At 41.3% G+C, this 288358-nt stretch overlaps 4 protein-coding genes and 1 pseudogene across 4 annotated transcripts; 2 read left to right on the plus strand and 3 right to left on the minus strand.

Annotated features, from left to right (window-relative positions):
• The first annotated feature begins 4488 nt into the window (after positions 1–4488).
• Positions 4489–155551, plus strand: USP24 (ubiquitin specific peptidase 24). The gene is made up of 68 exons (XM_077149527.1): positions 4489–4873; positions 40163–40328; positions 41711–41778; positions 47003–47146; positions 47825–47947; positions 52870–52905; positions 53261–53326; positions 57513–57578; positions 59608–59682; positions 60238–60396; positions 61537–61651; positions 61857–61960; positions 63163–63270; positions 63465–63560; positions 63651–63812; positions 64014–64061; positions 69078–69185; positions 69848–69997; positions 70579–70710; positions 71540–71651; positions 73022–73098; positions 74028–74168; positions 74350–74403; positions 75401–75516; positions 78595–78661; positions 78796–78906; positions 79630–79728; positions 79823–79996; positions 84591–84676; positions 84835–84928; positions 85971–86126; positions 89130–89227; positions 96272–96367; positions 96485–96713; positions 97394–97553; positions 98387–98542; positions 102072–102142; positions 102878–103038; positions 106482–106543; positions 110230–110421; positions 111406–111523; positions 113749–113893; positions 115735–115854; positions 116497–116622; positions 117253–117351; positions 118269–118351; positions 118753–118894; positions 119108–119227; positions 119647–119867; positions 120180–120304; positions 121510–121651; positions 122214–122364; positions 123386–123481; positions 124175–124278; positions 125846–125959; positions 131891–131987; positions 134382–134498; positions 134895–134987; positions 136703–136805; positions 138382–138503; positions 139412–139525; positions 143814–143879; positions 146290–146356; positions 147489–147567; positions 150341–150416; positions 150839–150925; positions 151278–151388; positions 155171–155551. Exons 1-68 carry the CDS (start codon positions 4550–4552, stop codon positions 155231–155233), a joined length of 7863 nt encoding a protein of 2620 aa, XP_077005642.1. The 5' UTR covers positions 4489–4549; the 3' UTR covers positions 155234–155551.
• A 2800-nt stretch (positions 155552–158351) lies between these two features.
• PCSK9 (proprotein convertase subtilisin/kexin type 9) lies at positions 158352–184332 on the minus strand. The gene is made up of 12 exons (XM_077149528.1): positions 183748–184332; positions 180441–180632; positions 178269–178392; positions 172441–172574; positions 171617–171758; positions 168642–168838; positions 167321–167504; positions 166457–166634; positions 165969–166113; positions 165005–165182; positions 162779–162960; positions 158352–161036 (listed from the first exon to the last, which is right to left on the minus strand). Exons 1-12 carry the CDS (start codon positions 183958–183960, stop codon positions 160842–160844), a joined length of 2064 nt encoding a protein of 687 aa, XP_077005643.1. The 5' UTR covers positions 183961–184332; the 3' UTR covers positions 158352–160841.
• Positions 184333–213421: 29089 nt separating this feature from the next.
• LOC143662979 (deformed epidermal autoregulatory factor 1 homolog pseudogene) lies at positions 213422–215032 on the plus strand (annotated as a pseudogene).
• An 18977-nt stretch (positions 215033–234009) lies between these two features.
• On the minus strand, positions 234010–243147 carry BSND (barttin CLCNK type accessory subunit beta). The gene is made up of 4 exons (XM_077136310.1): positions 242669–243147; positions 237352–237440; positions 235344–235643; positions 234010–234415 (listed from the first exon to the last, which is right to left on the minus strand). The coding sequence occupies exons 1-4, from the start codon at positions 242843–242845 to the stop codon at positions 234010–234012; spliced, it is 972 nt and encodes a 323-aa protein (XP_076992425.1). The 5' UTR covers positions 242846–243147.
• Positions 243148–250443: 7296 nt separating this feature from the next.
• Positions 250444–257675, minus strand: TMEM61 (transmembrane protein 61). The gene is made up of 4 exons (XM_077136326.1): positions 257595–257675; positions 257169–257263; positions 256120–256466; positions 250444–250801 (listed from the first exon to the last, which is right to left on the minus strand). The coding sequence occupies exons 2-4, from the start codon at positions 257181–257183 to the stop codon at positions 250525–250527; spliced, it is 639 nt and encodes a 212-aa protein (XP_076992441.1). The 5' UTR covers positions 257184–257263; positions 257595–257675; the 3' UTR covers positions 250444–250524.
• Positions 257676–288358: the final 30683 nt, after the last annotated feature.

The raw sequence follows: 288358 nt of genomic DNA on the forward strand, positions 1-288358 counted from the left end.
TTCAGTAGCTACTCTTATGGCCCACAGGGACCTTCCTACTCCAGTCACCAGTTGCTCTGCCTCCTTACTGTCTGAGTGCAATATCTGCCCTCCCAGCAGGGAAGAAAGATCTGCCAGGGTTTTTGGAGCATCACCATACTCCTGGGGGGGTGGCCCACAGACATCCAAGAGATGGAGCCCCATATAGACCTTGCAGCCAGTCCAGGATTCCCCCTGTTGGTTCCTCTTTTCCCCAGTCTACTTCTCCAGAACGCTGCTGAATACACCAATTGTTGCATCTCCCTGAATCAGCAGTAGGACTTGTCCCAAAAGAAGAAATAGGGGAAGACCCAGCTGAGACAGCCCCAAAATATCCTAAAATGGGGCCAGTTGAAACTTTGAAGAAAGAGGCACTAAATGCCAGCGTGATCAGTCCAGAAGCATTTATTAGGGGATCTTACAGAGATCTACAGCTACTACACAATGGACTGTGAGACAAGAAGTTTACTCGAGTATGTCTGCTTCAACGGCAACAACTCTTGAGATTAAATATATTAACAAAGGTAGGTAAGTGTCAGGGGCTTGTGTGCAAGTATTGGGAAAATGTCTACGTGTTCTTTTCTCAAAACAAGATACACTCAGCATAGACTACATTCAAGGTTAAAGCAGCCTAAGCTCAGCCTGTTTCCAGGATGTTATGGGAAAGGATGTTTGAGGAGGCGGGCAGGAGCGAGGCCAGTCCTCAGACAGCAAGGGGATGCTATACGTACCATACATCTCCTCATTACAGTTAGGTTAATCTTTCTAAAATTTAAGTAACATTGTCTGCCTTCTCTGTGTAAATGATGTGGTGGCTTTGTTTAGGTCGGGGGAACAGAGAAGGTCACCATGACTCGAGCTGTGTAAAATGTGCCGCCCCTTCTAGACATCACCTAACCCCCTTGCTTAAAAACCGCCCGCACCAGGACCCAGTGGTGAGCTCACAACTCCCTACCTGGAGTTCTGTGAGCTCTGCCCTGGAGCACAGGAATAAAGTCGCTCACTCTAAGGTTTGTTAGTCTGCCTCTTCTCTCTTTCGCCTCCTAAACCTTACAGGCGTCCCATTCCCTCAAAATAAATTCTCACTCCTTATCACATTTTAAGTGACTCTCTGGCACATGGTGTTCGTCTACATTTCTAGCTTCCTTCTTACTATTACCTCTCTAGGTTGTTACACATCAGCCCTACTCAATCGGCTTCTCATTCCTCAAAACTGCTTTACTCTCATCCTCTAGGGTCCTTTGTCATGCTGTTCCTATTCCCTGGGACTCTCTCCTCTCATCTCATATTTCATTTCTTGGCATTCTTACTTTCTGTCAGATTATAAATTAAAAATCACTTCCTCCGGGAAACTTTCCAGCTGTCCTATAGTGCCCCATAATGCCCTTCCTTACGTCATGAAATTCCTCTGTCAAAGTATCTATCAGACCTCATGATTATTGCTCATTTCTGTGTCTCTCTTTATAGGCATTAAGTTCCAAAAAGGCAGAAACTACATGCCTTACTCATAGCTGTCTCCCCAGTCTTTAGCCTGGCTCAAAATATTAAATATTTTAAAAGTTATTTAATTACTATTAGAAAACCTTCATGTCTTGTCTTCAAGACAGTACATCATACCTCTCTTTTAACCCTAGTTTTTCTTCTTTAGAAGCTTCTAGAACAGGATATATGTGAATTGAAAACTATTTAAAATTTTTTTGGTCCCTTTAACATTTTCAGTTTTCTACCGCAATAAAAATAAAAAATGTAAATGAAAAGTATGAATATTCATACCATAGGCCTGTCCTGATCCCGATTTAACAAGGCTTAAAGTGCTGGCTTGCTTTCTTACATGCAAAAAAGTGTGATTATACTACTTGCATCCTCAAACGACACTCTGGCTTTCCAGTCACTCCAGGATCCAGTTCAAAAAATGGCCTTCCTTGTTTTTTGTAGCCTTTTGTGGCTTCTTTCCAGTTTTTATCAGAGACTTTGTTTTTCTCTGCTTCTTTTTTCTGCTTCCTCTTCTCGGCTAAGCACAGCTTCCTCTGTCATGTTCTATAAACCTGCCACTGTTGATGAGTCTTTTTATGTGCCATCTGAATTGGTATGCTCTGTCTCATGACCTCTTGGGTTCTAGTCCAAATTTTAGTGGTAAACAAATAATTTTTTCTTTACCTGTTGCTTTTGCTCCTTTTGTAATTCATTTCTTCATTTGGTCACTGAATTAACTCTTCAAAACAGGGCAAAAGTTGAATGTCTTCACTATGCCACCAACAGATTTTGACTACTTTGTCCCCTGCTGTGGTGCCAAGAACAGTACCTGGCACATGGGAAATACTCTGTACATACTTTTTTTTTTCATAATATGGTTAAATACCTCATCATGTGCTCTATATGATTATAGGCTGCTTATGTTGATTTATAGTTTTTGTTTTTCATATGCCACAAAACTTCATTGAGTACCTACAAGTTGATAAAAACAAAATTTTATTTCAAAATATACATTGCCGAAGTACACATTGTGACCCGATTCAACTATGGGCATTCTTCCTTGGTAGGTTTTCTTTGTTCAAAAAGGTGAAAGAGGAAGGATTAATTTTGTAATTTTCATTCACAATTAAGATACTTTACATCATTATTATATTAGGTAGTCTTTAAGCTATAATCTAGCCTTCGATTAGTGAGATGGATATAGTTATTTCATATAAATGTAAACAATAGTGAAAAATTCACCCTGTAGATCATATGGCTGGTGTTTATAAACATAGGTAACAGATCACTAGGCCAGAAGGGTTCATGGTCCAGGGGAAAATATGCTGACAGAGCACAGAAAAAATGTCTGAGTTCTGCAACTAATTTTAAGATATGGGGTATGTAGAGATTTAAGTGATTGCTGGGTTGACAACAGGAAGAATTTGATGGGATGAGAAAGAAAGGTTAATTGGTAGACTTCAGGTTCAGTAAGAAGCCAGGGTGAAGGCATTAGGAGATAAACTAAGAAAGTATGTAGTGAGATAAAAGAAAAGGCATCAGGATACAGCGACAGTGGGCAAAGAACCTAGGAGAAGTATAAATTGAAGAAACATGAAGGAGGAAAAATAGTAAGGGCCAGGACTTAGAAAGTAGAATGGAGGGTCTGTAAATACGGTCCTAGAGCTCTAAATGCTAAAGGTGGAAAGAGAAACAAAGAAAGCAGACCTTTAAAATGGGGAAGAGGACTGAATGCTCAAAGACAGAAACAAATAGGAGTGAGATGTCCCCCTCCAAGGGTAGAAACAAAGGGAATTCCGAGCCAAAGACTGCAGTAGAGATGGGGGTGGGTGGGTCAGTATCTGGGTGGAAGCACAAATCGGAGGTGTGTGTGAGTGGCGCCTAAAAGAGATGATGCAGTCTGAGTTTTCGGAGGTTTTCATAGAGAAAGCACTTGGATTTAGAGTTCGGTTTGGGAGAATATATTTCAGACACTCAGAAAATTTCAGCGAAAACAGTTTCGTCGATTTCAGTCAGGTGGGGGCAGGTGGTCAGTTTATGTTGGAAGGAAAATTCGGTAAGGGTTAGAAATTAATTTCAACCGGTTTAGGATCGTTTCAGTGAGGACTGGAGGCATTTCTGCCAGGTGTATGTGGGGGTGAGTTTAAGCTCGGGTGGGTCGATATGCTTGCTTTGGGGACGGAATATAAATCGACGTTGAGGTGCATTTCAGACAGTGTTGTGGGTGAATTTCCATGGGATTTGGGTGAATTTACTTCAGAATTGCGGTGCATTTCAGGCAGGATTGGAGGGAGAGCACAGTCGCGGCTGAGTGAACTCTATTCAGGGTGGTGTGCATTTCGGGCCGCGCCGGGGTGAGCGAGCCCAGGAAGGGAAGTCCAGTCGGGACTCCGAGGAAGTTTGGGGGTGGAAGCGTGGATGGAAGCACCAGCACGACTGGGACCTTCAATCAGAACCGCTCGGGGGGGATCCAGGAGGCTCGGAGTAGGCTGAAGAGACATATTCAGCACTGCGAGCTGCACTTGGCTCCTGCCCCTCCCGCTCCTGGGGGAACCAGTTGCTGAAGAAATGGGCTGGCGGCGGCGATCGCGGACGACGCTCCCTCGCCTTTGCCTGGGCCTCACGGCCGCCCTTTCGCCCTAGAGACGTTCCGTGGCGCAGCCTTTCCTTTCGCTCTTTTATTTAAAGGAAAAAACACCTCGACCACCATCCCTCACTTGTAAAAGGCGAGCTCCATCGCGGCTCGGCCAGCTTCCGGGAGCGGAGGCGCGGCCCTCCCGGCCCCTGGAGGAGCAGGAGGAGGAGTAAGAGGAGGGAGGAGGCCAACATGGCGGCGCGCAGGGCTGGGCCCGGGAGCCGCCGCGCTTGAGCGCCCCACAGCTCTTGTTCGGCTCGCGGCGCCCACGCCCGCACCCAGTCTGGCCCCGCGACTGCGGAACACGCAGGGCAGGAGCACAGGGACCCGCCCGGGCGCGGGTGTGGCGCGGAGGCGGCGCCGCGAGGCCCGGGACCCGCAGCCTTCCCGCTTGCCGGCCGGCGCGGCCCTGAGGCCCGAGCCATGGAATCGGAGGAGGAGCAGCACATGACCACCCTGCTGTGCATGGGTTTTTCGGACCCCGCCACCATCCGCAAGGCCCTGCGTCTGGCCAAGAACGACATCAACGAGGCCGTGGCGCTGCTCACTAACGAGCGGCCCGGCCTGGACTACGGCGGGTACGAGCCCATGGACAGCGGCGGCGGCGGCCCGAGCCCCGGGCCTGGCGGGGGCCCGCGGGGTGACGGCGGGGGTGAGGGCGGCGGCGGTCCCTCCCGCGGCGGGAGCACCGGAGGCGGGGGTGGCTTCGACCCCCCTCCCGCCTACCATGAGGTGGTGGACGCTGAGGTAAGGAAGGGGCAACTCGCGACCCTCGCGGGAGAGGTTCCGGGGCTGGAGTTCCCTGGGGAGGGGACCCCCCTTGGGCTTGGAGCCGGGATGGAGTATTGGAAAGTGGTTATAATACGGGAGGCACTGAAAGGGAATGGAGCACCAGGCTCCAGTCTGGTCAGGGTGTCACCGGAATGGGGTCACGTGAGGAGAGGGATCCACCTGGGAGGGGTCCGAATGGGAGTTAGAGTCGCGGGGTAGGGAGGGTCTCCTAGGCTGGGACTGAGCACATCGAAGGAACGGGCCAAGGCTAGGATCGGGTTTGGGGAGGAGGGTACTAGGCTAGCATCCGAGATGGGGGAAGACAGATGGATTGGCCTCGAGTATGTGATGGGAAGACTTGTGTATGGGGTGGGAGTGTAGGGTCAGAAATGGGGTACTAGTAAGCAAGGCTAGGGTTGGAGACTTCTAGCAGATGTAAGTGTAAGGTTAAGGGAAGTACCAGGTTCAGAGTCAGACAAAAAGTGGGATGGGCCAACTAGAGTAGTGGCCTTAGAGGAAAACTGCTGGGGTTAGGAATGAGGTTTGGGTTTTAACCAAGGATCAGAAAGAGGAGTGACACAACTTGATGTAAGGTGGGGAGAGAGGCCCCAGTTGCAGTAAGATCTGGGTTGATGGGTCCCGTCTTTTGTAAGATCAGGTATTAAAGAGGTGGGAATTGAACTGAGGGAGGTTAGGGTAAGAGGCCTGGGCAGGAATCACATCTGAAGAGGTACTAGGCAGTAGTGGGGATTGGAATTGAAGGATGAGGCTGGGACCAACTTGAGTGAGGACAGTATTGGTCATAGTTAAGGTCAGGAAAGAGGAAAAGCTAGATCTGTGAGAGGAATTATTGTCCTACTGGACGTGATATGCAGAGCAAAAGCAAACAGGGTCAGAGATAAAACAGGAGTGGGAAAAGGGTCTGTTGAAAAAGGGTGATTGAGGCCACCTCCTTGATCAGATCTCAAGTCTAGGTGGCAAAAACTAGGCCTTAAGTTTAGTTCTGGATATGAGCAAAGAACATGGGAAGAAAATGGACTTTTGCTATAGTAAAGACAAAAGATCATCCAGAAGCAATAGTGCTAGTGAATAATTACCTTGCAGAAAAATGGTAGCAGTATCAGGAATTTGGGTCAGATTCATTGGAAAGTGCCTTTCACGGGTCCACTTGAGTAGCTGGGCCTGATCACAGAAGAGCACAGAGCGCAGATTAGTAGGTTTGTGTTTTTTAAATAGAGATAGGAATTTGGTTAATTCTTAATGAAGCTGAACCTTCTGAAAGGATTTTTCCTAGAGCAGTGTTACAACCTTTTAATATGTGCTTTTGCAGCAGTTGCTCTGGCAGAAGTAGCTTGAAAATACGGTAGCACCTCAAAAAAAAAAAAATTACCTTTCTTAGTAAGATTTTTTTTTTTGTTCTCCAGATAGTCACACTGTTGATAGATTGCCGTCTGTTACCCTCAGCTGTATCATTGACTAGTGTGTGGAAGTAAAAATTTTTGTTATACCTAGTTTGGGGATTTTTAAAAAAAAATTCCTACATAATTAAATAACTGTATTAAAATAACTTTAAGAAATGAACTTCTCTTTTCCAGCCCCTGTCATTCCTTCCAGTTTTGAAATAAAGGAAAAAGTCATTCTTTTTTCTGAAGTTAGCTTCTATAACTTTACAAAGCCCAGTTTGTTTTCCTCTCAATTTCCTATGATTGAAAAATCATTAAATTATAATGTGTGATGTTATATTAATGTTAGTTTATTGCTGGTACAGTTAAGTATAAAGAGTTGGGAGTGGCATGTTTTGGCATGAATGGCAGGCTGAGGAGTTTGCTTTCAGGTAAAAAAATCCAACAGTGTTTTGAAGAAGTGTGTCAGGTCTTCATATATATCCTCTTGACCTGTGGATTTGACCTAGGGGAGGCTACCTCATTTACTTTTGAGAGTATAAGAGGCACTGATGACCAAGGTTGCTTTACTCATGAAGCATATTAGCAAAAGTTCAGGCAGACACTTTGCTTACATACAGGAGCTTGGTGAGGACGTTTGACTCAGTTTTTGCCTCTGTGATGTTAAGAATCTTCCTGCCTGTCACCTGTGCAACTTGTTGATCATCCTTCTTGCTGTAGACATTGGGATACTGAGGCTATTTTAGTCTTGATAAATAGGGAAAGGTGCTAATTATTGTTGAGCATCCACAGTGTGTCAGGCACTGTTTGGGGTGCTTTATATATTTTATTTAATTCTCAGTGAGAGCTAATAGCATCACTATTTTAGAGCTACGATTACTTAGTATCAGAATCTGAATTTGAATCTGGGTCTCTCTGACTTCAAAGCTGGTGTGCTTTTCAGTCTGCTGGACTCCTCTACTCATAGGTTTAGGATTGGATTCATTTGATAGAAGTATGGATGAGAAGAAAAAATAAAGAGGGAAAGAAACATCTGTTAAAGTCTAGGAATGATGTGGGCACTGAATTGAGGCATTAGGGATAGAATAATGGATGTAATGAAAGGAGAATCATAAATATTTAAAGCAGAAAACTTTAGAAATTAATAATTAGTTCAGCATCCTTGTTTCGCATATGCAGCCTTTCTATCCCCAAAAGGGAAGTAGCTTGTCCCCACAGAACCAGTTAATTGAAGAGGTGGGGCTTCAACTCAGTCGCTCTTACTAGAGTTCAGTACTTTTTCTACCAGCTGTCTCCCTTCAGAGGAAAAAGGAGCAGGACACAGTAAAGGGTTAAAGGGAATGAAGAAAAATGTATAGAAAGATTGGGTAAAGGTTTTCAAATATTGTATAATTTGCCCTTTTTATAACTAAAACTGATTACCTTATTTTAGATTATATAAATTTGTATTTGTTTCATAGGAAATTTCTGTTTTGGTATCCTCTAAAAACATTTGGGAATACACAGGTTAAAATCTAATTGATTAAAAGAGAAAAAGTGATTGAGTTTATTTTATACGTGTAGTTTTAGAACAGGAATGATCCTTTCATTCAGTAAACATTTGGTGCCCTTGGAGTCTCAGGGGCTGCGAGTAAGGTGGTAAACAGAACATGGAGGTTGCATTCTAGTGGATCTTAGTCCCAGCCTCATGTTTTACAAGAAGTGACTTCCCGAGGTCATGTAGCTAGTTAGGTAAATCAGTTTAGTAATTTGGGGCCCTGCTATAATTAGGGTTTGGTTTAAAAATTAAAATTTGGGAAGTAAAAACAATTGACTTCTAATATAATTATATATATTATGTATATATATTTGAGAAGCTGTCCAGTTTTGATTTTGAATCAATACTTCAAAACCATTCCAAGGCAAATAAGAGTCTGCTCTGTTATTAGAGAGTGAGATCTCACAGCTGCTCTAAATAACTTATCCTGATGTTTAAACACACACCGCCCCCAACCACCACTGTCAGAATTCTTCGCTATTAGTTACATGGCTAATGTAAATCCCTGTGGCCACTAAATAATGTTCCGCTTGCCCTCTACAGAGGACAGGAGAGTTGGTCCTTTAAGAATCGTGATCCTATCCAGGGATCAGTAGAAATCAGAATCAGGTACTGTAGCAGGTACCTTATAAAATTCAACAAACTGTGAAATGCACATAGTTCATTATTAAATCTTATTTTGTCTTTAGGAAACATTAAAATGAATTTTTTTTAAAGTGAGGTTTCATAGTAACTGAGGAAATACTTTTTTTTAAATGTTCGGTTTTGCTGTAACATTTCTAAAAGTGACATTTAATATTGGAATCTAAAAAATATAGCTTGTTTTGTTTCTGTTTCAGTGTGGACATTACTCCTGCAGGCATTTTGCTAGTATTTGCAAGATTTTGTTGTTTGTTTTTTTAAGTTAAGAACCCCAAAGCTGGTCCTAGTATAATACCTCTAAATCAAAGTCACATTAATTTGTTGTTCCTTAACTTACATCATTTCTTTTTTGTTTTCTGTAGTTATAAATGAATTACACCACCAGTGTTTATATATTAAGATTTATATTAATATTCATGTTTCTTTTTTCTAATATAAAACAATCCTAGTATATTTGAATGTGCACTAAATATCAAATAAGTCAATTTGTTAGCTACTAGTGATTTCAGTTTACTGTGATTTGTTAAATTAAAAAACAACAAAATACCACCCAATATCATTTAAAGGTTTAGAATATAAAATTCAGTAATTCCAAAAATTAGTTAAAAGTAGATGAAATGAAAATAGTGGATCTGAAAAACAAGTCAGGATAGCCTAATTTTGAAATAAATATTTATTTATGATCTAGTATATGTATCTCCTTCAGAAATTAGGCCAATGAGTTCATCTAATGGTTGGACTCTCACCTTGTAATTACCTGGCCATTTGCTGTTAACATGAATACAATTTGGCGTAAAGAAAGTGCTTTGTGCGTCTGTGAGTTAGTGGTTCTACTGAAATCATAGTAGAATAGCATAACTGTTAGGTTAAAATTTGAAACCAATTACAATAATAGATAACTTAATGTAATATTTTAACAATTTGAGGAAAGTGTTTCAACTCATACAGTTTAAATGGCAGACATTCAATGTGCTACTTATTTTGGGGCTAAATGTCAAAATATCATATAACATTTCTTTTACTCAAATCTAAGTGTGAAGGTGGCAAAATTTCACTTTTAATAAGAGCTGTTGTATTTAGAAAGATTCGTAGAATAATGCTTTACATATCTTGAGTTCAGTTTTTCTTACTTCTCTCTTGGAATGCCAGAGAGAAGTAAGGAAGTAAACACAAAATACATAAGATTGAGCCATTTCAAAATGCTCCATAAAGTCAGTGCTTTCAGGTTCATGCATTTCACTTATTTTTGTTTCCACTTGATTTAACACAGTTCTGATAGGTTTTAGTATTAAAGTTCCTGTCAAATTAGAGGTAACAAATTAGAAGGATCTTGTAGCAATCCAAACATGAGGTGATGAGCTGTTAAAGACAAATGTTTGACAATGGTGAGAAGTAACAGCTAGCAGCTTGGTGGTAAAGGAGGGAACGGTAAAACATCACAAGCAGACTCAACCAAAGTAAGCTAGCCAATTTGTGCAGGGTTACTTGAACAGCTTTGTGGATCTCATTACCCTTGAGAGGATAACTATATTTTTAATGATGCCGCCTTCAAGAACAGGTTCCAGTATGCTCTATTTAAGATACTTCAGTAATGAATAACACATTTTTGTAAGGTTTTAGTTTAAAATAAAAAAAAAATGCTGGAGAAGAAGATTGGTTGCATAAGAAAATAAGCTTCAGATACCTGGAAAATGCATTTATAAGGGACACTTGACTCTCAGGAAACACTACCAAAAAAGTTGTACTTCAGTTTCAAAGAGTAAATGTTTTTTTCTCACCTTCTACGGAGTTAGGTTCTTTTTTAAATTTGTTTTTCTCATTCCCATTATTATCATAGGAATTTTTATTGTTCAGTATTGTCGAATTTTTTAATCACAATTGATTTTTAAAAAATTTTGTTAAGCTCTCATTAGTAGGTGATGTTTGTTGCTGTTAATCTCTGTGATGAACTTTTGGCAAAGTATTTTGTAGCCATTTTATCATGATATGGTTATGGGTTCATTTCTCTCTCCAACAGTGGGAAACCTGGCTCCCATCATTTGTGGCTTACATTTTTTAGATTTTATGTGTTTATGTTCTGTGAGGGAAGTAGGATCTGTTTTAGAGATTAACCTTAATTAGTTAATAGATTATATAACTTTAGATTTGTTTTTTTGTTGTTGTTGTTCTGAAGAAAAGAGCTAATGCAATTAGTTTGAAATTTTATTCTGATAATCTTCCTAGAAATTAAAATGCTTAAGCATATGGAATATTTTCCTAGAGCTGAGTTGAACATAGGATTTTCCTTTTAGCGATGAATAATACCTTATGTGTCCACCAAAGTCTTCCCACTTCAGCTTTGTTATTGTGCCATGAAATTTGCTTTCCTGTAGTATCTAGCCAGTTATTTGGATTGTGAAATTTGATTGGCATTATTTGAGGTGCTTTTCACTTAAATTTGTGTCTTTGTCAGAAACGTTTTATAAAACAGTAATTTGGTAAACAATATGGTATAGTCTCTATTAGTAGGTTTACAAAATGTTTTCTGGGATTAAAATCTTTTTCTGAAAGACTTGTTCAGGTGTTTTATTGGCAAGACTTTTCTTTCTTGCCTACTATGCTTTTAGAACGTGGCTTTTTGTTAACAGGTCAACGTTTCTTTTGCTTCTTTTTTCTTTCCATTTCTCATTCCAATATTGTCACTTTTGGTTGATTGAATTATTCTCTCAAACCTATAGTTGGGAATTTACAGTGAAGCATTTTGTTAGCAATTTAAAATATATTTCATATCCTAGAAAATATGAAAGTATTTCGTACTGTGAATGACAACAGCATTCTGAGTTGTCCCAGAATCCTTTCGCCGGTCTAAGTTACCCTACACTCCTTACTCTCTTTTCTTATTGAATAGCCTGTTGAGTCTAACTTCTCATGCCCGTTCTCTTCTCTCTTTCCCCACTCTTGCTGGTTTCATTCCTGTCCTTTTCCTTACTGCTTCCCTGCCACAAGAATGATCTGTCTAAAATGAATATTTTAACATGGGATGATCTTACTCAAAAATCTTTGGTGGTTCCTCATCTCCTTTAGATCAAATCTAAGCTCTTTCTTTCAAGGTCTTCAAGCTCCTGTCTTTTCTGGTTTTATCTTGTACCTTCCTATTCCTTGCTCTCCCTTGCAGTTTAGGTGCCATATATTTCTCAGTTCTCTGCTGCCTCCCTGGAACATTTCATCTGCCTGGCTAACAGTTCACTCTTCAAGGGTAGCTCAAATGCTACTTCTCTTTAAGGTACCCAGATCTCCCACCACCACATCCTCCTACTGTAGTTTGTGCACATACCAATTAAAGCTATAAACTAATTTTAAATTAAAATGTTTGTGTATTGTTCTAGTTTGCTAGCTGCTGGAATGTGATTCCATTCCAGAAGTGGAATGGCTTTTTAAAGGGGGGAATTTAATAAGTTGCTAGTTTATTGTTCTAAGGCTGTGAAATTGTCCAAATTAAAACAGGTCTATAGTAATGTCCAATCTAAGGTATCCAAGGAAAGATACCTTGGCTCAAGAAGGCCGGTGATGTTCAGCGTTTCTCTCTCAGCTGGAAGGGCGCATGGTGAAAATGGTAGCATCTGCTAACTTTCTCTCCAGGCCTCTTGTTTCATGAAGCTCCTCAGGAGGCACTTGCCTTCTTCTCCAAAGGTCGCTGGTTGATGGACTCTGTGGTTCTCTTGTCCTTCTGTCGTAGTTCTGCAGCTCTCTCCTCATTCTCAAAAGGTTCGTAGACGCTCTGCTTTAGCATTGTGGCATTCTCTGCTCTCTTAGAATCTCCAACCTTTTCCAAAATGCTTCCTCTTTTATAGGATTCCAGTAAACTAATCAAGCCCCACATAGAATTGGTGGAGATGTGTCACCATCCAATCAAGTTTAATACCCACAGTTGATTGAGTTGCATCTCCATGGAGACAATCTAATCATTTTCCAAGCTATAGTACTGAATAGGGATTAGAAGAAACCGTTGCTCCCACAAGATTGATTAGGATTAAAACATGGCTTTTTTTAGGGCATATAAATCCTTTCAAACTGGCACACATATATCTGTCTGTTCTTTAGGCATGAGGGACAGGTATTATTTTTATCTCTATTCTTCATACCCTTGGCTTTTTTTTTTTAATAATGAAAAATGACATATATACAAAAAAGCAATATGTTTCAAAGTACACTGCAGCAGTTAGTTGTAGAACAGATTTCAGAGTTTGGTATCGGTTACGGTTCACAATTTCAGGTTTATCCTTCTAGCTGCTCTAAGACACAAGAGACTAAAATAAATATCAATGTAATGCTTCAGCAATCATACTCATTTGTTAAATCCTATCTTCTCTGCTATAACTCCACCTTCTCCTTTGATCTATCTCCCAATCTTTAGGGATATTTGGACTATGCTTGTTCTAACTTTTTCACATTGGAAAGGACGGTCTGTAATAGCGGTTGGGGGATGGAACTAGTTGATGTTCTGAAGAGACTGGTCCCTCTGGGTTTCAGGACTTATCTGGCCTGGGAACCCATCTGAAGGTTGTAGTTTTCTAGAAAGTAATCACAGTACATGGAACCTTTGTAGTTATCTAGGTGTTCTTTAGGGTTGGCAGAAATGGTTTTGATTGGAATTGGACAAACCATGATATGCAGCTGTGAAGCTTGCATAAAAGTAGTATCCAGAGTAGCCTCTGGACTCTGTTTGAACTCTCTCAGCCACTAATACCTTATTGGTTACAATTCTGTTCCCCTTTTTGGTCAGGAAGGCATTGTCAATCCTGTGGTGCCAGGCCCAGACTTATCCCTGAAAGTCACATCCCACATTGCCAGGGAGACTTTCACCCCTGGATAACATATCTCACATCGTGGGGAGGGTAATGATTTCACTTGCAAAGTTGGGCTTAGAGCAACAAAAAAGGTCCTCTGAAAGTAACTCTTACACATAACTATAGGTAGGCTAAGCTTCTCTGCTACATAAATAAACTTCACAAGAGCAAGCCTCAAGATCAAGAGCTTGGCCTATTGACTTGGGAATCCCTAATGTTTGGCACAGTATCAGGGGTTGTCCTGGTGGTAGAGTTTAATTGTTCCATATTTTTTTCTCCTATCCCTTAAGGGGTTTTGACAGTACATTTTGTTATCTGCTTGACATACTCTGGGATGTATCTGGGCATTACATGAAGCTCTACAGAATTATAAGCTCTCATTCCCATTTTGGGCTCTCTGTGTTTGGATGGTTTAAATGATCTATCCAGACAGGTTGAGTTAGAATATATGCTACCAAAAATGTAGGTTCTGGACAGAATAAATTTCTCTTCCTTTGGTCTCATAGAGTTGGTGAAGTTCTAAACTACAGTCAATATCTTCCTTACCCCTGTATTCTTAGTTACCTTAGTCCCAACTCAGTGGTCTTTGTTCTTATCTCTAATTGAAGCTTGATATCTTTTTCAGTTTCTTTAACAGTTGTTGTATGTGGCAATGCTGATCTTCAAAAGTGCAAAACTCCTATCCTGAGTCTTAGGTGCCACATAGGTACCCAAAGATCCAGGGAAATACTAAATCATACGTATATAGCATAGCCTCTCAAAATCTAGAGATAACAATTACCACTCTGAACTAAATGTGGCTTGTAAGAGTTTAAAATCTCGGCCCCAATTTTCTTATAAGTATTTTCCAAATAAGTTCATACAATATTTGCTCTTTTGTTTCAGGCTTATTTTGTATCACACAATGTCCCACAGGTTCATTCACAGTGTTCGTGCCTCATGACTTTGCCCCTTTCTGTAGCAGCACAATATTCGATCATACATATACACCATAGTTTACCATCCATTCTCCTTCTCAGTCAGTGTATCCTTCAGCTACCTCCATCCATTGAGGTATATGTGTAGTATCCAAAGTTAACAGTCCATCAGTACTCTCAATTTTAGACAATTTTCATTGCTTCCAAGAGAAAATAACCAGTAAACACACCCTTACCAAATAGAAAATCCAAACTTCCCTACACTCTTGTCTTCCCACCCACCCATCCCCCACCCCTATTATTTACCCCTGGTATTGCTGTCATACTGTTGAGGTCTTGCTGTTAAACATAGCCTATGGCATGCAGTAGTACTTTTTCCTCTATACCCTGATATACACTCTTTATACAGGAGTCATACCTTTGAAGTAGTTCATGCAAGAACTTATTTATATTTGTAGTGTTAATCAGTGGGATACATGGCTCTCTACAACTCCTTTGACTCATATTCACGTTCAAATGTCAATATTACTTATAGACCCACTGATAAACTGCCTTCACTTCTATCCATTCCTTTATATTTATGTTTAAGCTCATTAGCTAACTGCTTACTCATCTCTAGCTTCTGTGTATCTCTAGGTCCCCTATATTCTGTATTATAAGCCTTTGACTTTACCTTTACTATAGTCATAAAAACAAAATCATATACTATCTATCCTTTTGTGTCTGGCTTATTTCAATAAGTATTATGTCCTCAAGTTTCATTCACCTTGTCATGTGTTTCAGGATGTCATTTCGTCTTACGGCTGTAAAATATTCCATCGTATGTATATACCACATTTTGTTTATCCACTCATCTGTTGATGGGCACTTGAGTTGTTTCTATCTTTTGGTGACTGTGAATATGCAGTTATGAACATCGGTGTGCAAATGTCTGTGTCACTACTTTCAGCTCTTCTGGGTGTATACTGTGTAGTAGTTTAGCCAGGTCATAAGGCAACTCGATATTTAGTTTTCTGAGGAATTGCCAGACTGTCTTCCATAGTGGCCGTACCATAGTACATTCTCACCAGTAGTGCATAAGTGTCTTAGTTTCTCCACATCCTCGCTAACATTTGTAGTTTCCTGTTAATAGCAGCCATCCTTATAGGTGTGAGGTAGTATCTGCATTTCCCTTATATCTAAGGAAAATGGGCATCTCTTCTTGTGCTTTTTAGTCATCGGTATTTGCTCTTCAGAAAGACACGTATTCATATCTTTAGCCCATTTTATAATTGAGTTGTTTGTTCTTTTGTTGTTGAGTTGTATGATTTCTTTATATGTACAGGATATCAAACCTTTATCTGATATGTGATTTCCAAATATTTTCTCCCGTTGAGTTGGCTACCTCTTCATCTTTTTGACAAAGTCTTTTCATGCACGAAAGCATTTGAGTTTGAGGAGATCCCATTTATCTATTTCTTCTTTCATTGCTTGTACTTTGGGTGTAAAGTTTAGGAAGCTACCTCCTATTACTAGGTCTTGAAGATGTTTCCCTATATTTCCTTCTAGGAGTTTTATGGTACTGGTTTGTACATTTAGTTATTTGACCCACAGTTCATTTTTGTATAGGTATAAGGTAAGAGTCCTCTTTCATTCTTTTGACTATTGATATGCAGTTCTCCCATATTTATTTATTGAAAAGATGATTTTGTCCCAATTCAGTGGATTTGGGGGCCTTTTTGAATACAATTGACCATAGATTTGGTGGTCTATTTCTGCACTCTCGATTCAATTCCATTGGCCAGTACTTCTGTCTTTGTGCCAGTACCATGCTGTTTGGACCACTGTGGCTTTGAAATTAGGAAGTGTTAGTCCTCACACATTGTTCTTTTTTTTAAGGATATTTTTAGCTATTTGAGGTCTTTTTCCCTTCCAAATAAATTTGGTAACTAGCTTTTCCAAGTTTTCAAGTAGGTTGTTGGAATTTTGATTGGTATTGCGCTGAATCTGTATCAATTTGGGTAGAATTGACATCTTAACTGCATTTACCCTTCCTATCCATGAGTAGGGAATGTCTTTCCATCTGTTTAGAGCTTTGATTTCTTTTAGCAATGTTATGTAGTTTTCTGTATATAGGTCCTTTACATCTTTAATTAAGTTTATTCCTGGTACTTGATTGTGTTTGTTGCTCTTTTCAATGGAGTTTTTTCCTTTATTGACTCTTCAGTTAGGTCATTGCTTGTGTAAAGAAACATTACTGATTTTTGCCCATTAATTTTGTATCCCACCAACTTGCTGAATTTGTTATAAGCTCAAGAAGCTTTGTTGTAGATTTCTCAGGATTTTCCAAGTTTAATATCATGTCATCTGTAAATAATGAAAGTTTTACTTCTTCCTTTCCAATTTTGATGCCTTTTATTTCTTTTTCCTGCCCAATTGCTCTGGCTGGATCTTCTAATACAATATTAAATAGTAGTGGTGACAGAGGGCATCCTTGTCTTGTTCCTGTCTAAGGGGGAAAGCTTTCAGTCTCTCTCTATTGAGTATGATACTGGCTGTAGGTTTGTCATATATGCCCTTTATCATATTGAGGAAGTTACCTTTGATTCCTACTTATTGAAGTGTTTTTATTAGAAAAGGATGTTTAATTTTGTTGAATGTTTTTTCAGCATCAATTGAGATAATCATGTCATTTTTCCCTTTTGATTTCTTAATGTGCTATATTACATAAATCTATTTTCTTGTGTTTTACCATCCTTGCATTTCTGGTATAAACCCCACTTGGTCATGGTATATAATCTTTTAATGTGTTGTTGAAATCGATTTGCTAGTATCTTTTTGAGAGTTTTTGCATCTATGTTTCTTAGAGAGATTGACCTGTAGTTTTCCTTTCTTATAGTATCTTTATCCAGTTTTGGTATTAAAGTGATGTTAGCTTCATAAAATGAGTTAGCTAGTGTTCCCTCCTTGATTTTTTGGAAAAGTTTGAGCAGGATTGGTATTCTTTTTGGAATGTTTGATAAAATTCCCCTGTAAGGCAGTCTGGCCCCGGACTTTTTGTAGGAAGATTTTTTATGACTGTTTAAATCTCTTTACTTGTGTTTAGTTTCTTGAGATCTTCTATTTCTTCTTGAGTCAGTGTCTCTTATTCATGTGTTTCCAGGAATTTGTCCATTTCATCTGAGTTGTATAGTTTGTTGGTGTATAGTTGTTCATAATTATTCATAGCCCTTAGGATTTTTTTATTTCTTCAGGGTCTGTGCTAACGAGCCCCTCTCATTTCAGATTTTGTTTATTTGCATCCTTTCTCTTTTTTTCTTTATCAGTCTTCCTAGTGGTCCATTGATTTTATTGATTTTCTCAAAGAAATTTTTGGTTTTATTGATTTGTTTTCTATTGTTCTTTAGTTCTCCCATTCATTTAACTCTGCTTTAATCTTTGCTATTTCTCTTCATCTATTTGCTTTGGGGTTAGTTTGCTATTCTTTCTCAAGTTCCTCCAGGTGAGCAGTTAAGTCCTTGATTTTTGCTCTTTCTTCCTTTTTAATATAAGCGTTTATGGCAATAAATTTTCCTTTCACGACAGCTTTGCCACATTCCATACATTCAGATATGTTTTATTCTCATTTTTGTTAGTTTCCAGATAGCTACCGATTTCTCTAGCAATGTCTTCTCAGATCCGCTGGTTGTTTAAGAGTGTCTTATTTAGTTCTTCCATCAATTATAGAAATGTATACACTCATGCAGAGTATTAATTATAAGTGGTGTGCCGATTTGAATCTCTGTGTGCCCTAGAAAGTCCTTGTCCTTTAATCCTCATTCACTATTACTGGATGGGACCTTTCTGATTCTTTCCGTGGAGATGTGTCTCCACTCATCCAAGGTGTGGTTGCTTAATGGAGACCTCTAAGAGGGAACCGTTTTGGAAAGAAGCTTTAGAACCCACATAGCCAGAGACCTTTGAAGATGGAGAAGGGAAACACCCTCAGGGGAGCTTCATGAAATGATAAGCTGGAAAAGAAAGTTAGCAGACTTCACCATATGCACTTCTAGCTGAGAGAGAAACCTTGAACTTCATTGGCCTTTCTTGCACGAAGGTAACCTCTTGTTGGTGCCTTAATTTGAACATTTTCATAGCCTGGTCTTAATCTGAATATTTTCATGGCCTTAGAACTGTACACTTGCAACTTAATAAGTTCCCCTTTAATCTCCATATATTTGTGAAAGTTCTTATTCTTTGGTGGTTATGGACTTCCAGCTTCATTCCATTGTGAGCAGAGAAAGTGTTTTGAGTAATTTCAGTGGTTTTTAAATTTATAAAGACTTGTTTTGTGTCCCAGCATATAATCCATCCTGAGAATGTTCCATGAGCACTAGAGAAGAATATATATCCTAGTGTTTTGGGGTGTAATGATTTATATATGTCCCTTAGGTCTTATTCATTTATTAAATTAAGTTCTTGATTTCCTTATTGATCCTGTGTCTGGTTGTTCTATCTGTAGAAGAGAGTGGTGTATTGAAGTCTCTTACTATTAGTGTTAAAATGTCTGTTGCTCCCTTCAGTTTTGCCAATGTTTGTCTCATGTACTTTGGAGCTCCTGAATTGGGAGCATAAGCATTTATGATTGTTATTTCTTCTTGGTGAATTGTCCCTTTTATTAATATATATAGTGTCCTTTTTTGTCTCTTATAATGTCTTTACATTTAAAGTCTGTTTGTTCAATATCAGTATAGCTACTCCTGCTTTCTTTTGGTTACAGCTTTCATGAAACATCTTTTCCCATCCTTTCACCTTCAGTCTGTTTGCATTCCTGTGTTTACGATGAGTCTCTTCTAAGCAGCGTATAGCTGAATTATATTTCTTAATCCATGCTGCCACTCTGTATCTTTTAATTGGCAAATTTAATCCATTAACATTCAGAGTTATTACTGTAATGGGGTTTCTTGAATCCACCATCTTATCCTTTGGATTTTATTTGTCAAATCTGTATTTTCTTTTCCCTCTTTCCCTTTTTATCCTTTAAATTATTCTTACTGGTACTCTTCAATTTTGTATCCTCCTTCAGACCTCCCTCTCCTATCTTTTTTTTCTGCTTGCAGAACTAACTCCCTTTAATATTTCTTATTGGGCCAGTCTCTTGTTGACAGATTCTCTCATTATTTGTTTGACTGTGAGAATTGTATTCTCTTCCTCACTTTTGAAGGGCAGTTTTGCTGGGTAGAGAACTCTTGGCTAGAAGGCTTTGTCTTTCAGTATCTTAAATATATCATATCAATGCCTTCTCTCCTCCATAGTGCCAGTTGAGTAGTCCAAACTAAATCTTATGTGGTTTCCCTTATATGTAGTAGATAGCTGTTCTCTTGCCACTTTCAGGATTTTCTGCTTCTCTTCAACATTTGACAGACTGATTAGTATGTGTCTTTGGGAAGGCCTATTTGGATTTATTCTATTTAGAGCTCACTGGACTTCTTTGATTTCCATATTTATGTCCTTTATAAGGGTTTGCGAGTTTTCCCCCATTATATCTTCAACTAATATTCCTGATCCTTTACTCTTCTCTTTTCCTTCTGGGACACCGATGATTCTTATATTTGTGCACTTTGTTTTGTCCATCATTTCCCTGAAATCTGATTCAAATTTTTCCATCTTTTTGGTCATTTGTTCTTTTGTACGTTTAAAATCAGTTGTCCTGTCTTCTGGTTCACTTATTATTTCTTCTTCCTCTTCAAATCTGCTGTTCTGTGACTCTCGTATACTTTTGATTTGATCTGCAGCATCTTTGTGATATCTGCTATTTTTCTATTTATTTTTTCAAATTCCGCTTTATGCTTTTCTAGCATCTTCTTGATCCTCTGTGTCAAGATTGAATTTATTTGGTAGAATTATATGAAGAACTTTAATTAGTTGTTCCAAAGTCTGTGTCCCTACCAGTGTTTTAATTTGATTTAGGCTGGGCTATATCTGTCTTCATCTTCATATGCTTTGTGATTTCCTGTTGACTTTGAGACGTGTAATTATTTTGATAGGATTACTTTGGATGTTGATTTCCTTCAGTAGTCTAAAGCTTTGTATTTGCAGGACTGGCGTAGAGCAGAACGTGGAATGTGGATGGGGTGTAGTGGCACAGTGGTGGGTTACAGCACAGGACTAGGCACGGGGCAGGGGTGCAGTGCTGGTACCCAGGAATGTGGGGTGTAGGATATGGGATGGGGGTTGCGGCATACGGGCCATGGGGGCAGGGGGCAGTTCAGGCAGGTCTTGGAGCATAGGGGCAGGATGCAGCCTGGGGGACGTGGAGATAAGGCACAGTAGGAAGTGGATCAAGGGGGCTGTGCGCGTGTGCAGGTACAGGTGCGTGGGCAGGGTGCAGGCATGTGCATGATGCGTGGGTGTTGTGGGTATCAGGGTGCTGGGTTCAGGGTATGGAAGTCGGCCCTTGGGTGTGCTGAGGGAGCATGGGTTTGCATGTGCTTGTAGGGGTACTGGAGTGAGGTTGTACACGTGTGCAAAGTGGGCAGCAGGGCAAGGATGTACAGGTCCTGGGGGGTGCTTGAGGTACCAGGGGCGGGGCTTGGGTGTATGGATCGCAGTGAGGGAGGCAGGTCACAGTCTGAGCGCATGAGCATGGTGCATTGAACGAGTAGGTCTTGGCTTGGCTTGGGGATAAGGATGTAAGCCAAACTTACTTCCTCATCTACACCTCCCTGTCCCTGAATTCCTGAGGGCTCATGGTCTTCCTTTGGAAAGGGACACATTAGGCTCTTTGTGCTAGCTGGGTGGTCTTTGGTTTGCTACATCTCAAATCCTCGGCTTTTTCAACCAGGGCCTCCTTATGTGGTATTGAAGATCCTCTCAGGTCACTTGCACCATGGAATTGCTGTTATGGTTGTTTCTCTATCACTTCTGTAGCTGTTCCTTGGAGCAGGGTGAACCTGGCCTATTCGATTCCGCCATCTTCCATGAAGTCCCTTGGCTTTCAGTAGTATTTGATTAGATAAAGAGATGACTAGATGGATTAATGGAAAGAAAACCTTAAATGAAATAAAAAGTCAGTGGTATTTGAAAAAGTATTTGTTCTAATTTGTAAGCTGCCAGAATGTGATATACCAGAAACAGAATGACTTTTAAAAAGGGAATTTATTAAGTTGCAAGTTTGTAGTTCTAAGGCTGTGAAAATGTCCAAATTAAGGCACAGCTATGAAATGTCCAGTCTAAGGCATCCAGGGAAAGATACCTTGGTTCAGGAAGGCAGATAATGTTCAGGGTTTCTCTCTCAAGTGAAAAAACACATGGCGAACATGGTGACATCTGCTAGCTTTCCCTCCAGGCTTCTTAATTCATGACGCTCCCCATGGGGTGTTTTCCTTCTTAATCTCCAAAGGTCTACAGACTGCCTGGGCTCTAAAGCTTTTTCCAAAATGGTTCCCTCTTAAAGGGCTCCAGTGAGCAACCCCACCTTGAATGGTTGGAGACACATCTCCATGGAAACCATCTAATCAAAGATCACTGCCCACCGTTGGGTGGGTCACATTTCCATGGAAACAATCAAAAAGCTTCCACCCAGCAATATTGAATGAGGATTAAAGAACTTGGCTTTTCTGGGGTACACAACAGATTCAAACTGGCACATTATTGAACAGGGTAGTTGAGAGATTTTACATTTGTTCAGGATTCTATTTCTTGTATATCATTGGGAAAAGTCAGTTTGCCTCTCTGAACCTCAGTTTTCTCATCTGTGAAATGGGGGTCTTGGACTTGAACTGTAGTGTTTTTTCATGTGTTGTCCTCTTTGAGAAATTAAAAGCTCTAAAGCCTCAGCACATATATATATATATATATATATATGTATATGTATCAGTTTTTGAACTAAGCTGGTATTGAAATAGTAATAGTAATTATCTCTGGGTGATGGGACTAGAGGATTCCATTTTTTTGAAATTTAGAAAAATTGTAATGAGCTTTTTAAAAAATTATTGACTTTATTAATATAAGACAAACCAAACTGTGTCTATGAGAATGAGTTTTTAAAGTTAAAATATTGAGTAGTTCTTAGAAAAATTTTGCATAGACTCAAAAATTATTTTAAGACTTTAAAAAAGATTTTTTTTAACCTTTTAAAAAAGTTGTCATTTTTTTTATCTAATGGAATTGTAGAAAAATATAGTTTTCTGGTATATTTTAGGAAATAGTTTTTAATCTAGAATTCATATTTGATTGTCTAATTATTAGATGGCTAATAAAAACTATGGCCCAGAAAAACTATGGCCTGGAAAATACAATTCAGCAGTATTTTTCAAATTTGAGTCACAGTTTAAATTTCAATGGAACCTCCATTCCTGTAGTTGCTTTTTCTGCCATGCTGCTCCTCTTCTGCCTGCTCCCTTCACCTCCCACCCAAAATTCATAGCATTTTGTATTAAATATTAAAATGATACTTTATTTTTTTATTACTGTAACAAGAAGTCTGAGGACATTCCATGTGTGTGTTTTGATTGGCTTTTAGGTTACCTGCCAGCTTTTGAAGACTCTTAAAGGTCTACAGCTACATTTTGAAAACAGCTCCCTTTAAAGCATCTTTTTTTTTTTTAGCCAAGGGGGCAGAATAGAAACTCATAGTTGGTTGTCCTTCCTTTGTTACCTCTGTTCCTTGTGCCCTGTAGCAATGTTAAGTTGTAGGGCTGCTGACCAAAAGTGGGAAAAGTAGTATGATTAATAAAGTTTATCAATGGCAGAGAGTTCAAGTAGAGTCAAGAGGCGAGAGGCTACTCTGGAGGTTGCTCTTAACTCAAGTTTCAGTTAGACCTTGCTACTTATTATAACCTACCAGCCCCCAACCAGGACCATTCCAGTCAATCCTAAAGAACACCTAGGGCAATATATAAGATTCCACAAGGGTTGCATGCACTAGAATAACTTTCCAGAAACCTACAACCTCCAAATGGGTCCCTGATCCAGGTAAGTCCTGAAACCTAGCCCAGCCTCTCCAGAACGTTAGGTAGTTCCATCTCTCTACCCCATATTGGTGACAGACCCTTCCAACATGAAAAATTTAGAATTGCCATAGCCCAAACACCCCTAAAGAGAGGGATGGAAAGATCAAAGGTAATGGCGGAGTTATACAGAGAAGATAGGATTTAACAAATGACTATGAATGCTGAATCATTAAATTGATATCTCTTTTAGTCTCCAGTATTTTAGAGCAGCTGGAAGTAAAAACCTAAAATTATGGAATTGTAACCCATATCCAACCCTGAAATATGTTCTACAACTAATTGTGGTACTGTGCTTTGAAATTTATAGCTTCTTGTATATATGTTATTTTTCACAAGAAAAGAAGGAAAAAAAATCGATTGTGATGATTAAAAAAAATATTGAAGCCCTCTAGCCTCCTATATTCTGGAGCAGCTAGAAGGGAAAATATGAGAGGATCGTATGGTAGCCCATGGCAAACTCGGGGATCTGTCCTGTAACTACTTGTTGAAGAGTGCTTTGAAAACTATTGCTTTTTTATTTCTTTGCTTTGTATATATGTTATACTATACAATTAAAAGAGTAAAAAATAATTGTAGGGCTGTTGGTAGCCTCTAGATACAATCTGTTGTTCTCAAGAAGGATTCCACTCATCTGACTGTGTCATTTTTATACTTTAATGTATGTAGCTTTCATATCTGTCTGATATTTATTTTAAGAGTGCGGGACTGCTTTTTCTGGTATTTTCATTAATGGAAAATAAGAGAGTTCTCAGGATAAAAACTCTAAATTTGCACTAAATAGTAGTGCATACCAGATTCCAGTGATAAAAAACAGACATTAAACTGAAAACATCAGAGTAACAAAACAGTTATTAGCCTATTTAACATAAGTAGCCATTCATTCATTAGGATTTTATTAAACATTTGTTGTATGCTACGTAGTGAGCTAGGTGTTGGGAGCACAATGGTGAACAAATCAAACATGGTCCCTTCTCTATAATACCTTCAAGGCTAGCAAATGTTTCACACCTTACATCTAATAAATTATTCTAATTCAGAGGCCTTGAAGAGTTTTGACTTAAATATGAAAGGGCTTGGATCTATCAAAAGCATTTGAATAGTACCTCAAGAAGTTTTTTGTGGCGTAATTTGATCTGTAATTGATATCCATTGTCAGGAAATGAATTGATATTTCTTTGGTGCCGTGGAATGTACAGATTTTGTATTTATGTACTTGTTGGGTGTTTAATATTAGTGGAGTTGTTGATTCTCAAGTATCTCTTTTAAGAATAGTGCTAATTATTACTTCAATTAAATGTAATTACTTTTTGTTTTAAAAATAGGAATATATAAGGTTTATCCAGAAAAGAGATTACTCTAAGAATTGGTCTTATTTTTAGGCTAAAAATCTCTAATGATTGTTGATAATAAAAAAAAAGCTATCTTAAAGCTAGAGGAGTGGTAACGATTTTAGACAGACTTACAATGGAAATAGCAGTAACTGTAAATGAAAATCCATCTGAGACTAGTAACAATAGCAATCCTTAGTTTAATATAAGTGTTTTGATTTTTATGGTCAGTTTTATTTTGGAGTAGGCTGCCTTGGTTAAAATAATACTTTGAAAATATTAGTAATTTTCATTTTGTGAGATTTACTTCTCATGATATCAACTTCAGTTTGAAGTGTTTCGGTGAGTTCTTCCAGCCACAAATAATTCTACATTTCACTAGTAACAGTTAAGGTGTTATATGTATCATATTTGATTTTGAGAAAATGTTTATGTATCTTTGAGCAACCAGTGCTCTCAATGTTGAAATTTGACAACAACAAAATTACATTGAATATTTGTACCATAAAGACATTTTGTTCATAATATATACAGATATACTGACATCTATAGAGAATAATATGGCTTATATGGCTGAAGTATAAAACATTTTTGTGGTAAAGGAGTTCCAGGTGTTTGTTAGGGGAGATCAAAGATCAGAAGCAGTTAGTGATTATAATATGGGAGAGAAATATTATGAGTACTTAAAAGATATACTTTATAAGATAGAAAAGTTATCTTTACAACTGCCTTTACCTTTCCCTATTCCAGTAAACAAAACTGAAAGTTGTCAGTTTAAGGATTAAAATTAAGATTTGTTTCAGAGCTGGAAGGGACCAAGGAGATCGTGTGGTGCTAAATCTTTTCAGTTTAGGGATGAGGACTTACATGTTTGGCTCATTAAAAAAGGCAAGAAGGAAAGCCCTGCTTCTGAAATGTATTTTGTATACTTTATCATACCGTCTTTCTGATAGGAGAAAGTCTTTGACTATAGGTCGTTTTTAACGTATCCTTTCTTATAAACTTTCTAATACATACTAAGTGTAGGCCTGAAACTAAACATTTTGAAAGTGATCTTGGAATGGTGTTAAGGTGCTGATTTAATGAATACAGAAATAAAATATGACACATACTGATTAATTCTTAGAGGATACCTTAAAGGGGAAAAAAATGGCCTTAAAATATGCTAGGTCCTTTTATACTCCTTGCCAATGTACCTACTTTTTATGTTGCCTGCATGTCCTCTTTATCTTTCTCTCCCCTTGCCATGTTGGACCAGGAGAATTAATGTGTAGCTCTGTCTGTGTGGCATCGACCTGAGCCTTGCCATTTCAGCCTTTCTCTACGAAGTTTGATACAGGCTTATAGTTGGCAGAGATAGATAATGATCATCATTATTGTAGTCGGTTGACTTTTCTACAACTGCTCTTTTTCCAATGAGATTCCAAATGCTAACATATTGTATGCACTGTTGATCCAGTTTGGTTAAGGAACTTGATACCTTTAATTATATTTCCTCCCATTCGTTCTGCATTCTAGGTGAAGGACCTAGTTAAAAGTCTCTTCTTGAGTTTAAATAGAAACCCATAAATATCTGTCATAGCAGTTATCCCAATGTATTGGAATTATCTTTTATTTGTCTGGCATCCATCCTGAATTGTGAGTATTTGAGGTCAGGGTCTGTTTTGTATTCCTAGTAAAGTCCAGAATAGCACTTGCCATAGGAGGTACTAAGTGAAATCAGAGAATATGGTTTGGAAAATATTTAGCTTGTATGACTGTTTTGGAACACGTTTTCTCCATGCCTGTGTATCAGATAACCTCCTAAAGCTATTCTTGCCTGAAATATCCTACACCATAGTTTGAAAGTAGCGTAAATATTTTGGTAGTCTTTATAGCAGATTTTTGTCATGGTGTTTACCTGATATTACAGTTTGTGGGAAGGAACTTTTTTTTGAATTGTTGCCAGCCTCTTTATAGTGGACACCGTTTTGGACATAGCACATGAAATTTTAACTTTGGTCTGTAGTACCACACCCTTTGCTTTTATAAGTTTTTTTCTTTAGCACGCATACAAAAACATTAATACACGGGAAAGAGCCTAATGGATAAAAGTTAAAGAAACATTTTTTTTTAGCCTTTAGTAGAATTGTTTGCCAGTCTGTTTTGTTACATGATTTAGGTGAGTTTACTTCAGTAAAGAGATTATTTGCAGGGATTGTGTAATCTGGAGATGAAAGAGAAAACATTTTAGAGTATAATTAAACCATTAAACTGATTTTTAGTACTGGTTTATGTTTCATATTGTCATATTTGTTTGCTTCATTTATCACGGATACTAAAATCATGATTAATGGTGTTGCTCTTAATCCAAGTGCATATCATTTTGAGTGTATTAAGTGTAATTTGAGTACATTTTGACGTAAAGCTGTTGAAGCAGTGTTCATTTACTCTCCATATTTCTCATCCCAGTATGAAAGATATGTGGAGATGTTTAGGAGGAGGAAAGAAACAGAAGTATGGGAACCATTTGTTCAACAGTGAATAAATACTTACTGGATTCCTTTGGCTCTAGTCTGAAAATAGAGATAAGACACAGTCCCTGCTTTTAAATTCACAGACTAGCCCAATGTTTCTCAAGGGTGAGTTAGGGGTTCGCCAGCACGAAATCACAAGCACTTGGGTTGCTTTTTCAGAATAGCCTGTCCCAACTACCCAAGGAGATTCAGAGAGAGTAGAGTATTAGATCAAAGTACTTAGTATTAGAAAAGGAGCATATGTTATGTCAGCCATTAATCTACTTTCCAACCTACAGAAAAGTAAAAAGAGTAGTACAGTGAACACCTGCGTACCCTTCACTTTGATTCAACACTGGCAAACATTTTGTGGTCAGGTGACCAACTGGTTGTTGAAAAGATAATATAGGTTCAGTGATTAAGGGTTCAGAGATTAAGGATATTAGAGAAGAAAATATTTGAGGCAGAAAAATACTATACTCTCTGTGGATATGGTCAATTGTAATTGCCTTTAGGGCACTGAGGTTGAAGACAGAAAAGAGAGATACAGCAGAGTGATGGAAACATTCATCTGAAGCTTGAAGAGAAGTCTGGGCTCCTGTTATTATCTGCCTGTTTGCTAGTCACTGTAGTCAGCCATTACCTGAATTCCCTCTCATCTGCACTTTAATCCTGCACACCAGGCATATTCTCTATTTTTTTTTTTTTGTATGCTGTATGGGGGGGAGGTGTCACATTTTATTCTTTTTCCATGTGAATGCTTGTTTATTTGTTTTGGAAAGTACATGGGCTTGGAATCATATTCTCTATTTTTGTTGTTGTTGAAACTGAGGCATATAGAGGATAAGAAGCTTATTCAAGATCACACAGCTAGCAAGTGGTGGTGACTAAATCAATAGATCTGTTGTGTAGAAATATGTAATAAAGGCAATTTCAACAAAATTAGGATGGAAAGCTAATTGCCAATGCTAGATAATCACTTACCTAGGACTATAGTCATGTTGATGGATTAAGAAACAGTAATGTTTACGGAAAAAAAAGAAATTATAATTGATAATCCTCTCTTACCTTCCCACATGTTGGTTTGGGATTCAGTTATGTAAGTTTTTTGGGTTAGTTCATTGGTTGGTTCGTTGGTTGGTTGGTTGGTTGTAAAAAACATTTTTGCCTTCATTCTAGAGTGGTGCTTTTGGGGCTATGCTGTTCTTCCAGTTTTAGGGACTTAGTATACCACTAAGTCTGCTTAATCTAGAAACTAAGATTTGGAGAAACTTTGACTTGCATTCCTATCCTGCAAGGAACTATAAGAAATACAACCTTAATGAGTTACTTGTCTTAAATTTGAGCCTCAGTTTGCTCATCTAAAAAAATGATGTTGATAATTCTTATCTCTTAAGGTTTGGGCATGAGTTAAATTATAATATATATACATATTCTGTAGTGACTGACACAGTTCCTAACACATAGTTAATACCTATGTAGATATATTAATACCTCAATAGATATATTAGTTCTCCCTTTGACCACTCACTCATTTTACTCTCATCTGAAGGTATATAAACCCCCTTTCACCATATTCCTCCTTTTTCCTGCTGTCTTTTAAAACTGAAGGCCTAACATAACTTCAGTCCCTGGGGATGTTCTAAGGAAATTGAGATCAGAACAGCTACCTACTTTTTTTTCCCTGGGATCAATGATCTATAAATCCCAAACTAAGTTTACATACTTTACACATATGCAAGGTATCAGCTTTGAATTATAAGACAACCCCTTCTCATGAAAACCTCATTTCTGTATATTCTAAGTACATGAATGTCCAGCTAGTGTTGTGTAAGGAACCACAAGAAATCCAGCTTTTGTAGAATTTTTAGAAATTATTTAACTACTTATAATATGGAATGAAAATACAGTCCAAGAAAACAATTTGCAAACAGACTTCAGACACAATGTGTTAGTAACTTGGGGACTGCCTACATTTATTTGCCCATCATCTCCTTTTCCAGGAAGCCGTATTTTAGGCATCATTTGCTTTAGTGTGAAATAACAGAAGGAATATCATAAATGTGTATAACTGTCTCTGAATTGCTTTGAAAATTATTTACTAAGACTAACCATGACAGAATTTAATAAAACTGATTAAAAATTAGTGACTTGGGATCAGATGTTCTTGTTTTCATGTTTTCCATAAACACTTGATATGTATGATATTTGAACTGTTTATTTTAGGTAATAGACAAATCTATTTTAAATTATCATGGAAAAATCAATCTGACACATTTATTTATCAGTACATTGATCAGAAATTCAGAGGCTCTGTTGAATACATTATTGGCTAATAGGAAATTTAGTCATTGAATTTAGTATTACACTTTAAGCAACATTGGCAGTTTTTTATCCACTAAGTTGAATAATATTCTTTATCTGTATTTTTTGAGTCACTGAGCAGACAGGAGCTTATCTCTATACACGCAGGCAGTACCTACCCGATTAAGTTTTGCTTCTTTAAGTAAAGAAGTCTTACATTTCAATAATATATCCTTGTAGAATTCAAGAGCAACTATTTTGTTTCCTTTTTGAAAACTCAGTGAAGGTAGCTTGCTAAATATTAAAACTTATTATATTAAAACCTTACACAATGATTTTTAAAAGTTCATTGCAAGGGTTAAGTAGATTATATTTTTTGTGTATTTAACCCCAATAAGATAATTGCCTGTATTCAGGTGAATTCATCTGCAGTTTTCAAATAGGTAAGTTTTGGGATATGAGTAGTGACGTATGTATTAACATGTTTAATTATAAGTATAAAAAGTATCATATAGAAAAATATTTTTCTATTTGATGATCTTTGCTAATAAGATCCTTGTTAAACTTTGTATGGATAGATTCACACTACACTGAAAGCGTGTATCAATTTGTGAAAAATTTCAGTTCCAACAGTTAAAAGTACTAAAATCGTCCTTTATAGTAAATAGTAACCCTTATTCTAAACAGTTTACAAACAAACGAAGTTGTAATCACAACTGTTTTTGAATGTACATGAAGTTATCAAGTATTATGGAAGTTACAGAGGCCTTGCTTTTATTTTCATTTGTATTTACCTGCATAAATAAGGTTACATATTTAGGAAATAACTTAAAATACTAAAGATTTATGATTATATATCCAACAATGCTAATTGTTTTTATCTTAATCCTAAACTGTTCAGTTCAAACTGTCATATAACACATTAACTCATCTGAATTATTTTCATAACACAAAATTCAGTGTTACTAGACATTTTCAGGTTAAAAGTGACATTAAGCGGTGTAAGGGTAGTTCAGTGGTAGAATTGTCACCTGCCATGCAGGAGACCTGGGTTCAATTCCCAACCCATGCACTTCCCATAAAACAAACAAACAAAAACTTCAACAAAATGTTGTTCCAATTATGGGATACTCACATGGAAAAGGAATGAAATGTGAACCTGCCCTAGAGCATAGGAAAAAAAAGTGACATTATAATTACCAAGAATTGATTGCAAAGTTTATTTCCCTTCTACCGTAATGCCAGAATTATTTATCTTTAACAAATGCTACATTTACATTAATATTGCAAAACGTTTTTTAAAATTAAGTATTTTAAATGTTAAATAAAATTGATTTAATTTCATAATAAAAAGCATTAAAGATGTTGCCTCAAGTGGTCAAAAAGGATAAAAGCATTAAGGTTTTATTACTTAATCCACTTGAGAAATGAAATAAGACCAGTTTTTAAGCAATATCTGTACTCCTCTTCCTGGAATGCCCTTTCCCTTAACCTCAAACCATGTGCACATGCACATTCCCACTACTCATGCATGCACAGAGAGACACACAGGCTGGCTTGGGTCCCCTTCCTCTCCCTTCTCTACATTCACATTGTCCTGCTTTTTTAAGACAGAAGTTGCGCCTGCATCTCTATTCCTATCACCAGACTCCTGGTCTGGAACATAATGAGCGTTCAATAATTATGTTTCTAATAAATTTAGAATAAGTGGTCATTAATACTTGTGTCACTTGGATTTGGCATCTAATGAGAAAATATATATTACATTCCAGAATTGTTCTTAAAAGCCCTGTGCGTCATGTCTGTTGGAAGCTATTTTGCAGTAGGACAGTTCTGAGCTGCTTTGTGCATGTTCTCTTGCTCAATCTGTAAGTTTTCCAAGGACAGGCTCTACTCAAAGTGATGGCTCAAAATATTAAATCAACCTAAATATGGATTCATGTCACTATTTCCCCCTCTCTGTGATTCCCTATCTCTTTATGTTGGCAACAAACTCCGCAAAATGTAATGCTGCTCTGTATCATTTGCTGACCCTTGTGCAAAGCATGCCTGTTCCCTCCTTTTTAAAGACCAAGGATATTAACTACATAGGAGGCTACATGAGATTTTTCTCCTATGAAGTCTTAAATATTGTATTTTATAAATTGCTGTTTCTAAACTGTCTAATAGGATTGTAACATTTTTAAATTATAGATTACTGTGTGCAAGTCAATGTGTTTTGAAATTCTTAAATATATTTATATACTTACTCACTTAATGTTTAGTGACCATAATCATTGAACTAATTTTTTTATTTTAAATTTTCTAGTAGATTTTTAAAAAATATTTTTATTGAGATATCTTCGCATAATACAATCCATCCAAAGTATACAATCAGTGGCTCACCATATCATCACATATTGTGTACTCATCACCATGATCATTTTTAGAACATCTGTATCACACCAGAAAAAGAAATGTAAAGAAAAAACCCATACATCCCATACCTCTTACCCCTCCCTCTCATTGACCACTAATATTGCAGTGTACCCAATTTTTTTTTACATCTTATCCCCCCTATATATATATATGATATAGATATATCATTGGAGGACTGCGACCACATCATTGAGCTCTTTATCTCCATCTTTCGGTTTTCCAGTTAGCAGATGCAATTCTTTCCATTGTTTCTTAATAGTGGAAACCTCAACTTCTGACCCGATGTCCTGGTGCCAGGCGAAGAAGGTCATGGAAGGGTTTATAAGTGTTTCCTTCACTGGGTAGAATTCACGTGGGCAGTGTCACCTTGGAAACACCATAGGCACGCTAGCTGGAAGTAGCGGGTGAGTCCATTGCCCTGCAGCTCTGCACTGGTGGCTGGCCCCTGCGAGCTCACACAGACTGCCTCCCCAGCTCAAACATGGCAGTTCCCCATATACCTTTTTTTTTGCATGGGCAGGCACTGGGAATTGAACCCAGGTTTCAGGCAGGGCAAGTGAGAACTCTGCATGCTGAGCCACCGTGGCATGCCCCCTACATACCCTTTTAAAATATACATTCACAGAGTTGTGGAATCATTGCCACTGTTTATTTTACAACATTTTCATCAACCCAGAAAGACACCTTGTAACCACTAACCTTCATTCTCCATTTTCTCCTCCATTCAGCCTCTGGCTACCAATAAGCTATTTTCTGTGTCTATAGAGTTGCCTATTCAGGACATTTCTTATAAATGAAATCACACAATGTATAGCTTTAATATCTGGCTTCTTTCACTTAACATAATATTTTTGACATTCATTCATGTATGGCATGTATCAGTACTTTGTTCGTTTTTAGTGCTAATGTATGGATGCATCACATTTTGTTTATCCATTCATTAGTTGATGGGCATTAGGGTTGTTTCTACCCTTCAGCTATTATGAATAATGCTACTGTGAACATTCATGTATATCTTTTTGTGTGGACATATGCTTAATTTTTCTTGGGTATATACTTGGGAGTGGAATTGTTGGATCGTATTTTAACTTTGCCTTTTGAGCCATTTCATTTGACCCATTAACTTTTGAGGAACTAACAATTCTTGCAAAATTCCCACACTATTTTATAATCCTACCAGCAGTGTGTAAAGGTTCTAATTCTCCACAGCCTCACCAATACGTTTTGCAGTCTTTTTTCATTTTAGCCATCCTAGTATGTGTGAAGTAATAACTCACTGCATTTCCCTAAGGACTAATAATGCTGTGCATCTTTTCATGTACTGATTGGCTATTTTATATCTCCTCTGGAGAAACATCTATTCAAATCCTTTGCCCAGTTTTAACTGGGTTATCTTTTTATCGAGTTGTAAGGTTCTTTTATTTTCTAGGTACAGTTCCTTATCAGATATAAAATTTGCAAATATTTTCTCTTCTTGTGTGTTACCTTTTCACTTTCTTGATGGTGTCCTTTGATGCACAAATTTATAATTTCGATGCAGTTGAATTTATTTTTCCTTTTGTGGCTTTTGCTTTAGGTGTCACATCTAAAAACCATTGCCTAATCCAAGGTCATGAAGATTTACTTCTGTGTTACATTTTGAATTAATTTTTGTAAATGTTGTGATAAAATAATCTCATTTAGATTAATTTCCTTAGCTAGAACCTGCAGTACGGTGTTAAACTGAAGTAGACATACATGTCTTGTTTCTAATATTAGAGGAATATCAGCATTTGGTCTTTCACAGTTATGTCATGTGAACTATTAATTTTTTGTGGGTACTTTTTATCTGATTGAGAAAGTTCTCTTCTGTTCCTAAAAATCACAAAAACATGTTGAAATTTGTCAAATGCTTTTTTGGCCTTTATTAGGATGCTCATGTGGTTTTTGTTTTTTATTCTTTTATTATATTATAGTCTATAGATTGATTTTTTTTTTTTTCATGGGCGGGCACCGGGAATTGAGCCTGGGTCTCTGGCGTGGCAGGCAAAAACTCTGCCTGCTAAGCCACTGTGGCTCACCCTAGATTGATTTTTGAATGTTAAGCCAGCCTTGCATTCCTAAGATAAATCTCACTTAGAGATTAATCCTTGTTATGTGTTGCTGGATCAGTTTGCTTAGTATTTGTTGAGTATTTTCGCATCTGTATTCTCAAGGGATATTGGCGTATAGTTTTTTTTACTTGTAATGGGTATGTTCATTGTTAACATGAGGGTACTACTGGTCTCATAAAATAAGCTGGGAAGTATTCCTCAATTTCTATTTTTTTGAATTATTTCTTAGATTGGTGTTCATTCTTCTTTAAACATTTCTTAAAATTGACAGTAAGGCCATCTAGATGGTCCTTGCCTTTTCTTTAGGAGAAGATTCAAGTTACTCATCAGTCTCTTTGCTTGATATAGGTCCATTCAGATTTTCTGTTTCTTCTTGAGTCAGTTTTGGTAGTTTTTATCTTTCTAGGAATTTGTCAGTTTCATCTAGGTTATGTAGTTTGGCATGCAATTATTGGTAGTATTCTCTTATAATCATTTTTATTTCTTTAAGATCATTTTATTTCTTTAAGATCACTTTCATTCTTAATTTTAGTAATTTGAGACTTCTTTCTTTCTTGGCAAGTCTAGCAAAAAATTCTCAATTTTGTTGATTTTTTTAAACAACCAACTTTTGGTTTCATTTATTTTCTCTATTATTTTCTTATTCTCTCTTTCACTAATTTCCATTCTACTCTTCTGCTCTCTATTCTTTCCTTCTTTCTGCTTGCTTTGGATTTAGTTTGCTCCTCGTTTTTCTAGTTTCCTAAAGTGGAAGTTTAGTTAGGTTATTGATTTCAGATTTTTATTTTAACATGGGTATTTACAGCTGTAAATTTCCCCTTAACACTGCTTTACCTGTGTCTCATGTTTCAATATGCTGTATTTGCATTGATTTTAAAGTATTTTTAAATTTCCCTTGTTATTTCTTATTTGACCCATTGGTTACTTAAAAATGTGTTGTTTAATTTCCACATATTTTTAAATTCCCCACATTTTCTTCTGTTATTTCTAATTTCATTCTGTGGTGATCAGAAAAGATGCTTTATATGATTTCAGTCCTTTAAAATTTATCGAAGCTTGTTTTATAATCTAAAACATGGTCTATCCTTGATTATGTGACATGTGTACTCAAGAAGAATGTGTTATGTTGTGTTGTTGGGTGAGGTAAGTCTATATATTTCAGTTAGTTCTAGTTGGTTTACAGAGTTATTTAAGTCCTCTATTCCCTCGGTGATCTTCTGCCTAATTGTTCTGTTGTTGAAAGTGGAGAACTGAAGTCTTAACTATTATTGTTGAATTGTGAATTTCTCCCTTCAGTTCTATTGGTTTTTGTTTCACGTAATGCGGGTCTCTGTATTTAGGTACATGTGTTCATAATTGTTAGGTCCTCCTTATGGAATGATCCTTTTATTATTATAAAATAATGTGTTTTGGCTCTAGTAACCATTTTTGTTGTAAAGTCACTTTTTTTGTGTGTGATATTAGTGTAGCTTTTTCTGATATTTACTGATATTAGTCACTCCAGGTCTCTTTGGTTACTGTTTACACAGTATAGCTTTTTATATTCCTTTTATTTTGTTTTTCTGTTTATTGACCTTTTCATCATATATGAAATGTTCCTCTTTTTCTCTAGTAATGTTTTTTTAATGTCTAATCTGTCTAATATTAATATATCCACTTTAGTTCCCTTATGTTTGTATGATAAATCTTTTATTCATCCTTTTAACTATTTGTGGTCTTTGAATCTAAAGTGTGTCTCTTGTATACATCATGTAGTTGAGTCATGGTCTTTTATCCATTCGGTCAGTCTCTCCTTTTTGATTGGAGTGTTTAGTCCCTTTACATTTATTATAATTACTGATAAGGCATGATTTATATCTGTCATTTTGATGTTGGTTTTCTATATTTGTCTTATGTCTTTTTGTTCCTCTAATCCTCCAATACTGGTGTCTTATGTCTTTTTGTTTCTCTAATCCTTCAGTACTGGTGTCTGTTGTATTAAATAGATATTTGCTAGTTTAACATTTTAATTCCCTTGTTTCTTTCGCTCTAAGGAGGGTTACAACTAACTTTTTAATTTGTAATAATCTCATTTAGATTAATACCAACCAAATTCCAATATTGTACAAAAACTTAGCTCCAATATAGCTTTGTTCCTTCCCCCTCCATTGTACTATTGTTATCAAATTACATTTTTATACATTATAAGCCCATTAACATAGTTTTTATATTTGCTGCTTTATGTAGCTATCTTTTGTATCACATAGGAGAAGAATTATTACATTAATGCTGTATATGAGAGAGAATGGTTAGGTGGCATGGAGGTAGTGAGAGTGGGGTTAAGTGGACATTGGTAAGTTTTTAAGAAAATGAAAATGTCTAAAGAAAAAACTTTAACTGGAAAAAATATTCATCAGATGTCAGCATGATTTTTTTTAGGTGGTGGAATTAATGGTGTTTTTTATTTTTTGCTTATTCATATTTTCTAAATTTTGTACAGTGAACAAATATTACTTGGTAACTTAAAGCAAAAATATAAAATTACTTAGAAACCAAATTATGTGTGCTACTGAATGTAATGGGCTTCTTTTTTTTATTCAGTGCATAGCATTTTTTAATTAATTATTTTTTTTAAAATACTAAAAAACACCAAACAAATGCAAACATTCATAACTTTTGATCATTCCATTCTACATATATAATCAGTAATTCACAATATCATCACATAGTTGCATATTCATCATCATGATCATTTCTTGGAACATTTGCATCTATTCAGAAAAAGAAATGAAAAGAAAACAGAAAAAAATTCATACATACCACACCCTCCTCCCCCTCACTGATCACCAGCATTTCACTCTAAATTTATTTTAACATTTGTTCCCCCTATTATTCATCTTTATTCCATATGTTTTACTTGTCTGTTGATAAGGTAGATAAAAGGAGCATCAGACACAAAGTTTTCACAATCACACAGTCACATTGTGAAAGCTATATCATTATACAATCATCTTCAAGAAACATGGCTACTGGAATACAGCTCCACATTTTCAGGCAGTTCCCTCCAGCCTCTCCACTATGTCTTGACTAACAAGATGATATCTATTTAATGCGTAAGAATAACCTCCAGGATAACCTCTTGACTCTATTTGGAATCTCTCAGCCATTGACATTTTATTTTGTCTCATGTAATGGGCTTCTTGAGTAGAGCACACTAAGTATGTTTTAACCTTTTTAGCTACTATCTTTTTTTTTTAGGTGAATTCCTACCCTTATAATTCAATAAATCCTTCATGTGCAAAATATAAATATTGAATTCTTTTCAGTTCTGTATGGTCCAGATTTCTTTTATGTATTTATCCAGTTAAATTGTTTTTATTTTAATTTTGAAATAATTTCAGATTTACAGAAAAGTTGCGAAAATAGTACAAAGAATTGTTATGTCACTCCATGCAGGATCTCTAAATATTAGCATTTTCTCCCATTTACTTTTATTATTTTCTCTCTCTGTGATATATATATATATGTATGTATTTATATATATGTATATATGTACACATGTATTTACATTATGTGTGTGTGTCTATATATACTTTGTTGTTTTTCCTAAACTATTTGAGAATAAGTTATAGACCTGATACCCCATTAATCCTAAATACTTCAGTGTGTTCTAAAAATGAGAATACTGTTTTATATTAACTACAGTATAGTTATCAAAATCAGGAAATTCATATTGATCCAGTATATTAAAATCCTTTGAAGCCAGAAATAAAATAAATAAAAATTCTTGTTTCAAGATCCATGTTATATTTAGCTGACATGTCTCTCTAGTCCCCATCAATCCTTTGGGACTTTGACATTTTTGAAGAATATAAGCTAGTTATTTTGTAGAATGATCCTCACTTTGGGTTTCCTCATGTTTAGATTCAGGCTTTACATGTTTTGGCAGGAGTAGTACCAAAGTGATACTGTGTCTTTCACAGTGATCACCTCAGGGGGTACGTGATGTTTATTTAAAAGTCTCATTACAAATGATGTTACAGTGCCTTTTTCTCCCCAAGAAAATGCTTAATTTTAACAGCTGCAAGGTACATTTGATGATGTCATATGTGATTTGATTTATAAACTCCTGTTAAAATTAATAATAAACATCCCATAATGATAACATATATCCACTTTTTTATATGATAACATAAAAAATCAGCTAACTGAATTTTTTGTATTTTTGTATGCCTTGATTCTTTGAATCTAGATTGCTAAATTTAAGCATTTGCAACCTCTTTAGGTCCTTTATGCACAGTTGATTTACAGTGCTTAAGAATTAAATAAATTTCTGAATTGTCTTTCAAATACTGAATTTTCCCTATTTATTATGACTGTAAACCCACTTAATCCATCATCTCTCTCTCAGCTCCCACTTATATTGTCTTGTACTCTGGTTTTAGGTTTTAATCATCTTGTTTTTTTTGTCCTGTTTTCATCCCAGTCTCACCATGAACCTGAAAAAAATAAGTTGAATTCCTTTAGATGTCATTAATGTGGAATTGAAGCTAGTTTTCTTCTATGTACTTTTATCATATTTGCGGTCTTTTCCCCCATTGACGTTGCAGGTGATTTTTCTTTAATGAAATTATTTTATTGTGTAATGATTGAATCATAGAATAAATTATGAAAATAAATTTTCAAAGAAACCAGAGTAGGTATTGGGCAGGTTTTGGGGGGGGAGGGGACAGGGACAGCGGATTCCTTTTGCCTTTTAAGTTATCATTGTGAAAACTAATGAAAAATCTGACAATTACCCTGTTAATAGCTGAAACCTTGTTTACATAAATTATTTTTTTATTTAACAATTTTCATTAAATACACCTATTTATGTTAGGCAATAGGTGCTGGGATTACAGAGATGGTAAAAAACAGATGGGGTCCATATCTTTATGGACAGTGGGGGACAAACACTAAATAAATCACAAATACATATGTCACCCCTGTGAATAGTACTGTGAAGGAGAGGTTTGGAATTTAAGAGTGTATAACAATTGGAGGAATTTGACCTAGTTTAGAAGTTCTGGAAAGATTTTCCTGAAAGATTTAAGAATATGTAGGAGTTAAGTAGGTTTAAAAGAGTGGAAGTGTGAGTTCAGGAATAGTGCATAAAATAATCATATTATGCTCATTTATTCTAGGGAAAAGGAGTTCAGTGAGGGCACAGATGAAGCAGTTTATTTCTGCCCTATGGCATGTAGAGCTTCAGCTAAAAGACTTGAAGATTGGTGATGTGGAGAGCAAATATGTATATACAGTTGGGGAGACAAATTAGGAAACTACTAAAACCATCTAGCACAAACAAGGGTATCTTGGACTGTGAAGTAGCTGTGAAGATGGACAATAATGAGTGGATTTGAGAGAGATCTAGGAGGTCAAACAAGAGGTCTCAGGGATGGAAAAAGAAGAGCAAGCTGTTAAGAAGTATTCCTGTTTTTTTACTCAAAGCTGGTAGATGAATGTGGTGCCATTCCTTGGAATGGAGAATCCAGGATTGGGGGGAAAGGATCATAATTTTGGTTGGCACATGCATTGAATTTGAGAATATTGTGAGATAGTCAAGAGAAGATGAGAAGTAGATGGTTGTGTATATGTGTCTAAAGCTCAGAGAAGAGGACTGAGTTTTAGGGGTTGTATTCAGATAGTAGGTAATTGAGATTTAAGGTGTGAATGAGATCACCCAGGGAGATAATCTGAAGTGGGAAGAGGAGAGGGCCTAGCACTGAGGTTTGAGGCACACTTGTATTTAACGGTTAGGAAGAGCAGTGTGGGCCAGTAGAGAGAAGACAGGATAGGAATGCCAGACTAACTAGGGGAAAACAGAGAAGTCTGATGTCCTGGGAAGTACAAGAAGAGTCAAGATAACATTTTAAAAAGCGGAAGTGGGCAGAAGAGTAAGTATTCCTGAGAAGTAAGATAAGGAATGAGAAATATCAGTTCTTTGGTGACCATAACAATAACCACTTTGGGGGAGTAGGAACATGTAACTCCAGATTGGTATTACATGATAAGAGATGGAGATGACAAATTAGATAACTCTTTGGAAAAAATTATCCCCTCTATAGGACGAGGTAGGTTTGATATTTTTAATGAGAAATTGAGAGAGTTCATTTTTGAAGAAAGAAATGAGATCACCTTCTAAGAGATGGAGTAGGGTGCCAGAATAATAGAAATTGAGATTTGAGATAGTCTTGGTGAAAAATGTGATAAGTTGGTATTAATAATTAAAATTGGCTAAACTTCAGTATTAAATTTTAAAGTAGTCACTAATCAGTTTATTTGCTTTTTATCTTAATCCCTTTTTGTCAGAAGAATGATGAAAATGGAAACTGTTCTGGGGAAGGAATTGAATTCCCTACAACAAATTTATATGAACTGGAAAGCCGTGTTCTGACTGATCATTGGTCCATCCCTTACAAGCGAGAAGAATCACTAGGCAAATGCCTTTTGGCTTCTACGTACCTTGCGAGACTTGGTAAGTTTTCAGATCTCTGAACACATGAAAAAATTGTTTTGTTAGGAGGCCTGAGTTTAATCTTAGTTCTTGTCATTGCCTATCTGTGTAATCTTGGACCGATCATTTAATCTCTTAGTCTTTGTTTATCCCTTGTGGAATAAAAGCTTTTAACTAAATCACCTGTTTTCTTCAAGCTCTAATAGAATATAAAACTGTTTACATTATAATTGAAAGGCATTATAGAAATTGATATTCACTTTTTTCCCACAAAAACTTGGAGCACTTTAGGCTTAATTCAGCAGTTTAATTTTTTTTTTTAAGAGAAGAAAGTAATTTATTTATTTATTTATTTTAACATGGGCAGGCACTGGGAATCGAACCCGGATCCTCTGGCTTGGTAGGCAAGCATTCTTGCCTGCTGAGCCATGTGGCCCACCCAAGAAAGTAATATTTATTTAATAAATATTTTAGTGCTTATTAAGTACCTGACACGTTCTTAAATGTTTCCCAAATATTAAACTAATGGAGTAATAAAATATCACCAGGGTGAAAGACCCAAGTGTCATAAAGAAGCATTTATCAAAACTATAAAAAAGAAAAATTATTTTTCAGATTATTGGATTCAGTTATAAAATAAGATAAGTTGGGCCACTTTATGTGGCTATTCTTCTTATTAAGGGTATGCATAGTTTACCACCATGATTAAAGATGAAGTACCTCAAAGGAAATATGTTTACTAGGATTTGATTTAACTGAAAGCACTATGCTTATTTGATTGCATTTAATATAGGCTTCGCAGCAGCAGCATTTATTGAGTGCTCCTAGCATCTCCTATGCTGGGCAGTGGGTCTCAATAAAAGGAAATGTGTTCAATAGTATCCCCAATGATGAGCAAGATCTGTTATTGAGTTTTTTAAAAAATGCTTCCAAAGGACGATTTTACAATGGATTCATTCATTCACTTAGCAAGGATTTATTTATCACTATGTGCCAGGTTCAGTTCTTTGTATAATATTGCACAGAATTCATCAGTTTGCCTTAGCAAGGAGGATACTTTTGACATTTGTTGAGAATATTCATGTTTTTATAGAGCTGTTTAGGAAAACAATAATGGCTAGCAAGTAGCTGCTATTGGTGTTTTATTAACTAATGGAGATCACTGTCTATTCTAACATAAAAACATAAGTTCAGCCATTTCAGTTTTTATTTAGTCTAATGCTTGAGTTGTTTCTCATTCTGTTCCTATATCAGAAAATATATAATCCGCTCTTAATGATCCTTTAAGAATCAAGGTTTCTATGATAAATAGCTCCAAATGTAGGAATTGGAAATTATATATATCATTTCTATAAATGACCTAAAATCTAAATAAGGTATATTCTTTCATTTATTTTACTAAGGTCTGTCTGAATCTGATGAGAATTGTAAAAGATTCATGGATAGATGTATGCCTGAAGCATTTAAAAAGGTAAGAATATGATACCCTGATTTTTTGGTGGAGGTAAAGGCGAACAAGTTTTTGGTTTGGGCTTTGTATGTGTGAATCAGTTTATGAATCATGTTCAAGTAAGGAATCCTCTAAAAACGTAGCTTGAATTTGGGGCTTATAGATGACTTACTTTTTTTGTTTTGTTTTGCATGCACAGGCACCGGGAATTGAACCCGGCTCTCTGGCATCACAGGCAACTTACTTCTTTTATAGTCAGTGGTTCGCATATTTCTTCGGTTGAATATGATTTTTACTTACTATTATGTAATTGTTAAAGAATGGGATAAGATAATTAAACATCTTAGTAAACTAAGGATTTGGCTCTTACAAAGAGAATATTTATTTATTAAAAATAAGCCACTGCACACTTATTATTTTACTGAGACAGAAGCAGACATTTTAGACTACTGAAAGTTTGACTGGATTAAGTTTTCTCACTGGCAGAATGGCATGCATATGGCAACGCTTCTGTCAGTGGTGGAGTAGTACGCTTCCTCCCATTCTGGTCACATCTCTTACAAGGCAATTTTCCTTACCAGCAAGAATAGAAGATCACAGGAATCATGTTTCTACAAGCATTCTGACTCAGCATGTTGCCCTTTTCAGTGAGTCTTGAATCCTCATAAACAGAAACTATGTTTGTCATAGACATGGTTGTTTTCCCCAGCATATATAACCAAAGTGCCTAGCTCATAGAGAGAGCTCCTCTGTAAATCTTTGTTAATTGAATGAGTCTCTTGCTGTCTTGTACTTCTAGACATTACATCTGTTTTTGTCCTATATGCAAGTAAGTCACTAGAACTGCAGGTGTTGATATTTAAGATATTTAAGATAAATATCTTAAAACCCAGCAAAGTGGGTTTAAACTGTTAATTTTCAAATGGTTATTCTCATCAACATTTTGACAGATTAGAATCACCCTTGATTCTAAGCTTAAAGAATAACAAAATTAATTTTACAATCAAAAATAGCATCATCTTTGGAAAAAAGCTGGAAATCTTTTTAAATTGTCCTTTGGGGGAGAGATTGTGTTTTTTTTTCATTGTGGATGAATTAATTTAACAACTTGTGATTTTTAATTATTTAAAATTTTTAAGAGTTGTATTTTTTAAAAAACAACAAAATTTTTGTAATGTAACATGCTGTGGCACATTTTTAGAGTGCATAAAAAACTACAGAGAAAGAAAATACGAATTTGTTCAGAGTTATGGAAAAAGATATATTAGTCTATGGAGAGAACCTTTAGACTAATGATCTCCAGATCTAGAAAACCTTGCCTGTTATCAAGGCAGTTCACCAGAAAGTTGTATTTTGAGACTATAACACTCTAACTTTTTTACAGAAGTGCTTCAGAGAACTATTTTCTGTTATGCCCTCAGCTCTTAGTAACAGTTTGTACAATAAATGGTCACATAAAGAACCCTTGTTTATTTGCTTTTTCTGTAAAACTGTAAGTACCAAAGTAACTTGCATTATGTTGTTTAAAATTTTTGATGTAAAAATGTAAACGGGCATACCTTGGCGATATTGCAGATTCAGTGCCAGACCACTACAATAAAGTGAATAGTGCTATAAAGTGAGTCACACAAATTTTTTGGTTTCCCAATGCATGTAAAAGTTTTACACTATACTATAATCTAAGTGTGCAATATCATATCTAAAAAAAAAATCAATGTACATTCCTTAATTTAAAAATACTTTATTGCTGAAATAGATACAATAGAAGTTTTTTTTCAAAATTGGCGTTATTCCTCTCAAACCTGCCACTGATTTATCAACTAAATTGTAAGTTTAAATCCTTTTTGTATTTCATCAGTGTTCACAGTATCTTCACTAGTAGTAGATTCCATCTCAAGAAACCACTTTTTTAATTCTCCGTAAGAAGCAACTCCTCTTCCATTCAAGTTTTATCATGCAGTTATAGCAATTCAGGCATACCTTCAGGCTCAATTTCTAATTCTAATTCTCTTGCTATTTTCACCACATTTCTTTCCAAAAGGTTTTCAGCTTACTTTGCCCACATCCATCAGCAGTATCACTATCTAAGGCAGCTCTAGTCTTACAAGATATATTTCTTAAAAATAGGACTTGGAAGTTTAAATGACTCCTTGATCCTTGAGCTGCCGATTGGATGTTGTGTTAGCAGGCATGAAAACTATATGAATATTGTTGTACATCTCCCGCAGAGCTCTTGTGTGACCAGATGCAATGTCAATCAGCAGTCATATTTTAAAAGCAGTCTTTTTTTCTGAACAGTAGGTCCCAAGGGTGGCCTTAAAACATCCACTAAACTATGTTGTAAGCAGATATGCTGTCATTCCAAGCTTTCTTCTTCCATTTATAGAGCACAGAGTAGACTTAGGATAATTCGTAAGGTCCCTAGGATTTTTGGAATGGTAAATGAGCTTTGGCTTCAACTGAATGTCACCAGCTGGATTGACCCCTAACAAGAGAGTCAGCCTGTCTTTTGTAGCTTTGAAGCATAATAAAATGAGGTGTGCCTATATGTTGAATTCTCTCAGAATTTAGAAGCTACTACAAAGGTTCTCTCCCTCCATCGATTAGAAGGAGATTAGAAGAACTATAGAATATTATGCACCTTTTAGGCTTGGCTGCCAGAAGTCTCAGTAGTATCTTATATAATTGCTGTTTCTTCCTTTTGCTATGTTTTATGGTATGATGACCCCCCTTCCACCCTCTGTCTCCTAGGCCTTTCTTAGAAGCTGCCTCACATTTTTTAGAAGTAGCGAGTGATTGCAAAAATGAGGTATGCAAATGGAGCTTTGTTGTCACTTCTGCTTCCTTAGCCTTTCACCTTTAGGCCAGCCTAGGTTCTTTATTGGTGTATTCAAGCAGAGAAAAAATTTTAAATTTAGCCATTATGTGTGATTCTGCTTGAACCTTGCGAGCATCTTTCCCCACCTCTTCTTGTAGATAGGCAGAACTCCATTTTCAGAGTAAAAACTGAACAGATTAGATGTAGGCAGAGGGATGGCGGCTTAATCCACATTCATTTTTTTGTAGTCATACACATCTTCTTAAATACTCATTTCTTGCTTCATTTTGCTTGATTATTGAATTTTTAAGTATAGGAGGAATATATAGTCAGGCATCCATTTATAATAGTGACCAAAAGAACCAAATATCTAGAAATAAATTTAACCAAGGATGTAAAGGACCTGTACACAGAAAACAGCAAAATGTTGCTAAAAGAAATCAAGGAAGTCCTAAATAGATAGAAGGTTTAAGATGTCAATTCTACCCAAAATGATTTGTAGATTCAACACAACACCAATCAAAATTTCAATAATTTACTTTGCAGAAATAGAAAAACCAACAATCAAATTTATTTGAAAGGACAGAGTGCCCCAAAAAACTAAAAAATCTTGAGAAAGGAAAATGAAGTTGGAAGTCTCACATTTCCTGACTTTAAAGCATGTTACAAAGCTACAGTAGTCAAAACAGCATGGTACTGGCATAAAGATAGATATACTGACCAGTGAAATCAAATTGAGAGTTAAGAAATAGACCCTCTTATCCTTGGAAAATTGATTTTTGACAAGGCAGCCAAGTCTACTCAACTGGGACAAAGCAACTTCTTCAACAAATGATGCTGGGAGAACTAAATATCCATATCCAAAAAGTGAAAGAAGATCCCTGTCTCACACCTTACAAAAAAAATAATTCAAGATGAATCAAAGGCCTAAACATTAGAGCTAAGACCAAAAAACTCTTAGAAGAAAATATAGGGAAATATCTTAAAGATCTTTTGGTAGGTGGTAGTTTCCTAGACCTTATACCTCAACCACAAGCAATGAAATAAGAAATAAACAAATGAGATCTCCTCAAAATTGAATACCTTTGTGCATCAAAAGTCTTCATCAAGAAAATAAAAAGGCAGTCTACTTAATGGGAGAAAATATATAATCAGGCAAAAAAATTCTTGAAAAAATATAGCTCCTTGATACATGTAAAATCAGCTTTATGCGTTTTCTCATTTGAACAAATGCTGCACTAATTGTGACTTAACTGTAACAATTTGGAACTGAGCTTTTGCTCTGCAGCCATAGTCATTTGGACTCTTTTTTTTAAAAAAAGAATCCTTACTGTAGCCAAGATGAAGTTTTTATTGCAGTGTTTTCCCTCTGAAAGGAAATCTTACCAAAAACATTGAACCACCATACTAACATTATTTTATTATGTGAAATTCTTTGATAACCTATTCTCTGTTCTGGCAGTTATTCCTGAATTAGACTTCCCTAAAAAACTAGAAGGCTGAAGATTGGGGAAATTCAATGATGGTGATTTTAGATTCATCTATGTGCCTTTTATCTCCTTTTTAATGAATCCAAGATGCCATTGATTGTAAGATGCATTGTTGTTTTATAGTTATGTTTGTATTGAAGAAGAGTAGTTGCTAAGTAAACGGTATTTAAATTCCTTATCACTTCGAAATTGTTATTGTAGATTTTAGACATTGTTAACCTGACTGTTACTTTTGTATATACCAAAAAGGAAACTATAAGCGAAATAAATTGGTAAGGTATTTCTAAAACTTTTTCACATGCAGAGCCCTCATGCCATCTGGCCAACAGATGGCATTATGGAAAGATGCAGTCCTATTTCTGAGATGTTAAAAAATGCAGAAAGAATGTGTTTTAGGATTGATGAAATATAGCATTCGTTTCTTAGATTCTAGAAATATTGATTAGTAATGACAGTCAGCCATCAGGTTATATTAATAATAATAATGTCTTCCTGTTTATAGAATGTTTCCACATTTGCTATATCTTTTGATCCTTATAACATCTGTGTGAAGTGGGTAGGAATTATACCTCTTTAGAAATGAGAGAACTGAGTTTGTCAGAACTAAGGTAAGTTTGTCAAAACTAAGGCCATACAACTAGAAAACAGCATTACCAGGAATCGATCTCAGTGTTTTAATTGTTCTCCACGACTTGGTCTCCCTTGGTAATAAGGAAAAGTAGAGAAGTAAATACAAATTTTCTTTTAAGCAAGAAAATTTTTGTTTCCTCCTAATGTAAAGGAATTGAAGTTCGAAACAATAAAACTCTTGAATTGACTATGAAATGAGCAAAAAATAAGTACTAGGCTAATAATCCCTTGGTTATTTGAGTTTGAACTGATAAACAGATTTATTTTCTTTTCAAGCTAGACTCTAGACTATCTCATGTTTTTGTAGCTCCTGACATCAAGTGCTGTTCATAAGTGGGGTACTGAAATTCATGAAGGAATCTACAATATGTTGATGCTACTGATAGAACTGGTTGCAGAGAGAATAAAACAAGATCCAATTCCCATTGGCCTCCTGGGCGTGCTTACAATGGTATAGTACCTCCAAAATGAAGTACTTTGTGTTTATGTTTAAAATACCTGCTATCCTCTGACTTCTAATTAATAATGAATGACAATGATTTATTTTATCATTAAAGATATTAGCTTAGCTGTTAGGATTCTTGCTTTTTATTTTAAAAGCAGAATATCCAATCTGTGTTTTCAGTTTGTAAAAAGTGCCTTTCTAGTTTTAATAGCTTTGCAGCTTGTAGAATGATTAAATAGCTTTCCCTTATTTTTCTCTTACTAATCATGTCTTATATACTTTCACACAGAGTATCATGTAGTTTGGCTTCTAGCCTTTTCTTCCTGATAGCTAACAGCATCTACATCAAGAAAGGACGTTTCTGTTTTTTTACCTCCTGAGTTCAGTATTTACTGCCTCTATGACCCATAGCAATGCTAGTATATCTGGAGCTTTGACATTACAGTACTTTGAATGAGATCTCTTGTCTCCTTTTTTCCCCTCTCAGCAAACATTGAAAAGGACAGGCAAGCTTGATGTTTGTTTTTTTCTCCTGTGCACTAGCTAAGAGAATGCTTTGTGGTTATTTTTGAAAGATTCCATTAATGAAGGAGTCCAAGGCTATATTTTTGTCTTCTTTTTTAATGCTAATATGTGTTGCTATAGAAATAGATAATAATGTTTCTCTGTTCTCTTTGAATCTAGGCTTTCAATCCTGATAATGAATACCATTTTAAAAACAGAATGAAAGTGTCTCAAAGGAATTGGGCAGAAGTATTTGGAGATGGAAATATGTTTGCTGTTTCACCTGTATCTACTTTCCAAAAGGTAAAGTTTTTTTTCCCATCTTTTTAAGGAGTGTGTATTGAAAAAGCAGATTTTCTGTGTTATAAAAATGACAATTCACAAAGAGGGATTAAAACAATCTATGGCAAATGACAAATATTTCATATAGGTCATAAAATTGCTTAAAATTTTTTCCAATCACATACTTTTCCAGAGCTCTTAACTAACATCATGAAGAATTTTATAGATTTGGAATGATGCTGAGTGAAATAAGAAATGACCTCATGACTTCAATGCCCTATTTACTGGATTACCAGAACCTAAGTTTAACTGGTGCCCTAGTTCTTAGAGATGTTTGAGAGACTAGGACATTTGAAACTATTTGAAATGACTATACCTAGAAAAAATAACCTAGTAGTTAATTTCATATATAGCTTTCTTTTAGATTCTATAAGCATAAAAGATTTTGCTTATTCAGGTTTAAAACTGATATTTTTCTTTTATATTTAAATGTCTTTCATGTGCCAAGAACATTGTAACTACAAGAAGTACATAATCTAAGCAATCCTTTGGTTCAAGTACTCTGGTTTTTGAGAAATAGTTGAAAGAAGTCAATTTAGTAGATTAAAAAGCTGTCCATTGCTTTAGTAGAAGGAGAGATTTAGTTCAATAATCATTTATTGGCATTTACCATCATTCTAGGTTTCGATGATATAAATGAAATGATCCTTGCCTTTAACATAAAGAAAAATAAGATATGGTTCCTAGCTTATGGTATAGTGGGAGAAATATGAAAAAAAAGTTAACATTGTAACAAACAGATGGTGCAATTAGAATAATATATATGATGCATTAAATACAGAGGAAAGAGTACTTGTTGCTGACTTAGAGGGTCAGGCAGTACTCAAGAGGAGTTAAGAACTAATTTGAAAGGCCCTGAGTATTTATTTTGGAATGTAACCCCATAACAACCCTGATTTAGTTGATGTTTTTAACTCTCTTTCATAGATGAGAAACTGAGGCACAGGGAGGTGTAGTAACTTGTCCAAGTTCGTTTACATACTGAAAGAATGTGTGCAGTCCAGCTCCAAAGTCTGCATTCTTTAACCCTATACTCTGTGGTCTCCCAAAATATTAAAATTTTCTCTTCTCATTTGTGGTTAAAATTAAATGACAAGAGTATATAAAAATACTGTCTACTTCAGTAAGTTTTCTCAATAAATGTTAGTTCTCGTCCCCTCGGTTTATATATGCAAGAATTAAAACCCAGAAATCAGACCTTTTTTTCTCTCATTACCACAAGGAAATTATTTCTCCCCCCATGAAGTCCCTAGATCTCCTTTCCTGTTGCCTTCTCATGCATTTTACTCCTTATGTTTTCTGTTCTTTCTTTGGTATCCTCAGTCTCTTCCTCTCTATTGGATCATCTCCATTGTTGTTCCTGTGTAAAGATATCTGATCTTTTCTCTGTTCCTTGTTTTTGAACTCTCCTCTTTTTTATGTTTTCCAGTTTCACTGTCATGTAATTAACCAGGGTATATTCTTTTTATTTATCATGCTTCAGATTCATTGGGCTTCTAAATCTAAAGATTAATGTCTTGCATCTTTCTGGAAAATTCTCAACCATTATCTCTTCAATTAATGCTTTTTCTCCATTAGTGTCTCTTCTTCTGGAATTTTGTTTAGGTGTATATTAGACTTTCTCATTCTCTCCTCATGTCTCTAAACTTCTATATTTTGCAACTTTTTGTCTCCTTATGCTGATTTGCGATATTTTTTTATATCTATAGTCCAGTTCACTGGTCTTTTGCTATTTGTATCTAAACTGCTCTTTAACCTGTTCATTAAGTATTTAATTTCAGTTACTGTGTTTTTCATTTATATAAATATTTTGGTTCTTACTCCATTAGTCATTTTTATGAGCTCATGTTCTTTTTTTTTTTAAGTAGTATCATGAATGAGTATATATTTTTATAATCAATGCTATTTTTAGAAGTTTCAGATTCACAGAATTATTGTATAGATAGTACAAAGAATTCTCGTAGACCCTGCATCCAATTTTCCCTGTTACTAACATGCTCATTCAATGTGGTACTTCTGTCACAATTAATGAAGCAATATTCATATGTTTTTATTAACTAAAGTACATATTTTATTTAGATTTCCTTAGTCTGTGCTAAATGTCCTTTTTTTCTGTTCCAGGATCCCACTAGGGTGCCACATTACATATAGTTGTCTTGTCTCCTTAGGGGCCTCTTGGCTGTAGCAGTTTCTCAGACTTTCCTTGCTTTTGAGGGCCTGAACAATTTTGAGGAGTACTAGTGACCATTGCTTTTGTAGGATGTAATTTTGGGTGATTTGGTTGTTCTCAGTCCTGGGCAAAGGTGAGGCCCAGTCAAGGCTGCCTAAGTCTTGTGTTGGATGAGCTTTAGGGGTTAAATTTAGCACCTCCCCCTGCAATATTTCAGTTGAAGCTATTCTTATTCTACCCATCACAGCTAGCCAGAGATGTGAAGCCACTGGTCGGGGGGGTGGGGGAGAGCAATGTAGGAGGGGCATGCCCTTGCTGAACACTATTTATTTCACAGTTGTTTGGGGGTTAAAGGGGCCCTGCTTCCCTCAGCACCCCGATGAGCTCATGTTCTTGACTCATATTTTCAGTCTCTTATTTGTATTTTATGCTTAAATTATATTCTTTGTATAATATCTACAGTTCTGATTCTGCTGGCTTTTACTTATGCATTGTTTTGTACATGTATATGGATGTATAAAAATACAAATATACTTTGTTTTTCTGTGAGCTCATGTTTCTTGAAATTTAATCTAGAGGGTTTTTTTTTTTTTTTTTTTTTTTTTGAGGCCTGGCTTGAAAGTTCTTCCCTTCAGAAAGGAATTACTGAAGCCTGGGAGATCTGGGGTGACTTCAGGCTAAATTATCAGCTTTAGTGAATTTGGGCACCCTTACCCTAAGGTTCTAGCCCTTTAATTTCCAGCTGTCTATCGCAGTCTCCTCTTAGTTTCTGTTTTTTCCCCCACCTTGGCTTTGTGTCCTATTTATTGGGTATCATAAGATTATGAAAATGAAAGCTTGAGGTCACTAGACTTTCACAAATGCCTATAAATGGCGTTAGAGTCCACTTCACAGGATTCTTGTCTCTTTGTTTTAAACTTCTGAGAATTTTGTTGCAAATTCTCAGTCATGTTTTTAAGATTTTCTTTTTATTATACAACCATTTTTTTTTTTTCAATTGGAAAGATGTTTAGGGTAACTAGATGGAAGTCTCCATTAATTCTGTAGGGCATTCCCTTCTGCCTCTTTTTTCCACCACTCAAATGAAATTGCTCTCAGAGGGTATGAGCAACCTCCAGGTTACCAGGTCCAATGGCAAACTCTCTTGACCCTTTTCAGTGGGATTGGTCACAGTCAGTTGATCTCTACTTGAAACTGTTTCTTCCTTGACTTTCAGGACACTACAGTCTTGGTTTTCTCCGTCCTTTGTTGATTCCTTTCTAACTTTGATCCAGGGCCTCCTTCTCTTTTTTTACTATACTTTCTCTAAAAAATGTATTTCATTCTTATGGAATAAATGCCATCTGTATGTCAAAGGCCCTTCAGTTGATAACTCAGTAGCCCAAACTTCCCCTCTGAGCACACAAGAATTGATGATCCAACTATTCTTGGTATCCACACAGATATCTCAAATTTAATATGTCTAGAATGTAACATCATTTTGCCTTCTTTCTCCTTTTCAGTAAATAGGATCACTATCTACCTAGTTGCTCAAGCCAAAGCATAGAATTCAGCCATGATTCATCCCTTTTTCTTATTCTCTATATCCCAGTCATAAACCAGACGTTTGATTTCATCTCAAGCATATCTCTGTTTAAGCATATCTCTGTTAGCATTTCTCTATTTCTTCTACTACCATACTACTACAAACACTCTCATGTCTGATCTAGTTACTGCTCTCCTAACTGGAGTGTCTGCTTTTTAGTCTCTTATCCATTCCATGCCATTCTCCACATAATTGCAAAAGTTCTTGTCTTAAAACATAAACTTTATCACTCTTCTTGTTTAAAACACTTCTGTTGCTTTCCTTCTAATCACAGTCTACAAGTTTCTGTATAATCTGTCCTCTCTCTGTAACCTCATCTATGTCACTTTCCTTTGGCTCACCATGTTCCAGCTGGGAGGATTTTTTCTCAGTTTTTCAAACAAGGTTAGTTTTTTTCTGCCTTCTTCTCCACTGGACTTTTACTATTCCAGCCTCTGCCTGTGCCATTCTTTGAATGGTTAAATCTGTCTCATCCTTTAGGTCCTAGATTAAAGACCACCTCTTCCGTGATCCGTGCACAGTAGGTCTCCTTCTGTTCTTCATTGGAGGACCTTTTAATTTTCCTTTTGTAGGACTCATCACAATTTGAATTATTTTATGTATGTGTTAGTTTTTTTTTGTTGACACTGTTGTTTTTGTTGACATTGATAGAATATGAGCTCTGTAAAAGCAGGTAGCATACCTCCTCTTAGTCATGTTCTATATCCAGCCCCTAAAACAGTGAGTGGCTCAGGAAAGCAAAAAGAGGAGAACTTTAATCTCTTTATTCCTGATTTACTACTCTTTAGGTTAATAATTCTTAATTCTAAAATATACCTTTCTTTAAAAATTTAACTCAGGCTATCCTGTACCTTGGAGAGGTTAAACAACTGATCTCAACTACCCCAAAATTCATAAATGTCCATATTTTGGCAGTTCTACCAAAATACAGACTCAGAGAATCTAAAAAAATGTTATACAGTAATGTCAAAGATTCATGTTAAGAAACATTTGAATAAACCTTTCAAAAATATTTTTTAGATTTTATTATTTTTTTCTCCAACTTTTCATTTAGGATAAAAAGAAATATAAGGGTTAATGAGAAAGCTTTTATATTTCCACCTCAATTTTTATTTTCTTTTCTCATAGGAACCTCATGGATGGGTTGTGGATTTGGTAAATAAGGTACACAAGTTTTATTAATATAGTCAGTATAATATGTTTTCCATTTTCTAATGAGTTTGGTATTTTAAGTAAATGATTTGATATTTTAAGTAAATGACAACTTTAGAGAAATAATCAAAATTTTATCCTAAGGAATTGTATTTTCTTCCCTCTTTTTGTATGTACTTATATGTACAGTTAAATATCAACTTTAGGACTTCATTTATCCTCTGCAGAAGAATTTACAGTTATCTTCATGATTCCTAAGAGACCAGATATTATACAGCACAATAATATAGTAGAATGTTAGTCTTAGTTGCTTGCTTAAATTATTATTTGGCATTTCTAAATTAATATGTGCCTTTTTTCTTCTTAGTTTGGAGAATTAGGGGGATTTGCAGCAATCCAAGCCAAGCTTCATTCAGAAGATATAGAACTTGGGGTAAGTTAAATCACTGTATTTATCCAGTGTAGAAAGTCACTTAATCTGGGTGTATCCCTAGGATACACAATCTGAACACATTAAATTAGATGTTAAATTGTAAGTTAATCTTTACGGGAGCAGATATTATGGTTCTGGTGATCACATTATAACTAAAGTTCAGTATAGGGTGCTTGAATTTTTTTTATCTCATTAATTTTCTTTGCCTCTGTGATTTTTCTCTTAATTTATGAAAGCTATAAGAAATTATCTTGCTATTTAAGGCAGCTGCTATGTGCCAAGTATATATGTACATGTCAGTTTTATAATTCAGTTAAATGATTATATAAATCACAATTCATTTCATAGTATCAGACACTAATAAACATCTTATTTCAGCAAGCCTGTTCTCAGTAAGGTTTTTGGCGTAACAAGGAGTTGTAGATAACAAAGGGCTTAAAATCATCCCCGAGGTACAACGCTGTGGTATTTTCATGTCAGTTTAATTTTCTCAAAAAATTTAACCTTGTGGTTAGAGGAATAACTTAATCTCTAATTTTTCACAGATTGCTTACTATTTGTAACTGAGAACACTTTATTCTGTTCTCTAGTTAATTAATCATTTGTTAAAAACTTTTAGTTATTATTTGCCACATAAGAAACACTGTGCTAACTGCTGCAATTTGTTCAATGCAGTAAAAGCATGCCAAAATAATATATCTAAGTGATACAAATTGTGCTTGCAGTAGCATTTGTTTCTGTGTAATAAATGTATTTTATTTATTATATATTATATATTATAATTAATAGTGCTAATATCTTTCACAAAATGCTGTACCATTGTGTACTCCCACAAACCCATTTCCTAATATTCTTGTCAGTGCCGGACTAATCAACTGCCTTGGTCTCTCTTTGGATGAGGAAAATAACAATGATCAGGGAGAGAGACTGATGGTGCAGAAATGACTGACTGACCCTTTTTACCACCCACTGTTCATCTTTAAAGGTCAGACGTTTGCCATCCGCTAATCAGACAGCCTCTTCTACTTTCCCTGGAAGCATTAACCTTATTAAAGGCTGTTGGGCTGTCATTTTGATCCCCAGTGAATGGATAAAGGGTGTTGGAAATGCTATATTGACCTGTAAGATAATATATAAATGATTTATAAAAGAAAACACAAAAACCTATTCAGATACAGGGTTTTACCAGCTTATTTATTTCTCAGGAACTGACTATACAGGTCATTGGGCATATATTAGAAATTCATTTCATTTAAAAGAAAAGTGCTTAACCACTCACTGATTTACTGAAAAGTTAATTTATTTAAAAAAAAAAAAATACAGAGCAGCCCAAAATTTCTGCCCTACTTGGATGAAAATTAGCTGAGAATAGATACATAGGAATATAGGAATCTGGGCTTGCCCTCATTATTATCAAATGTCCTGTGGTTAAAAATTCCTCCAAGATTTTTCCCTTAGGTCAAACTGCTTTTCAAAATAACTGGGTAGTTTGTTGCAGTTGATGTGACGTTTGCATTCTTTGAGTTGTGTTGAGGAGATGGTAAAACTCAGGCATAAGAGAAAGGAAAGAGTTGAGACTCTAATTTTAGCAGATAAGTATAATTGAAGTCTCACAATTGTGCATGATTTCTGACCAGCTAAGAAGGTGGCTATGTCCCTGAATCCATTTTGCCCATATTATAAGACTAAATACACATCTTTTTGAATTTGCAAAATACTGGGGAAAAAATATCACCACAATCTCACTAGTTAAAATTACCTGTATTGAGTAACAATTGAAAGTTACTTCTTCCTCTGCCACCCATACCCACACATACCCATAACACCAAGGTAATAGCTGTTTAATGCACAGCCTTTTTGATCTCCTAAATTTATATAAAAAAATATATATTTATTTATATATGTGTTTTCTCCCTCCCTGCCCCCCCCCCATTTTTCTCTTTTTAAAACTACAATGTAATCAAGCTATATCCAATAGTATATTTTCATTTTTGTTATATCATGGACATCTTCCAGGTCAGTACTGTCAGTCTTTTAAATGGCTGCAATGTATTCCTGCAAGTGAGGTATCATGATACAATCATGTATTAATTGATATTGGAGTGTTTCTAAGTTTTTGCGATTTAAAATATGTCTTTATGTACTTGTGTCACTATTTCTGAAGGTTAGCTCCCTAAAGAGTAGGATTTCTGGATTAAATACTGTATATATTATAATTGATAGTGCTAAATATCTTTCACAAAATACTATACCATTGTATACTCCCACAAACCCATTTCCTAATATTCTTGTAAGTGCTGGATATTTTCAAACTTTAATTTTCCAGTATAATGGATAAGATATGGTATTTTATAATTTAAATTACCTACTTTGATTTCACATAAATTTCAGCATTTTTTTGGTATGATTATTGTTGTTTGTATTTCTTCTATGGCTTGTCCTGGTTAATTCAAGTGTCTATTTTGGATTGTTTGTCTTATTAATTTTAGGAAATCCTTTTTATATTAAACATGATAAGTCTATTTTGTTTTGTTTGTAAATATTTGCTTCCCTTTAAATTTTTATTGATGGTGTCTTTTGTGATACAGAAGTTTCAAAATTTTATGTGGTCAGACTTTTCCTTAATGGCCTAAAAGTTTTCTAATTTGCTTAAGAAATGTTTCCTCACCAGAAGTTTATAAAAGTATTCTTTATTTTATAGCTTATTTTAAAAACTTGGCTCTTGAATCCATTTAGAATTCATTTTTACATATTGAATAAGGTAGGGCTCCAGTTTTATGTTCTTCCAAATGAGTAACCAATTGGTTTAAGATCCTTTATTGAATAATCTGTAATCCTTCTTTTTTCTACTATTTTGATATGTTGGTTTTACCGTATGTCAGAGTCCCATGTGTATATGGATTAGTTCTTGACTTTTGTTCATTCATTCGTTGATTCATTGATTCATTCACTTGTTCTTTCTTTGGTCCGTTTCAATATTATAGTTGCACTGTATTGATTGTTGATAATGTTAGTCCTACCCAATATCATTCTTCTAAAATTTTCTTGGTTGTGCACATGTTTTTACTCTTTTGGATGTAGTCACTATTTTGGTTTGTTAAAGTGTCCAGAATTCAATATACCAGAAATGGAACAGCTTATTAAAAGGGAATGTATTACAAGTTTATGGTTTTAAGGCCATAACAATGTCCCAAACTAAGGCATCCAGAGAAAGATACCTTGACTCAAGAAGGAGCCAATGACATTCAGGGTTTCTCTGTCAGCTTGGAAAGCATATGGCATCATCTGCTAGCTTTCCTTCTCATTTCTTGTTTCAAACAGCTTTTTCAGAGGCGTTTTTTTTCTGCATCTCCAAACATATCTCTCTCTGTTTCGGCTCTGTCGTTTCTGAAATTTTTTCCAAAATGGCTCCCTCTAAAAGGACTCTGGTAAACAACCCCACCTTGAATGGTTAGAGGCACATCTCCATGGAAACCACCTAATCAAAAGGTCTCACACACAATTGGATGGGTCACATCTCCGTGGAAACAACTTAGTCAAAAAGATCCCACCTAACATTATTAAATCCGCATTAAAAAGCATGGCTTTTCTGGGGTACATAACAGTTTCAAACCAGCACAGTTAACCATGTCAGGTTCCTCTGCAGAAAATTCCCCTGAGATCATGATTGGAATTGCATTAAATTTATAGGTCAGTATGTAGAGAGTAGACATTTCTGCAACACTGTTTCTGTCTTTCTATTCAGGAATGTGTCATCTCTGCATTTATTCATGTCTTTTATGTACTTTAATAAACTTTTATAATTTTCTTCATGTTGGCCTTATATGTTTTCTGTTAATGGCACATTTCCTCCCTTCCCCAACTATTCTTTCCTTTTTCAAATTATTATTATTATTATTTAGTATTCTACAATATGAACTTCAGGATCATTTTATCCAGTCCTCCAAAGAAGTTCTAATCCATATTCTCGTTTAGATTACTTTTTTTTATATAATACTTTTTAAAAATTGACATCTTTAAATCACTTCTTCCTATCTAACAGTATGGTTTATCTAGTCATTCATTTATGACTTGATCAAACCTCTGCTTAAATTTTTCTCTGATATAGGAAAATGGATTTATTTAATGTTGAAAGGACTAAAACCCTCTCACATTTATTTTTGACATTCATTATGTCTCTTTCCAGGCAGTCTCAGCATTGGTGCAGCCCTTAGGTGTGTGTGCAGAATACCTCAACTCCTCAGTGGTACAGGTAAAATTAGGCTATTTTACATTTACTTTAGAAGATGATCCAAGATGTACAGACATTAGTAATAATCGTATCAGATTGTTCAGAATTGTGTCTAATTAATAGTAACTTTTTTTTTCAAATTAGCTGTTCTTTTAGTTAAAAGTATTACCAGAAGATAATCATAAAATAAGTAGTAAGTATAGGAGACCTCTGACATTTAAAAAGTCTTTTAAATTAAATTGTCAAATACGTTTTCTGTTTGTTAGCATATGTCTTCGTTTCCTTATCTGTAAAATGGGTCTATATCACTACTTTATTCTCAGGATTAACAGGTTCACAGCACATCTCCTGTGATTTCCAGCCCCTACAAAGTTGTAAATCAGTAGGTCATGGAATAGATAAAGCAATGAGTGTTCAGTTTTCTAATACTAAAGGCCTATTATACTTTCTCATTTCCTTTTGAATTACAAAGTTTTCTAAATAAAATATTATATTGAAGTATCTCCATTTATTATTTTATTTATGAATTAGTGTGTGAAACCTGTAACTTTTACAGGGATTTTTTTGGAATCACCATAAATGGTTTTGAAAGCATAGTGTCCTTGATAGTACTGTTTTTGTCTGCACTGTTACCTCTTTCCAGTGTCAGATTTATTTGGGGCCGTTTTAACAAGGGACAAATTATTTTTAGTAGATTCTGGAAATTTCTGCCATTTCTAAGTTTTAAATGCTTTGTATAGATGTCAAGGTAATACTGCATGACTTTTAGGATAAGATGGCTATGTATGTATTTCTTCATTCTTTGTATTAAATTCTGTAGAACCATCTTGTGTTCTTTCAGCTTATTAAACATATAAATACAACAATTAGTTTTGTAGCTGAAATATTAAGGCATAAAGAAGCATGGTGATTTGGCTAATAAAGCTTGTTAATAGTCAGGGTCAGGATTGGATTTTAAATGCATGCTCTTTACCAATGGATGGCTTACTGGAAGGAAATTCAGCATATATTTTCTAGCCAGCAATTAGTATTAAATTCTTTAGATATTACATGTTTTGTATATAAGCCCAATTTACTTTGAAAAGGGTAAGAAGTTTGCAACTTTCCAACTGAAGCATATTTAACTTCATCTTTATCCAAACTTAAATTCATTCGGCAATTCGCACAGTATTACTTGGCATACTTGTCTCCACCACTTGCGATTTATGTGGCTTTTAAAGATTTATTTAATCCCTGTGCCTCAATTTCCTTATCTGTAAAATTGTATAATATATATCTCACAGGGTAGTTGTGAAGATTAAACAGGACCTAGTACATTTGCAATGCCTTGTCTCTTATTATAACTGTCCTCAGTCCTTATTGTACAAGTGGCATGCGTATAGATGAAAAGTTCTATCTGGGTAATTGTCTGATGTTATTTTAATTCATTGCTAATGTGTTCATGGCTTTACTACCCGAATATTGTCTATTTCATCTCTTTATCTGTTCTTTCTAAATTTTTTAATTATTTTACTTAGGTGGAAGTTGTAATTTAGATCTAGGTAGAATTTTACTATTTCTCACCTGCTATTTAGAGTTAGTTATCTGATTGTATTGCCAGTTTGGAGCATTGTGTTAGTATGAGTGTCGTCTGTAGACCTTATTCATACAGCAAACAGAAGTAGCACATACAACACCATATTTTAAATGGTCTATGCGTGTATTCATTTCTTAAATTAAATCTAAAATATTTACTTTATTAAAAAGCTAATAAAAACTCATTCTTAATGTTTTAAAAATTAATCTGTATGTGTTCAGTTTGCTCTTCAAAATTACCCCATAGGATAATAATAACAGACATTGCACTCATATTACATGTAAAGAACCCGAGACACAGAGTTGAGTAAGTGTTTATTTGGGGTGGTATTAGCTAGTTAGTGACAGCTCTGATAATAGACCTTTTCATTGCACACTCTTCTTTGTGAAATGTAAATGAAGAAATCTCTCCCTTTTTTGGGACAGAGTCAGGAGCCCTTACTAACTGCAGTGTTTTGTTTTGTTTTGTTTGCAGCCTATGCTAGACCCAGTCATCCTTACTACAATCCAGGATGTGCGGAGTGTGGAGGAGAAGGACCTGAAAGATAAGGTAAATGCCATCTCCAGCCAGGTAGGCCCTGGCACCGGTTAGTCCACAGAGGTTAAGCCAGGAGCTGGGCCAAGTTCACACAGCACTGTTCATTAGAGTCTAGGCACGTGGATGTACAGTTCATGTCAAATTAATTTTATGATTCCTAACCTAAAAATGCTTTTTCTGAAAGCAGTCAGTAGAATGAACATAGGATTCTTAGTAAGTGATACCATTCAGAATTTTACTAACATGTTGATTTTGATACTATTACAATAGGTATAGAATTGAAGAAACTTTTGAATAATGGATGATTACAAATTTCTCCAAAGTAATTTTAACATTTAAATTTAACATCGTCTTCCTTGAATTTCTCCTAGGACCCTTCTTTTTCCTTTGGTGCTCACCCGTATGCTAACTTTGGTTTAAAAGCAAAATATGGTAGGCCATATAGATCATCAGATACCACCAGACCAGTGTTATTGAAAATGTCCTATATTCCTTCCCCTGTATTCGAGTGTTGGCAAAATTAGGATCAAATGTTTTTACAGTTCTTTTTTTTTTTTTAATTAAAAGAGATTGGTTAGCATTCCTGAGCTCTTGTCTGCCATTAAGTTACTTTGCATGCGCTTCCAACCGGATCTGGTAACAGTTGTGGACGACCTACGACTAGACATCCTACTGCGCATGCTGAAATCACCACATTTTAGCGCTAAGATGAATTCCCTCAAAGAAGTAAGTTTTGCATTTATACCTAGAAGATTTAAAGCACAGACAGTTTAAATTCTGCCTCAGAACTTGTGATTATTAGTACTAAGCAAACATTAAAGTGTTAATGCTTTATTATGTGGAAAACCAGCTATTATAATTTCTTCAAAGCTGTACTGTTTTGAGGTATATTGGTATACAAAATATAAGCCATCTTTTTATATGTATTACATTTAAAATTAATTAGTTCAAATATTTAGTGTTTGTGTGAAATTTCCTAGAAAGTAATCCTTTGGAATTTATTTTTTGCCCTAAGAGACCACGTCTTGTTACATTATTTCAGATATGGAATTCCTTAAACTAAATAGTCCAACTGGAATTGGGACAAAACCAAAATGACTACACTGTGATATTCTAAGCAAAATGATGGAAACAGTTTCGTAAATTTTACGTGACATCCATACAAATAGCATAGTTGCTTTTGGTGAGTGAGAAGTAGAGCCAGTATTGTTCAGTCCTAATTCCAGTTCTTTTTCCTTCAGTTTGTATAAGTTAGGATTCTTAGCTCCAAGTGAAATAAACTCTACTTGAAACGTCTTAGGCTAGAAGGGGCATTTGTTGGAAGGAAACTGAACTATTTCACATAAAGACTGAATAGACAGATTGTGGAAGGGCAATAGGAACAACTCGAATTTGAGGCCTTACACTGCAGGGCCTTTGTACAAGTCTTGTCTCTGCTTTTCTGAGCATGTTGGCCTCATTCTCTCTCTGCCTGCAGAGTGGCATCTTTAATGTGGGAGATCATGGCCATTGCTATCTCCCAAGTTTCACATCCTGCAGTTACCATCACCAGAGAGGGACTGACACTTTTTCCATGGTCCCAAGTTCAAATTTTGGAGGAAGTGCCCTGATGGAAGTTGGGTCAGATGCTTCTGCCTGCTCTAGTCAGCAATGGCCCAGGGAGTGAGAACTGTAAGAACATTGCTCCATGTTCTTTTTAAAGAAACATCACAGTAGTAGCCTAACTTCTATTAACTGACCTTTGATATGTTTTGGCTAATTATAAAACCACACTGTAGCAGCATAAAAAATAGCAGATTGTGTATGTGAAGATTTTGATTATGTATATTTGCATATGATTTGGTCACAATAATCCTGTCTTTTTAGGTTACCAAACTAATAGAAGATAGCACTTTATCCAAATCTGTGAAGAATGCAATAGATACAGACAGATTATTAGATTGGCTAGTTGAGAACTCAGTTCTGTCAATTGCATTGGAAGGTAAGTTGCTTTAAAAATATTTTTAATTGCCTAATACATAGTTATAAACAATGTATTTTTATATAAAAAAAGATAAAATTATTGCTTTGACTGCATTAGCCTTTAAGTAATATTATGTATAGCAAGTTATTATTGCTTTGAAATAGAATTATATTTACAGTCAGTGTTCACCATCTCTCTCTTCCTCTGCTGTTTCTTCTATTAGGCAATATAGACCAAGCACAATACTGTGATCGTATAAAAGGAATTATTGAACTCTTGGGCAGTAAATTGTCTTTAGATGAGCTCACTAAAATTTGGAAAATACAGGTAAGTTGGTCAGAATTATTTTTGTCTTTTCTGGACATTTTTGGTTAATGTAGGTACTATGCTGAAACAAAAAACATTGGGTCACATTAATCCATAATTTGAAGGGAAATTAAGACAGTAGATTCAAAGGACATTAGAGATTAAGAGCACAGATTTTGAAGAGAAATTAAGATTGGTGCCACTCCCATCAAGGTTTCTGGAATGATTCCTTGCTGTCCCAACTGGCAGCACCTGGTATCTATTGTCTGAGCCTGAACTAGAAATGCTTCTTCCTTCTTCCTGCCTTCTGATCACCCAGCAGCATTCTTATAGACAGAACATAATTGGAAGATATCTTCCAGAGGAGCTAGAGAGATCTAGTTTGCTGACTCACAGCCCAGCAATGCAGAGCTCACAGTAGTGGGTCAGGTTTGGGTCTGAGAGAAAACAGTTCCAGATCCTATATATTTTACTGCCCGTGTCTTGGACTTGGTTATGTACCTTCCTATTACTTTGTTTTGTGAGTGTAAGTTTTGAGTCCATATAAGGTGGAAGATTAGAGATCATGATGTATATAGTGTATATTCCTACTATATCCAGTGAACTGCTCTGTGTACATAGTAGATACTGAACAGATACTTGTAGCAGCAGAATCTAAAAATGTCCCGTCTTTCATTTTCTCATACGGTAATCAATGAGGCATAAAGGTGTATGATTGAGGTTATAAAGTGAGTCTCAATCTTATTAAAAATCTGCATAGCTGAAGCAGAGACTTGCTGCACATGGGATAAATAATTATTAATTGAAGGTAGAAAAATCTATGAGCAAAATTAAAAATCAGGTAATGCTCTCAACTAAGGCCTTCAAGATCATTTATAAAATGCCAGAAGTTAAGTTTGTCTTGTATTTTTCTCAGTTTGTTTTTTTTTAGCCAGTTGAAAACGTTTTCTTCTTGTCCTGAAATGAATATGTCAGATGGACACCTTGATTCTAATTTTTTATACTGCCCTTTTAAAGATTTAATGCTGTTAGGAATTTAAATAAGGCCAATTGATAACCATTAATAATGGTTGCTTCATTTAGTCTTGCCTATATTATTGTGCAGGTACATGCTTGTTAGATTGGAGTCCATTTATCTGTAATTTTTTTATTTTGACTTCTATAAATTGCCAGGGTCAGGACTTAGGTGTTACTAAACTTTTTTCCAATGTCTCCTCTTCTAGTCAGGACAATCATCTACTGTGATTGAGAATATTCATACTATTATTGCTGCAGCAGCTGTGAAATTTAACTCAGATCAGCTTAATCATTTGTTTGTTCTCATTCAGAAGGTATGTGTTTAGCCAAACTTGCTTATTTTTTAATTTTCCTAAAATAAGCTTCTTTTGCAGTTTCCCCCTTCCAAGTTAGTAGTGTTTAATGTACTCTTCTCACATGTTAAATTCCTTCAACTCAAGTTTAGTTTTTTTGCATATTTTACCAGTTTGATAAAATTAGATTGTGTCTTTTATTTTCCATTCTATAGAGCTGGGAGATTGAGACTGATAGAGTAAGACAGAAGCTTTTGAGCCTGATAGGACGAATAGGCCGGGAAGCTCGCTTTGAGACCACTTCTGGAAAGGCAGGAGTATCAACTGAATTTTTCTAATTACAAATATTTAAAGCAGTTTTATTTGCATATTCACTAGTTCACCATGTAATGTTATCATAGGTGTTAGACGTACTCTGGGAACTGGCTCATCTTCCAACCCTGCCCAGTAGCCTCATCCAGCAAGCCTTGGAGGAACACCTGACGATCCTTAGTGATGCATATGCAGTGAAAGAAGTAATCAAGAGGAGTTACATCATCAAATGCATAGAAGATATTAAAAGGGTTGGTTTTATCTTTGGTCTAATTTTACTGTCAGAAGAACAATATTACCTGAGCAATTAGAGCCTAGTAATTTTCCTCCCTTGTTATGTAAATCAAACTAGATATCCTGACTGGAAACTCTTAACTTGAAGTCTAAGATTGGGAAATTATAGGTACTACTTTTACTAAGTCATTTATACTTTTCTTAAAATGAATTTTCAGCCTGGAGAATGGTCAGGTTTGGAAAAAAACAAGAAGGATGGATTCAAGGTAAGAATTTTGATATGGAACCAACTTCAAGGTATACTAGTTTAATAATTCCCTTTAATAAATTGCATCATAATATCAAAATAATATTGTATTTTAGTGTTTCTTAGAGTAATGTTCATATAAAAACTCAATGTATAAATATTTGTTTATGACCTAGGCTTTATGATTTAAAGCTTAGGTAATTATTAACTCTCAGGGGGAAAAAAAATCCAGGGACACATTCAAAAGTAGTTTTATTATATTATGATCATAGAATTATGAGACTTTTAAGTTAGCTTTTCTTTTTTAAATTAAATTCATAGTATGTACAACTTTGCTGAGTACAGTAGATTCTAAATAAATTTTGTGCCCATTGAGGAGGAATGGAGGTACATTAGCAGTAGAAATGAAGAAAGAAAGGAAGAATGGGCTGAGTTCAGTGCTGGCACATAGTTGTTTTCAGGTTCCTGATTCAGACCTGTTCCTGAAGTAATTTCTTAGGCATTTATTGAGTGAGTATCTGTTGCTGGGGCTCAGTTTTACAAGGTGAAATTGGGTAGTGACTGCAAGAGGGACGGGCCACTGGTCTCCAGGTTACAGTAAATGCATGACTGTCCTTTGAAATGATGATAAGCACATTCAGCAGTACCAATTGTGGCTCTCCTCTGAGAGGAATGATCATAGTGACCAACTCAAGGGGGCATGCTTCCATCCTTACAGCAGCACTTCCTTCTCCCACTGATGCCCTCGGTCTTCCCCAAACAGACTTAAAGCCTAGTAGTGGGAGGGGTTTCACTTTCTGAATTGTAGTTCATTATTATCAAAAGAAAAAGGTTTTGGTAAAATAGCTAGTGGCATAGGAATTTCATTAGTAAAAGATTTTCCTTTGTTTTCGCTAAGTATTTATTTAAAGGATCTTGAATGATCTTGAATACTGTTGAGTCATTTTCATTGATATTTTCAGAGACTAATTTAGCTCCAAAGAGACCTTGGTGACTAAATGGTTTTTATTCTTTTTAGTTATATTTGGTCATAAAGTTTAGTGGAGGGCATTTAAGAGCTTTATGTTTTATGTTTCTGACATTGAAAATTTGATCAGGTGAGTTTTCTACATATAACCTAGCCTTAGAGATTTTAAAAATCATTCACAAAGTGGAGTAGATAATGCCCATATTACGAGAAATTATTCCTTTAATTTAACAGCGTTGCTTTCTTTCTATTCAGATGCAATTTGAGTTTTTCCAGTTTTCTCAGCTCACTGATTCAGATAATTTGGCAGTCTCTGTCTTTATGATTGAAACTCATCTAGAGTTATTGAAGGAATTTAGATCCTAACAAAAAAAGGGTATCTATAGAAAAATGGTCTTTTCTTCTCAACAAAATACGTTTCTTTATAGATATGAAGGTCAAAGCTAAAGGGACTTTCCTTCCCTTCAGAGAAATGGCTTTAGAAACCAGGAAGTCCTTTCTGACCTCTATTCCATCCTTGTTACAGCTAGGTATTACTTAGCTCTTCTGGCCAGTAGCGTCACTGCATCTTTATTGCTTCTCTCTGCAGTCACTTTATTCATGCCTGCTGTTTTATAACAAAATTTCTCAAAAAGTACAGAAATTTTTTAACTCATTTTGAGAGTCTTGAAAGGAATATCCTTTTTATTTCCACACTGCTCCCTGTAAAGAAATTCTGTTGAACCATTATTTCTTTCCTAATAATAATATCTTGAATTTATAGAGCACTTTTCAGTTTACTAAGTGCTTTCATGGATACTCTCTTAAAGTACACATTGCTGGAGGGGGGCAGTAGGAGAGCAAAGCCCCCTGGATATGACTCAAGGCAGGGGGTGAACTATATACTGCCACTAAAGGTGTTTTTCTATGCTATGCCCTTTCCTGCCAGGCAGCAAGGTGGGCTGACTGGGGATTATGTCTCCCTGCCAGGCTACACAGAAACTAAGCAAAGGGTAAGACAAGCTCACCCACCTCTTATTTCCTTCCCACCCTCAGCTACCTCTTTCCCACCAACTGATTCCCCTTCCCTCTGCTTTTGACACTCTTAAAATTCCCAAGTTCCACTGTTGCGTTCACAAATTCTGACCTGTATTTCTGTAGATTCTGCCAGGATACCCTTGGCTCCCTTGGTCCCTTTTCCTTTGCTTCCTTTGTACCCTCCACTGCCTACCCCCCAACCCTTTCCCCTCTTATTTCACTTCTTTTTTTCCTTCATTTAAACAGTTTAAATGTCTCATCCAAAAAAATTACTAAACCAAAAAACATTTTTAATTCAATTAGTAGTGTTTGTATATTCCTTAAATAATATATTATTTTAAGGCTTCCTGACATAGTGTTTTCAGTAAATGTTGGTTCCCTTCCTCTTCACCCCATACGGACACTAAAAACGTTACTTATCCATCGTCAAGTGGCCTCTACTTGCCAAAATATGTAACTGAAAGTGAAAGTCGCCATGCAAACAGTCACAGTGAGGTGGTTAATACAGGAGGAAACATTTTTTAAAAATTTTCTCCCATGTAAAAATTTTTGCTTTGGTTCTGGATAGATGGCCAGGTCTCGAAAAATAAGACACATGAGGAGGTGGGGATGTTCACTTTTGGGAAGAGAGAACTTGAGAAAGAATATGAAAGTTTTCTTCAGATATTTAGAAGATCGTTATAACAGAGAAGTTTAGTTCAACTAACTCTTTATGTCTCCTAAGAAGTTATGAGGAGGGACATTTTAGTATGATAGATCAAAGAACTTTCTGTAAGAACAGTCTGAAAATAGAATACACTGCCTCCTGAGGTATTCCTCATCACTGGAAATACTCAGAGACTCGTCAGTCATTTAGCACTGACGAATTAGGAGGTTGAAGGCATAGGTTTGCAGGCTCAGCCGGCTGAGCTCTAAGGTTTCATCTAACCTTAACAGTCTAATTTGGATATCCCATTAACTCTTACTTAGGAAACCTGATTTCTGTGACACTGTTAGACAGGTTTCATTTTAATTGGTCACCAAAGGCTTTTGCCCTTTTGTAATTGGAGAAGAGTAATTAAAGTTTTTCTTGTAACTTATCAACAGAATGTCATAGATAATATGAAATAACATCAATCCTGTTGGCTAAACCTCAGAGAGACTGTATCAGAAATAATTCTTAAATTCCAATTTTAAATAATTTTTTCTTTTTAATTTTATTGTATAATGAGTTATCTTCAAAGGATTGTTTTCAGTGTTTAATAAAAATATTCTAACCATAATCGACTTAACTGGTCATAAGATACTTCTATTGCTAAAGGGTTTATAGTCATATTGTAATTTTTGTAATCCTTCTGGGAAGGTTCAGTTTGGGTTTAGGTCTCAGAGTTTTCATTATTGTTGTTTTGCAATTTTTTTATTCTAGCAGGAATATTTTAGGTAATCTCACAAGTAGTTGGCCTTTATTATGTACCTTATTTCTCTGATTCTAAGATGCCAGTGATTGCTGTATGCATCACAGATGTAATAAATTTGCAGAGAAGGAAAAAAATTGCACATTTTATGTCTACCAACATAAAAGGAAGCTCAAGCTTCCTTTTCCTTAATTGAGTTTTATGTACTCTTGTATTAAGTTTAACTTTGGACAGAGAAACATTAAATGCCTGAGTGAGTCAGGCCAGTCATTGCTTCATCATAGGGTAATAATCTTTTTTCATAAAATTTTCAATACAAATTAGTGATCCAAATTTGAGTTCCAAATCTATCCTTGTTTAGCACTACCCATGCCAAAAAACAACTAAAATGGCAGGTAAAAGAACAAATAACCTTTATATATGCAGTAGTATATATACTACTATTTATGTGCACAGCTAGGTTTGCATATACTCAAGTAAGAACAGCTATGTAAAAATTTATTCTTTTGCATGTTGGCTGATAGGTTTCTTATGACAAAATTGTAAGAAGTATCAATTTTCAAAAATTTGTAAAACCTGTGTCTTAGGATACTGGGAATATTGCTGACTGATTGGCTAATTTTTTCAAGGTAAGAATAGCAATATTGTTTTGGCAATAGCTCTCTCACTTTTACATATTCAGTAGTATGTGAGACTTTTTTCCACAAAAGGCATGAAAAGTCTATCCCTCCTCCCCCATTGGGGTTTTCATCCTTCAGAAAAACTTGACAAAACAAGAAGGCTTTTAATAATAAAACTTAGCCTTTAAATGCTAAGAACTTAGCTTTTTACTCATTGTTTTGGTTAGAAACATAAGAGTTGGTCAATGGATTAATATTTAATCTGAAATTCTTACCAAATTTTGTATTGATGTACATACAGTAGACAACCTACTTGTTTGGATGACACTGTTTATTAAAAAGCAAGTCTCTTTGCAAAAACTATTGTATAAACATCAGATTTTCAGATCTGTACCATGAAGATCTGGATTGTTATCTATACCAGGTTCAGAAATAATATATTTGAAAGTATCTTGAAAGGTATAGAGTGCAGTATGAGTTAAGTTGACAGGAAATAAAATTTCCTGTTATTCAGTTGTTTTAACCAAGAAATATAAGCTGATCGTGAATACTTCCTTAAATATTTAAGCCACTATTGATGTCTTGATCATATCATTGGTATCTTAATCATATAATCAGAGAAAGCTATATTCTTATGCCATTTTACTTTTCAGTCAGCTCAGGATTATCCAAGATTAGTTTTTGCCTTCAACTTATTTTATTTATGTCAACATGTCTTAGCAACCTATGCTACTTAATCTATCCTCTAAAGTTGCTAATTCCTTGTTGTCTGTTTTTTGCTGATGTATCCCTATACATATACTGTCGTTTCACATCCACTCCCGTTTGCAGTATCTGGCCTTAGGAAATTGCATGCAGAATAAGAAGTTGAACACTGAGTTATGATTGCATGGATATAAGCTATAATTGAGCAATGTGAAGAGAATAATAATAAGTGTGTAATAAAACCTAATTGACTTCGACATTTTTTATAGCTAATAAATGTAGTCTGACATTTACTTCTAAATTTAATTAATGTAACTTCTTTTTAACTCTAGTCATCTCAGCTTAATAATCCCCAGTTTGTATGGGTGGTTCCAGCATTGCGTCAGCTCCATGAAATCACCCGCTCATTTATAAAACAAACCTATCAAAAGCAAGACAAGGTAAGAGTATAGCTATATTTTATTATTACCAAAATATTTGCATAAACTTTTATAGTAACAACACATAAGACTAAAACTGCCGAACTTTATAAGTCTCTATTTTACATTTTATGGTTATTAGAGTAATTCAGTTACATTACTTAATAATTTTGAATTTGAAAATCATTCTGCTTTCATTCCTATGCAGCTTTTCTTTTGACAGACCCTACTCATTTCTTTTTTATTTAATGTATTAAAATAATTAAGTTGATTTTTTAAAAGTAGAATGCTATTTTAGAAATATACTTGAAAAGACTCAAAAACTTATTTTACATTTGTAAAAAGATTAGTTTGCTTATGGAGCGAAAGCTTTCTCACTGTAATAGACTTGGAGAGAAAGATCTGGAAAAGCATATAGGAAGTGAAATAGTTCATTTGTAAGACTTTTTTCTCTAATAATAAAAAAGGAATCTCTTTTAGAAGCAAAAAATAAGCAGAAAAGTAAATGGTATGTAATAGATGTATATACCAGGTTGGCTCTATTTACTTTTAAGTAAGAAATAGGAATGAGGAAATCCCAGTTTGCTATTCCTTACCTAGCAGTAATCCTAAAATAGAAATTTGTATTAAACTAAGAAAAATTGCAATTCTCATTCCACTTCTCTTTTTGTTGTTTTGCCAAGAGCATTATACAAGACTTGAAGAAAAATTTTGAAATAGTCAAATTGGTAACAGGAAGTTTGATAGCTTGTCATCGACTTGCGGCTGCCATGGCGGGCCCTGGAGGCTTAACTGGTTCCACTCTAGTGGATGGCCGATACACTTACCGGGAGGTATCAGGCATTGTGTTTTGTTTCATGATTTACAGGATTCATTTGACTTTTTTGCACTTGATTTATGAAAATAATTTTTTTAATATTTATTGCTTGTGACTATAAAGGAGTAGCATGAGTTATCTCTTAACGATGAAACAGTTCTATAATACAACTGTATTTCAGAACGAAAGTTCAGCAAAATGTGGGTAAATCTTTCGGTAAATCACCTAAAATTGCATATGATAGGTAATAAAAAATAAACACCTTTTCTTTATCTTTGATCTGAAATAATAACCATGTGAATAATGAGTTTTGTTTCTCAAGTCAATTGATTAGAAATATTATTGTTTTTTAAAAATTAGAAAAAAAATCTTAGTTGTAACTCACCAGTTGTGAGTTTATGGTATTTTACTTTGGGGTTGCTGAACTTATATTTTATTGGCATCTAAAATCAACTGAATTTACACTAGCTTAGTATCTATACCCTAAACGATATGAAAAAGGATTTGTTAAAACTTTTCAAATTCTAAATGTTTTTTTTTAATTTGCTTTTAAGTGTAAATGCCTGGGTTAACTAATTAGCATCATTTCTTTTGTAGTATTTAGAGGCACATCTAAAATTTCTGGCATTTTTCTTGCAAGAAGCGACTCTATATCTCGGTTGGAATCGTGCCAAGGAAATTTGGGAGTGTCTTGTGACTGGCCAAGATGTTTGTGAATTAGATAGAGAGGTAAGAAAATGTTATTATGGGTAAAGTGAGGTAGGAATGCAGTTTAAATATCTTGTATTTCTTGTATGTCTCACACCTTCTTTTCTAAGTACTTTTCAATTTACTTAAGCACACATTTTTTTCTAATAGGTCATACATGTACGTGCTGAAAGAATATTTTATATGATATAAATAAATGCATGCGTTCTTTGGTAATTTTGATACCATTCAGAATTTCAAAATAGAAAATACAGCCAAGTGAGGTCAAAGAACTCTAGTTATATCTTTTTAAATTTTCCTTCCCATAAAACTAATTTTTAATTGCCAAGAGAATCTTTGAGTACCTGTAATGATGTTGTAGCACTAAAGAAGAGTAAGTGCCTAGAAAACTTTCTAAAAATGTCATTAGATAGCTAAAAATAGATTAGAACAGGAACAGAACACCTGCTTTGACTTTTTCTGTCAGTGAATCTCCATTTCTTCCTCTCACTTTACAGAATAATATTAACCACCTCATAGAATTGTTGAAATAATTAAATATGTGACATTGCCTAGCACAATATGCCTGGCACATGGTAAGACTTAATAAATGTTAATGGAAAAACCCAAATATAAAATTCAGTGAAAAGTATGAGCATTTATTTTCATCATCTAAGAAGGAAAGATTGCCAGTAACTGCTTCAATTAGATCCAAAGTTCCAGGCACTTCAGTTTTAAGAGGTGTTTTGGCAATATAAATTTTTGAAATTTTTGAAGTATTCAGAATAGTTTGTCTTTACCACCCAAATTGGAGTATGCATTTGTTTGAAGTGGATTTTAGTTATAGGGTAATGTTTGTCTTAATCCACAGATGTGTTTTGAATGGTTTACAAAAGGGCAGCATGATCTTGAGAGTGATGTTCAGCAGCAGCTCTTCAAGGAGAAAATTCTTAAGTTGGAGTCATATGAAATCACTATGAATGGTAGGAAAAAATCTTTAAAGTTATGTTTTTTCAGTTCTTTGAGTTAAGAAATCTTATTCTTCCTTTTCCCTCTAATCCCACTCTCAGAATATATATATATATATATATATATATGAATATGTATATTCACACACACACACTGAAAAATTCCTTTTTACATAAATGGTATCTTACAATTAAACTTTAAATTATATGTCTTGGTGCTTCAAATTGCCAAATTTGAATTACTTCAAATTGCTAAATAATTTCCATAAAATTATTTAGTAAAAAATGATTAAGATAAAAAATTGTCAAAGTATAGAAATTCTTTTTAATTGAGAAAACATTCATGTCCATTAGCAATCTCTCCCCATTCCCCCAGTGTCTGGAAATCACTAATCTATTTTCTGTCTCTGTGGATTAGCCTATTCTGTGTATTTCATATAAATTTCAAATTCCGTCCTTTTGTATCTGGTTTATTTCACTCAACATGATATCTTCAAAGTTCATCATGTTGTCATATTTCAGGACTTGATTCCTTTTTATGGCTGTATAATATTCCATAGTATGGATATACCACACCATTCATCAGTTGATGGAAATTTTGGTTTTCACTTTTTGACTATTATCAATAGTGATACTGTGAATACTCATATACAAGTTTTTGTGTGGACAGAGGTTTTCATTTTTCTTAGTTATGTATCTAGGAGTGAAATTTCTGGGTTATATGGTAACTATATCTTTAACATTTTGAGGAATTGCAAAACTATTTTCCAAAGCAGCTGTACCATATTACTTTCCCAGCAGGAATGTATAAGGATTCTAATTTCTCCAAACACTTGTTATTATCTATCTTTTTATTATAGCCATCCTAGTGGGTGTAAAGTAGTATCTTGTGGTTTTGATTTGTATCTCCCTGATGGTTCATTATGTTCAGCCTATTTTCATGTGCTGATTGCCCATTTTTATATCTTTGAGGCAAGGTTTATTCAGATTCTTTGCCCATTTTTTAGTTGGGTATTTGTCTGTTATTGAATTGTGAGAGTTCTTTATACAGTCTAGATACAAGATGCTTAGCAAATACATGATTTGCAAATATTTCTCCCATTTTCTGAATTTTCTTTTTACTTCATTGATAGTGTCCTTTGAAGCACAAGTATTTTTAATTTCAGTATAGTTCAAGGTATCTGTTCTGTTGCTGCTTGTGCTTTTATTATCATATTGAAGAAACAGTTTCCTAACCTAAGGTCATGAATATTTGTACCTGTTTTCTTCTAAAAGTTTTGTAGTTTGAGCTCTTATATGTAGGTCTTTGATACACTTTGAGTTTTTTTTTTAATATCTGTATTATTTGGAATGCATGGATTTTATCTGATGTTTTACAATTTCAGGTTTTAACTTATTTAAGACATTTTTTGAGAATGTGAATCTCTGTGATCATCGATTGAAAAGACAAGGAGCTCAGCTGGTAAGTACATTATTCTCAAATCTAGAAATTCAAAATCTAGATACTTTGTATCTTATAAAATTTGATATTCAGCAAAAAAACATTTGTTATTGAGAGAAAACAATGTTCTTTAAAGAATGGGCATTTCCTTGACTGTTGTCTTCTGCTTTGAAGATGAAGCTTCTCTTAGGATGTAGTGCCAGGCTCATTTCCAGTATGACTGCTTCCATAGTTGTCAAGGAGAACACACTGACTTCTCAAATCCCTCCTTCTTGTGATTTTGGGTCAGCCATTTTCCTACTCTGGTAGTAGTGATCTAAGCCTCCAACTCCCCAGATCCAATTGGGATTTGGAGAGAAAAAGTTATGAATAGACAGTAAAGCAGGAAAAAAGAAGTTCTATAGAATGTTTACAGTTTATGTTTATATTTACTTTAGGCACCTTAAAAAAGAAAAGCAGAAAACAGCCATTTTTCCATGTCTTTTTTCATTCACAACTGGCTTCCTAGGGTGGTGAGATTTTTTACAAGATGTCAACCCTACATCCTGCCCTTTCAAACTGATCTTTGACCAAACCAAAGAGTTGACCCCCAAGAGTTAGTAATCACTTCTAGCTTGATACCATTTCCTTGTGAAGTAAAGATAATGCCTGTCTCACTCCTGTGATGTTGCTGCTTCATTAGCCATCTGGATAGATGTTTAGGCATGTCTAGAGAAAACTCTTTTTGTCTATACTAGTTCACATGCGGGTTGCCCGGTATTTCTATGGGTTTTTTGTTTGCTTGTTTTAAAGCTCCATGTCCATACAAAAGCATTTTCATATGTATTTGGCTTTTTGCAGCCTTAATTTGTATTCAACTTAAGAGCTGTAGACTCTTGATATATCAGAAAATAATTGTAATTTTGGAGGCCTTGAAATGCTATATAATTAACTTTTTTTCTTTTGAACAGTATGTAGAAAAGCTGGAATTGATAGGAATGGATTTCATTTGGAAAATAGCTATGGAATCACCTGATGAAGAAATTGCTAATGAAGCTATTCAGTTAATCATAAACTATAGTTACATTAATCTGAATCCTAGGTTAAAGAAGGTGCGTATATAGGGAAATTATTCATACACCCAAAAACAGAAAATTGCTTATATTTTTAAGTTGTGATCCTTGGCATGCTTGAAAAATTGGCGTTTTTTTTTTCCTTATGTTTTGTCCTTAGTAATGGTTAAAATAAATGACAAAATGCTAATTTTAATTTCCATATACCTTTTACTTTCAGGATTCAGTATCTTTACATAAGAAATTCATTGCTGATTGCTACACAAGATTAGAAGTGAGTAACAGACATTTTATTTAACCTATTTTTTAAATAAATACTTGGCTTTTTCCTTTTATAGTTTTATAATTTGAAATAATGTATAACATTTATGTTTGTTGCTGGGTCCTGTTGAAGAATTTGTAAGGAGCAGCATGTTGTGGCATAAGGAACAGATGTCCCCAATATAAAAGGATACTTTTTTAGTAAATCTCGTCTCAGTTTCTCTCTTTTGGGTATAGATACTATCTTCACAAAACAGGTCTGTTATACATTCCACATTTCCAGTTGATTCTTTTTCTCCTTTTTCTTTCTCTATGACTTTTATATAAGCCCTTGCATCTTTTCTTAGCCTTTCCCAGGTTTTACCTAATTTATATCAAAAATGCTATTAAAGGCAACAACAGGGCACTCAATAGTAGGTGGTATTGGTTGTCTTTGTCCATTAGAAACCTGCTTTTAATACTATCTCCTGTATTTCCAGTGCATTATTGCCAGTATGAGGGTTAAAGTATTAAACATTCATTTTCATTTTCAGTTCTTGCTTATTTCAGCTTTATATGTCTGCCAAAGAGTATTCTAAAAGCATAAAATGCTACTGTCCCCAAATGTCTCTAAGTTAAACCTTCTGGTAACAAATATGTGCTAGAATCTGTGTAGGATTTTGCAATTGTCTGTATAGGATTTCACAAGTGGTCCAAATATATTATCATAAAAAACATTTAATATATTTAAATACCCCTAAATGAGGCATCATTCAAATATTAATATATATTTCAAATATATATAATTTGGGGGCTCTTTTGCCAGACACTTGGCAATGTCTGGAGATATTTTTGGTTGTAACCCCTCGGGGAGTGGGTGCTATAGGCATCTAGTGTATAAAAGCCAGCGATGCTGTTAAATGTCCTAGAATACACAGGACAGTCCCCTGCAATAGAAAGTTCTATGGCCCAAAATGTCAGTAGAGCTGAGGTTAAGAAACCCTGATGTAGAATTATTGCATATTTTATAGGCAGCGAGTTCAGCACTTGGTGGCCCCACTCTAACACATGCTGTGACCAGAGCAACAAAAATGCTTACAGCTACTGCCATGCCAACTGTAGCAACATCAGTCCAGTCTCCATATAGGTAAGTGATTGTAGAAATAAAACAAATACACAGTGCATAAATATATGTCTATTTTTTTAAATGATGGGTATTTTTTTTCCTGGAGAGCTTTCCGTTATTCATTTTTTATTTTATATCATAACTTTTGCAAGCAACTATGTCCTGGGAAATTAGTGTGTTCCTCCATTATACACCACCAAATCCCTTCTGAAGACCTATAGGTAATCATAAACACCCCAAATATTGCCCTGCCTCTACCATTCTACCTAATGGATGTTTTTTTGTTGTTGTAAATTTGATTCATTTTAATTTTGTTCTTTGTAACATACGTAGCCTACTTTTTAAGATGAAATACACATTCATTGTACCTAGAGTGTTCCTTGAATAGTCAAGATCAGGGCATTAATAGAATAAGAAAAAGAAATGAAAGATGCTGATTAGTTAAAATGTTGCACTCTAATATAAGAATAGTACTGGACATGCCTCTGTGGCTCACCAGGCAGAGTTCTCGCCTGCCATGCCAGAGACCCAGGTTCAATTCCTGGTGCCTGCTCATGCAAAAAAAAAAGAATAATGCTTTAAATTATTATTTACTTAAAAGTATTTTTTCAAAATTATTTTTAGCAAGAACTTTGCCCCATATATTTGTTTTAAAATTTTAAACCAACACTGTCTTCTAATCAAATTGCTTGTGTTTAGTTTTTTACAAATATTATTGGTGAAATCTGAGTTCAGTATTTGTTGTAGTTCTTTGATATAATAAAGTGAAACAAACATTTAGAAACATCAGAGTGACAAGCATTTTTGTGGGCTTTTAGGAGCCTTGCAATACCAGTGAGCAGCCCTAACTCAATGATGTCCAAAAACCTGGGCTGGAGCTCAGAGCTCACTTTCTGTGACTCACTTGCTATTGTGTTTCTGACCCAGATTAATAAAGCCAGCAATCCTTGAGCATTTAACAGTGACAATTTTATGCTATTGCCATTGATCCTAATATAGACTTGTGGTCTTTTTTGGCTAAATAAATAACCAGGGATTTATACATAGTATGACATTCATTAGGAGAAAACTTTAGTGCTGCTGATTCAATATAATCGTCCCTAGCGAGAGGTCTTTTTCTACTTCTGGAATGACCTTTTTTTTTTCCATTTACATTGTGGAGATATTCCTTTTCTTTTTTAATCCTTCCTTTGACAGGGAATCAAAACAGTATCCTTGCCAACATTCATTTTATCTTCTTTTTTTAAATCAGTTGAGTACTGCATAGCTATATTTTATTATTGTTCAAAGAAGCCAATAAACATGACCTTCTACAACTTAATTTTAAAATGGCAGAAAGTGATCATAGATTCATCTTGTGATGTAAACTACTAACATAACTACCCACATTCTTAGGATTGTAACTCAAATAGACATTCATTAAGAATGTGTATTAAATGGGTGCACCAGTGGTTCAGTGGTAGAATGCTCTCCTTCCATGTGGGAGACATTCCCCAATCAAAAGAAAAAAGAATGTGTATTAAGAATTCCTTAATTATGTGTTTGTAAGTTTTAGTCCATTTCTGTTTTCTAGTGCCATAATGATTCATTTTTCTGATACCATAATGAAAATCCATTTATGAACTGTTGGATTTAGATTCCCAAACTGTTACTTCTTTAAACACATACGCCCTTTTTTTCTTTTCCTATTTTTTTTTAACTAAGTGCTTTTATTTGAATCATTTCATATTTGGCTGACTACAGAGCAAAGCCACATAGTTTTAAAATATCCTTATTATATATCTAAATAGAGTTGAAGTATATAATTTCAAAGTTAAATTTGAAGCAGGGCATTATGGTTCATCTCATTTCATTAGTGTTGAAAGAATTTTCCTGGGACCATCATTATTCTTACTTTTGAGTGTTGGGAGGTGGTTTGCTAATTCGTCTGTAACTTGCAGTGCTATCTGTGACTTAATTCATTATTAAGGCAAAAAGATTAAAATAGGTCATTCATCAATTCACTGACTTATCTAAAGATTTTTCATCTGAATTTCGGACTCTCGTTCCTGTCAGTCCACTAGAAGAATTTAGAATTCTGTTAAATATATTTAACAATTCTGTTAAAATGTATTTCACCTACTTTTTTTTAAAATGAAATTTCCAATGCTGCTTATCAGCATACCGGACCAATTCTAGAAAATCGTGGTGTCTGTTTTCAGTTTAGAAATACCCAGGCTTTCTAGAGTATTAAATGTTTAAATTAAAGTCACCTTAGAATTTCATTTCTTAATGTAAATACATATAGTGTTCTCTTTAATGAAGTATGGATCTGTGACTATATAAACTGCTGAATATTGGGATCCTGTTATTTCAAAATGAATAAGTAAGATTCCATAAGCCTTTGACCAAAAGAGACCTCAGGTCTCATTTTCAGAGTCAGTTAGAGCTCAACATTACATTGCCCTTTGTTTCTTGTTCTAGAGTTAATTGCATTTCCAACATATGCTGATTTCTTAAATACTTTGAAAACCCTTGGGATAGCAAACTTTCATATTGTATATCTTAGAATGTTCACTTAAATTGATAAACAATTATTTGTCCTTCCCCCTCCTCTTTAGGCTAATTAAAACATAAGCAACAAACTTTATTAGTAGCATTCTTATGGTTTGCATTTGTCTTCTAATTTTCAGGCAATTCAGAAATTTGTCAGATACATGTGTTCTCAGAACCATGTGACATACTTTAGTTGTAAGATTATGAGAATCAAACTTACTGATTCTTCTTACTCAGTGGATTGATGGACAAATAGGCCTGGAGACCCAGGTTCTCTATTTATGGAACAACTATTTTTAAAAAGAAGAAGAAAAAAGAAAAGGGAACGCAAGGAAACAAGGGGAGAAGCAGGCTTCTCCTTCCTTATCCCATCTGTGCACTACAGCTGTGACCTGTTTGAACAACCTCCCCATTGGGTGAAAGGGAAGTTTAGTCTTTACAAATTTCAGTCTTTGACCAGTGACTGTTAACTGTGATTGTGGTTTTGGTGAAACAGACTGAAATTGAACTCAAGCCAGCTATTCATTTCAAATATGTTTAAAAAAAATTTTTTTTAATCCACAGATCTACTAAACTTGTAATAATTGAAAGATTACTGCTTCTGGCAGAACGTTATGTGATCACTATAGAGGTAAGCCTCTCTTCTTTTTAAAAGCTTCTTCTTTCAGTTTATTGCTCAACTAAGTGTATTAGATGTGTATTTTTAAGATGTTTAACAGTGGCACTGTATGTCTGACTTGCTTGGTTTATTGTATCTCCTTCAAGGATTTTTACTCTGTTCCACGAACTATTCTACCTCATGGTGCCTCATTTCATGGACATCTTTTAACTCTTAATATTACCTATGAATCTACCAAAGATACCTTCACTGTAGAGGTAGGTTTACATTAAACTCTAGAAATTTTCATGTTGTCTTATTTCCATAAGAATACTGTTGATTGAGATAGCCGCATGCATAACTATTCTAAAAGCTGTTTGGTAAACAATAGAATAAAGACCTGAAATGAAAAGGAACTGATGGGATATAAGCAGATACCTAAGTAAACGTATAGTGTCAGGTGTTGATAAGCATTACAAAAAATAGATAAGAATAAAGTGGGATAAACTGGTAGAGAGTGATGGATATGCATAAAATGCCATTTTTGATAAAGGTAGACAGAGAAAATCTCTTTGAGGTAGTGACATTTGAGCAAAGACTTGAATGAAGTGATGACAGATTAGCCATGTAGCTCAGAGGGAAGAGCATTCTAAACAAAGGGAACAACAGTTACAAAAGGCCCTGAGATAGGGACTTGCTTGGCTTTTTCAGTGTCAACAAGGTGACTGGTGTGACTGGAGCACAGTGAGAAGGGAAAAATGGAGGGCAGTGCAGTGGGAGGGTTCTAGAGGCTATGAGAAAAGATGAGATTTTTTCTGTGTGTGATGGGGAGGGATTGGAGTGTGAGATAGGACTTCTGATTATAGCAGAAGGGAAGCCTCACAAGGGAGGCTTGTCTTGGGTTTTCTGCTGTGTACCCAGCTTACTCACCTTCTAGAATGGTTGTTGAAATGAGCAAATATATGAATTAACTCAAGACAATGTTTAATTTTATTTTACAGGCTCACAGTAATGAAACCATAGGGAGTGTCCGGTGGAAGATAGCTAAGCAGTTGTGCTCTCCTGTGGACAATATACAGATATTTACAAATGATAGTCTGGTGGGTTTGAATAAACAGTTTATGGCACTTGAACCTGATAATAATACTTTCCTCTTCCTTTCCCCTTCAATAATTAAGATATCACTTTTTGCAGCTGACAGTGAACAAAGATCAAAAACTGCTCCACCAGCTGGGTTTTTCTGATGAACAAGTCCTTACAGTAAAGACTTCTGGCAGTGGGACCCCATCTGGAAGCTCAGCAGATTCTTCCACCAGCTCCAGCAGCAGCAACAGTGGAGTTTTCAGTTCATCATATGCCATGGAGCAGGTACTGAGTGATAAATTTCAATTTAAAAGCAAAAATTTCATAATCATTTTCTTTTTACCTTCAGCCCATGTAGATCTAGATGATTGTATCTTTTTCTGTCAGACAAGTCCTGACTCTTCTGAATTGTATCACTGAGAAATGCTGGAATTTAACTAGGAGAAGAAGATGTATGATGTATCAGTCTTCTAAATCATGTAATTGTCTGCTACTCACTGTTCCTTTTATGCATCTCTCTTGATTGCTTCATTGATTTTACCTCTCTACTGGGTCATTCCTATTAGCCCTTAAGCATGCTATGTTATTTCTTCTACCTTAAAAAAAAAAAAAATACCCTTTTGTTACCCCAATTCCGCTTTCAGTTACTGCCCCATTCTCTCCTTCCTGAATCAGCAGAGCTCCTTGAAAGAGTTGTCTAAGTTGAGTATTTCTGACTTCCTTTTGCCATGCTCTCTTGACCCACTCCAATCATGCTCTTTTTGAAATAAGCTGTCACCTCCACCTCTCGGTTCTCATCTTGTTTGACATTTCAGCAGCAGTTGATACATACAATCCCTTGCTCTTAATATACATTTTTCACTTGGCTTTTAGCATATACCTCACTTTCCTCTTAACTCTCTAGCTGCCCTGTTTTTGTCTCCTTTGCTATATCCTCCTCATCTTCCTCATGCCTGTACCAAGGAGTTCCTGGGCTCAGTCCTTGGATCTCTCCTCTATCACATGTGCTCGTTCTCTTCATAATCCATCCAGTGTTAAAACTTTAAATATTGTGCACACATTGATAACTATCTTTAGCCCACACTTCAGATAAAGGAATCCATCTACTTATCCATCTCCTCTAATGTTTTATTTTAGAATAGTTTTGTATCTTCAGAAAAGCTGTAAATACAGTACAGAGAGTTCCCATATACTCAATACACTGTTTTTCCCAATTAATAACATTTAACTTTACTGTGGTACAGTTGTCATAATTAATGAACCAATATTGATACATTATTACTAATTAATGAAAGTCAATACTTCATTCAAAATTCCTTAGTTTTTAACCTAATATTCTCTTTCTGCCCAAGAATCCCATCCACGATAGCACATTACAATTAGTTGTCATACTCTTTTATCTGTGACAGTTTTTCAAACTGTCTTTGGTTTTGATGGCTGTGTTAGTAAGCTGCTAGAATGCAATTATATTGGTTCTGGAACAGCTTTTATAAAGGGGAATTTGATAAGTTACAAGTTTATGGTTCTAAGGAAGTAGAAGTGTCTACATTAAGACACCAGCAAGAGGTTACCTTAATTCAAGGATGGTCCATAGGTCAGGAACACCTTTATCAGCTGGGTAGTTTCACATGGCTGGTGTCTGCCTCTCCAGGTTCTGGCGTGCTTAACATCTCATGGCAACATCTGCTGGGCTTCAAGCTTCTCCAAATATCTGTGTCTCTATTCTCCATGTGTCCATATCTGTGTCTGCTCTGCTGTGAAGTTTTTGTTGGCTCTGAAACTTCTGTCATTTCTGTAGGCTCTGTCTGCTTTTCAACATCTCTTAAATATCTGATAGGCAAATTCAGAATTGACCTCCTTATAAGCCCCACCATTTCTCCCTCACCTCAGACTTCTTCATCCCACAGTGTCTTGCCCTGTCCTAGTTGATGGCATCCAATTAATGGCATCCCCATTCTTCTCATCACTCATGCCAAAATCCTTGATGTTATCTTTGGGTTCCTTCTTTTTCTCACACACATATCCCTCAGCAGATCCTTGACTCTACCTATAAAATATGTCAGAATGAGGCTACTTTTCTCCACCTCCACAGCTTCCACTGGTCAGACAATCATTATCCTTTATCTGGAATGTGTCCATAGGGCCCTAACTGGTGTCACAGCTTCTGCCCTTGAGTCTTTTCTCTACATGGCAGCAGCCAGTGGCCCATGATCTTAAGTATAAATTGTATTATGCCACTCTTTAGTGCAAACACTCTAATGGCCCTTTATCTCATTTAGAATAAGAACCAGACTCTTTATTGGGACCCTACCTGAATACTCCTCTCTGACCTTTTTTAGGTTATCTGAGAGTTCTGAGCTATATCTTACCAACTCTCCTTCACTCCAGCATATGATATTCATCTAGGTCCTCAAACACAGTAGGATCCATGCACTTGCTCTTCTCTTTGCCTAGAGAATGCCCTTTCAGGGTGTTCTGATATCCAGACGGTTCACACTCACTTTCTTCAGCTTTTATGCAGTTGTTACAGTCTCATTGAAGCTTCTTTTAGCAACTCTGTCTAAATTTTCAGCTCACACCCCTAACCTTACACTTCTCATTTCCTTTCCCTACTTCATTTTTCTTTAACTATGTATTTTATTTATTCTTGTTTATTACCTGTCTCCCCCAGTAAAATGTAGACTCCATGAGAGTTTTTTTTTGTGTCATATTCGCAGCACCTAAAATGGTACCTAGAACATGGTGGCTACCCAATTGGTATTTGTTGAATGAATTCAAGCATCAGTGGATTAGTGTATTATTTTGTACCTTCTCTATGTCAGGAACTGAGCTTGGCACCAGGGGTACAAAGTTGAAAAGGATTATTCTACTCTCTAGGCTTTTACAGCCCAGGGAGATAAAGCAAAATAATACTAAACATAATGTAAAAGAAATGTATTTAAAAGACCTATAGGGCTTCTCCCCCAGAGTTATTATATATATATATATAATATATAATATTATATTTATGTTATTTAATTCCAAATGTATCTTTTTTAACTTATAGACCACAACTTTGCAATAGGTATCAGAGGACTCCCTTCAGGTTTGATATTAGTATTGTGGGTTTAAAATAATTATACTTATATATAGTGAAGATTTAAGAAAGAAATCTCACTCAGGATGGTATTATGGCAGCTGATTATCAACAAACACAATAAACAGAGCTCTTAAAGGTTAATGTTATTTTAAAACTATCTCATATTTATCCTGAATTTATTAAACTGTTTCCCCTATATAACTACATCCCATAGTGGTATCCAGCATTTCTTTTTTTTTTCTTTTTTTTAATTAATTTAAATATTAGTTTAAAAAAATTTAGCAACAAACGAACAAAAACATTAACATATGATCATTCTGTTCTACATATATAATCAGTAATTCACAATGTCATCACATAGTTGCATATTCATCATTTCTTAGAACATTTGCATCAATTCAGAAAAAGAAATAAAATGAAAACAGAAAAAAAAAGATTATATATACCATGCCTCTTACCCCTCGCTTTCATTGATCACTAGCATTTCAAACTAAATTTATTTCAACATTTGTTCCCGCTATTATTTATTTTTATTCCATATGTTCTACTCGTCTGTTGACAAGGTACATAAAAGGAGTATCAGACACGGTTTTCACAATCACACAGTCACATTGTGAAAGCTATATCATTATTCAGTCATCATCAAGAAACATGGCTACTGGAACACAGCTCTACATTTTCAGGTAGTTCCCTCCAGCCTCTCCATTACATCTTGAATAACAAGGTGATATCTACTTAATGAGTAAGAATAACCTCCAGGATAACCTCTCGACTCTGTTTGGAATCTCTCAGCCATTGACACTTTGTCTCATTTCACTCTTCCCCCTTTTGGTCGAGAAGGTTTTCTCAATCCCTCAATACTGAGTCTCAGCTCATTCTAGGATTTCTGTCCCATGTTGCCAGGAAGGTCTACACCCCTGGGAGTCATGTCCCATGTAGATACGGAGGGTGGTGAGTTTGCTTGTTGTGTTGGCTGGAGAGAGAGGCCACATCTGAGCAACAAAAGAGGCTCTCTTGGGGTGACTCTTAGGCCTAAATTTTAAGTAGACTTGACCTATCCTTTGTGGGGTTAAGTTCATATGAACAAACCCCAAGACTGGGGGCTCAGCCTATAGCTTTGGTTGTCCACACTGCTTATGGGAATATCAAGAATTCAACTTGGGGAAGTTGAATTTCTCCTTGTTCTCACTATTCCCCAAGGGGGACTTTGCAAATACTTTTCCACTCACTGATTGACTCACTCGGTGTCCAGCATTTCTTAACTGCTTACAGCAGAAAATAGTACTTCTATCACATCTAAATCTCTTCTATTCCATTATATCCATTTTAGCTTTTCTCATTTTTAGATAAAAACAAGGTATCTCCTTTTTGTCAACTTAAATTACATATATGCATGTGTGTTATATGTGACAAATATACACTAGTTTAATACTGCCTTGAAATTACTCATTATCTTGTTCACTGCGGTAGAGCTATAGTCAGCTTTTGAAGGTGCCTGCTCTCCATTATATTAATTACATATGCCCTTTTTTTTTTTTGACCTGTCTTCTGCTGCCTGCCTTTTGGCCACTTAGCCCCTTTACCAGCAGGTGGATAGGAGAAGGGAGGCCAAGTAATAAACACTAGAAGGTAGTGACTCCCCTACTCTCATGTCCCTACGTGTTGTTCTTCATTGCAGGTGAGCACTGTGCTCCCCTCAAGCTTTGTAATGATCAGCCTTTTTTATTGCTTGTAAGTTTGATGAGAAAAGGAGGAAATTATTTTGTGAATTTGTATTTATATTTTGCTTTCTTCCCTCAGGAGAAATCCCTTCCTGGTGTTGTGATGGCACTTGTATGCAATGTATTTGACATGCTTTACCAGCTTGCCAATCTCGAGGAGCCAAGGTAAATATACGTGTTTTTGAAGCTTGAAAGAGAGAAAGTTAAAATTAAGGATCTTGTAACTTTTCATTTGAAATATACTTTGCGTAACATTCCTTACTGCATGACTATTTTAATGACACTGTGATTTAGGTGAAAAAACTGTATTTGAAATATTTCAGGATAACTCTACGAGTACGAAAGCTTCTGCTTTTGATACCCACTGATCCAGCCATTCAGGAAGCCCTTGATCAACTTGACTCTTTAGGAAGAAAGGTATGAATATCTTGGACAGTTATTCAACTGGCATGGAAATTTTGTATCATGATTAAGTGAAGTGTAACAAGAAATCATGTTAAGGTCATGAGATACCATCTTTCCTATAAAATTTTTCCCACTTATGAAAAATGTCTTTGTCCTAAATGGAAATCAGAACTCATTTTGGCTTTTAAAATATTTAGATAGAGTCAGTAATAATGATACTGAAGTTACTTCCATATTTTAGAACTAGAAGTACGTTTAGCATCGTGTTCTTCTAGCCCCCTCTATCATATATTAGGAAACCAAAGCTTAGTAAGAAGAGAGTTGCCCAGAACCAATTCTGATTCTATTCAGGTGATTTTCTTCAGTGTCAGGATGCCTCTCTGTGATTGTTGTTTACGTTGGAGTTGCTTGCATAAAGTATCATTTAATTTTTTCACAGTTGATAATTTAAAGTTCATTTTGTATGATTTTTTTAAATGTTGTCGTGTCAATGCTTTATATATTGAAATTGTGTTTTATCCGTAATAATTGTTGAATTACATTCTCAGAACATATTCTTTTAGAACAAAGTTGTTAGTATTCCTAAGTTATGTATTTTATATTTCACTGGTTGAAGTTTAGATCAGCTCATAAATTTGCCAAGTGGGGTTTATGTATTAATTTGGAGGAGAAGAGAACTAATGTAATTTATAAAATATACCATTAATATTAGCTAAAAAAAAATTTCACAAGGCCACCACTTCAGCTGTATTATAATTAACAATATTTAGGAGTACAAATTTTAAGACACTGAACCTTCCTAGTGTTGCTTAGAATACAATCTCAAAGACATTCATGTAGTATTGCATACTGTTGCGCACTTAAGATTTGCTTAATAAAGTTGAATGTTTTTCTTAGTTATTATAGTGATGTGATTTTATTTATGAGATTAACTTTTTAAAAATTTCATTGGTATGGCATATAATAAAGAGGCAAAGAATATTAGAATATGCACTAAGATGTTTTTCTCTAGAGCTCTTAAGGCATGTACTTCTTTTTTTTCTTTTAAACTTAGAAAACATTGCTGTCTGAATCAAGTTCTCAGTCTTCAAAATCCCCATCCCTCTCTTCAAAGCAGCAGCATCAGCCTAGTGCCAGTTCAATTTTAGAAAGTCTATTTCGATCTTTTGCTCCAGGAATGTCCACGTTCAGAGTGCTCTACAATTTAGAGGTAAGAAACCCTAATTTCTTTTTATTTATTTTTTTTTTTTTTACATGGGCAGGCACCGGGAATCGAACCCGGGTCCTCTGGCTTGGCAGGCAAGCATTCTTACCTGCTGAGCCACCGTGGCCCTCTTTTTATTTTTGTTAGACCATTTTGATATGCAGATTCATGTTTTTAGATGTTAAAAAATAAGTTAATAGACTTCTGTTATTGTGAGATAGTCTGCTAAAAGGTTAATTTTAAAAAGGGAAAAAAATAGTGTATAAATTGAATTTTTTTCAATTTATACTTATGTGTATTGCAAAATACTTGCAAAGTAGCATATGATTAAATCATCAGAAACTTTATACATGAAATGTGTAGAAGTTTTACACATTCTCTGTAATATGACTTATTTCACTGTTTTCCTATTAAATACATCCTAATTTTTTAAAAAGTTATTGTAATTTGTCAGCATAAGACTATGAGGAATTTGTTCATAAGGGTATTAACATTTTTATTTCAAGGTAATAAAAGGAAAAAGAAAAAAAAAAAAAAACTTCTATTACCCTTACCTACCCCCACCCCCACCAAAGTAGCTTTAGACTGGTAGATTTAGTTCAGGATACGTTTACAAATTGTTGCCTGTCTATAAGTCATTGTGGTAGTTAAAGGGCTGGAGTTGAAAAGACAAAGTATTTGCTCAAAGATCTTGTGAGTAAGACATATGGGAGTCTGGAACAGAAAGCATAAACAGAGCATCATGGGACCAGTTCTGTTCTTGGAGGGTGATGGTTCAGACCCTCCTTGATACTTTAGCTCTAAGGAAAATAAAGACCTGAGTGATTTTGCTTTGTTCTAAGAAACTGTACCCAGGGAGTTATTTATTAAAGAATCCAGATTAATACCTAAACAACCTTAATTATCAAATTATCATTTATCTTGCATAGGATTTAAGCCACAACAAAAGTCATAATTGCTAAGAGGCTAACTGCTTCTGCCTTTTTCCCCAAGTTTTATTTTATCTGGCAATCTAATTTGGAGTATGTAATTATATTCATTCATTCTTCTATTTTGTTGTTGCTTACCTGTTCAAAATGTGATGACATTTCAAATTTGTCTTAAAATAATCGTTCTGGGGAAAAATAATGTGTTGGTAGAAAAAGAGAAAACATTAAGCAAATAAATGAACCATTTAAAAATAAAGTATATCTTTATTTAAAGTGGAGCTTTGAAAATATGTGCAATATTACAAAATAGAAAATTGCCTAAAAATTTTTGGCCAATTTAAGCTTATAGAATTGGTATCTTACAATTACTGCCAGATTTGTCATTTGTTTTTAAATCTCAAAAAAGTTACGGTATAATTCTTAACTTCCACTTCGAAAACACCTAGAAAAATATAATGGCCCAATGATGGGGCTAGGTTGTCATCAGCTACCTATATTGCACTATCTTAGAGCCAAATTACTATAATAGTATAATAATAAGATATCTCCATTATAATTTTAGGACTTCTAAGTAATTGTGAATTCCTTTGTTAGGTTATCTTTTGTTTTAAACACATAATATTTGGGAAATCTAATGTTCCATAAAGCACTTATTTTTGCTATTATCTGAAATGTTAATTTCCTTGCATTTTTTATCTTTAACTTAGATTTATCCGCTAGAGAATTTCAAAGCAGATATTCAGAAGACACATTCCTTTGAATAAATTGTCATCTTCACAGAATTGTTGTACAAAGCATATGAAGAATATGTGCTAGTAGATGAAAAGGCCATCGACATTCAGGAAAGATTAGAAGAGCAGAGGATTCCTATTCTCCCATGTAGTGCTCATTATCTGAAACTGATGAACCTTTTTTTCCAAATAACAGCCTGAAAAGAAAGCATTAAAAATCTAAGCTCATAAAACACATGGTTCATAGAAGCAGATTTTTTAGAACAGAAACTGGTCTTTACATCTAGTTTTAAATCTTAGGGACAATTTAAATAAGCAAATACGGAACATTTGTTTTATGCCAGTGCTTGTACTATTATCTTAAGTTCATGTTATCTTACTGAATACATATAATCCTCTAAGGTAGGAGTAGTTTCCCCATTTCACTAATGAAAAAACTGAGGCAAAAGGGAAAATTATCTCTGAGCTACTAAGTGGTAAAATTGAAATTTGAGCTAGGTTTGAATAATCATACTATATTATGATTATTTATGTGAAATAATTCTCTTCTTTTTTTTGTTTTGTTTTTGTTTTGTTTTTTCACATGGGCAGGCACCAGGAAACTAACCCGGGCCTCTGGCATGGCAGGCGAGAACTCTGCTACTGAGCCACCATGGCCTGCCCATAATTCTCTTCTTTACCCAAATTTTCAGTTATGCTTAACTTTAGGTAGAGAAGGCAGTACTGTCAAAGGGGCATGGAAAGTAGTGTCAGACACACCTGGATTTGAATCCTAGCCTTGTAACTTTGGGTGGGAGACCACTTAGCCTCTCAAGTATCAATTCCTTTACCTATAAAGTAAAATGTGCATGCTATGCCTAGGTAGATTAGTAGATATTACACATTAAGTACCTCATCTAATGCCTCGTCTTGTGCTTAGCAATTGCTGAGCCTGGTAGATGGCCAATAAATAGGAGTTATAGTAATTAGAGTCATTATTAGGAAATTCATCTAGCCTTGCTAATGTATGAGCTCTTTTTTAAGACTTTGGTTTATAGACTTAGCAAGAACACATATAAAGAACATCATATAAAGTTATCTGTTCTAATCTAAGCCTGAGGGTCATGAAAAGAAGAGCATACCAACTTTATTCTGAATGGAAAGATATTTTATTATGAAGTAAACAGAATTTGAACAATGGAATCATTTTAATTGTAAAACGTCAGCTCCTTTACACTTCTGGGGAAAAACTGAACAGGGTGGCGACATTTAAAGATATTCTGACTCATGTTGTCTGAATGTTTCACTAGTAAAGGGGTAATTTCTGCTGAAAATGTTGGGACGATTAATTGTGCTATTCTCTTTCCTAGGTTCTGAGCTCCAAACTCATGCCTACAGCTGATGATGACATGGCAAGAAGCTGTGCAAAATCTTTTTGTGAGAACTTCCTCAAGGCAGGCGGTTTGAGGTTAGAGATTCCATATGTTATATGCATTGCCAAAAGTGAATACAGTTATTTAATTTCTTCCAAAAAGCCTCACTTATTCCTATAACCTATTAAGAGTATAATGAAAAGGAATGGTGTTCCAGTCCTTTATCATATTTTAATTCATTTTACAACTTTTGATTATCTGAAAAACTTACAGAAGCAAGTCTTTTTCCTTTCTGATATTGGGAGAAATTCTCAAAAAGAGTTGCAGTGAAGGGGCTTTATCTGTTTCTTTCAATTCTCACATCAGTTTGGAATAAGGTGAGTTTGATTTGCAAATATCCATGTTACACAAGTCATTCTGCTTAGTGCTGAAGATGCAAAGATAAATTATGTATTATCCTTGCCCTTGAGATGCTCATGGTTTAACAAAGAAGAATAAAAAATAGCTAACCGTATGATTATTATTAAAATAGAGACTTAAAAAATGCATGGGGAGAGGGTCAAAAAGAAAGCAGTGGTTAATCTTGCTCAGGAAGGTTAGGAAATACTTCACAAAACATGACATTTGAGCTAGAGATTAAGATTAGCAATTCGCCAGGTAAATAAGGAGGGGTTGGGCATTCAGAGGTGAGATAGGGATGGGGAAAGAAGCAGAATGAGTAAAAGCATGAAGGTGCATGGCCTGTCCTGGGAACTATAGTACCAGATAAGACTAGAGCAAAGGATAGAGAAATAAAAATGTATAAAGAAGGGTCAGGTTGAGGAATTTGGACATTGTTTTGTAGGCTATGGAAAAACAGGAAGTATCTAAGCAGGAAATTACCTGGAACAATTACTTTGGCAACAGTGGAGAAGATGAACAGAAGTGGGAGAGACTAGAGGTAGGGAGAATTAAATGGTCCAGAGAAGAGATGACAAGTCAGTTTATGACAGTGACAGGATGATATTTATAAGGTAGAACAAATAAGTCTTTATGGGTAGTTAGATATAGGGTAGGGCAATTTAAGTAATCATAGAAAGCTATAATTTCTGACTTGGAAGAGTAACTGAATTGTGAGTGTTTACTCAATATGGGAAATATTGCAAGTTTTGGCAGGATGGAGGTAACAGAGGAAAGCAAAGAAATAAATTTGACTGGATTTCAGTGGTATTGTGCATCATACTGTGAAGTGGATGACTTGGATTTGGTGCTCAGAAGAGAAGTGGAGAATGGTATTAGAGCTTTGGGAGGGGCATCAGCGTGTAAGTAAAGTCATTATGGCGTAACTCAACTTGCAAAGAGTCAAGTTGCAAGTGTAAAGTAGAGAAGTAGAATCAGTAAGTAGAAATCTCTCCTTTCAGATGAGTAAGGAAAGGGAGGTGATAGAAGCTTGAAGGGAAGAATAGCTAAAGAGAAGGTTTGCTATTCTGCTTTGATGTGAGCTTGTAGAAGATTTGGTTCTTGTAGATTGATTGGGGGGGCAATAAAGAAGAAGAGAATAAAGATAAAAGGATGGAAGACTTCTGGGAAGATGCAGAGTAAGGTGGATTGAATTCACCCCTATTCCGTGGGGCAAGAATTCACCCCTATTCCGTGGGGCAAGACGGGGAAAGAAAGACCCTGACTGAGGATTCTGGGAGGAGTAATTGAAGAGGATCTCCAGGGTGTCTTGCAAAGAAGGGAAGAGGGGTCAGTCCAGCCATGATCCGCACTGGGGGCAAAAGGCAGCATGGTGGGGAGGTGTGGATTGGTGGGAACTGACTGTCTCTCTGCTCCAGCCTGCCACAGCTGCTAGCTGAGGAAACCTCCCCAAGTGGCTTTGCAGCTGGCAGCGCCTGTGGGGAGACCAGAGGCAGGCCAGGCCATCCACTGTAAAGAGCTGTGCCGCTGAGTGCTGGGAGCAATTGCCTGTCTGGATGTCACAAGTTGCCATCCCATCAGGCACACTGTGTAACAGATCCCCTAGGAACTAGGCACTACAGGTCAGCAGATCCCCTGGCACTGTGGCTAGCTCCCTTGTCCTACTGCTGCAGGCCAAGGCAGCATCTGCACTGTGTATGCCATCTTCCAGCTGGCCACTGCAGTTGGGGAGTGCCAGTCCTGAGGGAGGAGGTGCCTCAGGAGTGCCACCTGCTGGTAAGAAGTGGTGAGTGCAGTCAGGCAACCTCCCTATTTGCCTAGGATTTTTTTCTTTTTCCCTTCTTTTTAAATATATATTTTTATTAGCATTATTACTTCTATATTTTTTATTTATTATTTATTATTTCTATTTTATTTGCCTTTTTTCTCTCCCTTCTGTGGTTACCAGTCTGAGTTCAATCCAAATATATCTTGTGGTGTTGCCTTCTAACTTTGGGGCATACTACTGTTGAGGTGTGTTTTGTTGTTGTTATTGTTTTTCTTATTTTTATTATATTTTTATTTTTATTTTGGTGGGGGTGCTGCGGGGAGGGTGCACGGGCCAGGAAACAATGCCAGGTCTCCTGCATGGCAGGCAGGCATTCTGCCACTGAACTACCCGCACGCCCTGGCCTTGATTTTGAGGGAAATTACTGACAAACCAAGTACAAAAGAAAACCTTCAATGCAAAACCAAGTAAATACAAAACTTTAGATGAGTGAAGGAAAAAACTTGCAAAATAACCTTATGAAGATAATCAGATGACCTGAACACAACAGGAAATCACAAAGCACATGAAAATCCAGGCAGCAGTGGCCCAGCCAAACAACCAAATTGGAACTCCAGAGGGGAAGCAGAATAAGGAATAACTACTCAAGGATATGTATAAATAAATAAAGGATATCAGGAGGGCACTAGAAGAGCATAAAGAATAATTTGAGAGATTAAGTGGAAGAATAGCAGATCTCACAGAGATGAACTATAGAGTAGATCAAATTAGAGACACATAATAGTGGATTCAAAGAGGCAGAAGGAAGAATGGGTGAACTAGGAAACAGAACAATTGAACTGGAGTGCACAAAAGAACGAATGGCAAGAAAGATGGAAAAAATAGAACTGGATCTCAGGGAAATGATGGACAAGAGGCACACAAAGATAAGAATCACTGGTGTACCAAAAGAAGAGAAGAGTAAAGGGCTGGGAAAGTTAGATGAAGATATAATGGGAGAAAACCTCCCAACCCTTATAAAAGACATAAATATGCAAATCAAAGAGTACCAACAAACTCCAAATAGAATAAATTCAAATAGGCCTACTCTAAGACACATACTATTCAAACTGTCAAGTATTGAAGAGAAACAGAAAGTCCTGAAAGCAGTATGAAAAAAGCGATCTACTGTGTACAAGAAATAACCCATAAGACTTGAGTTCAGACTAGTCAACAGGCACCATGAAAGCAAGAATACAATGGTATGGTATATGTAGGATCCTGAATGAGAAAGGCTTCTAAGGGAGCTTCCAAGAGTTCTTTATCCAGCCAAGTTGGGCTTCAACAGTGAGGGAGAGATTGAAATCTTCAAAGATAGGCAAAGACTGAGTCAGAAAGAGAACTACCCTACAAGAAATACTAAAGGGAGTCCTGTCAACTGAAGGAAAAAGACAGGAAAGGGATGTCCTGTCTGGAGAAGGGCTTGACTTTAAAAAATAGCAGTAGCAGTAATTTAAAGGATAAAAATAAAGATGGAAAAGAATATATAGATCTAACAAATAAGAACTAAAAGGATAAGGGTGGGCCATAGTTGCTCAGCAGGCAGAGTTCTCACCTGCCGTGCCAGAAACCCAGGTTCAATTCCCAACAAAAAACAGCAGCAACAACTGAAAAAATACTAAAGAATAAGATGGTAGATTCTAGAACTGTTTCTACAGCAATAACTTTGAACATTAACATACTAAACTCACCAATTAAAAGATACAGATTATCAGAATGGATTAAAAAATATTATCTATATGCTATTTACATGAGACACAGCTTAGACCAAAGGACACAATTAGAATGAAAAGTCAAAGGGTGGAAAAAAAATGTTTCTATACAAGTTGTAACCAAAGGAAAGCAGGATTAACTTTACAAATATCAGAAAAAATAGATACGTCATAAGAGACAAAGAAGGATACTACATATTAATAAAAGGGACAGTTCACCAAGAAGAAATAACAATCATAAATGTTTATGTTCCTAATCAAGGAGCTCCAAAGTACATAAGACAAACATTGGCAAAACTGAAGGGAACTATAGACTTTTCAATAATAACCTCCTTTGTTGCTCAGATGAGACTTCTCTCTCTAAGCCCAATTCTGCAAGGAAAATCATTACTCTTCCCCCTACATGGGACATGAGATTCAGAGGTAAAAAATCTTTCTGACAACATGGGGTGTGACTCCCAGGGATGAGTCTAGCACCATGGGATCAACAACACTTTCCAAACCAAGAGGGGGAAAATAAGTGTAATAAAATAAGACATCTGTGGCCAATAGAATTCAAATGGAGTCAAGAGGCTATTCTGGAAACTACTTTTATGCAAGTTTCAGTTAAATAGTGTTAATTGCCATGGTTTGCTAGACCCTAACCAGCAACACTCCTGCTGACTCTTAAGAACACCTAGGGTTCAAACTGAGACTCTATAAAGATTTCATGCACTGTTTGCTTTCCTGGAACCTATAATTCTCATAGGATCCCTAGATCAGTTAATCCTGAAACCCAGAGGAACCAGCCTCTCCAAGATTATCAGTTAATTACAGCCCCTTATCCTTTAATGTTGATATCGCTTCTCAACGTGAAAAAGTCAGAATGAGCATTGCCCAAAAATCCCTGTAGATTGGGAGAAGCATCAAAGGAGAATGAGGAGGTATAATAAAGAACATAGGATTTAACAAACAAGTATGACCGCTGAATTACCATCTTAATATTCCTTCCAGCCTCCAGTATTTTGTAGCACCTAGAAGGACAAATCTGAAATGATGGGGTAGTAGCCTATGACAAAATCTGGACCTGTTTTGTAACTACTTGTTGAAGTGTGCTTTGAAAATTACTGCTTTTTTCTTTCTTTGCTTTGTATATATGTTCTAGTTCTCTAGCTGCCGGAATGCAACATACCAGAAACGGAATGCTTTTAAAAAGGGGAATTTAATAAGTTGCTAGTTTACAGTTCTAAGGCCAAGAAAATGTCCCAGTTAAAACAAGTCTATAGAAATGTCCAATCAAAGGAATCCAGGGAAAGATACCTTGGTTCAAGAAGACTGATGAAGTTCAGAGTTTCTTTCTCAAATGAGAAGACACATGGTGAATACAGTCAGGGCTTCTCTTTCTCAGCTGCAAGGGCACATGGCGAACACAGAATCATCTGCTAGCTTTCTCTCGTGGCTTCCGGTTTCGTGAAGATCTCCAGGAGGCGTTTTCCTTCTTCGTCTCCAAATGAACTCGCTGGCTAGTGGGCTCTCTGCTTCTCGTGGCTGTGTCATTCTTCTCTGGCTCTCTGAATTGCCTTCATTCTCCAAAATGTTTCCTCTTTTATAGGACTCCAGAAAAACTCTCAAGACCCACCCAAATGGGTGGAGACATGTCATCATCTAATCCAGTTTAACAACCACTCTTGGTTAAATCACATCTCCAGGGAGATGATCTGATTACAGTTTCAAACATACAGTATTGAATAGGGATTATTCTGCCTTTACAAAATGGAATTTAGATTAAAACATGGCTTTTATAGGGGACATACATCTTTTCAAACCAGCACAATATATATTTTATTTTGTTAAAAAAACTTAAAAATTTAAAAGGATAAAGGGATGGCTATCCCCATCTAGAACGAAATGGGCAAGCCATTTCCTATGGGCTAGGAAGAAGTGAAAACCAACTTGAAACTTGAGCAAATTATAGTTGAAGGAATTCCTGTTTGGAGGTCTTGAGGGAAAGAGAAGTTGTGCTTGAGATAAAGGGGATTGAAAAGAGGGAAATAGAAGCTAAGAGAATTTACAACCAATGTGGATGGTCAAACACACATCGACAGTTTTATTCTTTTACAATATTCTAAAGATGTTCTTAGTAAAAGCTCATTTCAGATTTTCTCAGACAAGTATAGATCTGTGGCAATAAAGACATTTGCTTTTGACATATGTTTGTTTGTCAATTAATTCATGTCCCAAACATTGTCCTAAGCATGAGAACAGAGCAATGAATAGATTAGATAAAAATCTATGTCCTCTTGAAGCTTACAGTCAGGAGGAAGAGACAAACAATAAATAAGTAAAAGTTTGTGTCAGATGGTGATGAGCTGTAGGGAAAAATAAGGAAGGGAGGATGGGGAGGGTTGCAATTTTTAATAGAGCCATCAGGGAAAGCTTCACTGATGAGGTGACATTTTACAAAAACCTAAAAGAGATGAGGGAGTGAAGCATGGAGATGCCTGGAGGAAAGCTATCCAGAGAAGCAACCAGTACATGACCCATGCAGTGGGAGCATTCCTGGTATGTTCAAAAACCAGCATGAGACCAGTGTGGTGGGGGCAGAGTGAGTGAGAAGAGAGTATTGGGACAGGAGGTTAAAGAGGTCCCAGAGCTCAGGTTTTATAAGATCTTATGGGTTACTGCAAAGACTCCCCCATTTTTCTCTGAAGGAAGTAGGTAGCCTAATGTTTGGAAGATTTTGTACAGAGCAGTGCCGTGATATGACTTATGCTTTAGAAAGATTGTTCTGTTTGATCTGTGGAAAATAGACTTGGGTAGATGGAGGATCAAGTGGAAGCCAGTAGGCCATTTAGGAAACTTTTACAGTAGTACATGTTGGAGTAGATGTGGTGAGAAACAAACTTGATTGACGACATCAGTTCGAAATTTATTTTTGAATTGATAGCTTTGTTGGTACCAAAAGATCAATTGTTCATTGAATTCAAACCAGTTAGTGAGAAGGCAAACTATCTAAAAATTCTGCCTTGGCTAAGCAAGAAGTATAATTTTAAAATGGGCCAGGAGGATTGTAGATATCATAGGAAGTAATTGTGATAGAAACCCATATGGTCCATTTTTCTGTAAAGCTCTTGTAGAAACTTTTAGTAACATAACATTATGAGCAGTTAAACTACTTATGGAAATTTTCCTATGAAAAATAGGGGTCTTTAATATCAAGCCTGTTTTCTTTTCTTTTCAAGTTTGGTTGTAAATGTCATGCAGCGGGATTCCATCCCATCAGAAGTAGACTATGAAACAAGGCAGGGAGTTTATTCCATCTGTCTGCAACTGGCAAGGTATGTAAATACATTGCATTAATTTCATAAGGAATACTTGTTGTTCTTCTGAAACTCCATCATTTAAAATAGTGTGACATGACCGTGCATAAGCCTAGCTTTTTATTTCATTTTAAGGTTTTTACTTGTCGGACAAACAATGCCCACATTATTAGATGAAGACCTCACCAAAGATGGCATAGAAGCACTTTCTTCTCGTCCATTCCGAAACATCAGTCGGCAGACAAGCCGGCAGATGTCATTATGTGGAACCCCAGAAAAGTCTTCCTACCGGCAATTGTCAGTATCAGATAGGTCCTCTATTAGGGTTGAGGAAATCATCCCTGCTGCACGAGTTGCAATACAAGTAAGTAATTTGTGTATTCAAGACATATTAAGTACCTTCTAGTTAAAAGGCACTGGTTGGTGGGGAGGGGGGGCTATGTAGATATAAAAATGATTAAGACATGAATATTGCCTTCAGAGAACTTATGGCAAGAATATTAGTGCAGAAATATATGTAATTCAAAGTAGAAAGTATCAAATGGTAAAAGAGAATTACAAAGATATACATTCTATGGGCCGCTGAAGGAAGCAGAACAATTACCTTCACCTATGTTGTCATGGGTGATTTTGTGTAGGCAGTAGCATTTCAGCTAGGCTTTGAAGAACAGGTGGGAATTCGATGTGGAAGTATTTGGAGATTTGGAAAGAAAAAAGTTGTTCCAGCAAAAAGGAGCACATGAGCAAAGTTAAGAGAGACAAAGCCATAGCTTATATGTGAGGTGTCAAAACAGTTATACAGAAAGAAGATAAAATTGGCAAAGGTTGATTTGAGGCCAGATCATGGAAATCAGAATCTGTTTTATAGGTAATGGGTAGTTGTTAAGTCTTTGAAGAGTATGGTAATGTGAAGAAGGCTGTGCTTCTGGATGGTCTTGGAGGGGGAAAGAGTTCAAAATTGAAACCAGTAAGAAGATTATAGAAGTCAATGGACTGTCCTCAAGTATTGCCTTTTCTCATAGCATTCTTTCCTTACTTCTTTAGACAATGGAAGTAAGCGATTTCACTTCTACTGTGGCTTGTTTCATGAGATTGTCATGGGCTGCAGCTGCAGGACGACTTGACCTCGTTGGGAGTAGCCAACCAATTAAAGAAAGCAATTCTTTGTTTCCTGCTGGAATTAGAAATAGACTCAGCAGTTCAGGTAATGACCAGAAAAAGCAATTAGATAATTCAGCAGGAAATAGCTATAAGAATCATCCGTGTATTTAAGTTTGTCAGAATCACAAAAAGAATGTTTTTTCCTCTTGCTTTTGAGCCGAGTAAAAATTCATTAAGCCATATACTCAAGATCTGTGCACTTTACTATATGTGTGTCATACTTCATTTAAAAAAAAAGTGTTTATAAACACATGAAGTAAGAAAACTGAATCAAGCAGAATTTTTAGCATCACTAGTATAAAAGCTGTCATGAGGCAAATAATTGTGACTGTAATGTAAATTCATTTAGAATTCTTACCTGGAAAACAGTTGTTTCTTGGTTTGGCCAGTTGTTTTATGTTGGGCCTCATAAAACTTTATCTCTCAACTTCATTTGTTTTTCCTGCTCAATCTAAGTAGTTATAAATACCTCAATCATAAAAAAGTTTTAAAAATTTATGATATGTAATACAGTGCAGAAATGTTAAGTATATAGGATTTTCGTGTACATATAATTCATTTAGATCAAGATACAAGGTGTAAAACATAACCAATACCCCAGAAAAGCCCTCTGCCCCCCAAATTATACTGGTCTTACTTTTATCACCACGTTAGTTTTGCCTGGTAAACATTTTGTGGGCCTCCAAGTGTGCTTTAAGCATTGAGCAGTTATGGCATTAAAAATAAGTGACTAAATCTTTCTTATTTCTAAGGCTAAAGTGCTTTCTTGAACTATTTAATTTCACATGAGGATTCTGGAATACATTAAAGAATATTTTTTAGAATATTGCACAGATCTGTAAGATCCACAATAAACTTTTGCTTTCCTATTTTTAGGAAGCAATTGCAGCTCTGGAAGTGAAGGAGAACCAGTCACTCTGCATGCAGGAATCTGTGTTCGACAGCAGTCTGTATCCACCAAAGACTCGCTGATCGCTGGAGAGGCTTTGTCTCTTCTTGTTACGTGCCTACAGCTTCGGAGCCAGCAGCTGGGTATGTAGGATGCTTGCTTGTGATTAATCACTTTCAGGAAAAGTTTCTTGTAGCAATTATTTATATTTCATCACAGATAAAATCATGTTACAAGAAACAAAAAAGGGGGAATGTTGGTATATGGAGTAGGTAAGTATGGTCCTAGAGTAGTTAAATTGTGAACAAGTCTTTTTTGAGCACATTCTATTTCTAAGGTCCCATAGTCTTTAACACTAAAGACAGCGTGATGTGGGAGACCCAGGTTCAATTTCTAGACCATGCGCTCAAAAAAAAAAAAAGACAATGTATCTGTCCTCTAGGAGCTTACTGTTCAGTTGAGATATTAAAACAACCCAAATTTACTGGTTCATAAGTTATAGAATTAGAATTAAATGTCAATTCTTAAATTGATAATGATTCCAGTATTAACAATTATAAAGCTTAAAATTTGCTGTTTCATCTTTATTGGTGGCTTTGGCAAACTGAGGCTGTATTTCTAATTGTTCTTTTAACATTAAGAACACCCAGGACTCAGTCCCTCATCATCATTTCTTCTTCATCTGCACTTAGTCTCTTGCTGATCTCATCCAGTTTCACTGCCTTAAATTCCATCTATATGCTGATTTCTCCTAAATTTGGATCGATAGCTTGGGTCCTTCCCCTCATTCTCTCCTTTTGAATATAAAATAGACATTCCAAAGTTAACATGTCCAGAACTGAACTAATAATCTTGCCTATATTACCCTAGAGTTCTCTCAACTTAGTTATTGGGGGTTTCATTCTTCTCACTGCTCTGGCCAAAGTCCTTGAAGTCATCCTTGATTTCTTCTTTGTCACACCCTACTTATAATATATCAGTATATCTTCTTCAAACTATATTTGAGATCCTACCACTTACCACTACCTCTACTGTTAGTGCCCCTTCTGACCTGCCATCATCACTTTGTTGATTATAACAATAGTTGTCTGAAATATTCAGGGTTCTCTAGTGACACAGAACCAACAGGAGATATCAGTAAATATGAGCTTTATATAAGTGTCTCACACAACTGTGGGAGTGCAAGAGTCCATCCATAGGGCAGGCTGTGAAGCTTGCAACTCCAACGAAAGGTCACGACAAACTCCACAGGAGAGGCTCACTGGCTGAAGAAGAAATGGAAATTCTCTCTTCTCCCTTAAAAGTCTTAGCTGAAAAAAATGTTTATTTGGTGTAAAACTTATATTTTGACTAACGCATTTCCTAATATAACTTATGTAGATAGCTTAATTGAACACCATAAGTACATGGAACCTTGAGTAGGACGTAAGATTTTGTTGGTTTGTCCAGAGTGATGCCCTGATAAATGATCTGATTAGTGAATAAAAAAAGCATTTGCAAAGTCCCCTTTGGGGAATGGTGAGAATGGGGGAAAATTCAACCTCCCCAAGTTGAATTCTTGATATTCTCACAAGCAGTGTGGACAGCCAAAGCTATAGGCTGAGCCCCCAGTCTTGGGGTTTGTTCATATGAAACTTAACCCAACAAAGGATAGGTCAAGCCTACTTAAAATTAGGCCTAAGAGTCACCCCCAGGAGAACGTCTTTTGTTGCTCAGATGTGGCCTTTCTCTCCAGCCAACACAATAAGCAAACTCACCACTCTCCCCCTGTCTACGTGGGTCATGATTCCCAAGGGTGTGGACCTTCCTGGCAGTGTGGGACAGAAATCCTAGAATGAGCTGAGACTCAGCATCAAGGGATTGAGAAAACCTTCTCGACCAAAAGGGAGAAGAGTGAAATGAGACAAAATAAAATGTCAATGGCTGAGAGATTCCAAACAGAGTCAAGAGGTTATTCTGGAAGTTATTCTTACGCATTAAGTAGATATCACCTTGTTATTCAAGATGTAATGGAGAGGCTGGAGGGAACTGCCTAAAAATGTAGAGCTGTGTTCCAGTAGCCATGTTTCTTGATGATGACTGAATAATGATATACCTTTCACAATGTGACTGTGTGATTGTGAAAACCTTGTGTCTGATGCTCCTTTTATCTACCTTGTCAACAGATGAGTAGAACATATGGAATAAAAATAAATAATAGGGGGAACAAATGTTAAAAAAAAAAGCCAAGGGGTCTGGGGCAGGTTTTGACTCTCCCACCCCACCCCTGCCCACACCTCTGTAAGAAGGTCTAATACAATTGTACTCAAACTCTTCCTGATAAAAGACCCCTTTCTCCTATTTCCAGTCCAAAAAAAAAAGTCTTAGCTGATTGAATTATTGCATTTGTGGGGGACTTGCAGTAACAGGCCAGTGCTTGCCTGACCAGACAACTGAGCACCATCACTTGGCAAAGTTGACCCCAGAACCTAGCCATTACATTCTCTAATCTTTATTCTTCTACCCTTGCAGTTTATTCCCCACATGGGAACCATAGTGAAGCTTTAAAATGTAAGTCAGACATGTCGCCCCTCTGTTCAAGCCTTCCAGTCACTTCTAGTGACTTTTACTCACACAGAGTAAAAGCCAAATCTTTACCAAGGCCTCTGAAGCCAGACACAATCCACTCCCTCGAAACCTCTTTGTCTTCCCCTTCCCCCACTTGCCCTCTCTCCCCATCATCCAGTGTGTTTCAGCAAACCTGGCCTTGCTGTTCCCCCAGCACTCCAGGCACATTTCTGCTCAGGACCCTTGCATTAGCTGTTCCCTCTATCTGGTCTTTTCTTTCTCCATACATCTACATGGCTCTTTTCTTTCTCATCTCCGACAAATCTTTGCTTAAGTGTCACCTTAGTGAGGTATTTCCTGACAACCTTTTTAAAAAATTACAGCCCTCCCCTCAACCCTGCACTACCCAAATCCCTTGCCTTATTTTTCAATAGCATTTATCACTTTATAACATACAATATAGTTTACTTATTTGTCATGTTTATTATTATCATCCCTTCCCCAACTAGATTATAAATTCCAGGAGGGCAAAGACTTTTGGCGAGTGCTAAATCTCCAGCACCCATCCCCTTCCTAATGTGTAGTAAGCCCTTAATAATTATTCAGAAATGAAGTCTTAGCAACTCCACTTTTAAAAATTGTATCCACACCAAAGTTGTACAACACTATTGTACCGGTATATAGAGGATTTATATATAAGAAGTATAAGTCATTATGAAATGTTTTTGAATATGACAGACTCTGATTTTCCTGTAGTTTTATTTAGAGATACTTTCAAATCAAGAAACCTATGTCTTTTGTCATAGGTTTATTTTAGAGTATGTTTTACAGCTCACAAAAAGTGGTAGTTGTTTAGTACAACATATATTTATTCTGTAACTGAAATATACAGAAGCATGGAGTTAAAATAAATGTGGGTGTACAAAGGTTACTAGGCCAGGATTCCTGCTCTAGGGCACCCTAGAATTTCCTGTCGTAAACTGACGGACATGGAAACAGTTGTAGAAAGTCTTCCATGTAGAAGGAAAGCTGAATTTCTGCTCACCCTAAGCGTAAGAAATTATTCAGAACTTTTGCCTAACTTAATTCTTCTTTCCCTCTAATTCTCCTTATTTTTATTGTTAGCATCCTTCTACAATTTGCCCTGTGTTGCTGATTTTATCATCGATATTCTGCTTGGATCTCCAAGTGCTGAGGTAGGATTTTAAAAATTATTTTATAAAAATCCCTTTGGTTTCATTCTACTATGTGCTGTCTTAGATACCTGTTAACACTTTGAGGAGTACAGTAGGAGTGGCGTTTAATCCTCTCAGGAAGACATAAAAGAGACTTCAAATCACTCTGAAGGCAGAGTGACCATTCTGACCTCCTTTCTACTACCACTTCCCACCATATCCCACCAAACGTTACGAGACTAGTGCTATGATTAATAGGAAATTAATTTGATAACATCTGATTTTATCATGAAGAAACAGTTTGTGTTTGTATATGACAAACGTTATAGCAGTCAGTATTCAACAGCCATAGTTTACCAAGGCAGCTGACGTTAAGTGTCAACTTGTTGGATAAAAACAGGAAAGACCTATTTTAAGCCATAAGTTTTCAAAGATTTTAGAATTCTGAATTTCTTACATGACCTTGAAAATTAATTTTTTTTGACATTTGAAGAGGTTTTTTGCTTACTTTTGTTTACATTAAGTTGTACAGATATTGATTAACATAGAATTAGTTCCTAAACTACACTTGTTTTTAATCAGTCCTAATTTATGCAATGGAAATTTTGCCATTAACAATTGAAATTCTCATGGCTTCGTAGGACCCTCATTAACTTAAATGAATAAATAGTGTAGGCTTTGGAGGAAAGTAATTTTTTTTAATGTTTAAATGTTGATTGATATATATATCCTTTGCCACTAATAATGTAATTTCAGATTCGCCGTGTTGCCTGTGATCAACTCTATACTCTTAGTCAGACAGATACTTCAGCTCACCCAGAGGTACAGAAGCCAAATCAATTTCTGTTAGGCGTCATTCTCACTGCACAGCTGCCTCTCTGGTCCCCAACCAGTATTATGAGAGGAGCCAATCAGAGGTATGTAATCAAGATTGAAAGCTCAACTTGTACAGAAAGAAGAGAGAGAATAAATAATGATTTATGTTCTTCTCCCCTGAAGTCCACAGTATAGTATTGAAATGATCAAAGAATGTCTTCTTTCTTCTTCTACTAACATTTGTGCCCTAAAAGAGAGGGCATTTCAGTTTTTTTTTTTAAAGAGAGAGGGAGGAAGGGAAGGAAAGACAGAGAGAAGGAAGGAAGGATGGAAGGAAGGGAAACATCTTTAAACATTTTCTTGTTTTTATTGTATTTTGTTTGTTTGTTTGTTTTTTACATGGGCTGGGGCCGGGAATCGAACCGAGGTCCTCCGGCATGGCAGGCAAGCACTTTGCCCGCTGAGCCACCGCGGCCCGCCCGGCATTTCAGTTTTTCTCCCCATTCAGGACAGGAGAGTTAGGAGAAACACCATCAGGCTTTCTTCTCCTCTGATATCCCCAAATCCCACTTCCACCCCATCTGGTCCCCTACCTTAAAGGAAAGGATGCACTCATCTGGTTAGTGAGAGCCTGAAATGACTTCACTGTGTAAAGATCACAGGATCACGCTGCTTGTGACCTTTACTTTCTCGGCTCAGTGTACTTCGTAACTCCATGTCTAGAGGTAGCTGGAATAGTCTAACTTGATTGTACACATGCCCGTGCATGTTGGAAGGCTTCTGATCCAGGCGCGTAGAATAACTTGGGTAAGTCCATTCTGCCTGTCCATCTTACAGATGGTTGCATGCGTGGGTGCCTGATCTAAGCCCAGGACGTAGAGGCTCCACTTTGACCTCCAGTTTAAGCACTTTCTCCAACTGAACTTTTATCAGAGAGCTCCTGCTATGGTGTTTATAAGGTGCTACAGAGATTTGTGAAATCTAGATCTGCTTTCCTTTACAAAGTAAAGCCTTGGCAGGAAAGAGGCCTTAGGGTACTCTGAGCTTCTAACCTATAAACATCTAAGCCTTGACTCGTTTTTAATAACTGAATTTTCTGATATAAAATGTTCAATCTGCAAAATTTCCTCATATTGTGTTATAATTTTATCTGTCGTTTTGAAGTGCTTCAATACAGGATTTAATGTATGTCTCAACCCTTACGTTTTCATGCACTTTCTAATATTTGAGGATTTGTGGTCCACATATAAAAGTTTCAATATAAATAATTATTTTGAAACAATTTCTTAACATTCTAAGTATTATTAGTAAGGAAGAAGTCAGAATTTTGGTTTCTTAGATATGATCATTATAGAAGCTTTTTCCCAATAAAGACTTCTGAATTAAAAGCTATGGCAACTTCAATTGTCATGGTATGCTAGGCCCCAAACAACAGTGTTTCTGTAAAACCTAATGAATACCAAGGGCTCTGAGACTCTATAAAAATTTCACTCACTAAGCTTATTTTTCAGAAACCTAAAATCTCCAAATGATTCCTAGGTTAGATAAGCCCTGAAACCCAGAGTTACTAGTCTCTCCTAGAGCATCAACCAGTTCTGTCCCTCATCCCATAATGTTGACACCCCTTTTCAACATGAAGAAGTTGTAGTGGTCATTGCCCAAATATCCTTAAAGACTGGGAGAAGGATCAAAGGAGAGGGAGGAGTTGTAACAGAAGATAGGATTTAATAAATGAGTATGACTACTGAATCATTATATTGACATTTCTTTTTAGTCTCCAGTGTCCTACATCAGTTCAAAGGAAATACCTGAACTTGTGGAATTTTAAACCATTATCCACTTTGAAATTTGTTCTATAATTACTTGTTAAAATGTACTCTGAAATTTATCATTTTTTTGTTTATATATTTCACAATTTAAAATGTTATCAATTTCTTATTTTGCCCTTGTCCATTTTTTACCTTAGAATTCCAACTTTTCCTAGTTAAAATTTCCCTAAAATCATATGATCCTTTTATCAGTTTGTAAGTCTAGTGATTCTTTACTTGAAATTTTTAAGCCATTTTGTAAGAAGTAAGCTATTGTGTTTATCATAGAAGTCATTAATATTTAATATAACTTTATTTCAAGAGTTTGATTTGATGTTAAATTCTTCTGAAGTATGTGAAATAACCAGAAAACATTAGATGAATTTTTTAGCATACACTCAGAGAATCTCTTAAAAATCTGGTGACTAGAGCTGTTTAATTTCATCTGTCTTATACAACTTTTTTTAATACCAAAGTTTGGTACATATTTTCCCTTAATAATAATAATCCTTAATGATGTGGAGAATAACACTTATGAAGTGCTAATTATGTGTCACACACCATGCTAAATTCTATACATATATTTTTATCATTTAATCCTCACAGCTGCCAAATGAGTTGGGCAGTATTGTTATCCCCATTTTTTTAATAATGATACTCCTTGGGAAATTATATACTGACATCATTTAGTCCATGTTTGAGCCTCTTTTTTTTTTTTTTTTTTTTTTTTTTTTTTTTTTTTTTTTAAGACAGAGAGAAGGAAGGAAGGGAAGGAAAGACAGAGAGAAGGAAGGAAGGGAGGAAGAAAGGGAAACATCTTTAAACATTTTCTTGTTTTTATTATATTTTGTTTGTTTGTTTGTTTTACATGGGCTGGGGCCGGGAATCGAACCGAGGTCCTCCGGCATGGCAGGCAAGCACTCTTGCCCGCTGAGCCACCGCGGCCCGCCCTGTTTGAGCCTCTTTAATGTATGTTTGTGTATTTGTGTTTGGGTTTATTTCTAGTACTCAAATAAGCATGCTAAGACATTAAGTGAAATAAGTTGTCCATTGTCCGTGGATACTTACCAGCTATAAGAGGTAGATCCAGGATTAAAACCAAGCAAGGCTTGTCTGATTCTAAAACTTGTGCTGTTAAAATACTTTCCCTGTCTCTTTTTCTTCTTATTCTGTTTTATTTTCTTTCTTAGCACTTAACACCACTTAATGAATATGTGCATTTTTAACTTATGTCTTCCTTATTCTTTTGTTCACTGTTCCCCTAAAGCAGTTCCAGATGTAGAATCGATGCTTAGTAATGCTCATTCATTTGAATGAATGAATGTAATCAGTGCATTGCATATGCCATCAGTGCATACATTATTATAAAATATGATCAATTTACTGTTTTTTTTCTTTTTACTATTATTCCTATACTGTATATATGTAATGTGCTTGCTAAAATATAGACACTGAGGGCAGGCCACAGTGGCTCAGCAGGCAAGAATGCTCGCCTGCCATGCCAGAGGACCCAGGTTCAATTCCCGGTGCCTGCCCATGTTAAAAAAATAAAAATAAAAATAGAAAATAAAAAATAAAATATAGACACTGAATCAATATATAAGTAGTTGTTTTATGCTTAGGAAAATTCTCTTTTTCAGTTGTTTTGTGAGAAAAGTACTTATTCTTAATAAGGAAAATACTTTCTATTTTCAAATAAGCCACTCTCTAATAATTAAAACTTCCCTGATTTTCAGACTATTGTCTCAGTGTATGGAGTATTTTGATCTGAGATGCCAATTATTAGATGATCTGACAAGTAAGTAAATGTCTGACTGATTTGTGTGGGGATTGGGGGGTGGTGGTGGGAGGGAATAGGAGAGAAGGCCAAATGGACATTTCTAAATATGACTAATATATCTCAGATATAAATAAGATTATAATTATTGTTTGAAGTTGAATTTTGTTTTCTTGAAAATATGTAAACTCACCAATGAGCTGTTCTTCTATTATATATCCAATCATTAATGTAATTGAGAAGATTTGTTGATTTTTAAAAATTTTTCAAGTGCTCATATTTTAAATACACTAACAGAACTATTAGCAAGGGTCATTTTTTCTCGTATAGTTAATTGTTGCAAATTCAAAGGTTAATCATTGATGGAAAAAGGGAATCCATTGAGGCAGGTTGATAAAGAAATCAGTTAAAATTTGGGTTAGGTGATTGAAATAATATTGTAGAAAATATGTTAGCAGAGAGTTTGTATGTTAACCATCTGTACTTACCCTGAAATAATGCAGATGTATGTTGGAAAGTGTTATGTAAATTTTAGTTCAAATCAAGAGTTTATTAGCTTATTCCCCACTTTCTTACACAAAGGAGTTACTTTCACCTATAGAAAATAATAAAAATGAGGATCAACAAAAATGTTACTGGGAAAGAATGTCAAGGCCAGGAAGAAAAAAAAAATGTATCTTGCATATATAGCCAGGCTATAAAGGCTTACACAGTCAGAATTTGGTTTTAAAGTTCCTGGAGGCCAAAGATAAAGAGGAAATAATGCATGGTTGGTTGTTCTGAACAACCTAGAAAAAGAAACTGAATGGTTTCTCAAAAGAAGCAAATCTTTTTTTTTAGAAAAGCAACTTTGTTTTTTATAGAAACTATAGTAAGTAGCTAAGAAAATTTAGAAATAAAAAATATGGTATCATTCATCATGTTGATATGTATTTATTCCCTGGAAGAAGTGAAGCCATCATCAACATCATGTTCGTTGTTCCTACTTTTTTCTAAAACGGCATTCTGGTATGACTTGTCACATGGTTTCTTATTGTTTTCAAATTATCTTTTGAGTGTTTTCATGATTTTAGGGAGTTACCTGTCATTGTGTCAATCTGTTTAACTGTTTCAATTCTCTTTGGTCCCAGCATAAAATTCACTCTCAAAAATTAAGGTTGCTGATAAAATGTCAATTCCCAGAAGACATAACTATCCCAAGTGCATATGTACCTAGCAGAAAAGCTTTCAGATACAGAAAATAAAACTGATAGAATTGAAAGAAAAAAATAGAGAAATTCTCAGTATGGTTGGAAACTTCGACATCCTCTCTCAGAAATCTATAAAATAAGTAGAAAAGAACTCAGCAAAAATATAAAAGAACTGAATAGCACCATCAATTAACTGGATGTAATTCTACCCCCAAAAGCAGCAGAATATACTTTCTTTCCAAGTGCACATGGAACATTCTCCAAAATAGACCATATTCTGAGTTCATAAAACAAATATGTGATCTGGCAGTCCCACTTCTAGATATATAACCAATAGAATTGAAAGCAGAAACTCAAACAGACACAGCATACCGATGTTCATAGCAGCACTATTCACAATAGCCAGGAGATGGTTCAACCCAAATGTCTATCAACAGATAAGTTAGGATAAATAAAATGTGGTGTATACATACAATGAAATATCATCCATGCTACGACATGGATGACCCTTGGAGACGTAATGTTGAGTCAAATAAGTCAGAGACAAAAGGATAAATATGGTTCCACTTATGTGAAATAACTAGAATATAACAATGCATGCAGAAGTACAGGTTCCCAGGATGGGGGTAGAGAGCAATGAGAAGTTAATGTATCACATGTGCAGGATTTGTGTTTGTGGTGATAGAAAAGTTTTGGTAATGGGTGGTGGTGAGAGTAGCACAATATTGTGAATGTGATTAATAGCACAGAATTGTGTGTTCGAGAGTGGTTGAAATGGGAAATTTTACGTTGTAGATATGTTTCCACAGTTTAAAAGAGAGAGAGATTAAAGAAACAATGAGAATTGAATGCAATCCATGATCCTAGACTGGATTTAATGGAGGAAAAAATGCCCAAAAGGATATTATTGGGACAGTTGAAAAACTAGAATATAGACTCGTATGCTTTATTTCAGTGTTAATTTCTTGAACTTGTTAACTACTTAATGGGGTTACATAAGTAGAATATCTTTTTTTCTTAGGAAATACATAGAAATAACAAGTATTCAAGAAACATGATGTATACAGTCTACGTTCAAATGTTTAGAAAATAGACAGTACATAGATACAACAAATGTGGCACAATGTTAAAAGTCTGAGTATCTGGAAGGGGGTATATTAGAGTTCTCTGCTTTGGTTTGTATTCTTTTTGCAGCTGTCCTGTAAGTTTGAAATTACTTCAAAATTAGAAGTTGGAAAAAAAATTAATGTTACATCAGGTGGAATCTTACCTTCAGCATGTGAATTGTTAAGTAAAGCACTAAAAAGTCACGTGTATTTCAAGACATGCAGGGGTGGGTGGTCTGTGACATGAGTCAAGGATGTTGCACAGAGGAAAGACTTCTTCAAATACTTACCTGCAAAATTTCAAGCCATCTAATAGTCTGCACTAAACGCCATGTTTTCAGTCAGGCTTTCAGTAAAAGTAGGGCGGCAACCATCAAGGTTTTGCTCTTTGTCTTGGTCTTGGAGGGTGGTATTCTGCTTTGCTTATTGAAGACTATAGTCATGAGTTGGTTATGCATACAACTTTAGAATAAATTAATAAATTATTAATGTAGGTCTTCTGTACATTTATCATTGCTGAATGATAAATGCAGAATCCAGGATACTAGGGCTTGAGGTAGGGAAGGGGTATAAATTCTCAGGTAGTGGTTTGAAACAGCATTGCTCGCCATTTTTGGAATATTTGCTATATGACAGCATGCTGTCTTAGGCACTTTATACACAGCATGCTGCAGTGTAGGTGTTAGTCCCATTTTGTAAGTGAGAAAACAAAGTCTCATGGAAGTGGTAAGTCAGGGTGCATATACAGTTCCAGTCCAGCTTGGACTGACCCTGAAGTATCTTTCTCCACTTCACTATGCAGGGATCCTGATTCCTTGTCACTGTCATGCAGGGGAAGTAGAGCATAATCACTCATCTTCTTCTCCCCAACCCTAACTTCCAATATGGAATTTTGCTATAAATTCCTTGTTCAGAAAGGAGAATGAAATACTTAATGGAAAAGAAGAGAGCAGTTCACAGGAGTTTGGTTTCTTGTTTAGAAACCAGGGTCCCTACACCATTGACCTTTTTTCCTTTGCAGAATGGTGTCCTCCCTCACTTGGCTCTCCTCATACTCTTTCTCTAGAATATTCTCTGGGATATCTGCTAATACCCACCAAGCCAGGTGCTTCTTAGGAGCAAAAATTGTCTCTTTCATATATCCCCAGCATAAAACACAGTGACCCACCAGAGGAGGCACTCAACACATGTTTGGTTTATAAATGAGGAAATAACTGAGGGAAAGAATGAATATACGTTAGTCTTCATAGCCCCTGTGGCAGCAGCTCTAGCCTGCTATTAATTAATGACAGTTCTTTGAGATCTGTCAGTTGAAAGATTGGAACTTGATTTTGCTTGCTTAGTTCAGGATTTTGATTCTGTGACGGAAAATCCTTCTTTGTAATTTTTTGTTTATTTTTTCCTTTCTTAGCTTCAGAAATGGAACAGTTAAGAATCAGCCCAGCTACCATGCTTGAAGATGAAATTACTTGGTTGGATAACTTTGAACCTAATCGTACAGCTGAATGTGAGACCAGTGAGGCAGACAACATCTTATTGGCAGGACACCTACGGCTCATTAAGACCCTTCTTTCACTGTGTGGGGCAGAAAAGGAAATGCTTGGTAATTACTGCTTCATGTTAAACATGTAACAGAATACCTCAGTTCTCAGTTAATGCCATAGTGTTGTGTGTAATTGGGGAAATTAAGGAGGTGCTAAGTGTTCCATAGAAAATTGACAATTGAGACAGTAGGAAATTATGTGGAATGTTAGTGGCTAAACAAATATAAAGTGTATTTTTACCTGTATCATTAGAACTGTTCAGAATAGTTGATAATATAACTTCTAATACCAAGTTAAATTTGTAACTCAAAGTAGTTTTACTATTTTTGCCATTATGTACTTTATAATTTATAATCTTTTGTTCTTCTTGTTTCTTTTGAGTGGCAATTCTCATCTGGGGAGGCAGCCCCCAATTGCCACCCCCAGATGGAGGAGTACATCTGAGATTCTCCTAGGGTACACATATAGTTTGTTAAAGAAAATTCAATATTATAACATATAAAGAAAACAAATCAAAGTATTACCTAGCATTATTATAAGACGAACTAAGCACTACCACAGAAGCTTGGCCACCAGGGATACATAGAAAAGAGTGACTCTCAACCGGAGGGAGAAAGGCACGTTATATTTATCTAATGAAGGCAAAATTTGAAAAGTTTCTAATAACCCTTACCTAGACTCCCTTATTGCTATGTAAACTTTAATTCTACTCAAACCATTTTGCCTTGTGGTGTTCTTGGCAACTTGTGTTCCTGAAGTGGAAGCTTGACTCCCTTCACTTTTTAAGTTCATAAAGAAAGACACCCTTGCTAGTCAATCTTTGTATCCTGTCCCTGGATCCATCTGTCCACTCCCACACTCCCAGTCCCACAGAGCCTTGTCATAAAGTAAAAGCTCAAAAAATAAGCATTAAGTTAAATTCAATGCCCTGTCATTGGGTGACCTTGGGTGCTTTTACTGTTCTTATATGAAAGTTCAAGAGAGGATCTTTGATTTAAAATGTAAGTATTCATCCTCAATGTGAATATTATGCTCTATTCCAGGTTCATCACTCATTAAACCATTGTTAGATGACTTCCTTTTCCGAGCTTCTAGAATTATTTTAAATAGTCATTCTCCAGCTGGCAGTGCCGCCATCAGTCAACAGGACTTTCATCCAAAGTATGGAAAATGCACGTTGTGTTCAGTTTTGGTAAAAATTCTAATTTGAAACTTTAATCCAGAAAGATTTTCTTAACTTGGAGTGTTTTTTCCATCTTATGTGTATATAGCTTATATTATCCACTATATAAAAAAAATGCATGTAAAGGGGCTTAGCATAAAGCCTGTCTGACACATAGTAGGGGCTGAGCAAATATGCTGATACCATTATTATCACCAGTCATGGAAGAAGAAGTAGCAATGCAGTTAACTTACTAACAAATACCAAGAGAACCAAGCTAATGAGAATTATGACCAAAGTAAAAATAAATAGGATCTGAATAAAGTCTTGAGGGTTTCTTCTATGAGAAAAGTATAGGTGCTTTAGTGCATGGACGTTGTTATTTGCTGAGTATTGAGTGTGTTGAAAGTCCTGGTGAATTACCTAATAATTTTAGCATCAACTTTTGTATTACTTTTTTATGGGTAGAAATGTTTGTGATCTCTTGATAATGTTGATTCTGTTATTTAGGTGACAGATGGCTAAAGTTGCCGTCTCATTTTTTCTGAATTTAACTTATTTTGTTCTTTTCTTATGAAAACCAGACTTAATTGAGTAATCCTGAAGAAACTGAGGATTTGGTATTTTTGAACAATGAAAAAAAATCCTATACAATTTCAATGGTTATTGAAATGGGCAAGGCATAATAAGCAATGTTTTATGAAATCTTAAGAGGTATCTTATCATGTATAAATATTTCTCCACCTTGAAATTCCTATATATGCAAAATCAGAACTCTGGGGTGTTCTTCAGGCTGTGACCCCTATCCTCCATCCCCCACCCAAGGCTTGTTCTGGAAGATTTGACCCTAACTTCATGGGAGACTTTTATTAAAGCTGTAGTTTTGTGTATATATATTTTGTGTACATATGTGTATATGTATATATATATATATGTATGCAACCAAAGTTTTTTTCAATTCTCAGTGAACACAGAATAAATCTTCAGTAATTTTTATTGATAGTTTTATTTATGAATCCTTCCATTGATATTTATGAAAAGGAATACCCCCATCAACAAGGTGTGTTTTTTAAGTCGTATATGGTACCTTGAATAGAAAAAGCATTGTTTTATCCTTTCCCATTGTACCTGTTGGAGTTCATTTACCACAATAATTCCCAGCTTTTTCCCACCAAAATCCTAAAGTCAGAAAGGGATTTAAAATACATAGTAACTCTTTTTCAAAAGCAATGCTATTCTTTATCATAGTAACAAACAGTAATATTCATGTTCAGCCTTTATGTATGGTACCTCCCTGCTTAACCTGTACCTGCCCTCTACAACCCAGAAGTCCAGACCAGAAGCAAAGGACAGTGCTAGCTCCATGGCCATTGTCCTCAGTGGCTGGTGCAGTGCTGATGCACAACCCCCTCTTGAACACATTTCCTACACTCCTTTAGTGTTTCACTTAAAGGTTGGTGTCCTCTTTTCTGTGTATCCTTCCTAACCCGTGATCCCCTCAGTAATGCAGTTTGCATAGGTTACAGTGAAAAATTACTGTCCTTCTCCGAAATGATTTCTACTAAAGGTGAAAAGTATTGGTTTCAAGCTAAATGTTTGCTAGTTACCTATTATGTCACTTTAAACAAGTTGATTTGGCAAACTATATAAATACATATGTGTATGTCTGTACCCATTTTTTTTTCAGCAGAATGAGAAGTTGATTACTGTTTTTGACAAATTTTTCATCTGTTAGGCACGTATGAAATATTTATGGATATCTACTCTGATTTGAATAGTTATCTATTTCTGCAAAGTTGATATTTGAATTTCAGTATAATATCTGCAAAAACCTTTCTTCTTACTTATTTTAATTGAAAGATAGCTATTCCCGTGTCATGCTTTTTGGGAAAGTTCTCAGGCTCTTTCTCCTCCATTCGTACTGATGATCTGTTCCTTAAAGAATACTCTCGAGATATAAATGTGAAAGAATTTTGCTATTTTATCACCAGGCAAAGGAGATGTTTAGCTCTCAACCATATTCATCTCTCCTGTGTCCATGACCTCTTCCTTTGTTGAAGAGGCACTTCTTACTAGATTATTACATTTCTGAGTTCGTACCTGCCTTACCTATGTTTGAGAAATTTCAGCATTTAAACTTTTCATTTCAAATACTAATTTAGTTTAATGAGCAATTTAAGTAGATTCTTCATTGTTGAAACTGACTTGTATCTTTTGTTTTCAGGTGTAGTACAGTGAATAGCCGATTAGCAGCCTATGAAGTTCTTGTAATGTTAGCTGATAGCTCACCTTCAAATCTTCAAATTATTACAAAAGAACTGCTTTCTATGCATCATCAACCTGACCCTGCTCTTACCAAGGAGTTTGATGTAAGTTTTCTAGATAAAGATCTTGATGCACTTAATTTTTTAGGATGATCTCTTAAAACATGTAATTTAAAAACTATATTTGCATCCTCTTAACCATAAGGAAAGTCATTATTTTTCTTTTGCTTATTATGTTCACATACTCAAGTCAGCTATAAACTAATGTTCATTACTAAATGGTACCTTTTTAATAAAAAAGAGACATTTTCAAGTAGATTGATAATTATTCTCAGTAAAAATATATTATCCAGCCTATTTTTTTAGTAACTCTGTACATGACACAGTGCCAGGCACTAGAAATACAAAGTCAAACAAACTATTTATATCATAGTAGAATGTGTGTTCAGTTAAATTCAATAAAGATTTATTGAGTCTACTTTAGACTTTGGATGTCAAAAATGGGATGTGATTCCAGCCCTTTAGAAAGTCAGTGTATAGTAGGAGAGACAGACCCATAAGCAGTACTTTCATTATAATATAGAGGTCAAGTCCTGAGTGTTCTGCTGTCACAGAGGGGCACTAAATCCCCAACTGGTGGTATCTTAGAAGGATTCTTAGAGAAGATGAAATTTAAAATAGACCATCAAAGACTAGTGAGCCATTTAAAGGTGGGAAGGTCATTCCAGCAATGAAATGTGGGTAAAGCTGTGGAGCCATAAACAGGTTATAAATATTGGAATCTGCAAGAGGGAAGCAAGTTGCAGATGTTACTGGAGTACCAGATCAGAAATGGGAGTCACTGGAGGCCCTTTGCAAGCCTTTGGATTCTCCTATTACATCACGGGAAGTTAGTCTTATCCCTTTGGATGCCTGAGCTGAGTATTACAGAACACATAGAAAGTAGTCAGTAAAGAAGTGGGGAGAGGAATCCTAAAGAAAGGAGCACTTACAAAGTCTTAGAAATGTGAGAGCACATAAATAGAGAACCATTTTGATATCAAAATGTTTTCTTTATAATCCTTATTTTGTGCTATGTTTTAATTTTACATGCATTTGTTTAATAATCAGGTTAAAATGAAAATATAATTTTTTCATGTCAGCGATTATACAAGCATCATGAAGAAAAAAATTATATATTAATACTTGCTTTTATGATCACTGTTATGATCGATTTTCTAATTTAGTAGCTTTTTTTTTTAATCTGTGCTTTGGACTGCAAATAAATGCAAATGTTAATTTGATCTTAGAAATCATCTTGCTCTAAGTATAGGTGTAATGTTAATGAAAAGTTAATGAAATATTTAACAATTCCTTGAGGTCCAAAAGACCTATGGGTTTTTGTTGATTGGTTGGTTGATGACTTCGATGCAGACACTTGATAGATGCAGATAGCATGTTTCTGGTCATGATCTTAGAACCAAGATTCTGCTCTAACAGCATTTCAAGTATGTCATTTCAATATCCTTTTCCATTTGCTGACGTGCCATGTTGAACTTTATCCAGTATACCTTTTCTGGGTTGTTTCTACCCAGACAAGCACAGTACTGGGATCCACAGGACTTCAAAACATCTTTAAATAAATGCTACGATGTTTATCTGTTTTTGGTTTGCTAATTGGAAAATTTTAATAAAAGAATTGCTTTCTCACAAAGGATGAGAATGAATGTAAGCCTTCCTTGAGCATCCATGTGGGTCTGGATTCTTCATAGTAAACGTTTTCCTTATTCCTTTTTTTTGCAGAGTATTTGCCTCAGTTATAAATGTATATTAATATAATTACTTGACTAAATCTGTGTGTATATCTTTCTTCTTCTCAGACCTCCCATGTAGGTGTGGTAGAAATGTGCTCATGGCGGAAATGCTAATTCTCTTTCTCTTACCATTTCTACTCCTCTCTTTCCCAGTACCTTCCCCCAGTGGATAGCAGGTCCAGCGCAGGGTTTGTGGGGCTGAGGAATGGTGGTGCTACTTGTTACATGAATGCAGTCTTCCAGCAGCTGTATATGCAGCCTGGTCTCCCTGAGGTGATTGTCTTCCTCTTTGCTATTTGGTATGATAGTAGGTACATTACCTGGAAATGATTCCGTATTTATATGTTGCTTCTTAGGTATACTAAAACTAGGCATAACTGCAGATTTTTTAATAGCTTCTGAAATCTGTATAGACAATGTGTTGTTCGCAGTCACTCATTGTATAAATCTGCCCATGTAAATGTTGCCTATGTGACAGGTAGACTTGAGCTAATGTAATTTTTGAACACAAAGTTATCCTCAAATTCTATTCCATACAATTTACTAGTGTTTTTCGTATTTTAGAAATATGTAGGCTCTATCATTAGCACTTTATAATAATATAATATTACCTTGTGGTACAACTATCAGTAGTTTTAAGAGTATTCCATGTGTATCATATCATACTCATTTCTTATAGACATCATCGTATGACTAATTCCAGTTTTTCATAATCAAATGGTGGCTCAAAGAAGTGATTTGTTCATGATTACACCAGCTAGAAAGTGTTGGAGCTAAACAGATGTAGAGTTGTAGCTACATCCAAACATACACAGCATTGTAAAATGGCAATGTAGGTACATACACTTAGGTATGTCAAAATTTTCTGTGAAGCAGTTAAATATTTCTAACTTAGTAAATTTATTTTCTTTTTAGTCATTACTCTCAGTGGATGATGAGATGGACAATCCAGATGATAGTGTATTCTACCAAGTGCAGTCTCTTTTTGGACATTTGATGGAAAGCAAGTTACAGTATTATGTCCCTGAGAACTTTTGGAAGGTAATTCATGCAGTAACTCTTTTAAATTTTAAAAATGTTATATATTTGAAGTGTAGCTACATTCTCTCTCTGTTGATAATGGTTTATGGTCTATATTAACTCTAAACTAATCCCATTGCCAAGAACCTATAATGGTTATTGCCATTTTTTCTGAAATTGGAGCTTGGTTTCAGATGATTAAAATGTTGAAAAAACTAATCATTCATAATGTCTAAGGATTTGCTGATCTTAAGTAATTTTAATACTGCTCACAATTCTTATCTTACCTCTGAAATATTTGTTCAAAACATTTTAATATATGCTAATTTCACTGAAGCCTTTAAATAAAGAATACTCATATAGCTTTATAATGTTTCAAACAATGGAGGATTACCTTGTGTCTTCCCCTATAAGTTGGTCAGTTTTTAAGAGAAAACTTGTCTGTTCTGTGGCTTTAGATCTCACCCTGAACCTACCTCTAGTTTCATAGACATATGATTACAAGACCAGGGAGATCTGTACATGGCTGAACACAAGCAAGCCTCTGTTTAGTAAAAGCTTTCACATTGCTTAATTGCTCCTTTTCTACTATATTTAGAAATTACTGTTTTTGTATTTAACAGTATACTTACATTAATTTTTGTTGCATAGATTTTCAAGATGTGGAACAAGGAACTTTATGTGAGAGAACAGCAGGATGCCTATGAATTCTTTACTAGTCTCATCGATCAGATGGATGAATATCTCAAGGTAGTAAAAGTTTCAGTTTCACTCTAATTCCCTCAAACTCTAATTGTGGTATGAGAACTGTGCCTTAAGATTTGAAATTAATATATCAGGAATCAGTAATCTTGAGCACCACAACTATAATCCATTTCTTCTGCATTTGGACTTCAAAACATACATAGATCACTAAAATTATATACTTCTCAGTTCATCTATCACTTGATGATTATGTAACTCTTAATCTGTATCTACATAATAATAATCATATGTATCTACATAGTCTAACTGTATATCCATTGGAGTAATCTGGCCTCAGAGAAGTAGAACAGTTATCGATAAACATGTTGGCCCCATGCAGAACAGCCTTGGAACTCAGGGTTCTCTGTCAAAGGGGACAAAAAGTTGTTTGTGTTTTTGTTTAAACCCACAGCTTTCTACCTCTATCCATTACAACATTTGACTAACTTCCTAAATGGTATTGCTTTCTAAGATACAGGTTAGTCTACTAATACCACCACCATTTGCTTCCCAGTCAGTAGGCACAATTTATTCATTTCTTTTTTTAAAAAATAACATAAGTTTATAGCATTCTACCTATTAGAAAAAGAAAAAATGTGGAGAGTTGCTACTGATTTGCTAATTGTGGCATGGGAAGAAGGATTCAGAATATGGAGAATGCTCTACTTGTCATCAGCTGTGACTAACAACAGTCTTTTCTCTACTTTTTCTGATTATTTGCATTACCATAACAGTGTAGAGGTCTAATAATGGGTTATTATCATTCTATTAGTTTCTAGCTTAAAATTTCAGAATAACTCATTTTATTTTGGTAATTAAATTGAAATCTTTGTTTTAGCTTAGATCTAAATAAAATTTTATATAAACAACCTATAAATTCTAGGGCATCAGGTAAAATCTTACCTACCTTTTTATTCCAACAGAAAATGGGGCGAGAACAAGTTTTTAAGAATACTTTTCAGGGCATCTATTCTGATCAGAAAATCTGTAAAGACTGCCCTCACAGGTTAGTGACGCTATCCGTGGCATATAAAATGATCATCATTTTTAAATGATTCTTCTAGTATGTTGTTAATTTTGCATTTCTTGAGAGACTTGTAGATACATCTCTTTTAATGGATCTGTAAATGTTTATTGAATTAAATTTCTTTGGTTTTCATGTTTTGTGGTCTTAAGGAAATACTCGGTGAACTTCATAACTTCAAGCAGTTTTGAATTGTCATAAATTGATGCTTAAAAAAAATTGGTGCTTTTATTTGGTACTTACTTTTGAAAGACTGAGGGGTCAGATAGGTGTTAATTTCACTAATTATGAATGCAGTTCTGTGTTCAAGCTCAGTTTTTATAACAATGTCAAGATTTTGAGTCCCAACATTGATCAAGGCTTTTCTCTTATTTCCTAAATAGATATGAGCGTGAGGAAGCGTTCATGGCACTCAACCTAGGAGTTACTTCTTGTCAGAGTTTGGAAATTTCCTTGGATCAGTTTGTTAGAGGAGAAGTTCTGGAGGGAAGTAATGCATATTACTGTGAAAAGTGTAAAGAAAAGGTATTTATTTGCCCCTTTTAACAAGATTAATTTGTTATTTATGTGTTTTGTCTCTACATTTGTGTAAAATCAGTATTAAACTCATATTGCTATTTCCATTAGATCGTGTCTTCACATGGGTGGAAAAGGTCTATAGAAATGTATGACCTTTGCATGAATTACTTTGCTATTTTATTTTCTTCATGGAGATAATTGGTTTTTGCTTTTCTTTAGAGAATAACAGTGAAAAGGACCTGTATTAAGTCTTTACCTAGCATCTTGGTGATTCATCTAATGAGATTTGGATTTGACTGGGAGAGTGGACGTTCCATTAAATATGATGAACAAATAAGGGTAATTTTTTCCCCCTGAGCTTTCTTCCAATCATTACCTCACTTCCTTTTTCACCATTTCCTTTTCATAGTATCAAATTTCACCTAAAACGAGAAAGGCTATGTGCTCTGAGAAATACACATCTCCTTGCCTTAAACAGCGATTGCTAGTAGAATAAGCAGATCTATAAATAACCATCCTCATTTCTAGAAGTCATCCTAGTGTGAAATGCTTTCCTTTTTGCTCCAACCAAAAGCTACTTATTATACTTTCCCAAATTGTCAGCCGTTCTGAGATTTTATACTTGAATTGGGGAGGTAATCCTAGCTTAAATTAGGAAAAGACATTCCTTTACTTGTATCTGACTTAATTGGGTAGTGCTATATGCATTACTAATCATAACTAATCAACATTAATGTGGTCTTTTTGCTTTTAAATAGTTTCCCTGGATGCTGAATATGGAGCCTTACACAGTTTCAGGAATGGCTCGCCAAGATTCATCTTCTGAAGTTGGTGAAAATGGGCGAAGTATGGATCAGGGAGGTGGAGGATCCCCACGGAAAAAAGTTGCCCTCACAGAAAATTATGAACTTGTTGGTGTCATTGTACACAGTGGGCAGGCACACGCGGGTCACTACTACTCCTTCATTAAGGATAGGCGGTAAGGGTCTCTTGAGGCAACACTCACTCTCAGCCCTACCGGCATTCTTTCCTTGGCTCTCCCTACCCTTCTTTATTGTCCCCACTTATCATTATGGTGCAGAGAAGCTTTTACATTGCTCTTTGATCTTCATTTTGAATTTTTAAAGCTTGATGTATCAGTTTTACCTATTCAAATAACTGTTGCTACATTTTTCTTCCACATTTTCCAAGTGGTGATCACATACTTTATTTATAAACAATATATGAGATAAATGCCAGAGGTGGGAATGTTTGTTTTTCACCTTATGTTTGTCTTATTTCTGGGTTCTAGGGGATGTGGAAAAGGAAAGTGGTATAAATTTAATGACACAGTTATAGAAGAATTTGACCTAAATGATGAAACCTTGGAGTATGAATGCTTCGGAGGAGAATACAGACCAAAAGTTTATGATCAAAGTAAGTATTTACAGACAGATATTTTCCATTAGCTGTATTTTTTATTTCCTAGTACTCTATCAAATTGGAAGCAATAGTTTTTACATAAAAATACAGTAGATATTATTCTATAATACTGCTCCACTAGCTATAGAACCAAGAGTTACCTTTGATACCCAGAGTGAAAATATTCCATCTGCTTACAAATTTTTTTTAAATGATTCCTTACAACAGCCCTGAGGGGAAGGGAAGTAAAGTATGTTTAAGAGGAAGAAAAGACTATCTAAGAGAAACTAATGAACAAAGAATTTGAAACTTAAAAATAGTTTTGGAGAAAGTAGTTATCTGCTCAAATTTTCAAATTTCCTTCTCACCTGTTCAGGGAAATGGTTAATAAGAGGAGACATTTCTAGCATCTGTGTTCTTAAAATTATATTTACTATGTAGTTTGACAAAGCAGTCTTTTCCTTCATCCCCAGAAAAAAACAAATATAAAGAAAAGTATCACAAACCGCAATCAGAATTTGCTTTTTGGCAGGGAAAAAACATTTCTCAGACACCTTAGCAACCTGAAACCATCTGAAATATGGTAACTCTTGCCTAATTTTGAAGTTTTCTAACAGTGTTTCTAAGTTTCTACCTATATTATACCCATTACTTTAGATTTTGTTATCATGTTATGGTAGTGAGACATCTAATTGTAGTAACCCTTAATGGTTAAATGTAGTAATTGCAAAATTTACCTAGAAATACTTGACTGATCAATACAGAAATGGTTAAGTGAAACCAGCTATAATCGCATCCTGTGCCACAAAATACGTACATATATATATTTTGGGGGGTGCATGGTCCGGGAATCGAACCCGCATCTCCCACATGAAAGGCGGGCATTCTAACCACTTAACTACCCGTACACCCTCAAAATTGATTTTTTAAATGTTACTCTTTGCTTAAATTTATACTTGGCCTAACAATATGTACCTTCTTTCCCTTATGCCATTACTATGCAACCCCCAAGTGAGTAACCCTTGTAGTCCGAATACTGTAGTGTCCTGATTTCCATTCCAGGCAGTATGCTTAAAAGACATGCACTTACTTAAACTTTGTGTTTCACACATTTAGTAAGTAGTTGTTTACTGGATTAATGGACCTTTTATTTTAGATTGTCAAGACAAGAAAAACTTCCTTATTTATTAAAACTTCTTTCTTAATGCCTTCTTAAAAAGCAAACCCATATACTGATGTTCGTCGAAGATACTGGAATGCCTATATGCTCTTCTATCAAAGGGTATCTGATCAAAATTCACCAGTATTACCAAAGAAAAGTCGAGTCAGCGTTGTACGACAGGAAGCTGAGGATCTCTCTCTGTAAGTTTACCTTCTGTGTAATTTGCTTTGTGATTTCATTAGGTGATACTATAATCTTTGAGAATGTACTGTTTTAGATTTAAAGATAATCAACTAGAGAGAAATTCTAAAAAGAAAGTAAGTAAATCCCTCTATCCCTTTTCTTTCTTCTAATTGCTACCTGGTCATTATTTTTTGGCAAGAAGTTGTATTCAGAAACATGCATATAAATTATTTCATTCTAGAATTGAAATTTAAAAAATTTTTGAGTAGCCTTTTATGTCCAAAGCTTAGGACTCTGCCAGCACTATCAGAAATTTGTTCTTGTTTTTAGTTTAATGGTTCTGTTGTCCATGAATTTGCATTTTAATGTATTGGATGAAGAAAGTAGATAGGTGCACAGGTAGTTCAGTGGTAGAATGCTTGTCTGCCCTACAGGAGACCCATGTTCAATTCCCAGACCATGCACCCAAAAAAACAAAAAAGCAAACCAACAAACAAAAAGTATATAATTTATTTTTAAGTTTTATACTTTGTTTAAGAGTTTATGCTAGATGCACATTTTCCTGATTCTGTATCTTAGGTCAGCTCCATCTTCACCAGAAATTTCGCCTCAGTCATCTCCTCGGCCCCATAGGCCTAACAATGATCGCCTTTCTATTCTTACCAAGCTGGTTAAAAAAGGAGAGAAAAAAGGACTATTCGTGGAAAAAATGCCTGTTCGAATATACCAGGTAAAAACTATAAAAATTCCAAGAGAATCCATCTCATCGGTCTAGAAGTGGGTTTTCTAGAAGGTCTTGACCTTCTTGTGGGTTTACTTGTACCCCTAGTGCCCCATTATCTCACATACCTTATTTTATGACTCTTTTATACTAGTTCCAGAGGTAGCTGTAGGGTTAGTGCCACACAGAGTGTAATAAACACAAATATGAGTACACACTCAAGATTCATCAGCAGTATCCCTGATCTGATGTGTGATTATTATGATTATGATATGTTTATATGTCCAAATGAAAAAGGAGGTGCAGTAAAGAAAGAGATATTCTGAAATGAACAGCTCATCTGAAGTCAGAAACAAACTAAGGCTCATAACCTGTGAGTAAAATGACAATAATAACCATTATTTTATCGAGTACCTACTTTGTATTACATGCTTTAAACAGATCCTTAATTCTTAAAACTCTCTTGTGGAGTAGTAGGTTTTATGCCCATTTTTCAGATGGAAAAACTGAGGCTCAAGAAAATGGAGAAATGGCCTGCCAGTGTCACAGAGCCAGGATTAAAATTCAGAACTTTAACTACCCAGTCCAGGCTTTGGCTTAGTATACTAAGTGACAAAAGTTAAGTACCCCTGCTTTTTAAGAAAAACATGGAAATTTTCATTAAAAGAGAGAGAATTAAGCTGTCTGATACAAAGAGAACGTGAATTTGGTTGTACTTGAGAAAGCTGTTTATTCCTTCCCACCCAAAATATCCCATTAGAATTCACTTATCCTTCACATGTGAAGGTTTTCCCAAGTTTCCCAAAAGGATTCGGTTTAGGGAATAATAATTCACCATTTTACTGCTTCTTGTGTTTGAAAGCAAGATTTTTTCCCCCTCCTTTTTTAAAAATTCAAAGCAAGAGAAAGGAGAATTATAGTCCATAAAGTTTTACATATAAAACCCTTTTTGCCTAATGCCAGAAATGTCCTTCAAATAGTGAATATTTTGTCCTGTTTGTGAAAAATAATTATTAACTTTCTTTTGTAGATGGTAAGAGATGAAAATCTCAAGTTTATGAAGAATAGAGATGTGTACAGTAGCGACTATTTCAGTTTTGTTTTGTCTTTAGCTTCATTGAATGCTGTAAGTAGCCAGTTGGATCATTGCCAAAGAAATAAGAAAGGGTTACAGTTAAATATCGTTTAACTTAAACATTCATCCTTATCCTCACTCTCAATTGCTAGTATTCAGATTTGATACAAAAAAAAAATTTTCCCATAAGTGAGTCACTTATTAGGTGACATCAAAATATGGGCAGTGTTGAAAGTATTTAATATAGATTGTGAGTGGGTGTGATTCCACCTTGTGACTTTTTTTAAGTGCCCGTGTTTAGAATTTATAAGTAAGACCTCATGGACTATTCATGTAAAAATGTCAATAGAGTGTGAACTTTGTGGGGAATAATTTTTCCTAATTTGTAATCGGATATTACCAGACTCAAGTTATAACTTCCAAGTACTTCTTTTTCTTGAGTACCATGATTCTTTTAGTGTTGCCAATAAGGAAAATACTTTCCTAACCTGTGGAAAAATTATTTAATATCCTATGGTCTAACCAATTATCTTTTGAGAGGACCTTATAAAAGAAATGAAGAGGATGTCATTTCTTAATCTCTTTTTATACTCAAAAGGAACATCTTCTATAATGAATTGGCTAGATTTTTTTAATTGGTATTTAGCTTTACTGTATGTATCATTATTCAATTAATAACAAAGTATAATAATCTATAAAACCTCTGAAAAATATCCATCATTTCCCCCCCCTCCTCTTTCATAGACTAAATTAAAGCATCCATATTATCCTTGCATGGCCAAGGTCAGCTTACAACTTGCCATCCAATTCCTTTTTCAAACTTATCTACGGACAAAGAAAAAACTCAGGTGAGAAGTGATATGTTTTTGATAGTCTGTTGTGACAAAAGGCATTGATTAATTCACTTAATTCAACTTTTCAAAGCATTGCAAAGGCACTATTTAATTTACTCAGATGATTAAAATATGGTCCCTCTCTTTAAGGAATTTCTAATCTAATAAAAAAGATAGAACAAACAAAAATGAAATAACTGTAGCACAAGGCATAAGTGCCATGGGTCTTTGGAAGGTAGGTAAAACCACATCTAGACATAGGGTCCTGGATAGGTGTAAGAGGATTTTGAAAGGCAAAATATAGAGAACACAGAGGGATCGTTCTAGCCAGAGGTGTAAGCTCAAGCTGCTTACGCATTGCAGCCTATTTTCACTTTGTTTATGTTAACTTTGCGGGTACTGAGGGACTGGTGCCAGGTCATGAGTAGTATATATATATCTTGAGTAAACAAGACTTGCCCAAGGAAACAACTGACTAGTTTTGTTTTACTAGTGCATTTAAGAGACTCATTTGAGGTGAGACCTGAATATTGGGTTTGAATGAGATCATTCAGTGTCATGAGTACCAGAGTAAGGAGTTTTGGCTTTGTTCAGTGGGAGCTCATGGATGGTTTTGAACAGGGATGCAGAATCTGTTCAGAGTAGTGCCTTAGAAACTCTACACTCTTAACTTCATCTTGTTCATCATTGGTTTTTATCCTCAGTACTTAGTAGATTTCTGGTTAGATAGTTGTTCTGTGAATGAATGAGCAAAGGATGAAGAGTAGATGAGCAACGGTTTGCAGGACAAACCTGAATTTAGGAGATACTCAGGGTGAGGAGACCAGTAGTTCCCATTCTTACTTACTAGCATAGTGAGCTTCTCTGGGAATAGAAAGGGTTAAAGGAAAATTTTCTTGTCAAAAAATTCTTGAGGCGAAAATAAATATGATGGCGACTCCATTTTTATGTAGAATAATCAGAGATATTAAGTGATTTCAGTCTTTATTTTCTGATTGAAAAGAAGAAATAACGTGTTCCTTCCTTTTAATAATAGGATTTTGAGTAAGGGAATGTATATAGTTACATTTATTTATGAAATTTGCTCAAGCTGCTTACACATTGCAACCTATTTTCACTTTATGTTAACTTTGTGGGTACTGAGGGACTGGTGCCAGGTGATGAGTTGTATATATTTTTATTCCTTAAAGTAGGATATTAATGGTTGTTATAGTAAGGTATAAAAATGTTGATGTTATAAGCTGTCCTAAGTGGGAGTTTTATGAAAGTAAATTAGTTAGCAAAACAAAATCTTACAAGTCAGTCCTTTTTTTCCAAGTAGAAGTTGTTTGAGGGAATGCAGAAGATAAGAGTATAAAGTCTAAGGCATTTGTTACTTCATGTTTTGGGTGGAGCGTGGGGGGATGTTCACTCCACAAGTTACCAAAGAATGCAAGAAGTATTGACTTCTAGGATACATTTAGGAATGTTAGTCAGCAGTAATTGAGTATTTAACTTACCTCTCCTCCAAAAAATAGGATGGCATTCTGAGGTTATTTGCTGGAATCATACCCTTAACATTGCTGTGTTTGTTTTTTTAAAGGGTTGACACTGAAGAATGGATTGCCACTATTGAAGCATTGCTTTCAAAAAGTTTTGATGCTTGTCAGTGGCTAGTTGAATATTTTATTAGTTCTGAAGGACGAGAGTTGATAAAGTAAGTGTCGAGATTTTCTCATTAAAAGAAATGTATGTCTCTTCGAGTGGTTTTGAGCTAAGGTTCCTTATAACCCTTTTTATTTTAATTTGAAGTGGTTTTTCTGATTGCAGTCAATTTGAAACTATCTTCATTGATGCAGTAGAGAAGTGATTCAGGTCATTCTAAAAGCATTCATTCCAAAATCATCTATGTTGGACTAGAGTGAGACAAATGTTCATCAAATGTAAGAACTTGTGAAGCAGATAGCCAAGTACTCACTGGCAACCATGTCTTAAACCCCTGCTGTGACTCAAGGGATTCAGAAATTCAAGTCTGTTTCCTTAGGGGCTCACAGGCAGGTGGCAAATTTACTACATAGTCCACAATATTGTCTTACTGTGTTTGGATTCTGGCTAAAAAAAAATTTTTTTTTTTAAAAGCTACTGATAATGTATTTACCTATGATGGTTATTTACCTATAATAAAAAGGTACTTTTCCTCTTTCCTGGTAAAAACTCAAGATACTCCAATCAGTAGAGTGTTGAACACTTTTCACCCAACCATCGTTACCCAGTCAGCTTCTCAGACCCTACATGAATTTTCATCAAGTGAGCGAGCACCTTGATTTCTCAGTGTCCTAACTCCTTACCCCTATGGTCTCTTCCTTCAGGTTGCCTTCCAAGGTTTCCTTGACCTTGTCCACACCCATCCTTCCAGCCCACTGGTTCTTGCCAATACCTTCCTCACCTATGTCCTTCCTTCCCTCCATCACACTCACCACATAAAATTCCAGCCTTAGAGGGACTTCCTAGCCCACTTCTTCTTCCTTGTACTTGTTCAGTTGAACTTGGTTAAGGAAAGCATACAACTGAGTGGAATTCTATAAGTGTATATTAAGCACCACCAATTTTCAATGCTACCTGACAATCCAGACAGCTCCTTGTCACAAATCTACACACATACCAGAGTCTGCTCCCATCTTCTCCTTTCTCCTGTATAATGGAAGAAGTAATCCTCCCTCCTGTCAAAATTAATCTCTCCATATGTGCAAACTCTCAAGGAACTGACACTTTATCAGCAATCTTTTCCTATAGTTTCACTTTCTGGAATTCTCTACCAGGGCACTTCTGTCAGCATACATATATGCTCTGGTTAGTCTCAACTAAAACACACAACAGATGATTCAGAAATGCAAATCCCTTCTCACAGAGACATCAGAGTTTGGTGGCAAGTTAGAGATCTAATTGAAACTCTTCGATTCCATATCTCCTTCACTTCTAAGTCTTAGCCCCAGACATTTATTTGCCTACTCGATATCTCCACATCTCCTTCCTCCAGTCTAGACGTCTCCACACAGCACCCAAAGTGTTATTTTCGAAATAAATAAGATCACATTAATTCTTGGCTTAAATCTTAAATCTTCAGTGGATTCCCATCACGTGCAAAATAAAATCCAAAATCTTGACTATTACCCATAAGGCTTTACTTGATCTGGCCTTTGTTTTTCCAGGTTCCCCTTTTTTCATTTTCCTCCTCTATTATGTTTTCAAACCACCCTGACTTGTCGGTTCCTTGAACATGCTAATCTTTTTTTCCTACTAAAGACCCTTGTACGTGTTTTTCTCTCTATTTGGAGCATTCTCCCTTCCAGTCTTTGCATGGTAAGCACCTTCTCATTCTTCAGGTGTCAGCTTAATGACATGTGCTTAGAGAGGCTTTTTCTGATCACTCAATCTGAAGCATTGGTCTATTCTCAATTGTTTTGTCTGTCTTCCGCACTAAACTTCAGCTTCTTGAGGGCAGAGGCCAAGTCTTTTTTTAACTTTTTTTTATTGTATAGTATAACATATATACAAAGCAAAGAAATAAAAAAGCAATGATTTCCAAAGCACTCTTCAACAAGTAGCTACAGAACAGATCCCAGAGTTTGTCATGGGTTACCATATGATCTTCTCATATTTTTTCTTCTAGCTGCCCCAGAATATAGGAGGCTAGAGGGCTTAAATGCTTTTTTTTATCATCACAATCGACTTTATTCCTTCTTTTTTTGTGTGAAAAATTGCGTATATACAAAAAAGCTATAAATTTCAAGGCATAGCACCACAATTTGTAGAACATATTTCAGACTTTGACATGGGTTACAATTTCACAATTTGAGGTTTTTACTTCTAGCTGCTCTGAAATACTGGAGACTAACAGAGATATCAGTGTAATGATTCAGCATTCATATTTATTTGTTAAGTCCTATTTTCTATGTATAATTCCACTGTTACCTTTACTCTTTCCATACCTCTCTTTAGGGGTATTTTGTCCATGACAATTCTAAGTTTTTGATATTGGAAGGGTCTGTCACTAATACGGGGTAGGGAGATGGAACTATCTGATGTTCTGGAGCAGCTGGGCTAAGTTTCAGGACTTATCTGGACCAGGGACCTATCTGGAGGCTGTAGGTTTCTGGAAAACTACTCTCATGCCTAGAACCCTGTGGAATCTTATATATTGAGGCCAAGTCTTTTTGAGTCCCTACTTTACCCAAAGAGCTTGGCAAATAATAAGTACTCAGATATACATGTGTGTAGTTCATAAAGGGAGAAAAAAATAAATATTTCTTTCAAATATTATGTGCCCATGACTTAAGAGTTAGCATTAAAGATAACCTTTTACTCCATTTTTCCAGTTTAATTTCAAATGTCTTTTCAATAAAAGGACTCTTGAGTGTTCTGCTAGTCATTAGAATTTCAGAGTCATCTTCCATTTGGATAAACACGGCAAATACTTAGTCCATTCTCTTATATCCAAGCAGGCTTGCTTTTAAATATCTCCAGAGAAACTGTAATTTTCTTTGGTACTGTGCTTTGGTTTCTTAGTATTCCTAATTGTCAAGAATCCTGATTTACAAATCTGTATTCTTCCTGATAAAGGTTTTATATTCTGTCACTATCAATTGCTATCATTTCATGTTTGAAGAACATAAAATTACTAATTACTAATTAATTAGTAATTACTTATTCCTTTGGAACCTTTAAGATAATTTTGGTTAGCATTATTACAACTGAAAAATAAGCATATACTGTACCAATATTTTAGTAATTCTGAACCTGAAGAGGACACTGTCTTTCAGATCAGCCCCTCAGTAAATAGTGCTTGCTTTTTAGACTATTTTAAAGATGTAATTGTAAAAAATTAACTTAGTAGTAAATATTGCTCTCAAATTTATCTAAAGAGACTAAGACTACTTATATAGAAGATACTTTACATATTTTTAAAAGTTTTTCATTGTGGAAATTTTCAAACATATGCAAAAGTAGACTGAATAAGGAATCCTCTTGCATATGCATTTTCCAGCTACAGTTGTCAACATTTTGCCAATTTCGTCTTACCTACCCAACCCCATGTACATGCACACACCCACACGAGCCTACTTTTTTTTCCTCTGAAATATTTGAAAGCAAATTTCAGATGACAAAACTTTAACTATAAATTTTTTAGCATGTATCTCTTATATAAAATGTGTGTATATAAGCACCTTATCATCACCACACCAAATGAAATTAATGATGATTTTCTTATATCATCCATGTTCACATTTCATCAGATTTCCAAAAAATGTCATTTAACCATTGAGTTTGTACCAGTCGGGATCAAAACAAGGTCCACATGTTCCTTTTGGCTTATATGTCTCTTAAGACTCTCTTAATATATAATAATCTCCCTGCCTCAATGCCTGCTTTTTCTGTCATACCATTTTTTGGGGGGGATGGGAGTGTGGGAGGGGAGAAGCTGGTCATTTGTCCTGTGGAATTCCCCACATTCTGGATTTGTTTACATTGCCATGGCTCTCCTAATGTGATATGGTAAGGATGCACATGACACCCCTTCTCTCCAAGTTTGAATCTCATGAAACCTCTAGAACTAAATATTAGAAGAATATTTGCTGTCTTTCAAACTTTTTTATAGTTGCCACTTACAGTCTTAGTGAGTTTTGAGTAGAGCCTTGTCTGTCTAGTTCAAATTAGGTACCTAATAAATAGCATCAACAGTTACATGAAATGAGCATAAGTGGAGCACCTCAGAAGGGTCCACTTTCATCTTCCTCTTGGGAGAGAGAGATCAGAGTTGTCAGCATATTCGTGAGAGGGGAGGAAAGGAATACAGATGATCCACCCAGACACACAAAGGCAAGATCAGCTTTCACTGCTGTCACCTAGAGGAAGTATCTCAAGACAACTTTGACTTGAGCCATCAGAATTATGTTGTATTTAAATCTTTCATCTGGAGTAATGAGAATTTTCTCTTAAGAAATATCAGCCAAAAAAAGTCCCCTTTGGGGAATGAGAAAGGGGGGAAATTCAATTTCCTCAAGTTGAATTCTTGATATTCTCACAAGCAATGCAAACAATCAAAGCTATAGGTTGTGTTCGTATGAAACTTAACCCCACAAAGGATAGGTCAGCCTACTTAAAATTAGGCCTAAGAGTCACCCCCAAGAGAACCTCTTTTGTTGCTCAGATATGGCCTCTCTCTCCAGCCAACACAACAAGCAAACTCAACACCCTCCCCCTGTCTACGTGGGACATGACTCCCAGGGATGTGGATCTTCCTGGCAATGTGGGACAGAAATCCCAGAGTGAGCTGAGATTCAGCATCAAGGGAAAAAACTCTGGGATGGGCTGGGACCCAGCGTTGAGGGATTGAGAAAACGTTCTCGACCAAAGGGGGGAAGAGTGAAATGAGACAAAATGAAGTGTCAATGGCTGAGAGATTCCAAACAGAGTCGAGAGGTTAACCTGAAGATTATTCTTATGCATTAAATAAATATTACCTTGTTAGTCAAGATGTAGTGGAGAGGCTGGAGGAAACTGCCTGAAAATGTAGAGCTGTGTCCAGTAGCCATGTTTCTTGAAGATGATTGTATAATGATATAGCTTTCACAATGTGACTGTGTGATTGTGAAAACCTTGTGTCTGATGCTCCTTTTATCTACCTTATCAACAAACGAGTAAAACATATGGAATAAAGATGAATAATAGGGGGAACAAATGTTAAAATTAAACAAAAAATAAAAAAGATGTGGGTTTTCTCTTTGCTGATTGTAGTATTGGTTGTCACATCAAGGGGAGTATATGAAGCAGAGAGAGAAAAAAGCTGGCTTTGGAGGAAACATGCAGGTTACCTAGTTGCTCTCAGGTGATTGCCATCATACAACCCCAAAGAGCAGTGTTTCTGCCCAGCCATGTCCTCCATCACTCTAAGATCACCTCCTCTACCAATTGGGAAGAATAATAGAACCTGCCTCACTGGTTGTGTCAAGGATTGGATTAGATAATGCATCTGCGGTATTTAGTATAGGTTCTGGCTGTAACACTAAAAGTGCCTAATAAATGTTAACTGCTATAATAATGATTATGGTAATAATGATGATGATAATAAGAGAAGAAAGGAAGGAGGCAAGGACCTCTTCAGCCTCAAGTGCTTCTAGGGCAGCTTCATAAGAAGTTAGGGGTGAGAGGAAGGGAGGAGCAGAGAGAAAACTTAAAAGAATAGAAGTATAGGTGAAAGGGGGATCTGGAGATACTATCTGTCTCAAAACTTTAATATCTTACTTGATGAAATTGAAGAGTGTCAAGAAGAGTTAATCCTGCATTTACGAATTTGAAAATTTTAGGTTCTTTGCCTGTGTATCTCTTTAAATTCAAATTTCCATTTAAACAGATTTACATTTTAGAAGAGAGGAAGAATGGAATAAATCCACTTTTCAGTGTTCCAGGGTCCTGGTTTACTGTTTGGCCTTCTTCCTCCTTCACAGCGGCCCACAAGTGTGTGCTAAAGCTAATGTTGCTATCTTAGAGCAATTTTGTTTCTTGGTTGTTAGGTGAGACCCGTGTTGGAAAGGTCAGAGTTAATAGAAAACTGTCTTATATTTTGACTCCATATTTCTCTATAATTTAGGATTTTCTTGTTGGAGTGCAGTGTGCGAGAAGTACGAGTTGCCGTGGCCACCGTTCTGGAGAAAACTTTAGACAGTGCCTTGTTTTATCAGGATAAGGTCAGTCTCATTTTTAAAATCTGATTTGTACATTCTGTTTTTCACCAAATGTTTTAAGTTGTACATAATAAAAAAGAGAGCCTAGGATTGGTTTCTGATAATTTTGTCATATAGAACAAACCTTCTGCAAACTGACTGTGATAAATGCAAGGATAGCAGGCATTCTCTCCCTTCCTCTCATATCCCAGAAAACAGAGTAGGGTAGGAATTTTGGTCTGCTTTGGTCTGCTTTGAGATTTTTTTCTCTAAAACATCCCTTTTCAAAGTCCTCTCTCAGAAATTTGTTTCAGATCTCTCTGAATTGAGACTGACCTGAGTCTAGAGACTCTAGTCTAGACCAACAGACATTTTGAACTGCCCCTAGCATTGTCTCTTTCCTCGTAAGTGCCTTACCTGATCTAAACCTGCAATTGGCAAACAAGCTAAGTAGTGTTTTTCATCCAGGGGTACTGGCCAAAACAGTTCTTTCTTGAGTCTCCATTGCTCTATAATCTGTATTCCTGTTCCTCTGAATTTTTTCTTCTCCCTAACCCTGTTTTCTGCGGCATACTTTCCGGTTCACAGTTCCAAACACACATATGCTAAAACAAACCATGGTATTTATTGCCATCCTCCCTCCCCCAAGATATAATCTTAGGGAAATAAAAAACATTCATTTTAAAGTCTGATATTCAGTATGTTCTTACGTCCTAGCAAATACAGCATTCACTTCCTAAGTTTGCTGTTTCAAACAGCTGACACTACATGGAAAACTTTGAAAAATGTTATTTTCAGAGCTAATTGGCTCATTTGGTGGCTGGAGGCAGTGTGTCTCAGTGAACTAAATACAATGCTGGAATTTGTGCTTTGAATTCAGATACTAGCTTTACTATGCAACCTTGAACAAGTCCTCTAAGAAGGACGTTAATCCAGTTACAGCGTCCTGTACCCATGCACTAAGTTCCTTCATCATTGCCTGATCCAGGGTGCACTATGGGACCAGACAAACACAGGAGCTTTGCTCAGTCCAGAGTGAAAAAGGAAATCAAATATGCCCTTTAGGAAGGACCTAGAAGGAGGTCTCTCAATTCCAGGAACCAGGAGAAGTTAAGGTTTACTCTAAGGCAGTGGTTTTTAATCAGTTTAAACAGCAGAACCATTTTTTCAAATAAAACCTTACCTTATGGTGTGGGATATATGACATAGGTATTGGGAGTTGCTATAGTTCATGCTAGGGTGGGTTTCCACCTCCTTGGGAGCCTGAGGGCAGTAGTGTGAACACCATTCTCCTGAGATCCCTGTGGAAGTATTTCTAAGATGTACTGAGAATACTCAACATAAGGACCATCTCATCCTTCTCCTTCTTCCCATGTACCAGTCCAAACAGTGGATCAAGGCAGAATTAGTGCAGTTTCTCTAAGGACAGGGTCAGGCCACAGAATATTGCCCCACTAACCTCTAAAGGCAGGACTGCAGGTGATAGAAAGGGAAGGAAGGAAATGGAGGACATAGCACAGAAGCCATTTGCCTCAGCAAATTGTATTTGATATCCAGCTGTTACATTTTATGTCTTTTTTTTTCCCTCCATAATGGAAATGGTGCCTCTTGTCACCTACTTTATATCATAAAGTATTTTGAAAATGAAATCCTGTACAAATGCTAAGTCTTATGGTATTTATAATGGGTGTGACAGGATGGATGGGAATATTTCAAAACTCTACGAATACCGTCTTCATAGGAAATGAACCAACAGTAGAAAGCCTGGTCTTAATTCTCAGATCACAGATGAATTTATAGGGACTTGTCCAAAAACACAGTTGGGGTGGGAGGGAGAGAAGAAGCAATGTGATAACCAAAATGGTTTCTAAACAAATAAAATGTTTTTCAAAGCTTTCCATGAGGCGTCAGCGGGCTTTCAAGTAAGTTCACAGTTGAGTCGATATTACCGTTGTCATTCTGTCAGGCTGTTGCTCTCCATTTGCTCCATTGGCTTGATTTCTAGCCCCTATGCCTGTGTCTGTGTTTTTATTCTTTGCATTTGTGATTATGTGAAGAAGTAGCATAGTGGAGGGAGGGATTCAGAAATATGTATCTCTTAAGCCCTTCTGTTTTTTAAGAGACAGAGAGATTCACTCTGGAGAAAATACAACCATTAGAATCATGCCCTTGACTCTGAAATCAAGGAAACAAAATTAGGCTTTCCCTTTAATTTACTCTACAATACCGATCTTTCCCTGAAAGGTAAAATTGATAATTCTGTATTCATGCTCCAAAACAAATCCATTTGATTCCAAGACTGAATTGTCAGTCAGACATTCCTTTTGTTCTTATGGTAGTTTATTTCAAATTAATCCTGTTACAAATGTCTTTCTTACATTCTTTTTCTGAATGTGATTTCATCTTTCCTCTAACCAGTTAAAAAGCCTTCATCAGTTACTGGAAGTATTACTTGCTCTGTTGGATAAAGATGTTCCAGAAAATTGTAAAAACTGTGCTCAGTACTTTTTCCTGTTCAACACTTTTGTACAAAAGGTAAATGATTTTATTCTAATATCATTTCCTAATGAAGAGGATTTATAGTCTGAAGGGGGGAAAATGGCAGGGAATTTTAGACAATGAAAACTTTTAGACTGTCTTTTAGGACCTCTGTAGTTTTATAAATATTCTTAAAAGTCAATTTGTGGACTATATTACTTGTAAGAGTCTGATACAAATCAGTTTAGTTAGTTATTCTTTGGCAAAAGGAGAAATCTGCATTAAAACAACTGGTTAACGGTTTTGGTAGTCATTGTGAAGCAATGTGAGGCTGTTGACACTCAGGAGCTTTTTAAACTAAATTTTATCAAGTATATGTAAATTACAGCACTTAAAAATAAAATTTTTATCTGAGTAGGAATATAATTTGTCATTCTCAATATCTTGTGACAGCAAGGTATTAGGGCTGGGGATCTTCTTCTGAGACACTCAGCTCTGCGACACATGATCAGCTTTCTCCTAGGAGCCAACCGGCAAAACAATCAGGTAACGGCAGCTTTAAGGTTCCTAGTAAAATATCCATGCTTCTCACAGCCACTTTGTTTTTCTTTGTAAGTGGTAGATATTTTTATTTTAATTTCATAAGAGTCCAGAAACTAGGACTACCTACTTTTAAAATTCTTTAGAGTTCACTCATTTTTACAATTTCCCCATGAAATTTAATCTAGTAACAACCCATGGAAATGACTGGCTAGATCAGTCAAATGTGAGGTGCTGATTCCAGAGTAGGGAAAGATTGCTGCTAACTGGGATTAGAAAGCTTTCCAGGAATAGATGACACTGGGATCCTCAACTTCTTCTCTGGGGCTGGGAACACAGCTATTGTGCTGGTCATTGTTTTAAATCAGATGTTGATAACAAGGCCAGGATTCAAGTGTGAAGTTGTATTGTTATAAACTGAATGATGTTGCAGATATAATAATCATTCAAAAAATTAAAGGGGATTGTTTTATAATAAAAGAGTGGGAGATATATATTCAAAAATGAGTTCCTATATTGCTGTGTTTCTCCCACACATTTTATTTATTTTATTTGATAGATTTAAAATACACAAAATGTTAATGCAGAGTATTGATAAGTAATATTTGTGGAGTGCCTGTTATGTGCCAGATACAACTGATTACCTTATATGCTTTATCTTTGATACTAACTGTTCACTAAAGTAAGCCATTTCATCCTCATTCTCAAGCAATAATTAAAATACAGAGAAGTAAAGTCACTTGTTCAAGATTGCTAAGCTAACGGGTAGTAGAGCGGGATTCAGACCCTGCTGTTGGCAATCCTAAAGCCTCAGCCTTTCCCTCCCACTTCTGCATTGCATAGGCAAGGTCTTCCTCACTCTTCCCTTTCTTTAGAAAGGGGACAGACCTGCTGTCTAGACCTCCTCTCTACTTCCTGTCGTATCACCATGCTGCTCTTATTTTTCCATACCAAAAACCAATACTTGGGGTGCATGGGTGGTTCAGTGGTAGAATGCTCGCCTTCCATGCAGGAGATTTGGGTTTAATTTCCAGACCATGCACCCCCCCCCCCAAAAAAAAAAAAAAAAAAACACAGTGCTGACACCATAACATGCTCTGTGCATTGATATTATGTTGAGATTTACCATATCCATTTTTCACAACAAGCTCTTCTGTAACTAGACTCCATTGACTATGGTCATTGATTTAAATTCACTCTAATTCAGGTCCACATGCAGTTAATGTTATCATGTATTTATGGAGTACATTTTTTAGAGCACTTTCACTTTCATTATTTTATTTGATCCCTACAACCATGAAATAAACAGAACAGGTTAGCATCATCTCTTCCATTATGTGAAGAGGTTAGAAACTGTTATGGTAAAGAACTCACCCATATTCATACAGAGCAGGGAGTGGTAGGCTACAGCCAGACCTCCACATTTCCAGTCCCGTGGGTTTTTCCCGTTATGCTGAGGAACAGGAGCATTACCTGGCACGTCATAAGCATGTAATAAACAAATTGGATACATGAATGCATTTGTCTTAGAATATGAGTAAATATGTCTACGGTGGAAAACACTTTTGTGCTAGCCTAAAACTTATGACTTTATTGTACTTGGACCTCTTCTACCATCAAGCATTAGTAACCCAAAGTTTCATGAAGTGCAGCTCTTCTACTTTGCTTTTCATGTTATTTCTAAACACTCTTAAGATCCAGTTTATCTTCTCTGACAACAGGTACGTCGATGGAGTTCAGCCCAAGCCCGAGAATTTGGGAATCTTCATAATACAGTGGCATTGCTTGTTCTCCATTCAGATGTCTCTTCCCAAAGGAATGTTGGTAAGTTCTAACGTATCTTTAATACATCAGAAAAATGAAAATATTGAATTCATCTAGCATAGAGAGTAATCATGTTAGTAATTAATGGGGTATCACTTGGTCTAATTTGACTATTTGTATTTGAAGAGCACTTAAAATTTTTTTGTTTCAGTTCATGTTAATCCTCACCTTATTTCAAGGTTTTTCACAAGACAAAGTAAATCAATCATTTGTTAGGGGGAGAGGTTATATAGGTATTAAATAAAACAACCCTAGGATTAAAGTGTAATTCCAGTGTCATTCATCACTAATAATTGACGCAACTGATGTAATGGGGAAAATAGCGAAGGTGCAGTTGGAGCCTTCTAACTGTATGAAGTCCCCTGACCTTTGTGATCCTCAGTATAAAATATGAATATTAAAAACATAACCCCCCAGGTGTAATAAAAATTAATGAGATAAAATGTTATTGAAGTACTTTAAAAACAAAGGGGATTCAAATGTAAGTTATGTCCTTGAAATATCTTTGAATACAAAATGAAATTAGTTGTATTCCTGTTTTGCCACCCAGAACCAACAGCATAGTCATCATTTAATATAACAGAGACTTAAGTTGTCCTTCTGTGGTTATCCAATATTCTGACTTATTTTTGTACTGTTTTCATACTGTTCCTAGGCCTTGTCAGCACCAACAATAATAATAATCCAACAAAGCAGCTGAGATTTATCAGTGCTTTCTGTGTACTATGCCTTTACATAATACTTGAAATTTATCAATTATGTTTAATACCCACAACCAGCCACTGATAGAGATTATCCGCTGCTAGAGATGAGGAACCTAAAATAGAAGTTTAGTAAATTCAGCAGGGTCTCACTGCCAGTAAGTGGTATAGCAGCCAGTACGTGAATACAGGCAGTCTGACCCTAGAGCCTGGGTTTCGTCCCTTGTGCCCACTGCTTCCCCTGTGATGGGGTTTTAATGTCTTCTGGCCAGGAGTATCTAAAGGCATGAAACTAAATAAAGATCATGGTCTCCCTGATCTAGAACTGCTTATTGAATCTTTGCAGGAACACTAGAGGGACACTCTGATGGTTGTCAGGTAGAGTTTACTTCCTAGACTCTGATTCATTCATCAAAAAACACAAAGCTAGCTAATTTGTGAGCTCAGAAAGGCTTCTAAAAAAAATTATAGTACGGATCCTTATTTTTGTTAGAGCAAATGATGTAACCCCTTTCATATAGGTTGATTTTGCTTAGCATAGGTGCTATTGGCCATTATTTGAGAAAGTGTGCTTGTCCAGTGTTTCTTCAGAGGCACCTTTTGGAATTTTTTTTCACATACTATTTATATTTTAACCTCTCTGAAGATTGTCTTGAGTGGGGAATCACTGGGGGTGTGGATATGTTAGTAGTTACATCTACCGCTTAAGCGTACATGAGGAAGTAGTTAAGCATTTTCTTTTGTATGTATGTGTGGCTTCCTAACTAGAAGCCTAGTCTGTGAGAGAATCACATTACCTTACGGATGTTTATTTCTTAAAATAAGCCAAGTGAGATTGGTTTTGTTTTGTGTTTTGTTTCTTTGGTCTCCTAAAGCTCCTGGTATGTTTAAACAGCGACCACCTATTAGCATTGCTCCCTCAAGCCCTCTACTGCCCCTCCACGAGGAAGTAGAAGCCTTATTGTTCTTATCTGAAGGGAAACCTTACTTGTTAGAGGTTTGTACTTGTTTTCCTAACATTTTCTATTTGAATTGCTTTCTCCTATTTGAGGAAAAATACCTTTTGTAATTAGTTATCTTTTCCATATTACTCTAATGAAGGAGAGTTGGCATCAAAACCTACTAATGGTATTAAGAAATGAAATGAGTCTTTGATATATATATATATCAAAAGATAGGTTAGCTAGATTGGATGCATGGATGGTTGAATGGATGGGTGGATGACAGAAATAAATGACACCTCATCAGTCAAAATTATGATCAAAGAGATTTGTTCTCTTTTGTGGGTCTGGTCCTGAAATATTGTAGCTGTGGACTGCACATGTTTTTCAAACTCCAGGAATATAAAATTGAGTTGCTTGTAGTCCCCCGTTTGTGGCACGCTTTCATTCCCAGCCTCTGAGTGACCCATCCTCACTCCTAGTCCCTTTCCCTTCCTCCCAGAACTCCGATCATATGAATTTAATCTTCTGACCCTTCTTCCGTAACTTGTTTTACATATATATGAATCTTTGAACAGCATATCATACTGGTTTTTTTAATTATATAAACAGTGCTGTGCTTTATTTCTCATTTTGCTTCTTTTTTAAAAATGCAACACTGTATGTATTTTTTATCTATCTGGGATTATTTTAACCTTTCAGGGGCATTTGTCTTTAAAAATTTGATGAAAGTTCCTTTCTCCCCCCAAAAAAGGTGCACATTTGCACAAAATCATATCCAGAATGGCCCAGACACTCTGAAATCTATCCATAGACCTCTAACAGTTAAGAAACCCTATATTTAGGGAATGTTGGCCATCTTAAATTGGGATAAATTTCAGTTAAAACCAGTAATAAAAGACTAGTTATTAACCGTTACAAGAAGAAAGGTTACAGGTTACTCACTTTTGTGTCCTCCCACTAGGTGATGTTTGCTTTGCGAGAGCTAACAGGCTCACTCTTGGCACTCATTGAGATGGTGGTATACTGCTGTTTCTGTAATGAACATTTTTCCTTCACTATGCTGCATTTCATTAAGGTAAGACCTCAGTTAAACTTAGCAACACCCTGATTGCCTTCAGTGAAGATTCTACATGTAGGAGGACATACCTTTGCTTCAGGGCAACATGTTTTTTAAAATAACATCAGTTGTTTTTCCCAATCATAAAAATAGCACAAGCTTGTTTTAGAAAATACAGGGACAAAAGTGAAGTAAAATAAAAATACCCATAATCCCTCCATTGATAATCACTGTGAACGTCCTGTTATGTTTCCCTATTATTTCCTGTACTTATATTTTAACATAATTGAGATTCTGTTGTCTTTAAGATTTTTGTTACCTTTTTTATTTGATGTTATAAGTATTTTCAATATCATTTGAGGTTATCCCTAGCTATAATATTTCATCCTTTCATGTACCATAAGTTACTTAACCATTCCATTTCTAGTGATGTATACTTATATTGGGTTCACTTTTTAACCTTAAAAATAGTTAATAAGAACAATGCTCTCAAAGCCATTATTATACAAAAATGTTTTTCCAATTTCAGATTATTTCCCCAGGCAACATTTCAAATGTCAAAAGTAGATGTTTTCCCATACATAGACATATGGTTAATTATGAAGCCTTGATTAATCGAATCGTTACTATTACTTATATTCCTCTTACTGGGTATCAAGCACTATTCTAAGTATCTATATATTTAACTCATTTAATTCTCAGATAGTCCTATATGAGTATCTCTTATCACTGTTTTACAATTTAAGACACTGAGGCACAGAGTAAATAACTTGCCTCAGGTCACAAGTGATAAGAGTGTTACCAGAAAAACCTTCAAACCTACAAAATATCATTTTAACTTCTTTTTAATCATTAATTTTTAATTACATGGATAATACATGACTACATTGTCTTTGTCAAAAATTAAAACGTACAAGTAAGGCCAAAGTCCACTTTGACTACCAACAACCAACCTTGTCCCCTCTTCTCCACCCCATGCTAGAGATCAGTATTGTCATATTAATATGTTTCCTTTCAGGCCTGTTTCTGTGATTTTATAGTATATACATTCGTTTGTTCCCACAAAATTTCTACCATAACTTGTTTACCTATACCAGTATTTATAATGCTCATACACTTACTGTTAACTAGTAGCAGGTGATTGGTGGTTTGTATTTGCAGGCTCTTACTAAATGTGTTTTGCCTTTAGCCTTTTCTATACTGACAAGTATCAGAGTTGATTAAGCTCCTTTGTTAACTGTTTACTAATTATGTGGCCTTGGGTAATTTCCTTCTCTGAAAAATGGGGGAGTACATCACTTGACCTTAAAAGTTGTGAGAATTCACTGAAGGATGATATATAAAGTGCTTGCTTAGTATCACCCTCGCACCTTGGAAGTATGGTATTCTAATGCAATGTGCATTTCTACAATAGAAATTTTTTAATGAGTTAGATTTGCTATTATACCCCCACCTTACATTAAGCCTCATTATTAGCATAATATAGAATTTTATTTGAAAACATCAGCTACCCCATTACCCAGTTTCCCATTTTTAAATCAGTAAGACTCATTTTTCTCAGGTCTCAGGACCAGGAAATACCTTTCTTCTGCTGAACAGACCAGTGGGCTTTTTAGAAGGTCTCTGTGACCTTGTGAGCTCATCATGTTTCTCTTTTGATTTGGCAAAAAGAAGAGCTAGAATTGAATTTCTTGTCCAACTGGTAGTACCCAGTTGAGTTTGTTTTTGTATATAAGCTTCCTTCTGGTAATTTTTACTTTTTTAATTTAATTAAAATAACATACACACCATGGGATCAATAACTCCGTCCTGACCAAAAGGAGGGAAAGAAGTGTAACTAATAGAGTGGCAATGGCAGAGAGAATTCAAATAGTTGAGAGGCTACTCTGGAGGTTGCTCTTATGCAAGCTTCAGTTAGACATTGCTACCTATCATAACCTGCCAAACCCCAACCAAGACCATTCCAGCCAATCCTAAAGAGCACCTCTTTAGGAATATAAGATTCCTTAAAGGTTCTATGCACTAGTGTAACTTTTCAGAAACCTACAACCTCTAGAGGGTCACTGGGCCAGACCCATCTAGGCCTGAAACATAGAGGGCCCAGCCTCTCCAGAACATCAGATGGTCCATCTCCCTACCTCGTGTTAGTGACAGACCCTTCCAGAATGAAGGGGTTAGAATGGCCATAGCCCAAATACCCCTAAAGATATCTAAAGAGAAAGATAGAAAGATCAAAGGTGATAGTAGAGTTATATAGAGAAGATAAGATTTAATAAATGAATATGATTGCTGAATCATTAAAGTGATATCTCTTTTAGTCCCCAATATCTTAGAGCAACTAGAAGTAAAAACCTGAAATTGTGGAATTGTAACCTATGTCAAATTCTGAAACATGTTCTACAACTAATTATGGTGCTGTGCTTTGAAATTTATTGCTTTTTTGTATATGTGTTGTTTTTCACAAAAAAGAAAATAAAAGTCGATTGTGGTGATAAAAAGGTATTTAAGCCCTCTAGCCTCCTATATTCTGGAGCAGCTAGAAGGAAAAATCTGAGAGGATCATACGGTAGCCCATGACAGACTCTGTGATCTGTCCTGTGACTACTTGTTGAAGAGTGCTTTGAAAACTATTGTTTTTTTATTTCTTTGCTTTGTATATTATACTATACAATAAAGAAGTTTAAAAAAAGTAACATACAAATTTTATAAAGAAGAAGAAAAACAGTGCAAATGTTATTGGAGCTCTTAAGAGTAATAGGTTGTGGCAGCATAGATAAATTTCTAATAATTTCAAAATGAAAATTTTAGTTAAAAAAAAAGAAATAGTGCAAAAGAGCATACAGTAAAAAGTAAGTCCCCCTTCCACCCTCTCCTCTGATTCCCAGTTCTTTTCTTTGACTAGTTTCTTCTAGATCCTTCTAGAGATAAATATGATTGTAGACACAGACTATATGTACATGTATACCCTTTTTGAAAAACGTAAATGGTGATATGTGGTACATACTCTCATGTATTTTTTTCTCATTTAACATCTATCTTAGAAACCATCTCTTCTCTCTCCTAGAGATTGACTTCATTATTTTTAGCAGCTAATTATCTTATATACTATCTAATAGTCTCTGAATTCTATTTTTATCTTGTTTTGTTTAAATTATTTTATATTATAAAATTTCTCTATCAAAATTAGGTTCAATTGCATATAACAAAATAAAATAAAACAGAGCTTTAAAATAATATAGTAGTTCACTTTTCCTCTCATATAAAAGAAAAGTGGAAAGAGGCAGACCGGGGTACCGTTTCAGCTCTTTGGTCCTCAAGGACCTAGGTTCTTTGAATTTTTCTGCTCTGTCAACCTCACAGTGAGTGTGTGATAACTCAAGGTTACCCTGTGGTCCCAGACTGAATGTGAAGCTCCAGCCATCCTCTTTATATTTGACACATAAAGAAGAGGAAGGGGTAAAGGCAAAAGGTTTCACTTCAAGTTGAGTCCTCTTTAAAGTGTCTGTCCAACAACTTTTAACAGCTCATTGATCATTCTGTCTGCAAAGGAGGATTGGAAATAGTTTTTACTTGAATGCCTGTCACCCCAAATAATATAAGTATTTTTCTTCATAAAAGAGAATGGTTACTGCATGCAAGCACCTAGCAGCCTTTGCCATAGTGCCTGCACCTAATAAAAACGTAAGCAGGACTAAGGGTTATGTCACAAAAAGTTAATCTCTTCTTTATCCCCAGTTCACTTAATAGTTTTGTGTGTATCCAGAAATGTTTCTATACATCCATGTACATTGGATAAATTTCTTAAAATGTACAAAGGAATGTGATTTTTATGTAACTTGCTTTCTTCACTTACTGTATGTTGGGGGATTTTCTGTTTCAAAACCCTACTTTTTCCTTTACACCTCTCATAACATATTTACCCTAGGGCATTCTCATTTGCATACTTATTGCTACACTAGCATTTTCTGGAACAAAGTAGAATGTGTATAAATATACTACAAATATAAATTTGGGTATTTTTAGTATCTTGAAGTTCTTCTTGTCCTTTTGTCCTTCCCCTTCACTCATACTTACATAGTAAAGTATCACAGAGTGTTGATGCTGGAAGGTACCTTAGAGGTTATTTATTTCAGTCCCTGGATTTGACATTTGGGCAAACTGAGGCCCAGAAAAAGGAATTGACTTGCCCAAGGTCAGCTAGATAGTGGTAGAACTGGGGCTTGAATCCAGCATTGTTGATTCCCACTTTAATGTGCTTTGTATTGAAGAGTTATTGGAATTTAAATGCTTTTAAAAAATATTTCAGAATCAACTAGAAACAGCTCCACCCCATGAGTTAAAGAATACGTTCCAACTACTTCATGAGATATTGGTAAGTCATAAATTTTCTGATTCACTTGTATTTAGGTATTTACTGTTAGTCAACATTTGTTTAGAAATAAGAAGTCACATGTCCTTTTGTTTTTCCATTCATTTGGTCTATGTGTATTGAACCCTCCTACTGTCAATCACATGCTTTATGTGTTATTTAAAGATGAGCAATAACAAAATTCTACTTCCTAGGAGTTACAATTTAGTAATGGAGTCAGATAAGTACACAAGCAATTATAGTACAGAGAGCAACAGGGTAATGGTGCTGGTTAACCTTTCTTATGGGCTGTATGGACACAGTATGTGCTAAACACAAGTATTAACTCATTTAAACCTCATGATAACCATCAGAGGTAAATTGCTGGCTCTGTGGTTCATCAACTCTAAGACACTGTTGACTGTTCAGAGCAATTATTTTAGATATTACTAAAAAGAATTTAAGAGCCATGATACTGAAATGTAATTGACTACAAAAAGCATCCCAATTTCAAATATATGAGGGGGGGGCGGGTTCAGGGGTGATTTAGAATGGGTAAAATACATTGTTGTTGGAAACCTAGACTTAGAGAGATGGAGTGATTATCCCCGGCCACCAGGTAATAAGTAGCAAAGCCATGATCTGAGTCAGGCAACTGGCCCCCGAGCCCATGCTCTCTGCCAAATCCTGAGGAGTTCAGTGAATTGTACGTAGATGGTATGACCAGAAGAAGGAGTGGGAACTAAGGTGAGCTTAGGAAGAGAAATCCAAACCAAATCGTGAAGGGATTCAGGTACCAGTGCTATGGGTCAGTGATTGCACACTGTTGGCCTGATGTCCAGGTTCAATCTATAGCCTTATTTGTTTGGCTTACTTCATGTTTTTCTTGATTTCTGGATTCCAGTCTATCTTAAAATGTTAGGCAATCTAGCCCTATTGGCCCCATTTCCTGCATGCCACAGTCATTTAGAGCAGAAGCAACATGCTCCCTTGGAGTGAGGCATGTGGTCTCCAATTCCCCGCTGTCATCACTTCTCCTCACTGTCTGACACCTAGCCTACTGTGCCCATTTTGGTTTTCTTCCTGGCCTCTGAATGCATGTGAGTACGCATCCCCTCCTGTCTGTAATGGGTGGCCATGGAAAGTGTTTTAGTTTCCTTGGCTGCTCAATCAAATATCATGAAATGGGTTGGCTTAAACAATGGGAATTTATTAGCTTACAGTTTTTAGGCTAAAAGAAAGTCCAAATCAAGGCGTCATCTAGATGTGGCTTTCTCCCCAAAGACTGGCCTTCCAGGGCTGGCTGCCGGTGATCCTTGGCTCATCTGTCATGTGGCAAGACCCACGGCAGCTTCTCCTGGTCTCTACCTTCTCTTCTGGGTTCCATTGGTGCCCTGCCTCTTGCTTCTTGTGGCTTTCTTCTCATCTGTCTGAATTTCACTCCACTTACAAAGAACTACAATAATAGGATTAATACCCATCCTGACTGAGGTGGACCACACCTTCCTAACTGAATTAACCTCATCAAAAGGTTCTACTTAAAATGAATCCATACTCACAGGAATGGATTAAATTTAGGAACATGTTTTTCTTAGACACACAGAAAAAGGATAGACTAAAGGAAGCAAGGTTAGTAATTGGAAGACCATATAAGAATTGGTGGCAATAATGTGAGTGCAAGGTGATAAAACTTACACTAAGAGGGGGCAGGGAACAGACGATGAGGTATTTTGAAAAGAATATCAGTAGACCTTGATGACTTGTTTTGAGATGATGAGAAAGACTAGCCCAGAAGCACCTTTAAAGAGAAGGGTCTCCGTTCCCTTTAGGTCCATAATGTTTAATACAGGCTTTGGCATTTAATAAGTGTTTTTGAATAAGGAGATAAAGGATGTATGTCATTGGTGAAAAGCTTATCTTTCTGGTCCTTCTTTTTGGTCCTAGTGCTTTTAAAACTTTGGAAGATCATTTGTCTTCAAGGATAGAATAGTCTATCACTCATCTGATCAACAACCCCATGTAGTTTACTGCATGGCATACAGGCCGTGAGGAAAGCATAGATCCAGCCCTGTGCAGCATCGCAAAGACTGTCACATCCGCTTTTAGAGCCTGTGTTATAGTAAAACTTAAAAACATTTTTTAGTCAACCATTTAGACAATAAGCCTCTTATCCTTGGCATCATGAAATATACTTATTTGTGGTTAGTAGGAGCATATAGCTATGAAATAAATGGATCTCAAACAGTTAATAGCATATCATCTTCAGCTTAAAATTTAAGATATATTGAAGGTATGTGGCAATGATATTTGTTCTTATTGGGTTTTAAGTTACAAACTAAATTAATTTCTTAATTGAATTATCAAAAAGGTACCGATGGCTACCATACAGGTTCCTTTTTTTCATTCACCAACTCTGATTTTCCTCCTTTTATAGGTCATTGAAGATCCTATACAAGTAGAGCGAGTCAAATTTGTGTTTGAGACGGAAAATGGATTACTAGGCAAGTATGACTTGCCTTATTAAAAACCGTCACTAGTAAATATGGGGGTAATCTGTGTTCCAGACAGTCTCTTCACTGACAGATCTGCCTCCCACTGCTCTTCCCTAACATCAAGAGTATTACATGAGAAATCTGGTGAAGGGGTCCCTCATTCTAGTCAGGGAATTAAAACCAGAGAGGATCTTATTGTTATAGACCCTTCTACTTTTAATCAGTGTGATGCAGCTTGGGGTCCTTTAATCTGGTAAGGTAAGCACCACTTTCTGATGTGATAAATCTATCACTCCCAGCCCTTGGGGAGAGAAAAAACTACAGTCTTAGACTCAGGATATTGCTAAGCTAGTGAAATGCCATTATTTTTTTAGTTATAGTATGAATTTACTCAAATTTATATTGCCTACTCAAAAAAGTTTTTTAGTCAGAACTTTATTTGTCCGAAGGCTGAGTTGACTTTAATGAGCCATTTATTAGAAAATTTTTGGTTGGAAGAAATTCTTAGCCAACTCCCACCATCCGCCTGTATTTCCAATTCATCTGAGTCATTTTAGATGTTGTTATGTGTTGACAAGAGGTTTAGAGCATCCTTTCATTACAGAAAGGAGATTTAAGTGAGAAGGTTGTATACCTGCAACCTCCCAGGCTTGTATATATGCAACCTCCAACTCCCTATGGAGTGATACACTCTACTTGGAGCAGCACTCAGGCCCTCCGAAACCTCAAGACTGTAAGCATCAAAAGAGCAGGGATAAGGTCTTATTATCTTTAAGCCCCGAAAGCACAGAGCAGGGGCTCAGAAAATATTTGATGAACTGAACTAGTATCATAATTTTTCCATCTGTCAAACCACAGTATGTTACAACTACTGTTCCCTGAGCCAGGATAAATTTTAGTTCCTTTTCAGTTCTCCTTGAAGTCCAACTTTCACACTTCTTTTTTCTAAAGTAATGTCTTTACCCATTAGAACTTGGGGGATCTTGTTGCGTCAGGCACCGCCGTGCTTCTGGTTAAGCTGTTCCATATCTGTTTATCAAAATAATTTGCAAATCTTCCGAACAAGGAGAGAGCTTGATATTATTTGAGCCCCCCCTTTTAGCTAAGTACTTAATTGAAGTTTCCTCTTCTCTTCTTTCAGCTTTGATGCACCACAGTAATCATGTGGACAGCAGTCGCTGCTACCAGTGTGTTAAATTTCTTGTAACCCTCGCTCAAAAGTAAGTACTGGCTTGAAAAGCAGGGATGTTTCATTTAAAAGTTAAATAGGACTCACTCCCTTTGTCCAGTATATGGACAGATGAGTAAGAAAATAAAGACCTAAATAAATAAATAATAGGGGGGTAGGGTGTATGGAATGTTTTGGGTGTTCTTTTTTTACTTTTATTTTTGCTCTTATTTGTATTGTTTATGGAGTAATGAAACTGTTCAGAAATCAGTTGTGATGATGAACGCACAAGTTGATACTGTGAGCCATTGATTATATACTTTGGATGATTATATAGCATGTGAATATATCGCAATAAAATTGCATTTAAAAAAAAGAAGAAAATATAATGAATACAACTGGAACTTTCCAGTGGAGTATCAATAAAACTATTCTTTTGCTTATTATTAAAAGCTTACATGAATTGAGAACATACATGGACATGAACTGTTGTTTATTTATCAAATATTCTGTGCCAAGAACTGATACTAGATGTTAGACAAGCGTTGTCTCTAATTCTCCCTCTAGCCTTGCAAGGTAGCTATTGTCACTATTTTCAGAGAAAATAGTTTACTCCCCGTAAGGGAAATAGGTAGCACAGTTCTGATTTCTGTTTTCAAAGTTTAACCTGTTTTTGGATTGCAAATAAATTAAATCATATAGAATGCAAAAATAAAACTCAAATAGAACTGAAAAATGCCTTGTTTTAGTACTGAGCGACCCTAACTCAGTCAGGGCATGTTTACTTGGAAGATACTGAAGCTTATTCAGATGATCTCAAAAAGGTATCAAGTGGGAAGTATTAAAAGAGTAGCAGATCTTATGCAGTTCAAAAGAAAAAAGGTCAAGCCTCATGCAGGAATCAAGAAAGATTTGAGGAACTTATCACTCAAGGACTCTCATTAATGTAACCCACCTAACAGCTCTTTCAGGCTCTAGGTCCCCATTTTCAAAATCATCTCCAAAGAGAGGAAATCATGTAACTAACAGCTATTGAGCACTTATGAACTCAAGCACTGTGCTAAGTACTGGCCCTGTATTATCTCATTTAATCTTTGGAACAATCTTATGAAGATAGGTGGTGTTATTACTCCCATACTATAGGTCGTTTAAGTGATATGCCTGAACTTGAACACAGGCCAATTGACTTCAAAGCAAAGGTCCTTAATGTTAGAAGGAACCTTAATGGTTATCTAGCTCAACAAAAGATTAGAGTGACTACGTGATAACACAGGGTTATTGAGCTGTGACTAAGGCTAGTCATCCAGACTGCACCACCATCCCTCAAAGTCTTATGCCAAGCCTTCTTTATAGCTTAATTTACTTTGCTCTAGATTTGTGCTGATTCTTAAACACAGAGATTGCCATCTGGGGACTCATACCAAAATAAGATTGAGAAATCTGTTGGGCTTAATCTGCTGTATTTGAGCTTCCTAAACAGATGTATATTTGAGCCTAAGTGAAATAATCCACAAACGTACACTTTCCAGATGATATAGCATTGTGGACACGGATATAATTCTAACACAATTATAGAGTCATTAGACTTGATATTGGCAGCATGGTATCATTAGTGTTTGCCTACAGGTGGCATTTCTAAGTACTGTTGGGGCCAGTTAGTATGTATGATACCAGCAGGTAGTCCAAAAATCAATGATAGTAGTCAAAAGCCCAAGACTTCTCTTTATATGCCTCTACATCCATCACACATCCATCTTTATACACACATTGATCACAATGTCACAACTCATTATGGGTTTTTTGTTTTATTTTTCATTTTCCTTTTCTTTAAACATTATAATTATATATAATATGACATAGATACAAAGAAAAGAAAGAAAAAACCATATTTGTCAAAACACTTTTCAACAAGTAGTTACAGAACAGATCCCAGAGTTTGTCATGGGCTACCGTACCATTATCACAGATTTTTCCTTCTAGCTGCTCCAGAACATTGGAGGCTAAAAGGAATATATAATTTTTATCATCACAGTCAACTTTTTTTTCTTTTTTGTGAAAAATAACATATATACAAAAAAGCAATAAATCTCAAAGCACAGCGGAACAATTGGTTGTAAAACAGATTTCAGATTTTAGTATGCGTTACAGTTCCACAATTTTAGGTTTTTACTTCTAGCTGCTCTAAGATACTGGAAATTAAAGAAGATATCAATATAATGAGACAGCAATCCTACTCATTTATTAAACCCTACCTTCTCTGTATAACTCCACTATCACCCTTGATCTTTCTGTCCTACTCTTTAGGTGTATTTGGACTTTACCCATTCCAGCTTTTTTGTTGGAAGGGGCAATCAATAATATGGGGTAAGGAATGGAATTAGCTGATGTTCTGAAGACGCTGGGCCCTCTAGTTTCAGGTCTTATCTGATCCAGGGACCCACCTGGAGGTTGTAGGTTTCTGGAAAGTTTCTCTAGTGCAAGGAACCTTTCTAGAATCTTATATATTGCCCTAGGTATTCTTTAGGATTGACTGGAATCGTTTTGGTTGGGGTTTGGCAAATTATGATAGGTAGCAACTTTGAATTTTAGTAGAAGAGTTGGAGCTAGATGGAAAGTTTGGCCACATATTTGCCCTTTGGTACCTTTTGAAGTTTAAATGTGAATGTATTACCTATCTAAACCAAAAAAAAAAAAGGTAAAAATTCAATATAAAGGGAAATGAATTTTAATGAAAATGCTGTTTTCAAAATAAAAACTCACTTGATATTAAACAAATATATTTGGATAGAAAGCTTTGGCTAATACAAATATCATTCAATCTCCAGGTGTCCTGCTGCTAAAGAGTATTTCAAGGAGAATTCCCATCATTGGAGTTGGGCTGTGCAGTGGTTACAGAAGAAGGTGATTGAATTTTTTACTTTTCTTAGTGTAGCATAAGGTTTAATAATGGCTTATCTTATCAGGAAAAATTTCTTGGACATAATTTGGAGAGTGACTTCAAAGTATTTTGAGACTTCAAACATTTCTTCAGTATAGTTGATACTGTCTTTATGCAGTAAATTAGTGTCTTAATACATGTATTTTAAGTTGAGTGAAAAGGTAGGCATAATTATATAAGAAACAGCATTTTATTGAGGTCTTAAAAGTGGAAGTGGAACCTTCCATGAAATAGTCTCTTGATGTGTTAAGTCTAGGTAGATTTATATTGAATTTTAGCTGTATTTTAGATTATTTTTATATGCTCCTGTCTAATAATAGAAGTTACGGAATCACATGGACTTATTTGTCATTTCTAATGATAAATTTTTCACTTGTCATCTCAGATGTCAGAACATTATTGGACACCACAGAGTAATGTCTCTAATGAAACATCAACTGGAAAAACCTTTCAGCGAACCATATCAGCCCAGGTGAGTTTATGGTTTGAAATCCCATGTGTAGGATTATCAGTATGTTTCTCAGGAACTACACCTTCAGCCCAGAAGGCTGTAGGTTGGAAATAAGAAAGGATGGAAGAAATAATTGAATTTCTGTGAAAGCAGATTGGTTTACACATAAGTGAATTTATGCAAATTATTTCCTGAAAGGAGAGATGCAGGCTTGTTTGCCTGGCCTCAACTTGGGAAGTGGTGAGTCATGTGCTCTGGTGGCTTGGAAGGTTTACCCTTGAATCTTCCAGTGCCCACCAGAGACAAAAGGAAGGGCCCTGGGTTGCTGCTGCCCTTGGACACCCCCTAACCTTTTGTGTTTTTAAATCTCAAGGACACATTAGCATATGCCACAGCTTTGTTGAATGAAAAAGAACAATCTGGAAGCAGTAATGGGTCGGAGAGCAGTCCTGCCAATGAGAATGGAGAAAGGCATTTACAACAGGTATGACTGTAGGGGTATGACCTTGGGTGGAAGGGCAGTGCCCCTCTTAGTTTCCCAAAAGAATTTCCATTATCAGAAAAAGAGAAATAATTTCCTCTGGAGAATGCTTCTAAAGAGACACCATCTCCACTCCTACTCCATTTTCTATGTGGGGTCATTATGACCTGAGAGTATTCTTGGTGCAAGTAAAACCATTCAGGTACTGGAATCTCAGTTCGGGACTCACTAATAGTATGCTCACAGCAGTGTGAAATTAATTAAGGGCTTTCAGGTTTCTCCAGCTGGCTTAAGTCTGATCAACTTGAGATAGTCCTGATAAAGCCAGGCCATAGATACTTTTGCTCCAGCTGGTTTCTTGCATTTTTCCAGGTTACTAAAAATCACTCCCTCCCTCTTCTGCCTTCACTAGCCTTCTAGAAACATGGACCCTTGAAAGGAAGGGCCCATGTTGGATACCTACTTGAAATCAAAGGATAATTTTAAGCTTATTTTTTAAAAAACAAAGGGACATTTTCAATACTGTTCACTGTAGTAGAAAAAGAAAGAAGAATTTATTGAACACCTATGTACAAAATAATGAAATAAGTATAACTGTTATTGCATTTATTTTGCCACTGGTCTATAAACTTCCCTAATAGCACTGTCCTCTATTGGTCTAGCACAGGGCAGGCCCTCATTAAATGAACGTTGTTGAGGTTGTATGCACCATTTTTTAAAATGCTGTCTTTTGAGTCCTCCTAACAACGTTGACAGAGAATTACTACTCTGATTTTACAGAGAAGGAAACTGAGGTTCAGCATAGGGGTGACACTTAAACCATGGCCACTCTTGGCAGTTTACCTCATCACATGCATATTTGTAGGAAAAAAATATCAGATAAGAGATCTGTCTCAGTTTGCTAAAGCTGCTGAAGTACAACATACCAGAAATGGGTTGGCATTTTGCAATGGGGAGTAATTAGCTTACAGATTTATAGTTCTAAGGCCATGAAAATGTCCATATTAAGGCATCAACAGGACGGTACCTTCTCTGAAGAAAGGCTGCTGGCATCTGGGGCACCTCTGTCACATGGGAAGGCACATGGCTGGTGTCTGCTGGTCTGTCTCTCCAAGGTTTCATTGCTTTAGCTTCTGGCGTCAGTGGGTTCCTCTCAGCTCCTCCAAGGTTTTTTCCTCTCTCAGCTTTCTGGGCTTTTTCTGTCCTTAATCCTTCCCTTAAGGACTCTAGTAAAAGGATTAAGACCCACCTTGAATGGGCTGGGTCACATCTCAATTGAAATAACCTAACCTAAAGGTCCCACTCACAATAATTCTGCACCCACAGAAATAGATTAAAAGAACATGGCGATGGGCGGGCCGCGGTGGCTCAGCGGGCAAAGTGCTTGCCTGCCATGCCGGAGGACCTCGGTTCGATTCCCGGCCCCAGCCCATGTAAAAAACAAACAAACAAACAAAATACAATAAAACAAGAAAATGTTTAAAGATGTTTCCCTTTCTTCCTTCCTTCCTTCCTTCTCTCTGTCTTTCCTTCCCTTCCTCCCTCTTTCTTTAAAAAAAGAAAAAAAAAAAAAAAAAAGAACATGGCGATTTTGGGGTACTAACAGCTTCAAACTACCACAAACTCCTGCAGCAGCTGGCTCCAAAATTATAACCCACCTGGTGTCTGCACGTCCTCATCTCCTGTCCTGCTGCAGTGCAGATTTCCCTCCTCTCATGACCTCCAGTCTTCATTCCCTCCCACCTCCTCAGAAACCGTATGTTCAATCTCTTTTTCTCTCAGTATCTTGGACTTCCCCTGCTCTGCCAGATCATTCCCAGCAGTGTTTCAACACACTCAGTTTTCCCCCTGTCCTTTATCCCCTGCACTCTGTCCTCTTCTTCACAGCCTAATTTCTCAAAATAATTGTCTAAACTTAACTATCTTCATCTTCTCCTTCACTCATTCTTTACCATCTTTCTCTCTAAATAAGCAATTGGGTGACAAGTGACCTCCATTTTTCAACCCTCATCTTAGTTGGCCACTTGGCAGCATCCAGCACTACTGACCACTCCTCCCTTTTTGAAGCCTCCATGATACTTCACTCTCCTAGTTTCCCTCTAACCCCTCTAGCTGGTCTTCCTCAGTCCCCAGACCAGTCAGCCTCTTCTAGGCCACCAGTAGTATTCCTCAAGTCTCCTCCCTATGTCCTTTTCCCCCACCCCTACTCAGTACTTTCTCATCCACGCCCACAGCCTTGAATCTTCTGAGTTCCAGACCCGAGCATCCAGCACTTGGCCTGTCTAAAAGATACCTCAAGCACAGCATGCTCAACGCCTCCTCTGCACCCCCACCCCCCCCACCCCACAGAAGCTGGTCCACCTTTAGGGTTCCTTATTTCATAAATTCTATCTCAGTGTCAAGCCAGACTCTTGGTGTCACCCTGGACAGCTCCCTCACACACTGCAGTCAGTTTCACCAGTCCTGTCATACTGACCTTTTAAACATCCCTCATCCATCTGCTTCCACCTATTATAAGCACCCTAGTCTCCTGAATCTTTATAAGAACCTCCTTTGCCTTACCTCTTCTCTCCAGTTTATTTGCCTAAACCTCTCAGAGGCTTTCTATTGCTGTTAGGATACTATTTTGGTTTGCTAAAGCTACCGGAATGCAATATACCAGAAATGGATTGGATTGACTTACAAAGGGGATTTATTAGGCTATAAATTTGCAGTTCTAAGGCCATGAAAATATCCAAATTAAGGCATCAATAAGAGGATACCTTTACTCAAGAAAGGCTGATCACACCTATGGTTTCTCTCTCACATTGGAAGGCACGTGATGACATCTGCCAGACCTTCTTTCCTGGGTTGGTTTCCAAACTGGTTATCTCAGCTTCTGGTCCTTCTGGCTTCTGCTGTGACATTTTCCTCCTCTAAGTATCTGTGGGTCCTCTCGTAGCTTCTCTGGGGCAAACTCTGGATATCATCTCTTGGCTTAGAATCTCCCAGGGAATTTTCTGTCTTCAAGCCTCTGTCCTTCCTCCAAAATTTCTACCTCTTAAGGGATTCCAAGAACCAGATTAGGACCCACCTTGAATAGGCAGGGTCATACACCATGGAAACAACCTAATCAAAAGGTCCCACCCAGCAATACGCCTGCCCCCACAAGTTTGGATTAAATTATATGGCTTTTCTGAGGTACATAACAGTTTCAAACCAGCAGAGATTGAGGCCAAAATCTTCAACAAAGTCCTGCTTGCTTTGGCCCCTGCATATCTCTCTGCCCTCATTTTCTAAATTCTAGATACAGTCACCTTCTTTTAGTTTATCAAATAAATTTTGCTCCTTCCACCTAGGATCTCTTTCACACTCAGCCCTGTCTTACCTCCCACTCAGTTTACATGTCATTTCCTCAGAGAGGCTTTTCCTGCCCTACTACCCTCTCCACACTCCCAGCTAGTTCTGTCCCAAGACACACTGTAGGCATTCAAAAATACTTGTTAAGTCTATAAACCAAGACTTGGTTGGTGACAGAGACAGAATTCAGACCCAGTAATGACGAAGAGCCACGCACTATGCCCTGAATGAGATCATAGAAATGAAAGTGTTTTGCATAATTGTGAATTGTCAGATGTAAAGTGTTATAGTAGTCACTATGTTTTATTCCCCTTTGATAAGCATCATCTAAGTTGTCAGATAAGGATGGGTTTAAATTACAGAACTAAAATAAATCAGTCAGTATATAGGAACTTTTTTCCTGACTTTCGCATATATACATTTTAACATCCTTTTCTTTCTCAAAGGGTTCAGAATCACCCATGCTGATTGGTGAATTAAGAAGTGACCTTGACGATGTTGATCCTTAGAGGAGCATGTGCAGCACATGATGAGGAATCAAATCGCAATCACTGGATGCTCAACACCTTTTTTGAAATCAGAACCTCGTGCTTGAAACCTTTAGAAGAGCCTGGACTGGGAGAACCTTCATGACATTGGAGATCTTGTGTTTTTTAAAAGAAAGCACTCTTTGGCCACCAGAAGGTTGGGGAGCTGTCTGGCAGTGAGAGAACCCTGGCATGTGGACCAGCTGTCCCATGGGGACAATCCCTATGTGAATTAATATTTTTGAGGAGGATTTAGGAAATAAAACCAGTGGCAGACTTTTTTGCTACATGAACATACAAGAGTGAGGGTAAAGTTGTTGCTTCCTTTATGATGCTACAGAAGAAATTCCTTTGTTTTTTTATATTTAAAAAGACAAAAAAGCAACCTGCCTTTAGATATGTGGGGGCAAATTTTTAATCTTGCAGTAACATTGAATAGGAATATCAAATCTAAAATAATGTAAGGCGTGAGAAAATTCATTTTCATTGTAAAATAGTAGTTAAAGAATTCAGTTTACACAGACCTTTATATTTAATATGTCTCCCTATTTGTATAGAATTTCAGAAGGGTCTGAATGAGAGCCCTGGGCATACGCTTGATCTCAGTGAAATGCTGTACCAGGATCAAAAATTGGGAAATTATTATGCTCTTTAAGGTATTTTTCTGATATAATTATGATTGAAAAGAGCAATAAAAAATTGCTGTATTCTCCAAAAGTATAGGGTGCATTCTTTGACATCAGTCATTAAGGAAGTTATGTTGTTCCCAAAACAAATTTTAAAAACACCAAATAAAAAGCACTTTAAGATATTATTTTATTGCAGTTTGACTTCATGAAATTTATTTTTAATGCCTGGAGACATATTGAATAAACTGTAGTCTTAAGTCATGTGATCTGCAATCATTTGCTTTTGCTTAAACCATAATTACTGAAACCTTTGGTATTGGTTATATATGAATATAACCAATATATATGTCTGAGTTGGGAGACATTGCTTTGTGAGTTTTGTAGTAATTTAATGCAGAGAGAATCTGAGACTGTTTCTCCTCAACATCAGTAATACTGAAAAGACAGGGATAGTTTTAAGGTTTATTTTCCCAGAAATAACTAGAAAGCACTGGAACAACCATCCATTTCTTTGTGTTTCCCAAGTATAGCACCATTCACTCGTTTCAGGTTGGATACCAACTCCAGGGGTGAGAGATGGGGGAGTGCCAAAATAATTCATAAATTTTGTATATTTTGTATTTTGAGTTGCTCATGCACATTTTCGGCCCTTTTCTGCCTTTTGTTACATGTTCTCCCATTTTTTCAGCTCACCATGCAAAGACTTAGGGAAGCCTTTGGAAGTGCCAGTTTGCCACTGTCAGTTGTATTTGCCAAGTCAAAGAGGCACAGCCAGCCCCATGGGGCAGAGAGCCTTTCACTGGTGTGGGCTTTCAATAAGTCAGTCATTTCACTGTTGAACTGCTACTGTACAGTCAGGCTTCGGTTTGTAGTTTTGTAGCTTTCTGTAAGCTAGTGATAGCCATTGTCATATACATTCAGTGGATGGAAGGGCCAGCATTTAAGAACAGAACTGTGTCCTCAGAGAAGTCACAAAGGCATTTGGCAACTTTTGTATGGTCCTCATGTTCTTGCAGTTTTGAATGTGATATTTAAAATGGGTTTTAGGTACATGAATACTCCATGTCCTTGTGTTTGCCCTACTCCACTCTTCTTTCCTCCCACAACCTCACAAAAAGATTGTGTGGGACCTGACATTGAAATGCTGGTGGTGGTATGTATTGGAATATCACTGCTGGCAACTGCACTCTCAGGAGCCCAAATTCAGGAGTGAAATTGCCACTTCTAGCTCCCCTTATTTCCTATGGAAACAATGCCTTCCACAGCCCCCTTATACCTACTGTCCTCACTGTCAAGCTCATCAGGATCACGCATCTCTATTGTCTTTTATACGCTTTCGTTCATTTCCTTTATGTTGTTGCTACAATGAACATCATTTTCACTTTGCAGTGACCACTTGATTTTCAACGTCTGTAGTCTACAAACCTGCTGATGACTTTTTTAAATGTAGTACAACAAAGTGACAATTGTGACAGGCTCACCTTGGAAAGAAGAGTTGTCATTTTTACCGCCAATTTTTTGGGTGAAGATGTTTTTATAAATCTTTCAAAATGGTCTGCATATCGAGCAGGAATTGCACAACTAACTCAATGTGGTGTAGTCTCAAGAAGCTTCCTTAGTGAAGGCCTTCCCAAAAGACGGTCGATCTGCCCATTAAAGGCATCCTGGAAATGAAAACAAAAGAGCATCCCCATGGGCATCTTGTTCATGACTTCTCCTGGAGTACTCCCATGGTCACTCACAGCTAGAATAAAGACCTAGAGCACCTTGTCATCAGACTCACCCTGTCTTGCCCACCCTCCCCGCTAACATCGAGGTGTGTGCAGTTACCTTTTGAGCTTGGAACAAGCAGACTGGAATTTTCCTCTGCTACCTCTTGTGTACAAAATCTTGTTTATAAAATTTCAAAAGGAAGTAGATAAACTAGAGGAGAATCTCAGTTCTAAATTTGGTTCATGGGTGTCAGAGTTCTCAGCTTCTAGGAGCATAAAATAAATTTTTCAAAAATACAGAGTTGGTGTCTGGCTGACATTTTTCTCAATATATCAGAATGCAGCCATGATGTGGGGGCCATGGGCCTATGGCCTGGTACCACGTAATACTTTATTTCCTTTTAGTACTTTGACCTGATGAGGGGAAATGTGGGTCTTCTCAACCTTTTGCTATTTTTCCTCTGGAGAGTCTGACCATGTTAGAATTCATTCACAGTGCTTAGATGTGGGTGCTGAATTCAGCTGATGGCCTGTAGACATCTTCCCCCCATGGCTTTTAGGTCCTTCGCAAGTAGTCTCCAGCATAAATCATATCCCTTGGTCAACTTGGTTTCTTGCTAGACCGCACAGTCTTGGCCTCGTTTCTAATGTCCTGCCTTTGCCCAAATGGTTCCTTTCCCCTGGGATGTTTGCTAATCCAGATCCTCTTTCTGTGGCCCTCGCCCGCCTCTCCCACCCAAACCCACTCCCCAGTGACCACCTGTCGGCCATCTACCAGAAGCAAGTCGTTCCCTTCTCTCAAGTCGGGTAGTTGTCTTGTTGGGTAGCCAATAAACTGACACTTGATTCTGTGCCATCCTGGGGGGACGGTTGGTGTGCCACTGGCACACCATGAGACTATGACAGGCATAGGTGCCAGTGGGCATAAGGCACAGTTCTTTCCTGGCATTTGAAGCCATCAGCACCTGTCAACTCTTGAACACCGTCCATATATGACACTAAATTGTCATAAGATAGAATTTGGGAGGATGTTTTGCCTTGGCAAGCAGATTCCCTTATTTGTGTAGAGCTGTATTTTGCTTAAGATGAATATACTCTTCAGCCTCAGAATGGATGGCGGAGACTGGGAGGTCCCATGTTGAATGGGATAATCAGACTTTGCAAACTGGGAAGAGATCTGAGACTGTTCATGACTTCAGATCATGAAGATAATCAAGGACATAGCACTGACGACTCATTACAGAAGCACCTGGCACTCAGGGAACTAATTTATCCCATAAACAATCACTCTGGGCCAGTCCTTGTGCTAGGTATTGGAGAGAGAAGAATGGAGAGAACTTTGGGAGTTCAGAATTCAGTGCAGGACAAGGACAATATGGCATCTGAGTGCTATCGGGACAAGTCAGCAAGGAAAAACCCTAGTGGTTGGGGAAGGCAGGAAAGCTGTAGAAGACATTGATTTCATTCCTAGGACAGGTATAAGGAATAAGCTCACATTACCTGTTTCCACACACCCATGAAATACTTGGATTTACTCAGCCATTCAACAAACAATTTACCAAGTGCCTGGTATAAGCAAGCCATCGTACTAGACATTCAAGTCCAAGCAAGAGTCATGACCAAGTTGTTTCTATTTTAAAAAGTCACAGTATAATAAAAACTACAAAACAGAATAAATATCTTCAAGTTACAAAAGCAAAACAGGTCTAGGAAAGCTACTTGCTATAAAAAGACAACAGAGTTATACACAAAACAGATGAGAAAAGATAAATGTGTGCTGGTTGGTTTGCTGGAGGGGAGGGAGATGAGATGCTCAAAGAGGAATAGTTACCCTCCCCCCTCATCCTTCAGGGCCTTCCACCCTAGGCTGTAGTGAATCAGGGGAAGGTAGCCATGCAAAAGCTCCTTCCCACAGGGATCAGAAGCCCAGGAGCAAACAGGGTGAGACGTGCTCTGCTATGGCTCACTGTGCTGCTACCTCAGCTCTGTGTTCCCCTTCTGAGCAAAATGGGGAACACATGAAAATGGGGTCCCTGGCCTGGTACCTTCAAAAGACATTTGGCTTTCACATGGCCAGATATGGGTTTATGTCCTGTGCCACCTCATTTCCTGGCTGTGTGAGCATGGAGGGTACTTTTGCACTCTGGTTCACAGTTTCTTTTCAATGAAGTGGGTAAGGTAGTTGAGAAGACTGGATAGGCTGACATGCAGGCCAATCTTGGGTAAATAACAAGGCCTGGTCTACAGCAGGGGCAGGGCAGCCAGAAGAAACACAGGCACAGCCCCCCGATCACATGGGACACATCTGGCTGGGTCTCAGAGGGGTGGGACAAGAGCTAGGAATTTCATCCACAAAAATCTGTCTTCTAGGAGGTGAGTCCTAACAGCAGGAGAGCCCACAGATGGAGATAACTAAATTGATGGGGAACCAAGTCCTGGAGAGAGAGAGAAGGACTTGAACCCAAGTCTGCTGGCAGCTTATTCTTCTGGCCTCAGTTTCCTCATGGGGAGAACAGGCCCTGCCTTTCTGAAGCCCTCTCTGAAGCCCTGTTAGAATGTGGCTGGAGTAGCATTTTGGGCACTTTGAAGTGTTGGTCTGATCTGGGACGGCATCAACCCCCTGCCATTTCCCCCTGATACACATGCCCAGGGAGCTCAAAGGGGCTTCTCCAAAGTGAGCAAGAGGTGAGGGGCACCTCTACCTTTCACACGCACTTGCCCTGACTGATATATGGCCCTTTTAGCTTCCCATGGGGAAAAGACTGCCTCCTTCCTGGAAACTTGAGCAGTAAATGCCTGGTATGTAGTAGGCACTCAATAAAAGGTAATTAGGCCCATGGACGTTGGCATCTTGGGAATGGCTGGGGCGGGGCGGGGAAGGGGGCAACTGAACACAGCTAACCCATTTCAATGGGGAATGGCAGGCACAGACCCCACCTCCAATCCTATTGCACTCAGCCTCTTCACCTCAGGACTGGAGAGAGCGAGATCAGGGTGAGACCAAGTTCTCCCAGGCAAGGAGCCCAGCCCACCCCAAGTGCCAGTGTCAGCAGTTACAGGAAAGCCCAGACCAGGAAGGGCTGAGAAAGGACCATCAGAGAGGGGACCCAAAGGAAGGGAATTTGAAACCATTTCAAAGTACTGCTACCCAGACCTAGAGCCACAGTCCCCAGCTTCTGACTCCCCACGTGCCACAGCCCAGGATGGGGGGTGGGGTGGGGGGCTGTCACTAGAGCTCCTGGGAGGCCCCTACTCCAAGGGTCGGCTCCGACAGCACACAGCAATGGCCATCACGGTCTCCTCACTGGTCCTGCCTCCCATGCCAGTGTCCCGGCGCCTCGCCACACAGGTGTTGTCCACAGGGTAGGCCCCCAGGATGGGGGAGGCCCCGGGGAGCGGGCTGCAGCCCGTCAGGGTCCAGCCCTCCTCACAGGCCACAGCAACCTGCCGGGCAGAAAAAGGAAACACACATCCAGTACCCCGTGGAGCCCAGGCACCCCCACCCCACTCCAACGACCCTTCTTCCTCAAAGGAGCATTCGGTGGGACCAAAGCACAGAGGGGTTTCACTCTGAGCCCGCTTCACACACCAGCTCTTCGCACACACCTCCCGTCCCAGAGGAGCTGTGTCCGAACACGCTGACCAAACATGCACCAAGCTCTTGCTTCCGTCCAAACCCATAGATGAATACCAGACTCTTCATCTTCCCCTGCTACCCCCTCCCCACCCCCAATCTACACCTCCCAGTTAATAGCAACTCCATCTGTCCAGTAGTAGCTCAGGGAAAGCCCTGGAATAAGTCTCCACTCATCCTACCCACATCTAGTCCTTTCGGAGACCCTGTAGGATCCTCCTCCAAATTCCAGAATCTGACCACATCAGCCACCCCCGGTACCAGCCCCCCACTTCTGGCTTGGATTATTGCAGGAATCCCCCATCTAGTTTCCCTGCTTCTGCGTGAGCCCCCAGTCTCTTCCCTGCTCAGCAGCCTGCATGAGCTGTTAACCCCCAGGTCAGATCACATCCTCCCTCCTGGGTTCAGAGCCCTACGTGGCCCCCCAGCTCACTTGGGGCAAACATCAAAGCCCCTCCTGTGGCCCTCAGACCTGGTGTGAGCTGGCCCTGGCCCCTCTCTGGGTTGTTCTGCCCCCTCCTCCCCTCACTCACTCAGCTCCCGACAGCCTCTGGGCAGCCCCCACCTCAGGGCCTTTGCCCTGGCTGTTCCCTCTGCCTAAAACACTGTTCCCTCACGGCTCACTTCCTCAGGTCCTTCTGTCTTTACTGAAATGGCACCTTCTCAATGAGACCTTTCCTGACCCCTCCCCTCCCCTATTCCCTTCCTTGCTCTATTTTTCTCCATAAAACTTATCAACTTTTAAGTACTACATCATTTAATTATTTTGCTTACTGTTTATCCGCCCCCCCCCCCACATACACACACACACTAGAATTCCCTCTTCAGGAGGGAAGAGCAGAGATGTTTATCGGTTTTGTATCCCTAGTATCAGCGATGTCACAGCCCTCAATGCACATCAAGCGAGTGAGCAGATCTGAGACAGCTCTTGCCCTCAAGAATGCATAACCCAGACCACAATCACCACAACGCTGCACTTTTAAAAGTCCACTCTGAGTTCATTTAAGAGGAAACTCCCAGGGCTTCCTTTTAAGAAGCTCCCTGTGGCTTTTAAATAAGAGCTGCAGAGCAACCGTTGTGGCACTGTCTGCTTTCCAGGAACCTGGCCGCGCGGGAGGTTTCTGCAGGGCAGGGCCCTCACTTCACGGCCTCTGTCCAAGCCTCGCCTTCTTGGCCACGCCTGCTGCTCCCTAAACTTTAGCACTCAGCTCAGGTCTCACCTCCACCGTGTCCCCAGAGTCCAGCAGAGCTCCGGGCCCCAAACAACCTCCCAGGAGGTTTATTTAATGAGTCAGCAGTAAACGCATGTTCTCCACAAAGGGAAGCAGCGGGCCCAGAAGGAAACCTGCTAACTCAGACAAAAGCATAACCAGGCCCATCTGCATGCAAACACGCGTGCACACAACTGCAAAAGCTGCTGGCAGCATCGACCCCTCAAGCCATCCCCACAGGCATGAGGGTGTGGTGGTGACACCAATGCTGACACGGAGAAGCCGCTATGGGGCAGACACATGCCACCCCCCAGGGCACCACACCCCACAAGCCCCCTCACCTTCTCTGCAGGGGCAGGAATGCTGTGCTCCCTGATTCTGCACTCCAGACCCGGGGCGCGGCAGCAGGAAGCATGGACACTGGCCTCCCTGTGGCCCACACACTGGTCGGGCTGCACTCGTGGCCATGGCAGAGGCCTCCTCTGGGTGCCAAGGCCCTCCGCCTCCCAGTGGGAGCTGCAGCCTGGGACAGAGAAGGGCTCGATCAGAGACAGAATGGCTAGGGGACCCTCTGTCTCTCCTCCTCACTTCCATCAGACCCCTTCTCTTTAGGGTCTGGGAAGCCCAGAAACAAATCAAGGTAGAAAAAAAATCCTGGCCCAGCCTCCACCACAGAACTTCTGGATTCTCAGCTCAACTCTGCCACTGATCTGCTCTGTGACCTTGGGCAAGCACTCAACCTCTCTGAGCCTAAGTTTCTCAGAGCAGTCTCCTCTCCACCCACAGATGGAGAGCACTACGGGAGGAGCCCCAAGGCCTGGGAGGCTAAAACAGGAGAACTAGCACCCTCAGCACCCTCCTGCTCAGCCAGATGAGCTTGGGGTCTGTCTGGGGACTCCCTCCATGGGCTTGGGAGTCAGAACCACAAGCCATCCCCACATCACTAGACCTCAGATCGTGATCACCCAGCTATACCAAGCCCCAATTTCCCTGTTTGTAAGATGAGATGTTGTGAAGGTGAAATATATGCTCACACGTGGAGCCCCAGCACCATGCCTGGCACCCTGTGAGTGCAGTCTCCCTATGTGCTAGGACCACAGCGACTAGAATGCTGCATGTCCCTAGCATGGCCTTGGGCCCCAGGCCATAGCTGCAGAACAGGAATCAACTGGATCTGCTTCACAGAGAGTGGGATCTGCAGCTCCCATGATTTCTGACTGGCACGTGCCCTTGAGCTTATCTATGAGCGTTCCCAAAGGAAAGAGTGATTGGAATACAGTGGACTTCCCACCAAGCCAGGGCCTGAGGCAGCACATGGCCTGGATGAGGGCTCTCATGTCACATTTCCATGGCAGCCTGCTCTTCCTAGGGCCAGGTTCTCCCCCATCACCCTCCTGCCCCTTAACTTTCCATGGCTCCCAAGTACATATTCAACTGAGAACAAATGCCTGAGCCAGGAACACTAACCCACTCCCTCCACCTACCCAAAACCTTCCACAGACATCCCACACACCACCGAAGATGGCCAGCTCAGCCTCCCTCCAACCTGAGGGCACCGTCCCTCAATCCCCACAAGATCTCTGTCCCTGACTTCCCGTGACCCTCCCACCAACCCAGGGCACTTTCTGTGGCCCACCTATAGTTACTTGTATCAAAGAATGGTTTGTAAGGCAGTGGGTGGTTACGATACTGTCATGGTCAGGTTCATGTGTCAACTTGGCCAGGCGGTGGTACCTGTTTGTCTGGTTGGGCAAGTGCTGGCCTGTCTGTTGCAATGAGGACATTTCATAGAATTAAATCACGATCACGTCAGCTGCATCCACAGCTGATTCCATTTGTAATTAGCCAAGGGGAATGTCTTCTGCAATGAGTGATGCTTAATCTAATCACCAGAAGCCTTTTAAGGAGGATTCATATGAGACAGTCTCTCTTCCTGCTTCAGCTGGTGAGCCTCTCCTGTGGAGTTCATCCAGACCCTCCATCGGAGTTGTCGGCTTCACAGCCTGCCCTGTGGATTTTGGACTCTGTGTTCCCATGGTCACGTGAGACACCTTTATGCATTTTATATTTGTGAGTGTTCCCTGTTGATTCTGTTTCTCTAGAGAACCCTAACTAACACAGATACTAATGGTAGCTAGCATTTCTAATGTCCCTGCATCAAGCTTAGCACTGGCCATCTCCACTTTACACATCAGGAAACTGAGGCACAGAGTGGTTACGGAGCTTGCTCAGGTCACAGGGCTCTTAAGCCGCTGAGGGAAGTGCAAACCATGGTCTGCCCAGCTTCCACATCTGGTCTCTCAGCCACCTCCCTGAACCACCTTCCCTGCTCTGCCCCTCGAAAATATTACCCCGTGACATGGCAGGAATGCCCGGAACCCCCTTTCATGGAGAAGGAAGCTGAGTTGGAGAGAGGGTGAGCTGCCTGGCAGGGGATCACATGGTGTAGGGGTGGCAGAACCAGGATACACACTGGGCTGTGTCTCCAGAGGCTGACCAATCGTACTGTAGGAGGTCCAAACCCACTGGGGGCCCACCCTCCTCCCCAGTCCAAGCCCCAGACCTACCTGTGAGCACGTGGTCCTGCTGGCGGCAGCGGGCCTTGGTCTCCACCCCCACCCCAGTCGGCGGGGCTGTGTGGACGCTGCATTCGACCCGGGGCAGCAGGCAGCACCTGGCCACCGAGTAGACACCCTCACCCCCAAACGCATTGTGGGCCAGGCAGACCCGCCTGCCCTTTCGGACCTGGGAGCCAAAGACAGAAACAGGAACCTGCTTCAAACAGGGCTTTGGAGTAGGTACTCAGAGGCATCGGGTGCAAGTGCTTCAAACCCTCTTCAGCATCGCTGCAGGGGACCAGCCAGCCCCAAGGACAGGAGCTCACTCCTGCCCAAGGAGGCAATGAAGTTCCATCACTGAGAGCAGCTTCCAAATGAGATACCAGGACATCTAAGACAGCAGACAAGGACCCAGCCCCTCGCACCCTCACACTCTCTTGCCCGTGCACTCCCTTGCACACTCCCAGACACCGTCTCCCAGGACAGAAAGGCCTGCCTGCACTCACCCTCCTGGCTCAGCCACCACCAAGCCGCCTTGGCCAGACCCTGCATCCTAATATCAGTTCCCCTTTGTTGCCGGTTTGAGAAGATGTTCTAACTCCCAAAACCATGGAGTGTCTGAGTAACTAGGAACCTTGAGATCTCGAGTCCAGAGGCAGCAAATCCCTGGTACAGGTGCTGCTGCCCCTGTGTGGGCACTCAGGCAGGCACACGGCCCAGGGAGCCAGCCCACCTTCCTGCAGAGTCTCCCAGGAGCCCGCAGGCTCTCTCTGGAAGCTCACCCTGAGAGATAAACTGAGCCCCCTCTGCCTGCTCCAGCACAATCCTTTAAACTTGCAGATGGGCGACTGGAGTCCAGGGGACAGAGGGACTTGCTGGGGGTCACCAAGGATTCAGAGCTGACCTGGGCCTAGAAGCCAGCATCTTGCTTTGTGCACAGATACACAGGGACGGCGGGGAGGGGTGCGGGTACCTCGATGCGCTCTCCCCGCCGCTTCCCACTCCAGGAGAAACTGGAGCAGCTCAGCAGCTCCTCGTCTGCGGCGCAGAGGGCCATGGCTGTGGCTGTCCGCCGAGGCCCGGAGCGTGCTGACCACACGGTCCTGCAGAACAGCTGTCTACCTGCAACACAGCCCTGTGGGTGAGGGGGGAGCACCGGGGGGAGGACGGGGGGAGAAACTGGGGGAGCATCTGGGGCACCAGGAGCCTCCAATAGGGGCTCTGCTCACAGAGGACTCCGGAAAAATCTTTCATTCATAGTAAGGAAAGAAGGGCTTAAAAAGCATTCAACTTTCACGGTTAAAACAAAATGTTGCAAAGCTCTTTCACAGTCAGTTCTTGTTCAACTTTCCCACTCCTAGGAGTCGGGTGCTGTGATGCTCCTTGGACAGATGAGGGAGAGATCTCAAAGACCTCAACCCCCCAGGCCCGATGTGGACTCTGCTCACCGCACCACCCCACTCACCTGCTCCAGGGGTGCTGGGGGGCAGCGTGGCCACCAGGTTGGGAGTCAGCGCCCGTTGGTCCTCAGGGAACCAGGCCTCGTTGATGACATCTTTGACTGAGTAGTGGATGAGCCTCTGCCTGAGCTCCACCAGGGTGAGATCCGGCTCGGCAGTCAGCATCACCGCCGCAATGCCTGGGTGGTGGGGGTGGGCAGTGAGAGATGGTGCCCTGGCTTCCTTCTCACCCCAAGGACTCCTCTGCTCGACACACTAAACACCCACACAGACGTGCATGCGTGCACACACACACATGCACACATGCATATGCTCACATGCATGATGCACACCAATGCACACATAAATACACGCACACACACAGATATGCAGACATGTTTGCACATGCATGCATGCACACATACACACACACGTGCACATGCGTGCACGCACACAGTCGTATCAAGCTTCTCCTCCAGAAGTTAAACCACTCACAATACCTTACTAAATAAAAGCCAAACAGAGAGACAACCTTATGTCCTGCTCTCAGACCGCTGGGCTTTGGTAATTTGCTGTTTTGTTTGCCAAGTAAATGCCTATTCATCGTTCCAACCCGAAATCACGTCCTCCCACACTGTCCCAGAAAACCTTCTCCAACTGCAGGGCTGGGCTCCCTCTGCCACAGACCTGACTAATCCGTGTTACCTGGTTATGCACCTGCCTCCCCCATCAGACTGCGTGTCCTGGAGGGCACCATCAGGTCTGATTCACCTTTGGTACCCATGTCCAGCACAGAGCCTGGCGCACAGAAGTCCTGGCACAGACCCTGCCCACCAAAGGAACTGTCAGAAGCATGGTGGACCAAGGTTGTTGAGCAGTGACTCACCAGCCACGTGGGCAGCAGCCTGAGATGTCCCGCTCTGTGACACAAAGCAGGTGCTACAGTCACTGGAGGCACCAATGATGTCATCCCCTGGGGCAAAGAGGTCCACACAACGACCGAAATTGGTCCCCAGGGCTCCCAGGGTCAATGGCTGATCCTGGGCATCAGTGGCTCCAACTGTAATGACCTGGAGAAATGAGAGGAGGAGATGGGGTCCTTGCCAGTTGGGCTGGCCAACTCCTACATAGCCCCTTGAGCCCCACCCAAATGTCCCCTCCTAAGGGGCATCTGACTATCCAGAGTGAGCTCTGGGCACCCCTGCCCCATCCTAGTTCTGCCCTCTGTCCCTACCATATGTCAAGCCCCATTCCTAAAACTGGAGATAGACACACAGACAAATCCCCTGCCCCTAGAGTGCTTACATTCTAGTGGGGAAACAGGAAAGAAACAAACAGCAAAGGTAAACTACATGGTGCATTAGGTGGTTATAAGTGCACTGGAGAAAAACAGAGGGAATACAAGATGGACACGTTGGGTTTCCTTTGAAGCAATTTACAATCTGGCTGCCAAGGAAGGCCTGGGTTATGGCTGCCAGGTTCACCTCTGCAGTCCCCTGCCCCCAGGGCACACACAGAGACAGACTGTGAACTCCTTGAAGTGGGACGGGACAACCCCAGCATCCAAACAGCCCATCAAACATTTGCCAGATGAAAGATCGGATCACAGACCCCCTGGCCTGGCAACACGTCCAGGGCAGAGGCTTGGCTCCGTCTGTCTGTTCATGTCTCCCTGGTGCCTGGATGGTACCTGGAACAGAGCTGCCATACAGCGGGTGCTCTGGGTGTCTGTCAAAGGAGGATTTGGGGCCCTCACCTGCTCCAAATCTGATTAGACCCACTTGGGTGGGTGCCAGCTAGGGTCTTGGGGGCGGGGAGACTCTGAGGGTCTTGGGCAGGAGAGTGAGGTGGGCTGTCGCCTGTTTTACACACAGGAGGGTCTTGAGAAATGGCCTGGGAGAGGGAGCAGGGTGAGTTGGGGAGAAAGCTAAGGATGCTGTGTGTCAACTCAGGTGAGAGAGATGGGGGCCCAGAGGAGGGTCCATGTTGTGGGAATGGGGAGTAGGGAGGGAGGATTCAGGAAAGAAACGGCCACTATATATGGGCATGTGGCTCTACGGGAATGTGGGGGCTCAAGGCCCACCCCTCCCCAAGCTCCAGCATTTGGGGTCTCTGACAACTCATTCCAAAGCTAGGCTAGTCCAGCCTCTGGGAACCCACCCCATGGCGCCCCGAGCATGTCTGCCTGCTTGTCCACCAGCACCCACCTCAGGAGCCGAGGCTGGCGAGTAGAGGCAGGCATCATCCCGGAAGTTGCCGGCAGCGGCCACCAGCACCGCCCCGGTCCCCGCCAGGCGCTGGCAGGCGGCATTGAGGACCCGGCTGTACCCACCCGCCAGGGGCAGCAGCACAACCAGAGGCCCCGCAGGCTGGGACAGCCGGCTTTTCCGAATAAACTCCAGGCCTGAAGGACAAAGCCAAGGTCACTGCCTGGGGACTCACAGCTCCCCACGGGGCAGCCGAGACCTCCAGGGAAAGAGAAGGGTCCCCTCTGCCCATCTGTGACCTTCCCCTTCCCCGCGATCCATCAAGATCGCACGAAGTTCCCTCCGCATGAACCATACAAAGGCGGGCGCGAGGCCTGGCCCCCCACTCTCTGGCTGAGTGGCCCCGGCCCTCGGAGCACCGGTGTCCTCATTTGTAAAGCAGGTGTCTGCTCCCTGGGTTGCCATAAGCCTCCACTGCAGCCCTCGAGCCAGAGGGGCTCCGTGGCCCTCCACTCCTGGGGGTGCCCCTCCCTCTGACCTCCACAGCCCTCGTTCATCGTCCTAGAGCTGCTACCCCCACACAGGGACGGTTCTAACCCCTCGCCGGCCTGGACTCCCCGCCCCGTACTCGGGGCCCTGGAGCTGACAGCTTCTCCTCTCGGACTCGGGCGCCTGCTCTATCAGTTAGGGTATGGCCGGCTGACCTCTCAGAACCTTCTGGATCTGGACCTCGGGGATGTCCCCAGGGGCTCTGGCAATGAGGAAAGTTTTGGGGGTGGGAGTCGGGGTTCTGCTGCCGCCATCTTCCCAGGAGACAGAAGATGAGACCCCTCATACCGAAGAGGGAGCCGAGAGAACCTGGGAGGCAGGGTGGGAGACTGCAGCCACAATCACAGCTGTGAGTTATTAAGCACCAACTGTGTGCAGAGCGCTGTGCTCAGCACGTGACCCGCTTTGCCCCAATTATCCTGCTCATAGGGGAGGAAATTGATGGCCACAAAATAGTTACTGTTTGTGGAGCGACTGCTCTGTGCCAGGCAATGAACTGGGCTTCAGGTACCCTGACCAGGGTCCCAGGGAAGGGAACTGTTCTTCGCCAGGGCCCTCCCTCCCCACCCACCCCCACCTCCCATCCCCCGCCTCCGAGTCCAGAGCACGAGGTCTGGGAGGCCTTTCACAGGGGAGAGCAAGTTCAGGCTCATGGGCTCCCTCTGACATCCATGCACTGACCTTGAGGAACTGGCTGCCTGGGCTTAGGTCAGTCAATAACGGGGTGGGACAGGCAAAGGGCATGAGTCACCCGATGGGACAGGGGGTTATCGATTCTTGCTTTAAAAACCTAACATCAAAACCTGTGCTCCACCTGGCCCTGGTACTGTGGGATCGACGATGCCTTCCTGACCAAAAGGGAGGAAAGAACTGTACCAAATAAGGTATCAGTGGATGAGAGAGTTCAGACAGAATTGAGAGGCTGCTCTGGAGGTCACGCTTATGCAAGCTTCAGCTAGATACTGCTAATATCATGGTTTGCCAAATCCCAATCAAAAGCATTTTCCTGCCAACCCTAAAGAACACCTAGGGCTTTATTTGAGATTCCACAAAAATCCCAGGCACTATGATTGCTTTCCAGAAATCTCCAACCTCCAGATGGGTCCCTGGACCAGGTAAGTCCTGAAATGCAGAGGGGCCAGCCTCTCCAGAACATCAACTAGCTCCATTCTCCTATGCCATGTTCTCAACAGTCCTTTCTAACATGAAAAAGTTAGAATGGGCATAGCCTAAATACCCCTAAAGACTGAGAGAAAGACCAAAGGAGAAGGAGGTGTTATAACAAAGAAGATAGGATTTAACAAATGAGTATGATTGCTGAATCATTATATTGATATTTCTTAGTCTGCAGTGTCTTGGAGCAGCTAGAAGGAAAAACCTAAAATTTCAGACTCTGAAACCTGTTCTATAACTAATTGCTGTGGTGGGCTTTGAAATCTATTGTTTTTGTTTGTTTGTTTGTTTGTTTTGTAGACACGTTATTTTTCACAATTAAAAATTAAAAACAAACAAAAAAATCCTGTGCTCCAGATAGGGCAGTCTCGGGGCAGATCTCACCCAGCACCAAGGCTCCTGAGCCCCCCAGCGGTTCACACAGCCCTGGGACTGCCACTGCCAGCTCAGTGGGCAGTGTCTGCAGTGAAGGCCAAGCCCCTGCTCAGAGCCAGCACCTATTCCAGCTCAAGCTGTGTGGTCCTGGGCAAGTCACCTTCCTTCTCTGAGCCTGTTTCCTCATCTGTTTAACAAGTATCCCAGGGCTAGCCTCAGGACCTAATGTACAGAGTTCTCACTCAGTCTGGCAACAGGAGGAACTTGACAAACGAGAGTTCTGCCCCCACTCTATCTTCTCTGTCCACAGCGCCCCACGCCAGAAGACGCCTTCTGCTGGACCTTGCCAGAGGCCCAGCTGGGTGGCCAGATTAGAGTAACCTACAAACATTTCGAAAAAGTCCTCTGCGAGGTGCTCCACCATTTCTTGGATGGGGTGACTTGCAGGACCCAATCAGACAAGCAAGGGAGTGAGTCCCCTGGTTTTATAGTTAGGTAAGCAGGAGATAGGGAAAGTTTGCTTAGATAACCTCAAGGGTCCATCTAGTTCCAAGATAACATGACAAAAGATGTAGGTATTTCAAAGAACTTGTAAAGGGGAGCAGGGTGGAGTTGTAGAGAGACATGGATCCATGGGTCAGTGTGTGACCTGAGCTGAGCCCTTCCCCTCTCTGCATCTCCGTTTCTCTACCTGCACCCATGACCTCCCATGACCTCTGGGGCCCTGCCAGCTCTGACCCTCTGGGAGTTTGGCTCTGGAGCTGAGGTTGCCTCAGCCTCATGGGTCAGAAGAAGTTCTCCCTGGGCTTATACCACCTCCTGAGCCAGGTCCAAAGGGAGAGAGGCCAGGGTGCCCGGAGCTCTGCGCCATCACTCACCGATGATGGTGCCACTGACCGTCCCCTTGCCCTGGCAGTTGAGCACACGCAGGCTGTGCAGGCTGGCGCCCTTGGCCACGCCAGCATCCCGGCCGCTGACCACTCCCGCCAGGTGGGTGCCGTGGCTGTCACACTTGTTTGCCTGCATGACCAACACAATGGCTGTTACGGGCTAAAGTGTGTCCCCCTAAAAGATAGGCTGAAGTCCTAATTAGCAGTCCCTCGGAATATGACCCTTTTAGAAACTGGAGCCCTTACAGATGGAGTGGGACAAGTTATGGTGACATCGCACCGGAGGAAAGGGAAGCCTTAATCCCACATGCCTGCAGTCCTCAGAAGAAGGGAAGACAGGCAGAGACGGGAGACAGGACACGGAGACCGGCACTCCGCAGCCCCAAACCAAGCAACGCTCGGGGCCACCGGAAGCCAGGGGTGAGGCATGGAATGGATTCTTCCCAAAGAGCCTTCAGGGGGAGCAGGGCCCTTATGTCCTTACAGTCAGGACATCTGGCCTCCAGACGCTGTTGTTTTAAACCACCCGCTTTGTGGCCCATTGTCAGAGCAGCCCCAGGAGACAAAGCCAGGGCAGCGTGGAGAAAGCTCACCCACCCGGTGACGCCCCGTCAGCAGGGAGCTGATCAATACACACCTCTGCTCCTCAACTGACCACAGGGAAGGGGCAGCGATGGCCGGGGAGGCCAGGCCAACTGTGTCGCTGCTGCAATCGGGGCGGGGGGAGGTGGCAGACCCCACCTGCCTCCAGATGAGGGACCAGGGCAGCGGAAGCCATTCCGCCTGGGGGGCACGGCCAGGAGGGCCCTCACCTGTCTGTGGAAGCGTGTCCCGTCCTCTTCTGGCATGTTCTCAAAGTCGGTGACCGTGACCCTGCCCTCGATTTCCTGATGACCGCTCTGAATGCTGGTGTCTAAAAGGCACACTTCCACCAGGCCACCTCCGTCTTCAAAGCCACAGCGACGTTTGTGGGGAAGGAATGGACAACCACGAGGGGAGATACGATAACACGTGTCAGCCCCCTGTCCCAGGTGTGGGTCTAAGCACATTAAATATTAACTCGTTTAACTTTCAAAAACTCCCTCGTAGGGGGTGCAAGGGTAGGGGGTGCAGTGATAGCGTTCTCGCCTGCCACACAGGAGACCCGGGTTCGATTCCCGGTTCATGCCCTTTCCAAACAAACAAGGAAACAAACAAATAAAAAATCCAACCAAACGAAACTTCAACAAACGGTGCTGCAATAACGGGATACTCACATGGAAAAAGAATGAAATGTGACCCTGCCATACAGCATACCAAAAAAAAAAAATAGAAGAAGAAATCCCTCATATATGCTATTATAGCTTCAGTTTACAGACAAGGAAAGTGAAGCATAGTCAGGCTAAGTTATTTGTCCAAGGCCACGCAGGTGGCAAACGCATGTGACCCAGGCAGTCGGGCTTCATAACGCGAATGCAAATGTGAACTAACAATATGAAGTTCTGAAACATAACAACTCTGGCAGTGAAATAAGCCTTTTTTTTACATTGCAGCCAGCCTGGGTGGGACACAGGCAGGATTTGAAGCACAGAGGCAAGCTGAGCTAACTGGGATACCTGGGTCATCTGAGCCGGCCAGCTCATTTCACAGATAGGAAACTGGAGTCCACAGCTTTCTCCATTCCACAAAGGGGGGCAGCGGGGCTAAGGGGGGGGCTTTTTCAACTGACAGGGTTACAGCCTCACAGAAACCAGCAGTGTTGGGAATTCACCAAGACCCCACCCACCAGCTACAGATACTTTATTAATTAATTGATTGATTGATTGATGTTTTTGTATGCTGTATGGCGGGGTCACATTTCATTCTTTTTCCATGTTAGTATCCCGTTATTGCGGCACCATTTGTTGAATTGTTGGTTTGTTTTTGTTGGTTTCTTTGTTTGGGACATGCATGGACAGGGAATCGAACCCGGGTCTCCCACATGGCAGGTGAGAATTCTACCACTGAACTACCCTCGCACCCCCTAGACACTTTCTCTTTATAATCATTTTTACTCTGGGCAACTCAGCTTCTCCAAGAAGCAAGCACCAAGATGGGATTAGACCAAGCAGGACAAAGAGGGAGGAAGCAGGAGAAGCTGGGAGAGCCTGCAGCCTGCAAGGCAGAGATGCAGGGCCTGGACCCAGGAAGGAAATTGGGAGAGAGGAGGGGAGGAAGTGCCTCGGAGAGCAGCAATGTACAGAGAACCTCTCAGTCAGGCCAGCGGGAGTCCCCAAGCACAGTCTGCCCATTAGATGGATCCCTCAGCAGCAGAAACAGCTGGCCGAGCACCTGGCCATGCTCAGCCACTGGCTCTGTGAACCTGCAGTGGATCCAAAGAGGTGGTGCGGGGGACTGCTGGTCAACCCCAGTCCTCTGGAGGAACATCCAAGCAACAAGGCACTATCCTCCCTCAGAGCCCACACTCCATCTCACAAAGGACAAGGAAGCTGAAGCTCGGGCAGTTCAGTGGGTGCTCTGAGTTCCCACGCCAATTTCAGGCAAGGCCAGCCCCCATCGGGTGCCCTCCCACCACACCATGCCACCTTTGGGCTGAAAAGCCAGAGCCAGTTTGACCAGCTGTCAGCACGGGCCTGGGAGTAAACCATCCACCTGCCCCTGGCCTCCCATCTCAGCAGGAAGCTCCACTGGCCCAGCACCGCTGGGTACTTCTTTTACTTCCCGACTGAGCTGGGCAGGCATTCAGACATCTGCTCCCCTCCCAGGATGTGGGATGCACCTCTGGCTGCCCACTCCAGCCAGTTCCTGGTTTTTTCATTCACCCGCCAGCACCTATCCAATGTCAGGTGCCAGGCTGGGAAGGGGAAGGCAGAGAGGGCTCCAAACTCATACTTAAGAACACCCTGAGGCCCAAGGTGGGGGGATCCCCAGATATTGAGCTGAGGAGAAATGCGATGGAGTCAGCGAGGTGAGCAGTGGCCAGACAATGCAGGAGCCCAGACACTGTGGTAAGTGTGCGCCAAGCGGAGGCCCCGGGCTGGGAGCTGGCACCCCAGATGCTCAGGAACTGGCCAGCAGAGAGGCAGAGGCATCCACAGCCAGCCCAAGCAGTAAAAGCTCATCTAGGACCAATACAGGGACCGAAACAGAAGACCCACAAATAAGGAGAGGACACCCGGAAAGCTTCTAGGTCAGGCTCCTCTTGTTGCCTACGCAACAGCTGAGGCTGCATGGTGGGGTGCAGGCACTGGGACCCCTGTGATGTTAAGGTCACGTCCTGCACAAAGGGACTTCAGAGTGGCCCCAGCAGAACGCAGAAGAAGTTCTAAGTTCAAAGAGGCACCTCCCTCCTTTCTAAACACAAGCTAGAGAATAAAGGCTTCTGCCAGCTCAGCCCAGTCCACTGTGAGCATGGCAGCCAAATGCCACCAGGTGAGAGGCTCCCAGCATGGGGCAGTGTGCTGGTCTGAAAGTTTTATATACCCCAGAAAAGCCAAGTTCTTTTAATCCAATCACATGGGGGCAAACCTATTGTTGGGTGGGACCTTTTTGTTTAGGTTGTTTCCATGGAGGTGTGACCTCACCCATTCCTTTAAGAGGGAAACGTTTTGGAGAAAGCTCAGACACAGACCCTTGGAGATGCAGACAGAAAAATGCCACCCCAGGAGGTGCTAAGATAAGAGACGAAATCCAGAGTTCAACCTTGAGAAGCTAAGAAAGACCCACAGACACTTAGAAAGAGAAAACCATTGGAATCAGAAGCTGAAAGCAACAGAACCAGGAGAAAGGACCAACAGACTCTGGCCATGTGCCTTCTCATGTGACAGAGGTTCGGGAGCAAGGAGCAACGGATGCCATCAGCCTTCCTTCAGAGTCAAGGTAGCTTTCTCTGGATACCTTTATTTGGACATTTTCATGGCCTTAGAACTGTAAATTTGCAACCTAATAAATCCCCTTTGTAAAAGCCAATCCATCTCTAGTATATCACTATCTGGCAGCTTTAGCAAACCAAAGCAGGTGCCCGCCCACACCTCCACCACCTCCTCACAGCTCAAGCAAGGGCACAAGTCAAAGGCCTCCTGCAGGCAAATCCACGGGCTTCCAGCAAGATGCAGGAAAGGGCAAGTTTCAACTTGGCTGGGCTCTTCCTACAAGTCATCCTTCTAGCCTCCCACTCACTGTGAGGTGGAGACTGTCACCCTATGTTACAGAGGAAAAGGGCAGCCTTTTGAGGCACCATCACTACAGAGAGGCCCATTTTACAGATAAGGAAAGAGGGGTATAGGGATCTTGTAATACCTCTTCTGGCCTCTGGCTTGGCACAGGAGCTCTGTGGCCTTGGGTAGGTGGGCACCTCCCAAGGCATGCATACTTCCAGAGTGGGGCGCTCCCTCCCTTTCACTCAGTGGCCCCTGCCATGCCTGAGAAGCCTGGACCATAGCCAGCCTCTTCCTTGCACCTCTGCCCCAAGACCCCCCTTGCTCCGGGTCCTTTACTCATGGCCTCAAAGTCCCCTTCTCTTCCATCTCAACTTTAGTCCATGTTTCAATCATCCTTGGACATCCTCCCCTTGTGTGGGTGATGCAAGCCTTGACTTTAACGTCTCCTCCTCCAGGAAGCCCTTCCTGACTTCTCAACGGTCATCCAGATGGGCCTGTTCCACATGCTCCCCACCGCCTGACCTCACAGTTCTGACCCCACTGGAACTGATCAGAGTCCTGTGGCTATTTGTTTAAATAACATTTTTCCCTTCTTTACACATGATAAGCCCTGCAGGAGCAAGCCAAGTCCATCATGTTCACCTTTGTATCCCTAGTACCTAGTATAGTGCCTGGAGCACAGCAGGTGCTAGAGAAATTATTAATGAATGGGAGAGAAAAGAGAGGGGTTAACATTTGTTACATTCTTGCTGTACTCTAGGTGTGGATAAGGACACACCACAGCAAAAAATCATTTAACTCACAAGGTAGGAACTAATGTTACCTCCATTTTGCAGAGGAACCAGAGGCCCAGAGAGGGTCAATGACTTATGAAAGGTCACACAGCTCAAGAGAGTCTGAGTCTGGGTTTGAATGTGGCAGCAGCACTCCAGATCTCCTGTTCATCACCTCACCACTGGGCCAGGTGGCCTCCCCATGAAAGAAGGGTGTCTGTCCTGTGCCTGTCTGCTTGGTGTCCCCACCCTGCTCTAGCCCCACAGCCTCCAGATATCCCTTGATGTGACTCCGGAATGGACTCCACACCACTGCTCTGCACCCCTGCCATTTCCCACGGCCACTGGGCACACGTTGGGGATGAGACAATCTCGCGGGCACCCCAGTGAGGGAGGTAAGGACCCCAATGTCTGTTTCAGGCATGGGGGTGGTGCAAGAGAGAAAGCTCTCCTCTGTCCTCTGCCCAGTGGGGTATCTCTGAGCCTTTGCCCATTGTCCCTGCCCACTGCTGACACTTGTCAGCTCTGGGCAGTCCCTGAGCCTGGGATGCAGAAAGCGAGGGGGATTCCCCTAGAGAGGCACAGCCTGGGGGGACAAGAACAGGCTCTTCCTGCAAGGGAGCAGGCGTCCTCCCCCTGGCCAGAGGCTGACCCAGACCACATCAGGACATTCCACCTGACCAGGCCCTCCCTCTGCCACCGAAACCCTCATTAGATGATGCAACATGCTCTGCAGATCCTGCTTCTCCCCCGGCCCTGGCTGCAAGACCCAAAGTTCTGACACAACTACTGTCACTCAAAACCCACAGGACTGCTGCTCCAAAAGCACCCACAGTCCCTTCCCCTCACAGGATCCTCCCAACAAACCCTCAAGGAGGACAGGCAAGGGGTTATCACACCCATTTTACAGATAAGGAAGTTGAGGCTCAGAGATGGCTGTGGCTTCCAGAGACCCCCCAGAACTGGTAAAGGGGGAAGGCGGGACTCACCCCGAGACCTGTCTGAGCCCAGCATGTCACATCGACTTTCTGCTGGATGCCAGACCTCCCGACCACATCCCACGGGCATCTCAAGCTCAACACCTTCCAAGTAGAATGCCTGCTCTCTCCCCACCACAAGCTAGGTCCACTCCCAGTCTTCCCAACCCAAGGAAGTCACCTCCATCCACCTCCAGGGCCCTGTCAGATTCCAGGCCACTTTCCCTGACACCCCTTCTTCCTGCCTGCTGACATCCAGGCTGCACTTGGCAGCGGGAAGAGTGAGAGGGAAGGCCTGCGGGGTTACAGAGGTCCTGGGATGCCAGGCCGAGGCGGAGGAGGGGGACACAGGAGGCCAGACACCCAGGCTGGGGGCAGCTCAGACAGGACCAGTCTGCCCGGTCCCCTTAGGGAGTCCAGTCCTTTCCTCGGGGGCAGCTGGGAGTCACTGAGACCTGTGGGCCGGCGTGGGGAGGCACAGATTTACACTGTCCTTGGCCAGTGTGGCCTGCAGGACCACTCGGGATGAAGAGAAGAGAAGAACAAGTGGAAGAGGGGCTCCTTCAGCAAAGATTCCCACATTCTACCTGAGACATGGGAGGTGGCGGAGGGCAGGGGTGGGACAGAAATACAGCGGTTGGTGGAATGTGCTGAGACCTAAGGCCCCCGAGGCGAGGCCCGCGGCAGGGAGGAGAGAGGGAACAGCAGAACATGAGGGCTCAGCTCGCCAGGCGGGGACAGGGGGTCTTACTGGGGGGTCGGTATCCGTCCACCTGGTACCGCGCAGGCAGGATCCGCGCCAGGTTCCAGGGGATGCTCTGGGCAAAGACAGAGGAGTCTTCCTCGATGTACTCCACGTGGGGCAGCCTCAGGGCCTGCAGGGAGTCAGAGAGGCCAGGACTTCAGCAGCCACGGAGCCAACAGCAAAAAACACAGCCACGGCCCTTGTTCCCAGGTGACCCAACCTGTCCCCAGGGCACACCCCGGCACCCCCCCACCTCACCCTGGCTGGCTCTCTGTTGCTGTCCCTGGATGACTAAGAGTGCGATTGTCTCACTCCCAGATCGGGCTGGGGAGCCCGCAGCTCCAAAGATATTCTGGCGGCTGGGCCAGAGGATTCCTTTAGGAAAGATTCTTACCATGGCATCTCATTTGCCCAGGCTGTGGGCGGGTGGGACAGGAATTGGAACTCAGGACCTGGGCTGGACACCCAAATCGTGACCACTGCACTGGCTATTCTCTGTCTGCCCCCAGATCCATCCCCTGCTTCTCCACGTCACTCAGTGCCCCGGGAGGCTGACCCTGGACCCTTCCACACCCAGGCATCCTCACAGTGGGCTTCTGGTTGGGCTCAGCCGATGGGAGGCAGCAGCAGGCACCTGGGGAATGAGTGTTTCTTCTCCACCCTTCCTTGCTCTGCCCCGCCCCTCCCTTTGGACAATCCCTTCTCCATGCCACCAGCTCATACTGGGCTCAGGTAACATTTTCCTCTCCTTGCCTTTCAGATCTGGGAATGGGATGGGGTTGGTAAAAGCTTCCCACTGCCATTTGTCTCTGGATGCCTCAGTATCCCTGTTGGGTACCCTTAACCACTGCGCATGCCTCTCGGGTTTCTGCCTTTAGCATCCACTTAAACCCTTCAGCATCTCATTTCTCTTCTGACCCCACCCCTGATCCCACCCTCCTCCCCAGGCTTCCAGGCAGGGAACTGAGGCTCAAGGGATGAAGGTACCTGCCCAGCGTTAGACAAACGAGTAAGCAGCTGAGAAAGGACTTGAAGCCCTCGGGGGTGGGTACCTCAGCCTTCTGCCCAGCCCTGCCCTCCTCCGAGAAGTGGCCATCTGCAGACCTCCTGCTCACCACCCCTACGCTGTGACGGCCTCTCAGTCACCTACCACCATTGCACTGAGCATTCTGCACCACAGTTAACTGGACCAAACACAATCTGTCAGTCTGTCCTTCTCAACTGTGAGCTCGAGGGAAAGGGCTGGGGCTGGTTCATCTTTGCATCCTGAGCACACAGTGGGTGCTTGTTGAATGTGTGCTGAGCAGGCTGATGGAAGGCACTTGTTTTACTTATCTGTCTCCTCCACTAGACTGTGGGTCTCCCACCTTGGGGTCTCTATCCAATGCATGTCATCGCCCCACAGTAGTTGCTACACAATAGTTGTGCAACCACTGCATGCTAAACTAATTAAACCATACAGCAGCAGCGGGACTAGGAGTCCTGGGTTCAGGTTCTGCTCTGCCGGTCACATGCCCCATTCTGGGCATCGGGGTCTGTAGGAGCCTGTGAAGCACCTCAGCCAAGGAGAGAATCAGGTGGAAACAGGAACCAAGAGGTCTCATCAAGGTGGGGTTGGGGGGGTGGGGGGGCAGGGAATTGAGCTGGAGGGATGGGGACAGGGGCAGAAACCAGAAGGGCTTTTACAATTGGCATCTGAAGCACTAGGGCCAGGGTGGGGAGAAGGGAAGTCCCTTTCTGCCCCTCCATCAAAGATGCAGCTTGGGGTGGAGAAGATCCTGTCCTAGAAGAGAAGCCTTATACTAGATAGCACTGGATTCAGAGGAATTTGTTCCCTGGTCCTTGAGCCCCCTTAAATGTCACAGGGACCTCATCCCTATAGGTCTCTCATAGGCAGAAGGTGCGTCGGCATGAAGATGAAGCTAGGTTTGGTCCTAGCTCTGACCTGGCTGGCTGCGTGGTCCCTTATGAACGTTGGTCTCCTCATCTTTCAAATGGAGGTGGGCATACCATTGGGTTATGGCTGAAAGGGCATTCTGTATGTAAAGCCAGGAACCACTACAAGGGGTACCTAGTAAGTGTCCAATAAACATTTACTGTGTCCTGATTTTCAGCAATGAATGCACTAAGGAGAGTCCCCCAGGGTGTTTCTGCCATGCCCCAGAGGCGGTGACTCACCAGGTCCAGCAGGTCGCTGCTCATCTTCACCAGGAAGCCAGGGAAGAGGTCATAGAAGACATGCAGGATCTTGGTGAGGTAGCCCCGGCGGGCGGCGCGAGCCTGCAGGCGGCGGACAGTGCGCTCTGTCTGTGAGCGGTACGTCTCCTCCTTCAGCACCACCACGTAGGTGCCCGGCAACCTCCAGGCACCCTGGCCCCGAGCAAGAAGAATGACATGATGACATTAAAAGAAAAAAGACCTTCCTGTACTGTACTTACATCCCACCTCTATTTACAAAGCATTACAGCAAAATCAGAAAGAGACACAATAAAGTGTAAAAAAACTATAAAGAGAAGTTATCACATTCAGATCAGAAAACAAACAAAAAGGCTACCTACTGGCCAACTGTTCAGATGAACGTAGTTTACGCAACACTTGCAAATTTGACAGTTAAGCAAAAATGGAACCGCTGCCACAATCAATGACAGATTTTTCTCTATACTTGTACCTGGCTCTTGATCTGGACCCAAACAAGACCTGGTCACCCTTGGAGGCCCTGCTCAAAGGCCACCTGCTACCAGAGACCTTCCAGTGACACACCACTCCCCAAAACCATGCCCCAGCCAGAATAAAACATTCCGTCCCCTTCCTAGTGCATTCATGGCTTCCCTCCAGAGGCCATCCAGTATAAGAGAAACAGCATGGGTTTTGGAGCCTTAGGTGTGCACCTGAATCTCAAGCACAATTTTTACTGGCTGTGTGCCCATGGGCAAGTCACTTAACTTCTCTGAGCTTCAGATGGCTGCCCTGCATTGTGGGAACCATAACTCCTATGGCACAGGCCTCCTGCGAAGAGATGATTGCGTAAAGACCCAGCCTCATGCTTTCCAAATAGCAGGTAGAAGGGATGATTGAGTAAAGGGAACTCTTCTCAGATGAAGGGGGAGGAGGTGGGGGCTCCAGGCCATGGTCTATAGGAATAGGTGTTCAGTCTTAGTTAGCTCTTGGATGTTTACCGCTATCAAACAGATACACACATGCTCAAGGGTCTTCAATGGCTCCCCACAGTCTAAAGGGTAAGGTCCAAGCTCCACGGCTGGCACTGAAGGCCCTCCTGGGTCCCCACTTCAACCTCCCTCTGCAGCCTCACCTTCCATTTCTCTTCATGTGCACACTGAACTTCAGTCAATGGCTCAGACCTTCCAAAACTTTCAGACCAAATGGGTTTTGAAATTCAGTTTTGATTTGGACTTTAGAAAGGTAATACTTGGCAGTCGGGGTGTTCAGAGGAGTCTAAGGCAGCATCCTGCAATCTTACTCGTTATTTATGCAGCAAAACAAATGAATCTGAATGTTCACACAAAGAGAATAAAGACCATAAATCACTGCATGTCAGTTCTATCAGGTTTTATCACCAAATCAGTTACAAAAAAGCCTTTTGATTTTTGGAACATTCTGTATCTCAGAAGCCAATAAGGGATTTGTGCTCCCTGTTCTCCACCTCTGGCAATACCAGCTGTGTCTTTGTTCATGCTACTTCCTCCACCTACAGTGAAATTCCACCGCCACCCTCACCTGTTGCATTCCTACTTATGCTTCAAAGGCTCATCTAAAATACCCTCCACTAGATGAAATCTAATGAATTGGAGGGAACGCTTTGCAGCGGAATGAGCATTTGCCCGACAGTCTAGTTCTAATCCACCACAGGAGTAAAGCCTCCGTCTCTGGCCTCAGTTTCTCATGAGTAAAATCAAAGGATTAGTCTAAAATCTTTTCCTACCTGCCAAAAACATGTTCATTCTTAAATCTGATTCACGCAAAATGCCCACAGAATGAATGAATAGACTAACTTTAGTAAGCTCCTGTTCCAAATTTTCACTGTGCGGAAATACCTACAAGCGCTGGGTTCAGGCCGTTGCCCAGCCTCTACTTACTCACTTGTCAGGATGGGGCACACAAAACTCCTACACAGCCATTTGGAGGCAGTTGTGACTGGAATACCCTTTCTTATCCTGGCCACAACCCCGTACAGCCATTTGGAAGGTGAAGGGCTCAGGGAACAAGGAAGAGAGCACTTTGAGCTGAGCAAACACCACTGTACTGCAGGAGTGGGACTGAAGAAGAGAGGTCCCTCCATCTCCTGCTGGCTAACTCACCCAGCACAGGCAGATCTGAGAGCCTGCCATCCAGTCACCCCAGAGGTGGGGGAGCTGGGGCCTGGGACAAAAGCGTGGGCCAGGCCCATGACAGCCACAGAGGATTATCACCTGCTTTTTAAAAATAAGGAAATGGAGGCTCAAAGAGACTCAGTGACTTCCCAAGCACCATACAGCTGGTGAGTGATGCAGTGAAGATTCAAACACGAGTCTGACTCTAGGTCCCAACCACCCGGGCCTCAGCCACCCTCTGGGAAGGTTATAAAAGGAGGGAACCAGCTGTCCCCGGCCTGGGGGAGGAGCTTCCCACAGGCCGGGGACCACGTGCTTGCAGAAATATTCAGGCAACTCTTCCCCGCCCGCCCCGCCCCAGTCTGGGTGGACCACTGGGTGGGCTGCGGCGCTGCCCTCAGCTGGGGGGTCCCGGGTACCAGGCGCGCGATTCCCGATCTTCTTCACCCTGAAACAACAGCCTTTCCCGGGCTGCTTCCTGAGCCTCAAGTCTAAGGGCCCCCAACGGGCCTCGAGAATCATTCTGCCCCTTCCTCTTCTGTTTTGTTCTTTTCTTCGGCCAAAACAGATGCAGCATTTGAAGATCAATTCTGCGACTTAAAGAAATTGCCTCCCGTTCCCACCATCTGCTACCACCCGTCTTCTCTCCCCTCTCCCGGGCAGCGCTATCTCCCTCCACGCTCTCCATGCACATTTATCACCATCCACACTTCGTCAACTGCCCGTGGTTCCTGACGCACAATGCTAGCAAGCCTACTTTCTCCGTGCCAGCTACCGTTCCATGCGGGTCCCAGGCCTTAATTCATTAAAGCCCTGGTGCCTCGGTGGTGCAGAACGTCTGAACTCTTGGCAGACTTTCCCGCAAGCGGTCTCTGCCCTCCTTGGTGCCTCCCTGCCTCGCACCTCCGCTCACCTTCCCACCGCGCAGCGCAGCGGTGCGCTCCGGCCCCGGCACCCCAGCGTACACTTAAAGGGCAGCCCGCCCTCTGGCCCTGCCCGACCCGCTCCTGCAGCTCCCAAGATCCGCGCCAAGCCCCTCGGTGGGAGCTCAGAGGTACCTCGGAGGCCTTCACCCCGGCCCCTCCCTTCCACCGGCAAATTGAGACCAGAGAGCCGACTGCGGCCAGAGCAGCCGCCTCCCACTCCGGTGCCCGCACCTTGGCACAGCGGTGGAAGGTGGCGGTGGCCACATTCTGGGTAGCATCGGCCGGGTCGTCCTCCTCAGACTGGAAGGTTAACACCAGCTCCTCGTAGTCGCCGTCCGCGTCTCCCGGCGTGTGGGCGCTCGCAGGGCCCAGGAACAGAAGCAGCTGCAGCAGCAGCTGCAGCAGCAGCGGCCGCCACAGCCGCACGGAACCGCCAGTGCCCATCAGGGAGGAAGGAGAGATTTTCGCAGGGGTGGAAAGACCGGAGGCCGCGCTCGATCACCGCGGGCCACCCCTTGTGCCGGGGCCGGGGCTTGGGGACGCGCGCGAGGGCGCCCGGGGCTGGGGATCGCGAGCGGGCTGCGAGGTGCCTTGGGCTCGCGTCGTCTCACTGCCTGGCTCGCAGCTCCCTTCTCCGATACGCAGCTGAAGGACGCGGCCCCAGCCTGCGGCCCTGCGCACCTCGACGCTGGCGGAAAGCTTCTAGGGTGCAGGTGCGCGACGCGCGGGGCTCCGGGAGATCACGCCACCGGCGCTCCATCGGACGATCCTATCTGATTAAACATTAACGGAGCCCCAGACCTGGCGGATCAGATTTCTGCCTCACACTCCCGCGACAGCGTCAAATGACGCTCCTAGGGAGGAAAGAACAAGCTCAAATCCTAATTTGGTTGGAAGGCGGCACCCTGCGCTGAGTCCAGCGTGCGGTGCCAGACACCGAGTTCAGCTGAGTCCACTCGGTCAGGGTAGCCCGGATATGCCTTGTCAGTAGCCACCCCACCTCCCACCTGGGCACTGTTAAACCGCCCCCTCCGGACCCTTCTCGTCTCTGCTGTTAGTGACCCTGCCGAAACAATCTGACCGTGCACTTCTCGCTGCCCACCGAATTCTTCCCGCGACCTTAGCTTGACTCCCAGAGCACTTTAAATTAAAAGCCTCTGCCCCTTATGCACCCTGCAGGTTAACCTCAGCAACCAATGGTTTTGAAGACTGCTTGCTTCCACTTCAGTGGGCCCGCTCTCTGTAGAATGGACGGAGTATCTTATGCACTCCCCCTCAATCCCCATGAACTCCTATTCTTTATTCAAGTCCAGCCCTAAAGCCACCTTCTCCATGAAGCTTTACCTGAGCCTCATTACCATCAGACAGCTGCTCCCTTGCTGGCACCCAGCTGCTCAGCCTTACCCCCACCATACCTCGTGTCATCTTTATTCTGTTTGTCCCCCACGCTAAGTCCGTAGTACCTTGAGGTTTGGGACTGCAGCCTTCTATCCCAGACCCAGCACAGTGCCTAACATAAAGCAGGTACTTAATAGCTGAATCTGAATGAATGAGAATGAGTAAGTGAGTGAATGAATGAATGAATGAGACTCCCCTCCTTCCATGTCAAAAGAAATTCAGACCAAATCACTGAAGTCATTAACTCCTCACTATCAGGCAACAAGGGCACTGTCACCCATATTCTAGGAGTTTGTAAAAGATTGGGCTGGGAATAAATAGGGGATGGTAAGAGGCAGTTTGATGAGAAAACAAAAAAACCAAGTTTGAACTGTATCACAAAAGTGATACTGAGTGAAAGAAGCCAGACACAAAAGAGTCATACTATAGCCACTTATATGACTCAGGCTCAGGTTCATTAAATCAGGGGTGTGACTAGGAATATGAGCTTTTAATCCCTACCCCCACTCCCATTCTTGAATAGACAACCTGAGGTCCAGCCTTAGAGAAATGCTGCTGAGTTAACCAGTTATCAGATTGAGAAGTGCCAACAAAAGTGACCCACTGTGCTGAGGCTAAGCATACTTATAATTATGCCTAAAAGTCACCCCCAGAGAACGTCTTTCATTATTCAGATGTGGCCTCTCTCTCTAAGTCAACTTTCTTAATGAACTCATTCCCCTCCCCCTGTAGGATTGAGACTGCCTTCTTGACCAAAAGGGGAAAAAAATGAAACAAAATTAAGTTTCAGTGGCCAAGAGATTTCAAACAGTCAAGAGGTCATTCTGGAAGTTATTCTTATGCAAGCGTCAGACAGATACTGCAAACTGACATAGTAGGCCAAGCCCTACCAACAATATTCCTGAAAACCCCAAAGAATACCCTGGGCTATAAGACCCTGTTTCTCTTAGTAAGTTTTTCAGAACCTCAAGGATTCCAAATCATTCCTGTGCTAAATAAACCCTAAAATCTAGAGGTACCAGTCTCTCCAAGAACGTCAACGAGTTTCATTCCTCCATCTCATAAGGTTGAAATCCCTTTCCAGCCCAAAGAGGCTAAAATGGTCATTGCCCAGATATTCCTAAAGATTGGGAGAATGGGCGGGCCACGGTGGCTCAGCAGGCAAGAATGCTCGCCTGCCATGCCAGAGGACCCGGATTCAATTCCCGGTGCCTGCCCATGTAAAAAAAAAAAAAAAGATTGAGAGAATGATCAAATGAGAGGGAGGATGTGTGTGATGGTTGGGTTCTGGTGTCAACTTGACCAAGTAATTATGCCCAGTTATCTGGTCAAGCTTAGTCACCACTGGTCTGACCATTGCTGCAAGGATATTTCATGGCTGGTTGATAAACCGAGAGGCTGGTATGTTCAATCATCAGTCAGTTGATTGCATCTGTGGCTAATTACATATGTGATCACCTAAAACCTGTTTCCCACAACAAGATAATCCAATCAGTTGAAGGATTTAAGGAAGAAGAAGAGAGAGTCATTCACTGTGTCTCCTGTGGAGTTCGTGCAGACCCTTCACAGGGCTGCCAACTTCACAGCCTGTCCTACCATTCCCACGGTTGGGCCCTTCCATTCCCACGGTTGGGCCCTTCCATTCCCACGGTTGGGCCCTACCATTCCCACGGTTGGGCCCTTCCATTCCCACGGTTGGGCCCTTCCATTCCCACGGTTGGGCCTTACCATTCCCACGGTTGGGCCCTTCCATTCCCACGGTTGGGCCCTTCCATTCCCACGGTTGGGCCCTTTCATTCCCACGGTTGGGCCCTTCCATTCCCACGGTTGGGCCCTTCCATTCCCACGGTTGGGCCCTTCCATTCCCACGGTTGGGCCTTACCATTCCCACGGTTGGGCCCTTCCATTCCCACGGTTGGGCCCTTCCATTCCCACGGTTGGGCCCTACCATTCCCACGGTTGGGCCCTTCCATTCCCACGGTTGGGCCCTTCCATTCCCACGGTTGGGCCCTTCCATTCCCACGGCTGCATGAGACGCTTTTATAAATCTCATATTTACAGATCTCTCCTGTTGGTTCTGTTTCTCTAGAGAAGCCTGACTGACACAGCTTGGTACCAGGAGTGGTTCTTGAGAAAGAGAATCTTAAAAATGGGTGTTTACAATTGGTTTTCTACTCTAACTAGCCTCACAGGCAGTAATGACTCTGTTTCCAATTATCAGGATGGTACTGACAGTCCCTAGGGTGAATTGGTAAGAGTACTTCAAAATATCACTGTTGGATTCTGCTAATTGTAAGCTTCATGAGACAAGGCTCTGGGTCGTTTTTGACACATTTATGGAGTTTTGTGAAATTAAGAGGTACAATCATATTGGCTGATTGTTGTTAGATATGCTGGATACAGTGGTGAGGAGAAGGGATGAGCTGAAGGTACCTTAAGCGGTGTATGAATGATGTAAAAGTTTAGCACGTGTGCCCTAAAAGAAAATCTCATTTCCTGCTATCACAGAACTGTGATCTCTGAAAACCAGATTAAAAGCTTCATTGTGCAAGTAGCAGATTTACAATGCAAACTAAAATCTTAACATTGCAGGGTGTGTGCTGTTAAAGTAAGGGCCTTGATTGGAAGTGAATGGGATCCAAAAATGTGGGATTGGTGGTATATGGCTTGATAATGATGGTGATGGGGAGATGGCATCTCTGGAATCTGCTGAGCCTTTGCTAGATAGACCTGTAATGGACTGCCCTGAAGAAAGAGCTTCCTGACCTCCAACCTGTGTTCAGGAAACTGGCCTCCAGTCTCCCCAGAGGACTCTGCCATCCAACCTCCACCAAAGAGATCAACCCTTCATTGCCTTCTAACCCTGAAACCTCCCGTAGGGAAACAGCCTTCACTCTTCTGTCAAGAGCGACTAATCCTGTTTCACCAGGTGAAATTACAATAGAATGCCCTGAGATAATTGGCTTGAAAGACACTTCTATTTCTTTTCATGACCCCACCACCACCACCCCCTATTCTTCAAAACCTATAATTAGACTGAAGTCCCAAATAGGCCCCAAAAGGAGAGGTACAAAGTGTGACCCATGAAGAGGTACATTATATTCCAAAAGCACTGCCTGAGTTTTCCAATCTATAGAGACAGAAATCAGGAGAATATGTGTGGGAAAGGATATTAAAGGTTTGGGATAATGGTGAAAATAATATATAGTTAGGTCAAGCTGAATCTATTGATATGGGCCCACTAAGCAGAGATTTTGCATTTAATGTTGTAGCACAGGGGTTAGATAGGGCATTAACAGTTTGTTTGGATGGCTGGGTGAAACATGTATGCAAAGATGGTTGACATTACCTGAGGTCGAAATGCCAGAACTGCCCTGGTATACTGTAGATGAGGGGATCCAGAGGTTTAGAGAGATTGAAATGTTTGAGTGGATTTATCATGGAAGATTTGCTCACATGCCCCATGAATGTCCAGAGGACACATCTTTCACCAGAACCTTGAAAAATAAATTCATGAGACTAGCTCCATCATCCCTGAAGAGCTCTGTAGTCGCTCTTCTCTGTAATTCAGATATTACTGTGGGAACTGCTGTCACTGAGCTAGAATCCTTAAACATAACGGGGATGATCAGATCCTGAGTTGCCAAAAGCAACAGTTAAACACCATAGACAAGTGGGTGTCACCACCATGATGGACAGCAGACTCAAAGCAGTAGTCAAGATAGTCTGATTTGAAGAGACTTGTGGCATTGGCTAGTAGATCATGGGGTACCTAGAAGTAAAATAGATGGACAGTCTACAAAATTCTCGTTTGATCTGTATAAGCAGAAGAATTCTGGGTCAAGTGAACAGAAATCTAACTTGAAGTATAAAAACAGAGAATTAATCAATTTCCAGACTTAAGACAATTTACAGACCCAGAGCCCCTCGAATGAGGGGAAGGCCGGATACCCTCGGGGTAGAAAACTTTCACAATACCCAAAATTTACACTGTTTACCTTCCTCCCAAGCCTTTTCCCCAAGGAGACCTACAGCCTCTTACCAGGGTGCCTGTGCACTGGAAAAAGGAAATCATCAGGTACTTCAATGATTATTGACCACTGGCTCATCGGAAGTGACACTAATTCCAGGAGACCCACAATGTCACTCTGGTCCACCAGTCTTGAAGTGATTGAATATTGTAAACAGGCTTATCAAATTTTTAGTCAGCATTGACATATCAGACAGAATTTACTTTTATAAACCTTCTACAGCTTTTAATTCCATTTAAGGCTTGTAGTAAGAGACAAAATTCATTTTAATCAGAAAATATGGTCATCTTGGTATGGAAAATAATAAAAATCTCTAATATCCATACTACCTATAGTATTTATTTATCCAAACTGCATACAATCAGAAATAAACTTGATAAAAAATTCACAAAGCTCTTTGAACATGCATACTACTTTCCAATAAAAGTATTCACAAAGAGGAGAAGAGACAGAAATATTACAACATATTGGAAGAAGAAAAAATTTCATAACATATAAATGATTATATCACAATGTGCCTAAAATTTCTCAGTCCAATCCAGCACTACCTTCAAAGGTCAAAAGAGCTTAAGTTTGAAATATAATCAACTCTTCAATAATTAAGGAATTATATCCAGAAAAGACTCAAATTTTTTTCAACATTGTTCAAAGGTCCTAAATAACACCAGGAATATTATAGTGCACAAAATTAAATTATGGCTTTAAAGAAATCAGTTCAGAGTTCTATTTATTCAAATGCTACTTTCTTGTTTAAAGTTATTACAAATGTAGCGTGCACGGGTGGTTCAGCGATAGGATGCTCACCTTCCATGCAGGAGACCCGGGTTTGATTCCTGGACCATGCACTCCCTAAAAAAAAAAAAAAAAAAAAAGGTTTTACAAGTGTCATCTTCTCTATGAGGTCTTCTTAGGTCATTTTTTATCTGTCTGCTTTTTAAAATTTTCCAGCATTTTATTCCTTTATTAAGATAATCAGATGTTCTATAAATACTACTGTCTTATACCATGACCAGGTACAAATATATTTTAACTAGAATATAAATTCTTTGAAGCTAAAACTTACATCTTTCCTATTCATGACAGCACTTCCTACCCTGATTAAGTAATAGACTCACAAAACATACCGCCTGACATTAACAAAAAGCCACTACAAATCAAAGTGCTTCCACATAGGGGGTAACAAATGGCAAAATAATGAAAAACTCAGATTCTTTGAAATCCAGGTAATGAAGGTTACGAAAACCTCACTTATATTTCTTACTAAACTTGACTGATTACTTAAATAGGATAAATTTGAAACATCAGCATATCTTTATTTTTATTATATTTTATATAAGTTCAGGTATATTGTTCAATGTCTGCAACCTATCTAGTTAGGCTACTTTTAAGAGGAATTTTGAGATTGTATTTATGACACAAGCTTATTTTATCAGTAGGCTTGTATCAATTTAGGGAGAATATACCTAAGTAGATTAAAATTGCATTTGCTTAATTCAAAAATTCATCATAAACTTCCTTCTATTAGAGGTTTAAAAAAACTTTGTTTTCATAATATCCTAAAATTATGAACAACCTTAAAAGGACATTGACTATCAAGTTCTGGAAAATATACTTCAATTATTTAACTTGAACCAAGCCTAAATCCAGGAAAACTTTTCCATAGCTCTCAAGGACTTTTCATTTAACTTACTGAAATTTGGTAATTAGATTTTATTCAGTTACTCCTATACCAAGAATATTCACATTTTAATAATGATCTGATTACTATGGTTACCATTGCAAAGGCATTATTGGAAAAAATAATAATTTTAACAAACATGGCCTTTTCCACAGCATTTTTTCTATGCCTGCTATTTTTGATCTCCAGGTCCAGCTGAAAGAATTTTAAAGCACATCTCCCCCATCTTTCTGCACCCAGTTTTTCTCTTATAGTTGCCTTAGGTACTTAGGCCCTGGGGGCAGGGTTTGGTGAGACAGAAAGAATGAGGCTTGGACTGTTGAACATGGATTTAAAAGTTTTAAATGAGGACAGTGGGATTTGATTATTTGCAATCATTAGATCTATTTCACTTAAAGCTGTTAACTGGACAATTGGGAAAGGTCTTTGCCTTTTTCAGAGGCAGCTCTTTGGCAGCTTTCTGCAGCCTTGGTGAAATTCCAGGGGTGATTTCTTTCTGATGTCCAGGTTTGTTTACAGTACTTACAAAATTAAGTCTTTGAAATCCTGCTGCCTATAGGTTTTTTTTTTTTTCTTCTGGGAATCTAGAAGAGCCCCAGAATAATATAAATGTAATTTTTATTATACTTTTTATTAATTTTATTTAAAAAATTATATATTACTAATATACATATATACATTTATTTTTAAGCAATTCAAGTAGAGCTTTTAAGAATTTTTTGCTACTATCATCTAGAGGTATGAGAAAATATATTGAACAGGCAGATGGATGCAAAGAGGTTACTCGCAAGAAACAGAAATGCTCTTGAGAGGGATGACAAATAAAGGATTGAATGTACATGATCTTATCTCATTTCTGCCCTTTTGCAGAACAGTTATGAAGTCATTTTCAGGCCATTTCTCCCCTTATTCTAAATCATATTGAGGTCAGATTGTGTTACAGAAGTGAACCTTTTTCTCAAAAACTCATAACTAAAATCTGTCCAATTTTTCAGTACAGTCCAAAGGTTCCCATTTTTTAAAATTCCCATAATGAGTAACAAATTAGGAATACTTGATCAATACAAATGCAGTAAGATACCAACAAATTTAAAGATATTTAACAGTCACTATATATTTAAGTACCACACTCTAATAACTAGACCAAACACACCAATTAACAATTAAACAAGCATTAAACACTCATTATACCTAGGTAACAGACAAAGTAACAGTTAAACAGGCATACTTAATTTCATTACATACCAATTAATTGAAGGATGACTTACTTTCCAGGAGCATACTCAGACAAATTGAGGGCAGGGTATCAAACCCTGTACCAAGGCCCTGAAACCATGAAATCAACAATACTTTCCATGCCAAAATGCGGAAAAGAAACGTGACAAAACGGCACCACTGACAAACACAGGTCAGGACCTCAAACTCCTAGGTACAGAATGGTGTCCAGAAAACAGACAGGTCGAGCGGTTAGAGCAGGGGGAATCGTTCCGGAAATGGGAACCGCCATACTAACTTCCCGATCCACTCTCACGCTGCGGACCCACCCACCCACGCAGGCGTCCAGACTTGGAACTGGAAATGGTTTCATTCTTTGAAGCTTTGTAAGGCACCGAAGGGGTCTGGGGTGCCAGCAGAACAGAGAAAAACTGATTGCCAAGCCTGTGGACTAAAGAAAGTCCAGTGGCCACAAAAGGCTTATTACCACATTTACCTGCTCTGCTGGGTCTCCAGAACTTCTGGCATCTGGGCTCCTTAGGAACCTTTGTCCCATCTGGGTTGTCAAATTGTTGCCAGACAAAGGTGGTGGATTCTTTCCCTCTTGCGCTCAGTGACCAATTCCTGAGAAACCAGGGTTTCCAAGAGGGAAAGAGTTTATTGCTAGGTGCGAAGCAGGACAGCAGATGACTTGTCAGGCCAAAAATCTGTCTCCCTGAACTGCAGTAATTCTGATAGTTTTATAGTATAAAATATGGGCGGGGGTGGTGCGACGGTGGCTCAGTGGCAGAATTCCCACCTGCCATGCTGGAGACCCAGGTTCAATTCCGGGTGCCTGTCCATGCAAAAAAAAAATATATATATATATATATGGGCAAGTTTTAGGATAATATGCACAATGACACCAGATGATGTAATTAGAGGTGATTTAAGTATTGACCATGGGCAGATTGATTAAATGCTTAGTCACAGAACGTATCTAAGAAAATGGCAGCCTATAATGGGCATTTTTTTTGCCATATTGAAGGTGAATATGATTGAAAGGTGTTGTATAGAGTCGATATAAATCAATTCTTAGAAGAGCTCTTTCAAAGGTTTGATCTTGTACAAGGAGTCAACAATAGAGGAGCATAGGGAGAAAGCTAATATTGTACGTTATGGCTTATAGTTAACAGGAAGACATCATCAACAGCACCACAGTAATACCAGGGCTAAATAATTGGGGGGGATGATAAGATATTAGGGGAGGTTTCGATTTCATATTTGGTGAGGCTGTGTTTACTGGTTCTTTGTCTCCTTGGACCATTGAAAACTGTTTAAAATTGACAGTGCTGCTGATTGTACAACCAAGTGAGGACACAGTAAAACATGGTTCATTTATTTTGGACATTATCCATGATGCCCAATGGATGGAAGGAGCCAAAGAGTACAATGACTGAGAAGCAAAATGGTAAACGGTGATGTATACAGATGACAGAAGATTGTGCGACTACAAAAGAAATAACGTTGTGAGGCATGCAATGAAGTGAATAAACCTTGAGGACATTGTGTTGTGCAAAATAAGCCAGAAACAGAACAACAATGACATGGTCTCTTATTCAAAATACTTATAAGAAAATTGGAGCCTAGATTGCAAGCTTTTATAACAGCCATCCTTAGTCCAAAGCTGTAAATGTATTTCTAGCTTCTGAGATGTTGTGTATTGTGTGTATAAGCTGGTATTTTCCTTGAACCTTGGGTGCCTGTGTGATACCTAATACCCACAGCTAGAGCTCTGCAGCTCTGAAAGTCAGCATCACTACATGCTACAACTGGTAAAGTTACTGAGAAAGAGATCAGGCTTCAATTAGAGATAAAAAAAAAAAACAGCTGATCTGGTTAGGACAAAGGTAAATCAGAATACAGGGCAAAGGATGATAGTGTTATGTTTTCTAGAACTTCACCTATTGTATGAGACCAAAGGCAAAAAGGTTTGTTGTGTCTACAGCCTAATTTACTGTAATACACAATCCAAATCAACCTGCCTAGATAGCTCATTTAAACAACCTAAGCATATGGAACCTAGAAAAGGAGGATAGTCTTGGAATTTCGTATGGCCTAACATACTACCTAGATATATCTCAGATTATGGTAGGTTGATAATTTAAAAGTATTGGTAGAGTCCCTTGAGGGACTGGAGAAAAAATATGGAACTATTAAATATTCACATCTGGGACTCCCCCCAAAATAAGCTAAGCCCTTGATTTTGAGGCTTGCTCTTACAAAACTTACTTCTACAGTGGAGAAGCTAGGACTACCTACAACTATGCCTAAGAGTTGCTTCCAGGAAACCTCCTTTGTTGCTCAGATGTGACCTCTCTCTATATAAGCCCAACTCTGCATGGAAAATTATTACCCTCCTTTTTACATGGGACATGACATACAGGGGTGAAAGTCTCCCTGACATCATGGGGCATGACTCCCTGGGATGAGTTTGGCCCTGACACCATGAAATCAACAATACCTTCCATACCAAAATGGGGAAAAGAAATGTAACAAAATAAGGTATCAGTGGCTAAGAGAGTTCAGATGGAATCAAGAGGCTATTCTGGAGACTACTCTTATACAAGCTTCAGCTACATATTGCTAATTGCTACGGCTTGCCAAACCCCAACAAATATCATTCCTGTTAACCCTAAAGAACACCTAAGGCTCTGACTGAGATTCTACAAAAGTTTCACGTACTAAGTTTGCTTTCCTGAAACTTATAACCTTCAGAGGGTTCCTAGGCCAAACAAGTCCTAAAACCCAGAGGGTCCAGCTTCTCCAAGAATATCAACTAATTCCATTCCCCTATCCTATATTGTCAATACCTCTTTTCAACATGAAAAAGTTAGAATGGGCAAAGCCTCAAACCCCTATATATTGGGAGTAAGATCAAAGGAGAAGGAGGGGTTGAAACAAAGAAAATAGGATTTAACAGATGAGTAAGACTGCTGAATCACTATATTGATATTTCTTTTGGCCTCTGGTGTTTTGGAAAAGCTAGAAGGGAAAATCTGAAACTGTGGAATGATAACCCATACCAAACTATGAAATCTGTTCTGTAACTACTTGTTAAAATGTACTCTGAAAATTATTGCTTTTCTTAAATTATTTTTTTACTTTCTATATATATTTCACAATAAAAAATGTTAAAAAATAATAATAAAAGATAACATTGGACCTGGAGTGGGTTAGTTCTGAGCTGACCCAAGACCCTTCATTAATAAACATTAGGGGCTATCTTTAGTGATCATAAGACTCTAATGTCAAAAAACTGGATAAAAGGGTACAAATGAAGGTTAGTCACAAGGTTTTACAATCACAAGGGCATAAGCTAAAGGCTATACAATCATTATCAGAGATCAAGGCAGCTGGATTACAGCTCAGAGATTTCAGGTGTTTCCCTCTGTCTACTCTAATATGCCAGAAAGTAAAAAAGAAATATCTATATAATGATTCAGTAATCATAATCATTCCCTAAATCCTAACTTCTCAATTACAAATCTATCTGCATTTCAAGGGATCTATTCTAGAAAGATTCCATTTTTTAATCTACAAAGATGTCACATATTTGCATTCAAGAATTCCATTATAGGTATAAGCTGTGTGCTCCAAACAATTCCATTAGCAAAGTTTCCTTTCTTACACCACGTCCAAGAACTCAGACTGACAAGGATCTAGTAAACACCTCCTGTGTGCCAGGCAGGAGGATGCGTAGGTCAAGAAGAAAACCAGGAGTGGATCCACGCAGGAGTGGATCTCCGCGTGTATCTATGGCTCACCCTTCCCAGAAGGGATCTACTGGGAAGAAACAAAGGAGGCTTTATGATTTCACTTTGCAGGTGAGCAACAGGTTCTGAGAGTGACTTACTCCAAACGCAGGTCTTTTGACTCCAAAAGTTCATGCCCTCTGCACTTTGTTTGCAAAGACCTCACTCAAAAGAGCTGATTGGACAAAGGTTGGGGAACCCAGTGGATCAAATTCTCTACCTGGCAGTGACCTGAGGTCAAGGCCGTGTCCTCTTTGTTCCCCCATCATATATTCCATAGCCTCTGGCACAAAGTGGGAGCTAGTTAACTGTCTGCTAGAGGAGGGAACATGTAGCTGTCTGCAGGCAGTGGATGCTCTCCTTCCTGTTGCCTATAAATTGAATTGAATTTGATACGTGCTTTTGGCAGCTTCCTCATCTCAGTTCCCCTCGTGTAGCAAGACTAGCCCTTTAGAGGTGGTAACAAGCTTTCCGTGGTGCTTCCTTGGGGACATTAGGCTTCTCATCTCCAGGGAGTGTTTAAAGTGTAGCCAGAGGATGATCAAGCACATGCATGGAGGAACGAGAGGATGCACTGTTTTCTTTGCCTGGAGACGCTGTGGAGTGTGCAGTGGGTGTGTTTGGACGGAGATGGGGGTGGTGGAAAGGAAACCCCACAGGCTCCCTAGATTCAGCGACAGATGGAACCAGAGGGGCAGTCACTTTTCATCCCACATCCTTCACTGCTCCCTTTCAGAGACCAGCCCCAGCCTACTTGGCAGGGGTTTTCATCCTTTACCAACTGCCCCCCATAAGCCCTCCAAGCAGCTGTGTCACCTTGTCCCTGGGGTCTGCCCTCATGCCCTGGCCAACTGATGGCCAGCCTCCTTCCCCCAAAGCAAAGGGTAAGACAGATGGCTCTGCTGGGTTCTCCCCTCCACCGCCAGTGCTTCTGGGGTAACACCCATCCTTTTCTTGTCCTTCCTTCCTCTTCCAAGGGCAGAGGGGAACCATTTCCTATTGGCACTAACCGTCCTCCCACCCCAATCTGTCCTCTTAGGGCTCTCGTTCGTCCACCATCCCCTCTCTCTCTCTCCTCTCTCCAAGTCCCTCATCTCTTTTCCTTCCTTCCCTTCACCCCATAAGCATTCACAAGTCTTTATTCTAAAGATGTTTCGCTCCACTTTCCCTCTCCCTCATAATAGTTTTCTGTCCTTTAATTTCCAGTTCACTGCCTAAATAAGTAGTTGGAACTCACTATTTACATTCCCTCAACAGCTTCTCCAATTGCAGAGGCTGAAGCCACTCTTGGTGTGAATTTAATTTAGGGCTATTTATGTGTGTACTCTATTTTTTTTTTTTTTTGGAGGAGCATTTTTTGTTTGTATATATGTTTAATTAGAAAAAAAAATTTACATGAAAATATTTTTCTAAATGCAAGTAGTTCAAAATAGTATGCTGTGAAAAGTGCATCTCCCTTCCACCCCAAGCCCTCCCACTTCCCCAGAAACAACTGCTTTTACCCATTTAATTGAGTTCCTTTTTAGATATGTTCTTTTTTTTTTCTTTTGCATGGGCAGGCTCCAGGAATCGAACCCGGGTCTCTGGCATGGCAGGCGAGAATCCTGCCACTGGGCCACCGTTGCACCGCCCTAGATATGTTCTATTTTCATAAAAATCTTTTAAATGAGCTTTTAACATTTCTTTTATGATTTATTTTTAACTTTTTATTTATATGGGTGGGATAAAGATTAAGTATCTTAATCTTTTCAGATACTGGGTATGGCAATGTTTTAATCCAGCCTAATCTTGGGGTTAAACCCCATCGATGCACATACGTCTATTTCATTCTTCTGGCTGCAGAGTACCTCATTCTATGTATGCTCTACAGCATCTTATCCCCATCCCCTACTGACGGATGTGAAGGCTGTTTCCTGTCTTTTGCTGTTACAAGCCAACGATTGTCCTCAGACGTGCCTCTTTGCACATATATAAAGACATCTTTTCCATACATTCCTTAAAGTAGAATTTCTGGGTGAAAGGCAGACGTTCTATATTGATATAGTCCCAGGAACAATGCTTGGGAAATTAGAACAGTCTAGGTTCGCTTCAGCGACACACCCACTCCACCCCCAACTCGCAGGGACCTCAAATGACAAAGGTTTTTTCCTGTCACCCCATGTCAGTCGTGGGCTTTCCCCACATTCTATCATCCTCACCCCAGAGCCAAGCTGATGAAGCAGCTGCCACTTAAAACGCTGCTGGACACGGCCGTGGAAAGCGAATATGGTGATTGACGTGCAGCTTCCCCCAGCAGGTAACACAGTCATGCCCCAACCCAAGGTGTGGGAACCACGCAATCGCACCAAGTGCCCAGAAGGAAAATGAGAGCATCGGTGAATGGAGCAGCTGACTGTGCACAGGCCCACAGCCCAGCCTGTAGAGTCAGGGTTTTTTTTGTCTGGTTTGTTTTTACACATCTTTTCTTGTGAAACAGAACGTATATATAAAGCAAAGAAAGAAAAAAGCAATAGTTTTCAAAGCACACTTCAACAGAACAGAACAGATCCCACAGTTCGTCATGTGGCACCATTCCACCACCTCAGATTTTTCCTTCTAGCTGCTCCAAAACACTGGAGGCTAGAAGGAATATTAAAATTGTGATTCAGCAGCCATACCGGTTTGTTAATTCTCATTTTCTCTGTTATACATCCTCCTTTTCCTTTAATCCTTCTCTCATGCTGTGGAGATCTTTGGGTAATGTCCCTCCTGACTTTTTCATGTTGAGAAGGGGTGTTAACACTAAAGGAGAGGGGAATGTAATTAATTGATAATCTGGACGAGGCTGGTACCTCTGGGTTTAAGGATTTATCTGATCTAGGAATCCTTTGGGAATTATAGGTTCCAGGAAGGCAAACCTTATGCAATGAAACCTTTATAGGGTCTCAGTTCAAGCCCCAGGTGCTCTTAAGAGTCAACAGAAGTCATGTTGGTTGGTTTCGCAAACCATGGCAATTAGCACTATGTAACTGAAGCATGCATAAGAGTAGTTCCAGAATAGCCTCTTGACTCCATTTGATCTCTTGGCTACAGATGCTTTATTTTATTACTCTTATTTTTTCCCTTTTGGTGCAGAAGATGTTGTCGATCCCATGGTGCCAAAGCCAGACTCATCCCTGGGACCCATACCCCACGTTGTCAGGGAGATTTTCACCCCTGAATATCAACTCCCATGTAGAAGGAAGGGTAATGATTTTCCCTGCAGAGTTGGGCTTAGAGACAGAAAAGCCACATCTGAGCAACAAAAAGACTTCCTGGAAGTAACTCTTAGGCCTTCTTATGGGTAGTCTTAGCTTTTCACCTACAGAAATAAGTGTCATATGGGCAAGCCTCAAAATCTAGGGCTTAACCTATTTTCTTGAGAGTTTCCAATGGCTGAGAGCTACCTGGGGTTTCCCAGATGAGAAATTTTAATAGTTCCATATATATATATATATATATATATATATATATATATATATATATATTTCCCACTCTCTTTGACTACCAATACTTTTTAATTATCAGCCCACCTTAGTCTGAGATGTAGCCCTATTATATTAAGTTATACAGAGCTACAAGGCTTTTTTCCCATTCTGGTCTCCATGTTTGGGTTGTTTAAATAAGTTACCCAGTCAAGTTGATTTAGATTGTGCGTTACAGAAAATTTAGGTTCTAGACATAATAAAGCTCTCTGCCTTTGGTGTCATACAGTAGATGAAGCTCTAGAGTACATACACTATTGTCTTTCACCCTTTATTCTAACTGACCTTAGACCGTGCCACATTGGCTTCTTTTTAAGCTCTAATTGAGGCCTGATCTCTTTTTTTGGTTACTTTAACTGTTATTATATATAGCTATGTTAATTTTCAGGGCTGCAGCAACCCATTTCTGGGTCTTAGGCGTCACAGAGTTACTCAAAGTTCCAGGGAAATATCAGCTTATAGACATATAGCTTTGTGTCTCAGAATATAGAAATACACTTACAACTTCAGACTAAGTATGGCTGCTTTAAAAGCAATCTAGGCTCCAATTTTCTTATAAGTATTTTCTGAATGAGACCATACATATTTGTTCTTTTGTCTCTGTCTTATTTTGTACAACACATTGTCCCCAAGGTTCATTCAGTTCGTTGCATGCCTCACAACATCATTCCTTGCTGTAGCACAAAGTATTTCTTCATATGTATATATGAAGAATATATATTACATATATATAATATATATGTGAAGAATATATATTATATATATAATACCTATGTGAAGAATATATATTACATATATACATAATAATTCACCTTTCAGCTTCTCAGTCATTGTACCCTTTGACCCCCTCCATCCATTGGGCATCATGGGTAAGGTCCAAAATAAACAAACATGTCTTATAGTGTCCTCCCTTGGTTGTACAATCAGTAGCACTCTCCTTTTCCTTTGGTCCAAAGAGACAAAGAATCGTAATCACTGTCTTACCAAATATCAAATTAAACCTCCCCTAATCTCTTCTTCCTCCACCCCCCTCCACCAATTATTTGGTATTACTGTGGTACTGTTGCTGTCTTCCTGTTAACTATAGGCCATAATATGCAATATTAGTTTTCTCCTTATGCCCCTCTATTATTGACTCCTTGTACAAGATGTCTGACTTATTTTACTCATTATTACGGTCTTAAGGTTCATCCATGTTGTCACGTGCTTTGGGACACCATTTCGTCTTACTGCTGCATAATATCCCATGGTATGTGTGTGCCACATTTTGTTAATCCACTCTTCTGTTGATGAGTACTTGGATTGTTTCCATCTTTTGGCAATTGTGAAAAGTGCTGCTATGAACATTGATGTGCAAATGTCGTTTGTGTCACTGCTTCATCTCTTCTGGGTATATACCGAGTATTGGTATTGCCAGGTCATAGGGCAACTCAATATTTAGTTTTCTGAGGAACTGCTAGACTGTCTTCCACAGTGGCTGTACCATTATACATTCCCACCAGCAATGCATAGGTGTTCCAATTTCTCCACATCCTCTCCAACATTTGTAGTTTTCTGTTTGTATACTAGCAGCCATTCTTATAGGTGTGAGGTGATATCTCATTGTCATCTTGATTTGCATTTCCCTTAAAGCAAATGATGATAAGTATCTCTTCATGTGTATTTGCTCTTTAGAAAAATGTCATATCCCTTGCCCATTTTATAATTGGGTTCTTTGTTCTTTTGTTGTTGAAGTGTATACTTTCTTTATGTATACAGAAAATCAAACCTTTATCTGATATGTGGTTTCCAAATATTTCCTCCCATTGAGTTGGCTGTCTCTTTACCTTTTTGACAAAGTCTTTTGAGGCACAGTTTTTTATTTTAAGGATTTCCCATTTATCAATTTTTTTTCTTTCATTGCTTGTCCTTTGGGTATAAAGTTTAAGAAGCTACCTCCTATTACTAGGTCTTGAAGATGTTTCTTTATATTTTCTTCTAGGAGTTTTATGGTATTCGCTTTTACATTTAGGTCTTTAATCCATTTATAATGAATGTTTGTTTAGGGTGTAAGGTAGGGGTCCTCTTTCATTCTTTTGGTTATTGATGTCCAGCTCTCCCATGCCCATTTGTTGAAAAGACTATTCTGTCACAGTTCAGTGGATTTGAGGGTCTTGTCAAAGATCAATTCCATGGTACTGTTTTGACTACTGTGGCTTTACAGAAAGCTTTAAAGTCAGGAAGCGTTATTCCTCCCACTTTGCTCCCCTTTTTAAGGATATCTTTAGTTATTCAAGAGCTCTTTCCCTTCCAAATAAATAGGATAACTAGCTTTTCTAAGTATTCAAAGTAGGTTATTGGAATTTTGATTGATATTGCATTGAATCTGTAGATCAATTTAGGTAGACTTTATATCTTTTTTTTTTTTAAATACCAGGAGTGCAATTTATTCCAGGAATTCAAAAGCCAATCCATGTAATTAACCATATTAACAAAGAACCTACTCAATCATCTCAATAGCTACAGAAAAAGGATTTGACAACACCCAACACCCATTTCTGATGGAACCACATTGATTCCAGGCAGATGGACGGCACTTATCCTGGGTCAGTGCATCACTAGGAGACATTTTTGCCACACATGTTTACTTACCTCTATTCAGACCTCTAGACCCACCCTCCAATTTACAGGAAATGAAGAAAAGGGTGGGGAAACAGGTGAAATGACACTGCAAAAAAGAAATCCAACAGATCAGCAAGGGAAATGCCCTGGACTTCTCAAAGGGGCGATGCCACAAACATTGTTGGGGGACTGTTCTAGAAAAAGAGACCAAAGCAACCAGCCATGATGCATGAGCAGACACCGGCCCACCTGCTTTTAAAACAACCATTTGAGACAAGTGAGGGAACCAGTGGAAGGCACCTGGAATGATCAACTTCTCAGGAGGTGACATGCTGTGGTGGCACAGGAGAGAGCTCTTGTTCTAGAGCAGTGGTGCCCCCTCGGGTTGTTTGGAAGCATTTTCAGTTGTCACATCTGCTGGGTGCCACTACCATCTGGCTAGTAGAGACTAGGGATGCTGCTGTAATGCACAGGACAGCATCCCATCACAAAGACTTAGCCAGCCACAAATATCAGCAGTGTTCAGGTGGAAAACCCTGGTCTAGGGGAAGGCTGAAGATACTTGGTAAAGTGCTATGTATGTCCTGTGCTTGGGGATATAAAGAAATATGGCAAAGTGTTCATTATTAAATCTAGGTGGAGAGCATATGAGTAGTTGTTATATTATTCTTTTTTAAGTGTTTTCATTTCTGAACGTTTTTATCATTAGGATTGGGGAAAAAGAAAATACCAAAGGTGAGAAACTTGATGGAGCAGGGTAGCTGTCTTGCATTCCTCACAGGAAAGGGTCCCGGGCTGCCAATCGGGGATGCTTAGAAGGGGCCAGGGCTCAGGGACCTTGGCTGAGCAAGTAGCTCAGTTGGGAAGCCCCTCAGGTCCCGGCAAGTATCGCAGGGAGCAGTAGGAGAGAATACAATGAGCAGCCAGCGTGGATCCCAAAAGGAGCTGGACAACTGTCGACAGGTCCATCCTCTACCAGGCGATCAATGGTCACCTCTGGAACCTGCCCAGTGAGCTGACCCAACACAGAACTCCAAGCTACCTGACAGGGGCGGGGGTTCTGGACTTCTCGCTAAGAGGAGACCGTGCCATTAACTACAAAGCAAGACTCGGTGCTCATTCTGCAGCCACAGGTGCTGGTTGTACAGTTTTTTCTTGGTGAGGTGCTGAATCTCCAGCAGCCCCTGAACAATCTCCAATATGGTGCCGGCAAGCAGCGCCAAGGCCAGGTCGCTGCGCGAGGTGTAGGGCAGGCGCTGCTAGAAGGGGCTGGACAGCTCCCTGACCAGGTTCTGCAGCCCCGACAGCAGCTGGTAGTGGCTCTCCTGCCGCTGGCCCCGTCCACAGCCTCCTCTATGGCTCCAGCGCCCCGCCCGCCCTAGAATTGATACCTTAACCACATTCAACCTTCCTATCCATGAGCATGGAATGTCTTTTCCATCTGTTTAGGTTTTCTTTGATTTCTTTTAGCAATGTTTTGTAGTTTTCTGTGTACAAGTCCTTGACATCTCTGGTTAAGCTTATTCCTAAAAATTTGATTCTTTTAGTTACTGTTTTGAATGGAATGTTTTCCTTAATTGTCTCTTCAATTAGGCCATTACCTGAGTATAGAAACATTACTGTTTTTTATACATTTAATCTTGTCCTTCACTTTGCTGAATTTATTAGCTCAAGTAGCTTTGTTGTAGATTTCTAAGCGTTTCCTAAGTATGAGATCATGTCATCTACAAATAATGAAAAGTTTTCCTCCTTCCTTTCTTTTTTGGATGCCTTTTATTTCTTTTTCCTGCCTTATTGCTCTACTTAGGACCTCTAGTACAATATTGAATAATAGTGGTGACAAAGGCATTCTTCTTTCGTTCTTTATCTTAGGGGAAATGCTTTCAATCTCTCACCATTAAGTATGTTGTTGGCTATGGGCTTTTCATATATGCCTTTTATGATATTGAGACAGTTTCCTTCAAAGCCTACTTTCTGAAGCATTTTGACCAGAAAAGGATGCTGAATTTTGTCAAATGTTTTTCAACATCATTCAATATGATCATGTGATTTTTCCTTTTCAATTTGTTAGTGTGCTGTATTACGTTGATTGATTTCTCAGTTGAACCACACTTGCATTCCTAGTATAATCCTTAGTTGGTCATGATGCATAATTCTTTTAATGTGTCATTGGATTTGATTTGCTAATATTTTGTTGAGAATTTTTATATCTATGTCCATTAAGGAGATTAGTTTGTGGTTTTCCTTTCTTGTAGCTTGTTTATTCAGTTTGGGTATTAAAGTGATGTTAGCTTCATAAAATGAATTAGGTAGTATTCTTTCTTCCTCGGTTTTTGGAAGAGTTTGAGCAAGAGCGAGGTTAGTTCTTTTTGGAACGTTTGTTAAAATTCCCCTGTGCAGCCATCTGGCCTGGGCTTTTCTTTGTGAGAAGTTTTTTGATGACTGATTCTCTTTACTTGTAATTAGTTTGTTGACATCTTCTATTTCTGTTGGAAACAGTGTAGGTAGTATAGAAATTTGTCCATTTCACCTAGTTTGCCTAGTTTTTTGTGTATGATCATTCATAGTATTCTCTTATGATTCTTTTTATTTCTTCAGGATTCATGGAAACTACCCTCCTCTCATTTCTGACTTTATATACATCTGTTCTAGTTTCTAGCTGCCAGAATGCCATATACCAGAAATGGAATGGCTTTTAAAAAGGGGAATTTAATAAGTTGCTAGTTTATAGTTCTAGGGCTGAGAAAAATTTCCCTTAAAGCAAGGCTATAGAAATGTCCAATTTAAGGCATCCAGGGACAGATACCTTGGTTCAAGAAGGCCGATGACGTTCAGGGTTTCTCTCTCAACTGGAAAGACGCATAATAAACATAGCAACATCTCCTAGCTTCCTCTCCAGGCCTCTTGCTTCATGAAGCTCCCTGAGGGGTGTTCTCCTTCATTTCCAAAGGTCACTGCCTGGTGGACGCTGTAGTTCTCATGTCTCTACTGCTTTCGTCATTCTCAAACTTTCTCCAAAATGCTTTCTCTTTTAACGGATTCCAGGAAAGCAATCAAGACCCACCTGGAATGGGTGGAGTCCCATCTCCCTCTATTCAAAAGTTAATAACCACAATTGGTGTGGAATTGTAACCCATGCCAAACTCTGAAATATGTTCTACAACTAATTGTGGTGCTGTGCTTTGATATTTATTGCTTTTTTGTATATATGTTATTTTTCACAAAAAAAAAAAGAGAAAAAAGTCGATCGTGATGATAAAAAAAAATATTTATTCCTTCTAACCTTCTATATTCTGGAGCAGCTAGAAGGGAAAATCTGAGAGGATCGTATGGCAGCCCATGACAAACACTGGGATCTGTCCTGCAACTACTTGTTGAAGAGTGCTTTGTAAACTATTACTTTTTTCTTTCTTTGCTTTGTATATATGTTATATTATACAATAAAATACTTTAAAATATATATATAGATTAAATTTTAAAAACTTCTCCAACTATCATTACTATTATTGTTGTTGAACAAAGGGAGATCAAATATATCTATTTCTCCCCCCAAAAGAATAAATATTTATCAAATAGATGAAAATATTTAATGGATAAAACTTTGAAATAATGTTGATTGGATGTAAGCAAAGAAAATTATCCTCCTGGCTCTGTTCCAGTAGCTTTGTTTCTTGAAGATGATTGTATATTGATATGGCTTTTACAATATGACTGTGCGATTGTGAAAACCTTATGTCTGATGTTCTTTTTATCTAAGACATGGACAGATGCATTAAAAATATGGATAAAAAATAAATAATAGGGTTAAAATAAATTGGGTAGATGGAAATACTTGTGGTTAATGAGAGTTAGGGGCAAGGGGCGTGGTATGCATGAGTTTTTTCTTTTCTCTGCTTTATTTATTTTTTCTGGAATGATGCAAATGTTCTAAAAAATTATCATGGTGATGAATGTACAACTATGTGATGATATTGTGAGCCATTGATTGTACAACATGTATGGAATGCTTTTATGTTAAGATTTATCAATAAAAATATTTTTATAAAAGAAAGTTAATGTCCACAATTGGGTGAGTCACATCTCCATGGAGATTACCTAATCAAGTTGCCAACCTACATTATTGAATAGGGATTAAGAGAAACGGTTGCCCCCACAAGATTGATTAGGATTAAAACCTGGCCTTTTTAGGGTACATAAATCTTTTCAAACCAGCACAGTATCCTCTCTCTTTTTTTCTTTGTCCGCCTAGGTAGGGGTCCATTGATTTTACTGATTTTCTCCAAGAACGAACTTTGGGTTTTGTTTATTCTTTCTACTGTTTCTTGTTCTCCAGTTCATTTATTTCTGCTTTAATACTTGTTATTTCTCATTGTCTATTTGCTTTGGGATTGGTTTGTTATTCTTTCTCTAAATTTTCCAGGTGAGCAATTAAGTCCTCAAATTTTACTTATTCTCATTTTTTAATTAGACATTTAGGGCAATAAATTTTCAGCACTGCCTTTGCCACATCCCATAAGTTCTGATACAATGTATTTTCATTTTCATTCATCTCCAGATATTTACCAATTTCTCTAGCAATTTCTTCAACCCACTGATTATTTAAGAGTGTGTTGTTTAATCTCCATATAGTGGGCAAGTTCTTTTTCTTTGGTGATTATTAATTTCCAGCTTCATTCCGTCGTGGTCAGAGAAAGTGCTTTGCATTATTTCAATCTTTTTAAATTTATAAAGACCTGTTTTCTGTCCCCAGCCTATGACCTATCTTGGAGAATGTCCCATGAGCACTAGCTAGAGAAAAATGTATATCCTGGTGTTTTGGGATGTAATGATCTATATATGTCTATTAGGTTTAATTCATTTATTGGATTAAGTTCTCTATTTCCTTGCTGAACTTCTGTCTGGTTGTTCTATCTATAGAGGAGAGTGGTGTATTGAAATCTCCCACTATTATTGTTGAAACATCTATAGCTACCTTCAGCTTTGCCAATGTTTGCCTCATGTACTTTGGAGTTCCCTGATTGGAAGCATAAACATTTATGATTACTATTTCTTCTTGGTGAATTGTCCCTTTTATTAATATAGAGTGCCCTTTTTCTCTTACTATGTCTTTATATTTAAAGTCTATTTTATCTGATATTAGTATAGCCATTCCTGCTTTCTTTTGGTTACAGTTTGGATGGAACATCTTTTTCCATCCTTCCTCTTTCAATCGATTTGTGTCCTTGGGTCTAAGATGCATCTCTTGTAAGCAACATATAGACAAAAAATAGATTATATTTTTAAATCTCTTATGCCATCTGTATTTTCATTGGTGGGTTTGGTCCATTAGCATTCAAAGTTAGTACTGCAAAAGTCGTTCTTGAACCTACCATCTCATCCTTTAGTTTTTGTCAGATCTACACATTCTTTTTCCTGTCTCTCTTTTTGTCCTTTAAATTCCCCTTACTGGTACTCCTTAATTCTGTGCCTTCCTCCAAACCTCCCTCTCCTGCTTTTCTCTTCAGCTGACTAAAGAAATACTAAAGGACTCCCTTTAGTATTTCTTGTAAGGCAGGTCTCTTGTTGGCTATTTCTTGCAAGTCTTTGACTTTGAAGATTTTAATCTCTCCATCAATTTTGAAGGACAACTTGGCTGGATATAGAAAATTCTTGACTAGAATTCTTTCTCATTCAGAACTTAAACATATCATACCACTGCCTTCTTGCCTCCATGATGCTCGTTGAGTAGTCTGAACTCAGTCTTACGTGTTTCCCTTTGTATGTAATAGATTGCTCTTCTCATGCCGCTTTCTGGACTTTCTGCTTGTCTTCAACATTTGACAGTTTAATTACTATGTGTCTTGGAGTGGGTTTATTTGGATTTAGTCTGTTTGAGGTTTGTCGGATCTCTTTAATTTGCATATTTATGTCTTTTATAAGGGTTGGGAAGATTTCCCTCTATTATATCTTCAACTAACTTTCCCAGCCTTTGCCATTCTCTTCTCCTCCTGGGACACCGATGAGTCTTATATTTGTGCACATCTTGTTGCCCATCATTTCCCTAAGTTCCAGTTGCATTTTTCCATCTTTCTTGCCATTTATTCTTTTGCGTGCTGTAGTTCAATTGTTCTGTCTTCTAGCTCACTTATTCTGCCGTCAGCTTCTTCAAATCTGCTATTGTGTATCTCTAGCATATTTCTAATTTTGTCTACTCTATCTTTCATCTCTGAGATCTGCTATTTTTCTGTTTAATCTTTTGAATGCTTCTTTATGCTATTCTAGTGTCTTCTTGATGTCTTTTTATTTCTTTATAAATATCCTTGAGTAGTTGTTTCATATTCTGTGACCCTCTGGTATTTTGATTTGGTCATTTAGCTGGTCCATTTCTGCCTGCGTAACTTCACATGCTTTGTGATCTTCTGTTGTGTTCGGGGCATTTGATTATCTTAATAAAGTTGTTTTGCAAGTTGGTTTCCTGCACTCGTCTAAAGTTTTGTATTTAGTTGGGTTTATGTTGAATATCCCCCCTTGCACTTGGTTAGTCAGTAATTCCCCCACCGAACCAAGGCCTGTATCTCATGCAGGGGGTGCAATCTTACTTGAGGGTCTATTAAAAGTTAGGCAGGGGTGCACAGGTAGTTCACTGGCAGACGGCCTGCCTACCACGAAGGAAACCTGGACTCAATTCCCAGCCCATGCACCCAAAAAGGAAAAGGAAAAACACCTCAGCAATAGTAGTCTCCGAAGCCAGAAGGAGACACCCCAAGATAGAATGAGAATGAAATCAAACTGGTTCCTACAGAAGAGAAAGAGAAAAAAGTAGAAATTAAAATTAAAAAAAAAAAAAAAAAGTTTGCCAGACTGCATTTACCACTTCTTCCCAGTAGGTGGTGGTCTTGAGCCACCTCCTCCCTTCAGGTCCGCCTCTCCCTGGCCACGGAGGTTGGTGGAGCAACAGGATGTCCAGGGCGGAAGGGCCCCTCCCGGCCTGTGGTGGTGGGACAGCCGGTCCCAATGTGTGGGACGGGGCAGCTGATCACAACACCTGGCACTTGGCAGAACCGCTGCCCTAAGCGCCCGACATGGTGACTATAGCAACCCGTCCCAGGGCCCATAGGGCGTGGCTTTTCATGATGGGCAGCCAGGCTTGCCTCTGGGCTCCCCATGGGTGCTGTCCGCTGCGGGTCGTGCTGGGCGGTCTCCCCCGCTAACTGCTGGATGGAGCGGATGGACGGTCTGAAGTTGGATCCAACTTCTCCATGCGCCCTTGCCTGCCCCTGGTGGCGTCTGGCTGAACAACCAGGTTCTCCCCACGAAATGCTGAAGACCCTCCCCCATTACTCACCCCCCCACCTCCACCCCGGGACTGCAGTTCCAGTCATTTTTTTCTGTCACCTCTCCTGTAGTGAAAACCAGCCTATCCTACGCAGTCTTCTTCCCAGAAGTGTTGAATAAAGTTTTCACTTTTGTATTTTTTTCTAGACAGGAAATCTTAATTTTTAGGTAATAAAATGTATCAATCCAGGGGGTGTGAGGGTAGTTCAATGGTAGAATTCTCGCCTGCTATGCGGGAGACCCGGATACGATTCCCAGCCCATGCACTTCCCAAATAAATAAAGAAACCAACAAAAACAAACAGACAAAAAAATATTCAAGAAATGGTGCAATAGCAGGATGTCACATGCAAAAAGAATGAAATGTGACCCCACCCCCCCATACAGCATACAAAAAAAAATGATCGATCCATTTAACGACTTTCGGATTTTATACTGTGCTTGAAAGGACTTCCCCTTATGAGGACCATATAAAAATTCTCCTTTTCTTTTTTTATTCTTAAATTTCAGCTCCAGCTAGAACTTATTTTTGTATAGTGAAGATTTTAAATTCCAGATGGTTAGTTCATTGCTCCAAAATAATTTATTTGATAACTCACCTTTTCTCCACTTATTGGAAATACCATCTTTTCAGAAACTAAATTTTATTATAAATTTGCAGCTATTTCTCTCTATCTGTCCTGATTCAAAATTCTCTATAACCAGTATCAACTGTCAACATGTGTATATGTAGCAGTATTATTCACAATAGCCAAGAGAGAGAAACAACTCAAGTGTCTCCATCAACAAATTAATAGATAAACAAAGTGTGGTATTTATACACAATGGAATATTATTCAGTCATAAAAAGGAGTGAAATTCTGACACATACTACAACATGGATGAACCCTGAAAACATCATGCTAAGTGAATACACCAGATGCAAGAGTACAGGTATTGTGTAATTCCACTTGCATGAAAAGCAGATTCATAGAGAAGCAAAAATAGAAGTTATCGGGGACTAGGAATAGGAGGAATTGGGAATTATTACTTAGTGGGTACAGAGTTTCTGCTTGGAATGATGAAAAAGTTTTGGAAATGGACGGTGGTGATGTTAGCACAACATTGTAATTGTAATTAGTGCCACTGAATTTCAAACCTAAAATTTGTTAAAGTAGACATGACATCCAGGGGTGAAAGTCTCCCTGGTGACTTTCACCAGGGATGACTCCCAGGGATGAGCCTGGCCCTGGCACCACGGGATCAACAATGCCATCCTGACCAACAGTGGGGAAAGTATTATAACAAATAAGGTTTCAGTGGCTGAAAGAGTTCAAATAGAGTCAAGAGGCTTCTCTGGAGTTCACTCTTATGCAAGTTTCAGTGAGACACTGCTCCCTATCATAACTTGCCAAACCCCAACCAAAACCATTCCAGCCAATCCTCAAGGGCACCGAAGGCATTATGTAAGATTCTTCAAAGCTCCATGCACTAGGGGAACTTTCCAGAAACCTTCAACCTCCAGATGGGTCCTTGGATCACATAAGTTCTAAAATGCAGAGGGGCCAGCCTTTCCAGAATATCAACTAGTTCCATCCCCCTATCCCATATTATCGATAGCCCCTTCCAACATGTAAAAGTTAGAATAGACATGGCCCAAATACCCCTAAGGAGTGGGAGAAAGCTCAAAGGTGATGGCAGAGTTATACAGAGAAGGTAGGGTTTAACAAATGAATATGATTGCTGAATCATTATACTGATATTCCTTTTAGTCTCCAGTATCTTAGAGCAGCTAAAAGTAAAACCTAAAATTGTGGAATTGCAATCCATACCAAACTCTGAAATCTGTTCTACAACTAATTGCTGCAATGTGCTTTGAAATTTATTGCTTTTTTTGTAGGTATGTTATTTTTCACAAAAAAGTCAATTGTGATGATAAATGCACAGCTATATGATGATATTGAGATCCATTGATTGTACACTTTGGATGATTACATGGTATGTGAATATATAATATGTATCAATAAAAAATAATTTAAAAATCTAATTGAGGGAGACTTCCGGGTCAAGATGGCAGCTTAACAACGTGCGCGTTTTAGTTCATCCTCCAGAAAAACTACTAAATAACCAGAAACAGTACAGAACAGCTCCTGGGGCCACGTCAGTGACCAGACACACAGCGTACCCCAGTCTGGACCAGCTGGACTGGCTGTGAGCAGCCCCCCGAACCGTGAGTTCCCACAGCTGTGGTGGCCAGCACCCCTCCCCCACAGGCCGCTTCCCAGAGGGGAAAGGAAAGGACTTCACCAGCAGCAGGGACTGGGCACAATCAAACGCCAATTGTGGAACTAATTAACAAATTCTGACTACTAAAAATAGGCCCCCAGCTTAGGTGAACTTGATCAAAGCAGAGGTTGTTCATTTTTGCCCCGGTGCCAAGGGGGCAGGACTGATGGAAAAAGGGGGGAAAAAAAGAAGGAAACAGAGGCTTTTGTGGCTGTGTATCTACAAAGGCTTGACTGCCTCTGGATACAGTGGCAGGACTTTTCAGGCTGTAACTGCCCCAGGCATAGGCAGAAGTGAGCTCTTTTGGGGGCTTGTCTGGAGCCTGTGCCTTTCCCAGGGGAGAGGTCAAGCCCAACTCAGGTGGAATCCCTCCATCAAGGAATTCAGACACCAGGGCTTGGTAATTTGAAGCCATTAAAACCAGCCTACAACCTCTCCTCTGTCTTCACCACGCCCCCAGTAGGGAGAGTCTGCCAAAGTTAAAGGTACCATATCATCTTATGCTGGTGGGACCTGCAGTCAGACAAGCGCCACACACAGGGCAGGATAAGAAAAACAGAGTCCAGAGACTTCACAGGAAAGTCTTTCAACCTGCTGGGTCTCACCCTCAGGGAAAACTGACGCAGGCGACTCTTTCCTCCTGATAGGAGGCCGGTTTGGTCTGGGAAAATCTGGTTGGGGTCTATAATATCTAAGTAGACCCTCCTGAGTGGGGGGGGGGGGGCGGCGGGGAAGGCACCACACAAGCAGGGCAAGAAACAAGAAAACAAAAACTGAAAAATTCTCCTCTGTTAAATAAAACTTAAGCTAAAGGTCCAGATAAAGCTGAACGGAATGTCAAAGAACAGATAGAAAACAAATTCATCCAGCAAGAAAACCCTAGATAAAAGAAGTGAAAGCAATCTCCAGAATAAACTAATTAAGGTAATTAAATGCCTAGACACCAGCAAAAAATAATAAATCACACTAGGAAAATTGAAGATATGGCCCAGTCAAAGGAACAAACCAACAATTCAAATGACATACAGGAGCTGAAACATTTAATTCAGAATATACGAACAGACATGGAAAGCCTCATCAAAAACCAAATCAATGAATTGAGGGAGGATATAAAGAAGGCAAGAAAAGAACAAAAAGAAGAAACTGAAAGTCTGAAAAAACAAATCACAGAACTTATGGGAATGAAAGACACAGTAGAAGAGATGAAAAAAAACAATGGAAACCTACAAGGGTAGATTTCGAGAGACAGAACATAGGATTTCAAAACTGGAGGGCGGAACATCTGAAATTCAACAAGAAACAGAAACTATAGGAAAAAAAATGGAAAAATATGAGCAGGGACTCAGGGAATTGAAAGACAATATGAAGCGCATGAATATACGTGTTGTGGGTGTCCCAGAAGGAGAAGAGAAGGGAAAAGGAGGAGAAAAACTAATGGAGGAAATTATCACTGAAAATTTCCCAACTCTTATGAAAGACTTAAAATTACAGATTCAAGAAGTGCAGTGTACCCCAAAGAGAATAGATCCAAATAGACGTTCTCCAAGACACTTAGTAGTCAGAATGTCAGAGGTCAAAGAGAAAGAGAGGATCTTGAAAGCAGCAAGAGAAAAGCAATCCATCACATACAAGGGAAGCCCAATAAGACTATGCGCAGATCTCTCAGCAGAAACCATGGAGGCGAGAAGACAGTGGGATAATATATTTAAATTATTCAAAGAGAAAAACTGCCAACCAAGAATTCTATATCCAGCAAAATTGTCCTTCAAAAATGAGGGAGAAATTAAAACATTTTCAGACAAAAAGTCACTGAGAGAATTTGTGACCAAGAGACCAGCTCTGCAAGAAATACTAAAGGGAACACTAGTGACAGATACAAAGACAGAAGAGAGAGGTGTGGAGAAGAGTGTAGAAAGGAAGACTATGAGTAAAGGTAAAAAGAAGGAAAATTAGGCAGGATTCGGACTCGGCGGCAAAGCAGCTGGGCCTGGCCGAGGCAGTGGTGGTGGCAGTGGCGGGAGACGAGGCGGAGGAGCCGGTGCTCAGTAGGGACGAGGACTCAGAGGAGGACGGCAACTCGGAGGCGGAGCCCGAGACGCGGCGCGTGACGGCCGTGGTGGTGATGGCGGCCGAGCCTGGGCACATGGACATGGGCGCCGAGGCCTTGCCCGGCCCCGACGAGGCCGCCGCCGCCGCCGCCTTCGCAGAGGTGACCACAGTGACCGTGGCCAACGTGGGCGCCTCTGCAGACAACGTCTTCACCACGTCCGTGGCGAACGCGGCCTCCATCTCAGGACACGTTCTGTCCGGCAGGACAGCCCTTCAGATTGGGGACAGCCTCAACACGGAGAAGGCCACCCTGATTGTTGTCCACACGGACGGGAGCATCGTGGAGACCACCGGGCTGAAGGGGCCCACTGCGCCTCTCTCTCCAGGTCCTCAGTCTCCTCCAACTCCTCTAGCCCCTGGCCAAGAGAAAGGTGGGACCAAGTACAACTGGGACCCCTCGGTGTACGACAGCGAGCTCCCTGTGCGGTGCCGGAACGTCAGCGGCACCCTGTTCAAGAGCAGACTCGGCTCCGGTGGCCCGGGCCGCTGCATCAAGGAGGGCAAGAACTGGTACAGCCCGACTGAATTCGAAGCCATGGCCGGAAGAGCCAGCAGCAAAGACTGGAAGAGAAGCATCCGCTACGCAGGGAGGCCACTGCAATGCCTCATCCAGGATGGGATCTTAAACCCCCACACTGCCTCATGCACCTGTGCCACCTTCTGCGATGACATGACCTTGAGTGGCCCAGTTCGGCTTTTCGTACCTTATAAGAGGCGCAAGAAGGAAAACGAAATGCCCACAACTCCGTCTAAGAAGGATTTTCCCAAAAACATTACGCTGCTTCCAGCCACGGCTGCCACCACCTTCACCGTGACCCCCTCAGGACAGATCACTACCTCTGGTGCGCTGACCTTTGACCGGGCGTCCACTGTGGAGGCCACCGCTGTCATATCTGAGAGTCCAGCACAGGGTGACATCTTCGCTGGAGCCACAGTGCAGGAAGCAGGCGTGCAGCCCCCGTGCAGGGTCGGCCACCCCGAGCCCCACTACCCCGGCTACCAGGACAGCTGCCACATGGCCCCGTTCCCCGAAGCAGCACTGCCCACGGCTCACCCCAAGATAGTGCTGACATCCCTCCCTGCCCTGGCACTCCCACCTTCCACGCCCACCAAAGCCGTGTCTCCCACAGGGGTCAACGGACCGGATATGTCAGAACAGCGGAGCTGGCTCTACCTGGAAGAGATGGTCAACTCCTTGCTCAATACGGCGCAGCAGCTGAAGACCCTGTTCGAACAGGCCAAGCAGGCCAGCTCCTACCGAGAAGCCGCCATGACGCACGCAAAGGCTCATGCTGACGCTGAGAGGAAGGAGCAGTCCTGCGTCAACTGCGGCCAGGAGGCCCTGAGTGAGTGCACAGGCTGCCACAAGGTCAACTACTGCTCCACCTTCTGCCAGCGCAAGGACTGGAAGGACCACCAGCACGTGTGTGGGCAGTCAGCAGCCGTCACTGTCCAGGCGGAAGAGGTCCACGTCGCCGAGAGCGTGATGGAGAAGGTCCCCGTGTGAGGTGTTCGTGTGTGCGGCCTGCCCAGCCCCTGTGCCGGCTTGGGGTCGCCCAGGAGAGGAGTGCGCTGGGCAGGACCTGGGGAACTTGCTGGCCAGGTCATTTTTGAGCCCTCAAGTGCCCATGCAGGGCCTGCAGGAGCTATGCCTGAGGGGCCAGGTAGGCTGGGGCAGGCTCTGGTGCTCTCTGTCCCCGGTCGGGTGCCTGCTCTGGAGCTGTGCTCTGTGAGTCGCACATGTGGTCTGTGAATAAAGTCGACATCCCCTGCCTAAAAAAAAAAAAAAAAAGAAGGAAAATTAGATATGACATATAAAATCCAGAAGGCAAAATAGTAGAAGAAAGTACTACCCGTGCAGTAATAACACTGAATGTTAATGGATTAAACTCTCCAATCAAAAGACATAGTCTGGCAGAATGTGTCAAAAAACAGGACCCATCTATATGCTGTCTCTACTCAAAGGACACGAGGCCAAGGACACAAATGGACATTTATACACCAATGTTTATAGCAGCATTATTAACAATTACCAAGAGACGGAAACAGCCAAAATGTCCATCAACAGACAGTTGGCTAAACAAACTGTGACATTTACATAAGATGGAATATTATGCAGCTGTAAGACAGAATAAAGTTATGAAGTATGCAACAACATGAATGGACCTTAAGGACATTATGCTGAGTGTGATTAGCCAGAAACAAAAGGACAAATACTGTATGGTCTCACTGATATGAACTGACATTAGTGAATAAACTTGGAATATTTCCTTGGTAACAGAGACCATCAGGAGATAGAAATAGGGTGAGATATTGGGTAATTGGAGCGGAAGGGATACAGATTGTGCAACAGGACTGAATATAAAAACTCAGAAATGGACAGCACAATACTACCTAACAGTAATGTAATTATGTTAAAACACTGAATGAAGCTGCATGTGAGAATGATAGAGGGAGGAGCACTGGGGACATAAATGAAATCACAAAGAAAGATAGATGGTAAAGATCGAGATGGTATAATCTAGGAATGCCTAGAGTGTATAATAATAGTGAAATGTACAATATACAAATTTTAAAAATGTTTTTGCATGAGGAAGAACAAAGGAATGTCATTATTGCAGGGTGCTGAAAATAGATGTTAATTAATACTTTAAAATGTCACCTTATGTGTGAGACTAAAGCAAAAAATGTTTATTTGTTACAAAATTTATATTTTGACTAGAGCATTTCCTAATATAACTCATGTAGATAGTTTGATTGAATGTCATAAGTACTTGGAATCTCAGGTAGGACATGAGATTTTGTTGGTTTGTCCAGAGTGATGCCCCAATGAATCCCAGAGTGATTTGATCAGTGACTGGAAAAGTGTTTGCAAGCCCCCTCCGGGGAATGGTGAGAGTGGGGAGAAATTCAACTTCCCCAAGTTTAATTCTTGATATTCTCACAAGCAGTGTGGACAACCAAAGCTATAGGCTGAGCCCCCAGTCTTGGGGTTTTTTCATACAAAACTTAACCCCACAAAGGATAGGTCAAGTCTACTTAAAATTTAGGCCTAAGAGTCACCCCCAAGAGAGCCTCTTTTGTTGCTCAGTTGTGGCCTCTCTCTCCAGCTAATATGACCAGCAGTCTCACCACCCTCCCCCTCTCTGCATGGGACATGACTCCCAGGGGTGTGGACCTTCCTGGCAACGTGGGACAGAGATCCTGGAATGAGCTGAGACTCAGCATCAAGGGACTGAGAAAAACCCTAGAATGAGCTGAGAATTAACATCAAGGGATTGAGAGAACCCTCTCGACCAAAGGGGAAAGAGTGAAATGAGACTAAGTGTCAATGGCTGAGAGATTCCAAACAGAGTCGAGAGGTTATCCTGGAGGTTATTCTTATGCATTAAGTAGATATCACCTTGTTGTTCAAGATGTAGCGGAGAGGCTGGAGGGAATTGCCTGAAAATGCAGAGCTGTGTTCCAGTAGCCATGTTTCTTGATGATGATTGAACAATGATATGGTTTTCACAATGAGACTCTGTGAATGTGAAAACCTTGTGTCTGATGCTCCTTTTAGCTACTATATCAACAGAAGAGTAGAACATATGGAATAAAAATAAATAATAGGGGGAACAAATGTTAAAATAAATTTAGTTTGAAATGCTAGTGGTAAATGAAAGCGAGGGGTAAGGGGTATGGTATGTATAATCTTTTTTTTCTCTGTTATCATTTTATTCCTTTTTCTGTTGTCTTTTTATTTCTTTTTCTAAATCGATGCAAATGTTCTAAGAAATGATAAATATGCAACTACGGGATGATATTAAGAATTACTGATTGTATATGTAGAATGGAATATCTTAATGTTTTGTTTGTTAATTTTTTTTAATTAATAAAAAAAGTTTTAAAAAATCTAATTGAGGATGTTTGCACATATAAAAATACCTTACAATAAAATACCTTACAATTAATAAAAATGATTAAAGTAGCAAACTGTTTTAGAGATATCGTTACACAATACATTTTTTTAAATTGTGCATACATTCCGACCCAGCAATGTTACTTCTACCAATTTATCCAAAAAAAAAAAATTAGACAGTGGACAAAACAGTACTATTGGTACAAAAATCATTGTGAAAAATGAAGTATACAGGAACCCTAACATAATCTAACAAGGACTCCAGAACTACTTGAATTCCTTCAATGGTTCAGCAACCCCAATATCTATCAATGGAGGGACCCGCTTTAGTCTATTCACGTGATGGACTAATTTGCAGCTGTTAAAAAGAATGAAATCAAGGTTTATATCCAGATATGGAACGATGTCCCAAATCAATTGATAATGTTTAAAATCTCTGTTATGATCTGTGGACAACTGAAACAATGCCCCCCCACACCCCCCTAATATATTTACTTCCTAAGAACTGGAACCTGTATTACCTTATTTGGCAGAAGACATGGTTAAGTGAAGGCTCTGGAGAGGTGGGGCTTATCAGGGATTATCTGGGTGGGTTCTAAGTCCTTATAAAAGTCCACAGAAGGAGAATGGCACACACAGACCCGCAGAGGGAAAGGCCATGCAAAGACAGAGACGAAAGTTGGAGCCAAGGGACACCAAAGGTTGCTCACAGCCAACAGAAGCTCAAAGAGGCAGGAAACCGGTTCTCCCACGGAGCGCTGGAGGGACCAGCAGCACCTGACACCCGGATTTCAAACTTCCGGCCTCCACGACTGTTCTCGCGAATAAGTGTCTGTTGTTTTAAGCCACCACGTTTGTGGTAATTTATTATGACAGTCATGGGAAATTAGTCATTGATCCCATTTCAACGGAGGTAAAATATTTACCTTTGCAAAGACAAAACAAAATCTAAGGTATAAACCCCGAATTAAGTTGGGGGGACTCTCAACGTCTGGTATGTAGTCCTGTAAGGTTTGGAATTGTAAAATAAGCGTGCCTCTCCTAAGAGCCACTTGGAACGCCTCACCTTTGTCCGCAGCCTTGCAATTTACAAAGCGGTTTTACTCTCGTTCTCTCATTTGCCCCTTTGTCACAGCGCCTGCTGGGCTGGAGCATTAATTCTGCCTCAAAAAAAAGATAAGGAAACTGCGGGGGTGGGGGGGGTAGCACTTTGCTGACATTACATAGTTTATGAATATAAGTGAGTCTAACCCCCCTCTTGAGCTGTCTCTTAAAGTTCAGGAAACCCGGGGGGGGGGGGGGGGGTGGCTGGGAATCTGAGGGCTGAGTCACTGCGGCTGCCTCCATGGAGTCAGGAATCCTGTGGAAACAGGGCTGGCTCTGAGCCCAGCCAGTTAGTGCAGTCCATGGAGGTGGTGGGCTGGCGGGGAGGGCAGAGGGGAGGTGGTGGGCTGGCAGGGAGGGCAGAGAGGAGGTGCTGGGCTGGAGGGGAGGGCAGAAGGGAGGTGGTGGGCTGGTGGGGAGGGCAGAGGGGTGGTGGTGGGCTGGAGGGGAGGGCAGAGGGGAGGTGCTGGGCTGGAGGGGAGGGCAGAGGGGAGGTGGTGGGCTGATGGGGAGGGCAGAGGGGAGTTAGTGGGCTGGTGGGAAGGGTAGGGGAGAAGGGGGAAGTGAGAGGCATAGAGGAAAGGTAGTGGGTGAGCAGGGCAGCATAGAAAGGGGTGGGGCTGCAGTTCTGTGCTTGAGTGCATTGGCTCCCAAGTACGATAAGGGCTGCATCAGAAAGTGACAACTATCAATGGCCACTTGCAAATCTAACTTTCAGTTAATGTGTGTGTCTCCTCCAGAGGACCATAAACCTGTCATTGCAGGGGCCAGTCTGAATCATCTTGACATCCCCAGCATCTGGCCAGAACTTGACCCAGTGTATGTTTAATGAATGATTTAATTCCTCACCAAGTACCTACTATGTGCCAGGTACTATTCTAGATGCTGGGTGTCATGGTTAGGGACATGTGTCAACTTGGCCAAGTTGTGGTAGCTGTTTATCTGAATTGGCAAGTACTGGCCTGTCTGTTGCAATGAGGACATTTCATAGGATTAAGTCATGATCACGTCAGCTGCATCCACAGCTGATTCCATCAGCCAAAGGGGAGTGTCTTCTGCAATTAGTGATGCTAAATCTAATCACGGGAAGCCTTTTAAGGAGGACTCAGAGGAGACAGGTCCCATTCCTGCTTCGGCTGGCGAGCTTCTCCTGTGGAATTCATCCAGGCCCTCCATCAGAGTCGTCGGCTTCACAGCCTGCCCTGTGGATTTTGGACTCTGAATTCCTGTGGTCACGTGAGACACTTTTATAAATTTTATATTTGCAAGTGTTCCCTGTTGATTCTGTTTCTCTAGAGAACCCTAACTAATACACTGGGTTATTATATTATTATATAATCTGTGAACAAGATAGACAAAATCCCCTGCCCTCGTGTAGCCCTTTCTTTAGCAGAGTGTAAACGATAATAAGTCAAACACGCAGTATGAGAGATGGCAATAGGAGCTATAAAGAAAATGAAAAGGGAAGGGGATTAAAGGTTGGTAGGGAAGCCGGATGGGAGAGCTGCAGTCTTAAATGGTCGTCCCAAGAGGCCTCACTGAGCAGAGGACATCTGCAGAGAGGGGCTGAAAGAATGAGCCATGAGGACACCTGGGAGAAGAGGTCTTAGGCAGAGGGACCAGCATGTGCAAAGGCCCAGAGGTGGGATGTAGCCAGGAGGGAGCATCCTGAGGGGACCAGCTAGCAGCCCATTCAGTACTGGCAGGGGTGGAGCAGAGAAGCAATATGATGTGATTTATGCTTTTAAAGGATCGCTCTGACTGCTGATTAGAAAATAAACTGTAACAGACAAGGATAGAACCACAGAAACCAGCCAGGAGACTGTTGGTGCATCTGAGAGAGAGAAATAGTGGCTTGGATGGAGTTAGCAGTGGGATGGTGAAAGGGGTTGGATTCCAGATATATATTGAAGGTAGGGCCTATTGGATTTGCTGAGAATTTAGATGTAGGACATGGGAGAAAGAGAAGAGGCAGGGGTCAAAAGACAGAGTTGCCACTTATTGAGATGGGGAAGTCCAGGGAAGGAGAGGCTTTGCAAGGAAAATGTGCTCTGGTAGGACCTGCCTGAGCCGTTTATGGGATGTCCAAGCAGAAGTGTCACCTAAGTAGTAAGATATGAGCTCAGGGCAGAACTGAGCTGCGTGTTGTCAGCACAGCGATGCTATTCAAAGCCATAGGCTGCCAAAATCACCAAGGAAGTATGTGCAGGAGGGGAAAGTAATCAAACTGCCAGTAGATCAAGGAAAGTGAGGATGGAAAATTGATTTAAAGGATCAGATCAGTGGATCCAGTGATCAGATTTAGTAACATGAAGATCGCTGGCATGATAAGACAAAATCCTGGTTGAAGAGGGTTCAAGAGAGGATGCAGGAAAAGAAACTGAAGTCAGCCAGTGAGTATGGACAGCTCTTTCAAGGAATTTTCCTATAAAGAAACCAGGAAAATGGTGGCTAGAAGGAGTATGAGACCAAGAAAATTTTGTTTTTCTAGATTGGGGGTATTGAGCATAGGTTGTGATCTGATAGGGATGATAAAATAGACAGGGGGAAAGCAAATGATGTAGGAGAAAGGTGGGCATTTCTTAAGCAGGGAAGGTAGCGCATAGTGAAAGGTTTATCCTTAAGACAGGACATTCACTTTATCAAGAATAACAAGCAGGAAGGGGGAGGAGGTCACAGATGCTGGCAGGGGGGAAGATGTGTAAGTTCTGTCTTTATTGTATCTAGTTTCTCTCTGTGATAGGAAGCAAGTTGTCAGCTGTAAGAAAGGATGGAGGAGACGGTTTTGGAGGTTTGAGGAGAAAGGAGAAGGTATGATGTTGCCATCAGCTGGCAAGGCAGCACTACATGGACTGGGAATGTACGCTTTGGAGCCACCCAGGCCGGATTGGGCGCCCAGCTTAGCTTCTTACTACTTGTGTGACATCAGGCAAGTCACTCAGCCTCTTGCTTATGTTTTAGTTTCTTCATCTGTAAAAAGGGAATGATGATAGAACCTATGTCACAGAGGTTTCTGAGGATTAAATGAGTCAATATTTGTCACATGCTTAGAAAATGCTTACAAATTATAAGCACTATGTAAGTGTTTATTAAAATATAACAGGAGAAAAAAGAAGAAAAACAAAATATAACATATGGGGGTGCAAGAGTAGAATTCTCGCCTGCCACGTGGGAGACCTGGGTTCGATTCCCAGTCCACGCACTGCCCAAAAACCCAAAAACCAAACAAACAAATGAAAAAAAAAAATGCAGCAAATGGTGCTGCAATAACAGGATACATGGAAAAATAATGAAATGTGACCCCACCATATAGCATACAAAATATATATACATACATACATATAACATAAATAACCTGGCCAGAGTGAGTGGACTCAGGAAGTGGTGGGTATGGGACACCCTCAAGGCCCCGCGTGGGATTTGGGCTTCACAGCCTAGCGACTCCAGAAAGCGTGTGAGCTCCTTCCTGCCCTGTTCAGCCAGCTGCCTGGGTTCAGAAGCAGAGCTGGCTTTAACCAGGTTTGCCCTGCAAGTCTGGGGATGTGAGCCAAGGCGCCAACAGAAGGACGGAGGCTCAGCTGCGAAGGGGTGGGAGGGTGGGAGATGGGTGGTAGGTAGGAGCTGAAGAATGTTGGAGGAGGAAGTGAGGTGGAGAAAGGGAAAACGGTGATCAGAGACGGGGATGTTGGAAGTTGAGGCTCTGGAGGCGTGGCCCGGAGCAGTAGGGGGCGTTGCCAGGAGCGGTGGTGGGCGTGGCCCGGAGCAGTAGGGGGCGTGGCCCGGAGCAGTAGTGGACGCGGCTGTGGGAGCGCGCGCTGAGCACGGCCTTGGAGGGGACGGGACCGAGAGGCCTGGGCACTAAGAGGGTCACCTGCGTGGGTGGGACAGGATTCGCGCTGGAGAAAGTGGCCGTGAGCCAGAGCGGAAGCCTTAGTCGAGGAGGGGTGAGGGGTCATGGCCCCCACCCCATCCCGAGGTGTAGCTGAATGACAAAAGCTTCAGCACAAGCGTAAAGGTGGAGTGTCTTTAGAGGGTGGAAGGACGGACTATCTGGAAAGTAGTGGGGAGCAGGTCCCGGGGTAGGGAGAGGAAAGGCGGGAAGCTGGGTCCTTAGGGGGCTACGGGATTCTTTTCTTTTCCTCAGAGAAAAAGTGGAAGGAAATGTTCCAAGTGAAGGGTTTCAGAAAGGAAGGAAGGAAAGAAGAAATTGGCGCGGAGCTGGGGGGTGGGCGGGAGTGAGGAGGGAGGGAGGGAGGGAGGGAAGGAGGGAGGGGGGAGGGGGAGGGGGGGAACCATGCCTCTCTCAGGAAGCTCCAGCCTGTCAGGGCAGTGGCCGTGTCCGGCTGGGCCAGCAGAGGGCGCCAGTGCCCGGTGTGAGACCCACTACTGCCCAGGTCTGGCAGAGCCCTATAGTCTCTGGTACCCTGCTCTAGTACCAGTGGCGAATCAGACCGGCCCTGCCCTTGGCAAGCCCCTGGGGAGGCAGATAAGAACACAGATGTCTGTGATAAGAGGCAGGAGAGAAGTCACAAGGGAAGGAATAGGTATGGTGCTGTGAGAGCGCAGCCAGATGATCACTTGATCCAGGCAGGCTTCCTGGAGGAGGCAACTCAGGATTTGTGATCCAGCTGCAGTGAGGTGGTGTGTCCAGACAGTAGTGCATGGCCCAGCTGGGCAACACTGGGACCAGAGGTTGAAGATGGTGGATGGAGCTGGATTTTAATGGCTCTTGAAGCCAGAGCAAGAAGTGGCCCCTTTTCTGAGGGTAGGATTTCCCTAAGAGGTTCTGAACAAAAGAGGGCTGGGATCAGAGCATCAGCCCCAGTGATATTTTCACCTGCTCCCAAGGCCCTGCCTTGGGAACCACGACACTCCACAATCTCTCCCTTACCCCTCCATCCAGGGGCTCCCTTGCTTGCACTTAATGGAGAAAATGTACCCTTTCTCCACCCATGCACCTCCTCCTTCCATGCTGGCTTAAAGGGAAGAGATGTCCAGTCTCTCCATCTTTGCCCTCCAGTCTCCTCCAGATCTGACCTCTCTATCTATCTCACCAGTCCTCCCTCTCCCCACCCCACCAACAGCCTCTGAATACACTCAGATTTCTTCCACACACAGAAATAAACAAAACAAACAGAAAAAATCCCCCCATCTGTTCCTACATCTACTCTTACACTCACTCCTTATCCCCCCTACACAACCCCCAAACCCCTGCAACTCCTCAGGGCTCCCCAGGCACTGCTCTTGCCACAGCTTCCTCAGTTCCTGCTTGAGTTTCTAAAACTACATTAGAAGTTGTAGGGTGGAATGGTGGACAAATCTGTGAGAAGTGCAGATTCCACTAACTGACCTGGAATCTCTAGGAGCTGAGCCCAGGAACCTACATTTTATAAGCTCCCCAGGAGATTATGAAGCTGCCCAGAGTGTGGGAACCACAGATTTACTACGTCCTCGTGTGTGCACTGCCTCGCTTGGTGCACCCCACAGCCACCAGGGTGATCCGAGCCTTGGAGCACTCTCTGAACTCTTTGCTGTGCACCCACAGCATTCTGAGCTCTCATGTCTCTGCTTTACCATGAGATATTGACAGTCTGTGCAACAGTTTCTCCCCCTGGACCAGGAGCGCCTACAGTCCAGGCCATCTTTTAGTTCATTTTGTGACCTGACTGGAGAGAATAGTGTTAGAGCCCAGTGACGATGCAGGAAAATTCCTCTGGTGGGGGTGGTAGTTTGTGGTAGTCAGAAGGCATGAGGTCTGTGTGATGCTGTCCGCCAGCCGAGGAGGTAGTGGCAACAGTGGGGGGCAAAGAATGGAGGATGGAGGCCTAGTGGAAGCAGAATAGATAGGCCTTGGCAGTAGAGAAAAGTCTCACCTGGAACAGAAGTTCTAATCCAAACACACTGCCGCCTCCAACACACGCCCTGGCCCCTGCACACCACACCAAAACTGGGTCATGCGCTGGCAATTTGGATCCAAAAGACCCCAAGTACAGGCACCCAATTTGCATCAAGTGCCCCTAGGCCTAGGGGGGAAAGGAAAGAATTCCTGGCATTCCCAGGGCAAGTAGAGGTGGGGACACAGAGAAACGGGTCATGGGCAGCTTCAGATGCCACCAGCTCTCACCCCCCAGGCCAACCGGTTCCCATCCCTTCCTGGTGGGGTGTTAATGGAGCAAGGAGGTCTGTAGTCTGGGCCTGCCAAGAGGGGGAGAGACCCCAAGTCCCAACCCAGCTGTAACCACTGGGCCGCCTGCCCCAGCCTGGCTCCTCTTCCCGGGCCTCTCACCAGCCCCATGAGGCAGGCGGACAGGGGCTGCTGCCCCCACTGTACACTGAGGTCCCGGGGGGACAGGAGAGATCTCCCAGGGAACACGGGGCAGATCCAGATTTCTACCCCAGGCAGGAGATGGGGTGGGCATTAACTGTACCCCATTATTTAGATGAGAGAACTGAGGCTCAGGCTGGGGATTCTGGGGGTGAAGGGGGTAGAGGAAGGAGAGGGAGAGAAGAAGATGAGTTGTTGTGAGTTGACGCTGGGGAAGGAGGTGGGGTGGGGGGAGGCGTCACAGCCACATCCCTGAGGAAAAAAAAATCATCGCTGCTCTTAAAGGAGTCTTGCCTCTGGTACTCATCTCGGGTAGCACCTGCCTTGCAGGGAGAAGATCAAGTAGCTGACAGGTGAAGGGACTCCCAGAAGCAGCTACACAGCCAGGATGTCTGTGTCCAGGATACGGCAGGGGCCTGGGGGTGGTCTGCCATATCCTGGAGTAGAGAATCAACGCCATTCCTCTCGGCTTCTCCCTTTCATTCTCTGCTGGCTTCCGCCTCCTCTTTCCTTGCTTTACTCCAGGGTCACTTTCGCAGTGCTAATCCCTGGTTTGTTGTGGGAAGCGATGGCCCCCGCCACCGCCTCATGCAAACCTGTGTTTACAGCTGACACAGGTGCTGCGGGGCCATGAGCCCCACCTGCTGACCCCACAGCCGCCCCATCCTCCCGGGGCCTCAGGCTCAGCTCCCAGAGCAGCCGAGGCAGGGCGCCTTCTTCCCCCTGGCCATCGGGAATCCTCCTGAAGGACCAGCCAAAGAAGGAGGGAGAAGGACAGACGTGTCCTGGTGGGAGCTGAGGGACGTGCCGAGGCCAGGAACACCCTGTCTGGCCTGGAAGCTCAGAGTGGAGATGGTGGGGTAGGGGGTGGGAGACTGAAACGGCTGGAGTTCCCCTCGGCCGGACACCCTGGGGACCATGCTCGGTTCCCCTCTTCTCGCAAAAACTCAGGTTTTCCTCTTGCACCGGGACCAGGACATTTGCCCTGCCTCCCTCGTAAGGTCAGAATCATGGGCTGATTGGGAAGGGGCCAGCATAGGTCAAGGCCAACCCCCTGCTTGGTGCTTGTGCCCACTCTCAGCAGGCCTTCCCGCAGGCATCCTGGGATTTAAGGTGAAGATAGCAGTGACCTGCCTGTTTATTTTTTATTAATAAAACCAGTATCATTGCTTCTTTTCTGACCATAAAATGCTCCTTTCTGATCATTAGTTACATGCTCATTATAAAAATTTCATTTAAGTAAAAAATATGAAGAATCCCACCACCTAGAGATGACTCACTTTAATTTTTTTCCTATTTGGACATAAAGATCTATTTATAGGATCATATTCTATATACTCGTTGGGAGTGCAGATGGCTGCAAGTACACTAGCGTAAATGAGTGAGGGTTCGCTTTCTCACATAGCTAGAAGGCCGGGGTGGCCGGCCTGGTCCCCAGCTTGACAATGTTGGGTCCAGCATCTCTGTGATTTCTCTTGGCGTTTCTCTCATGGTGGAAGAGAACTGCTGCAGCATCCAGCCACCTCGTCGGTGCTCACGACCACAAAGCTACTCACCTCTGCCTTTATAATCCAGAAAGCAAAAGACTTCAGAAGCCATTCCCAGTAGTTTTATTTTTAGGGTCTGTGTGCCAGAACTGGGTCTCATGGCCACTCCTAACAGCAGAGAATAGTATCAGCATGACTGGCCTTTTATCAGTCAGACCGTATCACCCGGTAGTGGTATGGGCTTCCCCCCAAACAAAGGAAAGGAAGGAGGGAATAGCAATGTCTGCCGCGTGTTCTTTTATCAACTCCCTTTTCCTTAATTACGTATCACGAACATTTCTCCACATCAAGAAATATAGACTCAGTTACTCATTTCACAGTTGTTTATTGAGGGTCTGTCACGTTCCAGTGCTTAGCTAGGCACTGATGATACGTTAATGACTCTAATAATCTTGTTCTCGTGGAGCTCTGCATCCAATGAGGAATAGAGTGCTGTTGAAAAAATTCCCAAATGAATGTGAAGTCACAGCTATGGTATGTACTGCAAAGGAGAGGTATGTAGTGCTGTGAACGCAGGTAAAAGGGGGATTTGATTCAGTCAGGAGGGTCACCATTTTTAATGGCTGTATACCATCCCTTTGCATAGACATAGCATAAATATTTAGCCAATCTCCTATTGCTAGGCATTGAGACTCTTTCCACTTGTTAACTATGGTGAACAGCTCCACAAAAACACCCTCGGTATACCCGTCCAACCATTTCTTTAGGATTAATTCCTAGTAGTGAAATTGTTGAACCAACTTGTTAAGGAAACTAATACACCTGGCCAAATTGATCAATTCTATTCCACAGCAATGTAAGAGACAGCCCTGCTCCTCCACGCTCTGCCAAGGACACTTAGGATCATCTTTCAAAAGTGTTGCCAATGTTATGAGTGAAACATCGTTTCCTGCTGTTATTGTTTGCATTCCTTTGATTATTCGAAAAGTTGGCTACATTTGTGTTTGTTTCTTTTAGGGAGTCATAAATCAATTCCTTTTCCTATCAGATTCTTGTCTCTATGTTAAAAAGAATTCTTTCTATCAGAAATGCTACTGTCCATTCTTTGGGCAGCTCTGAGCGTTACAAAGTCCTTGGGGGACCACTTTAAAAAGTAAATACCAACAACCAAAAACTAAACCTTTGCACTTTAAGGTCACCTAGTTTGTTTTGCAGACTCCTGGATCCCCTCCACAACCTCTCTGGGTGGAACACTGGATTCTTTTTTAAGATTTGTTTGTTTTTTAATTGTAAAATACAGCATATATACAAAGCAAAGAAAGAAAAAACAATAGTTGTCAAAGCATACTTCAGAAGTAGTTACAAAACAGATTTCAAGGTTTTCATGGGCTATCATTCCACCATCTCGAATTCTTCTTTCTAGCTGCTCCAAAATACTGAAGGCTAGAAGGAATATTAACACAGTGATTCAGCAATCATACTTGTTTGTTAAATCCCATTTTCTCTGTTATAACTCCTCCTTCTCCTCTGATCTCTTTCCCAATCTATAGGGATCTTTAGGCAATGCCTGTTCTGACTTTTACATGTTGAGAAGGGGTGTTGACACTAAATCGTAGGGGGATGTACTTAATTGGTAATCTTGGAGAGGCTGGTCCCTCTGGGTTTCAAGATTTATCTGACTTAGGAAAAATCCAGGAATTATAGGTTCCAGGACAGCAAACTTAGTGCATGAAACCTTTATAGAATCTCAGTTTGAGACTCAACAGGAGGGATGTTGGTTGGGGGTTAGCTAATCATGGCAATTAGCACTATCTATTGAAGCTTGCATAAGAGTTGACTCCAGAATAGCCTCTTATTTCCATTTGATCGCTCTTGGCTACTGATGTCTTATATCATTACACTTCTTTTTCCCTTTTTGGCTCGGAAGGTATGTCGACTCCATGGTGCCAGGGCCAGACTTAGGACACTGGATTTCAAAGCTTCCCCAGGAAACACCACTGTAGCCAGCCCAACCGGGTCCATTGATCTGCATGGGGAAGGACTGATATTATAGAGCTTAGATGCCAACCTCAGATCTACACCATCTCCTGATGTCTATACATTGTATTTATTTCTCTCATCTCTGCAAATGATAACAATAATAACAGTAATAAGCATTATCTAATCTAATCCTCACAACATGCTTATTAGGTAGATATTTATTATCCCTGTTTTATTGATAAGAAAACTGAGCACTGGAGGGGGTGAGTCTCTTGGCCACAGTCTCAAAGCTGGCCAGTGAAGAAGCCCGATTCTGGACCAGAGCTGACGACTCCAAAGCAAGTGCTCCTGTTCCCTGCACCCTGTGGTTTCTGTTCCTGGGCCAGCGAGTCTTCAGAGTGAATTCTGGGTTCAGTTCAGTTCCATTCAGTTCAGTTCCATTCCGCTCCACCAGCACTGCTGCCGCTTGCTTTTCCTAAGTCCTAGGGAATAGCGATATGAGCAGAAAGGGGTCCCTGTTCTGGAAGGATCTCCCAGTCCAGGAGGGGAGACCAGCATGCACACAGCTAGCCAGATGGGAAGGGCTAGAAACAAGGGGTACACAGAGTTCAGAGGAGAGGGTGGGCTGGAGACGGATTCTGCCCTGGGAGGGGCCAGCAGGGCCAGTTCAGGCCCAGAGAACAGGTGGAATTTGAGACAGGCCTTCAGGGATGATGAAAAAGGGATGCAAGGCACCCAGGCAGAGGGGACAGCCCGGGCAAAGGCAGGACGGCATGGTCAGATTCCAGTGCCCGCTGCCCTGGGGCAAATGGTGGACGATTCAGCTGGAAAGGGCAGTTGGCTCCAGATCATATACCAGACCGTGGAATCTGGCCTTTATGCTGTGGGCAAAAGGGAGTCATGGATGGCACGGGAGTAGGGGGTCTGTCTGCCCTCAGCACTAGCACAAGGAGAGGCACAGCTAGGCGCTCAGTGGAACTTGACTGTCTGACTTGATGTGTGTCTTTCTCATAGGGCCAGAATAACCTGAGGTTACTGGATGATTCCTGCCTGGAATGGGAGTTCCTGCAGCTACACCTCCCTCCTCTCCTACATTTAGACTTTCTCTGGAACAACGGGTAAATTATTCAGCCTCTCTGAGTCTCAGTTTCCTCACCTGGAAAGTAGGGAAAATGCATCAACCTTGCAGATTTTGAGGATGGAATGAGATCGTGTGGACATAGCATAGTAGGTGCTTTATTGAGTCTTATTACGTGTGGACCAGGTAGAAAACTGAGTGGAAAGCACACCGGCTCTGAAGACTTAAGTTTGAGTCCCAGCCCCATCACCTGCCGCACTCATCTCCAAGAGGATTAAATTCAGTGAGATAATACACATGAAGCACCCAGCACTGCACAGATGTTCCATGACCTTGTTTTCTGTCTTGACTGACCAGCCCAAAGCAATCCTGTTTCTCCTCTGTGCTTCTGGGATGCTGTCTCTCTCTCTCAGTAGGCACCCCCCTCATCACTGTCCCACAGGAGGCATTTTGTACATGCTTTAGCTCCCTGTTGTCTACCAACAGCCCATCTGCCCCCTCAACACCTGAAATGCAGGAGATGTTCTTTAACATCTGCAAAGAGCTTTCCTGCATATCTTTCCGATGAATCTGCTCATTCGGTGTCTTATAGATATGCAAGCGAGAGTTGCTCTCCACTGCATGAATAAGGAAAAGAATTGAGACTCGGAGGGGGAAAGGAGACTGACACTGTTGAAGCACCTACTACGTGCTGGAGGCTTCCTACCCATTAGTTCTCTTTCAATACAGCCAGAGAGGTAAGGTGTTGTCCTCCACACTGCATAAATGTGGACACTGAAGCTCAGAGAAGGACAGTAACTTGTTCAGGGTGACACAGCAAGAACTGGCAGAGGCTGAGTGCAAACCCAGATCTTTCTGACTCCAGAGTCTGGGATTTGGAACAAATATTTGCAACACGGGGTCAACAACTCTATCCCCCAGGGCTGTTGCAAGGACCAGATCAGATAATGGGCCTGAGGCGCCTGGTGAAGTGGCCTGGCACACAGTGCCCAAAAGGAAGGTGTGGAAATGGGGTCTTGTCCACTCTGCCCAGCTATAGAGAGAGAAGGGACAGAAGCCCAGGGAGGGACCGTAACTTGTCTAAGGTCACACGGCAAGCATTTGGCAAAGCCCAAGCTTCCTGCTCCCAGGCTTGCATTCTTTCCTTGTCCACCCCTTCCCAGGTAAGGGCAGGGGTCACCCCTCCAGGGCCTTTTTCTCCCAGAGAGTGGAAACTTTCAAAGTCCCTCTGATCTGACATAAAGAAAACCAGACAGTGGTGAGCCGAGCAAGGATTTCTGCTGTGGTTCACAAATACTGAGCCTGGGGGTGAAATTTGGTATCCCAGAGATTGCCAAGATGTTCCTCTGGCCCTTTCAGCATACCTCCCCCCAACCTTCATAAGGACCTGTCCCCCTCTCCCCCCTTAATCATCCAACTAGTAAGGGAACCTCACTAGTCCCCTTCTTTCCTGGAGTGAAGCACTAATGGTGGGATTTCAGACATTACGTTGGTGAAGCAAATCACAGTGCCTGGGATGGCCAGACCTTAAAGGACTCAGAGAGTCGCCTAACCCCCATGGTTGTCACCCTTTGTTTTATAGCTGGAGACCCTTCTTTTCAAATGAAACCCGCAGCACCTTCCACTCCCCATGCCCAGCGGGCTCCAGAGAGGACCCGTTGACTAGCAAGACCCGAGAAAGAGAAAAGGAGACCCTGATAGCCAGTCACAGTTTACCACTCATTTTCTCCCGTTGAGCAGAAACAACTTCATACAACGTCAGCATCAGACAAGGCTTCTCTGTGTTTTGTCAAGACAAAAACAAGTCCACTCTGAGCACGGGTGAAACAGGACACCATCCAAACCACAGGAACGATCAACCTTCCCCCTTTCCTGCCACTTCTTAGCAGCCTTAGCCTTGGCCTTGTGTTTCCTCCTAGATGAGATTGATGAAGATACGCAATCATAGAATTACCTTTGTCTCCTGATAGTATCCAATCGAGAGCAAAGCCCCACTCCCTAAATTGTTCCCCAAATCACGGAACACCTGCCCAGATCCCATAATAAGTCCCTCTAACACCCACTTACAAGAGACACCCCATGGCTCCCCCATGGCACTTGCTCTCCCTCACTGCAATAAATAATAAACCCAACTTGTTCAACTGCAGGTGTGCTCCTGGGGACTTCGTAGACCCTTGTCAGACTGATGTCACCAAATGTCCCCACCATAGCAGCCCTACGAAATTCAAAGGGAGGCACAACTCCCTTTTGCACGTGAGGAAACAGAGCCGTAGAGGAACTGGAGTATCCCTACATAGTAGGGCAACATATGACCTGTCACCCGGATGGATTTGAGCATGGAAGAGCACCCTACTAGGAACTAAACTGAGGCAGTGGGCATAAACCAGGACCATCCTGGGCGGATGAGGGGTACAGCGTCATCATCACACAGCAAAGAGTGTGGGGGCCACGGCTGGATCCCAAGCCTGAGTGTCCCTGGCCACCTGCTGTGAGCTGCCTGAACCCTGCCGGGTCCCCTGAGATGGCGTGAGCGACTCTACCCTGGCAGGCCTCAGCGGCTGGGACCTCTTGTTCCTGTGCCAGGCCCAGGAACGTCCTGTGATTATGTTGGGGAGCACACAGCCACTTCCCAGCCTTGGCATCGCTCACTGTCCCCCCACAATCGCTGCGTGGCCACCGGCGCTAGTGGCCCAGAGCGTACCCCCATATGCCAGCTGGCCACGGAGCCTCGCTTATCCTGCCCAGGGAGGGAAATGGGTGTTTTTACATGAAAGAATCCACAGGTGAATGAAGTTTTAAATGTTGAAAACTCTTTTTATTTTAGCTGTTCGAGCTGGGGCTCTTTCTGATGCGGCTTGCACGCTTCCCTGCCTTGGTAAGCAGCAGTGAACACGCTGCCCGCACCTGGTCCGAGGGCTCGGGCCGTGCACAGGGACATCCATTACCACGTCACAGCAGCAGAAGGGACAGGCCCCATGGCACTCTGCATCACAGAGGCTTTGAGACTGGAGGTAGAAATGATCCGGAAAGAAGAGGGCGTGTTTTTCCAGGGGCTGCGCTTCTGCCTGAGCATGAAAGGACACCCCTGCCCCATGGCCGGGACCCCCAGCCCTACCTCCAGTCCTGAAGCCCAGCCAGGTGAAGTTCTCCCACCCCCAGGTGGCCCAGGGTGCAAGCTCTGTGCGCGTGGACCTGGTTTGAGGTAGTGTCACTGTCCTTTCCTTTCTCTGCAGCTGCCACCATCCCTGTCCTGAGGCCCAGAGGGGCTTTGCAGTCACTGGCTCACTGAAAGCTCTCCTCTTTGAGGCTACAACACGGGGATGTCTTTGGAGGCTGCTGAGACAGCAGGAGCCATCTGTCCCTGCACACGATGGCTCCAGAAGGTTGCATGGTTGCCACTCTGCTGCCTCTAGTGTGTCCGTTTTTAACTTCTCTCAGCTTCTGCCCTGCAAGTCACTCCTTCCCTAACGTACAACAGACTAAGCTCGTGAGATGGTGAGATAGTGAGCCCTTCCCTAATGTACAACAGACTAAGCTCGTGAGAATTGTATCAATTCATCTCTCTTTCCTCCTAGAGACCTAAGCCTAGTAAATTCTCCATGAATGCCACACAAACCAAACTGAATTCGGCCAGGAAGCTTCATTTCACCCACAATCCCAAACCCATGCAGATGTATTCTGGAGGGACAGTCATTCTGGGGTGGGAGGAGCTGGCTTTGTGGCCACTATTTCCACAGGCCATCTGGAGGTTTAAATGGCAGAGAGTAAAGGGGCGGTGAGTCTAAGAGTTAGGGAGGTGGGGAGGGGCAATGCTATGGTGAAAGGGTCCTGGTCTGTTTCACACACCCTAGCAGCCACCTACTCTGGGCCAGGCCCCAAGCTGGGCACAAGAGACACCAAAGTGAGTAAAGGCAAGATGCTATCCTCGAGTGGGAAGCAGACAGCAAAGCGCCAGTGATAAATGCACAAGGCCCAGAGGTGGCCCAGGGCAGCGAGGACTAACTTGGTCCAGGAGGCAGTGACAGTAGGAAAAGCTTTCAGAGGTGGGACCCTATACAGGGGGCTGAGGGGTGTCGGGCAGACAAGGAAAGAAAGGAGACAGCTTGGGCAAGGGCATGGAAGAGTGGGGGGCAAGGGCTTGGAACCAGAGGAGCAGAGAGTGTGAGGGGGGCGACCAGGGGTAAAGTTAGGGAGGTCAGCAGTGGGCAGCCACGAAAGATTTTGAGTCTCAGCAAAGGACAGTCCCCAAAGGGATGCGAGCAGGGGAGAGACGAGTGAGCTGTCAGTGAAGGAGAAATACGCCCTCTACCAGGTGGACCAAATGATTAAACAAGGAACGGGGACCCTGAAAGGCCCTCACCAAGGGTCAAGAGCCCCAGGGGAGCAGCATGGAGGGTCCCAGTCAGAGCCCAACTTTGGGGGAGAGGCTAGAAAGGCCATCGAGAGCCCCAGCTGCTGCAAATCTCCTCTAGGAATCATATTTCACCTTCAAAGCTTTGCCAAAGAAAACTAACAATTGCAATAGCAATGGTCGATCATGATCAGCCCTCCCTCAAGGGTTTTCTCTACAGTCCTCAAAAATGCTCTCAGGCCCCCTGTCTCAAATGAACCCGTATATAATGCCGTTGGGCAGATAGGGAAACTGAGGCCCTGTGATGTCATGCAGGGGCTAGCAGCTGTGCCAGGCGGGATCCCAGGGGGCAGGTCCATCTCAGCCCTGGGCGTCCAGCTCGAAGCCCAGTTCCTTGTCCGGGAGGGGGTCCCCGGGCCCGTCGGGTAGTCCATAGTACAAGTCTTCCTCTTCCACCTCGGGCCCCTCCATGCCTGTGTCCAGGGCTTCCTGCTCCTTCCCCCTAGGGTAGTGCTGCTGGTGGCTGGGCACGGCTGCCTCCTGCTGCCCCTCTGGGGACATGTCCCCCGGCACGGGGGCATCAATCAGAGCGAAGTCATGGTAACGGTCCTGCTGGCACCTGCAGGCCCAGGGCTCCCACGGCACCAGGCCAAGCTGCTCCCCGTCAGGCGGAGAAGGGTGGGGGCTGCTGCCCTCGCTGGAGCCCACGTCCAAGTCCTCTTGGAAGGAGGCCAAGGGTGCAGCACCCTGGGGACAGGCTACGGGGCTGTAGGGGACAAAAGCCGCGAGGGTAGCTCTGAGTCAGACTGTCTGAGCCCAAATCACAGTCATTAGCTGTGAAACCAGGGTTGATTAGTTAACCACTTTGAGCCTCAGTTTCGGCCCCAGTAAAAAGGGGGAAACAACAGTACTCTCTGCTAGGGTTGTTTCCGAAGTTAATAGCAGATTATGTGTGCAAAAGCACTTCGCACAATGCCTGGCACGTAATAGGTGGTGAAGAAGTAGGAGCTATTATTACATAATTTTTTTTCCAAACCAAATCGTTCGTCCATTTCTCCAATCATTCAGGGGTCTCCTCTCAGCTCTCCTAGCCACAGTCTCTCTGGGACACCCCCATCTGTTTCCCTGTCTGTCTCCCCCATTGGACTGGGAGTTCCTGAAGGGTAGGGACCAGTCAAAGACTGGCATGGGGTAGGTGCCTCCTAATGTTGATTGAATGAATAACTGAATGGATGAATGAGGAACTCCGCTGATTAGCAGACCGGGGTGGGCGGGGCGAGAGTGGGGAGTGACTTGCCCGAGGTCACAGAGCAAGTCAGGAGCAGAGCCAGGGCTTTCACAGGGGCCAGGGAGCCAGACTTGCTCCCCACAGTGGGCACTCAGTAGAGTTCAAGGGCCTCCTGTGTGCCAGGCACTTAAATGTCTTGCCCTAATCCCTGCAACAATCCTGTGAAGCATAGGGAAACTGAGGCTCAGGAAGGGTAAGACACTTTCTCAGATCACACAGCGTAGGAGCCCGGATCTGACCCCAGGCCTGTCTGACTCCCAAACCTATGCTCAACCTCTCCATTCCCTTGAGCTGTCTCTCAGAGTGCCCCCCACCCACTGCTATCCTCTCCTTACTCCCCAATGTCTCCAACCCCCACCTGCCCCTTTCCTGCTCCTCCCCACTCCCCGTAGCCTCACGGGCTTACCTGGGCCTGCTCTGAGTGGGGTTTCCTTCTCCCCCATCCTCATGTGAACTGCGGTGGACCACCACATCGGCCTCCAGCCAGGCCTGCACGTCGAGAGGACCACCTTCTCCTCCATCACCGGCTCTGGGTTGTGGCTGCCCCAGCTCAGGGCCCAGCAGGGGGTGAGGGGCCTCGGCATAGCCCCCCATGGGCTTCATCTGGATGTGGCTGAAGTCTGGCAGGCTCTGATCATAGGCAGCTTCTTCCCACAGCCTAACGTAGGGAGGTTGGGAGCTGGGGGTGGGAACACATGAGAGAACACTGGTAGGTGGGCAAAGAGTCACTCAACACCCACCCACCCTGACCCTGCTTCCTCCAAGCTTTCAGTCTCCCCTAATCTCTCAGTAAGCCTTGGGGGAATGTGACTGTCCCATTTCATGGATGAGGAGGCCAAGGCTGGACCCCAGATCTCTCTCTCTGTCCAGAGTTCATTTCACTCACTGTCTCCAAAGCTAACGCAGAGGTGCCATCGTGAACTTGAGACCAATTAACATTTACTGGGAGCTTATTATGTTCCAGGTGGTGGACTAAAGGCTTTACACATCTTACCCTATTCTAAACGGCACCTTGAAGTGGAAACGATCGTTCCCATTTTATCAATGAAGACACAATTGCAATCACAGACTGCAGTTACTCCTTGCATGCCAGGGTATGTTAGTTAGCTCATCCAATCCTCACCTTGACTCTGGGAGATGGGAGGAAACTGAGGCACAGGGACTTTGGCTTGCCCCAGGTGACACAGCCTCCAGGTAATGGAATGGGGTCTCCAGACATCACCCTCTTGACTGCTGTGCCACAGTCCCTCCAGAAAGTGAGGTTCAGAGACGAAGCCCCTTGCCCAAGCCCACGCAGCTGGGAAGCAACAGGGATGCACACAGAACCCCGGCGGCCTGTGGCTCTTTCACAGGCTCGAAACTGTCTCCACCTCTCCCACCCACACCCGGGGGTCTATGCACTCCGTTCCTGCTGGGGCTTTTGGTCACCGTGTGCCAAGAGCAGAAAATGCCATCACCAGCCCCTCCCTGAGCAAAGCAGAGGGAGCCCAGAGCCCTGGCCCCCAGCCACTGGGCCTTCCAAGCATGGATCACGGCCCAGAGTCAGCTGGTCCTACTGCCCCTCCAGTGCCATGGTGCCCCCAGATATGCCCTGGTGAGCCTGGGCTTGCCTCTTCCAGAGGGAGGCAGCTCTGGGACCAAGCCAGGCCTGAGTTCAAGCCCCCCTCTGTCACTGACTCCCCATGGGGTTTTGGCTTGTCACTGAACCTCTCCGAGCCTCAGTTTCCACACCTGTTGAAAGGGCCTAACACCGCCCCATCTCACAGGGTTTCTGTGAGGACTGAAAGAGGTCATGGGTGCAAAGTGCCTGATTTGGTCTCTGCTGCCAAATAATGGCAGAAGCTATTCTTAGCACTGTGCATTCATGATCTCGCTTAGCCCTCCCCAAAACCCTGGGAGGTGGGAACGCTCAGTATCCACATTTTACAGTGGGGGCACAGAGTGGTAAGGAGCTTGTTTGACCCAAGTTTGTGGCACACCCCCAGGACCATGCTGGGGCCAGCAGGCTCCCCTGCCTTTGACTGCTTGTTAGCAGTACTAGTAGTCATACATCTTTGGGATTTAGGGCCAAACCTGTTTGGGATTTCTGGCCTGCCACTAATTCACTGATCCCCTGACAAGACCAAGTCCCTGAGCCTCAGTTTCCTTATCTGTAAAATGAGAATAATAATGCCTACCTGGCAGAATTGAGGGTTCAGAACTGTACGTGATTTCTAACAATGCCTTCCCAGTGATTTCACAGCAAAGCTAGAACCTGGAGCAAGTGGGGAGAGAAGGGGCCCGTGCCTCCTGCCTTCCCCTTCACTCTCCTTTGAAAGGGGATGCGGATGCTGTGTCTGCCAGCATCCTCCTACTGGATTGTTTCAAGGGCTCAATGCCCCAGGCCTCCTACCCCCAGAGGACCCAGCACCTACCCCTTAACCTCAGCAGCAAGCACGCTCTCCAACAGGCCCTTTGAGGACAGGATGCCTTGGAAATCCGCATCAGCTGGCACGAAGGTGATCTGAGGACAAAGGGAAGGTGGCTGATGGGACTGGTCGCCTGCACATGTCCTTGGCCGATGCTCTCCACGGAGCATCAGCCCAAGCCCCCCCCCACACACACACCCCAGGACAAGGTGTTTGACAAGGAGGGGCCTGCCTGGGGCCCAGTACCAATAGGTGGACTAGATCTCTGGGCTCCGGCCTCCCACCCTGACTCTCCTTCATTCAACCAACACATATCTCTGAGCACCAGTTGTGTGCCAGGGGCCCATCCAGGTGCTAGGGGACAGCAGTGAGAGACAAGCAGCCCAGAGTGTGAGCCACTCACAGGTTGTCACTCCCCGCCTCCTAGTCCAATGCCCAGCACATGCCTGGTTCCAAGTAGGCACTCCACCCATATTTAGCAGAAATTAAGTGCTGTCGTGGGTTTCTTGGAATGAAGGCCATGGTGGGGGACAGAGAAATGGATGGCCAGGGTCATGCCCACGAGTCCCTGTCCCTTAACTTGCAGGGATCAAGCAGCTGCTGTAAGTCTAGCACCCCAGATGTGCATTGGGCAGTGGACTTTGGGGGTTGGGGGGCTGAGGGAGAATCCTTGGGCCAGGCCTTCACTCTGGGTCCTTGGGCAGGTCATCTGTCATCCCAGGGCCTCTCTGTAGCTCCTCTATAAATTGGGGCTAGTGATATCCGTCTCCTAGAGCAGCTGTGAGGATTCAAGGAGGTAATATATAAGGAGTCCCCAACCTGGTACTCGGCGCATAACAGCTGATCAGTAAATCTGAAATTGTTGCTACTAATGATGAGCTTACCTGACTTCTGTGCATCTGGCTCTCTCCAGCTGAAAATGTGTTCAACAAATATTCAACAAGACCCTACTGTATGCCAGGCTCATAAACAGCAGCCCCTTTTTATCCTTCCCCATAGAGTTCACTGCCTGCACCCGAAAAGTTTCTGACCTGCTGGGGAGAAGGGAATGATGGATGGAGGGTATCTTAGAACTCCTGGGAGGGGTAAACTCCCCCACCACCACCAAGATGTCTGAAAATAAGGGAGGGGCCTGGGCAGTGATGGATAGATGGTCTGGTGAGCCACGGAAGCCTGGTTGCTAGTATAGATCCATGCCAGTGACCTCAAGCCAACCAATCCACGGCCTGAACCTCCCTTTCTCAACTTGAAAAAAGGAAAGCATTATCCACACCCTTCCCTCCTCTCAGAAGAGATATAATGAGATTGTGGGTTTGAAGAAGGTTTGAAACCCTAAAGTGTAAAGTCATTCATGCAATCATTTATGAAGCACTTGCTGTATGCCAAGCCCAGTGTTGGCCATGGGAGATGGAGTGCTGAGTGAGATGCAGCCCTGCTTCCAAGACCAAGACAGCCAGGGAAGCAATGGCATTGTACAGTGGAATCTCTAGGCTCCCTTTGGCACTGCACCCTCTCACGTGGGTCTCAGATATGTGTCACACGTTTGGGGGAGTTGCTGCCACCCACCACTGAGGACTCCTTGCATTTGCCAGCTGACTCTGTTCATCTTGAAGCTGCCTCTTCCTCTGCCTCATTACCTCACAGCACAGTCACCACCACCATCATCATCATCACCACCATCATCATCATCATTGCCATTATCATCATCTTATCAAATGACTGGAGGAGTAGGAAAGGCTGGGGTGTCTTAGGGCTTGGATGAGGGGTAGGAGGGGTACAAGGGATGGAGAGGCAGAGTTGGAGCTGGTGAGGGGAAATCAGACCATGCAGACCCCTAGAACATTAGACTAAGGGGGTTGGACTTTATTCAGAAGCACTGGAGGGCCCTGTGAGAGTTGTCAGCAGAGAGTACCCAGTCAGATTTGTGTGGAGGAAGATCTGTCGGTCCCTAGGGCAGAGTCAGGGCTGCGGGAAGGGTGGATCCATCAGCCACCAGTCAGGGGCTTGCTCCTCGGCTCCAGCAGAGCAGGCAGGAGTGGGGAATGGGGGACCTGTTGGGAAGAGGAGAAGCTGGACAAGGAGAGCTCATAACCGGGAAGGGGGCTGCCCTCCCTGCCCATCCTTCCCCCTCTCCCACCTCTCCTCCCACCCAGCTAATGAGCTCAGTATCTCCAACTGCTCCATCTACCGGAACTGTCCCAATTCTTCCTCCTTTTTCCAGCCCTAGACTCAGTTGACCACCAAATCTGAGCAGGTTGACTTCAGAAATTAAATGAGATCACGTGTGAAGGTGCCCAGTGCACCCAATGACTGGCCACAGCAGGTGCTCTACATTTAATGAACCGGAAATGTCTGCTCCATTACTGCAGTCTTGGGCTTAAATTCTGCTCTAGTCCAGGCCACCAGCATCTCTCACCTGGACCAGAGAAGACACTTTCTCACTGGTCCAACTGCCCCCTGAATCTTCCTCCCCCCAGCTGCCAGTATGATAGCTTTCTCAAACTGCAAAGCTGATCATGTCCCTCCCTTGTCTGATCTACTAAAGGGTAAGGTCCAAATTCCTTAGCAGTATTCCAGGCCCCACTGAGCCAAGCCCCACACCCTCTCTAACTTAGCTTCCTCCCTTCATCCTCCAGCAGCCACACGGATGCACTTCTCTTGCTCTTTCACCTGCATCTTTGATATGCTGGTCCTTCTGCCTGGAATATTTTACCCCATCTTCTCTGCCTGGTGAACTTCTACTTAACCTACAAAACCCAGTTCACCTTCACCACAAAGCCTTCTCCCTCCCTATCAGATAGAAAATTGTCTCCCCCATAGATGCTAAGCCCCGCAAAGTCAGGGGCCACTTAATTCATGTTAGTATCTACCACCCCTCACCCCCATCCTAATGGCTGATTCCATTCACTGCTATTTACATTTCTTTCAATCCAGGAAATTCCCACTTACTGCAGCCTCCCATATAGGTGGGCCCTGAGAGCCAGGGAAGGGAAATCAGAAGGAGAATGGGTACCAGTGCTCACTGGGGACGACTAGGGCCCCAGAACTGAAGAGACAAAGAGTAGGACAGGGGCCTCTCACCCGGGAGTACCTCCCTGCTTCCAAAGCACTTTCCTCCATTCTGTCATTGGCTTCGTCGTGTGCTGGCTCTTACACACGCACGGCCCAGATGCACACCTGTCACCTGTGTGCAGAGACTCGCCCCGTGTCAGGACGCCCCATCCCGAGGCCAGCGCCTTCGGTCCGCTCCGTGCAGGCGTGATGCCGGGACCCCACTCAGCCACACAGGGCGGGGTTCCCCCCATTCTCCAGAAGGAGAAATGGAGCGCAGGGGGTGGGAGGAGCACACTGCCAAGGTCACAGAAGTGGGGGGCGAGTCAGCAGGGGTTGGAATCTGGGCCGGTTGGACACAAAAACGTTTCCACCATGCACGTGGTCTCCACAGCAGCAACACAATCTATCAACAGTTACTCATTAAGCACCCTGTCTCTCCCTGCTCTTACTCTCCTTCCGGCCCCCTTCCCCCACACTGCTGCTCCTTTGACTCTGCCCACCACCCCAAAGGCAGCTCTGGCAAAGGGGGAGGGGGCAGGAAAGACCCTTTCCTCCACACCCCACCCGTCCTTTGCCGTCCCCCAGGGTCCAGCCTTCCCACCGGGAGGAGGTGACGTGGGTGGTGGGAGCCCCAGGACTTCTCCCCATGACCTCTGCGCAGGGCATCGCACAGACAGGGGAGAGTTGACTGTAAACTGCTTGGTAAATGACTACAAACCAGCCCAGACCGCCCCAGCATGGAAAGTGCTGACAGTCCGGGGCAGGCCCACGGACCGGGTGGGGGCGCCGAGGGCTGGGACTAGCCCCCAGGAACCTCCTTCCTCCTCTACTGAACCCCTAAGCACAACCATCCAGGCGGAGGTGAGGAGAGGGTGTGGGTGGTGGGGGCAGCCAGGGGCCTGGAGCGCTAGATGCAAGGACAAGCAGGGCCCTTAGAAGCACCCCCTTACCCCTCCCCACTTCCCGACTCACACATCAAACTGAGGCCCAGGGAGGGAAGGGGCTTAACCAAACTCTCCCAGGCAGTTAGAGGCAGACCCCAAGCTAGAATCCATGTTCCTCTCCTTGTCTACCTGTGACCTTGAAAAAGTCACTCAGCCTCTCTGAGCACTGGCTCCTCCTCTACCTCAGGAATTAGGTCTCTTGACATGCCCATTCCACAGGGCTGTTGGAAAGATCCATAGCAGAAACAGTGACAGCACTTTACCTAAATACAACACTTAACAATGTACAAAATCCTACATCCCATCTCTTCTCTGACCTTCATAATAATCCTGTGAGGCTGGGAGAAACAGTGGCTGGGGGCCCATTTCGCAGATGAAGAAATTGAGGCTCAGAAAGACAAAGGTCACACAGAGAGTTTTCAAGAGAGCTGGAACTAGAACCCAGGACTCCCAAGCTCTTCCTATCATTAGCCACTCACTGGGCTAGGAACTTGTAAAGATGGGAAAAATAACAAGCACTGTGTACAGGCCTGCCGTGGGATACATCTAACCCAACCCTGGGCCCTCAGCAGCTCTGGCACACACAATCCTGCCGAGGTGGAGGGTTCCTCTTGAAGTCACAGAGATCCGGGCTCCAATCCCACCTAGGAACTATGGGACCTCACCTCCCTGAGTCTCCTGCTGCTGGACTACAAAATGGAGCTCCAGAGGCACTGAGAAGCTCGGTCTGAGGGCGAAATTCCACCACCAATGCAGGAGTGCCTGGCAGCGGTGAGTACTCCTAAATTTTTCTCTCAAGCACATGTGTTTCATTTTGTCTTCCCATGGTGCCTACTTCAAGGCTCCAGACCCAGAGGGTGTCTGATCAATCCTTATGATAAGTGATGGATGGATAGATGGATGGATGGATGGATGGGTGGATGGATGGATGGGTGGGGGTATGGATGGATGGATAGATGGATGGATGGGTGGGTGGGGGGATGGATGATTGGATAGATGGATGGATGGATGGATGGATAGATGGATGGATGGATGGATGGATGGGTGGGTGGGTGGGTGTGTGGGTGGATGGATGGATGGATGGATGGACGGACGGGTAGATGGATGGATGGAAAGATGGATGGATGGGTGGGTGGGTGGATGCTCAGGAAAACATAAAGAAGAAAGGAGGAGGACAGAATGTGCCCCACAATTACAAGATAGCTAAAGAATGGGGGTTCGATGCATGGAACAGAGGCAGAGCCATCTGGCCCTCCTGGCCCCAGAATCCCAGAGGCTGGAGCTCCAAGCCTGACCCCACCTGTCCCCCCAACACCACCACCTACCTTGGGGTAGCACTGGCACATGCTCCAGATGGTGCCCCCAATCACCATGACAGCGCCCATGGCGTAGAAGGTGCCGTAGACCTGGGGCCGGTCGTGGCTCATGAGGAACGTCCCAAGTGCCAGCAGGAAGAGCCCCAGCACAATGAAGCCGATGCGGAAGGTCTTCTCCTCAGCCATGGAGGTGGCCTGGCCGGCCCTTGCCCACACACCCCTCACGGAGGGGGCGCCAGCAACCAGCCCAAACTACACACGCACAAGCAGACACACACACGCACGCATACACACACACGCTCACCCAGGGAGGGATGGAGTGCTGGGATCGCTGCAAATTGAAGCTTAAAGGCAGAGGGAGGACAGGTCCAGCTCTGGTCCCTGGGTCCACTGGTTCAACGAGGCTGGAGGCGTCACGCAGCAATGGTCCTGAGCACCCATGCACTACCTACAGCCCTCGCTTTCTCACCTTCCCTCTGGGCCGGACAGGGAGCGTGTGTGTGTGTGTGTGTGTGTGTGTGTGTGTGTGTGTGTGAGAGAGAGAGAGAGAGAGAGAGAGAGATGGGCGGGGGAGGGAGGGAGAGGGAGAGAGAGGGAGAGAATGAGCATCTGAGTAAGGGAGGGAAAAGGGGAGGTGACAGGGGTTGGGCCCCTGCCAAGGTTTTGACATCACCTCATTACCTGGAGTGGGGCTGAGCTGGGTGGACAGGAAGCCCTAGACCTCCCAATCATGGGACTTAGGGTACAACTCTCAGCCAAAAGATGTTAGAACGCCACTGGAGGACTCCAGGACCCCATAGGCTTGCAATCTACAATTCTGAATTGTAGACTCTTTGAGGTCATGTTTCCATCTGCAGTTCAAGAATACTAAGCCATATCTATTGGATAATGAGTAGGTGTGTGGTACTATTCTAAACATGTTACAGGTATGAATTCATTTAACACAAACCCCATGAGATAGGTACAATCACCTCCAGTTTGGACAGAGATACAGACAAGCAACTTACTCAAGGTCACACAGCTAGTGAAACAACAAAGCTGAGATCTGAACTCAAACCACCTCGTCCCAGAGACCATGTGCCTGGGTTCTGGGCACTACCACTTAGCCACAAAACTGCAGCTCTGGCAGCAGACTGCCCATGTTGGGTCCTGGATCCTCCACCACGGTCTTTATTAAATTACCTCCCTGTCCTTCTGTTTCCTCCTCCGTGAAACAAGGAAAATAACAGCACCTCCCAGGGCTGCAGCTGTCCCCAGGCCTGGCCTCCCAGGGCTCTCACATTGTACTCTATCAAGATCCGCTGGCAATGAGCTGTCCCCTGGGAAGGCTCTCGTGAGTTAATGCTCGTGCAGTGCGTGAATGACGGATAGCGATTTCCTGGCCTCCTAACCTAACCCAAAGAATGACATTCTCTTGGTGGAATTTCAGTCCTGGGGAGAAGCTAATGGGAAAAACCAGATTCCCTTGCAGGATCACAGGAAAATGATGACTCTCAGTACACGGATTGGCAGTTCTTACAGGGCTAAATTGCTGTGAAGGGTAAGGCTTTCATTTGACTTCCTGACTGTTGCTAGGTTTGGAGATTTTCCTGTTTGGAGATTTTCCTTCTCCCTCCCTCCAGCACCAGCTCTGATCATTGCTAACACACCATACCCTCTGCCTGGTATTTCTTCCTGCAGACGCTTTTTCCAGCCGTGGTTTCTCCTTCATCCACACTCACCATCACCATCTTCAACCCTCAGGTCTCTCCCAGCTGCACTTTACACTGTTTGCAAAGGGAGTTTCCTTCTAACATTGCTCAGGGGACCCTCACAGTAAAAGGCAGCTGAGAGGACAGAGTAGGGCTGAGAGTCACCGAGGTCCGGTCCAAGTCTGTTGCCTGGGTGAACTTAGCAGGTAGTTCCTTCTGGGTCCCGTCCAGCCCGGGGCCTCTCACGCCCCCTGGTGGCCGCCGCTGGAAGCGAGGTCCGCGCACTCGCTCCGCAAGGTCATTTCACCCCCTCCGCGTCTGTCTTCGCGCCGCAGCACCGAGAGGGGCGCAAGGAGTGCCCAGTCCCATTTCACAGATGCCGAGACTGACACCGGGGAGAAGCCAAGGTTTCCTCAAGCTGAATCGGCAGCTATGCCGATCTGGTCCTCGACCCTTCCGGAGAGGGCTGTCTCCGGGCCACCCGGTCACTCTCCTCCTCCTCCTTTTTCTTCCTGCAGCTGTCTTTGCCCCCTTTCTGTCTCAGTTGTTGTCTTCTCTTTTGCAAGGGAGTGACAACAAGTAACGAAAAAGAGGCCCTGCGACAAGCAGGTGCTCAATAAAGTGGGTCCAAGCTCACGTCTTTCGCGGAATCGTGGTGAAGATTAACTGGGAAAATGTGGGTACGGCGCCCTGGTGGCGGCGGGTTATCCGTGGTTCCCACACCCCAGCCCTCCGAGACTCTCCCTCCTTCCTCTGCGGAGGGGTGGGGTGGGAATAGGGGGCGTGGCTGAGGCGTCTGCCACCTTCCAGCAGAAGGCGCAGTAACCTTTTTTTTTTCCATTCCTGTCTGAAGCAACCTAGGGTCTTCCTGGAGGACCCATTCTCAGCAGATCCTCAGAGGCAGGGAAGGGAAGACCACACCCATTTGACAGAGGGAAAAACTGAGGTTCACGAAGGCAAGATGAACGACCAGTCGCAGAATCTGTTAATAACAGAGCTGGGATTGAGCCAGGTCCCCCCTGTCTGTCATTCACAAGCACCTGCTATGTGAGAGACTGAGGTGTGAGGCACTCTGCTAACCCTGGGGACTTGGGGGAGTGATGACTATCGGTGCGACCTCCTGGAGAACACTAGGGAGGACGCCCTGAGGTCAGGTATGGGCGCAAAGCAGAGAGAGGGGAAGGCTGGGGGGCAGGGCGGACAACGTGACAGATTCACAGAAGGGATCCTTGAAAAGGGAGCTGGAGTTTCCCTAATAGCTGAAAAAGGGACCAGCGTGCTCAAAGGCACAGAGGTGAGAAAGGGCTGCACATGGCTGGAAATAAAACTCTAAATGCCAGGTGCTGCAGACTCCTCCCCTTCCTTCCTTCCAAGCCAGACCTTCTCCTTCCATGTCAACCCCAGCCCGCCAGTTAGTTATCCAGACCACCCACTGGGAAATCCAGACTGCCATCCTCACCTCCCTCTCACACCCACATCCTGTGGGCTCTACCTCCAAGATCTAAAAATCCATCACCTCTTATCCCCCACCCCCAACTACTGCTCACTACCCTATTCCATACCCCCATCATCTCCCTCTCCCCCAGCTGGTCTCTCTGCTTCCACCCTTATCCCCTGAAGTTTATTCCCAATCCAAATGCCAAGTCAGATCATGTCGCTTCTCTGCTCAGACCCCAGGATGGCTCCTTGTTTTATCAGAGTGAAATTGACCTACAAGGCCCTGGATGACTTGCCCAGGCCCCCCTTCTCAAATCCCCTTGGAGCTCATCTTCTCACCACCTTCCCCCTCACTCACTGCAGTCACCTTGTCTCCTTGCTGTCCTTGGAATACACAGGCACCCCCAGGGCCTTTGCACAGGTCATTGCATCTACCTGGGATACTCTTCCTCCAAATATCTGCCTGACTTTCTCCCTTACCTCCCTCAAGCCTTTGCCCAAATGTTGCCTTTTCAGCGAGGCCTCCCTCATCTTGCTATTTGAAATTGCAGGACCCCTTCCCCCAGGCATGCCTTGTCCACAATTCCTGCTTTATTTTTCTTCATGGCACTTATCACCATCAGCATACTATGTATACTATTCATTTCTCTTGTCTCTTGTCACCTCCCCCAACTTGAACCCAACCCCCCCCCACACACACACAGGGTGGGATCCTTGTTTTGCTGAGTATCCCCATGGCCAGGCCAGGGTAAGTCAATACATATCTGTGAATGAAGGGACAGAATATAACTAGAAAGGAGAGTGAAGCCAGAGGAGGAAGCAAGGAAAGACAGCTCCTAGGGTCATGCTAAGGTATCTGACATTTCTTAGAGGAAAATGGGACTCACTGAAGGAGTTAGTTATACAAGGTGGTACCACAGATCAGATTTTAATTTTAGATTCCCTGGTTCCGCCATCAGGTTGGAGGAAACTAGAGTTGACACTGGAGTGAGAGGAAGTTGCCAGGATTTAGCAGAAACCTAGGAAGAGAAAGATTAAAGACAAAAGCAAGCAGCAATTTTCAGGAGTGATTAGCTGCTGGGGGGGTCGCAGGGGCTATTTCTAACTGGATTGCATTGATTAGAGGTGGGGAGGATATTGGAGAGTTCCAGGGAGTGGGGACACCAGCCGCAGAGAGAGGATAACAGAAGCCTAGGAGGGGCTTAGGGAAAGCCTGAGGAGAGATCTGAGCCCTGAGGATCCAGGTAAGTGAAGAAAATGGACAGTCAGGACCAGGGAAAATGAGCCCAAGAAGCAAACCCATAAAGGCATGGGGTTCTCCGAGGGAGCGATGCCTGGGGCCGACTGACTCTGCCTCCCGGTGCTGGCCACCTGGAGCAAGTCACCACCCCTCCCCTGCCTCCATTTCCTCATCTGGGAAATAAAGGCACCTGGAGGGTGATTCCCGAGTGCTTTAGGTTAGGGACCCAGGTGATCTGACGTAGAAAGAAAAGCTGGAAAGGTCTTCCGGTCTTTCAGCCCTCCCTACTCAGTGCCCCTCCGGACGAGAGCCTTCCAGCTCAGCCCAGTGGAAGCGGCACCTCTTGGTCACACCTGCAACTCATTAACTCACCTGCCTCAGGGAAGGAAATTCCTCACTTTGCTGGCAGGTGGGAAGTTGGGCTGAGTTTCCCAGCCTGGGACACCATTAACCCTTTAGGGAGGGGCTGGGACAGATGCCCAAGGTCACTCAGCAAGATCAGGACAGGATAGGAACCTACATCTCCTGGCTCCTAGATTGCCCTCAGGCAATACTGAGAAGGGTAAGGCAATGACTTGAGAGAAGGGAAGGGAGGGAGGCATAAGAGGGGGCTCTAGGATTTTGGGGTGGGGAGGGAGAGGGTCACGGGAGATATACAAGGTCTGGCTTGGTGTCTCAATGGATGTCGGTGCCATTTACTAAGAGAGAGTCCAATAATGATAATACTAGCTGACATGTATTGATTCATTTGTTCAAGTTAATGATCTCTGAGAATCTTCTACATGCCAGACACCATTCTTGGCTTGAGAGATACAGCAGTGAAGAAAAAGAAAATCCCTGCCCTAGAAGAGCTAACATTCTGATGGAGAGAAAAATGCAATAAACAAAACAAAGCAAAAACATAAAAAGATCCAATTATAACATGTTAAATGGTGACAAGTGTTATGGAAAAAAAAGCAAGAAGGAGGAAGGGAAGTACAGGGGGCTGGGTGGGATTCAGTTTTAAATAGGGTGTTACAAAGGCCTTATGAAGAGATGACATTTGCATAAAGAGGTGAGGCAGGTGGGGAGAGAACCCTGGGGCAGGGCTTCTTGAGAGAGGAACTACCAGAGTGCAAAGACCCTAAGCGGGCTTGGCTGGAGCAGAGAACTAGCAGATAGGAGGTGTGCTGGTTTGAAAGTTTTATGTACCCTAGAAAAACCATGTTTTAATCCTAATCCCATCTTTAAAGTAAAGACAGCCGTTTCTTCAATCCCTATTCAGTACTGTATGTTGGAAACTTAATTAGATTATCTTTATGAAGATGTGACTCAATCAAGTGTGGGTATTAAGCTTGATTAGGTGGAGATGTGTCTCTACCCATTCCAGGTGGGTCTTGATTACTTTACTGGAATCCTATAAAAGAAATATTTTGGAGAAAGCTTCAGAAAGCCACAGAACCATGAAGAAGAGATTCCACCAGCCAGTGACTTTTGGAGATGAAGAAAGAAAATGCCTCTTGGGAAGCTTCATGAAACAAGAGACCTGGAGAGAAAGGCGCCATGTTCGCCACGGGACTTTCCAGCTGTGAAAGAAACGCTGAAGGTCATCGGCCTTCTTGAACCAAGGTATCTCTCTCTGGATGCCTTAGATTGGACATTTCTGCAGACTTGCTTTAATTGAGACATTTTCTCGGCTTGGAACTGTAAATTAGCAGCTTATTCAGTTCCCCTTTTGAAAAGCTATCCTGTTTCCAGTATATTGCATTCCAGCAGCTAGCAAACTAGAACAGGAGGGGTGGACCCTGCCATGATCCAGGCCAGAGTGGGTGGGGCTTGGACTGGGGTTGAGAGAGGTGGTAGGATTCCACAATGAGTGAGGTTTAATTTAATTAGCTGGGGGCTTAAAAGAGAGAGGTCAGAAGACAGCCCAAACAGCTCAGCATACCTCATTTCAGGCTCGCAGCTCAGCCCAGACATTTGGAGATGCAGAAAGGAATCACTCCAGGGAACGCAGTTAGAACCTAGAAGCCAGGAGAGAATGCTAGCAGACATCACCATATGCCTTCCCTTGTAACAGAACCTCAGATGAAAGCTAGCTGCCTCTGAAGAACTATACTTTTTTCAACCAAATAAATCCCCTTGTTAAAAGCTGATCCATCTCAGGTATGTTGCATTCTGGCAGCTTTAGCAAACTAAACAATGGTTTTAGATTACTTTTTCCCTGAATTACTTTTTTTTCCCTTCTGTGAAATGGAGTGGATGGAGAGGTAGTAATGAAGAATGTGGTTGGATAGAAAACAGACTTTTCTGCCACATCTGGAAAGTAAGGGGAGGTAGTGAGCTCCCTGTTACAGGAGGTATGGGAGCAGAGGCCAAATGTGCTCTTGGTAGAGGGGGACTGTGACAGTTGGGTTCAGGTGTCAACTTGACCAAGTGACAGTGCCTGCTTGTCTGATGAGACAAGCACTGGCCTGTTACTGCAAGGATATTTCGTGGCTGGTCGATAAACCAGAAGGCTGGTTTATTAAATTGTCAGTCAGCTGATTGCATCTGCAGCTGATTACATCTGCAACCAACTGAGGGTGTGTCTTCTGCAAGGAGAGAATCCAATCGGTTGGATTTAATCTAATCAGCTGAAGACTTTGAGGGGGAAGACAGCATTTTCACTCTTCAGCCAGCCAGCCTCTCCTGTGGAGCTCGTCAAGGGCCTTCATTGGAGTTGCCAGACTCGTGGCCTGCCCTATGGATTTTGGACTTTTGCATCCGAAAGACCCTTGTTTAAATCTCACATTTAATGGATTATCTCCTGTTGGTTCTGTTTCTCTAGGGAACTCTGACTAACACAGGGAGTTGCTACTATCAAAGCCTGACAAGCACTGCATACTTAATAAGCATCCGGAATGGGGCTGAGTTCTGTGTTTATTATCTGATGCATTAGTACCTGCAGGGTAAGGACTCATTTAATCCTCAAAACAACTCTCTGAGGTGGGGTCTAGGGCTGCTATAATTCCCAATCACCATTTTACAGCTGAGGAAACTGAGACAGAGAAAGGTAAATCCAAGGTCACTAAGCTAGTACAGGGTGGAGCCCATGCACAGGTGGTCTAAATTCTGAGACCACGTTCTTTTGGTCTCTGTCTGTGACCTTGTCTGTGACCTTGTCTGTGACCTTGGGCTAGTCTGGTCCCCATCACCAGGCCTCTGAGTCTCCCAGCTGACCATCAGTGCCCACTGCCAGCCATGAGTGCACCTCCTGAGATGTCCCAGCCCAGTCGAGACCCCGGATGACTGCAGGCTGGGGCACAGGAACCACCCAGCTGGGTGGAGACAACCCATAGAAGCATGAGAGAGTATGAAATGGGTGTTATTTTAAGCCACTAAGTTCTGGGGTGGTTTGCTACGCAGCAATAGATACAAAGAACAGAATTCAGTAACAAACATTTATTGAGTGCCTGCTGCATGCCAGGCTCTGTACTAGACCCTGGAAGCGGCTCCTGCATGTCTGTGCTCTGGTTTCAGGGCTTGCCCCCTGCAGTCTGAACAGCCAGTCCTGGACGGGAGGATGTAGCCCCCGGGGTCGCCTCTCCAGAGATGACATCAAGAGCAAGGATGATGCTTTCGTAGCTGGGTGGAGGCAAGGGGGGCTGGGTGCCAGGTGGGACCTCCCCTGAGGCACCACACTTCAGATCTTCCTCCATTGGGTACGCAGGTGGTGTCAGGGTCCCCTCAGTCACAGTCAATGGGCTACACACAGCCTCCTCGTAAGTGGGGATGGCAGCCACCTTTGGGGTTCTACAAGAACAAGAGAATAGTGGCTGTTAGGAGGGAGCTGAGGCAAAACCCTGCATGCCAAGGAGAATAGGGAAGGCTTCATGTCCTGCTCCAAACCCTTTGTGGGTTACCCAGTGCCCCAAATATACAGTTGAAGGTCGGCACACACCAACCCCAGCCAACTCCCTACCCCGTGCCTGTTAGTTACTCCCCATACCTGCCTGCCACACCTGCTCATGCCTCCTCAGTTCTCTGTAGGGCAAGCCCTTCCCCTTCCCCGGTCAATCTCCACTTGTCACGAGCAAGTTTTTCTGACCCATCCCACTCCAAGAAGAGCTCCCACTCCCTGTTCTGGGCTCCACAGTGCTCCCCTCTGTCACCACACTGACCCTGCCTCATTGTTCCCCAAGGCAGGGGCTGGCTGAGTGTCTGGGGCTCTGAGAGCAGGTGTTCAGGGATGTTTGTTGAAAGACTGAGTGATAGCCCCTGGATAGAAAGGCTCCTAGCTTTTTGTAATATCCCTTACAAGACCTGGACTTATGGATATTCAGAGCAGGATGGGAGGCCTCCTGTTCTCCTGCCCATCTGGATGCTTGAGGCCCTGGAATGGGAGATCTGCTCAGTGATGACCTAAGCTTGCATACCTCCAGGGAAGGCAAGCTTATCACCTCCTAAGTCAGCCACTTCTGTCTCTGGACAGCTTTGCCTCCCTGTGACTTCCCCACTGAACCATCCTGTGGAGACTTGAGGCAGAAATAAAGTTCTTCTGAGACTCCTCTGGCCAAGTTCTGCAGGTCAGATTCGAAGACCAGGTCACCAGATTCGAGCCACAGCCTTCGGCCCTCTCAGGGCCCTGGTGGGTCACCAGGAGGGGTCAGAGGCCCTTCCCCCCCTGGGACCCTGTGGGTAAGAGTGTGATTGATTCTAGGTCTGGATAGCTACTACTGAATGGGGGGTGGTATTGCCAAGTGGGGAGTGATATGGTGGAGTTGGGGTGGGGGCTAAATACATGGTGTCAAGAGTTCCTTACTAACCATGTTGCTCGAAGACTAGTTATGAGCTGGTTCAAGTCCAAGCTCTGCCACGTGCTTGGTGGGCAATCACGGGTCAGTAACTCCATTAGTCTAGGTCTCAGCTTCCCCATCTGTAAAATGGGGACCATAACGGCACCCACCTCACAGGACTATCCAAAGAGTAAATGCTATAACGCAGGGAGCCATTTAACACACACTTCCTAAATGGGAGCCATTAATGAAATCTCAAGGGTCTCCATACAGAAGTGGTTCAGGGGGAACAAAGTTTATCAAAGGTTTCCTGCATGGCAGGCCCCGCACACACTAAGGGCTGGCCATTTATCCTTATGACGGCCCTACAAGCAGGAGCTCTTAGCCTCACTTTCCAGACAAGGAGCAGAGGCTGAGAACCTTGCCCAAGGTCACCAGTCTGGAACTGGAGGGGGAAGCCGCTTAATCGATACCGAGCAGTCCTGTCTGTCTAGAATGGGGAGGGGCAATGGCAGGTGACTGGCCCCAAGGAGAGAAGAGACCTCAAGGAAGTGGCAGGGGCAAAGCGGCGGACGGGTCTTAGGTCCTGGGACTGATGGACAGAGGCCAGGCTGGGAACCTGCTGCTGCCCCTCATGTGAACACCCATTGCCCACTAGGGACTTGGCTCCTCTCTGGGCCATGTGCCTCTTCAGCTGAAGTTCACCATAGCCCTCAGAGAGGAGGTGGGGGGCTGCTCCCAGCCACAGGCCAGAGTCACAGAGCCCACTGGTGGGAACCTGGATTTGACCCTGGCTTGAGAGTTAGTATGATGCAGGGCACCAGCCAGGAGCCAAGTCTGGGGTTCCCCATCCTGTATTCTTGTGAACCTCTCCTATGGACCCCCGCTTCTCTGGAAGGCAGCCCAGGAACCCCACAGCTAAGGAAGCCAATATAGGAGCTCATCCTCCTCAGAGCTCCCAGCACCCTTTGCCAGTGAGGGCGGGACAGAGAATACTGCTCCAGGGTGGCTGACAAGCTGGGTCCTACTGCTGTGTGACCTGAATTGTGTTCACTCCCTCTCTGAGCCCCGTCTTAGATGAGGAGATCCATTTCAGAGATTCAGGGGAGGGAAAAATCGAAAAGGCTTTGAAAACCCACATCAGGAAATGTGGGTAATGAAATTTATAGAGCCCCACTTCTCCTGCCCTGCTCAGTCCCCAGCCATGCTTCTGCCCCTCCCTAGCCACTCTGAGCCCTGGAGACAGGGGACAAGTTTTGACCATGTCTGGGGCCACCCCAGCAGGTGACAGCTGGCAGGGCAGGGCACAGGTGCCAAGTGAGCTCAGCCCACAGCAGGAAGTTTGCGTAGAGGGCAGACATGGAGCAGCCCTCATGCCACCTGCTGCCACCCCAGTGCCCTGCCAGGCACATCCAGCCCCAGTGTCCGCCCAAGGTCATGATCCAGAATGCCAGGAACTCAGGGCCTCTGGCAGGGCAGCCACATGGCACACTTCTGGGGTGTGCTGTCTATGGTGTGTTCTGGGTACGGTGCCACTGCAGTTGTGTGCAGGGCAGCCCTGCCCCCATGGTCTCCAGGGTAATTTGACGTGGCACCAGCTCCCTGGCCCTTCAGCCACATCACGTACAGTAAGAGAAGGGGAAAGAGACAAGGGATGGAATACTATTTGCCTAACACTTAAGCTCTCTAATCATATTCCATACACATGACCCCCCTGAGGGTAACTGTTATCACCCCACTTTACAGATGAGGAAAGGTCATGTATCAACCAAGCGGCAAAGGTCCAGCTCTGCCTGATAAACACCTCCTTGCACGCTATTTAATCTCTCCAGACCTCAGTTTTCTCATTTGTAAAATGGGCTTAATTCTTACACTTACCCCATAGACGACTGAGGCTCAAATCAGTGAGTGGGCATGGGAGTGCACTGTAAGCTGCAAACCACAGTAATAGCAGGGATGGCTAATATGTGCCCAAGCTCTGAAGTGTATACACTTCCCTGCCTGTCATCTCATCTAATCCTAACAGACCAGGCTGTGCCACCCCTGGCTGACAGATGAATCAGACACAACTCAGAGTCGTAGGAATGTGTTCAAGGTCACACAATCATCAAAGAAAGAGCAGAGACTGAAACTTTCACTTTCTGAATCGGTCCAAGTGTTTCTCTGCTGTACTCATGGAGGGTGGGACCCTGGAGGTCTCACCTACAACCATCTCATTTAGGGGCCTACGTTTAAACTGTGAGCATCCTGAGAGCAGGGATTTTGTCTTCGTCTACTGTTGCATTCAGTACCTTGAATAGCATATAGTAGGTGCTTAGTAAATATTATTTAAATGCATGAAGGAATGAATACATGAATAAATGGAATAACTGAGGCCTTAAGAGGGGAAGAGAACTGCCCAAGCCATCAGTCTCAGAGACTTTTGTCTCTGATGAGTATTTACTCATGGCCAGGCACCCTCCTGAGGCCAGCAGAGTGGGGAGGCCTCCCCGTGGGGACCAGATGCTGGGCTGGGCAGGTAAGGAGCTGTGCCGGGTTAGGGGAAAAAGCTGCTTCCCCAATACCCAGCCACCCCATTTTACACACTAAGTCAGGTCCCAGAGCCTGATGGGCCGTGCACCCACCTGACAGATGTGGCTGTGGCCTGGACTTTGTTGGATCAACATGGCTGTGTATACCGACAACACAGGCTCCCCTCCCTGCTCCCCACCCCACACAGGGCTGCGTAGGGAGGAACCGGCTCGGACCCAGAGCCAGGTTCCCACTGGCCAACTCACCATATGACCAGGTAGGTCACTTGGTCCCCCAAAGCCCTAGATTCTCATCTGAGAAGTGAAGGGTTTGGCTGAATAATCCCCAAGACCCTGCCCTTCATTCTCAAGCCAATTCAAACCAAGGTGTGACGAATGGGTGAAGTGACCTCTGTTGAATATAAATAGCCTCTGACCTCAATGAGTCACAGGCCAATAGTAAAAAGAATGTGAACCTTTCTTTTAACTCAGAATGCATTTGTCCCTCTAATAAAGAGAAGGGTGTCTGGGTCCTAGGCTGGATCAGAAGACTGGCTTAGCCCCTAATCTACCCAAATATAGCAAAATAGCACTTACAGAGTAGTGTGGAAGGAAGAACACAAGATTTGCAGCTCTCCAGCTCTGCTATTTTCTGGCTGTGTAAGCCTCACCTTCCTCACCAATAAATGGTGCTGGTAACTCTTACTGTGCAGACCACAGATCATGTACACAGGCCCCTGCTAGGTAGGCACACTCAATGCTTGGATGAGTGAAGAAGTACCTAGTATTCTAAACAGGGCAAAAACTGGATCTTGGGAAAGTGATGGTCTTTTTATGTGTAAAGCACAGATGTACAAACAACATAAAAAGATATACTGTATGGTATTAAAATTTCATGGGGGAGGGAGATCAAGAAAAAATATATATCTAAAAAAGACTCCTTAGGGAGGCAATAATAAAAAATGGTTGGGAAGCACCATCTTAAAGATTTTGTTCCTTTCTTCGCACCCAGGGCCTTTGCACATGCTCTTCCTCCTGTTTAAAACACCTCTCCTTATCTGCTTGAGGAAAAGTCAACATTTACTGTGCACCTACTACATGCAAGACATCGGGCTAAGCTTCACATAAACATCATTTCATTTAGTTCTTCCAAATGTCTGCTGTGGTAAGGCAGGGTTAGGGGCCAGACATGAGCTAGGTGTCCTTGGGCAAGTACTCTCTGTGTCTCAGTGTTTTCGTTTGTAAAATGGAGCTAATAACAGTACCTACTTCATAGGGCTGCCGAAAGGATTATATGAGTTACTATAGAAATCACTTAGAACAATGCCTGACACATGCCAAGTACAAGTGTTTATTATTATTGTTGCTATTACTATTTTGGTTTTATTTCAGATGAGGAAGCTAAGGCTCAGTGGGGTTGTACAACCTACGTAAAGTCCCACAGAAAATCAGTGACAGAACCAGGAGAGTATCCTGGTGAGACTGACTTCTGCACATACCTTAACCCCCACACTACTCTGATCCATACCATTCTGAGCACAGCTGCTACCTCCTCCAGGAAGCCTTCCCAGATTCCTCAGTCTCTACAGCACCATGTCTACTCCTCTCTCTCAGCTCTAACTACTCTGGTTTGTAATTCTCTGCCTCTGTCAGGGGGCTTTGAGCTCCTCCAGGACTGTGCTGACCAGTCTCCATGTCTGCAGGGCACAGGGCAAGTCCTGATCCAGAGGAAGAGCCCCATGAGAGTTTGCTGAGCAATTAACTGACCGTGTGACCAGGACCCCACATGCAGCTTCACCTGCCAGCCCCACCCTACCCCACTGACCTGCAACTCTCCTCCAAGGGCTCCACAGTGAGGTAGTGAAGGTCTCTGGAGAGGTGGTATGGGTCCCATCGGGGCTGCCCCCGGGTACTGGCCTTGATGGACCACAGCAGGCCAAAGAGCAGAAGCAGGCTGCCTGCACCACAGCAGAAGAAACTGACCATCTTGAGCAGGGAACTGGGGACCTTAGGTGTGGGGTGCCCAGTGGGTGGAGCCAGCTGGCCAGAGTGGGCACCCCTATCCTCTTCACTCCACCAAGTGAAGCAAAGCATCCCAGCCACCAGAACCACAGTGCCACTGATGGTCATACAGTAGCGGAGGATGGAGGCCACGTGGCCTCTGTCCCAGGTCTAGACAAGGAGAGGGAAAGAAAAGAAGACATGTGCCACGTGAAAGGTCTGCTGGGTGCTGGAGACCTGACTTTCAGTCTTTCTCTGCTTGAGGTCACTGTGTAACCCTGGAAAGGTCACTTGACCTCTCTGTGCCTTTGTTTCCTCATCTATAAAATGGAGATAATACCCTTAACTTTGCAGGGCAGTTTTGAACCCTGCTGTGGTAAGGCAGGGTTAGGGGCCAGACTCCCATCTCCCCCTGCTCGCCCATCTGCCCATGGCACAGCAAGTTTGAATCTATTTTCCACGCCTGGGAGTGGGGGGTAGGGGTCGGGCAGAGGCTTTAGTAAAAGTCCGCTGGAAGAAAAGCTGCGTGCCAGTGAAGTCTCTGGAAAGAGACAGCTGCCACCGGCCCACCCAGCCTGACACAGACTCCACCAGAAGCGGAAACGCCGTGTTCTTGCCCCTATCCCCACTCCCAGTTTTCTGTAATGATCCAAACCATCTGAACAATAAGTGGTTTAAACCCTCCCCATCTAACCGCCGTGGAAACTGAGGCCCTGAGCGCCATGTCCCAAAGGCCGCCCAGCGTTTCAGATACAAAGCTAGGAAGAGATTCCCGGAGATGGTAATGGTTAAGGGAACGGGGTCCAGACCCCGCCCGCGTTAGCAAGAGCCGAGACGTTCCTGAAGGAGGGAGAGAAGGAAGTCTGTACCCACCTTGATCATAGCCATCACGAGGCAGGTAGTCAGGCGTCGTCGAGGAGCACAGAGCTTCGTGCAGGGAAAGCCATGGTGGCTGCCGTCCCTCGGGTCTGCAGAGGGCGCCCCCCAAAAAAACGCTCTAAGGTGCAGAGGCCCCGCTTGCGTCCGGCCCGCCACGCCCGTCCAGTCGGTTCTTGCCGCCGTCGATCGAGTGCAGAGAGGCGGGAGCCTGGCCCCACCCGGCCTCACCCCGGGGGCTGCTCTCTCCTCTCTCGGGCGCGAACACAGAGGCGCCAAGGGGCGTGCGGATCCCCGGGCTTCGTCTTGGACTCCCGGGGTCACCACACCCCCAGCCCCTCCCCACTCCCCCACACACGCACTCCGGGGCTAGGCCATCTGCGGCTGGAAATCCTGGGCTCGCGTTCGCGCGGTCCGGCCCACCTCTCCCAGTATCCGCGTCCGTCCTCGAGGGCCGCCAAGTTCCGAGGGCGTTCTGCCCTAGTGGCCCCGGCTCCAGGCGGCTCCAGGTACAGCGCCGCGCGTCTCGCCCGCCCTTAAAGAGACAGCGCGACCGGAGCCTGACGGATAGCGGCAGGGCTGTTGTTAACCAGACCCGTGCTGGAAGTGTTCCGGAACCGTCTGCCCTCCGTGCGGTCCGGGGCCCAGGATCCCACAGGGCCCGGCCTGGGAAGGAGACACCTTCTCCTGAGCGCCCTCAAAGCTCAGCCAGAAAGGGCTCTTTCTGAGCCTTTCGCCTTGCTCCCATTTTGCGGAAAAGGAAACTGAGGCCCAACCAGGGAAAGTCACTTTCCTAAGTGTTTACAACATACTCCGTTGACATAACTGGCTTTTTCTCGTCACAAACGTTACTCTGAAAGCCAGCCCTCGCGGGGACCTCCAGGACTTCACATCTTGTGTAGGAAACTGTTCACTGTATACTGGTGATCACTTAAGTGCTTCCCAAAACCCCTACCCAAAATCCCCGCGGCACCAACCCGGGGAAGGCTGCGGAGTGTGGAGCTTGGCCACAACGCCCTCCCACCTGCTGTAGTATAGCACCTGCTGTAGTATAGCTTCTCTGAACCTTCCTTTCCTCCTGTGTCAAAGGAGGGCTGATAATCCCCAACTCACAGGCCTGTAAGGGTTTAGTGAGTTGAGCAATGCAGATTAAGTGCCTACCAATTGAACAAATGCCCAGCAAAAGGCAGTTTTTCTTTTTTAAATGCAATTTCATTCAGATACATTCACATACCAATAATCATCCCAACTGTACAATCAGTATCATCTTATAGCTGTGCATTCATCATTACAATTGATTTTTTTTTTACAATTCCACAATTTTAGGTTTCTATTTCCAGCTGCTCTAAGGTACTGGAAGCTAAAAGAAATATCAATATAATGATTCAGCAATCATACTCATTTGTTATACCCTACCTGCTCTGTAGGGTATAACCCTCCAGAACCTTTGATCTTTCTCCCACTCTTTAGGGGTATTTGGGCTATGCCCATTCTAGCTTTTTCCTGTTGGAAGGGGCTGTCGATGATGTGGGATAGGGGGATGGAACTAGTTGATGTTCTGGAGAGTCTGGCCCCTCTGCATTTCAGAACTTATCTAGTCCAGGGGCCCATCTGGAGGGGTCTCTGGAATGTTACCCTAGTGAATGGAACCTTCGTAGAATCTTACAATAGATTTTTGACCATTTTCATTACTCCATAACAAAAAAAATAAGAGTAAGAGTAAAAAAGAACACCCAACACATTCCATGCCCCTTAGTCCCCTGCATTATTTATTTATTTATTTTGTCTTTATTTTCTTACTCATCTGTCCACACACTGGACAAAGCGAGCATCAGTTACAAGGTTTTCACCATCACACGGTTACACCGTAAAAGCTCTATAGTTATATAGTCATCTTCACGAATCAAGGCTACTGAATTATAGTTCAACAATTTCAGGTATTTCCCTCTAGCTACTCTGATACAACAAAAACTGAAAAGGAATATTGTATACTGCATAAGAATAGGCTCCAGAATGACCTCTATCTGAAATCTCTCAGCCACTGAAACTTTATTTTGTTTCACTTCTCATCCCCCTTTTGGTCAAGAAGTCTTTCTCAATCCCATGATGGCAGGGCCAGGGTCATCCCTAGGAGTCAAGTCCCATGTCGCCAGGGAGATTTACACTTCTGGGATTCACGTAGCCGGGGCGGGGGCGGGCAATGAGTTTATCTGCAGAGTTGGCTTCGAGAGAGAGGTCATATCTGAGCAACAGAAGAGGTTCTCTGGGGGTGACCCTTAGGTATAATTATAAGTAGTCTTAGCTCTCCTTTGCAGGAATAAGTTTCATAAAGAGAAGACCCAAGATCAAGGGCTTAGCCTATTAAGTTGGTAGTCCTCAGTGCTTGCAAGGATAGCAGGTCTTCCCCAGGTGAGGAAGTTTAATATTTCCACATTTTTCCCAGTCCCTCAAGGGAACTTTGCAAATACCTTTTTATTCTCTGCCCAAATTACTCTGGGATATATCGGGGCATCACATTAACCTGCACAAACCAAAAAGATCTCATTCCCTATTCAGGGTTCCGTGTAACTATGATGTTTGAGTAGACTGACATACAAATTAAATTAGGTAGTGTGCTATAGAAAATATAACTTTTTTTTATTAATTAATGGAAAAAAAGAAATTAACCCAACATTTAGAAATCATACCATTTTACATATGCAATCAGTAATTCTTAACATCATCACATAGATGCATGATCATCGTTTCTTAGTACATTTGCATCGGTTTAGAAGAACTAGCAACACAACCGAAAAAGATAAAGAATGTTAATATAGAGAAAAAAAATAAAAGTAATAATAGTAAGAACAAAACAAAACAAAACAAAACAAAACAAAAACCTATAGCTCAGATGCAGCTTCATTCAGTGTTTTAACATGACCACCCTACAATTAGGTATTATTGTGCTGTCCATTTTGAGTTTTTGTATCTAGTCCTGTTGCACAGTCTGTATCCCATCAGCTCCAATTACCCATTATCTTACCCTGTTTCTACCTCCTGCTGAACTCTGTTACCAATGACATATTCCAAGTTTATTCTCGAGTGTCGATTCACATCATTGGGACCATACAGTATTTGTCTTTCAGTTTTTGGCTAGACTCACTCAGCATAATGTTCTCTAGGTCCATCCATGTTATTACATGCTTCATAATTTTATCCTGTCTTAAAGCTGCATAATATTCCATCATATGTATATACCACAGTTTGTTTAGCCACTCGTCTGTTGATGGACATTTTGGCTGTTTCCATCTCCCTGCAATTGTAAATAATGCTGCTATAAACATTGGTGTGCAAATGTCCGTTTGTGTCTTCTTAAGTCCTTTGAGTAGATTCCCAGCAATGGTATTGCTGGGTCGTATGGCAATTCTATATTCAGCTTTTTGAGGAACCGCCAAACTGCCTTCCACAGTGGTTGCACCCTTTGACATTCCCACCAACAGTGGATAAGTGTGCCTCTCTCACCGCATCCTCTCCAGCACTTGTCATTTTCTGTTTTGTTGATAATGGCCATTCTGGTGGGTGTGAGATGATATCTCATTGTGGTTTTGATTTGCATTTCTCTAATGGCCAGGGACATTGAGCATCTCTTCATGTGCCCCCTGGCCATTTGTATTTCCTCCTCTGAGAGGTGTCTATTCAAGTCTTTTTCCCATTTTGTAATTGGGTTGGCTGTCTTTTTGTTGTTGAGTTGAACAATCTCTTTATAAATTCTGGATACTAGACCTTTATCTGATATGTCGTTTCCAAATATTGTTTCCCATTGTGTAGGCTGTCTTTCTACTTTCTTGATGAAGTTCTTTGATGCACAAAAGTGTTTAATTTTGAGGAGTTCCCATTTATTTATTTCCTTCTTCAGTGCTCTTGCTTTAGGTTTAAGGTCCATAAAACTGCCTCCAATTGTAAGATTCATAAGATATCTCCCTACATTTTCCTCTAACTGTTTTATGGTCTTAGACCTAATGTTTAGATCTTTGATCCATTTTGAGTTAACTTTTGTATAGGGTGTGAGATATGGGTCTTCTTTCATTCTTTTGCATATGGATATCCAGTTCTCTAGGCACCATTTGTTGAAGAGACTGTTCTGTCCCAGGTGAGTTGGCTTGACTGCCTTATCAAAGATCAAATGTTCATAGATGAGAAGGTCTATATCTGAGCACTCTATTCGATTCCATTGGTCGATCCAATACCATGCTGTTTTGACCACTGTGGCTTCATAATATGCCTTAAAGTCAGGCAGTGCGAGACCTCCAGCTTCGTTTTTTTTCCTCAAGATGTTTTTAGCAATTCGGGGCACCCTGCCCTTCCAGATAAATTTGCTTATTGGTTTTTCTATTTCTGAAAAATATGTTGTTGGGATTTTTATTGGTATTGCATTGAATCTGTAAATCAATTTAGGTAGGATTGACATCTTAACTATATTTAGAGAAAATATAACTTTTGCACCAAATAAACATCTCTTCCTTTGGTCTCACCAAAAGTTGAAGTTTAAAAATACAGTCATTATCATCCTTTACCCTTTGTTTGATTTATCTTAGTCCTACCCAGATCAATTTCATTCACATCTTTAGTTGAAGTCTGATCTCTTTTTCAGCTTTTTAAACAATTGCTGTATAGGGGGTAAGATGGCTGATTAGAGTAGCTCCAGCTTAGCCCTGCTCCATGGAAAAGTTAGAGAAGGGACAGAAGGGTGACTGAGGTGGCAGTTTGGGACTGCGGCTGACCTGGGAAAGCCTTCTGCACCACATGCTATGAAGGCCAAGGAACTAAGAGGCAGAAAGCTGGATCCTGGCATGGAGGCACAGAGCCACGGAGCCCGCAGGAGTGCATGGAAGGGAGCCTGGTACTAGCAAGTAAGCCAGGCCATGGTCCTTAGGCTCGCTACCCTCACCAATGCAGTGCTGTGACTGGCGACTCACCCCACACTCCATGCACCTGAACCCTGCCACCCGCTCCCATTCCCCGCACTCCAGAAGCCCCCACCCCACCAGCCCCCAGTGTGCATACCTGCCCCACATCCCCACCCCAAGTGCAGCCCAACCCACCTCTCCTGCACCCCTCCTGAGCACTACCTCCCCCTCCCTGTTCCCTGCAAGCTATTGCCAGCACATAAAATCTATGGGCACTAACCTCCATACGTAGGCTACCCCTATCGTGCCCCCACTTCCACCCATGGTGTTGCACAGCCTCACTTTGCCATGCCTGAGCTCTGCACATCCATTTACAGCGCTCCAAAGCCCACACATGCACACTTTACAGTAGTCCTAGAACTACGCATGCGCACGGCCCTCAGCCTCACTTCCCAGCTCTGAGGAAGTGCTGACCTGCACACCCGGGTCACATCTGCCTCCAATCCACAAAGGCATAACGCCGACCTGCTGCCACAGCTCTACACATGTGCACAAAGGGCCCCATGCCTTAGACCAGTGCACACCAGGGTTACAACCCCCAGACCAGTGTACTCGCACAGCTACATCCTCCCTGGCCGCTGGGCGCTCATGTTCACAAGCACCAGCATAACATCCCTAACCTGCGCCTTTATCTGCCCTGAAACAAATCACCACACTGAGTTCCCCACCCCGTGCCCTGTTCCTTGCTGTACAATCATCCCACAAACACGAGGCCTTTGAGTAGTGAAAGAAATCAACTTCCGAGTAAATCAGTCAAGATATTTACATGCCACGGAGACAGCAGAAGATCATTAAGCATATCACAATGCAGACAGATAGAGCCCTGCCTGATGACCCAATTAAAGTACCAGAGGAGACAAAGACATTGGAACAACTAATCAAAGATGTTCATACATCTCTACTTAATAAAATAAGTGGGATAGCAAATAACATAATGGAGATCAAGAAGACAGTAGAAGAGCACAAAGAGGAATTTGAAAGAATACATAGCAAAATAGCAGAAATCACAGAGATTAAAAACTCTGTTGACCAACTAAAAAACATACTAGAGGCACACAACACCAGATTTGAAGTGACAAAACAGAGAATGTGATATAGAGGGCAGGATAATTGATGTCGAAGATGCAAAACAGCAAATGGCAAAAAAGATGGAAAAAATTGAATGGGAACTAAGGGAAATGATAGACAAAACAAAGGGCACAAATATAAGAATCATTGGTGTCCCAGAAGGAGAAGAGAGGAGTAAAGGGCTAGGAAGAGTACTTAAGGATATAATGGGGGAAAACTTCCCAACCCTCATAGAGGGCATAAATATACAAGTCAAAGAAACTCAAAGAACTCCAAACAGAATAAATCCAAATAGGCCTTCCACAAGGCACATACTAATCAGTCTGTCAAACGTTGAAGAGAAGCAGAAATTCCTGTAAGTGCTAAGAGAAAAGCAATCTACTACATACAAGGGAAAGCAAATAAGACTGAGTCCAGACTACTCAACTAGCATCCTGGAGGTGAGAAGGCAGTGGTATGATATATTCAAGATCCTGAAAGAGAAAGACTTCCAGTCAAGAATTCTATACCCAGCCAAATTGTCCTTCAAAATTAAGGGAGAGACTAAAACTTTCACAGACAAAGAAGTCCTGAAAGAATTTGTGAACAAGAGACCAACCCTACAAGAAATACTAAAACGAGTTCTGCCAGCTGAAAAAAAAAAAAAAAGAACAGGAGAGGGAGGTCTGGAGGAGGGCACAGGATCAAAGAGTATCACCAAGGGTAGTTCAAAAAATACAAAGAGAAAAAGGGGAAAGAGTATATAGATCTGACAAATAAAATAAAAAAGATAAGTTGGTGGAATCAAGAAACACATTTTCAGTAATAACTTTGAATGTTAACAGACTAAACTTACCAATTAAAAGATACAGAATGATAGAATGGATTAAGAAACATAATCCACTTATATGCTGCTTATGAGAGACTCATCTTAGACACAAGGATACAAATAAATTGAAAGTGAAAGAATGGAAAAAGATTGTCCACACAAGTTGTAACCAAAAGAAACCAGAAGTAGCTATACTAATATCAGACAAAATAGACTTTAAATGTAAAGACATCATAAGAGACAAAGAAGGATACTATATACTAATTAAAGGGTCAATTCACCAAGAAAATATAACAATCATAAATGTTTATGCTTCCAATCAAGGAGCTCGAAAGTACATGAGACAGACATTGGCAAAACTGAAGGGAGTGGTAGATGTTTCAACAATAATAGTAGGAGACTTCGGTACACCACTCTCCTCTATAGATAGAACAACAAGACAGAAGATCAACAAGGAAATAGAGAAGTTAAATAACTTGATAAATAAGTTAGACCTAACAGACATATATAGGTCATTGCATCCCAAAGCACAAGGCTATACATTCTTCTCTAGTGCTCATGGAACATTCTCCAGGATAGATCATATACTGGGGCACAAAATATGTCTTTATAAATATGAAAATACTGAAATTATTCAAAGCACTTTCTTGGATCACAAGGGGGTGAAGCTGGATCTCAATAACCACCAAAGAATGAGAACATTCACAAATATATCAAGATTAAATAACACACTCTTAAACAACCAATGGGTCAAAGAAGAAATTGCTAGAGAAATTGGTAGCTATCTGGAGATGAATGAAAGTGAGAATACAACTTATCAGAACTTATGGGATGTGGCAAAGGCTGTGCTGAGAGGGAAATTTGTTGCTCTAAATGCCCATAATAAAAAACAAGAAAGAGCAAAAATTGAGGACTTAACAGCAAACCTGGAGGGACTTGAGAAAGAACAGGAACTAACCCCAAAGCAAATAGGAGAAGAGAAATAAAGATTAAAGCAGAGATAAATGAATGGGAGAACAAAGAACAACAGAAAGAATCCATAAAACCAAAAGTTGGTTCTTGGAGAAAATCAATAAAATTGATAGGTCACTAGCAAGACTGACAAAGAAAGAAAGAGAGAGGATGCAAAGAAACAAAATCAGAAATGAGAAGGGGTGCATTACCTCAGACCCTGAAGAAATAAAATAAATCATAAGAGGATACTATGAACAACTATACCCCAAGAAACTAGACAACTTAGATGAAATGGACAAATTCCTGGAGACACACAAACAAGCTGCACTGACTCAGAAAGAAATAGAAGATCCCAACAAATCAATCACAAGTAAAGAGATTCAATCAGTCATCAAAAATCTTCCTACAAAGAAAAGCCTAGGGCCAGATGGCTTCACAGGGGAATGTTATCAAACATTCCATGAAGAGCTACCACCAATCTTGCTCAAACTTTTCAAAAAATTTTGAGGAAAAAGGAACTCTACCTAACTCATTTTATGAAGCTAATATCAATTTATTACCAAAACCAGGTAAAAATGTTATAAGAAAGGAAAACTACAGGCCAATGTCCCTAATGAACATAAATACAAAAATTCTCAATAAAATATTAGCAAATCGAATCCAACAGTACATTAAAATAATTATACACCATGACCAAGTGAGGTTTATACCATGAATGCAAGGATGGTTCAATGCAAAAAAATGAAATAATGTAATACAGCACATTAACAAATCAAAAGGGAAAAACCGCATGATCATTTTGATTGATGCTGAAAAAGCATTTGACAAAATTCAGCATCCTTTTCTCATCAAAACACTTCAAAAGATAGGAATCAAAGGTAACTATCTCAATATGATAAAGGGAATATATGAGAAACTGGTAGCCAGCATTGTACTCAATGGAGAGAAACTGAAAGCTTTCCCCCTAAGATCAGGTACAAGACAAGGACGGCCACTATCACCACTATTATTCAACATTGTGCTAGAAGTTCTAGCTAGAGCAATCAGGTGTGACAAAGAAATAAAAGGTATCCAAATTGGAAAGGAAGAAGTAAAACTCTCATTATTTGCAGATGATATGATACTATACTTGGAAGAGCCTGAGAAATCTACAGCAAAGTTACTTGAGCTGATCAACAAATTCAGCACAATGGTGGGGTATAAAATTAATGTGCAAAAATCAGTTACATTTCTATACACATGCAATGACCTAGCTGAGGAGTCAGTTAAGGAAAAATTCCATTCAAAATAGCAACTAAAAGAATCAAATATTAGGAATGAACTTAACTACGGATGTAAAGGACATGTACAAAGAAAACTACATAACATTGCTAAAAGAAACCAAACAAGATCTAAATAGGTGGAAAGATATTCCCTGCTCCTGGATAGGAAGGCTAAATATAGTCAGATGTCAGTTCTCCCCAAATTGTTGGGGAGATTCAACACAGTACCAATCAAAATTCCAACAGCCTGCTTTGAAGATTTGGAAAAGCTAACTACCAGATTTATCTGAAAGGGAAAGAGACCCCGAACAGCCAAAAAACATCCTAGAAAAGAAGAACGAAGTGGGAGGATTAACACTCCTTGACTTTAAAACCTATCATAAAGCCACAGTGGTCAAAATAGCATGGTGCTGGCACAAAGATAGAAGCATTAACCAATGGAATAGAATCGAGAGTACAGAAATAGACCACCAAATCTATGGTCAACTGATTTTTGACAAGGCCCCAAATCCTCAGAACTGAGACAAATTAGTCTTTTCAAAATAGTCTATCCAGCATGGAAGAACTGGATATCAATAGCCAAGGGAATGAAAGACGACCCCTATCTTATACCCTACACAAAAATTAATCCAAAGTGGATCAAACACCTAAATATAAGAACTAGCACCATAAAGCTTCTAGAAGAAAATCTAGGGAAACATCTTCAAGACCTAGTAATAGGGGGTAGCTTCCTAAGTGTTACACCCAAAACAAAAGAAAAAATAGATAAATGGGAACTCCTCAAAATCAAATGCTTCTGCACCTCAAAAGACTTTGTCAAAAAGGTGAAGAGGCAGCCAACTCAGTGGGAGAAAAATATTTGGAAACCTCACATCGGACAAAAGATCCTGTCTACATAAAGAAATCATACAATTCAACAACAAAAGAACAAACAACCCAATTATAAAATAGGCTAAAGATGTGAATAGGCATTTTTCTGAAGAGTAAATACAGATGGCTCATAAGCAGAGATGCTCTTTTTCATTAGCTATAAGGGAAATGCAGATCAAGACTACAATGAGATACCACCTCACACCTATAAGAATGGCAGCAATTAAACAAACAGGAAACTATAAATGTTAGAGAGGATGCAGAGAAACTGGGACACATATGCACTGCTGGTGGGATGTATAATGGTGCAGCCGCTATGGAAGACTGTTTGGCGGTTCCCTAGGAAACTAAATGTCAAGTCGCCCTGTGACCCAGCAATAGCACTACTTGGTACATACCCAGAAGAGCTGAAAGCAACAACACAGACATTTGCACACCGATGTTCATAGCAGCATTATTCACAATCACCAAAAGATGGAAGCAAACCAAATGCCCATCAACAGACAAGTGGATCAACAAAAGTGGTATATACATATGATGGAATATTATGCAGCAGTAAGACAAAATGACGTCCTGAAGCACATGACAAGATGAATGAGCCTTGAGGACATAATGCTGAGTGAAATTAGCCAGACACAAAAGGATAAATACTGTATGATTCCACTTTTATTACCAGCATAAAGGTATAATCAGAGGCTTATAATACAGAAGATAGGGGATTTAGAGATACATAGAAGCTAGAAATGGGTGAACCGTTAGCTAGTGAGGTTGAACTCCAATGTAAAGGAATACATAGGAGCAAAGGTGATTCTCTAGTGGATGCAGAAGTAATATCACCATATTGAAGATGAACAAGACTGAAAGGGGTTGTATAGACCTATGTGTCCCGCTGATTCACACTAGAAATATGAATTAGTTCTCAGAAGAATTACTTCAAAGATATGATTCTTGTATCAAGGGGGTTTGGGCCCAGGGTACAGGGGGAAACTGCTATTGCATGCTATGAGCTATGTTCGAAAGTAAACCTTCAGCACTATCACAGCAACAGCAGAAGTGGATGATGGGGTGAGGGACAGGAGTTAAGCGGAGTTTGGATTTACTATTTGGCGAGGGTGTATTTGTTGGTTTTCTTTCTCTTGGGAACAATGAAATTATCTGGAATTGAGGGTGTTGAAGGGCTGTGGACTTTGGGCCCTCTACGTGGTGCCCGATGAATGCAGGTGGCTGAAGGATGCACTGACGGAGAAGTAGATTGGTGAACAATGGGGTATATTTATGAACGAAGGCTGTGGTGCTACAAAAAGAAACAAAGCCATGAGGCATGCAATGATGTGAATGAACATGTGGGACATTTGGTGAGACAAAATAAGCCAGAAACAAAAGAACACCTTTAGAAAATGCTTATAAGAAAACAGGGACCTAAATTGTAAGCTTTTAGAGCAAACACATTAAATCCGGAGTAGTGATTATTATTTCTGGATTTTGAGAGGCTGTTTTATATATGTAATCTGATATTTAGAGATAAGAATGAAGCCAGACAGGTTGGGGGTAAAGGAATTCAGAACAGAGGGGAAAGGAAGACAGTGTCTTTATTTTAGAATCACACATACTCTTTGAGACCAATGGAAAAAAGGTTTATTTGGTCTGGAACTGAAATTTTCTGTAGTGCATAATCTAATTCAATCTATCTGTATAGATTATTTGAACAATTGAAACACAGGAAGCACAGAATAAGAAAGAGGTCCTCTAACCCTTTATAGATTGTTGTAATGCCTGGAAACATCCTAGAGTATATTAATCAGATAATCAAAAAGTATTGGCAAAGTCCCCTGAGAAGGGGAGAAAGAATATGGAACTAGTAAACCTTAACATCAGGGAATCCCCTGATACTGTGTCAAACTTTAGGGACACCCAAATTAATAGGCCATGTCCTCGATCATGAGGCTTACTCTTGTGAAACTTATGTAGGTAGCAGAGAAGTTTAGACTACCTCTAGGTATGCCTAAGAGTTACTTCTGGAGGACCTCTGTTTTTGCTCAGATGGGGCCTCAGTCTCTCTAAGTCCAACTCTGCAAGTGAAATCACTGCCCTCCCCCCTAAATGGGACATGACATCCGGGGGTGAAAGTCTCCTTGGCAACGTGGGAGATGACTCCCAGGGATGAATCCAGACCTAGCAACGTGGGATCAACAATTCTATCCTGACCAAAAGGGGGGAAAGGAGTGTAATTAATAAAGCATCAGTGGCAGAGAGAGTTCAAATAGAGTCAAGAGGCTACTCTGGAGGTTGCTCTTACACAAGCTTCAGGTAAACCTTGCTACCTATCATAACCTGCCAACCCCCAAACAAGACCATTCCAGCCAATCCTAAAGAACACCTAGGGCAATATATAAAATTCCACATGGGTTCCATTCACTAGAGTAACTTTCCAGAAACCTACAACCTTCAGATGGGTCCCTGGTCCAGATAAGTCCTGAAACCTAGCCCAGCCTCTCCAGAATATCAATAGTTCCATCTCCCTACCCCATATTTAGTGACAAACCCTTCCAATATAAAAAATTTAGAATTGCCATAGCCCAAACACCCATATGGAAAGATCAAAAGTGATGGTGGAGTTATACATAGAAGATAGGATTTAACAAATGAATATAAATGCTGAATCATTAAATTGATATCTCTTTTGGTTTCTGGTATTTTAGAGCAGCTAGAAGTAAAACCTAAAATTGTGACATTGTAACCATGTCAAAGTCTGAAATATGTTCTATAAGTAATTGTGGTGCTGTGCTTTGAAATTTATAGCTTTTTTGGTATATATGTTATTTTTCACAAAAAAGAAGGAAAAATGTTGATTGTGATGATAAAAAAATATTTGAGCCCTGTAGCCTCCTATATTTGGCAGAGCTAGAAGGAAATATATGAGAAGATCGTATGGTAGCCCTTGACAAACTCTGGGATCTGTACTGTAACCACTTGTTGAAGAGTTTTTTGAAAACTATTGCTTTTTTATTTCTTTGCTTTGTATATATGTTATACCAAACAATAAAAAAAGTTTAAAAAAAAAGGAATAGGAGTATAAATGAGAAGATAGAACTTAAAAAATGAATATGGGGCCACGGTGGCTCAGCAGGCAGAGTTCTTGCCTGCCATGCCAGAGACCCAGTTTCGATTCCCAGTGCCTGCACATGCGGAAAAAAAAAAAATGAATATACTGCTGAATTACTATATTGATATTTCTGTTGGTCCCTAGTGTCTTGGAGCAGTTAGAAGAAAGAACAAAAAATCTGGGAACTATAACCCATACCAAACTTTAAAATCTGTTCTACAACTACTTGTTAAAATGTACGTGGAAATTTATTGCTTTTTTGTATATATGTTATATTTCACAATTTAAAAAGTTTAAAAAAAAGGCAAGAATACAGAATGGACCTGAGGACAAGGACAAGGTGTGACTTGGCTCAGAGCCCAGCCAAGCCCGGCACAGCTGGAACAGAGGCAGCCAATGGTGCCGATCTGGTCCCATTATGTTGGCTCTGTCTTCCTCGTCTCCGCCTTTTAGGAGAGCTGTCCTAGCCTTCTCTGTGGGATAATGCTAACTTTCAGAACCGCAGAACTCTACTCTGAGTCGCAAAGGGCAGTTTCGTGGAGAGATGATTGGGAGCTGGGAGGAGACATTAGCAATGTGCGCATCAGAGGATACCTGTGGGAGAGGACACCTATGTCGTTTTAGAAGGAAAAAGAAGAGGCAATGGCATCCAGGCAGGATGAACAGCATGTGCAAAGAATGGACACGGTCACAAGCTGGGTAGACCCTGACAAATTAATGTGGGCTAAAGGGAGCCAGGATGCCAGGCAGCTTCCAGCTGCTGTGTGTGTTTGGGTTTTGTTTTTTGCCTTTTTTCTGGCTTCCACAACAATCCAGGAAGATAGGGCTAGATCCGCTTCAGCCAGGGCCAAGGATTCAGAGCCAACTCCCCTCCCAGCCCAAGAACAGGGAATATCAGAGAAGCCTGTCCAGTGAGGATCTGAGGCTCAGAGAGGGGAATCCACTGTCTCAGAATCACAGAGGCAGTCAGTGGCAGAGCCTGGGCCCCTGATTCCCAAACTCCTCGTCTCTAAGGAAATATTCTACCTGAGGGCACCTGCTCTGGCTGGGGAAGTCCTTTTACACATTGTTTCATCATCTTCGCTGTATGTGGTCTGTATAAATGTCTCCATTTTACAGACAGGAAATTGAGGCTATGGAGCGTAGAAGTGGCTGTGCTGAGACAGGCAGCCCTCCAACCAGGAACTCCTTCAGCGTCACTCTGACCCATGTGGAGGTGGGAACAAACCACTGAGTTCGTTCTTGCGAAGTGCAAGTGGGAAGCTGGAGGCCCTGAAGCTTTTCACCCCGCTGATTACTACAGGAGCAGGCGTGGTCCAACCCTCCCCTCCCCTCCCCTCCCTACCTAGAGAACCCCAATCTGTGACCCAGAGGTGAGTCACAGATGGGTGAGATTGAGGCCCAGGCCTGGGCAGGGCGATGTTGAATCCACACCCCTCAGACCCTGCTTAACCCCAATTCCCCTAGCCCAAGCTGCAAACTCAGATCCTGGAGAGGACAGGTTATAATTTCTATCCTGACTCGGCCACTTATAGGGGGGAAGACTCTGGCTTGGATCATCTCTCCAAGCTGAGATTTCTTTATCTGTAAAATGGAGACAAAGGGTTCTGTCTTCCCAGGGCAGCTATGAAGGTTTAATCATTTATCCAGGAGGAGCTGGCCTGGCTCAGTCTGCACTACCCAGGGACCATGTTTGTGCCTCTCCTAGGTGACAGACCTGAGGGCAGGGACCAGGTGTGACTTGGCTCAGAGCTCAGCCAAGCCCAGCACAGCTGGGACATAGGCAGCCAAGACTGGGTGCTGATCTGGCCCCATTATGTTGGCTCTGTCTTCCTCGTCTCCACCTTTCAGGAGAGCTGTCCTAGCCTCAGGTCTGCCATGACGCCCAGATACTTTAGTGAACCCGGCAGGTTTGGGTCTATTGGCAGAATCTCCTGATACCAGCTGGGTGACTCACAGGAGAAAATCCATCACCAGCTCTGGCTCAAGGCGGGTGGGAAAGGGTCTACCACTTACAGCCACTTATCACATGTCAGCAGACAGGCACTTCCCTCATTTGTCACTGCAGCTAAGTCAGCAAGGCTCCAAGAGGGGTGCCTTGGCCAGAGTCACACAGCTAATAAGCACAGGGGATGGGGAGAAGGAAGGAGTGCTGAAATCCACAGAGGTCTGAATCTCCAAACCCATATGCACTTTTCCATATTTTCCACTCTGTCCCCTCCTTATTTACTCCCCTGGGCTGCTGCTACTACTTTCACTGGCCTCTCTATCCCCAGGCTACCCACCTTTTATGCTACACCAGCGTAAGCTTGCACACCAGTACCCTGATCGGTCCCTCACCTGCCTAAACCCTTCAATAGCTCCCCATTGTCCTTAAAATAATGACCGCAGCTGCCAAACATCTATACCCTTTGTGCCACCTCCCAACCTCATTTCCTGTATTTCCCACCATGCAACTCTGAACCTGCTGCTCACTGTGCCCCAAGCCCAATGGCACATGTTTACAGAAACTATTCCTTCTGGCTCATGCACTTCCCTTAAGACTCAGGTCACAGGCCACCTTCCGTGAATGACTTCTCTTCAGTGTACCAAAGCAGAATTAGAGTGGTCTGATCCTCTTCCAGACTCCCACAGGGCTTTAAAGGTTCACCTGTCATAGCTCTGAGCACACCTACAAAAATAAAAATAAATGCATCCCCTTCTTTTCTATTTTTTCCTGATAAAAAGAAATACACTGTGTAATGGTTTGAAACTGTTATGTACCCCCAGAAAGCCATGTTCTTTATCCTAATCCAATCTTATGGGGCCAGACCTGTTGTTGGGTGGGATTTTTGTTTCCATGGAGATGTGACCCACCCAACTGTGGTGGACATTTTGATTAAGTGGTTCCCATGGAGATGTGTCTCCACCCATCCAGGTTGGGTCTTAAACTGCTTGCTGGAGTCCTTTAAGAGGGAATCATTTTGAAAAGAAGCTCAGAGCTGACAAAGACAGATGCTTGCAGATGCAGAAAGAAAACAACCCCAAGAAGGCTGTTTGAAACCAGAAGCCAGAGGACCCTCAGATACCAACCATGTGCCTTCCTAGCTGACAGAGGTACTCCAGATGTCACTGGCCTTTCTTGACTCAAGGCATTTTTTTTTTTGCATGGGTAGGCTCCAGGAAACGAACCTGGGTCTCTGGCACAGCAGGTGAGAACTCGGCCACTGAGCCACCAGTACACCACCCAGTCTGGATGTTTTTATGGTCTTAGAACTGTAAACTTGTAACTTAATAAATCCCCTTTTATAAAAGCCAACCCATTTCTGGTATATTGCATTCTGGCAGCTTTAGCAAACTAAAACAGACTGACATTGCAGAAAAGTTAGAAAATATCAGTAAGTTAACAGAAAATCAGAATATCTGTCTTCACAGATAAATGAAAAAGTCTCCAACACTATGAAGGATGAAAACATTTCCCTAAGAGCAGCCTCATCTGCTCAGGCTTTAGTCACCATGCCGCCCTCCCCCTCCTCCCTTGGGCAGGTGATTCTAGGTGAGAGAGGTAGCCAAAGCCCATGCTTGGAAAAGCAATGAGCACCCGGTTCCACCACATCCTGGCTGTGGGTCCTCAAGCAAATTACTGCACTGCTCTGTGCCTCAGTTTCTTCCTCTGATTATAAGGGTGGCGATAGTACCAGGCCTCCTACGATTGTCAAGAGAATAAAATATGCAATTATATAATGTGCCTAAGAGCCATGCTTGGCTCACAGTAAGCTGCTTAGTAATACCAATTGTTGATATTATTATTTATAATCTGTAAGCAGAAGAGAAGCAATGAAAAAAAATCCATGCTCTTCTTGGAAGAGTGTTCCAAGAATATGATATTTTTACTATCTCTTTTGCCAACTCACTCCATGGATTGGGAGTGTCATTCTGATTATGGGTATCAAAGTCCTTAGTGCCTTTGAGTCCATCAGAGTAGAAAACCATTCATAAAACCCATTTTTAAGATTCTGTTTCTTAAGAACCACTCCTGGTACCAAGATGTATTAGTTAGGCTTCTCTAGAGAAACAGAATCAACAGGGAACTCTTGCAAAGATAAAATTTATAAAAGTGTCTCACGTGATCGCGGGAACGCAGAGTGCAAAATCTGAAGGGGAGGCTGTGAAGCTGACGATTCCGGTGGAGGGTCTGGACAAACTCCACAGGAGAGGCTTGCCCGTCAAAGCAGGAAGAGAACTGGTCTCTTCTGAATCCTCCTTAAAAGGCTTCCTGTGATTAGACTGAGCATCAATCATTGCAGAAGACGCTCCCCTTGGCTGATTACAAATGGAATCAGCTGTGGATGCAGCTGATGTGATCATGCTCTAATTCTATGAAATGTCCTCATTGCAATAGACAGGCCAGCACTTGCAAACTAGACAAGTAAGTACCACCACTTGGCCAAGTTGACACATGAACCTGACCATGACAGGTGGTCTAAGCCAAGGTCTCTCAGCCTCAGCACTATTGACATCTTGGACTGCGAAGATGTGAATATATGTTGTAAATAGCATGGGATATGCTACAGTGAGTTGGTCTGTTCCTTAGCCTAGATAAAGAGTACATTTCCATGGGAGGTGTCATGGTTAGGTTCATGTGTCAACTTGGCCAAGCGGTTGTACCTGTCTGTCCAGTTGGGCAAGTGCTGGCCCGTCTGTTGCGATGAGGACATTTCATAGAATTAAATCATGATCATGTCAGCTACATCCACAGCTGATTATATTTGTAATTAGCCAAAGGGTAGTGTCTTCTGCAATGAGTAATGCTTAATCTGACCACTGGGAGCCTTTTAAGGAGGATTCAGAAGAGACAGGCTCTTTCCTGTGGAGTTCGTCCAGACCCTCCATCATAATCGTCGGCTTCACAGCCTGCCCTGCAGATTTTGGACTCTGCATTCCCACGGTCACGTGAGACACTTTTATAAATTTTATATTTGCAAATGTTCCCTGTTGATTCTGTTTCTCTAGAGAACCCTAACTAATACAGGAGGGAAAAAGGCTCACGGAGAAGGGGGAGATTTCAAGGTCTGCAGGCAATTTAAGTTAAGGTCCGGGGTACGAGTTTCTTTAAGAAAGGTCTCTAAGCACATTCCTTAACACCAAATAGCAATAGGATTCTGAGGGGAGGTTAGAAAGTGGTATGTGTGTCATATGCATGGAGACATTTTGGGTAATTGCAGCTGTAGAAGTCAGGGGGAGTGGTACTGGCATCTAGGGGGTAGAGAAGCTAGGGATGCTGTTAAATATCCTACAATGCACAGGACACCTCCCACGACAAAGAATTATGCAGTCCAAGATGTCAATAGTGCTGAGGCTGAGAGACCTTGGCTTAGACCACCTGTCATGGTCAGGTTCATGTGTCAACTTGGCCAAGTGGTGGTACTTACTTGTCTAGTTTGCAAGTGCTGGCCTGTCTATTGCAATGAGGACATTTCATAGAATTAGAGCATGATCACATCAGCTGCATCCACAGCTGATTCCATTTGTAATCAGCCAAGGGGAGCGTCTTCTGCAATGATTGATGCTCAGTCTAATCACAGGAAGCCTTTTAAGGAGGATTCAGAAGAGACCAGTTCTCTTCCTGCTTTGACGGGCAAGCCTCTCCTGTGGAGTTTGTCCAGACCCTCCATCGGAATCGTCAGCTTCACAGCCTCCCCTTCAGATTTTGCACTCTGCGTTCCTGCGATCACGTGAGACACTTTTATAAATTTTATCTTTGCAAGAGTTCCCTGTTGATTCTGTTTCTCTAGAGAAGCCTAACTAATACATCTTGGTACCAGGAGTGGTTCTTAAGAAACAGAATCTTAAAAATGGGTTTTATGAATGGTTTTCTACTCTGATGGACTCAAAGGCACTAAGGACTTTGATACCCATAATCAGAATGACACTCCCAATCCATGGAGTGAGTTGGCAAAAGAGATAGTAAAAATATCATCATTCGATTCTCCTAATGCTTTGCTTGTATGAAGCCAGGCTCTGGAGGATAATGTTTTTGACACCTTTCAGAGTTTTGTGAAAATAAGAGGTATAGAGATGTTGGCTGGTTGTTGTTAGATACACTGGCTACATTAAGGAGTGAAAGGGATGGGCTTAAGGCTTCACACGAGAAGCTTAAGTGCCATCTGACAGATGTAGATGTTTCTGTGAGTATTCTGAAGGAAAATCTTATTTCCTGTAGCTGTAGACTTGAGGTCTCTGAAATCAGGCTCAGAATCTTATTGTTAGAGTAGCAACTTTACAATGTAAACTGAAATCTCAATGTTGCATGGTGTTTGCCATTAAAGTGAGGGCATTGATTGGAAAGGAGTGGGACCCTGAAAAATAGGATGGTGACATATGGACATAATGATGTCGGTGGCAAGGTTGAAACCGTAGGTCATACTGAGTCTTCTCTAGATAACCCTGTAATAGTCTACCCTGAGGACATAACTGCCCCACCTCCAGCCTGCCTTAAGGAGTTGGCCACCCAACCTCCTCCTGAAGGGATTAGCCCTAGAGTGATTAATACTGTTTCACCAGCAAATGAATGCCCTGAAGCAAATGGCTTGGAAGATATTTCTAATTCTTTTCATGACCCACCCCCACCATCCCTCATTTCTTCCAGACCTATAACTAGACTAAAGTCCCAACAGACCCCTAAAGGTGAGGTACAAAGTATCACAAACGAGGAGATACATTATACTCCAAAAGAACTGTGTGAGTTTTCCAATTTATATAGACAGAAATCAGGGAAATATGTGTGGCAATGGATTTTAAGGGTGTGGGATAATGGTGGGAGGAATATAAGGCTGGATCAGGCTGAATTTATTGATATGGGACCACTAAACAGAGATTCTGCATTCAATGTTATGGCTCGAGGGGTTAGAAAAGGTGTTAACAGTTTGTTTGGATGGTTGGTTGAAACTGGATCAGAAGGTGACTGACATTACCTGAGGTTGAAATGCCAGAACTGCCCTGGTTTAATGTAAATGAAGGGATCCAGAGGCTTAGAGAGATTGGAATGTTAGAGTGGATTTATCATGCAAAGCCTGCTCTTACACCCCAGGAATGTCCAGAGGATGCACCTTTTACCAGAACACTGAGAAATAAATTTGTTAGACTAGCACCATCATCCCTGAAGAGCTCTGTGTTTTCACTTCTCTGTAGATCAGATATTACTGTAGGAACTGCTGTCACTGAGTTGGAATCCTTAACACAATGGGGATGATGGGATCCCAAGTTGGCAGAAGCCAGGTGGCAGCACTTAATCGCCAAAGACAGGGTAGATGTGGCTATTATAATAGACAGCAAACTCAAAGCAGGAGTCAAAATTATATGACTCGCAGAGATTTGTGGCATTGACTAGTAAATAATGGGGTACCTAGAAATACAATAGAAGGGCAGTCCACTAAATTCTTGTTCAAGCTGTATAAACAAAAGAATTCTAGGTCAAGTGAACACAAGTCTAACCTGAATTACAAAAACACAGAGTCGTGGCCCCTTAATCAATTTCTAGACTTGAGACAGTTTACAGACCCAGAGCCCCCTGATGAAGGGGAGGCCAGGTCCCTTTAGGGGAGAAGCCTGTTACACTGCCACAAATTTATACTGTTAAACTCCCTTCAAGCCTTCCCCAAGGAGACCGATGGCCTTTTTCCAGGGTAACTGTGCATTGGGGAAAAGGAAATGATCAGATATTTGGGGGATTATTAGACACTGGTACAGAAGTGACATTAATTCTAGGGGACCCAAACATCACTCTGGTCCGCCAGTCAGAATGGGGGTTTAGAGAGGCCAGGTGATCAATGGAGTTTTAGGTCAGGTACGTCTCACAGTGTGTCCAGTGGGCCCCTAGACCCACTCTGTAGTTATTTCCCCGGTTCCAGAATGTATAATTGGTATAGACATACTGAGCAACTGGCAGAATCCCCACATTGGCTCTTTAACTTGTGCAGTGAGGGCTATTATGGTGGGAAAGGCCAAGTGGAACCCACTAGAACTGCCCCTACCTAGCAAAATAGTAAAAAAGAAGCAATACTGGATTCCTGGAGGGATTGCAGAGATTACTTCCATTCTAAAGGACTTGAAAGATGCAGGAGTGTTGATTCCCACCACATCCCCATTCAACTCTCCTATTTGGCCTGTGCAGAAAACAGATGGGTCTTGGAGGATGACAGTGGATTATCGTAAGCTCAACCAGGTGGTAACTCCAATTGCAGCTGCTATTCCAGATGTGGTATCAATTGCTTGAGCAAATCAATACATCCCCTGGTACCTGGTATGCAGCTATTGATCTGGCAGATGCTTTTTTCTCAATAGCTATTAGTAAGGACCACCAGAAACAGTTTGCTTTCAGCTGGCAAGGTCAGCAGTATACTTTCACTGTTCTACCTCAGGGGCATATCAACTCTCCAGCCCTATGTCATAATCTTGTCCGCAGGGAACTTGATCATTTATCCCTCCCACAAGATGTCACATTGGTCCATTATATTGATGATATCATGTTGATTGGACCTAGTGAGCAGGAAGAAGCAACTACTCTAGACTTACTGATAAGGCATTTGTGTGTCAGAGGGTGGGAGATAAATCCAACAAAAATACAGGGGCCTTCTGCCTCAGTGAAATTTCTAGGTGTCCAGTGGTGTGGGGCATGTCGAGATATCCCTTCTAAGGTGAAGGATAAGTTGCTGCATCTGGTCCCTCCTATGACCAAAAAAGAGTCACAATACCTAGTTGGTCTCTTTGGATTTGGGTGACAACATATTCCTCATTTGGGTGTGTTACTCTGGCCCATTTATTGAGTGACCAGAAAAGCTGTTAATTTTTAGTGGGGACCTGAACAACAGGAGGCTCTGCAACAGGTCCAGGTTACTGTACAAGCTGCTCTGCCACTTGGACCAAATGACCCAGCAGATACAACAGTGCTGGAAGTGTCAGTGGCAAATAGAGATGCTTTTTGGAACCTTTGGCAGGCCCCTATAGGAGAATCACAACGCAGACCCTTAGAATTTTGGAGCAAAGCCTTACCATCTGCTGCAGATAACTACTCTCCTTTTGAGAAACAGCTTTTGGCCTGCTACTGGGCCTTAGTAGAGACTGAACAGTTATGGGCCACCAGGTTACCATGAGACCTTAGTTGCCTATCATGAGCTGGGTGTTGTCTGACCCACCATGCCGTAAAGTTATGCATGCACAACAGCTCTCTATTGTAAAATGGAAATGGTATACATGAGATAGGGTCAGAGCAGGTCCTGAAGGCACAAGTAAGTTACATGAAGAAGTGGCCTCCACTCCTGCCACATTACCTTCTCTTTCCCAGACCAGAGCTATGGCCTCTTGGGGGGTTCCTTACAGTGAATTGACTGAGGAAGAGAAAACTCGGGCCTGTTTTACAGATAGTTCAGCACGATATGCAGGTACCACTCAAAAGTGGACAGCTGCATCACTAAAACCCTTTCTGGGGTGTCCTTGAAGGACAGTGGTGAGGGGAAATCCTCCCAGTGGGTAAAACTTCGAGCAGTGCACCTGGGTGTTCATTTTGCTTGGAAGGAAAACTGGCCAGAGGTGCGTTTGTATACTGACTCATGGCTGTTGCTAATGGTTTAGTTGGATGGTCAGGGACTTGGAAAGACCATAATTGGAAAATTGGTGACAAAGAGGTCTGGGGAAAAAATATGTGGATAGACCTTTGTGAGTGGGCTAAAAACATGAACATATTTGTGTCCCATGTAAATGCACACTAGAGGATAACTTCAGGAAGATGGCAGCTTAGTAAGACGCGCGGATCTTAGTTTCTTCTCCAGGACAGCTACTAGGGGAGTAGAAACGATACAGAAAGCGCCCAAAGCCACAACAGAGATAAAAAAGACAGTGTACCCCATCCTGGAACGGCTGGCTGGCTGAGAGAAGCAGCTTGGGTGAGATCGCCGAGGCGCGCGGGCTTCACCAGGCGGGGCGGCAAGCGGCCGGAGTTACTCCCTTCCCCCTTCCCGGGCCGGTTGGGAGAATTGGAGAGGCTGTCCCCTGAAACCAAGGCGGCTGGCGCCCACACCACGTGCGGCCCCCCGGACCAACTGAGAGAATTGGAGCGGAAACCCCCAGGCCGCGGAGAACGGTGACGGGTGGGGGAGGCCCCTTCCAAACCCGTGACTCCCGGGGAACGTGCACTCTCTCGGGCGGGCCGCTGCCGCTGGCGCCCTCCCGCCACGCTTGTCGCCCAGGGCCGACTAGGAAATTTGACGGGCTCTTTCCCGGGCTGCGGCGACCAGCAACCCTCCCTGCGTTCGGACCCCGGGCTGGCTCAAGCCGCTTCGGCTAGCGAACCCCCCGGACGGCGAGAGTTTTCCAAAGTTTAAGGTCCCACAGCACCTTTTACTGGTGGGACCCGCAGACAAACGTGTGCCACGAGTGCCACCTACTGGGCAGGATAAGAAAAACAGAACCCAGAGATTTCACAGGAAAATCTTCCAAACTTTTGGATCCAATACCCAGGGAAATCTGTCTAAATGCGCAGACGCCAACAGAAGATAACGGATCACGCTCAAATAATTGAAAATATGGCCCAGTCAAAGGAACAAACCAATAGTTCAAATGAGATACAGGAGCTGAGACAACTAATGCTAAATATACGAACAGAAATGGAAAACCTCTTCAAAAACGAAATCGATAAATTGAGGGAGGACATGAAGAAGACATGGGCTGAACATAAAGAAGAAATAGAAAAACTGAAAAAACAAATCACAGAACTTATGGAAGTGAAGGACAAAGTAGAAAAGATAGAAAAAACAATGGATACCTACAATGATAGATTCAAAGAGACAGAAGATAGAATTAGTGATTTGGAGGATGGAACATCTGAATTCCAAAAACAAACAGAAACTATCGGGAAAAGAATGGAAAAATTTGAACAGGGGATCAGGGAACTCAAGGACAATATGAACCGCATAAATATACATGTTGTGGGTGTCCCAGAAGGAGAAGAGAAGGGAAAAGGAGGAGAAAAACTAATGGAAGAAATTTTCACTGAAAATTTCCCAACTCTTATGAAAGACCTAAAATTACAGATCCAAGAAGTGCAGCGTACCCCAAAGAGATTAGACCCAAATAGGCGTTCTCCAAGACACTTACTAGTTAGAATGTCAGAGGTCAAAGAGAAAGAGAGGATCTTGAAAGCAGCAAGAGAAAAACAATCCATCACATACAAGGGAAACCCAATAGAGGGTAACTTCAGCATAGGAAGGTTTTAATAATCAAGTGGATAAGATGACCTGTTCTGTGGATACCAGTCAGCCTCTTTCCCCAGCAACTCCTATCATTGCCCAATGGACTCATGAACAAAGTGGTCATGGTGGTAAGGATGGAGGTTATGCATGGGCTCAGAAACATGGATTTCCACTCACCAAGGCTGACTTGGCTATAGCCGCTGTTGAGTGCCCAATCTGTCAGCAGCAGAGATCCACACTCAGCCCCTGATATGGCACCATTCCCCAAGGTGACGAGCCAGCTACATGGTGGCAGGTTGATTACATTGGACCTTCATGGAAGGGACAGCAATTTGTTCTCACTGGAATAGACACTTACTCTGGATATGGGTTTGCTTTCCCTGCACACAATGCTTCTGCCAAAACTACCATCTGTGGGCTTACAGAATGTCTTATCCATTGTCATGGTATTCCACACAGGATTGCTTCTGATCAAGGAACACACTTCACAGCAAATGAAGTGTGGAAATGGGCACATACTCATGGAATTCTCTAGTTTTACCATGTTCTCTATTATCCAGAAGCGGCTGGATTGATAGAATGGTGGAATGGCCTCTTGAAAACTCAATTATGGTGCCAACTAAGTGGCAATACCTTGTAGGGCTGGGGTAATGTTCTCCAGGAAGCTGTATATGCTCTGAATTAGCATCTGCTATGTGTGCTGTTTCTCCTATAGCCAGGATCCATGGGTCCAGGAACCAAGGGGTGAAAATGGGAGTGGTACCACTGACTATTACCCCTAGTGATCCACTAGGAAAATTTTTGCTTCCTGTCCCTGTGACCCTGAGCTCTGCTGGTCTACAAGTTTTAGTTCCAAAAGGCGTAGTGCTTCAACCAGGAGAAACAACAATGATTCCATTGAACTGGAATCTAAGACTGCCACCTGGTCACTTTGGGCTACTCATGCCCCTGGATCAACAAGCCAAGAAGGGGATTACATTATTGTCTGGGGTGATTGGCCCTGACTATCAGGGGGAAATAAGACTGCAACTACACAATGGAGGTAAAGAATAGTTTTCTTGGAATATAAGATATCCCTTAGGGCGTCTTTTAGTACTACCATGACCTGTGATTAAAATCAATGGAAAACTGCAATAGCCCAATCCAGGCAGGACTACCAATGGGTCTGAAACTTCAGGAATGAAGGTTTGGGTTACTCCACCAGGCAAAGAACCACAGCCAGCTGAAGTGCTTGCTGAGGGTAAAGGGAACATTGAATGGGTAGTGGAAGAAGGTAGTGATAAATATGAACTACTACCACGTGATCAGTTACACAAACGAGGACTGTGATGCTGTTTTGTTCCTGTTATACTACTTAAGTTGTAAGATATCAAGTTTACGAATGAATATTACCCAAGGACTTACACCCTATTCTGAAGAGAGTTAATGTGTTTCTGGTTATATGCAGGACAGTTGAGTATTGTTAGGTGAAAGAAAAAAATGTGTGTTTTAATGTTTTTTATTTAGAAATTAGGTATGGTTTAAGGTGATATATATATATAGCTGCCAAGTTGACAAGGAGTGGACTGTCATGGTCAGGTTCATGTGTCAGGAGTGGACTGTCATGGTCAGGTTCATGTGTCAACTTGGCCAAGTGGTGGTACCTGTTTGGTTGGGCAAGTGCTGGCCTGTCTGTTGCAATGAGGACATTTCATAGAATAGATCATGATCACATCAGCTGCATCCACAGCTGATTCCATTTGTAATCATCCAAGGGGAGTGTCTTCTGCAATGAGCAATGCTCAATCTAATCACTGGAAGCCTTTTAAGGAGGATTCAGAAGAGACAGGCTCTCTTCCTGCTTTGGCCGGTGAGCCTCTCCTATGGAGTTCGTCCAGACCCTCCATCAGAATCATTGGCTTCACTGCCTGCCCTGCGGATTTTGGACTCTGCGTTCCCACGGTCACGTGAAACACTTTTATAAATTTTATATTTGCAAGAGTTCCCTGTTGATTCTGTTTCTCTAGAGAACCCTAACTAATACACCACCTTAAATATATTTTAGAGTCTGGCTGGTTCAAAGGTTTTCAGATTTTGTTTAGGCAGAGAGATTCTGGGCTGCTTCTGAGGGTAGAGAAGGCAGGACTGGGTGGGGTCCCCAACCCCATTTCTGGTGGGTCAGATCAGGTGCCCTTTTGTCAGTTTCTGATATGAGGGTTCTGAGTTAGCTTATGTTCTAGTTTGCTAGCTGCTGGAATGCAATATACCAGAAATGGAATGGCTTTTAAAAAGGGGAATTTAATGAGTTGCTAGTTTACAGTTCTAAGCCAAGAAAATGTCCCAATCAAAACAAGTCTATAGAAATGTCCAATTTAAGGCATCCAGGGAAAGATACCTTGGTTCAAGAAGGCTGATAAAGTTTAGGGTTTCTCTCTCATCTGGAAAGGCACATAGCAAACACAGTCACAGTTTCTCTCTTGGTTGGAAGGGCACATGGCAAGCAAGGCATCATCTGCCACTTTCTCTCCTGGCTTCTGGTTTCATGAAGCTCCCCGGGAGGCGTTTTCCTTCTTCTTCTCCAAAGGTCGCTGGCTGGTGGACTCTCTGCTTCATAGTGTTGCAGCATTCTCTGCTCTCTCTGAATCTCCCTCTCCAAAATGTTTCCTCTTTTATAGGACTTCAGAAACTAATCAAGACCCACCCAAATGGGTGGAGACATGGCATCCCCTAATCCAGTTTAACAACCACTCTTGACTAAATCACATCATCCAGGGAGATGATCTGATTATAGTTTCAAACATACAGTATTGAATACAGATTATTCTACCTTTATGAAATGGGATTTATATTAAAACATGGCTTTTCTTAGGGAGCATACTTCCTTTCAAACCAGCACAGCTTATCTTTAGGAAAAAGCCCTGGTGCTGGAGTATAGAAGAAGAAAACGCTTGAAAACAACTGCCCTGCTTTGATCTGTGTTTTATGGGGCCAGAAAGGTGGAGCAATTTACCTAAAGTCACACAGTGACTTGCAAGTTCAACAGTGACCCAGGTGCAGATTCCTGAATCCTAGATCCCTTTTTAGCAGCCACTTAGCCAATGCATAGAATTGGCCTAGGAGTCAGGTAAACTATGCCTGATGGGCCAAATCCTGTTGTTACCAGTTTTTGTGTGACCCACAAACAAAGAATGGTTTTTACATTTTTAAAGCCTGAAAAATATCAAAAAAAGATAATGTTTCATGATATGTGACAATGTTATGAAATTCAAATGTCAGTGTCCGTGACTAATGTTTTGTTGTAACACAGCCACGCTCCTTTTTTACATATTGCTTTTGGGCCACAACATCAGAGTTGACTAGTTGCAACAGAAACTCTATGGCTCACAAAGCCTAAAATATTTTCTATCTGGGCCTTTACAGAAAAGGTTTGCTCACCCCTCCCTGAGGCTCTGGCTGAGCCCTGCCACTAATGTGCTGTACAAGCAATCTCTGGACGTCTTCACTCATAAAAATAGGTAATGCAAATTCTTTCCTGAGATGGGTGCTGTGTTAGTTTTCTATTGTTGTAGAACAAATCCCCACAAACTTAGCAACTTAAAACAGTGCCCATTTATCTCACAGTTCTGGAGGTCAGAAGTCCAGGTGGGTTCAACTGGGGTTCTCTGCTTAGGGTCTCATGGAGCTTAAGCCAAGGTTGGTCAGACTGGACTCTTCTCTGAAGGCTCTGGGGAAGGAAACTGCTTCTAAGTTCATTCAAGTTATTGACAGAATTCAATTTCTTGAGGTTGTAGGACGAAGTTCTCCTTTTGTTGCTGGCTGTTAGCTAGGGACTGGTCTCACCTCCTATGGTCTTGTCCCCAATTTCCAAAAATAAAATAAAATAAAAGTGGCCCCTTCCATCCCAACAATGGAGAACCTTCCTCATGTTGAATCTCTCTGACTGCCTCTACTGCTCCCAGCTGAAGAAAACTCTTTGCTTTGGGCTTATGTGATGGGGTTAGGTCTACCCAGTTCCCTGTCTTACGGTCAACTGATCATATCTACAAAATTCCTTTTGTCATATAACACCACATAATCACGGGAGTAATGCCAGAGGGAAGAGGTCACGAGGCCAATTTAGAATTCTACCCACCACAGGTGCTGCGTCAGGGGAGGCAGGGCAGAGAAAGTTCACCTTTTCCTCATCCTTTGCCTATGATATGGACTTTGTATGCATAGGAGATTTTTCTGGCTTTCTTCAAAGTATGGGAAAACAAGTGATCGTTATTTGCTTTGTAAATGAATAATGATCATCTCTCTGATCTAGATTACTTTGTGTACACATACAGAATAAAATTAATAAAGATTAATATTTTTAAATGTTTTTATTGTTAAAGAAAATATATATACAAAGAAAAGGAAAAAAGCAATGATTTTCAAAGTACACTTCAATAAGTAGACACAGAACAGATTTCAGAGTTTGTTATGGGTTACTATTCCACTATTTCAGATTTTTCCTTAGAGCTGCTCCAAAACATTGGAAGCTAGAAGAATTTTTTTTTCTTTTTTGTGAAAAACAACATATATACTAAAAAGCAATAAATTTCAAAGCACTAGTGTAACAATAGTTGTAGAACAGATTTCAAAGTTTGGTATGGGTTACAATTCCACAATTTTAGGTTTTTACTTCTAGTTGTTCTAAGATACTGGAGACTGAAAATAAATATCACTATAATGATTCAACAATCATATTTGTTTGTTAAACCCTACATTCTCTTTATAATTCCACCATCACCTTTGATCTTTCTCCCACTCTTTAGGGGTATTTGAGCTATGCCCATTCTAACTTTTTCATGTTGGAAGGGCCTGTTGATAATATGGAGTAGGGGAAATGGAACTATCTAATGTCCTGGAGAGGGTGGGCCCTCTAGGTTTCAGGACTTATCTGGTCTAGGGACCCATCTGAAGGTTGTAGGTTTCTGGAAAGTTACCCTAGTGCATGGAACCTTTGCAGAATCTTATATAATGCCGTTGGTGTTCTTTAGGATTGGTGGGAATGGTTTTGGTTGGGGTTTGGCAAGTTATGATAGGTAGCAATGCCTTACTGAAGCATATGTAAGTGTGACCTCCAGAGTAGCCTCTCCACTCTATTTGAACTCTTGCAACCACTGATACCTTATCTGTTCCACTTCTTTTTCCCCTTTTGGTCAGGATGGCATCATTGATCCCACAGTGCCAGGGCTAAAGATGACTATTTTAAACTGCTATCTTGAATCCAAACATCTTATCCATATTGTGGGAATGTCAAAATGGAGGGAGAATAGGCAAAAAGCCTACAGGGAAAAAGTGTCCTCCCCGCCTCCCGGCAGCCGGAGTGTGGGCACACATCCAGAGCACAGCTGATTAGCTGCTCCTTCCTGGTTTTGGCCCTTGAAAGAGTGATGAAAGATGCCTTGTCAGTGAGGGACGATTGAACATCGGGGCCAGGTTTCAGTGAAATGCCAACCAGTGTCCAGTTGGCAATGCTAAAATGTCTTCCTTTCTACACAGATACTTCATAGGCAGAATCTTGTCTGTGCCTTCCTTACTTCCTATCAAAACCTTGCTCACAAGGCCTCCCATCTCATCATGGGAGCTTCCTGTTACCCTTCCAATAGATTCTTTTACCCCTTGAACTAACCAGGACCCATGCATGAGTTCAAAAGAAGTAAAAGTCTGACTGGCACTGCTGAATTTAATTGGCTGTTGAATGCCTGTGATTGGACCGAGTTTCCATTTGGGTTGATCATAAAGTTTTGGCGATGGATGGTGGTGTAACGTGGCATTGTGAACATAACTAGCAGCACTGAGTTGTAGATTTGAATGTGGTTAAAGTGGACATTTTAGGTTGTGTATATGTTGCTAGAATGAAAATTTAAAAAACAAATGAAAAGGACTGTACAACACAAACAGTGAACCATATATAAACAATGGACTATAGTGAATGGTGCAATTATAAAAATGTTCTTCCATGAATTTTAACAAATATATCTCACTAATGCAAGGTGTTCTAGTTTGCTAGCTGCCGGAATACAACACACCAGATACAGATTGGCTTTCAATAAAAGGAGATTTATTTCACTAGTTCTTCAGAGGAAAGGCAGCTAACTTTCAACTGAGGATCTTCCTTATGGGAAGGCACAGGACGATCTCTGCTGGCCTTCTATCCAGGCCTCTGGGTTCCAACAACTTTTCCCGGGGTGATTTCTTTCTGCATCTCCAAAGGCCTGGGCTGAGCTGCGAGTGCTGAGATGAGGTATGCTGAACTGTTTAGGCTGTGCTATGTTGAACTCTCATTTAAGCACCAGCCAATTAAATCAAACATCATTCATTACAGCAGGCACACCTCTTAGCTGACTGCAGATGTAATCAGCAACAGATAAAGTTCATGTACCATTGGCTCATGTCCACAGCAATAGAACTAGGTACCTTCACCTGGCCAAGTTGACAACTGAATCTAACTACCACACAAGGCATTAATAATAAGGTGGTATGTGGGAATTCTATTTTATGTATTTTATGCATAGTATTTCTGTAATCGTACAACTTCTCTGAAAGAATTATCTCAAGCCAGCAGTAAGGTTGAAAGATTGAGCCCTCTCTACAGAATCTTTTTCCCTCTCCCACTTTCTCTCTTCCCCTTTCTCCTCAGTGGTGATAAAAAGCAGCATCAACCTTGGGTGTGTCCTAGCCTCAGCTTTCCAGAATGCCCAGGTGTGTCACGTGATACTGAGGGGCAGTCACTCTATTCAGGCCATCTGGAACTCAGCTGGCTGAGATTAACACTAGCATAGCTCTCTAAACAAGGAGAAGCACTTAAATATATTGTTTGGGCCTGACCAACATTTTTAGTCCCTCTTTGACCACATACCTCTCTTCACTCAGCTGCCTCTCCATATTCCCCAGACCCCTGTGCCTTTGCTCAGGTAGATGTCCATGGATGCGTTTCTCTTC

This window comes from Tamandua tetradactyla, chromosome 2, assembly GCF_023851605.1.
Source record: "Tamandua tetradactyla isolate mTamTet1 chromosome 2, mTamTet1.pri, whole genome shotgun sequence".
Taxonomy (NCBI): Eukaryota; Metazoa; Chordata; class Mammalia; order Pilosa; family Myrmecophagidae; genus Tamandua; species Tamandua tetradactyla.

What these genes read in the sequence shown, in the direction of transcription:
- USP24 (XM_077149527.1), top strand. Translation starts at nt 4,550, where the DNA reads ATGGAATCGGAGGAGGAGCAGCACATGACCACCCTGCTGTGCATGGGT. An exon ending in CATCATATGCCATGGAGCAG is followed by an intron (nt 79,997 to 84,590) that starts GTACTGAGTGAT and finishes TTCTTCCCTCAG; the next exon opens with GAGAAATCCCTTCCTGGTGT. An exon ending in GACGGAAAATGGATTACTAG is followed by an intron (nt 146,357 to 147,488) that starts GCAAGTATGACT and finishes CTCTTCTTTCAG; the next exon opens with CTTTGATGCACCACAGTAAT.
- PCSK9 (XM_077149528.1), bottom strand. Translation starts at nt 183,960, where the DNA reads ATGGGCACTGGCGGTTCCGTGCGGCTGTGGCGGCCGCTGCTGCTGCAG. An exon ending in CCTTCCACCGCTGTGCCAAG is followed by an intron (nt 180,633 to 183,747) that starts GTGCGGGCACCG and finishes GCTCGGGGCCAG; the next exon opens with GGTGCCTGGAGGTTGCCGGG. An exon ending in GGTCAGTGGCACCATCATCG is followed by an intron (nt 168,839 to 171,616) that starts GTGAGTGATGGC and finishes TTTGTCCTTCAG; the next exon opens with GCCTGGAGTTTATTCGGAAA.
- BSND (XM_077136310.1), bottom strand. Translation starts at nt 242,845, where the DNA reads ATGGCTGAGGAGAAGACCTTCCGCATCGGCTTCATTGTGCTGGGGCTC. An exon ending in CTTGCTGCTGAGGTTAAGGG is followed by an intron (nt 235,644 to 237,351) that starts GTAGGTGCTGGG and finishes CCCACCTACCAG; the next exon opens with TGTTCTCTCATGTGTTCCCA. An exon ending in CCCACTCAGAGCAGGCCCAG is followed by an intron (nt 234,416 to 235,343) that starts GTAAGCCCGTGA and finishes TGTCCCCTACAG; the next exon opens with CCCCGTAGCCTGTCCCCAGG.
- TMEM61 (XM_077136326.1), bottom strand. An exon ending in CCCTTGGAGGAGAGTTGCAG is followed by an intron (nt 250,802 to 256,119) that starts GTCAGTGGGGTA and finishes TTGTTCTTGTAG; the next exon opens with AACCCCAAAGGTGGCTGCCA.